Source organism: Neltuma alba, unplaced genomic scaffold (assembly GCF_004799145.2).
Source record: "Neltuma alba isolate B1F8T4 unplaced genomic scaffold, ASM479914v2 tig00013353_pilon, whole genome shotgun sequence".
Taxonomy (NCBI): domain Eukaryota; kingdom Viridiplantae; phylum Streptophyta; class Magnoliopsida; order Fabales; family Fabaceae; genus Neltuma; species Neltuma alba.
In genome coordinates, this window is record NW_021637619.1 from 1 (window position 1) to 285,581 (window position 285,581).

Sequence of the window (285,581 nt, forward strand, 5' to 3'; positions counted from 1 at the left end):
CCTTCACATATAGTTTGGAATGAAACTATAAATAAAAGCGAAGGGAAAATTTAGTGAGAGAGAGAAACAAGATTGTGTATATGGATATATCTATCACTTTTGCTTCACCTGAAATTTAATATTAATGAATCATAAATGTTATGCATAGTATGACAGGGCCACTTTCAGCAAGCTCAGCAAGGAAGAAGCCAATAAGGTTCAGGAACTGAAGTACGTATATATGTATTTATGTGCTATTACATATATATACAGTGAAGCTTTTATTTGGTGCCTTCGCTATGCATAGACCTACAATGTTGTACTACTAGGGATGACTATGTCTTGTAATTGAAAGGCAGTTGAAGGGAGAAGAGCTTGAAGGATTGAATATAAATGAATTACAGAAGCTGTTGAGGGCAATTAGAAGGAGGTTTGAAACGTGTTGTCAGGGCAAAGGTTTGAATTGTCTTGTTCACTTCTATGTTGCATATTTATCTGTATATGTATCTTCGTTGAAGAAAAAAAGAAAAATAGAAAATAAAAAAGGAAAGAAGAAAGAAGGAAGGAAGAATCTCCATGAATTTTGGATCATTTTTGTACACAGTCTTTCAAACCTTCAAAACATGAAGATAAGTCCCTCAACTTTCAACATTGTTATATGTTGGGACCATGAGAAGCTTATCTTGTCAATTATATGAGTTTTGAAATGACATATATACTTGTCAATAGCAAGAAGAGTCTATTATGGAAGAACCTATCTTCCTAGACCTACTTTTCAGTTTGAAAAGTAATTAGGAAGCTATTTGTAGGTTTTTACATTCATTTTTTTGATATGACAATTAAGGGATCGAACTCCAATATTTATTTTGAAGTGTGGGGTTTATTATTTTTGGAAATTCTAGTTTGGGTAAAGCTTCATTTCCAAACTTTTTGCATTTGAAACTATTTTAGATTTCTATTACCTACACCTAGCTACGTTGAAAATTTGTGCAGTTGACTAAGTTGAACGCAAATTAAAGTACCCGTATGGTATATGTTCGATTTCACTAACTCAAGAGCATCCGTTCTCATGAGAGTGTCCCTCAAAAATTTGACAAAGAAGAATATATTGAAAAATGGCCTATTGTGGTAGAATTCTACTTCTTTTTTTTCTTTTTTTAATTTTGAAACAAAATTACTCCCATACATTGCTGGAATAATTCAAAAATCCATTTTCTGCCAACATAAAGAAGGGATTATCCAAAGGTCTCGCTCAAATGCCTTCAAACAAATTTTCTCCCTTAAACTGCTCCTTCCAAACACACTATAAAGAAAAGCTTTGGCGATTGTTTTATTGGGGCCACTTTGCTGATATCCAGAAATTATTATAACTAATCTGCATAGATGGTTCTTTTTGTGATTTGCAGGATGACCTAATGTTGAAAGAGATCGATGCGCTCAAGAGAAAGGTCAAGCACATTCCAAATTTAATTGTTGAAATCTTATATATTTTTGTTTAGTTATAACTTGAAGCTTGGAAAAAAAACAGAATTATCATCGTCGAACTTTCTTTCCCTTTCCCACCCTTCCTAATCCATTCATACATGGAGAATTTGAATCATTAACGTACAAGGTTTGAAAAAAAAAATCTACATGATTCTTCTACTTAATATTTGATATAATAAAAAAAAATTCATTGAAATATGCACTATGGACTAAAGAATAACAAGTCTAAGACATCTATGGATTGAATTGAGTATTCCTTGTCTGTGTTTGTATCTTCATATTTAATCCGCAGGTATTAAAGCTACATATCTAGCTTTTAGGTTCCCTCACTTGTCTGAAAATGTTGCTCGTTTTGTCTGTGCAGAGAATCCAATTGGTGGTAGAGAATCAGCGATTAAAGCAGGTGATCGGAATTTTAAACTGTTTTTTCATTGTAAACCGTCAAATTTCTGTGTTTCTAGTGTTGATACCATTGAACTAGTTAAGAAATTGATTTAAATTTTATTGCCCTGTTAATGGATGATCCTCAATTGAATGGATCATTATTGAATTAGTTTATCTAAATTGTATACATAAAGTCATTGACCAAATTTGACTGACTATTGGGTGAAAGCTTTTGAAAGCATTTTAAATCAAAGGAAGGTCCACTTCACTGGTTGAACCAGCTGGTCCAATCTAGTTCTCAAATCACTTGTTTTGAAAAAGAGTCTTAAAAGATGGGAAATGTCTGTGTTTAGGTGAGGAATCGTTCACAAGAACAAGGAGGTCAGTCGTCTGAGTCAGCCAACATTGGCAGCATATTTGATCCTCCATACGATGATGATAGTTCAGACACTTCTCTCAGATTGGGGTGAGTATAACTGACTTAACTGTCCATTCTGGAGCTTTCTGATAATCAAAGCATACCAAGAAAATGCAAGACTCTGTTGTTAACTTCTCATGATATTGCTGGTATAGTGAATAGACTTGTGATTACAAGATGGCTTGGTTTTATATAGAAACATAATAATGAAGATCTGAAAACAAAAGTAAATTTTGGCAGTCAGATCTTTAACAGTTTGGAGGAGCATTGAAATCATATGATAATTAGTGAATATATCTTTGTCCTGAATTGTCAAATATTGAGGATTGCGTGTGTTAATCAATAAGTAATGAGGAGAATTAAAGTGCAAAATTAATTTTTTACTCCTGAAATATTTCTGAGGAGCTAGGGAATCGGTGGACCATTGTCTCGTTTGAACAGTCAACATTAAGTCACAAAGCCAATTGCCTTGGAACCTATTGTCATGAGAATTTCTTATAAATGAGAAGTAGTTGCAGGTTTGATCCTACTTGTAATCTCAAATTGGTAATAATTGTTCTTAAAAAAAAAAAAGTGAACTTCAGCTTGTCTTTACAGAGTGTATTTAGAATATGTATTCTTGCATGCATTGAATGTGAGACTAGCTTTATCAATGTGTGTTTGAAATTAAGGATCAGATATGGATCTGTGGCATGTATTCTTAGAAGTTTAACTTGAATTTACTGTCGGTGCGTTGCAGATTGTCTTTATTTAAATGAGAAAAGGAAGGGGGGGGGGGGGGAGACGATGAGGCACTATAGAGCAGAACCAGATACTCTTGAGGTTATCATTCTTGCGGGTGAAATTTAACCAATGCAGGAGTTTTTTTTCCCATTATTTCATAAGAATTTAAGTTTGCTTTTAATCTGTAAGTAAGTAGGTATTGATTACATAAATTGACCAAATGAGCATATATATATATATATATATATATATATATAGATATATTATATTCATGGATCCAATGGTGTTGTGCTTGAATTCCAAAGTCATGTATAAAAAGGGCCCAATGCTCGGCCTTAATGTGCCGTAGCTTCATTCACCCGCTGTAGTGGTGGTTATTTGATATATTCCATACGAAAAAAAAAAGAGAAAGAATTAATGTATGTACTGTATACTGATGTATTGCCAATATAAAATTAATTATAAACTGATCATTCATAACTATTCAACGTATGGATTGATATTGAGAATTATATGGTTATTGCTGAAACGGGATTCGCTTTTTGCACGTCGTACAAATTTTGAGGTGAACAGTGCAATGTTTATATTTAGGCCGGAAGGTATGTTTTGTTGGCAACCTTGGAAACCAGTGTCTTCTTTCTGTTATTTTCGATGTCTAATATAAAATTTAGTTAGTTAATTTAAGAAGGTTAAAAAATTTATTTTATTACTCTGAAATATTTTATATTTATCTTTTTTAAATTAATTTACTTTGTTTATAAACTAATATATAATCTAATAATACACATAAATGTGTTGAAAAGATTATATAATACGTTATAATTAATTAATTTAGTAAATTTTTAAATATTTTTAAATTAGTCAGCTAGTGTTATAATAAGAAATGGACGTACTAGGCTGTAATAGCTTATACATGATACAATTTTATGTTGATAAGTACAACAATTGCATTATTAGTGATTTAATATAGCGTGGTTTATCTAAAATTAATGGCAAACAATCTCTTTAAAAAATATGATAAATATTAAATTCATGTTTACATAGTTGTTTTAAAGGTTAATATTATTTTTAGTTTCTAAAATAGGATTTTGTTTTTGTTTTTGCCTCAAAACTTGAAAGTAAAGGTTTTAATTTCTAAAATTTGATTTTATTTTGATCAGCTTAAAAAAGTTTTAAATGTTAGAACAGTATTTTTTATTCCAAAAAGAGATGTGAAATTTTAAAAATTAAAGATGATATAAATTAATCCTTATTTTAGAATAGATCATTTAAAAAGAGAAAAAATGATTTAAGAAAACTGTTTCCCACAAAATAGATTATTATAAAAGGAAACCTCAAATTCTTAATTTTGCTTTCCCAATGAAAAGTGGGGTTATGTTTTTTTTTATTTTTATAACCAGTGAAATGTGTGGGGTTATGTGAAGAATTAAAAATAAAAAATTATATTTTTTATTATAAGAATTCGTTTATTTTTTTAATTTTAAATATAAAATTTTAATTTATCTTATTTTTCATATTTATTTATTTTTTAAGATAGTTTTTATAATATTAGAAATATTTTTAAAAATATAATATTTATTTATTATAAATAAATCACTCAATTAATTTTTAAAAATATTTAAATTAATTGACTAGTTTTTATATTAAATATGTAAAATAGTAATTAATAAAAAGTACAGGGGCAGAAAAAAAATGTCAGAAAATCAGATGAGGCCGGCAATGAGGACGTGGGCTCTCTGTACGGTAAAGCTTCGTGACGTCTCTATCACCATAAATAGACAAACACAATCTCCCCTGGTTGTCCATTCCAACTCCACACCTTTCGTCTATGATCGCCAGCCAATCTCACTTGATGCAGACCTGATGTGCATGGAATTTAAAATATCCATTTCATAATTTTTTTTTTTGTGGTTAAGCCCATATTATCTAGGATAATACTGACTAATTTTCTCACACCCTAAAATTTTTTAAAAAGTTTTAGTATTAGTCATAGGACCCTCTTCATACATATTGTTACGTATAGAATCATTATTTATTGCTAAGGAATTTGAATTCTCATAATCTTTATTATATTTATATATATCATTAATAGGGCTAATATATTAGGTTCTTTAAGTTTCAAATGACAGGCTTTGGTCTTTCAAGAGGCAAAGTTATCAAAATTTTTATTATATTACAAGGATCAATGGTTTAAATGAAAAGAAACTTAATGAACCAAAACTTATAATTTAAAATTTGAGAGACTAAAACTAAAATAAAAACAAACTTGAAAAATCAAAGTTTGTAGTAACCTTCATTAATATTATATATGAGTTATAAATTACTTATGGCTACAGTAGAAATTTTTTAAAAAAAATATAAGAAAAGGCTAATTAGTTTTAAGATTTTACTTAGTTCAAATAAAAAATTTTAAAACTGATTTATTTCAGAATCAATCAATAATCAACTAGGAACCATTTAATTGATCTCATTATTCGTGAAATTTTCTAAATATCTTATTATTAAAAGCCTTAACTTTAGAATGTCTATATAAATATCAGGCCAAAAAGGAAAAAATTTCAATCAATAAGGTCAAGGGCACAATGATAGGAAAAGGGAAAAAAAATGGGTCCCCCAATCCTACATATAAGATTAATGCAAATTGCACTATAAAATGAGTTTTATATCTAAATAGAAGAGTATTTTCTTTTATTATTTGCATTTTGGAGCCACACCAAAAGTATATATAATATATTCATGGACTCGCACATCATATCATCCAGAAACTTGATCCTTTTCAAATTTTATTATTCCTTTTTATTTAATACTGACGCTTATCAAATTAATAATCTTTTTATAGAGCTATAATATTTAACAATACAATTTTATGTCATAAATATCAAATAAAAACATTACTTGATAGATGAGTGTTTAGAAATTACTATACATTATAAATATATATATATATATATATATGATAATTTAATACGTACATTTACAGCCAGTTGTTGTGAACAAAGTGTTCGGATTATGTAGAATGAAGGATCAAAAATAATAATTATAAAAAATAAATGAATATAAACTAAATAGGATCAATGTGTAATTTTGACTCTGATCTTATTTTTTAAGTACAATTTTGCCACTAATCTTTTAATGGTGTAATTTTGTCCCTGATCTTTTTTTTTAGTGTAATTTTATCTTTGATCTTTGAGTGAAATTTCACCCAAAAAAAAAGACTGCGGTTAAAATTGCAACACTAAAAAAGTCAGTAACAAAATTGCACCTGAGAAATAAGATCGGGGATTAAAATTGCACCTTAATCCAATTAAATATGTACATATATATACATGAAAATAAATAAAATCATTCGATCGAGAAAGAGAGAGGAATATTTTCAGGAATTATCTTAGGATGCTTGGAAATTTTAAGGAGAAAAATAAATATACAAGATAGGGGATTTTTTTGAAGGATTGTTTTCTAAACATATCTGAGGATTATCCTCAAAAAATTTAAAAGATATATTGTGGGCTATAAAAAATAATACAAAATATATAAGAAGATAATATATCAAAGAATTATTAAGCCCTCCCCCTTTTTCAGTTAACTAAAGAGATAACAACGAGTCAATATCCTAAGATTATATAAGGATATTAATTAAATAATATCTAAAATTTATTATATTTCAATATTTTTTGTTGATTTCAATAATATTCATGAGGTTTTCAAAATATCTTATCCCAAAAGCCCCCAAGTCCCCAACTCAAGATTATTTATAAATTACGAGAGTACAGCTAGAACAGTAGAAGGATAGCTTAAAAGTATAGGAGGCAGACGAAGTTATAAAGGTGTAATCACCATCATTAAATTTTTTTGGCCTCAAATAGTTGCGAATATTTTATTGAGAGTATGGTTTTTTCCCCCCATGATCTGTTAGCAGGTATACTATGAATCAATTGATAGCAGATGAATTAAAATTGGCTGGATATATGCATGATTTAAATAACTCAATTAATTATATTTAATCTTATCTAATCTTCTTTGTATATTGAGCCAGATTCTTATCCATAAATTAAGAATTGATCGATCAAGCAATTTAATCGAGAGGGAAACTGTGAACTACATTAAGGAATAAGAAAATGAGTTCATCATATAAGATGCCAACTGGGTAGAGATTCTGTCCAGAAGATAGTGAACTTATTAGAGACTATCTTTACAATAAAGTCATTACAGTTACCTTTTAAAGGTGTAATCGCAGAGTGTGATCTTTATGGAAATGAGTGGGAACGTTTTAGTAAATATGTGGTTAAATCAGACAAAACTGAAGAGGAAGAATGCTGGAGCTAAGAACGTAGAGAGGAAGGTGGGATTAGGGTCTTGGAAAGGAGAAGCTATTGCCAAAGAGATCATAATCAACAATCCTGATAATAATAATAAAAATATGTATCAGAGTGTGGTTATTGGATTCATGAGGAGATTTCAGTTTGAGAAAAGCGGAAATCATCAAGATGGAAAATGGATCTCGCATGAGTATTCTCTTCATCCATCCCTATTTCCTTCTAATTACCTCCATGTGAGTATTTTCTCATCCAAAGTTTCCTTCTCTTAAATATTATTCATTTATCCGCAAAAGTGCACTTTTAATCTTTTAATTTTACACAATTTTATTTTAATCTCTTAATTTTTAACTTCACACAAAGTTTTATAATGTGCTTTCCTCTTTTTTATTTTTCATACCATTCAATTTTATCTTTCTGTTTCTATTAGAGTTTATATTGGTTAATAACTTTTTTTGGTAATTTACAAATGAAAGATTATGTTGTCTGCAGGATAAGAAATATTATAGAACTGTTAAATTACAATAGAGAAGAAAAGTGTAACACCTTTACTTATAACCTCTTTTTACATCAAATAGAAATAAGTAGAATCACTCATTAAGTATTTAAGTCGAAAAAATTTAAATTTTAATATGGACTTTCTCGGTTTACTATTTATTATGACCCTAAATATTAGCCCAATTTTAAAAATCATAACTAATTCTAAAAAATCGAAATGAGATAGTTTTAAATTTCATTTGAAGCTTTCAGAGAGATCTTTATGAGTTCATATTTTCAGGTTATGAGTCCAGCTCATGTGTGTCTAATTTACATGTCAATATGTACTATTTATATGGTCAATTTTTCAAAATTTATGCTTAACTTTAGATGTACATAACTTTTTGTACAAAACTTCAATTTTAATGAATTATCACTCATTTTAAAGCTAAAAATGAGATCTAATGATCTACCAAGTTTCATGATCAAATTTTTCCATTTTCTCATAATCACATGAAGTCAAATATTGGTCCATTTTAGGTCAAATTCATCCTTTTGAAATGTCAACTTTGAATAATTCTATCATAGCAATTCAAGACATGCTTCTACCATAATTCAAACTATTTAAAAATCACTCTCCACTTATGTTACATACCTCCAAATAGTCATCAAATCATCAAAAGTTATAATCATTACAATACTGTAACATAATGTTCACAAATTTCACATAAGCATATAAAACCATTCCTTAAAGCTAGGCCACTTTCTTGCCTTTTGATTGAGCACTTTCAGCCCCTAATGGTGTTAATTTGAGCATAAAGAAGAGTGAGATTTCATGTAAATCTCAATAGTAAAAAACTACAATTACAATATCAATTAAGTAAAGCATGTTACATGTGATTACATAAGACATCAATCAACATTCATGCCATGGAAAGGGAGCAATATGCCATTCTAATAATTAGCTCAACAATGCATATAGCCAAGGCACAAAATGCAAAGAGTTAAGCATATTTTCATTCATCTAGCTCTACCACATCATCGCATATAAATAAGGAATTATACATAGTAACAAACCAAGAAAGATAACATCAAATTGTAAGTTTTATACTACCTCTTGTTACTCTAGATCACACGACCTCTTGCTCTTGTCCTTAAACTCTCTCTTGCTCAACAATAATACCTATCAAACAACAAGAACAATGTCATTTCAAATCAATCACATTAGCCCATTAAACATTTAACTCTAAAACCCTAATCCTTTAGCCTTTATTTTAGGGTTTTAGTATCATCTTCCTTAACATAATTGCCAGATGCTTTTCGTACATAATTTTTATGTAGAATGTATGAACTTAGATTGATCAAAATCTAACTCCTTTCCTGATTTTTCAACTTGACCGAGAGGTAGGTTTTAGGTTCTCAAATTCTATTTTTAATTTCAATGCTTCTAAAGATATATTCTCCACATACCCTTCACAAATTCATGTTCTAAATTTATAGGAAGCATCAAAATAACAAAAATCAAACCCTAGCATGATGAACCATCTCTGGCCGAACAGTATCATAAGGTTACACAAGTTGAAATATTTCAAATAATAAGGTTTAACCATCATCAAACAACTATTTTCTATCCCTTAATTCATATATAAACTTAGAATCAATCATATCCCATCATGAAGCAATTCAAAGAGCAGCTTTTCTTAAGGTTTCCAATCATCAAACTCTATGAAAACCATGTTTAAAACCATTAATCTATAGAATATCATGGATTAGGAAGGATAACTAAGCTTTTACCTTGATTTAGGACTTGAAGCCACCTCGATTTGGCTGATTCTTCTTCTATTTCTTCTTTCTCCTTGCTTGGCTGAATGGTCTGCCTCTCCAAGCTCCAAAGATGACAAAAAAAAATGACCAAAGAGGAGAAAAAGTGGTATATATAAGCTTGGTCTTAACCCTTATTATGTGGTAATCTAAGTTACCGTTCACTTTCACCACATCCCGCATGGCTTCATCCTACCTCTTCTCCCTCAAGATCACGCCACATACTCTCCTTAGGTGTCTTCCAAATTGAATGAAGATGCCACCTTAAGGGACACATAAGCACCTATGTGTAAAAATCTTTATTTTTTATTTACAATTCTAATTTTTTTAATTCTATCCTTTAACAAATTGTATTATTTCACTTAGGTCCTCTCCCTCCTCAAATGGGGCCATCTTGACCAGAAAAATGGAGAAAAATTTTACCCCACCAAGCTTATGGTTTTGCACTATATAATCTTGTAATATTGGTTAAATTTTTCTCAGATCTTGTTCAATCTATTGTCTCAAAAAAATTTATTTCTTTACACCAATAGCTTCCTTTTAATGAGGGGAGGTTCTTTTAATTTTCTTAGATTTTATTTTGCCTAATAACTCCTTCAAATAATTTTTTTTTCAAAATCGGCCTTTTATCAATATAATTTTATTTTAAATAATTTAAAGCTAACTTCTACATCTCTAGAGGCTAAGGATAATTTTTAAATTAATGATAACCTCTCAAATAATTTTGCTAATTTTTCATGAATTATTAAGACCCCTATATATTTTAAATAATTCAATTTGGCCAATTTTTCTTACTTAGCCAAAATTCTATAAAAAAAATCCACAATAAATTATTTTTATGCTATTTTCCTTTTCTAAGCCTCAAATACTATTCTAAACCCTTATTATATTTTTCATGAATTTTAAAATTTTTTTGAAATTTTGGATACATTTTCCCACTCTGTTCTATTTTGACTGGATATTTTGAAAATATCAATCTGGTTCTCGATCTGGTTTCAATTCAAAAGTTGTGTTGTCTATCTATCTACTACCCTGCTTGACCTATAGTTTATTTTATATTCTGTATTTCAGAGTTAAAATTAACAGGATGTGACAAAAGGAGTATGAAGAAAACCAACAAAGATAATATGATGAAGAGCCAAAAAATCATATTCAAAGAAACAAGAAACTAAAACAAGAATAGAGCCAAAAGAAAATATTCAAAAACGAATTTGTAGAAAAAATAAAGATAATTAGAAAGCGTGGAAGAAGAGACAAGCATGTCCACGGATGATTTCTGTTCGTTGCTAGAGACAAACTTAAGGTATAGCAGCTACCACAAGAATAATAAGAATAATTATTTTGTCATATTGTTAGAAGTTTAAAATTACTAAAACACTCTTTTTAAATAATTTGAAATATATTTAATGTCTTACTCGGACCAACGATTTGTGCATGCTCTCTTTCTTCTTCTCGACTATATTTTCATAATTATTTTTACTCATATCTTATATATATTTTTCAAAAAAAAAAGAAAAAGAATCACTGCTTCATAAAATATTCCAGATGAAGGATTATGCATTTATCACATTCTGTTTTTTTATTCATGCAAGTTTCACATAACTTTTTTAAATCATAAAGCTTGAGTATCGATTTCAATTGTTCATGAAAATATTTTGTGTAGCTCTAATGATGATCCAGGGGAGGCAAAAGAAGAAAATTTCTCCCCAGCAAATTTAAAAGATGATGAATATTCTACTTTACCAATATCAAATATGTTGGATAATATAGAACTCTTTGTAGACACCAAGTCCAAGTACAATTTTCACTCTTGGGCAGACAAATTTTGAGGTAATTTAAGATCATTTGTCTTGCGTTTCTCTTTTGAAAAAAAAATCTCAAAAAAATATTTTAAAATTTGAAAATTCCAAATAAAAAACGACTAAAAAATGTGTTATTATTTACTTGTCAAATATTATCAATTATTATTAAAGCATAGTCAATAAGATTGATTTAAAATTTTAAAATTCAAAATTTTTTTTTGAAATTTTCCCTTAAAAAAATGAGTGTGTCAATATTTATTATTTAAGCAAGGGAAAATCATCAACCGACTTCTTTCTTTATTCTACATAGCATTATTCAGGTTCATTTTATAAATTTTTTATATACACGCATAAACATCATATATCAATTTTGTCTGCATATTATTATTTGAATAATATTTTATATGTATTTTTTTATGATGCTGCAGACTAGAAGCAGCAAAATGGAAAAAGGGTTGCTTCTATGAAGTGGGAAGCGTAGCGTTTAGCCAATATAAATTAATGTGTTGTAACATGATTTTAAGTGAATGTATAGATAATAGATTATGGAATCTCACGTTACCTTCTTTAATATTGTAAGACTAATCATTTATAGTATTTTGATATTATATTTTTAGTCTTATTTAAGCAATGTCAAACCTAGACGAGTGTAGTGTGTATAATTTTTTGATTTATATATATAATATTAATAATGAAATTTTTTAAGGTTAACGTGTATATAATATCTTGAAGCTTTTTTCAAGTCCAGCATTTTGAAATGCACTTGAATGGTTAAGTGATTCATGCATAAAATTCACTTGAATCCTTCAGGCTCCATCCATTTTCTTCGGGAATTAACATTTTGCAAAGGCAAGCTGATGGAAAATAGCAAACTGTGATGCATATTTGTGAAAAGCAAAGTAACGTTAAAATAACATTTGGTCTTGTCTAGAGCAAGTAATACGAGTATAGCTCATGGGCCGTCAATTCCCAAAAAATAGTGGGTTGAATTGATGAGAATTAGGTTTATTTTAAAATAGATTTTTTGAGCTCGTAACCGCTAAGACAGAACCCACAGCAAGTTAACCCATTTTATTTTTTATTTTATTTTTCTCTTCCATTCAAATATAATTATGTTTACTCCTTTAGTCTTTTATTTCATTCTGATTATTTAAAATTACCATAATTTAATATATTTTTCAGTTTGTATTATGAATTTTATTTATGGTAGAATTAGTTAAGCAAAAAGAAAGTGGTTTTACTTTTCAAGCTTAGCCAAATAATTTCACCTTTTTAGATCATACTTTGAATCCTATCAATATTGAATGGTGACCGATGGTTAAGCACTTGATAGGCCTTTTTAGATCATACTTTGAATCCTATCAATATTGAATGGTGACCGATGGTTAAGCACTTGATGGTGATTTATGACATTGTGTTTGTGTTATTATTGGTTTAGATTTGCTATGTTTTAATTTGGGATGTATATTTAATCGTTTAGGATGATGTATTATGTATGTTTAATATTTTGGGATGTTTAGAATTTTAAATTCTATGTTTCATTTATGATAATTTTATTTAGATGTTTCGTTTTAGGTATTTAGAAATTTGAATAGATTTTATTAAAAGAAAACAAAATGCAAACAAAATTAAAAAAAAAAACTTTGTGGGTTAGCCTAGGAGGCTGGGTTGTTAAAATACCAAAACTACAAAAATTGGTTCTTTTAAGACTGGGCATGGGTTAGCTCATAACCAGAATTGGATTCCCTCTACTATCATTCCCATCCTTTTTCCCTCCACTACCATACTTTTCTCTTCACAACCATTGGATCAAAACTCAAATAGTTCAGATTTAATATTTTATAACATTTTATAAAAATAAATATTATGATAAAAAATAAATCAATAAATTTAAACTGTTAAAATCTAATTTGAACAGTTCATAACTACAGACTGTTATTATAGAACAAATTTTTTTTCAATTTTTTTTATTACAATTGTGAACTGTTCAGACCATATTTTAACAGCTTAAATTTATTTATTTATTTTTGTAATGACATTATTTTTATAAGATGTTAAATCTGGACCATTGGAATTTTGATCCAATGGTTGTGAAGAGAAGAGGAGGATAGAGGAGGGGAAGAGGATGGAAAGGGTAGTGGAGAGAATCCAAGTCCCTCATAACCAGTAGATTGACTCATGTTACCGGCTCTACTTTTATCTTAATAAAGTATTTTTTATTTTGTAGAAAAAATTAATCCTCAAGTCCATATGATTTCCCCTCACTTTTAATTAAGTCCCTATGTCTTTTTTTGGCCCGCCAATTTTAATTCAGTTAAAATTTAGAATCTCATGTTTTTTTTCCAAATGGATTATACAATATACGAAAATTCGGCCTCTAGTTTTATCCTTCATGTCAACAAAAATATTTTGAAGTCATAATGGAAAAATTATTTTCCTAAAATTTTCAACGCAGTTCTTTTAGCATCATTACCTCATGTGCAGTGGCCAACAGTAAAGTCAGAACTTTCAAGGCCAACAATACTGAGAGTAAAATTGAAAATTTTAATTAAAAAAAACAATACAGGCACCAAATTAAAAATTTTAAAAAATATAGGGACATGAAAATTGTTTTTTTGGCCTAAATATCATTTTGTTGGGTCCCAAAATGTCATTTCCCCTAAGCTGATTTTCACACATCTCTGACAGTTAAAAATAAATAAATAAACAAACGCACTCGCGCACTGTATCTCTCTCTACAATTCATTGGACGGTGTTGCGGGGGGTGTGTACTGTGTCGTGCCTGCCCCCACTCACCATTAAGTCGACAAAAGGAAAGAAAACGAAATAAGCCAAGTGACCCCCCTCCATAACTAGTAATTAACGTTATTTCTCTGAAAGGTTCATTTCCTCCTCTTGCCACACGCCTCTCTCTCTCTCCCCTCTCTGGGTTTGTTCTCTCATGGACTATTGCTAGGTGGGGTTCATCGCACCTGTGGCTAAGCTTTCTCTTCAACTAGGGTTGATTCTAGATTCTTGGTGAGCATCTTCCTTTTTCTTGCAATCTTTCGTTTCCTCTTTTAGACACTAATACTTCAAACCAACTATTTTCCTCTTTTTCTTTTCCTGTAATATTCCCCTTCTCTTTCTCTTTCTCTCCCCTTTCTTCGTTTTCCTCTTCTTCTTGTTTAATTCTCAACACTTCGGTGTTTGACAGTAAGATTCCTCAATCGTTTGCTTGTTCTGATTGGAAGCCCTCTTTGTTCTTCAAGGTTTAATTTGTCCTTTATTCTTTTCTTCTTTCTGTCGACCCAAGAACAATTTTTGTGTGTTGCTTAATGGATCTGGGATTGATTTTCTACTTCGATTTGAGAGATAATGGGCCACCTCCTTTCGTTTAACTGGTCGGGAACTAAATATTCCGTTTTTTCAGTTATGAAAGATTCAGTAATTTTTATTTTCAGCCTGAATCTATCATATTTGTTGATTATTAATGAATTGTTTTCCTTATTTTCGTCCCTGATTTTTGGGTCTATTTTTGCTTCATAAGGAAATGACAAGACAGAAGATAGAAATAAAGAAGATCGATAACATAACTGCGAGGCAAGTGACATTTTCAAAGAGAAGGAGAGGGTTATTCAAGAAGGCTCGAGAACTCTCAACTCTCTGTGATGCTGAGATTGCTCTCATAGTCTTTTCTTCCACTGGGAAGCTCTTCGAATATGCTAGCTCAAGGTCTCTCTCTTTCTCTCTTCGTTTTGATTTTCCCTTTCATCTTTATATATATATATATATATATATATATATATATCTCACAAGTATTTTCAATCTATCTGCAACTCGTCGATGGTTGAATGCTTTTACCCGGTAATTATTGTTTAATTTTCGCACCTACATGCAAGATTCGTAATCATGTACTTGTGCTTATTATTTTAATTTTATTTTAAGCTCATTGATCTAGGCAAACGTACACGAGAATGACCACGAACGTGCTAGCTTAGAGAATGTCACTGTTTCTATCAAACACTTTTCTGAGAAAATAATAATGATAATCTTGGCTGACTTGCTGTACTTGGCTTTTTGATTTTCTGAAACTTCAACTTCTTTGTTTATGATTCTTGAATGTTTCCCCCTTTATAAATGTACATCTTATTTTTTGCATAGTAACAAAGAAAAATGCCTTTAAAAACTTATCACTTATTGTTTTGATATGTAACTGCAAAGAAAATACCAACATGATGACATGTTATAGTTCATTTCATTTCCAATATGGATATATATATATATATATTTATGGCCTTATTATAGATTATTCTCCTCAAATACGCCTCTAGACAACGAGATGTTTTATTTTGAATGAGACCTTTTGACCACTTATGCAAAGGAAAGGATTAGTTCATTTAGCTTGCTTGAGTGAAAAAAATGGTGCTTAGGGTAAAATATCTGATTTGAGAACATGTTTAGTTTTCAGAAGAAAACGCATTTTCTTGTTGTTCATTTAGAGGCTTTACATCAGTTACGCAAAAGACTATTTTCTGTAATGGCAGTGCAACACAACGCATTAAGCTTTTCCTCTTTCTTTGCTTTGCGAGATTAGTGTTTCAATTTGTATTCTCTTTCAATCCTCTAGAGGACCCTTAGATACATCACATCACATCAGCATATGTGTGAAGTTCAAATTTATATATTTGCATGTGTATTATAGGCATTTCGCATGCGTCCACACATGCAAAACTACTAAAACTTGCTAAGGATGAAATCTATCCTGGCTATCAAAATTTTTGCTTACTAGGTACAAAAAAATTGACTTTTAGCGGCGACAAAAAGTCACCACCTATAGCAATCATGGTTGAAAAGTTTCAGTGGCGACAAAAAAAGTCACCGCTGAAAAGTGGCTACTGAAAGTGATGCTAGAGAAAAATGGCTTCACTGATGCCACGTTATGGCCATATCACCACTCTCATGCGGCGTGACTGTCCAAATATTTTCATCTTAAATGTGTCTTTTGCAAGGTTCAAACTCATGACCACTTCTTTTTGTGTTCAATCTTCTTGCTGTTGAGTAGGATTGAATTTGTTGATTATTATTGTAAAATAAAATATATATTATCATACTATGATTTATTAAATGTATACGTTTAGTAAAGTTTAGAAGAGGTTTATATTAGTAGCATAGGAAGTGCAGGAAAAAACAAAAAGGAAAAAGAGTGAGTGAAGTTCAAAATATTTAAGAAATGAAGCAAAATTCTGAAACTACTTATGAGATATGGGAGATCACTCCAAACTTATATTGATAATATAAAAAACACACCATTGAACTATAACATAGGAGTTATAGTAATTTTCTTGTCTAAGAGCAATGGTCAGATTCAACAAACTAACCAAATTTGATACTCTTCATTCCTGCATAACAAAAGTTTGACAATTGCCATGTTTAATTTGATTGGAAACACTGGAAACTCAGAGCGATGAAACTCTTTATGGTTATCCCTTTTAGAGTTTTATTCATCATCGTAAATCCATTTATAATCATGAACGAGTTATTTTAAGTGCTTTGCCTCTGTGAGTTAGAAACGAACTTTCCACAAAACCTAAGTGAATTTGCGCATTTGTTATTAGGAGGTGTTTTAATAAATAAAAAAAAGTCAATATATTTGTTGTATTTCAAAATTTTATTCCTCCACATTATCTTCTCTATCCGGCTTCTTTACACATCCTTCTCTATGGATCACCTGTAGTTTAATAATTAATCCTCATATAGAGTAGTGTCTGCGTCATTTTTCTTTTAACTTTTCATTAAGACATGAAAACACACAAGGATATTTCCACCATTTCATCATAACGACGCGATTAATGCAAGCTATTTACACCAATTCTTTCCATGACTGGTTTGAGGAGTGGCCGTAATTGTCCCCTGTCAGTGTAAAAAAAAAAAAAGTATCAAAGATATTAAAAGAAGTAAAAAGTGTCGCAGTTAAAGTCATGGAATTAATTGGCAAGAGAGAATAATCAGGCTACCACTTGTAGTTGTCATCGAGTAATTTTGACATCACAATTAATGAATCATAGAATGAAAATTAGAGTCAGTCGCATTTGATTGCACTTATAATCTTTTAACGTGCAACCTTTTTGTTTACTTGTCATTTGATTCCCCCCCCCCCCGGTTACCAACTCATTTGATGATTTTAGTCACACAAAGTTGTGTCAAAGTGCCTAGTAGTACTTCAGAGATTAAAGAATGATTTTGTGTTTATACCAGAAATTCGTGAATAAAGAATGATTTTAGGGGCTCATATAATATTATTATCTCTGGTCTTTAATATAAGAGCTAGTAGGGAAATTGAAATGGTTATAAATAGAAGACCCCAATCCATTCCCCCTCATATTTATCCAAACTAACCCTATTAGTTGTGCATGTGCTAAGGAAGTTTGCATTAATGGATAGTTTCAATCCAAATCATTTAAGAAGATATTTGAGAAAATCAACACATAGTTTTGACAAATAACTAATTTAATTATTTTCCTTAATCTATCCAAATTAATTAAGTAGATCTTATATTAAGGATTGGGGATTGTATATCATTTTATACTTGGGGGTTCAAGTTCTCTAATACCCCTTCTCTTTTTGGTCCCATAATGCGGACAGTTTGTAGTTTGCAGAATAAATTTTGAACCATCTGTCTTTTTCCTTATCATAGTGTGCCGCAGGTTATCGAAAGATATGATCAGTACTCACAAATTGGGAGATTATATCATTCATCTGTTTTGGTAAGATCATTATGCGTATTCTTTTTTTCCTGAAACTGACTTCGTCTAAATATATGCTTCGCAATCCTTTTGCTCCGTTTTCCTCCTCCTTTAAATATAAATTAGCCTGAATTATGCGACACTTATTCCATATCTCCTGAATAGTACAACTTATAAGCTCTTTTATATTATATATGCATATTTAGCTTGGTTTTGTTGAATTGTCCTTGCCATAGTACATTTGTTCCGTTTCGTTTGATTTCAAAAACTTTATCCCTTATCCGTCTTCAACTTGATTATTTGTTTAATCACATAGATTTTCCCCTTTTCCACGGTTATATAATAGTTTTGTTTAGAAATGATGAAACATTTGGATTCATAGCTTATAGCTCACCTCCACCTAGCATAGGCCAAAGCTAAAACAGGATCCAAATGAGGTGATATCAAATGAGAACTATGAATAAATAAAAAAAAAATGATTCAAGTTCGCCGACAATGTGAATAATAATGGTAATAAAATTTTATGTATATATAATAAAAGTTACGTTTTTCACTATGCTTGACCAGAAATTCAGTAACAATGAACTAATAGAAATCTCATGGGGAATTTAAGAAGCTAATAAGCCTCAGGAATTGAGGTACGTAATACAAATATGTGTGCGCGCACGTGCACGCGCGCATGTACACTGTGAAGCTTTTATTATGGCCTCCTCTATGCAGAGACTTATATTGCATTAGTAAGGGGATGACTATACCTTATAATTATATTGAAAGGCAGTTGAAGGGAGAAGAGCTTGAAGGATTGAACACAAAGGAATCAGATAAGCTTGAAGAACAAATAAAAAGTGGGTTGAGCCGTGTTGTCAAAGCAAAGGTTTGCACTTTTGCTAAAAAAATTGATCTTACTTGGCCTCAACATGAGGGAGTTGTTGGCTAAGCTAATTACATATGACGGATGTGTTGGAAAAAGCTCATTTTGATAAGCTATTTGGAGTAGCTTATCCCCAAAAAAAAAAAAAAAGAAGCTAAAAATATTCCCCCCCCCCCAACAAAATCTTCATGTAATCTTCTCCCAACAATTCAAGTGTTAAACTTAACTAAAATCACTTTTTTCTTTAATGTTAAACAAATTGGCCCATAATAAAACCTGACTAGTTCCTGTTGCTTATGCGGTAGCAATATTATTGATTATATATTTGGAAATTAATTAAGCTGCTAATGCGGTTGACTTAGCTATTATTAAGATGAAAATGCTTGTTTAATCATTTTATTATTTTCTCTCATTACAAAAAAGTGCCCTGGCTCCAACTTTTTAAAGATTTAACTGCAGCAAGAGCTTAACTGTGATTTCTCAAACCCCAACGAATCATCTCGAACAAATGGTTTAACCATGATTCTGTACAACTATGAGTTAAAATTAAGCTTAACTCCGGTTGTTAAGCAGCAATTAAGGCTGAGCTTCCCTCCAATTTTCATAAAGCACAGATAGCGCAACTCACTTCAGACTATTCAAATGCATAGGGTTAAATATATAAGATATGATTTCAACAATACGGCACCTGAGAATTTCTCCTCCTTATATACGTGCCTTCACATATAGTCTGAAATGAAATTAGTCTCTACCTCATAGAATGCAGAATAAATAAAAACGTAGGGAAATTTTAGTGAGAGAGAGAAGATTATGTATATTGATATATATATATATTTGTATACATATTTCACTTTTGCTTTCCCTGAAATTCAAGAGTAATGAATCATAAATGTTATGCATAGTATGACAGGGACACTTTCAGCAAGCTCAGCAAGGAAGAAGCCAATAAGGTTCAGGAACTGAAGTATGTATGTATATATATTTATGTGCTATTACATATTTATACAGTGAAGTTTTTATGTTGTGCCTACTCTATGCATATACCTACAATGTTGTATTACTGAGCGATCACTATGTCTTATAATTGAAAGGCAGTTGAAGGGAGAAGAGCTTGAAGGATTGAACATAAATGAATTACAGAAGCTTGAAGAGCAATTAGATAAAGGTTTGAAACGTGTAGTCAGAGCAAAGGTTCGAATTGTCTTATCCACTTCTATGTTGCATCTTTATTTGTATATGTACCCGTGGAAGAAGGAAGGAAGAATCTCCATGAATTTTGGATCATTTTGCAGACACTCTTTCAAACTTTCAAAACATAAAGATAAGTTCGTCAACTCCCAACATTGTTATATGTTGGGACCATGAGAAGCTTATCTTGTCAATTATAGATGAGTTTTGAGATGACATATATACTTATCAATAACAATAAAAGTCTATTATGGAAGAACCTATCTTCCTGGACCTATTTTTCAGTTTGAAAAGTAATTAGGAAGCTATTTGTTGGTTTTTGCATTCATTTTCTTGATATAACAATTGAGGGATCGAACTCTCATTGATTTTGAAATGTGGGGTTTATTATTTTTGGAAATTCTAGTTTGGATAAAGCTTCATTTCCAAACTTTTTGCATTTAAAAGTATTTATTCTGGATTTCTATTACCCACACCTAGCTATGTTGAAAATTTGTGAAATTGACTAAGCTGAACGGAAACTAATCTATATGGTATATGTTCAATTTCACTAGCTTCAGAGCGTCCATTCTCATGAGAGTGTCCCTCAAAAATTTGAGAAAGAAGAATGTATTGAAACATTGGCTATTGTGGGAGAATTCTGCTGCTACTTTTTTTTTTTCCCCCCTCCCAATTTTGAAACAAAATTACTTCAATACATTGCTCCAATAATTTAAAAATCCATTTTCTGCTAACATAAAGAAGAGATTTTCCAAAGCTCTTGCTCAAATACCTTCAAACAAATTTTCTCGCTTAAACTACTCCTTCCAAACACACTATAAAGGATAGCTTTAGCGATTGTTTTATTGGGGCCACTTTGCTGATATCCAGAAATTATTATAACTAATCTGCATAGATGGTTCTTTTTGTGATTTGCAGGATGACATAATGTTGAAAGAGATCGATGCGCTCAAAAGAAAGGTCAAGCACATTCCAAACTTAATTGTTGAAATCTTATATATTTTTGTTCAGTTATAACTTGAAGCTTGAAGAGGAAAAAAAAGAATTATCATCGTCAAACTTTCTTTCCCTTTCCCATCCTCCTTAATCCATTCATACATGGAGAATTTGAATCATTAACATATAATGTTTGGAAAAACAATCTACATGATTCTTCTATTTAATATGATACAACGAAAAATTTTTTTATTAAAATATGCCCTGTGGACTAAAGAATAGCAAGTCTAAGACATCTATGGATTGAATTGAGTATTCCTTGGCTGTGTTTGTATCTTCATATTTAATCCGTAAGTATTAAAACTACATGTCTGGCTTTTAGGTTCCCTCACTTGTCTGAAAATGCTACTTGTTTTATCCGTGCAGAGAATCCAATTGGTGGAAGAGAATCAGCTATTAAAACAGGTGACCGGAATTTTGAAGTGTTTTTTCATTGTAAACCGTTAAATTTCTGTGTTTCTAATGTTTACAGCATCGAACTAGTTAAGACATTGATTTAAATTTTATTGCCCTGTTAATAGATGATCCTTAGTTGAATGGGTCATTATTAAATTGTATACATAAGAAAATCCGTTTTTTTTTTGGTTGACCAAATTTGACTGACTATTATGTGGAAGCTTTTGAAAGCATTTTAAATCAAAGGTCCACTTCACTGGTTGAACCAGCTGGTCCAATCTAGTTCTCAAATCACTTGTTTTGAAAGAGAGTCTTAAAAGATGGAAAATGTCTGTGTTTAGGTGAGGAATCCTTCACAAGAACAAGGAGGCCAGTCATCTGAGTCAGCCAACATTGGCAGCATATTTGATCCTCCGCATGATGATGATAGTTCAGACACTTCTCTCAGATTGGGGTGAGTATAACTGACTTAACTGTCTATTCTTGCGCTTTCTGAACTATCATCATGATTTTGCTGGTATAGTGAATAGACTTGTGATTACATGATGGGTTGGTTTTATATAGAAACATAATACTGAGGATCTCAAAACAAAAAGTAAATTTCAGCAGCCAGATCTTTAACAGTTTGGAGGAGCATTGAAATCATATGATAATACGTGAATATATCCTTGTCAGAGTTCTGAATTGTCAAATATTGGGGATTGCATGTGTTAATAAGGGTCTCGTTTTAACACTCAACATTGAGTCACAAAGCCAACAGCCTTATAGCTTAGTGTCATGAAAATTTCCTAAAAGTGAGAAGTAATTACGGGTTTGATCTGACTTGTAATCTCAAACCGGTAATACTTGTTCTTGAAAAAAAAAAAAGAGGAAGTCAAACAGTGAACTTTAGCTTGTCTTTGCAAGGTTTATTTAGAATATGTATTCTTGCATACACTTAATGTGAGACTAAATTTATTAGTGTGTGTGTGTGTGTGTGAAATTAAGGATCAGATGTGGATCTGTGGCATATATTATTAAAAGTTTAACTTGATTTTATTTTGTGTGTTGCAGATTGTCTTTATTTAAATGAGAACAGGAAAAAAAAAAAAAAAAGATGATGAGGCACTATAGAGCAGAACCAGATACTCTTGAGATCATCATTCTTGCGGGTGAAATTGAACCAATTCAGGAGCTTTTTTTCCCATTATTTCATGAGAATTTAAGTTTGCTTTTAATCCGTAAGTAGGTATTGGTTACATAAATTGACCAAATGAACATATACATATGTGTGTGTGTACATATCCAATGGTGTTGTACATAAATTCCAAAGTCATGTATAAACAAAGGGTCCAGTGCTCGGCCTTAATGTGTGCAGCTTCATTCACCCGCCATGGTGGTGGTTATTTGACATATTCTGCAACCAAAAAAAATAAAAAATAAAAAATAAAAGAGAGATAGGGAGAGAGAATTAATGTATTAGTACCTCCGCTACTAATTGTAAAAACAAGTAAGGTTTTATAATTAGAATTGGGGGTAGTATTAGTATTACCAATATAAAATTAAGTATGAACTGATCATTCTTAATTAAACAATACTTTTCAACATATGGATTTGATATTGAGAATTATTTTTCTGGTCTTATTTATAAATTACTGGTAACATGTTTTATTTTTAGTGATAGTACTTCTAACATGTTTTATACATATTAAAAAAAATTTAAATTTATTAATTCTGATTTAAAATTTAACAATTTTTTAATTTTAGTCTTGTTTAATATATATTATATTTTGTGTAAATAAAGTTAACACAATAACAATTAAAAGGTAAAATTGTATATTTTTATAAAAAATTTCTCCTCGCATTCATAAATAAGATTTAAAAATATCTTTTCTTTTTGCTTTACAAATAAAACTAGAGAAGTATATGTTTATTGCTAAAACAAATTAAGAAAATAAATAATTGTATATCTATACAAAAAGTTTTTCTCAATATTTATAAATAAAACTAAAAAATGTCTTTTCTTTCTGTCCTATAAATAGGATTAGAGGAGTATATGTTTATTGCCAAAACAAATTAAAAAAATGAGCAATTGTATATTTATACAAAAAAAAAATCTCTCAGTATTTATAAATAAGATTAAAAAATGTCTTCTCTTTCTGTCTTATAAATAGGATTAGAGGAGTATATGTTTATTGCCAAAACAAATTAAAAAAATGAGCAATTGTATATTTATACAAAAAAAAATCTCTCAGTATTTATAAATAAGATTAAAAAATGTCTTCTCTTTCTGTCTTATAAATAGAATTAGAGGAGTATATTTTTATTGCTAAAACAAATTAAAAAATGAACAATTGTATATTTATACAAAAAAAATTTCTTAGTATTTATAAATATGATTAAAAAATATCTTTTCTTCCTGTCCTATAAATAGGATTAGAGAAGTATATGTTTATTTGCCAGGAAAAAAAATTAAGAAAACGAACATTTCATTCCTTGAGTGAGAGATTGGCTTTTTACACACCATACTGGTGAACAGTGCAACATTTGTATTTGAGCCAAAATGTATGTTTTGTTTTTTTTTTTTTTTGGCAACCTCAGAAACTATTGTCTTCTTTATATTATTTTTTGTTTTTAATATAAGACTTAGTTAATTAATTTGGAGAGATGAAGAAATTTATTTTATCACTCTAAAGTATTTTATATTTATTGGCTTTTTAAAACTAATTTTTCCCTTACTTATAAATTAATATATAATCTAATGATACATATAAGTATTTTAAAAAGATTATATAATATATGTTATAATTAATTAATTTAGTAATTTTTTAAGGGAAAATGACAAGAAAATGACTGTTGAATTCTGAAATGATAAAATGGGCATGTAAATTACTGAAATGACAAAATGGGTATAGGGTATCAATATGGAATTTGGATAATTCGCCAAAAAGATTGAAGTGCAACGAAATAGGAGTTTGGTTGGCTGTTCTCCACTCAGCGAAACTGCATAGACCATAGGGTTCTCTGAACTCTCACATTGCACTCGGCAAAACTGCATATGGTTCTCGCAAGTCTCACATTGCCATGGTTGAGGAACTGTGAACGAGGAATGTGAATAGCGTCCGGCTTCTTTGTCTTTTCCGTGGGTCGCAGTGAGAAGCAATAAACCAGTGACAAGCTTTAATCTTCATAAGGGAGAGGGGGTGGCTAGAGAGAGAGATTCTGAGGGAGAGCACCTGTAAGGTTGTCACCGGTTGAGGAAGAAGTCGATATTCGTTCCGACCCGTTAAGCCACCTAAATCTCTCCATCTTGTGCTTGTCTGATTGGAGTGTTTTGATTTGGGGAAAACGGTGAATGTTGGTTGTAAAGTGGGGGAAGCAATGGTAAAGGCTTAAAATGGAATGTAAAGGTAGATTAGATTAAAACTCGGTGCTTCTGTGTGTGACGGAATTATAGAAGTTGTTTGCTTGCTCTAATTCATATAACTCGGTCCATGTTTGACGAGATATCTCTCTGATTGTTGTTGTCTGATTGTTGTGTTGCTGTAATGTTGGAAGGCATAATATACGTGTGTGTTTATGATTGTTACACTACTTTTTAGAAGCCCATAAATTGAGACCATTGTCACACATGAGCTAGTGGATGCTTCCTGTTTCCGCCCCCTTGTTTGGTCTGTTCGTGTAATGGACATTGCACATTTTTAGCATTGTGTATGGGACTAAAATGAGTTCAACTATATCCCCATATTGGTTATGCAAATTTAACATTGTAAAATAAATTGAAAGGGGTGACTCTTCGTGGGTAGAACTCTGTTTTGAGGATATAGCTACCTAATGGGCATAACCTCAGTCATTTAGCGGTGCAATTTACCTGGGGATGAACATGCATATTCATTTCAGTATGTACCAAGTGAGAATAACCTTTGTGGCCTTCTTATGTATTGCTATTATTTACTTGGTCATCTGTGGCACTATGTAGTAGTAATTTCCATAATATAAGTTACTTGAAGATGCAAATTTGTAACATTTCATCGAGAAAGAATCACTTTTGATGCATATTCATTTATTTTTTAATCTGTTGGTCTGAGGATTGAAGAGGCAGAGATTAATTTGCTAGTTTGAGGATTGAAGAGCTAGAGGTCGCTGAAGTGCTGAGAAGCATCAATCGCATTGCTGTCATGGAGGAGGTTGGCGAAGTAACTATGACTGCGACAAACGATAATATGCAGTTGTAATAGGAATTAAGTGGTTGAGTTATATTGGTTTGGTAAGATTAGATTGTTTTTAGTTTGTTCTTAAAGTGTATTATGTTGTTAGTCTCTATTTTCTGCTCTGTTCTGTGAAGTGAGAAAGAAGCAATAACATTCATTACATGATCAGCAAATTTAGTTATCTTAGTAGTAAATAGTCGAGGTTCATTTTGTGGCTAAATAACAACACCTATAATGTGAATGACTACACTGGAAATGGTAATGACAACTTTTTTGAAATGCGAAGAAAGTTGAGCTGTTCAATTGACCAGATTTAGTTATTTATGCTTGTTGTAGAAGGAGGGCCAAGTGAAGAAGTGAAGAATGGCTACATGTTGTTTAGACGAGAATTTCTTAAGGGTGGGGAGAAGTTTAAGAATATGTCCGAACAAGTGAAAAAGGCATCAAAGGCATGGAAGCAGTTGACACCAGAGGAGCAGAAGAAATACAGTGATAAGGTGAAGCAATCAAGAAAGGAAGGGATGAAGAAGAAGAGAAAGAAAAAAGTGGTTTTTAGCACTCGTTGCTTGGTTCGGCAATTTAAGTCATTAGTGGACTTCATAAAAGATGATGAAGGTTTGAAAGTGAGGGTACAAAATTTAGGCTTTGGCCATTTACTTGACATTGAATGTGAGAGACTCCATCGTGACCTCATAGTATGTGTGCTCCGAGCATATGATCCGCCTACCCATCAATTTCTAATAAGAGGGATAATAAAGGAAATAGAAGCAAATGATGTTGCAAACTTGTTGGGTATACCCCACATAGGGGAGAAGGTAAAAATAGACGTATGTGATGATGATGAGACATACCAGAGGTTGAAGGAGGAATTTGGTAAAGTCCCTTATACGAAGATACTCAATGACATTAAATTTGGGCAAAAGAAAGATGAGTTTGAGTTCTTGTTTATGCTATACACACTTGGAAGTTTTTTAACTCCTACTTCACAAACAACTGTGAGTGACAAGCTATTAAGAGTCATGTGTTGTACCATGAAGGGATTTCACCAATTTGATTGGGCCACGTACATTGTGAAGCACTTGTGGAAAGAGATGGGAGATTATGTGAAAGTGTACACAAAAGCAAAGAAAGACGAAGATGAAGATGAAGGAAGCTGCAATGTGGGAGGATGCATCTACCTCCTATTAGTATGTATTTCTGACTTATGCTTCTAAGTTATTTTTTTCTTTATTTGTGGAATTGGGAAGTTAATGATTTACTGTTGTAGTTATATTTTGTTGAGCACTTCCCACTATCCAAAACTGTTGAGAGAGGGTCCCTAAATGCTATTCAATTCTGGACTGATGAGAGGATAAGGAAGCTGGAAAAGAAGGAGAGGGAAAGCAAGAGGGGTTTACTGTATAAGGGCAAGGGAAGTATGGATAGAAATGGGAAGGATGAGGGAAAACACAGAAGTGTGGCTCATTTACACCTGGTATGTGCTTTCGTTACTAATTTTCATTCTCATTAGCAAATAATCTCATGAAAAAAGTGTTTACTCATTTTAAATTGTTTGTTGCAGGAGTTACAGAAGTTGCACGGACGATTGATGGCTCAGATCGAATTAAGCACTAGGAGGCTTATAAGTGAAATAGAAGATGAGCTGGATAAGGTGTAGATAACGATAGAGGAAAATAATGACCACAGATGATAAGGACCCTATTGACGTCCCAGATGATGATAAGGGAGATGATGATGCATTTGGCGATGAGGATCCCCATGATCATGATGGACATGAGTCTGATCACGAAGGTGATGATAGAGATGAGTTCCACGAGGGAGATGATCAGGGAGACGATGATGCAACTGGCTCAGATAGGGGTGATGAGATCGGTGTTGCAGTAGAAGGTGAAGACAAAGAAATTATGGAGTCTCCCCTGCCCTTTTCCCCCATGGACAAGGAATGTCAACTCCGGAGGTCGCAAAGGGAGATGAAATCCGCTATCAATTCTCCATGGATTTTGATAAATCCAATTAAGAGGCAAAAGAGGCCCATGGATGACAAGGACCGGTTTTATGACATAGTTTCCCGTATGTGTTCAAGCAAGTTTTATGACATAGTTTCCCGTATGTGTTCAAGCAAGGAGGGTGACATGTATGTACATATCCACTACCCATGTAATCATATTCATTATAGTTTTGTGCTAATTGACTACATGCATAATGATATTGACAACATATTTTTAGGCTTTTGGTGAAGATCTCTGATGAAGATATCACTCGGGATCAGCTAAGGACACTTGGTGGAATTGAGAAAATAGGTAACCAGATAAGTAGAATATTTGTGATGAGTTCATTTAATTGTTTAGTAGATGCTGTGTTTTGGGTTCATCAAAACAATCATCTCTTTGCGTACAGCTAATGTCAACTGTGTGCAAGACTCTAATGGCTGATATGGAGAAGGAAGGGTAGGTGAAGCGGCACATTTTTTATGCTGACTTTATGGTAAGCTTGCTAAGATGTTAGTTTTTTATGGATTGATGTTGATAAATGACTGAAATGTTCATGTTTTAGGCAATAATAGCAGCTAACCCAAAGTTGTGGGATGCTACAAAACGGAAGAAGTAATTTTTACCTGAAAATGTAGGCTACAACATAGGAGAATGTGATTTGATCTTTGGACCTACACTTGTTGGCGCTCACTGGTTCTGTGTTGTGCTTGAGCCTAGCACAATGAATTTCTATGTGCTGGACTCAATGAAGCCAAATTTAGAGGGTAAGAAGAAGAGCAAGAAGAAGGGTGTAATTATTGATGACATGACGACTGTGGTCACTGAATGTGTAAGGATAATGCAACTCATCTTCTATAATTGACATTTCATTTACCTTTTATTTACAATTGCATAATGATATTGTGTAGAGGAATAGATTTTATGACATTATTGAGATAGTTAAGCCTAATGCCACAGGGAAGAAGAAAATGAGTGATATCATTTGGGCTCCTCTTCCGCAACAAAACAATCTGTGAGTGGTTTATGTTGATATTATTATGTCTCAAAGCAGCCCAATGTGTTATTTTCATTCTTTTACATCGTTGGGATGTTTTTATGTGCAGGCGAGATTGCGGCGTTCATGTATTAATATGGTTGAGTAAATGGAAGCCCGTGAGATACTTGACTATACGGATGAACAAGTGGTTGAATTCCGACGAAACCTCATGTGGTGGCTAGTGAATCATGAGCTTAATTCAAGACATGATGAAGCATTAAGCTTGCTTTCATCAACCCAAGCCACCACACTGACCAAAAGACAGCATCTGTGATAGCAAGAGACATTATATAGATTAGGCATATAGTACTTGTGAAAGCAGTGTTAGTTTGAAGTCTTAATATTTGACTTATGGTTGGAGGTACTAAGTGGCTGCCAGTTGTTGGCCTAATTGCAATCCTTTTTGGGAAAATCTGAGTAAAAAAGTTATGATATTTACAACATGCCATGTGACTTCTGTGATGATAATCACAAGTTGATTATTTGTGCCCCAAATTACATCCACTTGGACTCAGGTTCACTACACAAGTAATAGGATTAACAACTTTCGGATTGAGAATTGCAACCTTTGTAATGATAGTTACCATATCGCTGTGGCCATTTGCATCTAAAGTCTTTCAAGCCCAAATCACGTTTTTTGAATCCATTTTCGCTACCCTAGTAATGATAATGACAACGTTCGTATTGATAATTGCAACCTGTTTAATGATAGTTACAATCTTCCTATTGCCTTTTTCAACTCTGCATGTTCATACCCAAGTAACACTTTTTTAACGGAAATCCACTACCCCGATAATGATAATCACAACATTCGTAATGAAAATTGTAACTTTTGTAATGATTGTTACCACCTCGCTATTGCTTTTTGTATCTGCATTTTCATACCCACGTATAAATTTTGTCATAGAATTTCATTACTTAGGTAATGAAAATCACAACATTGTTAAGGGAAATTGCAACTATAGTAATGAGATTTACCACTATGGTTTCCCCATTTGCATCCCCATGTTCTAAACCCATGTATGAAATTGTAAATGTTAGTTGCAACTTCAATAATGATATTTACTAGTCTTTTTTTCCCATTTCCGGTTCCTTTAATTCAAACCCATGCATCAAATTGTTCAGGAAATTTCACTACCCTCGTAATGATAATGACAACATTGAAAATGTTAATTGCAACTTCAGTAATGATATTTACCAGTATGCTTTTCCCATTTCTGGTTCCTTTAATTCAAATCCACACATCAAATTGTTCAGGAAATTTCACTACCCCGTAATGATAATGACAACATTGAAAATGTTAATTGCAACTTAAGTAAAGATATTTATCAGTCTGCTTTTCCCATTTCCGATTCCTTTAATTCAAACCCACACATCAAATTGTTTAGGAAATTTCACTACCCCCGTAATGATAATGACAACATTGAAAATGTTAATTGCAACTTCAGTAAAGATATTTACTAGTCTGCTTTTCCCATTTTCGGTTCCTTTAATTCAAGCCCACGCATCAAATTGTTCAGAAAATTTCACTACCTCCGTAATGATAATAACAACATTGAAAATGTTAATTGCAACTTCAGTAACGATATTTACCAGTCTGCTTTTCCCATTTTTGGTTCCCTTAATTCAAACCCATGCATCAAATTGTTCAGGAAATTTCACTACCCCCGTAATGATAATGACAATATTGAAAATGTTAATTGCAACTTCAGTAAAGATATTTACTAGTCTGCTTTTCCCATTTTCGGTTCCTTTAATTCAAACCCACGCATCAAATTGTTTAGGAAATTTCACTACCCCCGTAATGATAATGACAACATTGAAAATGTTAATTGCATCTTCAGTAAAGATGTTTACCATTCTGCTTTTCCCATTTCCGGTTCCTTTAATTCAAACCCACGCATCAAATTGTTTAGGAAATTTCACTTCCTCCGTAATGATAATGACAACATTGAAAATGTTAATTGCAACTTCAGTAATGACATTTACCAGTCTGCTTTTCCCATTTCCGGTTCTTTTAATTCAAACCTACGCATCAAATTGTTTAGGGAATATCACTACGCCCGTAATCATAATGACAACATTTGAAGTCTAAATTGCAACTTCACTAATGCGATTTATCACTCTGCTTTTCCCATTTCCGGTTCCTTTGATTCAAACCCACGCATCAAATTGTTCACGAAATTTCAGTACCCCCGTAATGATAATATTGGAAATCTTAAATGCAACTTTAGTGATGATATTTACCACTCTGCTTTTTCCACTTCCACTTCCTTTATTTCAAAGTCAAGTAACACATATTTTCAGGGAGTTTCACTAGCCCATAAATGATAATAACAACATTGGTAATGTGAATAACAACACCGTTAATGACATTAACCACTCCAGTCATACCCATTGGCAACTTCCACCATCTCCCTCGAGGGCATTAAACAAAAGGTCATTTGTGTAGACAAAATAGCATAGAAGTACACCTGAAGAGCATCATAGGATGTCTACATTAACATTCAGACTTTACTACATGTGTAATGGAATTGACCACTGAAGTGACAATATTTACCAAAAACCAGTAGGCTCATCACAGAAGCTACATAACTTATATTCAAATGACAAGTTGACAGTAAGATTAACCCACCACCTAATGTTTCCTTGTCATTCACATTACAAAACATATCCTACCCAGTGAATATCATTTACAAAAAGGATAGCCTACCCATCATACGATTTTTACATTAACATTCAGACTTTACTATATCTGTAAAGGAATTGACCACTGAAGTGATAATATTTACTAAAAACCAGTAGGCCCATAACAAAAGCTACATAACTGATATCCAAATGACAAGTTAACATTAGGATTAACTCACCGCCTAATGTTTTCTTGTCATTCAGATTACAGAACATCTCCTACCCATTTAACATCATTAACAAAAAAGATAGCCTACTTATCAACCCTTCTCCCAAAAAAATTAAAAAGGGTTCAAGAGTCATTCCATTCCTATAAAAAAAAATTACCCCTGTTGGTATTGACATCAAACCTTAAGTTGGGCTTGGATTCTTGCATGTTCTTCTTGTATGGCCAACTTGCTGGCATGTACTACAATGGTACACCTTCTTGTTTTGAAACTGCGACTCTTGCCTATTTATCCTAGGCCTTCCAGGCGGTCGACTAGTCAAAGGTGGTGCCAAAAACACTTGACTTGCTATATCTTGCAGCCGATAGTTATTAGGATTTGGCATGTCGATTGTCATCACTGGAGTCATCGTCCTACCATAAATCTTTTGTTGGGACGTAATCTTGTAGCATTCTTCAACAAAATCATACACATTGCAATTCAATGCCTTGATAGCTGTGCATGAATGTGGGCATGGGATGCCTAACATTTGCCAAGCTACACAGCTATATTCACCTTTTTCAAGGTCAACATTAATGGCTCCTTTTGCTGTAGGGACACACACCCTACCCCTACCGTAAGGAACACTTAACATCTGTACAGATCTAGCCACATTTTCCATCAATGTTGCATTTGTATTTGGGCCTATACCATTCTTCCATTTGCTCATTGCCATGCTTGCTGATACATCTTCTTGGTTACTTTTTCATGATGCTCATGTGTAAGTTGGACAACATTATATCTTCTCTCCTTCAGCATCCACGCATTAAATGACTCTGCAAGGTTTGTTGTGATGTTGTCCCATCGTTTAAAAGGAAACTTGCTTAAGGCCCACTTGTGAATATCACCATGATTGACAAGCCATTCAAATAATTGGGAATTGAAGTGTCTCATGTTATCTATTGCTTGATCAAACTCTGTGTCAAGCCTTGCATATGTAGTGGCATCTAGGAAATGCAGTCCATCCTCTCTTGTGTTGCCACTTGTCTTCCTTTTTCCTCTATTTAACTTGATCATTTGTGTACTGAAATTCTCCTTAACATGTCTGTAACAGTACGTATGTTGCTCACCTCCGAATATTGCTTGCACAGCGCCTATAATTGCATTGTGTAGGTCTGAAATGATTGTTAATTACATTGACCCAACTATCTCCTTAATCATATGTAAGAACTATGTCCAATCCTCAAGTGTCTCTCCCTTCACAATCGCAATGGCAAAAGGTAATAATTCGTTGTTCGCATCATAAGCCGACACTAAAAATTGTGTCCCCTTATACTGTCCACTTAAATGACTTCCATCAATATACAGTACATGTCTAGCGCCAGCAATAAAACCCTCTATACAACACCCATAGGCTATGAATACACGCTCAAATCTGTTGTTCCTTGCAGCCACCCATTTTGCCACTATTTTGTCATCAGTTTCCTTCAACCGGTCACATATCTATGGAATAAGCATGTAAGTTTGATCAGGTCTGCCATGTATGTCCTCCAACTCTTTTTCCTTGGCCCTATATGCTTGCTTGTATGTCAACTTCACACCATAATCTCTTTCCAACCTCTTTTTTATATCATTTGGACGCATGTCTATGTGATCCCTAACCTCTTCAATTATAATTGATGATGTCAAGCTAGCTGATCCACCATGTGTCACATGAAGATTGTCTTAGGCATTATGAACATGCTCATTTTTGAATGTTGTTATATGTAAAAATGCTAGAGTACTCTTTCCAGCTGCTCTCGCACTGATCCTTTATGGACAACCTTCAACATTGCATTTGATATACATATGGGCATTATAATTCTTCACATATTTATACTCAAATTTGTTTGCAATGCTGAATTTGTGTAGTTTCTTCTTGAAATCATCCGCATCTGGAAAAGTTTGCCTCAATCCTAACAATACTGTCTTCTATTTCAGGGAATTCATTCCTGGCAAAGGAGTTGGTGCACTCTCTACTGCATATGGCAGGCTAAGAACATTTTCAACTGCTATGTAATTTGCACATTCGACAGTATCCTCAATTATTGGCTCATCATTTTGTTGTGATAGTCCCGACAATTTTGACATGCTGCATGTATAATTACAACATTTGTTATGATATTGACAACAACATTATCGCAATTAACAGCTTCCATAATCAGAAACTTGTGACTTACCTGTTTCGATCAGCCACTTCTTCCTCCGTATTCTTATTACCTTTAGCTGCTACGTAAACATGTGCATTACTATCATTATACTCAAATAGGTTGTCAATTTCATCATCATCAATAAGATCTGTTAATATCCTATCATTAAAGCCCAATGTGTATTTAATCTTGCAACCATTACTATCTATACCAAACCATTCTCCTATCATAACCCTCAAATCTTCAAGCCTTAAACCCTCCTTTATCACTCTTACCCTGACAGTTCCACCATAGTACTTAACTTCACTATCACCATTTTCTGCAAAGTTCCCACCCATATGAAAGTAACAAGCAAGACGCTTTGAAGATGTTGACCCAATGTTAGATGTCATCAAAGCTACCTAACCTGCACCAGAGAAGCATAAATCAATATTTTAGTTCCCCAATAATCAATTTCATTTATCAGGATTTCGAAACTTTTCTTACGATTTCACAAAAAATGCAGCACCTAAAAAACGCACACACACACTTGCTGCATTGACAACTTAAATATGGAATTTCACAATTTCAATAATGAATTCAACAACACTGACCACCTCATGCTTACTGTTAGCCCTCAAACTTCATGCCAACGTTATCAGTTCCCACCATTTTTCCATTTCTGATGTATCACTCTCTCATCCTGGTCAGATTCTTCATTTAAACCATCTACACTCATAAACCCATCCCCATTAGACCATGTACCAGTAAACCAACTTGAAAACCCAAACCCATCATAAAGCTCCACTTTCTTACGTAACACCCACGTTCAACCCCTCTCTCACTACAAACCAGCTTGCCCACAAAGCAATTCTACCGTAATAAATCAGATTTGTAGAATGGTGAAAGTTGGAGGAGTAGATAAGAGCATTTTAGGAGAAATTTTCCTTACCTTTTTCGTCTTCGCAGCATTCGACTCTGCTACACTTGCGTTTTTAGTTTCTAAGCTCTCCCTCTTCTGCTATTACGTGTCATGTGTTTGTTCTTCATGTGTTCAGACTGATTCAGGGGCATTTTAGTCTTTTTGGTGAATTATCCAAATTCCAGATTGACACCCCATGTCCATTTTGTTATTTCAGTAATTTACATGTCCATTTTGTCATTTTAGAATTCAACAGTCATTTTCTTGTCATTTTCCCTTTTTTTAATCTCTCAAAATTAATTAACTAAGTGTTATAGTAAAAAATAGAGGAATTAGTAGTTTATATATGATACAATTTTATATTGATAAGTATAAAAAAATTATATTATTAATGATTTAATTCAGCATGGTTTATCTAAAATTAATAGCATAGTTGTTTTAAGGATTAATATCATCTTTAGTTCCTAAATTTTGACTTTATTTTTGTTTTGACCACAGAATTTAAAAGTAGTGGTTTTTGTTTCTAAAATTTTATTTTATTTTGATCAACCTAAAAAATTTTTAATCCTTAGAACAGTATTTTCTTATTCCTAAAAAAATGCCAAATTTTAAAATATAAAGATGTGTTTCTCACAAAATAGATTATTATGGTTATGAAAGAATACCTCAAATTCTTAATTTTGTTTTCCCAATGAAATGTGGGGTTATTTATTTTTTTTGACCAGCAAAATGTGTGGGGTTATGTGAAGAATTAGAAGTGATAATAATTAACAAACTCTTAGCAGTATACGAGGGTGCAAAACATATCAGAAAATCAAAAGATGAGGCCTGCGGCGGGGACGAGGGCCTCTCTGTACGGTAAAGCTTGATCATTTGCTTTAGAGGTCACAGAATTGGCCTTCTGAGTTACCTTCTTAGCATCTAAGTCATATGACTGAATAACTTTAAGATCTATTCCAGATTCAATCTTGTCCTTGCTGGAAGGTAAGTCAATATTCTTCCTCTTTTTAAGTTGCTCTTCCCTCTTGCTTTCAGATTTTTTTTATGTTATCACAGGCTTAAACAAAATCTTCATCGTCAATTTCTTCACTGGTTTCAGCAAAGGTGACTTTCTTACTTCCAACTTGTTTGCTATTTCTCAAACAGATTGCATTGAGGCCTTTGGGGTTTATGACAGTGTTTGATGGAAGAGTACTAGCACTTTGAGCTTGAAAATTATTGAAACTATCAGATAGCTGGGTGACAAAACCAAAGAGGTTAGAAGTTTTTGTCTCCCAATGTTCCATTCTCTTCTCAATGGTAGCTAGCTTAGAGCTATTTTGAGCTCTATCATCATCAATTGTGGCCGCCAGATTGTTCACAGTGGCAATTAAAGATGTAGACATAGAAGAACCATTCCTTAGCCTTTCCTTCAAGAGTGAAATGAGAAACTTGTCTGAAAACTTCATCCATATCAGTTTTCCTGGGTTTCATAGAAGCACAAACCATATACATGGTCTTAAGATGTTTATAAGGATCCTCCCCTGGTAAACCATTGAACTTGGGTAAGTTAGCCAATAACAGACTTTTCAATTCAAAATTAATATTGAAAGCAGGACAAGAAGAAAAAGGATCATAACTGTCATTTGAAGCAATAAGGTCCTTAATAGTCCTACGCTCCCTATTATTTCTGTTCAAATTATCATTGTTAGGTGTAATAGGTTCATTCATATGACCATTACCATCTTGTCTATCCCTGTTTGGTGGATTACTAACTTGTTGATTAGGCTCTATCACAAAATGATTGTCTACAAACTCATCAATTGCAAAATCAGAATCAGAAGAAGTTGAGCAATTAGATTCAACAACAGGAAGAGATTCAAGTGGCACAGATTGTTCAACCACCTTCTTTGCTTGTTTAGCCTCTTTCTAATTTGCCTAAGTGTCTTATTTATTTCTATATCCAAAGGAAGCAATGTTTGGTCTTTGGTGATACAATCAATTTGCAATTAAAAATTCACAACAACCAGAGAACAACTTGGTTGGAACCAAGTATTTGGCTAACAAAATAGAACAGTAGCAACACACAATATAGATTCCAAACATGAATTTTAGCAACCAAATTACTCAATTGCCAGTAAAGTTTCAGTACCGCCAATGTTACACAATTGAAAATAAGTTGCTACCAGCTAGAGTTTAGTCAATTCTCAAAAAACCAAATCAACTTAAACAACTTGGCAACTTGTATGATAGTCCTCCTTTTTTAAAAACACAATCAAACTCAGTAAAGAATAGTACCCAGCTTACATATTAGGACCACGTTCATTGCCTTCAGCAAGATTAATTTTACTTGATTCTTGAGCAACCAATAAATGCAAGTGCACTTGAAGTTAAGGAATAACAGTAAAATTTAGCTCACCTGTACTGAATTTGAAAAGAATTAAATGCAAAAGCCAATTAGTAGCTACAACAGCTCTCAGGATTGGTCCAATTCAGTGTTAGCAATCACGAATGAATCTTTCTCTGTGAGAACTCAAACACAATACAGTACACTACGAGAATTGACTGTAATGTTGAACTAAGAAAGATTGAGTACCAAATGGATATTTGTTTGAATGTATACCTTTCTCTTTTTATATATATATTTTATGGTTATCAATGGGCTCAAAGGACTACTTAGGGAACCTTAACAAACAAAGCTCCTCAGTAATGGCACTACTTGAAAAAGCCTGGCCGTAAGGGCTCTTCGAAGAAACTAAAATTAAGTTAAAATGTAAAACAGTAGCCTAACCTAGGTCAATTCGCAAGGAGCCTTCTTATGTCTTAATTCCCAACTAATATACTTTTATCAAATTAACAAATTAAAGATACAATCAAATGAACATTTATTTATTTTATTTTTGATTTTGCAAATGTAGAATATAAATGTTTATATTTTTTGGTTTATCTAAGTAAGATAGTGCAAGTGAATGAGTGACAGAATATCAAATATAATGAAGTGTCTTCCCTAGAAGCTATGCCTCACCTTCCTAGTCCAATTATGATCATTAAGTTTCTCAACCAAAGTCATCATGCAAACCCAGCCACTGCGTAGTTCTCCTACAATTAGACCTTTAAACTAGTCGACCGAGACAAGGTTTTAATAGTCTAACAATGAGCTACTCATTTGGTAGAACCGAATAGCTCAGCAAAACCAAATTCTCTCTAGCAATTGCAACTGCACATCACTTCGAATGTAAATCAGATTAATTCCAAGAGCTAACTCAACTTGATTCAGTAATCAAAATCAATCTTACCCTTAATCAGAGAATATAATTGTCCAACTGAACTATTGCAAATGGAATTGCTAAACAATTTAATTCTCAACTCAATGTTCTAAACCAAGCACTGCTATAGCAATCTCGGGACCATAGTCCAAATGAATACACTGATACAATCAAAATATAGAACCTAAACAAAACAATTGAATCTACAGAAACTCCTTGTTTGATGTGAAGACTCTGGCCCGGGTTAACTTCTAGGAGAATCACAACGATCAGCCTCTCATCATTACAACAACTCTATTGAGCTCTATGGATTGGTCGGCTATCAAATCAGTGATGCTGAAGAATGAATGCGAATGACTATGGTGGCAAAGAGTTCAAGGGGAAAAGATAAGGTAGAGAGAATAATCGTGAGATCCAGAGGAAGCTGGCCAGAATGAGAGAGATCTCTTGTGCTTTTCCTTTTTGTACTCAATCCATGGTAAAGATGATGAGCTCTATTTTACCCGCCCTTCCAACAGTCCTCAACAAAATTTTCCTTTTTTTCCGGTTCCTTCAAAACACAGCACTTCATTATTCAAGATTTCCCTTCTCTTTCATTTAGGCTAGGCCTAAGATCATAACTGCTGTTCTTGGCCTAAGGTCGTCTTGTGATTTCTTCAATTCCAAAATTAAATCTCTTTCCCATTCTACCCCTATAGTTAATTCAAATAAAATCTAGGAAACAATTTCCAATCTGAAAATTCATTCAAACACTAATCAAATATCATATTTGATCATATTCTTATTCTATGTGCATTAATCATATTATTTAACAATAATGCAAATATTATCTAATGAGTTCCCTAAAATAGCCCAAAATGCACATCTTAAACCTATTAAAAATATGGTTTATCAGTATATCATGAGGAACTCTTTTACAAGAACAAACTTGACCAGAGACACCTGCTAAATGTTGTTTTATCCTATTTATCCCACCTCCTTTGTAACTTGATGCATAAAAAAGACAGCCAAAGACATTTACTTTTCTCGCTTTCTCGAAGGAAACATGCCTATGCAGGATTAGTTTTGTCGGGTCCATATGAGAGTGCAGTGCTATTCGGATTATTGGTAGAACCCGAAGTGGGGTTTAGATTGTCATTTATGGGATTATTGATAGAACTAGAAGTGGGGTTCGGATTCGTGTTTCCTTCAGTATTTGTATCATCCATGATTAATAATCTTAGCACAAACAATCCAACAAAAACTACAAATTAATAAAACACTAAAACAGAGTCACTAACATAATCTTTATCAAATGCTCAGAGCAAGAATTCTGAAGTGTGACATCCAAATTTTAAAGCGTAAACTTTGATAAATGTCCATTTAATAGAAATATTAAACCCAAATCAAAAGCAAAATCATTCAAGAATTAAATTTTTTCATCCTCATTGCAAGAAAAAGCAAGAAAACTGAAACCCAAATCTGAAAAATGGGGGGAAAAAAGAAGCAAACCCATGAGATGGAGGAATGTGAACAGCGATTGAAATCAAAAGGCTGTTGAAGTTTGAATGGCGTCGAGCTCCCTCACTGTGAATGAAGTCACACTAAACTCCAAAGTGAATAGTCACTCAACCACGGTGAAAATAATGGTGACCATCTCTACTCTAAACGGACCTACAATGACGACTAAAATGCGATGAACAAGAAAGACAAGCTAGGCGAAACTGATTTCTATAAGAGAGAAGGTGGGAAAGAAATTAAGTGGGAGTGAGCGAAAGAGAAGTCAGAAGGAAAGGGGGAAAATTTTGTGTTTTAAACATTTAATTGAAAAAGTCAAAAAGACAAAAGCATATTTCAATTTAAAAAGAAAAAAGAAAAAAAAAGCTGAAGTCATTTTAAAACAAGCAAATGTTTTTTTTTTTTAAAAACCCGGTTGACCCAAAAAATCGTCGAGTTAGATGGGTCGTTCTCAGGTCACACTGGTTTAATCTGGGTGATTTCGTGTTATATTAACCCCAGTTCCTATGTACAACCAAACTACCTAGCTGATTTGCCGGTTTTTGGTCTGAACTAACTGGTCTGGTCTGGTTTTTAATATCATGGTTAATATAATCTTTGGTCCCTTAAATTTGTCCTCATTTTGGTTTTAGTCCTTTAAGTTTCAAACATTAGGTTTTGGTTTCTCAAGGGGCAAAACGATCCAAGTTTTTATTAGATTATAGGGAATAATATTTTAAATAAAAAAAAAGTTGAGAGATTAAAACTTCTGGTTTGGAATTTGAAGAACTAAAACCAAAATAAGGACAAACTTGAAGAATCAAAATTTGTATTAATCCAATTTTTTATATATAGGCATAAACATCATATATGCAATTTTGTCTACCTATTGTTCTTTGAATAATATTTTTATATGTATTTTTTTTAATGATGCTGCAGATTAGAAGAAGCATAATGGCAAAAGGGGTTGCTGCTACGAAGCGGGAAACGTAGCGTTTAACCAATATAAATTAATGTGTTGTAACATTATTTTAAGTGAATGTATAGATAATAGACTATTGAATCTCATGTCACGTACTTTGATATTGCAGAACTAATCGTTTAGGATGATACATCATATATGTTTGATATTTTGAGATGTTTGAAATTTTGGATTTCATATTTTATTTATGATAATTTTTATTTGAATGTTTGATAATTGAAATATATTTTATTAAAATAAAACTTGATGCAAAAAAATTTTTAAAAAGAAAGTAGTGCGATAGGTTGGATTGCTAAAATACTAGTCTGCTAGAAATCAATCCTTTTAGAACCGACCCCCCACCCTTGAACCCGTCATGGGCCACCCCATCTCCAGCTCTAGTCTTGTCTCCATAAAATTTTGTTTTTATTTTGTAGGAAAAATTAATTCTCAAATCCATATGATTTCGCCTCATTTTTAAGTAAGTCCCCATGTCTCTTTTTTGCCAGCCAATTTTAATTCGGCTAAAACTTAGAATCTTGTGTTTTTTTCCAAATGGATTCTACGATAAAAATGAAAATTCTACGTCTAGTTTTATCTTTCATGGCAACAAACATTTTGAAGTCATAATGAAAAAATTATTTTCCTAAATTTTTCAACTTAGTTCTTTTAGCATCGTTACCCATGTGCAGTGGCTAACGGTAAAGTCAGAACTTACAAGCTTAACAATACTGAGAGTAAAATCGAAAGATTTAATTTAAAAAAAAAAAAACAACGCAGGCACCGAATTAAAATTTTTTAAAAAATATAGGGGCTTGAAAATTGTTTTTTGGGAGAATTTTGCTGAAGGACCGCAGAATACAATTAATGTCAAAGAGCCCCTAAAACTTTCTGAAACCTTACTGCAGGACCAAAGGACCAAATTAAAATTAAAATTTAGAGTGAGATTACAATAATACCCCTCTCTTTTTATTTTATTCAAAAATAAATATTTACCGGAGTTACTGTTCCGACCACCGGAGGTTGGAGGTCCAGCCACCAGTGGGACCCCTTGGCACACCAAAAGGTTTGCAACCACCAAGCCAAGCAACCCATTCAAACATAAGATACAAATAAAAATACATATAACAAAACAAACGCAACTGTTTGAGTGTAAGTGAACAAGTGAAATTAGACAATTTACACATGAAATTCAACAATTTACAACAAAAATTAGGTAATCTACAAATAACATAATAGAAGTCATAATCCCAAATGCAAGTGTTTAAGTGCAAATGAGCAAGTGAAATTTGAAGATGTACAACAAAAGTTTATGGATTCACAATCCAAATTTGGCAAACACACGAGAATTTACAACCCAAAATGTAAGTGTTTGAGTGTAAGTGAACAAGTGAAATTTGACGATTTATAAGTGGAATTCAGCAATTTACAACAAAAATTAGGCAATCTACAAATAATATAATAGAAGTCATAATTCCAAATACAAGTGTTTAAGTGCAAATGAGCAAGTGAAATTTGAAAATTTACAACAAAAGTTTATGGATTTACAACCCAAATTTGGCAAACACAAGAGAATGCACAACCCAAAATGTAAGTGTTTGAGTGTAAGTGAACAAGTGAAATTTAACGATTTACAAGTGGAATTCAGCAATTTACAATAAAAATTAAGCAATTTACAAATAACATAATCGAAGTCATAACATCAAATACAAGTGTTTAAGTGCAAATGAATAAGTGAAATTTGAAGATTTACCACAAAAATTTATGGATTTACAACCCAAATTTGGCAAACACAAGAGAATGCACAACCCAAAATGTAAGTGTTTGAGTGTAAGTGAACAAGTGAAATTTGACGACTTACAAATGGAATTCAACAATTTATAACAAAAATTAGGCAATTTATAAATAATATAATCAAAGTCATAACTTCAAATACAAGTGTTTAAGTGCAAATAAACAAGTGAAATTTGAAGATTTACGATAAAAGTTTATGAATTTACAACCCAAATTTGACAAACACAGGAGAATTCACAACCCAAAATGTAAGTATTTGAGTGTAAGTGAACAAGTGAAATTCGACGATTTACAAGTAGAATTCAGCAATTTACAACAAAAATTAGGCAATTTACAAATAACATAATCGAAGTTATAACCCCAAATGCAAGTGTTTAAATACAAATGAGCAAGTGAAATTTAAAGATTTACAACAAAAGTTTATACATTTGCAAGTGAAATTTGACAATTTACAACAAAAATTAAGAAATTTACAAATAATATAATGGAACTCACAATCTTGAATACAAATGTTTAAATGTAAATGAACAAATGAAATTCGAAGATTTACAACAAAATTTTATAGATTTGCAAGAGAATCTCACTTGCTCATTTGTACTTAAACACTTGTATTTGAGGTTATGACTTTGATTATGTTATTTGTAGATTGCCTAATTTTTGTTATAAATTGTTGAATTCCACTTGTAAATCGTCAAATTTCACTTGTTCACTTACACTCAAACACTTACATTTTGGGTTGTGAATTCTCTTGTGTTTGCCAAATTTGAATTGTGAATCCATAAACTTTTATCGTAAATCTTCAAATTTCACTTGCTCATTTGCACTTAAACACTTGCATTTGGGATTATGACTTCTATTATGTTATTTGTAGATTATCTAGTTTTTGTTGTAAATTGTTGAATTTCATGTGTAAATTGTCTAATTTCACTTGTTCACTTACACTCAAACAGTTGCGTTTGTTTTGTTATATGTATTTTTATTTGCATTTTATGTTTGAATGGGTTGTTTGGTTTGATAGTTGCAAACTTTTTAGTGTGTCAAGGGGTCATGGGTTTAAACCCTCCTTTGGCTACCTTGTTTTAAACAAAAAAAATTTCGGCCACCGGAGGCCGGTTGGAGCTACTGCTCCTGTCACCGGTGGCCAGACCCCCGGCAACGGCTACCTGAGCGTTGGTGGCCGGACCTCCGACCTCCAGTGGCCAGAATAGTAGCTCCGTTAAATATTTATTTTTTAATAAAATAAAAAGAGAGGGGTATTATTGTAATCTCACTCTAAATTTTAATTTTAATTTGGTCCTTTGGTCCTGCAGTGAGGTTTCAGAAAGTTTTAAAAGCTCTTTAACATTAATTATGTTCTGCGGTCCTTGAGTGAAATTCTCCCTTGTTTTTTTCCCTAAATATCATTTTGTTGGGTCCAAAATGTCATTTCCTCTAAGCTGAGTTCCAAAGAGCTGTCGCAGTTAAAAAAAAAAAAAAAAGACACCTGCACGCATCTCTCGCATCTCTCTCTCTCTCTGCAATTCATTGGATGGTGTTTAGCGAGGTGCGTACGGTGTCGTGCTTGCCCCCACTCACCATTAAGTCCACAAAAGGAAAGAAAACGAAATAAGCTCAGTTCGCCCACCCCATAACTAGCAATTAACGTTATTTCTCAAAAAAGTTCGTTTCCTCCTCTTCCCACCTGCCTCTCTCTCTCTTTCTCCTCTCTGGGTTTGTTCTCTCCTAGACTATTGATAGCTGGGGTTCATCGCACCTGTGGCTAAGCTTTCTCTTCAACTAGGGTTAATTCCAGATTCTTCGTGAGCATCTTCCTCTTTCTTGCCATCTTTCGTTTCCTCTTTTAGACACTGACACTTCAAACCAACTATTTTCCTCCTTTTCTTTTCCTGTAACATTCCCCTTCTCTTTCTCTTTCTCTTTCTCTTCTCTTCCCTTTCTTCATTTTCCTCCTCTTCTTGTTTAATCCCCAACACTTTGGTGTTTGACAGTAACATTCCTCAATCGTTTGCTTGTTCTGATTGGAAGCCCTGACCCAAGAACAATTTGTGTGTGTTGCTTAATGGATCTGATATTGATTTTCTACTTCGATTTGAGAGATAATGAGCCGCCTCCTTTCCTTTAACTGGTCGGAAACTAAATGTTTCGCTCTTTTAGTTACGAAAGATTCAGTAATTTTTATTTTCAGTCTGAATCTATCATATTTATTGATTATTAATAAATTGTTTTCCTTATTTTCGTCCCTGATTTTGGGTCTATTTTTGCTTCATAAGGAAATGACAAGACAGAGGATAGAAATAAAGAAGATCGATAACATAACTGCGAGGCAAGTGACATTTTCAAAGAGAAGGAGAGGGCTATTCAAGAAGGCTCTAGAACTCTCGACTCTCTGTGATGCTGAGATTGCTCTCATAGTCTTTTCTTCCACTGGGAAGCTCTTCGAATATGCTAGCTCAAGGTCTCTCTCTTTCTCTCTTCGTTTTAATTTTCCCTTTCATCTTTATATATATTCTCACAGGTATTTTCGATCTATCTGCAACTCGTTGATGGTCGAAAGCTTTTGCCCGGTAATTATTGTTTAATTTTCGCACGTACCTGCAAGATTCGTAATCATGTACTTGTGCTTATTATTTTAATTTTATTTTAAGCTCATTGATCTAGACAAACGTACAGAAGAATGACCACGAACGTGCTAGCTTAGAGAATGTCACTGTTTCTATCAAACACTTTTCTGAGAAAATAATAATGATAATCTTGGCTGACTTGCTGTACTTCGCTTTTTGATTTTCTAAAACTTCGACTTCTTAGTTTATGATTCTTGAATGTTTACCCCTTTATAAATGTACATCTTATTTTTTGCGTCCTAACAAAGAAAAATGGCTTTAGAAACTTATCACTTATTGTTTTGATATGTAACTGCAAAGAAGATACCAACACGATGACATGTTATAGTTCATTTCATTTCCAATATGGATATATATATATATCTTCATTGCCTCATTATAGATCATTCCCCGTATATAAGGCTCTAGACAAGGGGATGTTTTGTTTTGAATTAGACCTTTTGACGACTTAGGCAAAGGAAAGGATTAGTTCATTTAGCTTGCTTGAGTGGGAAAAAATGGTGCTTAGGGTAAAATATCTGATTTGAGAACATGATAAGTTTTCAGAACAAAACGCACTTTCTCGGTGTTCATTTAGAGGCTTTATATCAGTTAACGCAAAAGGCTATTTTCCGTAATGGCAGTGTAACACAACGCATTAGGTTTTTCCTCTTTCTTTGATTTGCGAGATTAGTATTTCAATTGCTAATCTCTTTCAATCCTCTAGAGGACCCTTGGATACATAACATCACATCACTATATGTGTGAAGTTCAAATTTATATATTTGCATGTGTATTATAGGCATTTGACATGCGTCCACACATGCAAAACTACTAAAACTTGCTAAGGACAAAATCTATCCTGGTTATCAAAATTTGTTCCCTTGCTTACTAGGTACAAAGAAAATTGACTTTTAGCGGTGACAAAATGTCACTGCTGAAAATATAAAAGCTGCCACCTATAGCGACCATGGCTGAAAAGTTTCAGTGGCGACAAAAAAAGGTCGCCGCTGAACGTGATGCCAGAGGAAAATGGGCTTCCAAATATTTTCTATTTAAATGTGTCTTCTTCAAGATTTGAACTCATAACCACTACTTTTTCTGTCCAATTTTCTTGCTGTTGAGCTGAATTGAATTCGCTAGTTATTATTGTAAAATAAAATATATATTATCATATTATATTATACGTTTAATACGTTTAATAAAGTTTATAAGAGGTTTATATTAGTAGCATAGGAAGTGCAGGAAAATACAAAAAGGAAAAAGAGTGAATGAAGTTCAAAATATTTAAGAAATGAAGCAAAATCCTGAAACTACTTATGAGATATGGGAGGACACCCAAACTTATGTTGATAATCTAAAAAACGCGCCATTGAACTATAACATAGGAGACATAATAATTTTCTTGTCTAAGAGTAATGGTCAGATTCGACACACTAACCAAATACGAAACTCTTCATTCCTGCGGAGCACTAAGTTTGACAATTTATAGTTATCCCTTTTAGAGTTGTATTCATCATCTTAAATCCATTTATAATCATGAACGAATTATTTTAAGTTCTTTGCCCCTGTCAGTTAGAAACGAATTTTCCACAAAACCTAAGTGAATTTGCGCATTTGTTATTAAGTGTTTCAATCGAATATAAGTCAATATATTTGTTATATTTCAAAATGTTAGTCTTCCACATTATCTTGTATATCCGGCTTCTTTACCCCATCTTTCTCTATAAATAACCTGTAGTCTAATAATTAATCCCCATGTAGAGTAGTGTCTGCGTCATTTTTCTTTTAACTTTTCATTAAGACATAAAAAATACAAGGATATTTCTGCCATTTTATCATAAAGACGCGATAACGCAAGCTATTTCCATAATTTCTCCATGACTCGTTTGAGGAGTGGTTGTAATTGTCCCCTTTCAGTTAAAAAAAAGTATCAAAGCCATTAATCCAACCTGAGGAAGAAAAGAAGTAAAAAGTGTCGCAGTTAAAGTCATGGAATTAATTAGCAAGAGAGAATAATCAGGCTACTACTTGTAGTTGTCATCGAGTAATTTTGGCATCGTAATTAATGAACCATAGAATGAAAATCAGAGTCACTTGCATATGATTGCATTTATAATCTTTTAACGTGCAACCTTTATGTTTACTTCTCATTTGATTTTTTTTTTTGGGGTTACAACTCATTTGATGATTTTAGTCACGCAAAGAAATTCGTCAATAAAGAATGATTTTAGGGGCTGATATAATAATACTACCTCTAGTCTCTAATATAAGAGCTAGTAGGGGAATTGAATATGGTTATAAATATAAGACCCCAATCCATTCCTTTTTTTATTTATCCAAATTAACCATATTAATTGCGCGTCTCCTATGGAAGTTTGCATTAATGGATAGTTTCAATGCAAATCATTTAAGAAGATATTTTAGAAAAATCAACACATATTTTTGACAAATAACTAATTTAATTGTGTCTTAATCTATCCAAATTAATTAAGTAGATCTTATATTAAGGACTGGGGATGGTATATCATTTTATACTTGGGGGTTCAAGTTCTCTAATACCCCTACTCTTTTTCATCCCATACTGCGTACAGTGTGTAGTTTGCAGAATAAATTTTGAACCATCTGTCTTTTTCCTTATTATAGTGTGCCGCAGGTTATTGAAAGATATGATCAGCACTCACAAATTGAGAGATTATATCATTCATCTGTTTTGGTAAGATCATTATGCATATGTTTTTTTACCTGAAACTGACTTCGTCTAAATATATGCTTCGCAATCCTTTTGCTCCATTTTCTTCCTCCTTTAAGTATTATAAACTAGCCTGAGTTATGCGACACTTATTCCATATCTCATGAATAGTACAACTTATAAGATCTTTTATATTATATATAGATATTTAGATTGTTCTTGTTGAATTGTCCTTTTCTCAGTACATTTGTTCCGTTCCCTTTGATTTTAATAACTTTATCCCTTAGCCCTCTTCAACTTGATTATTTGTTTAATTACCCAAATTTTCCCCTTTTCCATGTTTATAAAACTAGAAAGGACGAAATATTTGGATTCATAGCTCATAGCTCATAGCTCATCTCCACCTAGCATAGCCCCAAGCTACAACGGGATCCAAATGATGTGATATCAAATGAGACCTATGAATAAATAAATAAATAAATAAAAATCTTCAAGTTCGCGAACAATGTGAATAATAATAGTAATAAAATATTATGTACGAAACTAATAAGACTCAGGAATTGAGGTACGAAATACAAATGTGTGTGCGCGCGCGCATGTACGCTGAGGCTTTTATTTTGTGCCTCCTCTATGCATAGACTTATATTGCATTACTAAGGGGATGACTATACCTTATAATTATATTGAAAGGCAGTTGAAGGGAGAAGAGCTTGAAGGATTGAACAGAAATGAATCATAGAAGCTTGAGGAACAAATAAAAAGAGGTTTGAGCCGTGTTGTCAAAGCAAAGGTTTGCACTTTTGTTAAAAAAAAATTGATGCTACTTGGGCTAAACATGAGGATGTTGCGGGGTAAGCTGATTACATATGAGGGATGTGTGGGAAAAAGCTTTTTTAAGCTCTGTGGAGTAGCTTACCCCAAAAAAAAAAAAAAAAAGAAGAAGCCAAAAATAGATTTTTTTCTCCCCAGCAAAATCTTAATGTGATCTTCTTCCAACAATTCAAGTGTTAAACTTAACTAAAATATCTTTTTTCTATAATTTTAAACAAATTGGTCCATAACAAGTCCTGAATAGTTCCTGTTGCTTATGCGGTGGCAGTATTATTGATTATATGTCTGGAAAGTAATTAAGCTGCTTATGCGGTTGACTTAGCTATTATTAAGACGAAAATGCTTGTCTAATCATTTTATTATTCTTTCTCATTACAAAAAAGTGCCCTGGCTCCAACTTTTTAAAGATTTAACTGCAGCAAGAACTTAACTATGATTTCTCAAACTACAATGAATCATCTGGAACTAATGGTTTGACCATGATTCTGTATAACTATGAGTTAAAATTAAGCTTAACTCCGGTTGTTAAATATAGCAAATAAACCTAAGCTTCCCTCCAAATTTTCATAAAGCACAGATAGCACAACTCACTGCAGACTTTTCAAATGCATGGGGCTGGCTTTAGTTAAACATATAAGATATAATTTCAATAATACGGCACCTGAGAATTTCTCCTCCTTATATACATGCCTTCACATATAGTTTGAAATGAAATAAGTCTCTACCTCATAGAATGCAGAATAAATAAAAACGGACGAAAATTTTAGTGAAAGAGAGAAGATTGTGTACACGCGCACGCGCGCACACACTTCACGTTTGCTTCACCTGAAATTCAATACTAATGAATCATAATTGTTATGTATAGTATGACAGGGACACTTTCAGCAAGCTCAGCAAGGAAGAAGCCAATAGGGCTCAGGAACTGAAGTATGTGTGTATATGTGTGTGTGTGTGTGTATTTACATGCTATTACATATATAGAGTGTGAAGTTTTTATTTTGTGCCTTCTCTATGCATAGACCTGCACTGTTGTATAACTGAGGGATGGCTATGTCTTGTAATTTGAAGGCAGTTGAAGGGAGAAGAGCTTGAAGGATTGAACATAAATGAATTACAGAAGCTTGAAGAGCAATTAGAAAAAGGTTTGAAACGTGTTGTCAGAGCAAAGGTTTGAATTGTCTTGTCCACTTCTATGTTGCATATTTATTTGTGTACTATAGAGGAAAGCTTTAGCGATTGTTTTATTGGGGCCACTTTGCTGATATCGAGAAATTATTATAACTAATCTGCATGGATGGTTTTTTTTGTGATTTGCAGGATGACATAATGTTGAAAGAGATCGATGCGCTCAAGAGAAAGGTCAAGCACATTCCAAACTTAATTTTTGGAATCTTACATCTTTTTGTTTAGTTATAACTTGAAGCTTGGGAAAAAAAAGAGAGAATTATCATCGTCAAACATTCTTTCCCTTTCCCATCCTCCTTAATCCATTCATACAGGGAGAATCTGAATCATTAACATGCAGGGTTTAGAAAAAAAAAAAAATTCTACATGATTCTTCTATTTAATATTTGATACAATAAAAGAATTCATTAAAATATGCACTATGGACTAAAGAATAGCAAGTCTAAGACATCTATGGATTGAATTGAGTATTCCTTGCCTGTGTTTGTATCTTCATATTTAATCCGTAAGTATTAAAACTACATATCTAGCTTTTAGGTTCCCTCATTTGTCTGAAAATGCTGCTTTTTTTATCCGTGCAGAGAATCCAATTGGTGGAAGAGAATCAGCGATTAAATCAGGTGATCGGAATTTTGAAGTGTTTTTTCATTGTAAACCGTTAAATTTCTGTGTTTCTAATGTTTATAGCATCGAACTAGCTAGGACATTGATTTAAATTTTATTGCCCTGTTAACGGATGATCCTCAGTTGAATGGGTCATTATTGAATTGGTTTATCTAAGTTGTATACATAGAGAAAATCAGTTTTTTTATTTGTTGTTGACCAAATTTGACTATCATGTGGACGCTTTTGAAAGCATTTTAAATCAAAGGAAGGTCCACTTCACTGGTTGAACCAGCTGTTCCAATCTAGTTATCAAATTTCTTGTTCTGAAAAAGAGTCTTAAAAGATGGGAAATATCTGCGTTTAGGTGAGGAATCTTTCACAAGAACAAGGAGGTCAGTCATCTGAGTCAGCCGACATTGGCAGCATATTTGATCCTCCACATGATGATGATAGTTCAGACACTTCTCTCAACTTGGGGTGAGTATAGCTAACTTAACTGTCCTTTCTTGAGCTTTCTGATAATCAAATATTAATTGAGGGTTGCCTGTATTCATCAATAAGTACTAAGGAGAATTGAAGTGAAATTTTAATTTTTTACTGCTGAAATATTATCTCAGGAGCTATGGAATCCGCACAGCATTGTCTCTTTTTGACAATCAACATTGTGTCATCAAAATTCCCTATAAATGAGAAGTAATTGTGAGTTTGATCCTACTTGTAATCTCAAGCTTTTAATACTTGTTGTCTTTCTTGCCAAAAAAAAAAAAAGGAAGTCAAAAACAGTGAACTTTAGCTTGTCTTTACACAATGTATTTAGAATATGTATTCTTGCATGCATTGAATGTGAGATTAAATTTATTTGTGTGTGTGTGTGTGTGTGTGAAATTAAGGATCAGATATGGATCTGTGGCATATATTCTTAAAACTTTAACTTAAGTTTATTGTCTTTGTGTTGCAGATTGTCTTTATTTAAATGAGAGAAGCAAAAAAAGATGACGAGGCACTATAGAGCAGAACCATTGAGATTATCATTCTTGTAGGTGAAATTCAACCAATGCAGGAGTTTTTTCCCAAATGCAGGAGTTTTTTCCCATTATTTCATAAGAATTTAAGTTTGCTTTTAATCTGTAAGTAAGTAGGTATTGATTACATAAATTGACCAAATGAACACACACACACACACACAGATATATATTTTATTTATCCAATGGTGTTGTTTCTGAATTCCAAAGTCATGTATAAAGAAAGGGCCCAATGGTTGGCCTTAATGTGCTACAGCCTCATCCACCCGCTATAGTGTAGGTTAGTTGATATATTCCGTACCTAAAAAAAAAGAAGGAATAAATGTATTACTGTATACTGACGTGTTACCAATATAAAATTGATTATAAACTGATCATTCTTAATTAAAACAATACTTTTCAACATATGGATTTGATATTGAGAATAATATGTTTATTGCTAAAGCAAATTAAGGAAACAAACATTTCATGCCTTGTGTGACGAAATTGGCTTTTGATACATACAAAGTTCGAGGTGAACAGTGCACTGTTAATATACTGGCCGAAGAGTATGTCATGTCTTTCTCTTTTTTTTTGGGGCATAATTAATTTAGTATATTTTTAATCTCTTTAAATTAGTTAACTGTGTGTGTTATAATAAGGGATGAAGGTACTACATTGTAGTAGTTTGTCTATGATACGCTTTCATATTGATTAGTGTAACAAAATGACTTAGTGATTTAATATAGCGTGGTTTATCTAGAAAATATAATAACTATTAAATCCATGAACACATAGTTGTTGTAAGGGTTAATATCATCTTTAGTTCTTTAAACTTGGCTTTATTTTTGTTTTGGCCTTAGAAACTTAGAAGTAGTGGTGTTGGTTATTAAAATTTGATATAAAAAAAAAAAGGAAAAATGACACTGATGTCTTATGAAACACAAAATATGGCAAAAAGATTTTAGGAAATTTGTAATGAATTTGAAGTCCCAAGGGGACCTGAGTTGGTTATTAAAATTTGATATAAAAAAAAAAAGGAAAAATGACACTGATGTCTTATGAAACACAAAATATGGCAAAAAGATTTTAGGAAATTTGTAATGAATTTGAAGTCCCAAAGGGACCTGAGTTGGTTATTAAAATTGAATATAAAAAAAAAAAGAAGGAAAAATGACACTATGTCTTATGAAACACAAAAATATGGCAAAAAGATTTTAGGAAATTTGTAATGACTTTGAAGTCCCAAAGGGACCTGAGTTGGTTATTAAAATTTGATATAAAAAAAAAAAGAAGGAAAAATAACACTGATGTCTTATGAAACACAAAATATGGCAAAAAGATTTTAGGAAATTTGTAATGACTTTGAAGTCCCAAAGGGACCTGAGTTGGTTATTAAAATTTGATATAAAAAAAAAAAGAAGGAAAAATAACACTGATGTCTTATGAAACACAAAATATGGCAAAAAGATTTTAGGAAATTTGTAATGAATTTGAAATCCCAAGGGAACCTGAGTGCAATTTAATGAAATGTGAAAAGATAATTTTGCCCCCGTAAGATGCAACCAAAATTGCTAAAAGTTGCTTTGTTCCCGACTAAAAATCAATGCCTATTAGCAAAAGGTAAAAGGAAAAACGAGCCCAAACTTTATCTAGTTTCTTCTCCATTGTTATGTGAAAATCTTGCCCACCCCACTCACATTAACCATTGTTAAAAATCGCTTGTGCGTTTTGATTTTGTGTGTGCTGGTTATTTAAGTTAAAGATTTATGATAGATAGGTAGGGTGATAATGGGTGTTCTATTTTTAGATATATTGTGAGTAAATTGAGGGTGGGCTTGCTCTATTTTGGCATGATTTGGTGGGAATCGATGAAAAAGATAAAGACCGATATAGAAAGAAACCCTTACTGCAAACTAGAAAACTCCGTTTTTAATATAGGTTGTAATAATTGTTAATATAACTGTTTGAGTTGTTAATGATAATTGTTTCATGCAAGTTTACCTTAATTGGTTTTGTTATTATGTTTTTAACACAGACCATAACCTTCTATTGACTAATTAGTCGATATTACAAAAGGAGGAAGAAAAGGCAATGAAGAAGGGTGAGTAGTCACAAGACAAAAGAAGAAAAAAGGTAAAAAGAAAAGCTATTTTGAACCCAAATAAATGATGATTAGAGAGAATTTTTTTTTGTAAATGTCACAATACACACTAACAGTTAATTTGACATTTGATACATTCAATTGTATGTTTTTTTTCTTAATAGGTTGTGAAATTGGTGTAATTATATGGATATAAAGCTATAAATTAAAGTTGCCTACAAATTGACATATTATATTTTGATGTCTAATTAGTTGTCATTAACTACACCTTTGATTGTTAATACACTTTTCGTCGCTTGCCATTCATTGCACTATCAATTGTCAATTTACTTGTTGATATGAGTTTGGAAAAAATGTGATTTTAAGTTATATAATATCATACGACATCATATGACATCATCAATTCCTCTAAATTAATACATTTAGTTATAAATGTGATATAGAATTATTATTAAAAGTCAATTATCACTAATACAAAATTATGAAATTACTTGTCATTAACGACACATTCACTTGTTAATGGTAGCACTGTGACTTGTTAATAACATCATTATGACTTGTCAATTTATATGTTCATATGAATTTATTTAAGTTTTGGAAAAAATATCACATAATTAACATAAATTCCAACAATACATTTTGATTATAATGTGATATAAGATGATATAATATTTCTATTTTAAGTGAAATATAATTGAATTTCAAATTTGAATCAATGTTCCTTGTGTTAATTGTTAATGTTTGCACTATAACTTGAAAATTTTCTTATTGATATACGTGATTTTGAGAATTGGCCTGTCTTTTATGTTAAGGAAATAAACAATGTAACAACAACAGGACATGAATACCATAGAAATCATTGTAAGCAAAATTCAATATGTAAGGATCAGCTGGTCCTTATTGTAAACCACAACAAGTAAAGTAACCTAGGCTAACGAAATAAGTCACATATTAGCCTAGGCATTATATAACTTGAAATTAAATTTTTTTAAAAAAAAAATTTATATCAGTTGATGAATTAACAAGTGATATGGCAACTATTGACACCGTTAACAATTGAATGTGTCCTTTGACCAAAAAATAATAATAAATGCATCATAAATGACAAGTAATTTCATAATTTTATATTAGTGATAGTTGACTATTAATAACAATTCTATATCACATTATACCCAAAATCTATTAGTTTAGAGAAATTAATGATATTATATGAAGTTATATGACATTATGTAACTTAAAACATGTTTTTTAAAACTTATATTAGCATATAAATTGACAATTGATAGTGTTATGAGTAGCAAGTAAAGGGCACATTGACATTGAAGAATACAAATAATAACAACTTTTTCTGTATCAGAATAGTATACAATCAATTTTCATTTACAGCTCGTATATATATAATTACACCAGTTTCACAATTTGTTACATAGAAAAAATATAGTTACACATGTCCATATCAAACTAATCGTAGGTGCGTACTGTAACATTAACCAAAAAAAAATTCCTATCACTTTTATTTACAAAAAATTCTCTAAGCCGAAAATGGTTTTCTTTCCTAAATATCATTTTGTTGGGTCCCAAAGGGTCATTTCCCCTAAGTTGAATTTCACACATCTCTCACAGTTAAAAAAAAAAAAAAGCACCCGCACGCATCCCTCATGCATCTCTCACATCTCCCGCTTATCCCGCTCTGCAATTTTTACTGCGTCGGGCCTACCCCCACTCACCATTAAGTCTGCAAAAGGAAAGAAAACGAAATAAGCTTCGTTACCCCACTCCGTAACTAGTAATTAACGTTATTTCTCAAAAAAAGTTCGTTTCCTCCTCTTCCCAAATGTCTCTCTCTCTCTCCTCTGTGTTTGTTCTCTCATGGGCTATTGATAGGTGGGGTTCATCGCACCTTTGGCTAAGCTTTCTCTTCGACTGGGGTTGATTCCAGATTCTTGGTGAGCATCTTCCTCTTTCTGGCAGTCTTTCGTTTCATCTTTTAGACACTAATCCTTCAAAACAACTATTTTCCTCTTTTTCTTTTCCTGTAACATTCCCCGTCTCTCTCTTTCTTTTCTCTCCCCTTTCTTCATTTTCCTCTCCATCTTGTTTGATCCTCAACACTTTGGTGTTTTAGAGTAAGTTTCCTCAATCGTCTGCTTGTCCTGATTGGAAGCCCTCTTTGTTCTTCAATTTTTAATTTCTCCTTAATTCTTTTCTTCTTTCTGTCCACCCAAGAACAATTTTCTGTGTTGCTTATTGGATGTGAGATTGATTTTCTACTTCGATTTGAGAGATAATGAGCCACCTCCTTTCCTTTAACTGGTCGGGAACTAAATATCCCGTTTTTTTAAGTTATAAAAGATTCAGTAATTTTTATTTTCAGTCTGAATCTATCATATTTATTGATTATTAATGAATTGTTTTCCTTATTTTCGTCCCTGATTTGTGGGTCTATTTTTGCTTAATAAGGAAATGACAAGACAGAAGATAGAAATAAAGAAGATCGATAACATAACTGCGAGGCAAGTGACGTTCTCAAAGAGAAGAAAAGGGCTATTCAAGAAAGCTCAGGAACTATCAACTCTCTGTGATGCTGAGATTGCTCTAATGGTCTTTTCTTCTACTGGGAAGCTCTTTGAATATGCTAGCTCAAGGTCTCTTTCTCTCTTCTTCCAATTTTCCTTTTCATCTTTATATATTCTCAGAAAGATTTTCGATCTATTTCCACTTTGATGATAGTTGAATGCTTTTGCCAGGTAATTATTTGTTTAATTTTCATACGTATCTGCAAGATTCGTAACTATGTACTTGTGCTCATTATTTTAATTTTGTTTTAAACTCATTGGTCTAGACAAACGTACAGGAGAATGTCCACGAACGTGCTAGCTTAGAGAATCTCACTGTTTCTATCAAACAATTTTCTGGGAAAATAATAATGATCTTCTTGGCTGACTTGCTGTACTTAGCTTTTTGATTTTCTAAAACATCGACTTCTAGGTTTATGATTCTTGAGTGTTTTCCCCTTTATTAATGTATATCTTATTTTTTGCATCCTAACAAAGAAAATACCAACATGATGACATGTTATAGTTCATTTCATTTCCAATATGGATATATATATATCTATATCTTCGTTGCCTTATTATAGATTATTCCACGTATATAAGCCTCTCGACAAGGGGATGCTTTATTTTGAATGAGACCTTTTGACCACTTATGAGGCAGAGGAAAGGATTAGTTCATTAAGCTTGCTTAAGTTAAAAAAAAAAAAAGTGCTTAGGGTAAAATATCTGATTTGAGAACGTGTTTAGTTTCCAGAAGAAAACGCACTTTCTGAGTGTTCATTTAGAGGCTTTATATCAGTTAACGCAAAAGACTATTTTCTGTAATGGCAGTGTAACACAACGCGTTAAGTTTTCCTCTTTCTTTTCTTTGCGAGATTAGTATTTCAATTTCTAATCTCTTCCAATCCTCTAGAGGACCCTTAGATACATAACATCACATCAGTATATGTGTGAAGTTCAAATTTATATATTTGCATGTTACTATAGGCATCTGGCATGCAGCCACACATGCAAAACCTAGTTATAAAAATTGCTAAAGATGAAATGTTCCTGGTTATCAAAATGTGCTCCCTAGCTATTTCCATAATTTCTCTCCATGACTGGTTTGAGGAGTGGTTGTAATTGTCCACTTTCATAGCAAATACCCGAGGAAGAAAAGAGGTAGAAAGGGTCGCAGTCAAAGTCATGGAATTACCAAGAGAGTATAATCAGGCTGCTACTTGTAGTTGTCATCAGAGTAATCTTGACATCACAATTAATGAATCATAGAATGAAAATTAGAGTCTCTTGCATTTGATTGCATTTATAATCTTGTAACGTGCAACTTTTATGTTTACTACTTATTTGATTATTTTTTTTTATTTTGCTTACCATTTATCCGATGATTTTGGTCACACAAAGTTGTGTCAAAAATCCTAGTAGTACTTCAATTGAAGAGACTTGCATATGAAGTGTTTGTGTTTATACCAGAAATTCATGAATAAAGAATTATTTCAGGGGCTGATATATAATACTACATCTGGAATTGAATATGATTATAAATATGAGGCCCGAATCCATTCCTCCCTTTATTTATCCAAACTAAACCTATAAATTGTGCATATGCTAAAGAAGTTTGCATCAAAGCCTAGTTTCAATTCAAATGATTGAAGAGGATATTTTAGTTAAATCAACGCATATTTTTTACAAATAACTAACTTAATTATTTTTTTTAATTTATCCAAATTAGTTAATTACACCTTATATTAAGAACTATAGATAATATATCATATTATACTCATGGATTCAAGTTCTCTAATACTCATTCTCTTTTTGGTCCAATACTGTGTACAGTGTATAGTGTGCAGAATAAATTTTGAATCATCTGTGTTTTTCCTTATCATAGTGTGCAGCAGGTTATCGAAAGATATGATCAGCACTCACAAATTGAGAGATTATATCATTCATCTGTTTTGGTAAGATCATTATGCATAACTTTTTTTCCCTGAAGCAGACTTTCTAAATATATGCTTGGCAATCCTCTTGCTCCATTTGCTTCTCCTTTATAAACTAGCCTGAGTTTTGCGACACTTATTCCATATCTCATGAATGGTACAACTTGTAAGATCTTTTATATATAGATATTTAGATTGTTTTTGTTGAATTGTCCTTGTCACAGTACATTGGTTCCGTTCCCTTTGATTTCAACAACTTTATCCCTTATCCCTCTTCAACTTGATTATTTGTTTAATTACCTAGATTTCCCCCTTTTCTATGTTTATATAATAGTTTAGTCTAGAAAGGATGAAATATTTGGATTCATAGCTCATAGCTCATCTCCACCTGGCATAGCCCAAAGCTAAAACGGGATCCAAATGAGGTGATATCAAATGAGGCCTATGACTAAATAAATAAAGAAAAAGCTTCAAGTTCGCGAACAATGTGAATAACAATAGTAATAACATATTATGTATGTAGATAAAAGTTACGTTTTTCACTATGCTTGACCTGAAATTCAATAATAATGAACTAATAGAAATCTCATGGGGAATTTATGTATAGTATGAAAAGGAAACCTTCAGCATGCTAAGCAAGGAAGAAGCTAATAAGACTCAGGAGTTTAGGTACGTAATACAATATATATATATATATATATATATTTTGTGGGTGCGCGCGCGCGCATGTACACTGAAGTTTTTATTTTGTGCCTCCTCTGTGCATAGACTTGTATTGCATTACTAAGGGGATGACTATACCTTATAATTATGTTGAAAGGCAGTTGAAGGGAGAAGAGCTTGAAGGATTGAACATAAATGAATTAGAGAAGCTTGAGGACCAAATAAAAAGAGGTTTGAGCAGTGTTGTCAAAGCAAAGGTCCGCGTTTTGTTAAAGAAAGTGTCAGATTTCATGCATGTTAAAGAAAGTGCAAATTTGAAGGAAGAAATATTTGATTAACCCAATTTTTTTCCTTCATATAGCGTGCAGCTGGTTATTGAAAGGCTTGGTCCGCTCTCAGACGACACTGAAAGATTAGACCATCCGTCTGTAGAGGTACACGCATATTTTTATGTATTTCTCAATCTTTTGGCTTCATCATTCTTTTGATATAGGGCCAGTTTATTTAAGTTTAAGAAAATTGATCTTAGTTGGGCTAAACATGAGGAAGTTGTTGGGAGTATGAGGGAGTTGTTGGGAGAATTTAAGCTAATTACATATGAGGGATGTGTTGGAAAAAGCTTATTTTGATAAGCTATTTGGAATAACTTATCCCCAAAAAAAAAAACAAGAAGCTAAAATAATTTCTTTTCCAACAAAACTTTCATGATTAGCTTAATCTTTTCCCAACAATTCAAGTGCTCAACTTAACTAAAATCACCTTTTTCTTTAATTTTAAAGAAATTGGGCCATGATAAGTCCTGAATAGTTTCTGTTGCTTATGCAGTAGCAATATTATTGATTATATATTTGGAAATTAATGAAGCTGCTTATGCGGTCGACTTAGCTATTATTAAGATAAAAATGCTTGTTTAATCATTTTATTATTTTCTCTCATTACAAAAAGTGCCCTGGCTCCAACTTTTTAAAGATATAACTGCAGCAAGAACTTCACTGTGATTTCAAACCACGGTGAATCATCTGGAACAAATGGTTTAACCATGGTTCTGTATAACTATGAGAACAATGGCATATAACCAGAGTTAAAATTAAGCTTAGCTCTTAGCATTGTTATATGTTGGGACCATGAGAAGCTTATCTTTTCAATTATAGATGAGTTTTGAAATGACATATATAGTTATCAATAGCAATAAGAGTCTATTATGGAAGAACCTATCTTCCTGGACCTATTTTTCAGTTTGAAAAGTAATTAGGAAGCTGTTTGTAGGTTTTTGCATTCATTTTCTAGTTTGGATAAAGCTTCATTTCCAAATTTTTTGCAAGTAAAACTATTTACTTTGGATTTTTATTACCCCCACCTGGCTGTATTGAAAATTTATGAAGTTGATTAAGTTGAACGGAAATTAATCTGCATGGTATATTGTGGGAGAATTCTCCTTCTTCTTGTTTTTTTTTAATTAATTTTGAAACAAAATTACTTCCATACATTGCTGGAATAATTCAAAAATCCACTTTCTGCTAACATAAAGAGGGTATTTTCCAAAGGTCTCACTCAAATACCTTCAAACAAATTTTCTCCCTTGCACTACTCCTTCCAAACACACTAGAGAGGAAAGCTTTAGCGATTGTTTTAGTGGAGCCACTTTGCTGATATCCAGAAATTATTTTAACTAATCTGCATAGATGGTTCTTTTTGTGATTTGCAGGGCGACATAATGTTGAAAGAGATCGATGCGCTCAAGAGAAAGGTCAGGCACATTCCAAATTTAATTGTTGAAATCTTATATATTTTTGTTTAGTTATTACTTGAAGCTTGAGAAAAGAAAAGAATTATCATTGTCAAACTTTCTTTCCCTTTCCCGTCCTCCTTAATCCATTCATACACGGAGAATTTGAATCATTGACATATAAGGTTTGGGAAAAAAAAAAAAAAAAACTACATGATTCGTCTATTCAATATTTGATAGAATAAAAGAAATTCATTAAAATATGCACTATGTACTAAATAACAAGTCTAGGACATCTATGGATTGAATTGAGTATTCCTTGCCTGTGTTTGCATCTTCATATTTAATCCGTTAGTATTAAAACTACATATCTAGCTTTTAGGTTCCCTCACTTGTTTGAAAATGCCACTGGTTTTGCCCGTGCAGAGAATCCAATTGGTGGTAGAGAACCAGCGATTAAAACATGTTATCGGAATTTTGAAGTGTTTTTTAACTGTAAGCCGTTGAATTCCTGTGTTTCTAATGTTCATACCATTGAAATAGTTAACGGATGATCCTCAGTTGAATGGGTCATTATTGAATTAGTTTATCTAAGTTGTATACATAAAGAAAATCAGTTTTTTTTATCTGTTGTTGACCAAATTTGACTATCATGTGGACGCTTTTGAAAGCATTTGAAATCAAAGGAAGGTCCGCTTCACTGGTTGAACCAGCTGTTCCAATCTAGTTATCAAATTTCTTGTTCTGAAAGAGTCTTAAAAGATGGGAAATATCTGCGTTTAGGTGAGCATTCTTTCACAAGAACAAGGAGGTCAGTCATCTGAGTCAGCCGACATTGGCAGCATATTTGATCCTCCACATGATGATGATAGTTCAGACACTTCTCTCAAATTGCGGTGAGTATAGCTAGCTTAACTGTCCATTCATGAGCTTTCTGATAATCAAGCATACCAAGAAAGTGCAAGATTCTGTTGTTAACTTCTCATGATATTGCTGGTATAGTGAATAGACTTGTGATTACATGATGGCTTGGTTTTATATAGAAATATAATACTGAAGATCTCAAAACAAAAAGTAAATTTTAGCAGTCAGATCTTGAACAGTTTGGAGAAGCATTGAAATCATATGATGATAAGTGAATATGTCTTTGTCAGTGTTCTGAATTGTCAAACATTGAGGATTGCATGTGTTAATAAGTAACAAGGAGAATTATAGTGAAGTTTTAATTTTTTATTCCTGAAATATTTTCTGAGTAGCTATGGAATCCGCGCAGCGTTGTCCCTTTTTAGCAATCAACATTGCGTCACAAAGCCAATAATAGCCTTATAGCCTAGTGTCATGAAAATTTCCTATAAATGAGAAGCAATTGTGGATTTGATCCTACCTGTAATGTCAAACCGTAAACACTTCCTGTCATTCTTGTAGGTGAATTTAACCAATGCAGTAGTTTTTTCCCATTATTTTCATAAGAATTTAAGTTTGCTTTTAATCTGTAAGTAAGTAGGTATTGATTAAATAAATTGATCAAATGAACATATATATATATATATATATATATATATATATCCAATGGTGTTGTATTTGAATTCCGAAGTCATGTATAAACAAAGGGCCCAATGCTCGGCCTTAATGTGCTGCAGCTTCATTCACCCGCTATAGTGGTGGTTATTTGATATATTCCGCGAAAAAAAAAAGAATTAATCTAATACTATATACTGACGTATTGCCAATGTAAAATTAATTATAAACGGACCATTCTTAATTAAAACAATACTTTTCAACATATGGATTTGATATTGAGAATTATATGTTTATTGCTAAAACAAATTAAGAAAACAAACATTTCATGCCTTGTGTGACAAGATTGGCTTTTTATACATACACAGTTCGAGGTGAACACTGCACTGTTTATATTTTTGCCAAAAAGTATGTTTTGTTTCTTTCTTTTTGGCATAATTAATTAATTTAGTAAATTTTTTAATTTCTTTAAATTAGTCACTCAATGAAGGTATTAGGTTGTGGCAGTTTGTATATGATACAATTTTATATTGATTAGTGTAACAAAATTACTTTATTAGTGATTTAATGTAGCAGGGTTTATCTAAATAATATAATAACCACTAAATCCATGAACACATAGTTGTTTTAAGGGTTAATATCATATTTAGTTCTTTAAATTTGATTTCATTTTTGTTTTGGCCTTAGAAACTTAAAAGCAGTGGTTTGGTTTTTAAAATTTTATTTTATTTTCATCGGCTTAAAAACAAATTTTAATCCTCATAACAGTATTTTTTTATTTATAAAAAATATGCCAAATTTTGGAAATTAAAGGTGAGATATAGTAATCCTTATTTTAGAATTAGATCAAAAGAGAAAAAATGATTTAAAAAAAGAAAAATGACAAGGTTCCATGAAACACAAAATAGAGCAAAAAGGTTTTAGGAAACTTAGTAGTGAATTTGAAGTTTCAAAGGGGCTTGAGTGCAATTTAGTGAAGTGTGAAAAGACATCTTTACTCCTAGTAAGAGGCAACTAAAATTGTTAAAAGTTGCTCTGTTCTAGAGTGAAAGTTGGCACCTATTAGTAGAAGACGAGGAAAAATGAACCCAAACTTTATCTTGTTCCTTCTCCATTCCCATATGAAAATCTTGCCCATTCTACTCTCATCAACCATTGTTAAAAATCACTTGTGTTTTTGGTTTTTGGTGTGTTGGTCATTTAATTTAGGGATTTAGGATGGATGGCATGATTATGTATGCTTTGTTTTTGGGTATATTGTGGATGAATTAAGAGTGGGCTTGCTCTATTTTGACATGATTTAGTAGGAATTGATGAAAAACATGAAGATTGGTATAGATAGAAACCCTTAGTACCAAATAGAAAACTTTATTGTTGACGTAGGCCACGATAATTGTCAATATAGTTGCTTGAGTTATTAATGATAATAATAATTGTGTTTTGCAGGTTTACATTAATTGGTTTTTTAATGTTTTTAACAGAAACCATGACCTTCTATGCCTGTGACTCATTAGTGGAGGTTATAAAAGAAGGAAGAAAAGGCAATAAAGAAAGGTAAGCAGTCACACGAGGCAAAAGAAGAAAAAAGGCAAAAAGAAAAACTATTTTGAACCCAAATAAATGATGAATGGAGAGAATTTTGTTGTAAATAGAAGTGACAGAAATTTTTTGTAAATGTCACAAAACACACCAATAGTTACTTTGACATTTCATACATTCAATTGTATGTTTTTTTCAACAGGTTAGGAAATTGGTGTAATTACATACATATGAAGTTGTAAATTAAAGTTGGCTACAAACTGATATGTTACATTCTAATGCATAATCAGTTGTTATTATCTACACCCTTCATTATTAATACACTTTTTTGGTCACTTGTCATTCATGGCACTATCAATTATCAATTTATGTGTTGATATGGATTTGGAAAACATGTGATTTTAAGTTACATAATATCTCATATAACATCATCAATTCCTCTAAATTAGTACATTTTATTTATAAATTTGATATAGAATTGTTATTAAAAGTCAATTATCATTAATACAAAATTATGAAATTACTTGTCAATAATGACACGTTAACTTGTTAATGGTAGTACTATGACTTGTCAATAATATCATTGTGACTTATCAATTTATATGCTCATATGAATCTATAAAAATGTCATTTAATTAACATAAATTTCAGTACTACATTTTGATTATAATGTGATACAAGATGATATAATATTTTTATTTTAAGTGAAATATAAATGAATTTTAAATTGTTTTTTGGTGAACAATTGAATTTTAAATTTGAATCAATGTTCCTTGGGTCAATTCTTAATGCTTGCACTGTCACTTGAAAATTTTCTTATTGATATATGTGATTTTGAGAATTTGTGTGCTTTTTATTTTAAGGAAATAAACAATATAACAAAAGCAGGACATGAATACCAAAGCAATCATTGTAAACAAAATTCAATATGTAGTCCTTGTTGTAAATGGCAACAAATAAAGTAACTTAGGCGAGCGAAAAAAGTCATGTATCAATCTAGACATTATATAACTTGAAAACACATTTTTTTTAAAATTTATATTAGCCGATAAATTAACAAGTGATATTGCAATTATTTACAAGCGAAAGTGCTACTATTAACAATTGAATGTGTCATTTGACCAATAAATAAATAAATAAATGTGTCATAATGAGAAGTGATTTTATAATTTTATATGAGTGATAATCAATTGTTAATATTAATTTTATATCACATTATAACCAAAATACATCAGTTTAGAGAAATTAATGATATTATATGAAGTCGTGTAATATTATGTAACTTGAAATCACGTTTTTTCAAACTTATATTAGCACATAAATTGATAGCTGATGGTTTTATGAACGACAAGTAAAGAGTGGTATATTGACATTAAAGGGTGGAAATAATAACAACTTATTGTGCATCAAAATGACACATAACCAACTTGTATTTACAACTCATAAACATGTAATTATATCAATTTCACAATCTATTACAAAGAGAAAAAAAACAAACAGTTTGATGTATCCAATGTCAAACCATTCGTAGATGTTTATTGTGATTTTTACCAAAAAAAAAAATCCTATCACTTCTATGTCCCCCCAAAATATGATTTTGTTTGGTCCCGAAGTGTCATTTCCTCTAAGCTGAACACACATCTCTCACAGTTTAAAAAAAAAAAAAAAAACCCGCACGCATCGCTCGCGCATCTCTCACATCTCTCTCTCTGCAATTCATTGGATGGTGTTGCGTGCGGCGTGTACTGTGTCGTGCCTGCCCCCACTCACCATTTAAATCCACAAAAGGAAAGAAAACGAAATAAGCTTCGTTACCCCAGTCCATAACTAGTAATTAACGTTATTTCTCAAAAAAGTTCGTTTCCTCCTCTTCCCACGTGCCTTCCTCTCTCTCCTCTCTGTGTTTGTTCTCTCATGGACTATTGCTAGGTGGGGTTCATCGCTTCAACTAGTACTTTCTCTTCATCGCACCTGTGGTGAGCATCTTCCTCTTTCTTTCTTGCAATCTTTCGTTTCCTCTTTTAGAGACTAGTACTTCAAACCAACTATTTTCCTCTTTTTCTTTTCCTGTGACATTCCCCTTCTCTTTGTCTTTGTCTCTCTTTTTCTTTTCTCTCCCCTATCTTCGTTTGCCCCTTCTTCTTGTTTAATCCTCAACACTTTGGTGTTTTCCAGTAAGTTTCCTCAATCGTCTGCTTGTTCTGATTGGAGGCCCTCTTTGTTCTTGAAGGTTTAATTTCTCCTTAGTTCTTTTCTTCTTTCTGTCCACCCAAGAACAATTTTCTGTGTTGCTTATTGGATCTGAGATTGATTTTCTACTTGGATTTGAGAGATAATGAGCCTCCTCCTTTCCTTTAACTGGTCGAAAACTAAATATTCCGTTTTTTTCAGTTATGAAATATTCAGTAATTTTTATTTTCAGGCTGAATCTACCATACTTATTGATCATTAGTGAATTTTTTCCTTATTTTCGTCCCTGATTTGTGGGTCTATTTTTGCTTAATATGGAAATGACAAGACAGAAGATCGAAATAAAGAAGATCGATAACATAACTGCGAGGCAAGTGACGTTCTCGAAGAGAAGAAAAGGGCTATTCAAGAAAGCTCAGGAACTATCAACTCTCTGTGATGCTGAGATTGCTCTCATGGTCTTTTCTTCTACTGGGAAGCTCTTCGGATATGCTAGCTCAAGGTCTCTCTCTTTCTCTCTTCGTTTTAATTTTCCCTTTCATCTTTATATATATTCTCTAGTATTTTCGATCTATCTGCAAATTGTTGATGTTTGAATGCTTTTGCCAGGTAATTATTGTTTAATTTTCGCACGTACGTGCAACATTCGTAATTATGTACTGGTGCTCATTATTTTAGTCTTATTTTAAACTCATTGGTCTAGACAAACGTACAGGAGAATGACCACGAACGTGCTAGCTTAGAGAATCTCACTGTTTCTATCAAACACTTTTCTGAGAAAATAATAATGATAATCTTGGCTGACTTGCTGTACTTAGCTTTTTGATTTTCTAAAACTTCGACTTCTTAGTTTATGATTCTTGAATGTTCCCCCCTTTATTAATGTATATCTTATTTTTTGCATCGTAACAAAGAAAACTGGGTTTAAAAACTTACACTTGTTGTTTTGATATGTAACTGCAAAGAAAATACCAACATGCTGTCATGTTATATGGTTCATTTCATGTCAAATATGCACATATATATCTCTGTGTGTGTGTGTGTGTGTCTTCATTGCCATATTACAGAGTAATGCGCGTATATAAGCCACGAGACAAGCGGACGTTTTATTTTGAATGAGACCTTCTGACCACTTAGGCAAAGGAAAGGATTGATTCATTTAGGGTAAAATATCTCATTTGAGAAAGTTTTCAGAAGAAAACGCACTTTCTGGGGCTTCATTTAGAGGCTTTATGTCAGTTACGCAAAAGAATATTTTCTGTAATGGCAGTGTAAAACAACGCATTGAGTTTTTCCTCTTTCTTTACCTTGCGAGATTAGTATTTCAATTTCTAATCTCTTTCAATCCTGTAGAGCACGCTCAGATAGATAACATCACGGTATACATGTGAAGTTTAATGTTATATATTTGCATGTGTATTATTACAGGCATTTGGTATGCGCCCACGCATGCAAAACTACTAAGACTTGCTAAGTATGAAATCTGTCCTGGTTATCAAAATTTGTTCCCTAGCTTAGTACGTTGAATAAAAGTTAGAAGAGGTTTATACTAGTAGCATAGGAAGTGGAGGAAAAAACAAAAAGGAAAAAGAGTGAGTGAAGTTCAAAATATACAAGAAATAAAGCAAAATTCTGAAACTACTTATGCGATATGGGAGGTCACCCCAAACTTATGTTGATAATCTAAAAAACACACCATTGAACCATAAGATAGGAGATATAGTAATTTTATTGTCTAAGAGTAATGGTCCGATTCAACACGCTAACCAAACACGATAATGCTCTTCATTCCCGCAGATCACTAGGTTTGAAAATTGCCATGTTTAATTTGATTGGAAACACTGGAGACTCAGAGCGATGAAACCTTTATAGTTATCCCTTTTAGAATTTTAATCATCATCTTAAATCCATTTGTGATCATGAACGAGTTATTTTAAGTGCTTTGCCTCTGTTAGTTAGAAACGAATTTTCTGCAAAACCTAAGTGAATATGCGCATTTGTTATTAGGACATGTTTTAATCAAATATAAGTCAATATATTTGTTGTTTTCCAAAATGCTATCTCTCCACATTATTTTCTATATCCAGCTTCTTTACACATCTTTCTCTATAAATCACATGTAGTTTAATAATTAATCTCCATGTAGGGTAGTGTCTGTGTCATTTTTCTTTTAATTTTTCATTAAGACATAAGGATATTTGCACCATTTTATCATAAAGACGTGATTAACGCAAGCTATTTCCATAATTTCTCTCCATGACTGGTTTGAGGAGTGGTTGTAATTGTCCCATTTTAAAAAAAATGCCGAAGTATCAAAGCCATTGATCCAACCTGAGGAAGAACAGAAGGAAAAAGGGTCGCAGTCAAAGTCATGGAATTACCAAGAGAGAGTAATTTTGACATCACAACTAATGAATCATAGAATGAAAATTAGAGTCACTTGGATTTGATTGCATTTATAATCTTTTAACGTGCAACTTTTATGTTTACTACTCCTTTTCTTTTTTTGGTTACCATTCATTTGATGATTTTAGTCACACAAAGTTGTGTCAAAATGCCTTGTAGTACTTCAAAGATTGAAGAGACTTGCATTTGTGGTGTCTGTGTTTATACCAGAAATTGATGAATAAAAAATTATTTTAGGGGCTGATGTATAATATTAATCTCTAGTCCTTATTAAGTTGAATACTTCAATTTGGTCCTAAATATAAGACTCCACTCTATTTTGTTTCCCTTATTTATCCAAACTAACCCTATTAATTGCATATATTAAAGAGATTTGCATCAAAGGGTAATTTCAATCCAAATGATTTAAGAGGGTATACAAACATAATAACTAATTTAATTACTTTCCTTAATCTATTCAAATTAGTTAAGTATATATTATATTAAGGACCGGAGGTAGCATATCATATAATACTCGTGGGTTCAAGTTCTCCAATACCCCTTCTGTTTTTGGTGCAATACTGTGTATAGTGTGTAGTGTGCAGAATAAATTTGGAATCATCTGTGTTTTTCGTTGCCATAGTGTGCAGCAGCTTATTGAAAGATGTGATCAGCACTCACAAATCGAGGGATTATATCATTCATCTGTTTTGGTAAGATTATGATGCATACTTTTTATTTTCCCTTGAAACTGACTTCGTCGAAATATATGCTTCGCAATCCTTTTGCCCCATTTTCTTCCTCCTTTAAATATTATACACTAGCCTGAGTTATGCGACACTTATTCTATCTCAATTATTATACAACTTATAAGATTATTCCATATCTTAAGAATAGCACAACTTAAAAGGTTTGTTATATTATATATAGATATTTAGATTGTTTTTGTTGAATTGTCCTTGCCATAGTACACTGGTTCCGTTCCCTTTAATTTCAAGAACTTTATCCCTTATCCCTCTTCAACTTGTTTATTTGTTTACTTACCTAGATTTTCCCCTTTTCTTTGTTTTATATAATAATTTAGTTTAGAAAGGATGACATATTTGGATTCATAGCTCATAGCTCATCTCCACGAAGCATAGTCCAAAGCTAAATCAGGATCCAAATGAGGTGATATCAAATGAGACCTATGAATACAAGGATATTTCTGCCATTTTATCATAAAGACGCGATAACGCAAGCTATTTCCATAATTTCTCCATGACTCGTTTGAGGAGTGGTTGTAATTGTCCCCTTTCAGTTAAAAAAAAGTATCAAAGCCATTAATCCAACCTGAGGAAGAAAAGAAGTAAAAAGTGTCGCAGTTAAAGTCATGGAATTAATTAGCAAGAGAGAATAATCAGGCTACTACTTGTAGTTGTCATCGAGTAATTTTGGCATCGTAATTAATTAACCATAGAATGAAAATCAGAGTCACTTGCATATGATTGCATTTATAATCTTTTAACGTGCAACCTTTATGTTTACTTCTCATTTGATTTTTTTTTTTTTGGGGGGTTACAACTCATTTGATGATTTTAGTCACCCAAAGAATTTCGTCAATAAAGAATGATTTTAGGGGCTGATATAATAATACTACCTCTAGTCTCTAATATAAGAGCTAGTAGGGGAATTGAATATGGTTATAAATATAAGACCCCAATCCATTCCTTTTTTTATTTATCCAAATTAACCCTATTAATTGCGCGTCTCCCAGGGAAGTTTGCATTAATGGATAGTTTCAATGCAAATCATTTAAGAAGATATTTTAGAAAAATCAACACATATTTTTGACAAATAACTAATTTAATTGTGTCTTAATCTATCCAAATTAATTAAGTAGATATTATATTAAGGACTGAGGATGGTATATCATTTTATACTTGGGGGTTCAAGTTCTCTAATACCCCTTCTCTTTTTCATCCCATACTGCGTACAGGGTGTAGTTTGCAGAATAAATTTTGAACCATCTGTCTTTTTCCTTATTATAGTGTGCCGCAGGTTATTGAAAGATATGATCAGCACTCGCAAATTGAGAGATTATATCATTCATCTGTTTTGGTAAGATCATTATGCATATTTTTTTTACCTGAAACTGACTTCGTCTAAATATATGCTTCGCAATCCTTTTGCTCCATTTTCTTCCTCCTTTAAGTATTATAAACTAGCCTGAGTTATGCGACACTTATTCCATATCTCATGAATAGTACAACCTATAAGATCTTTTATATTATATATAGATATTTAGATTGTTCTTGTTGAATTGTCCTTGTCTCAGTACATTGGTTCCGTTCCCTTTGATTTTAATAACTTTATCCCTTATCCCTCTTCAACTTGATTATTTGTTTAATTACCCAAATTTTCCCCTTTTCCCTGTTTATATAACTAGAAAGGACGAAATATTTGGATCCATAGCTCATAGCTCATCTCCACCTAGCATAGCCCCAAGCTACAACAGGATCCAAATGAGGTGATATCAAATGAGACCTATGAATAAATAAATAAATAAAAAGCTTCAAGTTCGCGAACAATGTGAATAATAATAGTAATAAAATATTATGTACGAAACTAATAAGACTCAGGAATTGAGGTACGAAATACAAATGTGCGCGCGCGCGCGCATGTACGCTGAGGCTTTTATTTTGTGCCTCCTCTATGCATAGACTTATATTGCATTACTAAGGGGATGACTATACCTTATAATTATATTGAAAGGCAGTTGAAGGGAGAAGAGCTTGAAGGATTGAACAGAAATGAATCATAGAAGCTTGAGGAACAAATAAAAAGAGGTTTGAGCCGTGTTGTCAAAGCAAAGGTTTGCACTTTTGTTTAAAAAAAAATGATGGTACTTGGGCTAAACATGAGGAAGTTGCTGGGTAAGCTGATTACATATGAGGGATGTGTGGGAAAAAGCTTTTTTAAGCTCTGTGGAGTAGCTTACCCCAAAAAAAAAAGAAAAAAAGAAGAAGAAGCCAAAAATAGATTTTTTTCTCCCCAGCAAAATCTTAATGTGATCTTCTTCCAACAATTCAAGTGTTAAACTTAACTAAAATATCTTTTTTCTTTAATTTTAAACAAATTGGTCCATAACAAGTCCTGAATAGTTCCTGTTGCTTATGCGGTGGCAGTATTATTGATTATATGTCTGGAAAGTAATTAAGCTGCTTATGCGGTTGACTTAGCTATTATTAAGACGAAAATGCTTGTCTAATCATTTTATTATTCTTTCTCATTACAAAAAAGTGCCCTGGCTCCAACTTTTTAAAGATTTAACTGCAGCAAGAACTTAACTATGATTTCTCAAACTACAATGAATCATCTGGAACTAATGGTTTGACCATGATTCTGTATAACTATGAGTTAAAATTAAGCTTAACTCCGGTTGTTAAATATAGCAAATAAACCTAAGCTTCCCTCCAAATTTTCATAAAGCACAGATAGCACAACTCACTGCAGACTTTTCAAATGCATGGGGCTGGCTTTAGTTAAACATATAAGATATAATTTCAATAATACGGCACCTGAGAATTTCTCCTCCTTATATACATGCCTTCACATATAGTTTGAAATGAAATAAGTCTCTACCTCATAGAATGCAGAATAAATAAAAACGGACGAAAATTTTAGTGAAAGAGAGAAGATTGTGTACACGCGCACGCGCGCACACACTTCACGTTTGCTTCACCTGAAATTCAATACTAATGAATCATAATTGTTATGTATAGTATGACAGGTACACTTTCAGCAAGCTCAGCAAGGAAGAAGCCAATAGGGCTCAGGAACTGAAGTATGTGTGTATATGTGTGTGTGTGTGTATTTACGTGCTATTACATATATAGAGAGTGAAGTTTTTATTTCGTGCCTTCTCTATGCATAGACCTGCACTGTTGTATAACTGAGGGATGGCTATGTCTTGTAATTTGAAGGCAGTTGAAGGGAGAAGAGCTTGAAGGATTGAACATAAATGAATTACAGAAGCTTGAAGAGCAATTAGAAAAAGGTTTGAAACGTGTTGTCAGAGCAAAGGTTTGAATTGTCTTGTCCACTTCTATGTTGCATATTTATTTGTGTACTAGAGAGGAAAGCTTTAGCGATTGTTTTATTGGGGCCACTTTGCTGATATCGAGAAATTATTATAACTAATCTGCATGGATGGTTGTTTTTGTGATTTGCAGGATGACATAATGTTGAAAGAGATCGATGCGCCTCAAGAGAAAGGTCAGGCACATTCCAAACTTAATTTTTGAAATCTTACATCTTTTTGTTTAGTTATAACTTGAAGCTTGGGAAAAAAAAAAGAGAATTATCATCGTCAATCATTCTTTCCCTTCCCCATCCTCCTTAATCCATTCATACAGGGAGAATCTGAATCAGTAACATGCAGAGTTTGGGAAAAAAAAAAAAAAATTCTACATGATTCTTCTATTTAATATTTGATACAATAAAAGAATTCATTAAAATATGCACTATGGACTAAAGAATAGCAAGTCTAAGACATCTATGGATTGAATTGAGTATTCCTTGCCTGTGTTTGTATCTTCATATTTAATCCGTAAGTATTAAAACTACATATCTAGCTTTTAGGTTCCCTCACTTGTCTGAAAATGCTGCTTTTTTTATCCGTGCAGAGAATCCAATTGGTGGAAGAGAATCAGCGATTAAATCAGGTGATCGGAATTTTGAAGTGTGTTTTCATTGTAAACCGTTAAATTTCTGTGTTTCTAATGTTTATAGCATCGAACTAGCTAGGACATTGATTTAAATTTTATTGCCCTGTTAACGGATGATCCTCAGTTGAATGGGTCATTATTGAATTAGTTTATCTAAGTTGTATGCATAGAGAAAATCAGTTTTTTTATTTGTTGTTGACCAAATTTGACTATCATGTGGACGCTTTTGAAAGCATTTTAAATCAAAGGAAGGTCCACTTCACTGGTTGAACCAGCTGTTCCAATCTAGTTATCAAATTTCTTGTTCTGAAAAAGAGTCTTAAAAGATGGGAAATATCTGCGTTTAGGTGAGGAATCTTTCACAAGAACACGGAGGTCAGTCATCTGAGTCAGCCGACATTGGCAGCATATTTGATCCTCCACATGATGATGATAGTTCAGACACTTCTCTCAACTTGGGGTGAGTATAGCTAACTTAACTGTCCATTCTTGAGCTTTCTGATAATCAAATATTAATTGAGGGTTGCCTGTATTCATCAATAAGTACTAAGGAGAATTGAAGTGAAATTTTAATTTTTTACTGCTGAAATATTATCTCAGGAGCTATGGAATCCGCACAGCATTGTCTCTTTTTGACAATCAACATTGTGTCATCAAAATTCCCTATAAATGAGAAGTAATTGTGAGTTTGATCCTACTTGTAATCTCAAGCTTTTAATACTTGTTGTCTTTCTTGCCAAAAAAAAAAGGAAGTCAAAAACAGTGAACTTTAGCTTGTCTTTACACAATGTATTTAGAATATGTATTCTTGCATGCATTGAATGTGAGACTAAATTTATTTTTGTGCGTGTGTGTGCGTGTGTGTGTGAAATTAAGGATCAGATATGGATCTGTGGCATATATTCTTAAAACTTTAACTTAAGTTTATTGTCTTTGTGTTGCAGATTGTCTTTATTTAAATGAGAAAAGCAAAAAAAGATGACGAGGCACTATAGAGCAGAACCATTGAGATTATCATTCTTGTAGGTGAAATTCAACCAATGCAGGAGTTTTTTCCCAAATGCAGGAGTTTTTTCCCATTATTTCATAAGAATTTAAGTTTGCTTTTAATCTGTAAGTAAGTAGGTATTGATTACATAAATTGACCAAATGAACACACACACACACACACACAGATATATATTTTATTTATCCAATGGTGTTGTTTCTGAATTCCAAAGTCATGTATAAAGAAAGGGCCCAATGGTTGGCCTTAATGTGCTACAGCCTCATCCACCCGCTATAGTGTAGGTTAGTTGATATATTCCGTACCTCAAAAAAAAAGAAGGAATAAATGTATTACTGTATACTGACGTGTTACCAATATAAAATTGATTATAAACTGATCATTCTTAATTAAAACAATACTTTTCAACATATGGATTTGATATTGAGAATAATATGTTTATTGCTAAAGCAAATTAAGGAAACAAACATTTCATGTCTTGTGTGACGAGATCGGCTTTTGATACATACAAAGTTCGAGGTGAACAGTGCACTGTTAATATGTTGGCCGAAGAGTATGTCATGTTTCTTTTTTTTTTTTTTTGGGCATAATTAATTTAGTATATTTTTAATCTCTTTAAATTAGTCAACTGTATGTGTTATAATAAGGGATGAAGGTACTACATTGTAGTAGTTTGTATATGATACGCTTTCATATTGATTAGTGTAACAAAATCACTTTATTAGTGATTTAATATAGCGTGGTTTATCTAGAAAATATAATAACTATTAAATCCATGAATTGTTGTAAGGGTTAATATCATCTTTAGTTCTTTAAACTTGACTTTATTTTTGTTTTGGCCTTAGAAACTTAGAAGTAGTGGTGTTGGTTATTAAAATTTGATATAAAAAAAAAAGAAAAGAAAAAATGATACTGATGTCTTATGAAACACGAAATATGGCAAAAAAATTTTAGGAAATTCGTAATGAATTTGAAGTCCCAAGGGGACCTGAGTTGGTTATTAAAATTTGATATAAAAAAAAAAAAGGAAAAATGACACTGATGTCTTATGAAACACAAAATATGGCAAAAAGATTTTAGGAAATTTGTAATGAATTTGAAATCCCAAGAGGACCTGAGTGCAATTTAATGAAATGTGAAAAGATAATTTTGCCCCCGTAAGATGCAACCAAAATTGCTAAAAGTTGCTCTGTTTCCGACTAAAAATCGATGCCTATTAGCAAAAGGTAAAAGGAAAAACGAGCCCAAACTTTATCTAGTTCCTTCTCCATTGTTATCTGAAAATCTTGCCCACCCCACTCACATTAACCATTGTTAAAAATCGCTTGTGTGTTTTGATTTTGTGTGTGTTGGTTATTTAAGTTAAAGATTTATGATAGATAGGTAGGGTGATAATGGGTGTTCTGTTTTTAGATATATTGTGAGTAAATTGAGGGTGGGCTTGCTCTATTTTGACATGATTTGGTGGGAATCGATGAAAAAGATAAAGACCGATATAGAAAGAAACCCTTACTACAAACTAGAAAACTCCGTTTTTAATATAGGTTGTGATAATTGTTAATATAATTGCTTGAGTTGTTAATGATAATTGTTTCATGCAAGTTTACCTTAACTGGTTTTGTTATTATGTTTTTAACACAGACCATAACCTTCTATTGACTAATTAGTCGATATTACAAAAGGAGGAAGAAAAGGCAATGAAGAAGGGTGAGTAGTCACATGAGACAAAAGAAGAAAAAAGGTAAAAAGAAAAGCTATTTTGAACCCAAATAAATGATGATTAGAGAGAATTTTTTGTAAATGTCACAATACACACTAACAGTTAATTTGACATTTGATACATTCAATTGTATGTTTTTTTTCCTTAATAGGTTGTGAAATTGGTGTAATTATATGGATATAAAGCTATAAATTAAAGTTGCCTACAAACTGATATATTATATTTTGATGTCTAATTAGTTGTCATTAACTACACCTTTCATTGTTAATACACTTTTCGTCGCTTGCCATTCATTGCACTATCAATTGTCAATTTACTTGTTGATATGAGTTTGGAAAAAATGTGATTTTAAGTTATATAATATCATACGACATCATATGATGTCATCAATTCCTCTAAATTAATACATTTAGTTATAAATGTGATATAGAATTATTATTAAAAGTCAATTATTACTAATACAAAATTATGAAATTACTTGTCATTAACGACACATTCACTTGTTAATGGTAGCACTGTGACTTGTTAATAACATCATTATGACTTGTCAATTTATACATTCATATGAATTTATTTAAGTTTTGGAAAAAATATCATATAATTAACATAAATTCCAACAATACATTTTGATTATAATGTGATATAAGATGATATAATATTTCTATTTTAAGTGAAATATAATTGAATTTAAAATTTGAATCAATGTTCCTTGTGTTAATTGTTAATGTTTGCACTATAACTTGAAAATTTTCTTATTGATATACGTGATTTTGAGAATTGGCCTGTCTTTTATGTTAAGGAAATAAACAATGTAACAACAACAGGACATGAATACCATAGAAATCATTGTAAGCAAAATTCAATATGTAAGGATCAGCTGGTCCTTATTGTAAACCACAACAAGTAAAGTAACCTAGGCTAACGAAATAAGTCACATATTAGCTTAGACATTATATAACTTGAAATTAACTTTTTTTAAAAAAAAAAATTTATATCAGTTGATGAATTAACAAGTGATATGGCAACTATTGACAAGCTAGAGTGCCACCGTTAACAATTGAATGTGTCCTTTGACCAAAAAATAATAATAAATGCATCATAAATGACAAGTAATTTCATAATTTTATATTAGTGATAGTCGACTATTAATAACAATTCTATATCACATTATAACCAAAATCTATTAGTTTAGAGAAATTAATGATATTATATGAAGTTATATGACATTATGTAACTTAAAATCATGTTTTTTAAAACTTATATTAGCATATAAATTGACAATTGACAGTGTTATGAGTAGCAAGTAAAAGGCACATTGACATTGAAGAATACAAATAATAACAACTTTTTTTGTATCAGAATAGTATACAATCAATTTTCATTTACAGCTCGTATATATGTAATTACACCAGTTTCACAATTTGTTACAAAGAAAAAATATAGTTACACATGTCCATATCAAACTAATCGTAGGTGTGTACTGTAACATTAACAAAAAAAAATTCCTATCACTTTTATTTACAAAAAATTCTCTAAGCCGAAAATGGTTTTCTTTCCTAAATATCATTTTGTTGGGTCCCAAAGGGTCATTTCCCCTAAGTTGAATTTCACACATCTCTCACAGTTAAAAAAAAAAAGCACCCGCACGCATCCCTCATGCATCTCTCACATCTCCCACTTATCCCTCTCTGCAATTTTTACTGCGTCGGGCCTACCCCCACTCACCATTAAGTCTGCAAAAGGAAAGAAAACGAAATAAGCTTCGTTACCCCACTCCGTAACTAGTAATTAACGTTATTTCTCAAAAAAAGTTCGTTTCCTCCTCTTCCCAAATGTCTCTCTCTCTCTCTCCTCTGTGTTTGTTCTCTCATGGGCTATTGATAGGTGGGGTTCATCGCACCTTTGGCTAAGCTTTCTCTTCAACTGGGGTTGATTCCAGATTCTTGGTGAGCATCTTCCTCTTTCTGGCAGTCTTTCGTTTCATCTTTTAGACACTAATCCTTCAAAACAACTATTTTCCTCTTTTTCTTTTCCTGTAACATTCCCCGTCTCTTTCTCTTTCTTTTCTCTCCCCTTTCTTCATTTTCCTCTCCATCTTGTTTGATCCTCAACACTTTGGTGTTTTAGAGTAAGTTTCCTCAATCGTCTGCTTGTCCTGATTGGAAGCCCTCTTTGTTCTTCAAGGTTTAATTTCTCCTTAATTCTTTTCTTCTTTCTGTCCACCCAAGAACAATTTTCTGTGTTGCTTATTGGATGTGAGATTGATTTTCTACTTCGATTTGAGAGATAATGAGCCACCTCCTTTCCTTTAACTGGTCGGGAACTAAATATCCCGTTTTTTTAAGTTATAAAAGATTCAGTAATTTTTATTTTCAGTCTGAATCTATCATATTTATTGATTATTAATGAATTGTTTTCCTTATTTTCGTCCCTGATTTGTGGGTCTATTTTTGCTTAATAAGGAAATGACAAGACAGAAGATAGAAATAAAGAAGATCGATAACATAACTGCGAGGCAAGTGACGTTCTCAAAGAGAAGAAAAGGGCTATTCAAGAAAGCTCAGGAACTATCAACTCTCTGTGATGCTGAGATTGCTCTAATGGTCTTTTCTTCTACTGGGAAGCTCTTTGAATATGCTAGCTCAAGGTCTCTTTCTCTCTTCTTCCAATTTTCCTTTTCATCTTTATATATTCTCAGAAAGATTTTCGATCTATTTCCACTTTGATGATAGTTGAATGCTTTTGCCAGGTAATTATTTGTTTAATTTTCATACGTATCTGCAAGATTCGTAACTATGTACTTGTGCTCATTATTTTAATTTTGTTTTAAACTCATTGGTCTAGACAAACGTACAGGAGAATGTCCACGAACGTGCTAGCTTAGAGAATCTCACTGTTTCTATCAAACAATTTTCTGGGAAAATAATAATGATCTTCTTGGCTGACTTGCTGTACTTAGCTTTTTGATTTTCTAAAACATCGACTTCTAGGTTTATGATTCTTGAGTGTTTTCCCCTTTATTAATGTATATCTTATTTTTTGCATCCTAACAAAGAAAATACCAACATGATGACATGTTATAGTTCATTTCATTTCCAATATGGATATATATATATATATCTATATCTTCGTTGCCTTATTATAGATTATTCCACGTATATAAGCCTCTCGACAAGGGGATGCTTTATTTTGAATGAGACCTTTTGACCACTTATGAGGCAGAGGAAAGGATTAGTTCATTAAGCTTGCTTAAGTTAAAAAAAAAAAAAGTGCTTAGGGTAAAATATCTGATTTGAGAACGTGTTTAGTTTCCAGAAGAAAACGCACTTTCTGAGTGTTCATTTAGAGGCTTTATATCAGTTAACGCAAAAGACTATTTTCTGTAATGGCAGTGTAACACAACGCGTTAAGTTTTCCTCTTTCTTTTCTTTGCGAGATTAGTATTTCAATTTCTAATCTCTTCCAATCCTCTAGAGGACCCTTAGATACATAACATCACATCAGTATATGTGTGAAGTTCAAATTTATATATTTGCATGTGTGTACTATAGGCATTTGGCATGCAGCCACACATGCAAAACTACTAAAAATTGCTAAAGATGAAATGTTCCTGGTTATCAAAATGTGCTCCCTAGCTATTTCCATAATTTCTCTCCATGACTGGTTTGAGGAGTGGTTGTAATTGTCCACTTTCATAACAAATACCCAAGGAAGAAAAGAGGTAGAAAGGGTCGCAGTCAAAGTCATGGAATTACCAAGAGAGTATAATCAGGCTGCTACTTGTAGTTGTCATCAGAGTAATCTTGACATCACAATTAATGAATCATAGAATGAAAATTAGAGTCTCTTGCATTTGATTGCATTTATAATCTTGTAACGTGCAACTTTTATGTTTACTACTTATTTGATTATTTTTTTTTTTTGCTTACCATTTATCCGATGATTTTGGTCACACAAAGTTGTGTCAAAAATCCTAGTAGTACTTCAATTGAAGAGACTTGCATATGAAGTGTTTGTGTTTATACCAGAAATTCATGAATAAAGAATTATTTCAGGGGGCTGATATATAATACTACCTCTGGAATTGAATATGATTATAAATATGAGACCTGAATCCATTCCTCCCTTTATTTATCCAAACTAAACCTATAAATTGTGCATATGCTAAAGAAGTTTGCATCAAAGCCTAGTTTCAATTCAGATGATTGAAGAGGATATTTTAGTTAAATCAACACATATTTTTTACAAATAACTAACTTAATTATTTTTTTTAATTTATCCAAATTAGTTAATTACACCTTATATTAAGAACTAGAGATAATATATCATATTATACTCATGGATTCAAGTTCTCTAATACCCATTCTCTTTTTGGTCCAATACTGTGTACAGTGTATAGTGTGCAGAATAAATTTTGAATCATCTGTGTTTTTCCTTATCATAGTGTGCAGCAGGTTATCGAAAGATATGATCAGCACTTACAAATTGAGAGATTATATCATTCATCTGTTTTGGTAAGATCATTATGCATAATTTTTTTCCCTGAAACTGACTTTCTAAATATATGCTTGGCAATCCTCTTGCTCCATTTGCTTCCTCCTTTATAAACTAGCCTGAGTTTTGCGATACTTTTTCCATATTTCATGAATGGTACAACTTGTAAGATCTTTTATATATAGATATTTAGATTGTTTTTGTTGAATTGTCCTTGTCACAGTACATTGGTTCCGTTCCCTTTGATTTCAAAAACTTTATCCCTTATCCCTCTTCAACTTGATTATTTGTTTAATTACCTAGATTTCCCCCTTTTCTATGTTTATATAATAGTTTAGTCTAGAAAGGATGAAATATTTGGATTCATAGCTCATAGCTCATCTCCACCTGGCATAGCCCAAAGCTAAAACGGGATCCAAATGAGGTGATATCAAATGAGGCCTATGAATAAATAAAAAAAAAAAAAAAAGCTTCAAGTTCGCGAACAATGTGAATAACAATAGTAATAAAATATTATGTATGTAGATAAAAGTTACGTTTTTCACTATGCTTGACCTGAAATTCAATAATAATGAACTAATAGAAATCTCATGGGGAATTTATGCATAGTATGAAAAGGAAACCTTCAGCATGCTCAGCAAGGAAGAAGCTAATAAGACTCAGGAGTTTAGGTACGTAATACAAATATATGTGTGCGCGCGCGCGAGCGCGCATGTCCACTGAAGTTTTTATTTTGTGCCTCCTCTGTGCATAGACTTGTATTGCATTACTAAGGGGATGACTATACCTTATAGTTATGTTGAAAGGCAGTTGAAGGGAGAAGAGCTTGAAGGATTGAACATAAATGAATTAGAGAAGCTTGAGGACCAAATAAAAAGAGGTTTGAGCAGTGTTGTCAAAGCAAAGGTCCGCGTTTTGTTAAAGAAAGTGTCAGATTTCATGAGCATGTTAAAGAAAGTGCAAATTTGAAGGAAGAAATATTTAATTAACCCAATTTTTTCCCTTCATATAGCGTGCAGCTGGTTATTGAAAGGCTTGGTCCGCTCTCAGACGACACTGAAAGATTAGACCATCCTTCTATAGAGGTACACGCACATTTTTATGTATTTCTCAATCTTTTGGCTTCATCATTCTTGTGATATAGCGCCACTTTATTTAAGTTTAAGAAAATTGATCTTAGTTGGGCTAAACATGAGGAAGTTGTTGGGAGTATGAGGGAGTTGTTGGGAGAATTTAAGCTAATTACATATGAGGGATGTGTTGGAAAAAGCTTATTTTGATAAGCTATTTGGAATAACTTATCCCCAAAAAAAAAAAAAAACAAGAAGCTAAAAATAATTTTTTTCCAACAAAACTTTCATGATTAGCTTAATCTTTTCCCAACAATTCAAGTGTTCAACTTAACTAAAATCACATTTTTCTTTAATTTTAAAGAAATTGGGCCATGATAAGTCCTGAATGGTTTCTGTTGCTTATGCAGTAGCAATATTATTGATTATATATTTGGAAATTAATCAAGCTGCTTATGCGGTCGACTTAGCTATTATTAAGTTAAAAATGCTTGTTTAATCATTTTGTTTTTTTCTCTCATTACAAAAAGTGCCCTGGCTCCAACTTTTTAAAGATATAACTGCAGCAAGAACTTCACTGTGATTTCTCAAACCACGGTGAATCATCTGGAACAAATGGTTTAACCATGGTTCTGTATAACTATGAGAACAATAACCAGAGTTAAAATTAAGCTTAGCTCTCAGCATTGTTATATATTGGGACCATGAGAAGCTTATCTTTTCAATTATAGATGAGTTTTGAAATGACATATATAGTTATCAATAGCAATAAGAGTCTATTATGGAAGAACCTATCTTCCTGGACCTATTTTTCAGTTTGAAAAGTAATTAGGAAGCTATTTGTAGGTTTTTGCATTCATTTTCTAGTTTGGATAAAGCTTCATTTCCAAATTTTTTGCAAGTAAAACTATTTACTTTGGATTTTTATTACCCACACCTAGCTGTATTGAAAATTTATGAAGTTGATTAAGTTGAACGGAAATTAATCTGTATGGTATATTGTGGGAGAATTCTGCTTCTTCTTTTTTTTTAAATTAATTTTGAAACAAAATTACTTCCATACATTGCTGGAATAATTCAAAAATCCACTTTCTGCTAACATAAAGAGGGTATTTTCCAAAGGTCTCACTCAAATACCTTCAAACAAATTTTCTCCCTTACACTACTCTTTCCAAACACACTAGAGAGGAAAGCTTTAGCGATTGTTTTATTGGAGCCACTTTGCTGATATCCAGAAATTATTTTAACTAATCTGCATAGATGGTTCTTTTTGTGATTTGCAGGGCGACATAATGTTGAAAGAGATCGATGCGCTCAAGAGAAAGGTCAGGCACATTCCAAATTTAATTGTTGAAATCTTATATATTTTTGTTTAGTTATTACTTGAAGCTTGAGAAAAGAAAAGAATTATCATTGTCAAACTTTCTTTCCCTTTCCCGTCCTCCTTAATCCATTCATACACGGAGAATTTGAATCATTGACATATAAGGTTTGAAAAAAAAAAAAAAAAACTACATGATTCGTCTATTCAATATTTGATAGAATAAAAAAAAATTCATTAAAATATGCACTATGGACTAAATAACAAGTCTAGGACATCTATGGATTGAATTGAGTATTCCTTGCCTGTGTTTGCATCTTCATATTTAATCCGTTAACTATTAAAACTACATATCTAGCTTTTAGGTTCCCTCACTTATTTGAAAATGCTACTTGTTTTGCCCGTGCAGAGAATCCAATTGGTGGTAGAGAACCAGCGATTAAAACAGGTTATCGGAATTTTGAAGTGTTTTTTAACTGTAAGCCGTTGAATTCCTGTGTTTCTAATGTTCATGCCATTGAAATAGTTAACGGATGATCCTCAGTTGAATGGGTCATTATTGAATTAGTTTATCGAAGTTGTATACATAAAGAAAATCAGTTTTTTTATTTGTTGTTGACCAAATTTGACTATCATGTGGACGCTTTTGAAAGCATTTTAAATCAAAGGAAGGTCCACTTCACTGGTTGAACCAGCTGTTCCAATCTAGTTATCAAATTTCTTGTTCTGAAAAAGAGTCTTAAAAGATGGGAAATATCTGCGTTTAGGTGAGGAATCTTTCACAAGAACAAGGAGGTCAGTCATCTGAGTCAGCCGACATTGGCAGCATATTTGATCCTCCACATGATGATGATAGTTCAGACACTTCTCTCAAATTGCGGTGAGTATAGCTAGCTTAACTGTCCATTCTTGAGCTTTCTGATAATCAAGCATACCAAGAGAATGCAAGATTCTGTTGCTAACTTCTCATGATATTGCTGGTATAGTGAATAGACTCATTGTAGTTAGAATCCTACGATTTGCGATTCGAATCTTGCGATTCGAGACAAAATAGACAATAAAAGATATGAATCTCTCATTGTATCTTTTTGTGGCCTAAATCTTGTGATTCACACTAGAATTGTGAGATTCACACCAGAATTGTGCGATTCAAACAGTGTTGAGTCGTGCTGGATCTGACTTAACATGTTAAAAAACTTTTTTCATGTTTATTTTTTCTGATTTTTTTTGTTCTTTACAGGAGACAATCTGTTGTATAAATACTCCCTAATGCACTTATCACTTTCAGCTTATCAAATATCAATCAAAACTCTAATTTTTTATTCCTTAATTGATTTTGGGGACTATTTGTCATTGAAATTTGATATATATTGGTTTTTTTATTTTTTGTAAGGTGTATAGAACCTAATATCTACAAACTTTTGATGTTCTCTTCTATAAAATTACCTGTATGTCACCTTTAATAATTGTTCATGAATCTTACAATTCATGATAAGTTTCGATTCAAGATTCGAAAAATGGGTTTTCCGATTCACAATTAGTATCCTGATTTGATAACCTTGAATAGACTTGTGATTACATGATGGCTTGGTTTTATATAGAAATATAATATTGAAGATCTCAAAACAAAAAGTAAATTTTAGCAGTCAGATCTTGAACAGTTTGGAGAAGCATTGAAATCATATGATGATAAGTGAATATGTCTTTGTCAGTGTTCTGAATTGTCAAACATTGAGGGTTGCATGTGTTAATAAGTAATAAGGAGAATTATAGTGAAGTTTTAATTTTTTATTCCTGAAATATTTTCTGAGGAGCTATGGAATCCGCGCAGCGTTGTCCCTTTTTAGCAATCAACATTGCGTCACAAAGCCAATAATAGCCTTATAGCCTAGTGTCATGAAAATTTCCTATAAATGAGAAGCAATTGTGGATTTGATCCTACTTGTAATGTCAAACCGTAAATACTTCTTGTCATTCTTGTTGGCGAATTTAACCAATGCAGTAGTTTTTTTCCCATTATTTCATAAGAATTTAAGTTTGCTTTTAATCTGTAAGTAAGTAGGTATTGATTACATAAATTGACCAAATGAACATATATATATATATATATCCAATGGTGTTGTATTTGAATTCCAAAGTCATGTATAAACAAAGGGCCCAATGCTCGGCCCTAATGTGCTGCAGCTTCATTCACCCGCTATAGTGGTGGTTATTTGATATATTCCCCGAAAAAAAAAAAAAGAATTAATCTAATACTATATACTTACGTATTACCACTGTAAAATTAATTATAAACGGACCATTCTTAATTAAAACAATACTTTTCAACATATGGATTTGATATTGAGAATTATATGTTTATTGCTAAAACAAATTAAGAAAACAAACATTTCATGCTTTGTGTGACGAGATTGGCTTTTTATACATACACAGTTCGAGGTGAACACTGCACTGTTTATATTTTGGCCAAAACGTATGTTTGGTTTCTTTCTTTTAGGCATAATTAATTAATTTAGTAAAATTTTTAATTTCTTTAAATTAGTCACTCAATGAAGGTATTAGGTTGTGGCAGTTTATATATGATACAATTTTATATTGATTAGTGTAACAGAATTACTTTATTAGTGATTTAATGTAGCAGGGTTTATCTAAATAATATAATAACCACTAAATCCATGAACACAGTTGTTTTAAGGGTTAATATCATATTTAGTTCTTTAAATTTGATTTCATTTTTGTTTTGACCTTAGAAACTTAAAAGCAGTGGTTTGGTTTTTAAAATTTTATTTTATTTTGATCGGCTTAAAAAAAAATTTAATCCTCAGAACAGTATTTTTTATTCATAAAAAATATGCAAAATTTTGGAAATTAAAGGTGAGATATATTAATCCTTATTTTAGAATTAGATCATTTAAAAAGAGAAAAATGATTTAAAAAAAGAAAAATGACAAGGTTCCATGAAACACAACATAGAGCAAAAAGGTTTTAGGAAACTTGGTAGTGAATTTGAAGTTTCAAAGGGGTTTGAGTGTAATTTAGTGAAGTGTGAAAGGACATCTTCACTCCTAGTAAGAGGCAACCGAAATTCTTAAAAGTTGCTTTGTTCTAGACTGAAAGTTGGCACCTATTAGTAGAAGACGAGAAAAAATGAACCCAAACTTTATCTTGTTCCTTCTCCATTCCCATATGAAAATCTTGCCCATTCTACTATCATCAACAATTGTTAAAAATCACTTGTGTTTTTGGTTTTTTGTGTGTTGGTCATTTAGTTTAGGGATTTAGCATGGATGGCATGATTATGTGTGCTTTGTTTTTGGGTATATTGTGGATGAATTAAGGGTGGGCTTGCTCTATTTTGACATGATTTAGTAGGAATTGATGAAAAACATGAAGATTGGTATAGATAGAAACCCTTAGTACCAAATAGAAAACTTTATTGTTGATGTAGGCTACGATAATTGTCAATATAGTTGCTTGAGTTGTTAATGATAATAATAACTGTGTTTTGCAGGTTTATATTAATTGGTTTTGTTATGTTTTTAACAGAAACCATGACCTTCTATGCCTGTGACTCATTAGTGGAGGTTATGAAGAAGAGGCAATAAAGAAAGGTAAGCAGTCACAGGAGGCAAAAGAAGAAGAAAGGCAAAAAGAAAAGCCATTTTGAACCCAAATAAATGATGAATGGAGAGAATTTTGTTGTAAATAGAAGTGACAGAAAGTTTTTGTAAATGTCACAAAACACACCAATAGTTATTTTGACATTTCATACATTCAATTGTATGTTTTTTTTCAACAGGTTAGGAAATTGGTGTAATTACATACATATGAAGTTGTAAATTAAAGTTAGCTACAAACTGATATGTTACATTCTAATGCATAATCAGTTGTTATTATCTACACCTTTCATTGTTAATATACTTTTTGTCACTTGTCATTCATGGCACTATCAATTATCAATTTATGTGCTGATATGGACTTGGAAAACATGTGATTTTAAGTTACATAATATCATGTGACATCATATAACATCATCAATTCCTCTAAATTAGTACATTTTATTTATAAATTTGATATAGAATTGTTATAAAAAGTCAATTATCATTAATACAAAATTATGAAATTACTTGTCAATAATGACACATTAACTTGTTAATGGTAGTACTATGACTTGTCAATAATATTATTGTGACTTATCAATTTATATGCTCATATGAATCTATGCGAGTTTAAAAAAATATCATTTAATTAACATAAAGTTCAGTACTACATTTTGATTATAATGTGATACAAGATGATATAATATTTTTATTTTAAGTGAAATATAATTGAATTTTAAATTGTTTTTTGGTGAACAATTGAATTTTAAATTTGAATCAATATTCCTTGCGTCAATTCTTAATGCTTGCACTATCACTTGAAAATTTTCTTATTGATATATGTGATTTTGAGAATTTGTGTGTTTTTTATTTTAAGGAAATAAACAATATAACATCAGCAAGACATGAATATCACAACAATCATTATAAACAAAATTCAATATGTAGTCCTTATTGTAAACGGCAACAAATAAAGTAACTTAGGTGAGCGAAAAAAGTTATGTATTAGTCTAGACATTATATAATTTGAAATCACATTTTTTAAAAATTTATATTAGCTGATAAATTAACAAGTGATATTGCAATTATTCACAAGCAAAAGTGCTACCATTAACAATTGAATGTGTCATTTGACCAATAAATAAATAAATAAATGTGTCATAATGAGAAGTGATTTTATAATTTTATATCAATGATAATCAATTGTTAATATTAATTTTATATCATATTATAACCAAAATACATTAGTTTTGAGAAATTAATGATATTATATGAAGTCGTATAATATTATGTAACTTGAAATCACGTTTTTTCAAATTTATATTAGCACATAAATTGATAACGGATGTGTTATGAATGACAAGTAAAGAGTGGTATATTGACATTAAAGGGTGCAAATAATAACAACTTATTGTGTATCAAAATGACACATAACCAACTTTTGTTTACAGCTCATAAACATGTAATTATATCAATTTCACAATCTATTACAAAGAGAAAAAAACAACCAGTTAGATGTATCCAATGTCAAACCATTCGTAGATGTGTATTGTGATTTTTACCCAAAAAAAAAAAATCCTATCACTTTTATGTTTTTTTCCCAAAATATGATTTTGTTTGGTCCCGAAGTGTCATTTCCTCTAAGCTGAATTTCACACATCTCTCACAGTTTAAAAAAAAAAACCCGCACGCATCGCTCACGCATCTCTCTCTCTGCAATTCATTGGATGGTGTTGCGTGGGGCGTGTACTGTGTCGTGCCGCCCCCACTCACCATTTAAATCCACAAAAGGAAAGAAAACGAAATAAGCATCGTTACCCCACTCCATTACTAGTAATTAACGTTATTTCTCAAAAAAGTTCGTTTCCTCCTCTTCCCACGTGCCTTCCTCTCTCCTCTCTGTGTTTGTTCTCTCATGGACTATTGATAGGTGGGGTTCATCGCAGCTCTGGCTAAGCTTTCTCTTCAACTAGTACTTTCTCTTCATCGCACCTGTGGTGAGCATCTTCCTATTTCTTTCTTGCAATCTTTCGTTTCCTCTTTTAGACACTAGTACTTCAAACCAACTATTTTCCTCTTTTTCTTTTCCTGTGACATTCCCCTTCTCTTTGTCTTTGTCTCTCTCTTTCTTTTCTCTCCCCTATCTTCGTTTGCCCCTTCTTCTTGTTTAATCCTCAACACTTTGGTGTTTTACAGTAAGTTTCCTCAATCGTCTGCTTGTTCTGATTGGAGGCCCTCTTTGTTCTTCAAGGTTTAATTTCTCCTTAGTTCTTTTCTTCTTTCTGTCCACCTAAGAACAATTTTCTGTGTTGCTTATTGGATCTGAGATTGATTTTCTACTTCGATTTGAGAGATAATGAGCCTCCTCCTTTCCTTTAACTGGTCGAAAACTAAATATTCCGTTTTTTTTAATTATGAAATATTCAGTAATTTTTATTTTCAGGCTGAATCTACCATACTTATTGATCATTAGTGAATTTTTTCCTTATTTTCGTCCCTGATTTTTGGGTCTATTTTTGCTTAATAAGGAAATGACAAGACAGAAAATCGAAATAAAGAAGATCGATAACATAACTGCGAGGCAAGTGACGTTCTCAAAGAGAAGAAAAGGGCTATTCAAGAAAGCTCAGGAACTATCAACTCTCTGTGATGCTGAGATTGCTCTCATGGTCTTTTCTTCTACTGGGAAGCTCTTCGGATATGCTAGCTCAAGGTCTCTCTCTTTCTCTCTTCGTTTTCATTTTCCCTTTCATCTTTATATATATTGTCTAGTATTTTCGATCTATCTGCAAATTGTTGATGTTTGAATGCTTTTGCCAGGTAATTATTGTTTAATTTTCGCACGTACGTGCAACATTCGTAATTATGTACTGGTGCTCATTATTTTAGTCTTATTTTAAACTCATTGGTCTAGACAAACGTACAGGAGAATGACCACGAACGTGCTAGCTTAGAGAATCTCACTGTTTCTATCAAACACTTTTCTGAGAAAATAATAATGATAATCTTGGCTGACTTGCTGTACTTAGCTTTTTGATTTTCTAAAACTTCGACTTCTTAGTTTATGATTCTTGAATGTTTCCCCCTTTATTCATGTATATCTTATTTTTTGCATCGTAACAAAGAAAAATGGCTTTAAAAACTTACACTTGTTGTTTTGATATGTAACTGCAAAGAAAATACCAACATGCTGTCATGTTATATGGTTCATTTCATGTCAAATATGCACATATATATCTCTGTGTGTGTGTGTGTGTCTTCATTGCCATATTATAGAGTAATGCGCGTATATAAGCCACTAGACAAGCGGACGTTTTATTTTGAATGAGACCTTCTGACCACTTAGGCAAAGGAAAGGATTGATTCATTTAGGGTAAGTAAAATATCTCATTTGAGAAAGTTTTCAGAAGAAAACGCGCTTTCTGGGGCTTCATTTAGAGGCTTTATGTCAGTTACGCAAAAGAATATTTTCTGTAATGGCAGTGTAACACAACGCATTGAGTTTTTCCTCTTTCTTTACTTTGCGAGATTAGTATTTCAATTTCTAATCTCTTTCAATCCTGTAGAGGACCCTCAGATAGATAACATCACGGTATACATGTGAAGTTTAATGTTATATATTTGCATGTGTATTATTACGGCATTTGGTATGCGCCCACACATGCAAAACTACTAAGACTTGCTAAGTATGAAATCTGTCCTGGTAATCAAAATTTGTTCCCTAGCTTAGTACGGTGAATAAAAGTTAGAAGAGGTTTATATTAGTAGCACAGGAAGTGGAGGAAAAAACAAAAAGGAAAAAGAGTGAGTGAAGTTCAAAATATACAAGAAATAAAGCAAAATTCTGAAACTACTTATGCGATATGGGAGGTCACCCCACACTTATGTTGATAATCTAAAAAACACACCATTGAACCATAAGATAGGAGATATAGTAATTTTATTGTCTAAGAGTAATGGTCCTATTCAACACGCTAACCAAACACGATAATACTCTTCATTCCTGCAGATCACTAGGTTTGAAAATTGCCATGTTTAATTTGATTGGAAACACTGGAGACTCAGAGCGATGAAACCTTTATAGTTATCCCTTTTAGAATTTTAATCATCATCTTAAATCCATTTGTGATCATGAACGAGTTATTTTAAGTGCTTTGCTTCTGTCAGCTAGAAACGAATTTTCTGCAAAACCTAAGTGAATATGCGCATTTGTTATTAGGACATGTTTTAATCAAATATAAGTCAATATATTTGTTGTATTCCAAAATGCTATCTCTCCACATTATTTTCTATATCCGGCTTCTTTATACATCTTTCTCTATAAATCACATGTAGTTTAATAATTAATCTCCATGTAGGGTAGTGTCTGTGTCATTTTTCTTTTAATTTTTCATTAAGACATAAGGATATTTCCACCATTTTATCATAAAGACGTGATTAACGCAAGCTATTTCCATAATTTCTCTCCATGCCTGGTTTGATGAGTGGCTGTAATTGTCCCATTTTGAAAAAAATGCCGAAGTATCAAAGCCATTGATCCAACCTGAGGAAGAACAGAGGGAAAAAGGGTCGCAGTCAAAGTCATGGAATTACCAAGAGAGAGTAATTTTGACATCACAACTAATGAATCATAGGATGAAAATTAGAGTCACTTGGATTTGATTGCATTTATAATCTTTTAACGTGCAACTTTTATGTTTACTACTCCTTTTCTTTTTTTGGTTACCATTCATTTGATGATTTTAGTCACACAAAGTTGTGTCAAAATGCCTTGTAGTGCTTCAAAGATTGAAGAGACTTGCATTTGTGGTGTCTGTGTTTATACCAGAAATTGATGAATAAAAAATTATTTTAGGGGCTGATGTATAATATTAATCTCTAGTCCTTATTAAATTGAATACTTGAATTTGGTCCTAAATATAAGACTCCAATCCATTTTGTTTCCCTTATTTATCCAAATTAACCCTATTAATTGCATATATTAAAGAGATTTGCATCAAAGGGTAATTTCAATCCAAATGATTTAAGAGGGTATTTGTAAATAATTTAATTACTTTCCTTAATCTATTCAAATTAGTTAAGTATATATTATATTAAGGACTGGAGGTAGCATATCATATAATGCTCGTGGGTTCAAGTTCTCCAATACCCCTTCTCTTTTTGGTCCAATACTGTGTACAGTGTGTAGTGTGCAGAATAAATTTTGAATCATCTGTGTTTTTCGTTGTCATAGTGTGCAGCAGCTTATTGAAAGATGTGATCAGCACTCACAAATCGATGGATTATATCATTCATCTGTTTTGGTAAGATTATGATGCATAATTTTTATTTTCCCCTGAAACTGACTTCTTCTAAATATATGCTTCCCAATCCTTTTGCCCCATTTTCTTCCTCCTTTAAATATTATAAACTAGCCTGAGTTATGCGACACTTATTCCATATCTCAATTATTATACAACTTATAAGATTATTCCATATCTTAAGAATAGCACAACTTAAAAGGTTTGTTATATTATATATAGATATTTAGATTATTTTTGTTGAATTGTCCTCGCCATAGTACACTGGTTCCGTTCCCTTTAATTTCAAGAACTTTATCCCTTATCCCTCTTCAACTTGTTTATTTACTTACCTAGATTTTCCCCTTTTCTATGTTTATATAATAATTTAGTTTAGAAAGGATGAAATATTTGGATTCATAGCTCATAGCTCATCTCCACCAGGCATAGTCTAAAGCTAAATAAGGATCCAAATGAGGTGATATCAAATGAGACCTATGAATAAATAAAAAGAATGCTTCAAGTCCGCGAACAATGTGAAGACTAATAGTAATAAAATGCTATGCATATAGATAAAAGTTACGTTTTTCATTATGCTTGACCTGAAATTCAATAATAATGAACTGATAGAAATCTCATGGGGAATTTATGCATAGTATGAAAAGGAAACCTTCAGCATGCTCAGCAAGGAAAAAGCTAACAAGACTTATATTGCCTTGCTAAGGGGATGACTATACCTTATAATTATATGGAACGTCAGTTGAAGGGAGAAGAGCTTGAAGGATTGAACATAAATGAATTAGAGAAGCTTGAGGAACAGATAAAACGAGGTTTGAGCCGTGTTGTCAAAGCAAGGGTTTGCATTTTCAGTCAAGTTTAAGCTAATCATATATGAGGGATGCGTTGGAAAATGCCTGTTTTGACAAGCTATTTGGAATAGCTTATCCCAAAAAAAAAAAGGTGAAAATAGATTTTTTTTTCCCAACAAAACCTTCATGATTAGCTTAATCTTCTCCAACAATTCAAGTGTTCAACTTAACTGAAACCACTTGTTTCTTTAATTTTAAACAAATTGGGCCATAATAAGTCCTGAATAGTTCCTGTTGCTTATGCTGTAGCAATATTATTGATTATATATTTGGAAATTAATCAAGCTGCGTATGCGGTCGACTTAGCTATTATTAAGATGAAAATGCTTGTTGAATCATTTTATTATTCTCTCTCATTACGAAAAAGTGCCGTGGCTCCAAATTTTTAAAGATTTAACTGCAGCAAGAACTTCACTGTGATTTCTCAAACCACGGTGAATCATCTGGAGCAAATGGTTTAACCGTGGTTCTGTCTAACTATGAGAATAATGGCATATAACCAGAGTTAAAATTAAGCTTAACTCCAGTTGTTAAATAGCAAGACTAATTAAGCTTCCCCACAGTTTTCATAAATCACAGATACTACTTTTGGTCTTTAATACAAGACTCAATTGACTCATTTTTGGAAAACTTAGGAAAGTTACTAAATTAATTAATTATAATATGTATTACATGATCTCTCTAAAATATTCATGTTGATCATTAGATTATATATCAAATTATAATTGAGGCAAATTAGTCTGGAGAAAAATGATAGAAGTAAATAGTTCAAAGCAATTTAGTAACTTCTTTAATCTCGTCAAATTAGTCAATGTGTCTTGTATTAAGAAACAGAGGTACTATATAAGATATCATTTCAACAATGTGCTGTCTTGAAGACATAGATAATGTTATACAAATGAGGTGGTATCATATGGCGCCTGGGAATTTCTCCTCCTTATTATATACATGCCCTCGTGTATAGTTTGAAATGAAATAAGTCTCCACCTCATAAAATGCAGAATAAATAAAATAATCATAAATGTTATGCAGAGTATGACAGGGACACTTTCAGCAAGCTCAGCAAGGAAGAAGCCAATAAGGTTCAGGAACTGAAAGTATGTATGTATATATATTTACGTGCTATTACATATATATACAGTAAAGTTTTTATTTTGCGGCATGACTGTCTTATAATTGAAAGGCAGTTGAGGGGAGAAGGGCTTGGAAGATTGAACGTAAATGTATTACAGAAGCTTGAAGAGCAATTAGGAAAAGGTTTGAAACGTGTTGTCAGAGCAAAGGTTTGAATTGTCTTGTCCACTTCTATGTTGCATATTTATTTGTATATGTATCTTCGCCGAAGAAAAAAGAAAAGCTAAAAATTAAAAAGGAAAGAAGAAAGAAGGAAGGAAGAATCCCCATGAATTTTGGATCATTTTGCAGCCACTCTTTCAAACTTTCAAAACATAAAGATAAGTTCCTCAACTCTCAACATTGTTATACGTTGGGACCATGAGAAGCTTATCTTGTCAATTATAGATGAGTTTTGAAATGACATATATACTTATCAATAGCAATAAGAGTCTATTATGGAAGAACCTTATCTTCCTGGACCTATTTTTCAGTTTGAAAAGTATTTAGGAAGGTATTGTAGGTTTTTGCATTCATTTTCTAGATATAACAATTGAGGGATCGAACTCTAATATTGATTTTGAAATGTGGGGTATGTTATTTTTAGAACTTCTAGTTTGGATAAAGCTTGATTTCCAAACTTTTAAAACTATTTATTTTGGATTTCTATTACCCACACCTAGCTATGTTGAACATTTGTGAGGCTGACTAAGTTGAACGGAAATTAATCTGTGTGGTATTTGTTCAATTTCACTAACTTTAACTTAAGAGCGTCCGTTCTCATGAGAGTGTCCGTCAAAAATTTGACAAAGAAGAATATACTGGAACATTGCCTTTTGTGGGAGAATTCTGCTGCTGCTTTTTTTTTTTTCCCCCAATTTTCAAACGAAGTTACTTCCTTACATTGCTGCGATAATATAAAAATCCATTTTCCGCTAATATAAAGAAGGGATTTTCCAAAGCTCTTACTCAAATACCTTCAAACAAATTTTCTCCCTTAAACTACCCCTCCCAAACACACTATAGAGGAAAGCTGTAGCGATTGTTTTATTGGGGCCCCTTTGCTGATATCCAGAAATTATTATAACTAATCTGCATAGATGGTTCGTTTTGTGATTTGCAGGATGACGTAATGTTGAAAGAGATCGATGCGCTCAAGAGAAAGGTCAAGCGCATTCCAAACTTAATTGTTGAAATCTTATATTCTTGTTTAGTTATAACTTGAAGCTTTTGGGGGGGGGGCAAGTATTATCATCGTCAAACTCTCTTTCCCTTTCCCATCCTCCTTAATCCATTCATACATGGAGAATTTGAATCATTAACATATGATGTTTGAAAAAAAATCTACATGATTCTTCTACTTAATATTTGATAGAATAAAAAAATTCATTAAAATATGCACTGTGGACTACAGAATAGCAAGTCTAAGACATCTATGGATTGAATTGAGTATTGTTGTATGTGCTTGTATGTTCATATTTAATCCGTAAGTATTAAAACTGCATATCTGGCTTTTAGGTTCCCTCACTTAGTTGAATGGGTCATTATTCAATTTGTTTATCTAAATTGTATACATAAAAAAAAAAAAATCAGTTTTTTTATTTTTTATTGACCAAATTTGACTGACTATTATGTGGAAGCTTTTGAAAGCGTTTTAAATCAAAGGAAGGTCCCCTTCACTGGTTGAACCAGCTGGTCCAATCTAGTTCTCAAATCACTTGTTTTGAAAAAGAGTCTTAAAAGATGGAAAATGTGTGTTTGGGGGAGGAATCTTTCACAAGAACAAGGAGGTCGGTCATCTGAGTCAGCCAACATTGGCAGCATATTTGATCCTTCACATGATGATGATAGTTCAGACACTTCTCTCAGATTGGGGTGAGTATAACTAACTTAACTGTCCATTCTTGAGCTTTCTAGTAATGAAGCATACCAAGAAAATGCAGGATTCTGTTGTTTACTTCTCATGATGTTGCTGGTATAGTGAAGAGACTTGTGGTTACATGATGGCTTGGTTTTATATAGAAACATGATACTGAAGATCTCAAAACAACAATTAAATTTTAGCGGTCCGATCTTGAACAATTTGGATGAGCATTGAATCATATGATAATAAGTGAATATATCTTTGTCAGAGTTCCGAATTGTCAAATATTGGGCATTGCATGTGTTAATGAATAACTAATCGGGAGAATTAAAGTCGAAATTGATTTTTTACTCCCGAAATATTTTCTGAGGAGCTATGGAATCGGCGCAACATTGTCTCGTTTAACAGTCAACATTGAGTCACAAAGCCAATAGTCTTATAGCTTAGTGTCATGAAAATTTCTTATAAATGAGTAGTAGTTGCGGGTTTGATGCTACTTGTAACCTTAAACTGTTAATACTTGTTGTCATTCTTAAAAAAAAACAGTTAAAAAAAAAGTGAACTTTAGCATGTACTCTAAATATGTATTCTTGCATACATTGAATGTGAGACTGAATTTATTAATGTGTGTGTGTGTGTGAAATTAAGGATCAGATATGGATCTGTGGCGTATATTCTTAAAACTTTAACTTAAGTTTATTGTCTGTGTTGCAGATTGTCTTTATTTAAATGAGAAAAGCAAAAAAAGATGACGAGGAACTATAGAGCAGAACCATTGAGATTATCATTCTTGTAGGTGAAATTCAACCAATGCAGGAGTTTTTTCCATTATTTCATAAGAATTTAAATTTGCTTTTAATCTGTAAGTAAGTAGGTATTGATTACATAAATTGACCAAATGAACATGCGCGCGCGCGCGCGTGTGTTGTATTTGAATTCCAAAGTCATGGATAAACAAAACGCCCGGTGCTCGCCCTTAATGTGCTGCAGCTTCATTCACCCGCTATAGTGGTGGTTATTTGATATATTCCCAAAAAAAAAAAAAGAATTAACATATTACTATATATTGACGTATTACCAATATAAAATTAATTATAAACTGATCATTCTTAATTAAAACAATACTTTTCAACATATGGATTTGATATTGAGAATTATATGTTTATTGCTAAAGCAAGTTAAGAAAACAAACATTTCATGCCTTGTGTGATGAGGATGGCTTTTTATACATACAAACTTCGAGGTGAACAGTGAACTGTTTATATTTTGGCCGAAAATTATGTTTTTTTTTCTTAGTAAAATTTTTTAAGGGAAAATTAGGGAGAAGGATTTAAAAAAATTAGTATTTATTAAGAGGGATCTTAAAAATTGTAATTAATTTGAAAGACCATAAATTAAAATAAAATTTTACAATTACCAAATTATCCCTTATTAAATCTCTACATTATCTCTAACACCTTCCTCTCTCAATTTGACAATTAATTATCAATTGAACTTGATTTTTCTATCTCTCTCTCTTTCTGTATCTCTTTTTGATGCACCCAAAGTTTTTATCAATAGCAATTGTCTTTTTGTAAATCTAGAACAAAGAAGACAAATTAAAAAGAATCAACTAGCAAACTATTTATTGGACGGTATGTATATTCTGAACATTATTTTCCCTTCTTTAGTTTATTTGTACTAAATGTTTTCTAATTTTCTCATCGCCTCTATATAAAGGCTTTTTGGATGAATATAAAAGTATATATTTGTACCTTTCTTCAATTCCAACTATACATACATATGAATACAATCACACTACCTATACAAAGCTTCTTAGATGAATATAAATATAGTTCTTTGTGTTAACCAAAATATGAAAATCAAGTAAATAGTACCTCTTCGTAACCTAAGCTTCACTAATAATTTTTCCAACCGCATCGGAATGAGGGGCAAAAAGCGCCGTTGCGCAAGCTGGAAATTTTTCCAGCCATATTGGAATGAAAGGCTAGTAGATGCATATATGAATGGCTGAAAAATAAGACTCTATTTGTTGTCAATTGCTGTATTTAGTTTTTAATTTTAATGAGGGGCAATTTAGTAATTATAAATTTATCTTTCAATTGATAACTGATAGTCAAATATTGAGATGGGTCTTGGAGATAATGTAGGGATTTGACCAGTGATAATTTCGTAATTGTAAATTCATATTTAAATTTTTGGTCCTTCAAATTAATTACAAGTTTTAAGATCCCTCTCCATAAATACTAATTTTTTTAAGTCCTTCTCCTCAATTTTTTCATTTTTTAATCTCTCCAAATTAGTCAACTAAGTGTTATAGTAAGAAATGAAGGTACTAAGTTGTAGTAGTTTGTATATGATACAATCTCATATTGATTAGTATAAGAAAATTACTTTGTTAGGGATTTAATATAGCATGGTTTATCTAAAAAATGTAATAACTATTAAATCTATGCACACATAGTTGTTTTAAGGGTTAATATCATCTCTAATTCTTTAAATTTGACTTCGTTTTTGTTTTGGCCTTGTAAGCTTAGAAGTAGTGGTTTTGGTTTTTAATATTTTATTTTATTTTGATCGGCTTAAAAAAAATTTAATCCTTAGAACAGTATTTTGTATTCCTAAAAAAGATGCCAAATTTTGGAAATTAGAGGTGATATATATATTAATACATATTTTTTTAATTAGATATGATTTTCTAAAGAAAAGAACACAAATATATAGCAAAAAAGTTCCAAGAAACTTGGTAATAAATTTGAAGTCCCAGAGGAACCTGAGTATAATTTAGTAAAGTGTCAAAGGACATCTTTGCCCCTAGTAAAATGCAACCAAAATTGCTAAAAGTTGCTCTGTTCTAGATTGAAAATCAGCATCTATTAGCACAAGACAAGAGGAAAAATGAACCTAAACTTCATTTTGTTCCTTCTCCATTTCCATCGAAAAATCTTGCCCACTCCACTTGCATTAGCCATTATTAAAAATCACTTGTGTTTTTGGTTTTGTATGTGTTGGTCACTTAAATTAAGAATTTATTATAGATAAATAGGGTGATTATAGGTGTTTAATTTTTGGGTATATTGTGTGTGAATTGAGGGTGGGCTTACTCTATTTTGGCATGATTTAGTGTGAATTGATGAAAAAAAGATGAAGATTGATGTAGATAGAAATCCTAACTGTGAAATAGAAAACTCTTTTGTTAATATAGGCCGCGATAGTTGTCAATATAGCTACTTGAGTTGTTAATGTTAACTGTGTCATGCAGGTTTATATTAACTAGTTTTGTTATGTTTTTAATACAGACCATAGCCTTCTATGCCCTTGACTTATTAGTGGAGGTTACAAAAAGAGGAAGAACAGGCAATAAAAAAAGGTGGCAGTCACATGAGGCAAAAAAAGGATAAGGGCAAAAGGAAAAGCCATTTTGAACCCAAATAAATGATGACTAGAGAGAATTTTTTGTTAATAGAAGTGATAAATTTTTTTTGTAAATGTCACAATATACACTAACAGTTAGTTTGACATTTGATACATTCAATTGTATGTTTTTTTTGAATAGGTTGTGAAATTGGTGTAATTCTATGTATATAAAGCTGTAAATTAAAGTTGCCTATGAACTAATATATTACATTCTCATACCTAATTAGTTATCATTATCTACACCCTTCATTGTTAATACACTTTTCATCACTTGTCATTCATGGTACTATCAATTGTCAATTTACATGTTGATATGAGTTTGGAAAAAATATGATTTTAAGTTACATAATATCATAAGATATTATATAATGTCATCAATGCCTCTAAATTAGCACATTTAGTTATAAATGTGATATAGAATTGTTATTAAAAGTCAATTATCACTAATGCAAAATTATGAAATTACTTGTCATTAACGACACATTCAATTGTTAATGGTAGCACTGTGACTTGCCAATTTATATGTTTATATGAATCTATTTAAGTTTTGGAAAAAATATCATTTAATTAACATAAATTTCAATAATACATTTTGATTATAATGTGATATAAGATGATATAATATTTCTATTTTAAGTGAAATATAATTGAATTTCAAATTTGAATCAATATTCCTTGTGTCAATTGTTAATGTTTGCACTATAACTTGAAAATTTTCTTATTGATATATGTAATTTTGGGAATTCATCTGCCTTTTATTTTAAAAAATAAACAATGTAGTAATGACAGGACATGAATACCACAAGAATCACTGTAAACAAAATTCAATATGTAAGGATCAGGTAGTCTTTATTGTAAACCGCAACAAATAAAGTAACTTAGGCTAGTGAAAAAAACTCACATATCAGTCTAGACATTATATAATTTGAAATCACATTTTTTTAAAATTTATATTAGCTGATAAATTAACAAGTGATAGTGTAACTATTGACAAGTCAGAATGCCACTATTAACACTTGAATGTGTCATTTGACCAAAAGAAAATAAATGTGTCATTAATAACAAGTGATTTCATAATTTTGTATCAGTGATAATTAATTGTTAATAACAATTCTATATCAAATTATAACCAAAATGTATTAGTTTATCGAAATTAATGATATCATATGAAGTCGTATGACATTATCTAACTTAAAAGCACGTTTTTTAAAATTTATATCAGCACATAAATTGATAATTAATAGTGCTATGAGTGGCAAGTGAAAAAGGGTACGACATTGAAAGGTCCAAATAGTAACAACTTATTGCGTAGTAAAATAACATATAGTCAAATTTCATTTACAATTCATATACATGTAGTTACACCAACTTCATAATCTATTATAAAGAAAAAACAAACAATTACATGTATGTAATATCAAACTAACTGTAACTGTGTACTATGATATTTACAAAAAAAAAAAAATCCCCATAACTTCTATTTACACAAAATTCCCTAAGCTGAAAATGGTTCTTTTTCCTACTGTTGGGTCTCAAAGTGTCATTTGCTCTAAGATGAATTTCACGCACCTCCCACGGTAAAAAGAGAATAAATAAATAAATAAAGGCACCCGCTTTGCTGCGGGTGGTCTGTACTGTGTCGTGCCTGCCCCCACTCGCCATTCAAGTCCACAAAAGGAAAGAAAACGAAATAAGCTTCGTTACCCCACTCCATAACTAGTAATTAACGTTATTTCTCACAAAAGTTCGTTTCCTCCTCTTCCCACATGCCTTTCTCTCTCTCCTCTCTGTGTTTGTTCTCTCATGGACTATTGATAGGTGGGGTTCATCGCACCTGTGGCTAAGCTTTCTCTTCAGCTAGGGTTGATTCCAGATTCTTGGTGAGCATCTTCCTCTTTCTTGCAATCTTTCATTTCCTCTTTTAGACACTCATACTTCAAGCCAACTATTTTCCTCTTTTTCTTTTCCTGTAACATTCCCTTCTCTTTCTCCTTCTCTTCTCTCCCCTTTCTTCTTTTTCCTCTTCTTGTTTAATCCTCAACACTTTGGTGTTTGACAGTAAGTTTCCTCAATCGTCTGCTTGTTCTGATTGGAAGCCCTCTTTGTTCTTGAAGGTTTAATTTCTTCTTAATTTTTTTTCTTCTTTCTGTCCACCCAAGAACAATTTTCTGTGTTGCTTTTTGGATCTGAGATTGATTTTCTACTTCGATTTGAGAGATAATGAGCTACCTCCTTTCCTTTAACTGGTCGGAAACTAAATATTCCGTTTTTTTAGTTATGAAATATTCAGTAATTTTATTTTCAGGCTGAATCTACCATACTTATTGATCATTATTGAATTTTTTCCTTATTTTCGTCCCTGATTTTTGGGTCTATTTTTGCTTAATAAGGAAATGACAAGACAGAAGATAGAAATAAAGAAGATCGATAACATAACTGCGAGGCAAGTGACGTTCTCGAAGAGAAGAAAAGGGCTATTCAAGAAAGCTCAGGAACTATCGACTCTCTGTGATGCTGAGATTGCTCTCATGGTCTTTTCTTCTACTGGGAAGCTCTTTGAATATGCTAGCTCAAGGTCTCTTTCTTTCTCTCTTCTTCTAATTTTCCTTTTCATCTTTATATATTCTCAGAAAGATTTTCGATCTATTCACTTTGATGATAGTTGAATGCTTTTGCCAGCTAATTATTTGTTTGATTTTCATACGTATATCTGCAAGATTCGTAACTATGTACTTGTGCTCATTATTTTAATTTTGTTTTAAACTCATTGGTCTAGACAAACGTACAGGAGAATGTCCACGAACGTGCTAGCTGAGAGAATCTCACTGTTTCTATCAAACAGTTTTCTGGGAAAATAATAAAGATCTTCTTGGCTGACTTGCTGTACTTAGCTTTTTGATTTTCTAAAACTTCGACTTCTTAGTTTATGATTCTTGAATGTTTCCCCCTTGATTAATGTATATCTTATTTTTTGCATCGTAACAAAGAAAAATGGCTTTAAAAACTTACACTTGTTGTTTTGATATGTAACTGCAAAGAAAATGCCAACATGATGTCATGTTATAGTTCATTTCATGTCCAATTTGGTGCTTAGGGTAAAATACCTGATTTCAGAACATGTTTAGTTTTCAGAAGAAAACACACTTTCTGGATGTTCATTTAGAGGCTTTATATCAATTACGCAGAAGACTATTTTCTTTAATGGCAGTGTAACACAACGCATTAAGTGTTTCCTCTTTCTTTGCTTTGCGAGATTAGTATTTCACTTTCTAATCTCTTTCAATCCTCTAGAGGACCCTTAGATAGATAACATCACGGTATACGAGTGAAGTTAAATATTTGCATGTGTATTATTACAGGCGTTTGGTATGCGCCCACACATGCAAAACTACTAAAACTTGCTAAGGATGAATTCTATCCTAGTTATCAAAATATGTTCCCTAGCTTAGTACGTTTAATAAAGTTTAGAAGAGGTTTATATTAGTAGAATAGGAAGTGCAGGAAAAAGACAAAAAGGAGAAAGAGTGAGTGAAGTTCAAAATATTTAAGAAATGAAGCAAAATTCTGAAACTACTTAATTATGAGATATGGGAGGTCACCCAAACTTATGTGGATAATCTAAAAAACACACCATTGAACTATAACATAGGAGATATAGTAATTTTCTTGTCTAAGAGTAATGGTCCGATTCAACACCCTAACCAAATACGATAATACTCTTCGTTCCTGCAGATCACTAGGTTTGAAAATTGCCGTGTTTAATTTGATCGGAAACACTGGAAACTCAGAGCGGTGAAACTCTGCATAGTTATCCCTTTTAGTGTTTTAGTCATCATCTTAAATCCATTAGTAATCATTAACGAGTTATTACAAGTGCTTTGCCTCTGTCAGTTAGAAACGAATTTTCCACAAAACCTAAGTGAATATGCGCATTTGTTATTAGGAGGTGTTTTAATCAAATAGAAGTCAATATATTTGTTGTATTCCAAAATGCCATCTCTCCACATTATTTTCTATCTCCGGATTCTTTACACGTCTTTCTTTATAAATCTCCTGTAGTTTAATAATTAATCCCCATATAGGGTAGTGTCTGGGTCTTTTTTCTTTTAAGACATAAAAAATGCAAGAATATTTCCACCATTTTATCATAAAGACGCGATTAACGCAAGCTATTTCCGTAATTTCTTTCCATTACTGGTTTGAGGAGGGGTTGTAATTGTCCCCTTTCAAAAAAAAAAAGAAAAAGAAAGTATCAAAGCCATTAATCCAACCTTAGGAAGAAAAGAAGTAAAAAGTGTCGCAGTTAAAGTCATGGAATTAATTAGCAAGAGAGAGTAATCAGGCTACTACTTGTGATCGAGTAATTTTGACATCACAATTAACGAACATGGAATGAAAATTAAAGTCACTTGCATTTGATTGCATTTATAATCTTTTAACGTGCAACTTTATGTTTACTACTCATTTGATTATTAATTTTCTTTTGGTTACAACTCATTCGATGATTTTAGTCACGCAAAGTTGTGTCAAAATGCCTAGTAGTACTTCAGAGATTCAAGAGACTTGCATTTGAAGTGTTTGTGTTTATACCAGAAATTCATGAATAAAAAATTATTTTAGGGGCTGATGTATAATACTACCTCTGGTCCTTTAAACATGAGCTAGTAAGAAAATTAAATTTGATTCTAAATATAAAACATAAATTCATTTTGTTCCTTTATTTATCCAAACTAACCCTATTAATTGCATATGTTAAAGAAGTTTGCATCAAAGGATAGTTTTAATCCAAATGATTTAAGAGGGCATTTTATGAAAACCATCACACATTTTTGACAAATAACTAATTTAATCACTTTTCTTAATCTATTCAAATTAGTTAAGTAGATCTTATATTAAGGAACATATGTTGTATATTATATTATACTTGTGGTTCAAGTTCTCTAATACCACTTCTCTTTTTGGTCCAATACTGTGTCCAGTGTGTAGTGTGCAGAATAAATTTTGAATCATCTGTCTTTTTCCATACATAGTGTGCCGCAGGTTATTGAAAGATATGATCAGCACTCACAAATTGAGAGATTATATCATTCATCTGCTTTGGTAAGATCATTACGCTTTTTTTTTTTTCTCTGAAACTGACTTCGTCTAAATATATGCTTTGCAATCCTTTTGCTCCATTTTCTTGCTCCTTTAAGTATTATAAACTAGCCTGAGTTATGCGACACTTATTCCATATCGCATGAATAGTACAACTTATAAGATTTTTTATACTATCATATATAGATATTTAGATTGTTTTTGTTGAATTGTCCTTGCCATAGTACATTGGTTTCGTTCCCTTTGACTTCAAAAAATTTATCCCTTATCCCTCTTCAACTTGATTATTTGTTTAATTACCTTGAGTTTCCCCTTTTCCATGTTTATATGATAATTTAGTTTAGAAAGGATGAAATATTTGGATTCATAGCTCATAGCTCATCTCCAACTAGCATGGCCTAAAGCTAAATCAGGATCCAAATGAGGTGATATCAAATCAGTCCAATGAATAAATTAAAAAAAATTGCTTCAAGTTCGCGAACAATGTGAATAATAATAGTAATAAAATGTTATGTATATAGATAAAAGTTACTTTTTTCACTATGTTTGACCTGAAATTCAATAATAATGAACTAATAGAAATCTCATGGGGAATTTATGCATAGTATGAAAAGGAAACCTTCAGCATTCTCAGCAAGGAAGAAGCTAATAAGACTAAGGAATTGAGGTACGTAATACAAGAGTGTGTGTGTGTGTGTGTCCCTGTGAAACTTTTATTTTGTGCCTCCTCTATGCATGGACTTATATTGCATTACTAAGGGGATGAATATACCTTATAATTATATTGAAAGGCAGTTGAAGGGAGAAGAGCTTGAAGGATTGAACACAAAAGAATTAGAGAAGCTTGAGGACCAAATAAAAAGAGGTTTGAGCCGTGTTGTCAAAGCAAAGGTTTGCAATTTTTTCTCTACTACAAGGATTGCGGATCTGATCTGAATCATCTAAATCGGATTTGAATGGTCTAAATTTTAAAATAAAAAAATTGACTGGGAAATTATAAAATCATTGTATCCTAAACATTTCTATGTATGGTGACAAGATCCATGGGCTTATACTGCATACAATATATATCCCAGCGCAAAACCACCAAAGCATAAAATTTCCTCAAATTTTGGGTCATGGAAAATAGTTTTTTTTAATACTTTCAAAATCAAAAAATAGGTCTCTTAACTCCTTGACCCTGGGGGGGGGGGGAAGTTCTCCTATTTCACCCTTAACATTGTTATATCCCTTATCCTGCTTCAAAGGAGATGTTGGTCTTGGGACCATCAGAACCTTGTCTTGCCAGTTATGGAGGAGTTTGAAATTAAATAACATATGAAGCATTAAGGGTGAAATAGAGAACTTTTGTGGACCTACTTTTCATCAGTTTTGAAAAGTAGGGAAGCGATTTGAAGGTTTTTTTTTTTTTTCTTGTTTTTGATCCGTGTCACTTGGAATTTTTGAAATTTCTTGGTTTAACGCCCAAAGTTTTTGCATTTAAAGATACTTTATAAAAAGTAGTGCTATTAATCTTCACATATGTATGATGCGCTTGGTATTGTACAGGATGAAATGATCATGAAAGAGATCAATGCCCTGAAGAGAAAGGTGAAGTACTTTGTTCCAAACAAAATTGTTGAGGGCTCATATTTTTGTTACCACTTGAAATCTGAGAAGAAGATGCACCATAATGTATAGTAGATATAATTACATTTAGTGCGAATGTTAGTAAGGGATGAGACCCAGAGAATTTGATATATATGTAATTGAGAAAATTTCTAGTAGTTTTTGGCCATCAATTACTTGGTTAATTAATCTTTAAAATATATTATTTAATTCTTGAGACTGAAAGGATTTATATAATATTGTTTTGTCCTTAAATCTTAAAATTACATTAATACATGCACGAGGACCAAACAATAGTAAGTCTGAAACTTCTATATGAATGTGAATCTTTAATATTCAAGAACTAAACAATTGAAGTATAAATGAAATGTAATAATCCTTAGTAATTGTGAGTATATATCTTGATTATTTATAATCCTTAGTCATTGTGTGTATGTATCTTGATGTATAGCAAAATGTTTTCATTGAAGAACTGATCTACCAGGCCCTATCTTATTTATAGAGACGTATAGGACACCTAACGCTTCATTCAGTTCTTCTCTCATAATGCTTCTTTGTCTGCGCAGGGAATCCAGCTGATGCGAGAAAATCAGAGATTGAAACAAATGGTATGTGTTTTGAAGTATTTGCACAGTAAATTAGTGTTAAACTGATTAAGGCTTTGATTAACCCAAGTTTCATTGATTAGACCATGGTCTTCGGTTCACATTTGAACTAGTCGATTTATGTTCTACATATAAACTAGACTTTGAGTCTTGAGCATTGCATAGAGAGCCTGAGCTAATTGGATGCTTCACTGATCAATGCTCTTTATGAATGAATAGCGTGATTCCTACTAGCTTTTATATACATTAACAACAATAATACTTATCAGACCATGGTTGATTCATAGTCTAATTAACTAGTCATCAATAAATTAATATGCTTTATTAAGTTCTATATATGTTACTAGAGTTTGGGTCTCAAGCATTGCACAGAGCCCAAGCCAGTTGGAGGCTGCACTATTCAAGGCTCCTTGTGAAGATTTTAAAAGATTAACTTTCACCAGTTTTAATTTGGCTTATTTGTCTAGTTTTGGAGGAAATTTTGGATTGGACCAAGGGCTGAGGTTCATTGGTTTGAACCAGCTGGTCCAGTTAACATTGGTTGTTTCAGATGGTGGGAAGAATATCTCAAGATGGAAAATTTGTGTTCAGGTGAAGAATGTTGGAGAAGAACAAGGTCGTTCATCTGAGTCAACCAATAATGGCAGCACATCTGATCCTCCACGTGACGATGATAGTTCAGACACCTCTCTCAGATTGGGGTCAGTATAACTAACTAACTGTTCATGATGGCTTGGTTTTATAAAAATTCTTAACATCTTAAAACAAGAAGTGGATTTTAGCATTCAGATCTTCCAACAGTTTAGTGGAGTCAAGTCTTGTAAGTAAATTAATGTGTGATTAACAATAACCAGTTGAATTGTTTTCTAGGACTTGTATTCCGTCCAATCCTAAATCCAAAAGCTAGATAACTGATTTACAAAGATTTAGGAAATTAGTTAAGTTGGCTATGTTGGAAAAAAAAAAGTGTCAGTTTATTTAAATTAATCATCTCCATTTATGTAAATTTCGTTAATATATACAATGAATAGAGATAGTTTTTTAGAGGAAATTATAAATTTGCAAGATAAAATGTATTAAGACCTTATGTTTAGAACCAAAACGAACATCTCTATTAACTTTTACATCTAGGACAAGAAAAAGTATTCTGTAAGCTCCACAGTTTTCTTTCCAAAGTGGATTTCTTTCGACATATGCAATATGGATTTTTTCAAAACTGAGTTGTGTGTTTCGGGTAACCGTATGTTTGCCCAAAAGGGACAAATTGTGACTTGTAGGAAAACCCACAGTTATAGGAATCATGCTAAAAGTCTTGTTTATGTCGGATCATGTTTAAATTGCACTTGAAGCTATCTATGTTCATAAAAATGTATGTGTTCTTACTTAGGGTTTGGTTTCCGACCAAATGCATCCAATTTCATGCTGTGAAACTCGTTACCAAACGCAGGAAATGGTTGTTAATATTTACGTGTGTGTACACATAACACACAGGAGACACAAAGTAGGTAGATTTGTGGCGTCTCATAAAAGAGTCTAACTTGGTTGTTTTCTATCTGTTGCAGATTATCTTTGTTTAATTAAATAAATATATTAAAAAGGATGTGGGACAACAAAATGGAGCAGAGCCAGATTCTGTGTGTGTGTGTGTGTGTTTTTTTTTTTTTTTTTTTTGCTTTTTTGGGTTTAGTTTATTAACCGTTGCGCGCGGGATCTTTTCCCGTTATTTCGTAGCAAGTGAATTTGCTTAATCTGTAAGTAGGTGTTGAATTGAGTACATAAATATAAGCAATGAATATGCATGTTGTAGTTGAAATTCAAATCTGCTTCCCTTTTTCTTCATGCCAAGTGATTCATCATATGGAAAAGGCAGAAACGCGATGGCTTATGTTAAGCCAATGCTTCCAAAACGCTACCAAATTCTTTTTTTTTCGTACAATAAAATTCAGGTTAATTGGGTTTCAGGAGTTTATTAAGATCAGGACATGTTTCACAGCTCAGAGAGCTCTTAAAGATGTACTAGTATTTACAGATTGCTCAATAACAAAATCTTCATATACAATAGTGGGATTTAAACTCAAAATTTAGCAGGTTATGAGTTGACTGTCTTCTTACCAACCGAAACACTTACCAAATATTAAAAATGGAAGGGTTGGCAAGACCATTTTTGGCGTAGTTCAGACGTTGCTTCCAAAAAAGCTAGGAATATTTTCTTTGAAAAAAACGGGGTAAACTGCATTTAACACCGACGTATTTTCGTAGTTCTAAAAATATTGAGGATTATTGGAAAATTATCTTATTAGGATATTAAATGTGCTTTAACCCAATGGGGCAAAAAAAACTTTAAACCCTCTTGAATGGCAAAAACTTTCTTGATGAGAATTTAACAAAGTTGTAACTCGCAAGCCTAGCTAAAGCTTCCTACAGGCTTAGATATAAGTTGGGGCATCTGCTGATGATTGAGTTTTTTTTTTTTTCCCAATCAATGACAGAAAATATATTTGTGCAGGACTGAGTTGTTTCTGCCAAAAAAATCTAACAAATAATATTTTCCATAAACATTAAATTTATGCAAAACTAGAGACGAAATATATACGTACGTGTCCGGTACAACACATTAGGATCTATGACAAATCTTAGAATATTAGGAAATGGGTAATGGGAATAAAAATTATATCGCAAATTATAAAAACAAACTAAATTAAAATATTATTTGTTCTTCTTAAATGTAGTAACATAATTTTGGGCGTGAAAAATGCAAAACCAACACATTAGCATAAGCATCAATAACACTGTTTTTTCTATGCTTCCTTAAAAGCCAAAAGAAAAACCTTTTGATCTCTTCTAATTAAATAATAATAATAATAATAATAATTATATGTATATATTATTATCCACTTGTTGTTGGGGTTGTTGAGGTATGAACAGCGTAAATAATAGAAAAATCTGTGACATGGGAGGATGAAAAAGAAAGAAGTTGAGAAATTATACATGTAAAATTGTTGTGAGGAAACCTAGGGTTTTGTGAGGTGAAAATAACAACGAATAAAGAAATAATAAACTCGAGGAGTACGAGGGTACAAAAATATCAGAAGTCAGAACTGTCGCTGAAAATGGAGACGTGGGCATCTGTACGGCAGAGCAAGGTGACATCGATTTCACCATAGATGGACAGACACAACAACACCACTCAACTTTCACCATCCATCTGCTTCACTGCTGTAATCTGCTTCCGCCTTTTCTTGTCGGGTGCGTTTTGATATGAGTGTACTGGCGGGGGGAAAAAATTAGTAAGTTCGATTTTAAAAATTTTTAAAATTACAAAAATGAGATTAAAATTTTTAATTAATTTTTATTATTCTTTTATAGAACTTGTTAAAATTTGTTCCCCTTCTATTTTCCTCCTACAAAACAGTATCTCAATAAAGATTTCGGTAAAGGGGCACCTAGTACTCCAATTTTTTTTTTAGAAGCACCCAGCACTCCAATCTTTTTTTTAGCATAATTTTACTCACCATCTTTTTTGTGTGTACAATTTTACCCGTTTGCAACAGTCCATTAACATCTGTTAACGCAGACATGTTTTTTTTTTCAAAAAAAAAGGTCCACATAAGCGCTGACAGGGATGAAAATTGCCAGATAATAATAATAATAATTTAATTTATTCAGAGATACAAGGAAAAAAACAAACTGAGCTGTATTTGCGCGTCCACTTTGCAAACATTGGAGCCCTAAAGCGAACTGCAAATTCCAGTAGTGAAGGTCGCAAGGAAGATGGTGAATAAAAAATCTCAATTGTTAAGGTAAAATTGACCTTAACAAGCATTGGAGCCGGTCAGCCAAACATCGAAAATGGGCTCCAATTCTTAAATATATATTAGAGAATTGGTCTTCTCAAATACATATTCGAGAATTAGTCTTTGGTCTTCTCCAGTACATATTCGAGAATGACATTTGATCTTATATAGAACCAACTTCACAGTCAAACAATAATCACATACCTGATTGTAATTGCGACACCCATGAAACCTTCTACCCAGGTTCTTTTCACTCCAAGCTGTCCATCGAGGAGCCAATAAGCCACAGAAACAATACCATCTTCGACCTTCATACTTTGTCTCTATGCCGACTTGCCTCATTAAACCAACCCGTCTTCTACTCGATGCAGCGGGTTTGATTCACCCATCAAACATTCAATTGAGACAAGCCACAGAGGAAGTTGATTCTACCTTAGCAATGGAGATTTTTTATTCACCGTCTTCCTCGTGACCATCACTGTTGGAATTTGCAATTCGCTTTAGGGCTCCAATGCTTGTAAAGTAGGCGAACGAATACAGCTCAATTTGTTTTTTTCCTTGTATCTCTGAATAAATTAATAAATTATCATCATCATCATCATCTAGCAATTTTCATCCCTGTCAGCGCTGATGTGGACCCTTTTTTTTTTTAAAAAAAAACATGTTTGTGCTAACAGATCTTAGAAGACCGTTGCAAATGGGTAAAATTGCACCCAAAAAAAAGATGGTCAGTAAAATTGCACTAAAAAAAAAGATTGGGATATTGGGTGCTCCTAAAAAAAAGATTTTGGTGCTGGATGCCCTTTTACCCTAAAGATTTTTGTTTTTATATTTTAAAAAAATTTTAGGCTTTGTAGATAGATTCCAATTCCAAGCTTTTACTTTTTGGAAAATAACATTTTAAAACACGCATATTAAAATAAATTTATTTTATGAAAAATTAAGGGTAAAATAGCATCCAATAAGCAATACCTCAATATTATGTTTTAGTAACATTTAACATCATAGTCTTATTTATGGTGCATCAAGTATTTTGATATTGTTTTCTCATACCTCTAATACCTATCATGTTGTTATCTAGTCATATCTAGCATTTTAATCTTGTATAAAATTAAGATGCAGAATGTAATTAAGAAATAATATCAGGGCGTCAAATGCTACTTTAATTTATCCGAGAATCAATAAGCAAATTCCTTTAATTTTACTTTGTTTTTAATTGAGTTCCAACATTCATAATTTGTTCATTTAAAAGGGAAACAATGTTAGTAGCTAACAATGTGACCATTACTCAGCATGTATTTGAATTAATTTCTTTACATGGATCTTATAGCCATATTACAAATTACTCTATATATAGATACAAGAAAACAATTATGAGTATGATAATGAATAATTTTTACTTTATATTTTATTTAAAAAGTTTTCTTTTTTATATTTTGTGACAATTAAATAAACGTTAGATTAACGTTTGCGTGCGATTTTACATGCATCTAGCTACCAGCTGCACTCGAGGAATCTGAATGAATTGATATTATTATTCTTATAGGGGTATATGCAAGTTTTGGAATATCTATGTGCGTGTAAAATTTCAATACGATTAAAAAAATAATAGTTTGCTCTGTTTTTTTTTTTTTTTTTGCTTTGAAACCATCCAATACATTTTAGTATTATACAAGTTTTGTTAAATATTTTGATTTAAAAGTTTGTTAAACATTTTGTAAATCATTTAACTTGAAAATTTTCTAAATAAATAAATAAATTATAATTATTCCTATTATTTCCTCCTTCCCCGGCAAAACTCATCCACTATGTTCTGTTTTTTTTTCCTTTTTATCCCGTAGTTTCTTATCATTTCCCTCAGGACTCTATTCCATGTATATTTTTGTGGATGCTCCACAAAGGAAAGAGATCAAAGTTTTTTTGTCCACAATGGGGACACTAGGGTCATGGTGTTCAAATCATCATCATTATGGCAACAAAATAAAAACAAAACCAAAAACAAAAAAGAAGAGTAATTGTTGATTATTGATTGAGTTGGATGACTAGGCAAGTATATTAGAAAGAATCTAACCATGACCTTGTGAGATGATTCCTTCATAATTAAAAAATTTTAGTTCAAAATTTTACAGGTTAAGGTTTTAATGTGGTTTATGTGAGGTTGGGAGAACTGTTTGACAAGATCTTAATATGATAAAGATCTATAAATCTCTAAGCTAAGTCTCTGAGGTTTGAGGTGAGTCACTTATAAATTAGATAATACGTGAGGTTTGAGGTGAGTCACTTATAAATTAGACAATACGTGCAGTTGTATATATAAAATAGGGTTTGGCTTTGTCTCAAAAAATCAGAAATAATTTATTTAAAATGATACTTAAAAGTTTTAAAATTTTAAAATTAAATTCAATAAATTCATTAATTAAATGAGATTATTTAATTAGTAAAGAGATTGTTTAGTTAATTAAGGAATATCAGAACAAAGAACATTTACGAAAGTATTTTATACATTATGTAAAAAGTCATATTAATACTTATTTAATATACTCAATTTAATTAAGTATTACTTATATTATAGCAATATGACTTCAAATTCTAATAGTAGATTCAAGAAGGAAATATTTGTAAAACGTTTGATGAACATTTTATTGAGTAATGAAATGTGTCTCCATCTTATAACGTCCAAAGGGAATTTAATGTCTTGGTCCCGGACAAATAACATGTGCCCATATGGTTCTCAATTTCAAGGTTGTCTGGTCAAAAATGATATTCAGCGCTTCATGAAAAGTAAATGAAGAAGAAAAACGTGGGGAGAAAAGTAAAAAGAGGAGTAGATTTTCTACTATTCAAGATCTTGAGTCTCTTATAAACACGTTTTTATAAGTTAAAACAAAACTTATTTTACATGTTTATTTTATTTTTCATAAATTATAATTAAAAAATTATTTACAAATTATTTTAAACAAATCCTAAACGAAAAGAAAAGGTTGGCGAAAAGAAAAATTAAAAAAAAAAAGAGTTTACGACTCATTCCATTTTTTCTCCCCATTACTAGTCTGCTTTACCTTCTGTCTCTTATTTTTATATTATATTTTAAGCACATATTAATAATGTTGACTAATGTATAATTTATTTATTTTGTTTTATTGTATCTAATTTTATAGAGTTATCCACTTTTTAATTTTTTATGTTGAAAAATAAGATTTTTTGAATTATTTAATTTTAAATATAATAACATGAAAATATAGCTTTCACTACAAAAAAAAATTAGTGACATAATTTAATAACGAAATTTCTGTCGCTAATTGAATTAGTGATGGAATTCAATTAATGATGAAATTAGTGATAAAAAAAAGTTTTGTCGCTAATTCCAACATTACTAATTATTTAATGATGGAATTTAAAATTCAATTACTAATTAGCTACAGATTAGCAACAAAAATGTTGCTTATTAGAGGTGTGTATTTCACAAAAATTCTGTCATAAAATAGTGACAGATTTGTAATGAAAATTCCGTCACAAATTAGTAATGGAAATTTTTATGCAAAAATAAATATATATAATATTTCTAATTACAAATACAAATATATATAATAAATATTATATATAATTTAATATATTATTATTTATTTCAGTTTAAATTTTTTATTTTATTACAAAATAATTAATCCTTAATATTTTTATTCAAATATGAAATAAAATAATAATTATATTATATTTATTATTTATTATTTATATTTATAACATTTGTATTTTTATCTATATAATATAATACTGAAAGATTATCATATATTATATTTTTATTTTAATAATAAATATTAAAAAATAATTGTTATATATTTATACTATAATTTTTTGTGACGGATTAGTGATAGAATAGCTATAGAAATTAGTGACGAAATTTTTCTGTTACTAATTTTTGTCATAAAATCTTTTGTGAGAAGAGTTAGGGACGGATTAGTAACAGAAATTAGTGACGAAAAAATTCCATCACTAATCATTTTACAATAAAATCAGTGACAGAAGTTAACAACAGAATAAATTTTTGTCACCAATTTGTCGTTAATTTAATAACAAAATAAAATTATGTCACTAATCCGTTTGTTAATTTAACGACAAAAAAATTTCATCACTAAATTTTGTTGTTAATTTTAGTGACAGAATTTGCCACTAATTAGTAATGGAATAAAATTTCATCTCTAAATTTCGTCACAATGTCCTTTTTTGTAGTGTTTATCATCAAATAATTTGATTTTAAATTATTTGATGACGCTAAAGTTAATATAAGATCTAGTTTGTAATTGAATTGAATTGAATTACAAATTAGATTTTGTATTAAGGACAAAAAATAATAAGATTTTTATTTAATTTGATTTGAGACATGATATATCTCTATATAAAATGAACTTTTAATCACTCTATTTTCCCGCGCCCACGTAAACAGGAAGAGTTTAACATTTTCTCTTTAATTTTTTCCTCCCATCTAATCCGAGTATTAATTTTAATGTTTAAGATTCATTTCGTAATCGTCTTTTGTACAATTTCACATATGTGTATCAGACGTTGCATGATTTACGTCATACAAAAAATAAAAAATCTTAATTTTTAAATAAAAAATAAAATAACATAATTAATAAAACAATCTATTTTAAATAATTGAGATTAATTACTGTATTTTTCTTTTTCTAAAAAGAAGTGAGTCATAAATTGGTGCAGAAAATCGTCCCCATCCTGCCATCAATTTCTTGACGATGAGGACCACCTTATTTGTCTGGTCCTCCGTATCGCTTGACATAAAGAATAAGTATCATTGTGTATTTCTGTTTGTGTGATATCTCTCATAATATCCGATGAGACTCTTAGAATTAAACTTTAATCGGTTTTGTATTTTGTTCCCTAGATTTTTTTTCTCATTGCTTTTATTCCTTCATTTTATACCATCTAAAATGTTCTTTAAGTTTCATAAGTGCAGGTATTTTGAAAGAACTGTTTAAGAAAATACTCTTTTAATACTATATGTACGATAAGGAGAGAAAATATTTGTTAGTCTTGTTTATAAATCACTTTATTAAATTGTACTATTTTTTACTTTATTTATTATAGTGTAGATAGTTAATTTTTTTAAAACATATATATTAACTAGAAGTAAAGTTAAAAGATAATTATGTTAAATAATGTGTAAAATATGTTAAAATTGTTTTATAAATAAATAACATTATAAATAAAATTAAAGGAGTATCATTTAATTCTATTCTATATTCACTATTGACGCTGTGTAGACTCGGACACAACATGGGATCCTCTGCCGTCCAATGAGAAGAACACGAATATAACACATAAAGAAAAACGCAATAATTTAAATAAAAATTAAATAATTCCTTTCAAACTTAACTGGAAAAAAGAAAGAAGGAAAAAGCATAAACAAAAGTTCTCGTAGCTAACAAGCTTGCCCTTTACTTTCCCTTTATAAAACTGAGCAAGAAAGATTTGTGACGGTGAAATGTGTAAAACGGGAAATAAGAAACAGAAGTAGTGGCTACAGGGAAGACATCTACTTGCCCTTAACAGGAAAAGGCACATACATTAATTTCCTTTGAAATGCCGTTAACGTGCGAACGGCCAAAGATAAGAAGATAAAAGGAGGACAAAAGCTAGAAGCCTGCAATATTCAAGAAATCTCTTTGATCTTCCAAGTAGGGTTCCATGTTTTCATGAGTTCCAGCTTAACTCTTCTTCTTTCTGAAAATGCTTCGTCAGTTGTTTTCTTTTTTGCCTCAGTAACTTGGTAGTTTGAGGTTCTTAGCCAAAAGCATAATATTTTTTTTCCGGCTTTCCATTTTTCACATCCTTAGAGATAAATGAGTTTCTCTTCACCCAATTTGGTCATAAAGAGATCACTTTCAACTGATTGCCGATTTTGAAATATCTTTTGGAATCATTTTTAATTATTTCTTCTTTCAAGATCACTAATCTTTGTAGTTTAATATATTTAAAAAAAAAAAGCATTATCCTTTTCTCTCTTCTCCCCGAATTTTCATCTTTGATCTGTTGGTTCTTGGTGGGATACTTGGATTCTATGAAGAATAATGATATATTATTGTAGATCTTTCTCCATGTCATGTGAAACCCACTGGATTTACTGTCTGTATAGCCTCTCTATTGTTCAGTTCAAGTACAGCTTTGCTGCCACTTCAACTTTGCTGGCTGCGTGCGTGTTGCATTTTTCACTGTATAATTTACCGTATATAATAACCTCGCGTTACTGATGATTCTGAGAAGAAGAAGGGAAATGACGAGAAGGAAGATACAGATAAAAAAATTGACAGTATAACAGCAAGACAAGTGACTTTCTCAAAGAGAAGGAAAGGTCTCTTCAAGAAGGCACAGGAACTCTCAACTCTTTGTGATGCTGAGATTGCCCTCTTAGTCTTCTCTTCCACTGGCAAGCTTTTTGATTATGCTAGCTCAAGGTTCTTATGTATTACATTATCAGTCTCAATTTCTCATATACACACACACACACATATTTCTATAGGTGTTAGAGAGAGAGATAGAGAGAGAGATATTTACATGATATCACAGTGGTCGATTCAAGAATGAAATATGAAACTCTACAAGTACACAACTCATCATCATCAACTATATATTTTTTTCACTCATATTACCTAGTTCTCTATAATCTATTAAACTAGCTATCTAGCTTGGCAATTGATAAACACTAGTTGGAATCTATATGATTCTTGTTGCATTTGTAACCTTAAAGATTATTATATGTGTATGTATTGAATATATTAGTTTTCTTGTATTGGGCCATAGGTTACCACGGCCCATTAGATGTGAGGCCTTAGATGTTGAGGCCTATAAATGTATCTGTTTACCAGACCTGAATGTAGATATCCACTTTTACAAAATCAATGATATGTAATATTCATTTACATGCTGCGTGGATTACTCTGATTCTTATCATGGCATCCGAGCCCGGGTTGTAGATCCATCATACTGGAGAGGACCGCAGGAGCTGAGTCTGTCAAAACGCACCGTCGGAACTAAGGAGGAACCAGAAACCTTTTCGTTCCTTCCCCTTTCGGTCATCCTATTCAGAATCAAGAAACGCAGTATCACCCCAAATCTGTAAACCCTAAGTCGACGACGGCAAGGACAATGGCCGAGCAGAGAGCATTTGGGGACGCAGCGATCAATTTTGCACATCCACTTTATCTACATCCCTCCGACACGCAAGGAGTCTCGATTATCACACAGGTACTAATCGGCAGCGAAAACTATACGATCTGGAGCAAGGCGATGCTCATTGCGCTAAGAGGGAAAAATAAAGTTGGATTAATAGATGGTTCTTGCAAGAAATCTGATCAAGAACCAGATCTTCAGAGTCATTGGGAACGCTGTAATGCTGTGGTGATGTCATGGATACTCAATTCTGTTTCAAAAGATCTGGCAAATAGCTTGGTATATCTACAAGAGGCGCGGGAAGCTTGGGAAGATCTCAAGGAACGCTTTGACAAGGTATCTGGCTCCAGAATTTTCTCCCTTCACCGAGAGATACACTCTTTACGTCAAGGAGAACTCTCGGTTTCTGCCTACTATACGCGTCTTAAGGAACTCTGGGAGGAACAGGCTAGTCTCATCGCCGTTCCTACATGTAAGTGTGCTACATCCAAAGAATATAATGAAGGGATGCAACGACAGAGACTGTTGCAATTTCTGATGGGTCTAAGCGACGTATACGATAGCGCAAGGAGTCAAATACTCCTGATGCATCCTCTGCCAACAGTGAATCAGTCTTATGCGATGGTTTTGGAAGTGGAGGCGCAGAAAGGTATTGCGAACATGGAAAGAACCAACCCCACAGAGGGAATGGCAATGGCTGTCAGGGGCAGAGGAAGAGGAAGAGGGAGGGGAAGAGGAACCCCTCTCCCAGAGTGTGATCATTGTCATAAACGAGGTCACATAAAGGAAAACTGCTGGGAAATAATTGGGTTCCCAGCCGATTACAAAGGAAATAAATCCAAACAAAGTCAAGAAACCAAAGGCAGGCAGAATGCTGGAAGCCGGGAAGGAGAGGTGCTTGCTAATATATCAAGTGTCTCACCGAGTTTTACACTAGAGCAATATGAGCACCTGCTGCAATTGTTGAAGAAGGACTCAGATGTTAATGCTCACGCATTGAGTGGTACAGGTTTGCCAATTCTAAACTCCTCTGGATTAAATCATAGTATGTGGGTTTTAGACTCAGGAGCAACTACACACATGGTTAGTAGCTTAGGATTACTGGATAACTACAGACCTTATGATGGACCGATTAAAACAATAAAAATTCCCAATGGAGACAGGTTTAGTGTAACTCATATAGGAGATGTTAAATTTCCTAATGGAATTGAATTAAAAGGACTTCTCTATGCTGCAGAACTTCAATTTAACTTAATTTCTGTTTCTAGGATCACTAAAGAACTATGCTGTGTTGTTTCCTTCTATCCTGATAGATGTGTATTGCAGGATCTACAGGATGGCAGACTGAAGGGGATTGGTAGAGTAGTTCATGGATTATACCTGTTGGATTTAGAAAAGAATCACACCAGTACACGAATTGAGAGTAATACTTGTTGTTCTGTGAATCATAATGATTTGTGGCTTTTACATAAGAGACTTGGACATACTCCTGTGAATGTAATAAGGCATTTGGATATTGTATCGGATAAAGCAGTTACTATGAATAAAAGTTGTGATATTTGCTTTCAGTCTAAGCAAACTAAACTTCCTTTTCCTTCCAGTTGCATTAAAAGTAAGAGTTGCTTTGATTTACTTCACATGGATGTTTGGGGACCTTATAAAGTGCCTACACATTCAGGTTTTCGATTTTTTCTAACAATTGTGGATGATTTTTCTAGAGCAACTTGGACTTATCTCATGAGACATAAATCTGAGACTACTTATCATATTAAGAGTTTTTTTGCTTATGTTTTGAATCAATTCGGTATATCTGTCAAAATGGTAAGGAGTGATAATGGAACAGAATTTGTTAATCATGAATTAGGCATTTTTTTTCGAGAAAAGGGAGTAATTCATCAAACTACTTGTCCATATACTCCAGAACAAAATGGGATTGTGGAAAGGAAACATAGAATGTTAATTCAGATTGCCAGAGGTTTAATAATTCAATCTGGTATTCCTGTTAGGTTTTGGGGTGAGTGTGTCAAAATGGCAACTTACCTAGCTAATAGAATTCCTAGTAGAATTTTGGGTTTTAAAACATCCTATCAAATTGTTCATGGCCAACCTCCTAGTTATGATCATTTGAGAGTCTTTGGTTGTTTAGGATATGCTACTGACTTAATAAATTCAGACAAATTTCAACCTAGATCTATACCATGTGTCTTCTTGGGATATCCTAACAATCAAAAGGGTTATATATTGTTGAGTATAAAGGATCACAAGATTTTTGTTAGCCGACATGTGAGATTTTTAGAAGATGTCTTCCCTTTTAAGGTCAACAATAGTATCAATCAAGGGGGAGTATCTACTGAAATTAAAAGGATGTTTTATTTTGATGATTATCATGATAATTCAATTCAGTCCCCACAGCCCATAGCACCGCCTCATCAGGAAGGGAATCAGGTCCAGAATGAGCCTGCAGTTGAAGTTAACAATCAGGTCTTTAATATTCCTCTTAATCAGCGTCCTGTCCGTGACAAAAGACCACCTATCTGGTCTAGAGACTATATTTGTAGTTTAGCTCAAATGAATTCTGATAGAAAATTACGCAGGTCTACTTGTAAGTATCCCATAGAGAATTACATGTCATATGACAACATTTCTTCTTCTTATATGTGTTATCTTTGTTCTATTGATGCTGTTACTGAACCTACATATTATAATGATGCTGTTACCGATCAGAATTGGGTAATTGCCATGAAAAATGAAATAGATGCTTTAGAACAGAATGGTACATGGGAGATAGTTCCTTTACCTAAAGGAAAGCAACCAATAGGTTGCAAGTGGGTTTATAAGGTGAAATATAAACCAGATGGAACCATTGATAAATATAAGGCTAGACTAGTGGCAAAGGGTTACAATCAGACTGAGGGAGTAGATTATAATGAAACTTTTTCTCCTGTAGTTAAAATGGTCACTGTTAGGACTGTCTTGAAATTGGCTGCTGTGAATGATTGGCCTGTGTACCAAATGGATGTAAATAATGCCTTTTTGCAGGGTGATCTTGATGAGGAAGTTTACATGACCATACCCCAGGGTTTTAAGAAATATGGGGATAATATGGTATGTAGGCTGAAGAAATCCCTCTATGGGCTTAAACAAGCCTCAAGACAGTGGAATCAAAAATTATCACTGTCCTTGATCAATGGGGGATTTCTGCAAAGTAAGCATGACTATTCATTATATATTAAACATTATGATGATGCCTTGGTAATTGTTTTGGTTTATGTAGACGATCTGTTAATTACTGGTAGCTCAGCACAAAGAATTAACCAGGTCAAAGATTTTCTGCATGGGCAATTTAAAATTAAAGACTTAGGCATTATGAAATACTTCTTAGGAATTGAGGTAGCAAGGTCTAAGAAGGGTATTATGTTGACACAAAGAAAATATACTTTAGACCTCTTGGCTGAAACAGGAATGAGTGGCTGTAAGCCCCTCACTTTACCAATGCCGCAACACTTGAAGTTGGTTGCCTATGAAGAAGGGAAACACAACAAGGAAGATCTGTTCAAGGATCCAGGGAAGTATAGAAGACTAATAGGAAAGCTGATTTATTTAACTCTAACAAGGCCTGATATCTCCTTTCCTGTGCAGGTCCTAAGTCAGTTCATGCAGCTGCCAATGAAGTGTCATTGGTCAGCTGCCATGGGAGTTTTACGGTACTTGAAGCAGTCAGCTGGCTTTGGGATTCGGTTGAGCTCACAAGGGGACCTGAGGCTTAGTTGCTTCTGTGATTCAGATTGGGGGTCATGTGAGACCACGCGCAGGTCCGTGACTGGTTATCTTCTCAAACTAGGAGATACGCTGATTGTTTGGAAAACAAAGAAGCAAGCTACTGTTTCAAGGTCCTCAGCTGAAGCAGAGTATAGAGCATTGGGTTCCGCCGTTTTTGAAGTTGTCTGGGTGAAAGGTCTCTTGGGTGATTTAGGAATTTCTGTACAGCAACCGGTAGAAGTGTATTGTGATAGTAGGTCTGCAATTCACATTGCTTCAAACCCAGTTTTTCATGAAAGAACAAAGCATATTGAGATAGATTGTCACTTTGTGCGTGAGAAGGTGACCAAAGGACTTGTCAAGTTACAACATGTTCGGTCAGCAGAGCAGGAGGCAGATCTATTAACCAAAGCTGTTGGAAAAGAGACTCAGTTAAAATTACTTAGCAAGTTAGGAGCTTTCAATGTGTTTCAGCCCCAAACTTGAGGGGGAGTATTGAATATATTAGTTTTCTTGTATTGGGCCATAGGTTACCACGGCCCATTAGATGTGAGGCCTTAGATGTTGAGGCCTATAAATGTATCTGTTTACCAGACCTGAATGTAGATATCCACTTTTACAAAATCAATGATATGTAATATTCATTTACATGCTGCGTGGATTACTCTGATTCTTATCAGTATGTTTCAGTACTTCTGTTTTATTAGTAACTAAAAAGCTCAACCAATGAAAAAGTAATTTCATAGACTTGAAGCAATGGAATCATGATTAATATCCACAGTTAAAGGTTCTGAGTTTTTCCATTGGGATTCCAAAAGAATTTAGTTACTCCATACAATTTGACATGAAACTATGCTTAATTGACCTGATCTTTTCCATTGATTGATCTTGAAGGAAAATATAAAGTCACTCAAACGAGTTACTATTTCTGCTGTTTCAGCATGCAACGGGTAATTGAAAGGTACGATCAACATTCTGCCGTTCAAAGACTAGGCCAATCACCTGCTGATCTGCAGGTAATCAATATATTAATATCAATCACACAGCATGACTTATCTCAAGTTTTGTGTCAATGCACATAGCTCCTTCTAATTAACTTGATTCCTTTTCTTTTCTTTTTTGGTTAACGTACATAACTTCTTTTCTGGTTAATTACTCTCAAATTGTGACTTACACAAGCATGGGGGCACAAATGGTTTCTTGTTTAATTCATTATGGAATTCGACGACTGAATACCTAAGGAAGCACTTACCAAATGAATCAGATGGGAAAAGGGATCTGCTTCTTAGGAAGATTTTAACTCACTGAAGAAATTGAGCTATCCCTTTCGACTCTTTGTATTGTTCATTCTTCATAGCTTCCTTTGAATAGGGGCCAATCTTATGCATACTTTTTAATATGCATTAACAGTAAGTGACCAGGCTGCATTGCCCTACAGAAAACCCTAGGTCCTGAATTAATCCACAGGAGAACTGAAAAGATGGGAGAATTACTTCAAGGGATGACATAATATTGAAATCAATTTATGATAATATATGAAGGAATGGAAAATCATGGAAGGTTAATCCTTTTTTTTTTTTTGGGAAATATGTACAAGCTTGGAGGTGATGAGAATAAGCTGCACAGGGTAGTAGTAGAAAGGACTCGTGAATTGAGGTACACAACTTTAATTTATACCTACCATGAATAAATGTTGAGAAGATTATGTTAAATGAGACACATGACTTGCACTAAATTCAACAGGCAACTGAATGGGGAAGAACTTCAAGAATGCACACTTGAAAAATTGCAGAAACTAGAGGAAAAACTTCAAAGAGGCTTGTCCCGTGTTTCAAAAACAAAGGTTTTTATCTGATCCTTTTTATGCTTGACCCTTGATCCTCTAAAGTTTGGGCTTTCTAAAATTTGTGAAGTTCTATGCAAAATACTATCACTGTCCGTCTCATAATGTAAATCACGTTTTGAAAGATTTGGGATACTCTAAATGTAAGTCATATTTCATAGAATGTAGTGAGCATTAAATGTTTTCTTTCCAAATTTAGTCCCTATTTATGGGATACATTAAGAGAGATATGATTGAGAGAGTGTACAGTTTGATAAATTTTTTTTGGAATGTTCAAGTAATTTTGGAAAAGTACAAGATGTCTAATTAACTGTAACCAACTTTACTGGTTTGTGTAAAGTAGTTCAAAGTGACTTGCATTTTGGGACAGAAAGAGTAAGGTTTTGTTTTGTAAATTTTGTATTTTACATGCGAAGAAAGCAAAATGTATTATTCTAGTATTTTGCGTAGAAGTTTTTGAACTGTAAGGGTTTCTTGGATTGGATTCTTTGAACCCCAATTCCTAATAATCTCAATTGCATTGTTAATGTGTTTGGTTTGGTTTTTGTTGTATGAATCCTGATACTATGGGAAGTCTCATTATCACACTTCTGGGAGGATGATTCTCCATAAAAATGTGACCAATCCTAATTCCCAAATGCTAGAATGGCACCATTTTTAATACCCTTCACTTGAGAAACCACAATGGGGAGTTTTTTTTTTTTTTTGCCTCCTCCCCTTCTGGGTATTTTGGTTGTTTTGATTTTAATTTATTTTTATTTAATCAAATATAAAACATAAAATTCTTCCATCATTTTCAGTATCATACCAATTGAGTTTATGGTTATTAACATTCAATTCTATTTTCGTGCTTTCCATGGATCAAACGGGCCCTAAAGGTTCAATCCAAAAGAAGAAAACAGCCTGAAAAGCGACATCTTTATCTTATAAATTTGTCGGGGACCACTAGCTTGTTTATCTATAGTATCTTTTGTTTTCTTTAGTATCCTTTAATGTTCTATGACAAGATTCAGTATATTTCTTTAAACCTTCTACATTGCTGGTCTAGAATCTATCTGATGTGTACATTATCAACTATAAGACACTGTGTTTTGGTACTTATCAAACTTCTTTATTTTTACATTTTTTAAATGATATGCCTTTGCCTTGCATAGGAAAAAAATCTAATTTAATTAGTGATTAAAACTATTAGTTAATTCTCATCCTGACAAAAAATTGGCATGTTTTCCTCCTTGTCCAATAGCTATATGAGTTGTGATTTTGTGTAGTTATTGCGTTCAAGATTTTGAGTTTGACATATTTACTATGATTATTGTTTAAGGATGAAAGATTCATGAAACCCATCTACGCACTGAAGAAAAAGGTAAATACCACGCCAACCCACCTACAGATTTGGCTTTTCATCAACTGGTCATCTTCACTTAATTCCTCATATACAAGCAATTATTATTGATGCGTGGAAATCTCATTGTATATAATCTATACGTCCAGAAGCAGGGAAAACTTTTATGTCTATCACACAGAAGTGTACTCAATACAGAAAATCACTTAAAACGTAGTTCCAAACATAAAAATGAGTCTGTCACAAAAAAAAAACATAAAAATGAGTCTTTCAAAGTAGGTATAATTGGAGAAAACAAAATGATTGAAGAGCGATCGATTAGAAACTACTCGACTTTACATATTTATTCTATCTCTGTAATAGCAATTAGGTTCAATTCATTTCTCACTTTTTCTCATTTAGTGATTAGCCCCATAGAGAAAAACCACAAGTGTGACAACATAATAAAGAGATGAGAACATCATTTTTTTTTTTTAAATATAGAAGTCTCTATCTTCTGACACAAGACAAGATCTAAATCTCCTAAATGTGAGGGGCTCACACTTGACAGTTAATGTATGTTAAAGGGATAAAAGAAGATGGCTCAGGAGGACTAACTCTCTCAGATTGAACGGTTTTACTTATAGAGAAATGAGAGAAGTTTCATGCCTGAAAAAGAATATAATGCAAAGAGTCACTTGAGGTTTCCCTTGAATGATCAGTTCTATGTGAATCCCTTTCTGAATACATATATTCCAAGAGATTTGATGCTCGTTCTTTTCTTCACGTGACACTTCAATTTGAAACTAGCCCATAAGAAGATTCATATCCATATTCTAACAAATTTACGCATGTGATTTCACTATTATAGATACTATATTCGATCCTTAGTATAAGATTCAATTAATTAATTTGAAGAAGATAGAAAAATTACTAAACTATTTTAAAGTATTTATATTTATCGTTTTTTCCCCAACTAATTTACCCCATTTATAAATTGTCATATAATCTAAAGATATACATAAGTATTTTAGAGAGATTATATAACATATACTGTAATTAAATAATTTAGTAACTTTTTTAATTTTTCCAAATTAGTCAACTGGGTCTTATATTAAAAACTTTAGATAGTATGATGGATTTCAAGAAAATATCCAAGTGACATTTTGATGCATGTTTTATGACACTAACGATGTTCTACGCTCTCGGTCACCTTTGCTACAATGTTTGGCTTTCATGTACAGGGAATCCAACTCATGGAAGAAAATCGAACATTGAAGCAGGTGATCAAAGATTTATATTCTTCTCTTATTATAAAGTATTTCCTTTCTTCTCAAATGTTGAGAATTGAATGTCCCATAACACAAACACACTTTCAGAGACTTGAACGTGAACAAGGCTAGTCTTCTGGGTTCATCGTCTTTTGCAGTTCGTCTGACAATCCTCCTCAAGATTTTGGTAGTTCTGATGTATCTCTCAGGCTGGGGTAATTAACTAGATTAGCTAGCTACTTGTATATATTTATATATTAGATCGCTTTTGTTTAATGTAATTTGAACTATCTGCATTTGATGTTTGGTGGTTTGGATTGAATATGGACTCTGCTGTGTTTTAGCATTTGAAGGAAGATTTCAATTCTTTAAAATAAATTCGCTCAAATTTCAAGTAGGATGCTTCTTAAGAAGTATACAATCGATTCATTATGTGAAATTAGGGGGGGAAAAGGATACAACATTATGTTTTCTGCCTTGGTTGGCACTGATTTTTATGTGGCCATTAGTTCATTCTTCATACCACTGATATGAGTTTGGCCTTCCATGTGGTGCAGATTGTCTTTATTCAAATAGAAACATATAAATGTTTATTCATCAGAGAGAGATATATTATTGGTGAATGGGAAAAAGCAATCTTTAGCATCGATCAGGTTGTCACTTAGAAACCATGTATTGTATTTGTATATTTATATATATGGTGTTTGGTGTTTTGATGAGCTCCATTTCAAAACAACTTGCTTCTGTAATATATATAGAGAGATAGAGGGAGATAAGGCCAAGCTGAGAGAATTATTGTTGGAAGATCCCAAGAAAGAAAAATAATTATAAAACAAGTCTCGAGTTATTTTTTTCCTAAAACTTGTCATTACAGACTGTTTATATTGTTATTGAGACTTTTTAATAATTATTTTCTTTCATTGGGACATCATTATAATTCTCCCAGTATTGTATTAGAACTATCTGTCAAACTAATTTCTTTTTGCTAATTTGCTAAATGCTGTAATTAGTTAACTAATAAGTAATCATCTGTTTTGGACTTCCCTTTTCTTGACCCCCTCTCTCTTTTTTTGCGCCTGAAGAAGATTTAAAAGTGGTAAGAAAATACCTCCTCCAGTTCGTAATATAAAAGTAAGTTTGAGAGTTAGATTTTGTTTTAAATGTAAGATCTTAATTTATTTTGTCTTCCAAATTTATAATTTTTTTCTAAATATTTTGTTAAGGATTTTTATTAAAGGTAATGTCAATACACATGGTTAAATATCTTAATTTAGAGAATGCAACAAATATTTGTTCCAAACAACTAATTAAACTAAATTTTTTAATTTTTTTAAAATTAGATATTAAGGATCAAAGTAGTACAATGCCAAAAGGAGCTAGTAAGTGCAAGCAAATGTAACCGAATGCGTAGCCATAGAAGTGGTTGAGAGTAATTTTTGTTATTTTATGATCACCCAAATATTAAACTTTGGACAATTAACTGTAAGTTTGTTTTTCTTTAAACAAAATAGCTTATTCGACAATTGAGTACTTCATAGATGTACAATTTAATTTAAAGTATAGCTTAATTTTTTTTAGCTTTTAGACTCATTCAGAACATTCAAATTAGTGTAAATTAGATTATGTTGTTTCAAGATAATTAAGCACACGATTGAATCGATAAACACAAGTACACAGCATTAATGGAATCAAATTAAAAAGTAGAAATTATTATCATACACTAATCCATAATCAAGTTACAATCATCACTCATGTAAGTGAAGTGGTTAAAACTAGTTAAATTTAGTGCTAAATTAGTCTAAAATGAGTGTGGAGGGAAACAAGAATATCATGAAAATCATCATTATCAATAATAATGGCAGACAGAGATTATGCTTAAGAAGTGGCCAAGCCATCTCCCAAATACAGACATAAAGAAGGAGCCAAGGCAATTTTTCCCCCTTCCCCACCTCTTTTGGCTGGGAGCGATTTTAAATCAGGAAAGAAAAATCCAAAAGACAAATTTGATCATGAAAAATAATTTAAATTTGTTGGTTGATCACGTCCTTGAGATCTAGCAATATCTTGGTCTCTGGTTTTTTCGTCTTGTTTAGGCCCACGAGTATAAGTTTAAGAGAGTGAAAAGGGGGATGGTAGTTGAGACAAAAGTAAGGATGGAGAAAGATATATGTATACACACACTTGTGTGTACCTCTTTTATTCTATTTTTTTTCCGCTTTTGATGTCTTACTCATACTCAATACAAATGCATTTATTACAACTTTCTTTCCAAGCAAAACCAACTTCTCTAGTTAGTGATGACCTTCTTTTTTCGTTTGCCTAGTTTTCATTTAAGAAAAACATATGTAAACAGAAGAGCTTTTCATGCTTCTTGTATATTTCTCTAGTCCTTAATATAAAACTTAATTATTGAGTTGATTTTATTCCTAAATATAAGACTTATCTCTTATATTTATTAATTTTTTAAAATTACTCCTATAAATACTCTTTCAACTATAATCTAGTAGGAGAAGGAGGGAGGATATTAAGGAACACGATATGATTATGGTATTTTAAGAAAAATATGTTATATTTTTTATAATTAATTAATTTATCTAAAGAACTTAATCTGATCAAATTAGATCAACTAAGAACCGGAAGAGTATCATTATATTACATCATACAAAAAATTCTCCCTCCTTCATTCGTGCAATCAAAAACCGATCTAATAATTCCCATTATGATCACCGTTATTGTTGACTTTAGTTTGCTATGAAAAAAATTTCATTTTAAAAGTATTTATAGTTTGTGAAATATTATAAAAAAAATCATCAGAAATTAAAGTTAAAATGTTTCCTACCGAATTTGCCCTTTTCCTTATCCAACTAAAACTTCTTGTTTTTTTTTTACCAGCACTTTTCCAACTAAAACTTAACTTGCACTGAATATAACTTTCTTATTTTTGTAGCTATAACACGGATAATATGAAATTGAATTTAAATTTCCGTGCAAATGTATAGAGTGAAAGCATAAGGCAGGGTAAAATTGTGCGAGGGAACATGAATATGGCAGAGTCTGACATGGTTATAAGAGCAGACTAATGATGTTTAGGCACCTTGCAGGCTCTATGACCCACTCGCCCTGCTAATGTCAATGTTCAAGTACATACACATCCGCTCTCTCAAATAGTAACCTTGTGCTACTTATAGTAGTATTTTCTTTATTAAAATAAACTTTTTAAATTATTAAAAATATTTTATATACATATATGGAAGTGTAATTCGTATATATAAAGTGTTCAGGGAGGAATCGAGGATGATCATTAAAATTATTTTTTTGGAAAGATTAATGTAAACTAAAAATATTTACATTGTCAATTTGAACATTTGAAATTTTAAATAGTCAATATAGGTGTCAATTGAAAGTTGAATTAGGGAGAATTTTACTTAAGGGCAAATTTACCTATATACTGCAAACAGGGAAAAAAAACTAAATGGTATAAAATGAAAATTATTCACTAAAATACTACACTTAAATTGTTTATGCAAAGAACGAATTTAAATGTGTGAGAAAATTGTTTCGATGTGAGCGGTTTTACCTTATCATTCTTTTCTCTCTTCTTCAAATGATCTTCAATTTTAACATTAATTTTGTTCCAGTTGAAAAGCTAAAATCGTCTTGGTGAACAATTTTCCCATTCATGCCCGACTTCTTTCCTCCTCTCTCTCCTACTTTTTATTTTTCTCCTCTCTCACTCCTATCTCACTCTCGCATATTTAGACAGAATGAAAAATGAGGTGTGAAGATACAAGATATGAAGATTCATAGGATTAAGGATAACAAAATAAAAATATAAAAAATCAGAAAAAATTAAATATAATTAAAAATTACATACTTTGTAATTTCAAATTTATAGCTAATCTTTTAAATTATTTTTTTTTTTGAAAATTTGATCTATAATATTTAGATAAAGTTTGTTACTAGAGAATTTTCTTTTACAAATTATTTCATTTTCTATTCAATAGTTGTAAACAAAAAATCAATCTATCTTCTATAACAAATTACTACTTTTGTTCTTAAATATAAGAACTAGTTAGAGATTCAATTTGGTTCTAAATATAAAACTTCAATCCACATTGTAAAATAATTCAAGCAACTAGATGTAACTTAACCCAATAAGATATATTATCTCTAATCTTTAATATAAGAGCTAGATAACTAATTTGTAAATATTAAAGAAGTTAATTATTTGTAATAAATAAGAGTTGTCTTTTCTAAAATATCCTTATTAATAATGTCTGTTAGAATGACATTTTTTACATCTGCATTCACTATGAGGACTACTTTGGAAAAAAAAAAAAGAGATTGCATGAATTGAGATTTTATATTTAGGATCAAATTGAATTTTCAACTAATTCTTATATTTAAAATCGAAGGTAGTAATTTGTTAGGCATTGATTTATTATAGAAGATACTAGATTGATTTTTTATTTACAAATATTGCATAGAAAATGATATAATTTTTAAAAGAAAATTCTCAAGTAGTAACGAACTTTATCTAAATCTTATAGATCAAATTTTCAAAAAATATATATATATATAATTTAGAAGATGAGCTATAAATTTGAAATTATGAAGTATGTAATTTTTTTTAAGGGTTATATAATCTTTAGTCTCTCAAATTTGTTCTCATTTTAGTTTTAGTCCTTTAAATTTCAAACCATAGGTTTTTGTCCTTCTAGGGGCAAAATGGTCAAGGTTTTTATTGTATTATAGGGACTAATGTTTTAAATGAAAAGAAATTTGACGGACCAAAACCAGTGATTTAAAATTTGAGAGATCAAAACCAAAATAAGGATAAACTTGAAAGAAAAAAATTATATTAATCCCCTTTTAATTATATTTAATTTTTCCCAATTTTTACATTTTTATATTTTTTTTATCCTTAATCCTATGAATCTTCCCATCTCGTTATCTTCATACCTCATTTATTCATTCTACCTAAATGTGGGAGAGTGGGATAGGAGTAAGAAGGGGGGGGGAAGGTAAGAGACAGGGGAAGAAAAAAAGAGGAAGGAATGGGAAAGTTATTCACCAAGTGAACGATTTTAGTTTTTCAACTTATAAAAAAAAGTAATATTGAGTTAAAATCCAAAAACGACCTCTTGACAAAGTTAAAATCGTTCTTATTATTCACTAAAAAAAAGTCGTTCTTTGCATAAATGATTTCAAGTGTAGCATTTTAGTAAATACTTTTTATTTTATAGGATTTGGGTAATTTTTTTTACTATTTGCAGCATATAGGTAAATTTGCCTTTCTTAAGTCCTATTAATGATGGGACTTTATTAAAAACAAGTCTCAAAACATTCTAAAAAATCATTAGAGTCTTCTAAGTCTAAAATGAAATTAAAATAGAAAGCAAAATGATGATGTTGGTTAATAACAAATAACAGAAATTAAAAAAATATATCCGAGCCATCCAAATTCAGATCTAAATGATCTAGATATGATGCCTTAAATGAAATAGTTCTTGTACATATTAAGAATTGGAGGAAGTATTAAATTTTTTATACGATGCTTGACTAGTAACTGCCATTCTCTTTAGCATTCATACATTTTAAAAAAATACATTTACATGAGAGATAAAGATAAAAATAATTACCATGATAATTTTGTAATAATTTCTCATGAATAAATTCGAGAATTTGCCTTCTAATGATATTCTTCTAGCAGTACGCCATCTTAATGTCTCAGATCTCTGCTTATTTGGTTGTGAAAAAGAGGAATCTTTACTACATCTTTTTATTAGCTGTCCTTTTTCTCCAATTGTTTAGTTTAGGATATTATCTGTCAAAATTTCATATGATTTCTTTGATGATTTGAGATCTCTTTGAACACACACATGTCAAGATAGTCACTAGAACTTGCTCATCAGATTATACGTCTACTCAACATGATCTGAAATAATTCCTTTCAAGCTTAACCCGAGGAAGAAAAGGGAAAAGGCATAAACAAAAGTTCTTGTAGCTAACAAGCTTACCCTTTACTTTCCCTTTATAAAACAAAGCCAGAAAGATTTATAACGGCAAAATGTGTAAAACAGGAAATAGAAGAAGATGAAGTAGAAGTAGAAGTAGTGGCTACAAGGAAGACATCAACTTGCCCATAAAAGGAAAAGGCACATATATTAATTTCCTTTGAAATGCCATTGACGTGTGAACCGCCAAAGCTAGAAGCCTACAATATTCAAGAAATCTCTTACATCTTCCAGGTAGGGTTCCATGTTTTCATGAGCTCCTGCTTAACTCTTCTTCTTTCCGAAAATGCTTTATCAGTTGTTTTCTTTTTTGCCCCAGTAACTTGGTAGTTTGAGGTTCTTGGCCAAAAACATAATTCTTTTTTTTGGCTTTTTTCACATCCTTGGAGATGGATGAGTTTCTCCTCACCCAATTTCGTCATAAAGAAATCACTTTCAACTGATTGCCCAGTTTGAAATTCTTTTATAGTTCGACATATCTTTCCTTTGGAATTATTTTTAATTATTTCTTCTTTCAAGATCACTAATCTTTCTAGTTTAATATATTTAACAACAAAAGCATTATCCTTTTCTCTCTTCTCTCCCGATTTTCATCTTTGAGTCTGTCGGTTCTTGGTGGGATACTTGGATTTTGTGAAGAATAATGATATATTATTGTAGATCTTTCTCTATGTTATGTGAAACCCTCTGGATTTACTGTCTGTGTAGCCTCTCTATTGTTCAGTTCAAGTACAGTCCCCCCGGCTTCGATTTTGCTGTGCGCGTGCGTGTTGAAGTTCTCACTTTATAATTTACCGTATATAATAACCTCGCGTTACTGATGATTCTGAGAAGAAGAAGGGAAATGATGAGAAGGAAGATACAGACAAAGAAAATTAACAGTAAAACAGCAAGACAAGTGACTTTCTCAAAGAGAAGGAAAGGTCTCTTCAAGAAGGCACAGGAGCTCTCGACTCTTTGTGATGCTGAGATTGCCCTCTCAGTCTTCTCTTCTAATGGCAAGCTCTTTGATTATGCTAGCTCGAGGTTCTTATATATCATATTATCAGTCTCAATTTCTCATACGTATATACATACATATATAAACAGGTATTTCTATAGGTGAGAGAGAGAGAGAGAGAGATTTACATGATATCACAGTGGTGGATTCAAGAATGAAATATGAAACTGTACAAGTGCCCAGCTCATTATCATTAACTATATATATTTTTACTCATATTACCTCATTCTCTATAGTCTATTAAACTAGCTAGCTAGCTTGGCAGTTCATAAACACTAGTTGGAATCTATATAATTCTTGTTGTATTTGTAACCTTAAAGATTATTATATGTGTATATTTCAGTACTTCTGTTTCTGTTAGTAATTAATAACTTAAAAGGTCAACCAATAAGAAAGTAACTTCATAGGCTTAAAGTAATGGAATCATGATTAATATCCACAGTTGAAGGTTTTGAGTTTTCCCATTGGGATTCTGAAAGAATTTTGTTACTCCATATAATTTGACATAAAATTGTGCTTGATTGATTGATCTTTTCCACTGATTGATCTTGAAGGGAAATAAAAAGTCACTGAGTTACTATTTCTGTTGTTTCAGTATGCGGCGGGTAATTGAAAGGTACGATCAACATTCTGTCGTTCAAAGACTAGGCCAATCATCTACTGATCTGCAGGTAATCAATATATTAATACCAATCACATAGCATGACATATCTCAAGTTTTGTGTCAGTGCACATAGCTCGTTTTAATTAACTTGATTCCTTTTCTTTTCTTTTTTGGTTAAGATACTTAACTTCTTTTCTGGTTAATTACTCTCAAATTGTGACTCACACACGCGTGGGCGCACAAATGGTTTCTTGTTTAATTCATTATGGAATTCGACAGCTGAATATCTAAGGAAGCACTTACCAAATGAATCAGATGGGAAAAGGGATCCGCTTCTTAGGAAGATTATAACTCATTGAAGAAATTGAGCTATCCCTTTCGACTCTTTGTATTGTTCATACTTCACAACTTCCTTTGAAATGGGGCCAATCTTATGCATACTCTATAATATGCATTAACAGTAAGTGATCAGGCTGCATTGCCCTACAAAAAAACCCTAGGTCTTGAATTAACTCTACGAGAGAACTGAAAAGATGGGAGAATTACTTCGAGGGATGACATAATATTGAAATCAATTTATGATAACATATGAAGGAATGGAAAATCATGGAAGCTTAATCCTTTTTTGTTTTTTTTTGAAATATGTACAAGCTTGGAGGTGATGAGACTAAGCTGCACAAGGTGGTAGCAGAAAGGACTCGTGGATTGAGGTACGCAACTTTAATTTATACCTAACATGAATAAATATTGAGAAGATTATATTAATGAGACACATGACTTGCACTAAATGAGGTGAATCTTGAGGTTAAACCAAACCAGGAGCAAAATTATAGTTTTGTAAAGTTTTAGGCTGGTAAGGGTAAAAATAGAAATTATGCCCAAAATCTCAAAAAAATCTCAAAAAATAGGAAATGGTAGGTTAAGGCCTAAACACTTCAAAAAAAAATCCAAAAAAATGGGAATAAGGTTTAGAAGTCTGTATGAGGCTAAAAATGATGAAAATGCTATTGGAAGGAATTTGTGGGATTCCCAGGGTTTTGACTGATTTTGGATATTATTGAAAATGAATTATTTAAGGCATAGGGAGACCTTAGATAATTGAAGAAAATGGGAGAAAATACTTGAGGAATTGTCACAGGTTTTAAAAATAATTTCGTCCCTAGAAAGTGAAGAGGGTGGCTTTAATGGAATTTAAAACCTATTTACATACTATCTATGGAAAGTCAAAGTCAAATGCTTAGAGATTGACTTTTGACTTAAGAAAAATTAGAGGAATTCCCTGTTATGAATAAATAGTATTGGTACCTAGAGATAGATTCTCGGAGTTGTGGACCGGTAGAAAGAATTCGGTCAAGATCACTTTGAAATAAATATTATTAATTATTAATTATTTTAATTATTTTAATGGAAGAACAAGGGAAGAGCATCAATCTCTCTTTGAGCATGTTATATAATGCCATGTGGATTTATTTGAGGTGAGAAAATGGTACCATAACATGTCCCAATGGTCCCGGAAAAGTCAAGACCCGAAAAAGTACCCTATATGGTGTAGAATGGCAAGATAGGTGGAGGAAAGCCTAAGGGTGATATTTTGCACAAATTTTATATTAATTTCCTCTCTATTTTAATTCCTTAATGATGAAGGAAAATGGAAGAGACAAGTGTACGGTTACATGGGAAAAGAAGGTATTACGTGTACAGCTGGATGTAAGACATGTATACAGTCGGATGCAAGACACGTGTACTGTCAGATTAAAAGCATGTCGATTGATGATGTAAGCATGATGTCATCATGATGAAGTAAACATGATGTCATAAGACACTTGTCACCATAAGATTAAAAGAGAAAATGGACGGTCCAGATCAAGCCACACGTTCTTAAGATCAATGGTCTAAATTTAGTCTTGTTTTCTATAAATACTCCCTCCGCACCCCTCATTTTTGTCCAACCTCATGGAAACCTTGGGAAAGCTGTGGCAAAATGATTTCTAGAGAGAGAAAGAAGAGGGAGAAAGAAAGGTCAAGTGGTCATATGCAAGATCAAGCTCTAAAACAAGGTATGTTCATGGTTTTTGATGTAGTTTTCACTACCCTTATTGTTGTTGAGTTTGGTTATGGATTTTAATCGTTTTCGGGAGCTTGAAATCCTAAGAGAGTATGCTGCACGAAATTATTAAGGATAGGGGAAGATGAAATTGATGTTAGAATAATGTTTAAAGTCTTGAAAAAAACACGAATCAAGTAGTTTTATGCTGAAATTGGTTAGATTTCATGATTGTGTAACTTGAGAAAACGTTTTGGCTAGAACAGGTTCATGTGCTTAGGATGTGATTTTGATGATTTTGATGCTTGTAATATGTTTAAAATGAAAAATTGTGCAGGGATTTTGATGAATCTAAGCTCATATTTGCATTCATTGGGCAAAATTGTGTAGGATTAACCTAAGGGAACAATTTTTACAAAGCTAGAACACTAAATTATAAATTAAGAAAAATGGGATGAAGTTTAGGGACATAAGTCTTCCATATTCTGTAATTTGTGGTTCTAATAAGTAATGTGACCCTTGTGGCTGTGATTAGAACCTTGATGAATCCAAGAGAAGGTTTGGATGTGGTTAAACAAGCAACCTTAATGGTTAAAAGCAAAAGGGAGTAAGAAGAAAGCTTAAGGACACAAGGTAGCAAACTTGACTCTTATGTGCTTGGTATTTGCTTACATATGTAACATGTTTTGTGTTTATATGGTTTTATGAACTCATGCATTGTAATTGTGAATATGGTTGAAATGTGTCATAGGCCTATGTGTTTTATGGTTAATGTGTGATGATTTCCAAACATGTCACTATGTTATAAAAATGTTAAATTGCAAGCATGTTATGAATGCCAAGCTTACCATGTATGTTTGAGTAGTTATTGTTTGCTATTAAAATTCTCCCGAATCTCACCCTCTCTTAACCAACCATGGTAGGTCAAATGATAAGGAGAAGGCATGCATGAAGAAGGGCAAGAAGATGGAAACAAAGGAAGTGGAGAATTTACATGCATTTCAATGTAATGATTGATGTCGTTAGTAATGTAATTAATTGTGGATATGTCAAGTATGGAATGTGATGTAATGTTTGATGTATAATGTTAATGGCATGCAACTCAAAGTATATGAATGAATGGGAATCCATAAGGCTAGTTGTTACATGTTTGAATGAAGGGAGAATTAAAAGTAAGAAGTTAATGAAAGATAAAAATAGGTCTTGGGGCAATGAGTTTGTAGCTCCAGTTTGACCTAACAATTAGTGGAACCTGACCATGAAATTTGATAATCATATAGTACACATCCCAAGCTTTAAAATGATAGATAAACCACCTCAATTAGATGTGTACACAAGGAGATATGAATTTTTCAAGTTGGACCAAAAATCTAAAATTTAACTAGTGCACAGTAACCCGAGAACCAATAGCAAATTTTCAATATATGGGCATGTCCGTGAATCGCTTGAACCATAACACTTCCAAATACGTACTCTAAGGGGTTAGAGGTGGGATGTTTCAGTTATCAACTCCTTCCATTTTGTCCTCCTCCTCCCATCAGAAACATAACTCAAACAAAGAAAACCCAAAAAATTATATACGATCTAGATCAAACATAAATTCTTCCTCATCTTCCTCTAATCCTCTTCCACCCCTAATCCCCTCAAGGTTACTCCATCTGCTTCCCTCAGCACCACTACTAGGACAGCCACTGTAGTCGACTATGGCTAAACAAAAAGACAATCTGCCAGAAAAGCTTTCTCTCAACATTCATGAGCTTTCTTCGATTTGGTGTGAATTTTTCATTGATAAAAAATGGTTACCGTCGTTGTTAGCTTTGTTCTTTCTTGTTCTTTTTTTTTTTTTTTACCAAAAGTCTCACCAAATCCATCGCCTTTTGTCTCTTATAATTGAGCAAGTACCCTCTACATACTTTATTCCACAATGCATTATTATAATATTTGCTCAACCCAATAGTTAAAATTTTTATTTTTTTCTCTCAAAGAAAAGGCTAATGGAGGAGGACCTCTATTTTCAAGTAGCAAAAATTGGCAAGAGAATTTAGTGACGGATTAGCGACAGAATTGAATTGGTGACAGAATTTGTTCCATCGCTAATTCCTTTGTTACTAATTAGATTAGCGACGAAATTGAAATTTCGTGAGTAATTAGCCACGGATTAGCAACAGAATTTTCTGTTGCTAATTACCAATAAAAATTTTCTATCACTAATCCATTGCTAATTATTGATAGAAATTTCTGTTGCAAATTCGTTGCTAATTAGCAACGGAATTTTTGTTGCTAATTCCTTACTAACCCAATTTTTGAAAAAAAAAAATTAAAATGCCACGTGGCTCCTCTACCAGTCACCATGTCATCACAGATGACGACCATCGACTACCTCCACATGTGTCCTTGCCACCTCAACAATGATCGCCACGTGTCACTGCCATCTCACCTCTGCCTGCCACGTGTCACAACCACATAATTCCTTCTCAAAGTGACTTCTCCATGGCTCAAACCTGACACCTCGTCTATGGGCACATGCGGCTTTACCAATTGAGCTACAATGAATCTGTTGACTTGCTATGCAAAATTAAATATATATAATATTCTTTTACACAAATAATATTATATACATACATATATTCATAAAAACTAAAAATAAACTATATGATAATTTTAATCATACCTATTTTAATGACAGAATAATTTTTAAATATTTTTTTACTATTTATAATAGTTTTTTATATTTTTAATATAATTTTAATTTCCAGTGAAACTAATTTTGAATTTTAAATCATAAATAATTTTTTCATAAATATTTTTTAAAATTTATTTTTTATTAACATTGATAAGATATCCAATTTAATTATATATATATATATTATATTACATTATATTATATTATCTATATATGTTTTATATATTTGATGAAAACCATTTATAGTCAGCAAAAAAAAATCTAGTTATTCAAAAAATAACTACTATAATAAAATCTAATAAAGTATTCTATTAAAAAAATTAAATGATTTGAATAGATTATGATAAACAATATTCTCCTACTTGCATATGTATATATCCTATGTAATTTATTTTCTTAAAATTCTTTATATATATCATTTGTTTTTGCATAGAAGACCCAAATCAATCTATATTACCGGTGTTAATTATATCACGATTAAATTTTATTGTTTAATGATTGAAATTCAAAATTCACTTTAGTATTAGCTTGTATTCATATAAATTCATTTTTGGTTTTGAATTTCTATTATATATTATATTTTTCAATATATTGTACATATGATAAAATTATTTCTTTCTTATATCAGTTTGTATAAAAAAGTTATTAATATTCTTATTATTAATAATCAAGAGGAATTGATTTTAATGAAATATAAACAAGTTTTCTAAGAAATTGTCTTCCTATTCTCAATATGTACCTAATGATGACATGAATGATGATGATACCTTCATTAACACCAACTCTACAAATACATCAATTTATTTTACAATTAAAAATATATTTAAATCATTTCTTAATTACGTTATTATATGAATTGTTGTAAGGTTATAATCTAAAATAATGAAATTTAAAATTAGTAACGGATTAGCGATGGAATTAGCGACGAAAATTTTTGATAAAAAATTACATCGCTAAATATTTACTGACAGATTTTTTGACGGATTAGCAACGGACAAAATTTTGTCACGAATTTGTCGCTAAATTTAGCGACGAAATCTCTATCGGTAATCCGTCAGAAATTAGCGATAGTATAATTTTTTGTTAGTAATGAGCTTTTTTTTTGTAGTGAAATAAAAAATGTAAGAGAGAGAATAAAAAATATAAGAGAGGCAAAGAAAGACAAAACTTGCGACAATCTTCACTGGTGAGCTAACTAAGGGGTTTGTCGAGAATGGATTGGAAGTTAGCAATGCCAGTGTTCATGGCTTCTAGATTCCGCTGACTGTGTGTGTCCAACTTTGAAGAAAAGAAAACGCGAAGAAGAAAGGGGAGGAGAGAGACAGAGAAATGAAAAGAAAAAGTGAGGGTGTGTGACAATGTGTGAGTAGACGACAAAGTGAGTAGTGAGAAAGAGACACGTGTATGTTTAGTGGGATTCACAAAAGAAAAAGTGACGGACGTTAAGGATAGTCAACAAAAATAGCATTTTTGCCCCATTTTGAAAAATTAATGAGTATTTTTACCCCCGAAATTTTATTATGGTGCCTAGTGTTTCTTTTCGATAGTATAATAGGTAAATTTTTTTGTTCATCCTATCTCTTAAAACTAACACACATTATTGAATTCATTCAAAACTAGATATTAGATAATTTTTTTAAAAGTTATGTTCTTTTTGAATCAAGGTATTTTTTTTCCTCTAGGCATCAGTATTCTCCTATTAAAAATAATCATATAAAGCACTGTCTTCTAACGTTTAGTGTCTGCTAATACCTCAAATAGAATTGCTTCCAATAAGAAAATATCTGTACATCAAACATAATAAAATTTAATATATTCAGTCATCAACATTGGACAACAATATATGAATTGTCAGAAGGATTTTTAGAAAATAATATTTCGATATCTTATCAAAAAATTGTTAATAACTTTAATAGTTTTATACATACTTTAATACTTACTTTATTTAATATTAATTGTCAATATGATCTGACATAGTTATCAATTAGAAAGAATTACAATTAGTTTTTTTTCCCCTCAAATGACGACGTGTTCCTGTCTCGTCATTTATCCACTTTCTTACCCAAATTTAAAAACGTTGTTAAATTTTTTTATTTATTTGAAAATATTGTAACATTTCAATTAAATTAAAGAGAAATGAGGTCGCTATTAAAATTATAAAAATAAAATAAAAAATCATCTGATATCATTACTGGTGGTAGGGATGGTTTTTTTGAAGAGTACAAGAAGAAGAGATGAAAAGAAAGTAGTGTATGATGTCTTCAAGGTATGGGCAGCACTTTCCTCTAGGCTTAATTTGCCTCTACCTATTCTTATCTTATAGGGTGTAAGTTGGGTTGACTAGAGAATTTCTTTCAGGATACAATAAAGACCCTTGAATATAGATTGCACTTCCAAGATTCAAACAAAGACAACAATGGCCTTTACAAGGTGATCATTTGACTCTACCTGTATGTGCACTCAAAGACAAAGGCAATGAGTTTGATTTTTGTGTTTGAATTATGTTGTGTCCAAATGAAGTGATGGTGACGGGTTTATACAAACCATGGAATGATGCCTTGAAGAGATGCCTTTTGGAATAATACTTTATTAAATAAAAAGTCTCATATGTTGGTTCATGAGCTAACATAATTTAAATAAATAAAATGTATTTAATATGTAGGGTCTTTTAGTATTGTAACTTCCTACATAACCTTTCATATAAATATATTAATTTATATGAAGACACAACTTTTCAGATAAATATATTAATTTATGTGAGAATACAACTCTTCAAATAAATTTATTAATTTATATGAAGACATAGCCCCTTATATAAATTTATTAATTTAATAAATTTACATCCGGGCATGACTTTTCAAAAACACATCTCTTCATTTTAAAAATATTCCAACAATTACTAGGCAGCTTATAATTTAATAGACAGACAAGAAAGGGGGTAGAGACCTCTCAATAAATGAAATAAAATGCCTAATTAAAGGTTTTGCGTTCCTTTGAGTTATTTGAGAGTTATCCAACTTGAGTTATGAGGTTACGAATACGAGTGATTTTCTTTTTTCGGGAAAGAATAAGAAAAATATTTAATTTAAATCATAGTCTAATGGATTTGATGATTTTTATGAATCTATTTGACATCATAATTCTATATATAGACAGAATTTTGAATTTTCTCAAGCCGTACGAGAAGAAAACTTATACGTTTCTAGGGGGTGTATTGTTTACCTATTCCAATGAGCCGTTTATCGAATCGATGCAATTACTAGGCAGCTTATAATTTAAACTTTTATTTTTCAAAATGCATCCCATAGCACAGGAGGGATCAACAATGTGCTCAAAGAATAACCAAATACCTCCTCCCTTGCTCCCTCCTCCAACAATCCAAAACAATTTTGCAATAACATATAGTATCGTAAAATAATTTTTGATGTATCTATCACCATAATTAATATATTTTTTTAGTAACATTCAGTATTATAAGTGTAGAAAGTACTTGTTGCTATTAGAAAAATGCTTTAGGGACAAAATTGTACTAAAATTTATTTTAGAACATTAGGTACTACTGAAAAAATATTTTAAAATGCTAAATGTATATAAATTTTTTTTTTGATACTAAATACCACAAAAAATACTTTAGAATACTAGATATAATTTACCACAATTTATTTTTAGTAATTTTATATTATATAAAATAAATATGTGAAGAAAATTTTGTCTTATAAAATATAATACTACTCGAGTTTTTATTATAAGTCACTTAAAACTTATTCTCACATACCAAAAACTGTATGCATGGATAAAATTTTTCAAACACACCCTCATTAAAATTTTCTATTTCTCTTTATCTACAAATCATTCTTACCGGTTATCTCTCTTTTCTCTTTCTCTTTTTTCAATAAAAATTTAATAAGAGCTCACAAAATTAGAAAATAATCGTTAAATACCCTACAAATTACTTATGTTTTTGACAAAAAAATTTCTTTACAAGGAGTAGAGCGGCAGCCTTTTTTTTTTTTTTTTTTTAAATAGTGAATTAGCGATCCCAAACTCGTGGCATTAAAGGGCCAATACATGATATGCCCATACATAAAGCTGCAATTAATGCAATCAATTTACCCACCGCGCGAGTTTCTTTTATTTTCCTTTTTCTTTAAAAAAAAATTTAGGGAAGCCTGTCTCCTCCTGAATAATTTCCTGCTCACCAGGACTCTATCTTTCATCCTTTCTTCAGTCATCACATTTCAGAATATTCTTGCAGGTAACAACACTTCGCTCTCCTTCTCAAGAAGAAACCTCCCCTTCTCTCTGTATTTCTTACTTAGATCTGCACTTATCCTTCCTAATCTATCCTATCCAAGCCTCAAACTCTTTTTATCTTGTTGTTCCACCTACGCCCAATCCAAGTTCTCTTCATTTTATGCTTGTCTTTTTCGTTTAACACGCAGATAATATTCTTCTGCGTAATTAATTTTTGTATGAGACTGGATTAAATCTTTAGATTTCCCTAATTCTTTCTCTTTGATTTAACTTGGCTTTAGTTTGAAGGAGAGATTGGTTGAAATGACGAGAAGGAAGATAGCAATAAAGAAGATCGAGAACGTAGCTGCGAGGCTGGTGGCTTTCTCAAAGAGAAGGAAAGGTCTATTCAAGAAGGCTATGGAGCTGTCAACTCTCTGTGATGCTGAGATTGCTCTCTTAGTATTTTCAGCTTCGGGCAAACTCTTTGATTATGCCAGTACAAGGTATCTTTTCTCTCTCTATATAATGTATATGTGTGTTCTATCACTAGGAATCAGAATAATCTGAATTTTAATCACGTCTGGGATTTTCGTTTTTGTTTAGAGGAAAAGGAATCCTGATCTTTATTTGCTGATAAAGAAGCTGTGATAGCCTATGCTTTTATTCGTCCCATTTGTGCTCTCTTCTAAATTTGTCTATATAATCTCCTTCAGTTTTGATAGAGTTGGATTTCACATGAAATGGCTCTAAAAAGCACAATAACTCAACCTAGAATCTAGATTATTAGCATACCAAGTTTGACCCCATAATTCATTTGTCTATTCTTTTTGAAGTGTCAGCATTTATGTATCTCATCTGTTTGATCATCACTTACCATGTTCATGTTTTGGTGAAAATTACCTTCTGTTATGCCAGTACAAGGTACCTTCTCTCTCTCTCTCTCTCTCTCTAATTGAAATCATTTAGATTCAAGTTGCTTCCACAAAGTACTTCTCTTGCTGTAAGAGGAAAGCTTGAACACGATGTGCTGACCAAAAAGTTGTGATAGAGTCCTTTTGTGTGCTTTTATGTGTGTATCTGAGAATTAATCATGTGGGTATAATTGGAAATAATGAGTAATCTCATCATAACTGTGTTTTGCTTATACCTTTAACTTTTTACTACAATGTCTTGAGGTTGCTGCTAAAATAGTTTGAACACTGAAATCTTGATAGTCTTGGAAGAGAGACCAAGGAATTTGTTCAACGTTGATGTGAATAATATGTACAATAATCAACGTTTAAAACTTAAAATAGTACAAAATAGTGGTTTGAAAATAACGAAAACGACACATGTATGGAGGAATATTAGATTTCATGAAGCTGCTTCAGTTCCGGAGGCTTTTGTTAATGTCAAGATGCTATTTTCCTTCTGTAAAAAAAATATGATCCTTGCCATAACAATCAATATAGTTATATCAATTATATAAAATCTACAAGAAACTACACTATTCACAAGTCAAGAATAATGTATTCGTCTTTGATTTCTTAAAAAAAAAGGCCCACAATACGCTGTTCAAGCAGTACAGCATGTCCTCTCTTCATCTCTACGGAGATATAGTCTGTACGTGAGATAGTTTTTATCTCAACATTTTAATTCTATTTTTATTCAAAATCACTTTCAATGGTGTTGGAAAATTGTATATATTTTTTTACCATGTTTCTTTCAAAATAAAAAATATCAAAAGATGATTTAAATCTTCTAGTTTAATTTAAATGGTCTAGAGAAGTACAAATACGGCATATTTTAAAGAGGTAGGGATGTTTTCTTTTTTAGGTCAATAGAGAACATCCCAAATTAAATTTTAGTTCATAATTTTTTTTGTGTTTTTTATTGATTAATTAGGTGGATTAAAACAGTTTAAAGAGGATTATGAGAACATGCTACTGGAACAGTCAGGTCACTTTTGCTTTGAAGATACTAAAAATTTTGTAAGGCTATCAACTTATAACAGATTGCTCTTGAGGTTTTCCTTGTTGTCTTCAGATTTTGATATCCATTAATGGCAATATTTAAATGTTATAATTTTGAATGAGTCTATCTGGAGTCAAGATTCGGTTAATTAAACAGATGCTATTATATTACACATTATTGTCACATATATATATATCTCTAAATAAAACACGCATCTGTAATGTTTTGCCATAGAAGCCACTAAGAATAAATTCATTGGTATATATATACATGACTGATTGAATATATAAACAAATTTAATGCTGTATTTAAATTCACTTATTTTAACTATGACTTTCATTGTGCCCCTCCCCCCAGCAAAAGTATGACTTCGATTAAAATTTAAATTCGATAAATAATTTTAATTCATCAAATGATAATTTATGCTATATAATTCAGTTAGAAGTAGTTTTAAAGTATGACTTCCATTTTAATTTGCAATATTTTGTTGTTTTAAGCACGAGGCAAGTAATTGAAAGGAGAAACCTATACTCAGATGTGAACCTTGTGAAGTCATACCAGCCACCTCAAGAGCTACAGGTATATAATTTTTCTTCTGCTCTCTACCCCTTCATCTATCGCTGTTTTGATTCATCTTTCTTTTTCCCATCTCTCTGTCTGTGTGTCTGTATATAAAAAATCTTACAAAAATATTTTTGGTTATAAGACATTTTGATCGTTTCAATGAGCATTAAATATTATTCTCATATATGCCCATATTTAACAAGGATAGTGAGAGAGAATAAAAATTAATATGATATTGAAATTTAGTGTGATTAATAAGGATAATATTAGAAATCACTTAAATTTTATGACAAATTTAATGCTTTTAACTATTTTTATTAGTACTCGCAAATTAGTTAGAAACGTCTTATAATATGAATATGAGGGAGTGCAATACGCTTCTCTCAACCTAAATATATGAGTTAAATAACTAATTTATATATATTAAGAAAATTAAATTAGTTATTTGTTAAAAAATGTGTGTTGGTTATCCTGAAATATCCCCTCTAGTCACTGGCATTGGAAACTACACTCATTGATGAAAGCTCCTTTTATTTGTGCAATTAGGATTGCCTCTAATAGGGGGATATTAATGCCTATAAAAAATAGAGATAATTTCAAGAAAAATTATAAATTTGGAATACAAAGTGAACTGAGGTCTACTTCAATTAGAACCAAAAGAAACCTCTTAACTAATATTTAAAAGCGGAGGGAGTATATTATATTACTGCTATAATTATTCAACAGTAACTTCTTTTTTAATTCAAGGATATGATGGACTATATACATACCTAATATGAAAATGCTTGGAGTATATTAAAATTTTTGTTATTGAATGTGGAAAGCATATGGTAATTGGACAGGTTGAAGGTGAATATTTTAAGCTAAACAAGGAAGTAAAAGAGAAGACTCTTGAAATAAGGTATTACTATTACCATTATTAAATGTTGCTAAAGATTTTATAATGGGGGATCTACAATGTGTTTATTATAGCTTCAAATATGTTGCTCTACTCTAATAATAGACAGCTCAACGGAGAAGATCTGCAAGGGCTGTCTGTAAAAGATCTGAGGAAGCTAGAAGATTTACTTAGCACAAGCTTGCATCGCATTTCAAAAGCAAAGGTTTGCCTTTTCCTTTCATGACAGTATTACAAAAATTGAAATATTTTATGATTGTTTTATCCCGTAAATTACATTTATCAAATCAACTGTCGATTAAACAATGGCTTATTTGAGAAAAAGGAAAAATTAACAAAAAAAATATCTGTTGAATTTCAAAATGATAGATAAGTGATTTTGACTGATTTTGGCTTATTAAAATCATTACAAGAGTAGTCTAAACCATTACAAGAATAGTCACCATGGCTTATTTGTCTTTTTGAAATTCAACATGTATTTTTTTTTGGTCGTTTTCCCTTTGAAATAACTGTCTAATATGCAGAGGCTATTTGACTGTTATTCATCTTGTTTAGCTCATAATATTCGATTTATCCCTTTTATAATGACAAAACTATATATTGTATTTCAAATATTCATTGCAGCATAAAAAGTAGGAAGTGAATGACATAAAAATTAGATAAGGTTAAGATCTCCCTATTCTTTTATCATTAGAAAGGTCAACTAAAGTCTCTTTATAAAGCTACCTTTTTGTTCTTTGTATTTTGGCTACCATAAGGCTACTTTTTTTTTTTTTTTAAAGGGGGCTACCATAAGGCTATCGCAATCCATGGTTCCAGCGAAGAATGTTAGCAATGTTCTAAAATTCTTTCCCCTTTTGTGAAGATAATTTTAAATCACAGATTACAAATCAACTATATCCTCATAATAAAATGCATAATTTAAACATTTTCTCTTGTATTGTGTTTCAACTTTGCCTCATGCTACAGGGATCGAAGTAACCTAAATAAATTCTAGTTTTAATGCACTACATGCCCTTTAGTTATACGAAATGATTTTTCTTGTTTGATGCTCATTTGACCCTTCAACTGTGCAAGATGCAAATTAACGAGTGCTCACAATGACCGATTTAAGGCACTAACTAACCTTATCTGCATTCCTTTTATAATTGATAATAAAGAGTCTCGTAATCCTCATATCCTATAGGAAAATCATTCATAGTCCTGTCAAATCTCTGTTCATAAATCATTTTATATATTTATAACTATAAGTTACCGAATATGCCAAATATAACTTAGGTTGACCGTTATAACTCCAATAAGAGAAACCTGATAAATCTGACGCAATTATGGGATGCTTTTCATCCCTTAATTATTCCAAATGTAACTGAATCATAATTGAATTGACAACTTGCCTGTCATTGTATGTTCCGCTAACTTCACCAAGCATGGGTTGACAAGAGGGGATGATATTTTGGGGAAAATCCCAATAGGAAGGGAATACACATATATAATAACATCAAATGAATCACCATATAAAAGATGACATACATATTAATTAGATGATATCATAAACACCTAGAATTCATTATTAAAGAACCACTGCACTCTCCCCCTTACCTAGCCTGCTTATTATGCCAAAAAGACATCTCTTAGCCACAAGGCTTTCTTACTATACAGGCTCTGCCTTCGAGTTTCTTTGCCACAAGGGTATAATTCTCTGCCAAAGAGGCAATATTTAACTATTCAAGGCTCTAACTTTGAGTACAGATCTACTTATGACATAAAACTGCATAAAATAAACTAGGCCTCAAGCAAGACAGACATATAAGAAGAGCAGTATTGCTATCTTGTGCAGAATTGACAATATCAAGGGTATTGGGAAGCCTCACAAGTGTAGCGTGATTTACAAGTTTAATGAGCTCTTTTTTCTAATATACTGTCTTATGAGATTTAGCTCTCCTTTTGGGCTTTTACTCGTAAGAGGTTTCCGTACTATTTGTTTTACAACAACAAGCGCTCCAAATAAAGATTGTATCAATAATCTCACAAGCCTACTCAAAAACCTGTCTAGTTTCATGTCTTTTGTCCTGCCTAACATCTTAGTACACCAGGGCTTCTCAAGAAAGAAATTCTTGAAGTTATTGATGCAAAATCCAAAGTCTTGAAATCTTTAATTTTAGAAGAAGGAACTTACATTAAAATTGATGGGAGACTCGCCTCTTGTCTATTTGATATCTTTTATCCTAATCATAACTCCCTATCTCAACAAGTTGCCTTAAATTTTGAATTTTCCATATATGGAGGGATTAGATCTTGTAGAATTAGAGGAGGGAAGTTTAGGTTAGTGATGTAGATAACTTTCTCAATTTTAATTTTGCTTTTTCCTTCCCTGCCTCAGTAAAGCTATCGTTGCCTTTTTTTTGGCCGAGCGGCAAAAGAAAATTGGGGTTTATAATGTGTAGGATTTACTCCATAAAAGGATTAATATTTTAAAAATTTTTTTTATGAAGGGGTAAATATATCAAAATACATCTTTTATAGAAAGATATGGTTTAATCTCTTGTAAATCTCATACTTTCCCTTGTTGTACATTCTAATGTTGAGGGGACTGTTTTGTACCATAATTGTGAAGTTATATATTTCTGCCACAACTTCTCCTTCACTATACATAATTAGGATAAAACCTCAAAACTATATAATTCTCTACAAGTTGGTCCCTACAAATTTTCATGTATGTCCCTGTTAAATTATCGGATGTCACAATTTCTTCTAACTCATCATTTGAAAAGCAGAATTTGAATTAAATTGATAACAGGTAACTGCAACTAAGAAACCAAAAATGAAACAACTCTCACAATTTCAGATTGAGGAGTTGGAGAAGTCTTCTCAAAATTCATACCTTGTTGTTAGTATCCCTTGAAAACAAATCGAGCTTTATACTCTTAAATGCTTCCATTAGTAAGGTCCGGGCCAAAAAAAGCTATTTTTTAACATTTTGAAATAAAAAATATATAAGCCATAATGGTAATGTTCTTGTTCCAAAACCACATACCCTATAATGGTAATCCGTTTTAGTTAATATGAATTTTAGTGGCTATTAACGTCTCTTGATTCAGGTATACTCCTCTCGTAAAGTGTTAAACATGCCATTCCCAGCATAATTACTCAAGAGGCAATAAAATCCAAAGCTACTCTTTAATGATTATACAGGGTCCGTTAGGTATATGTTTATCCTAATGGCAAATTAGAACACATCTAATCCCACTTTCCCAATCTATATCCATAATCAAGATTCCCTTTGTCAAGGAAAACCCTAATCCTCCTGATTCATAATTAATATTGGCCAAGCATCAACTAAACAAATAAATGCGTGTTTGAACAAACAAAATTAACATTAAGCACAAATAATTGATTCAAACATGCTGTGATCCAGTTCATAATAACTACTCTATGTTAATAGAACATTAGCCATGTTAAATGAAAGAACAAGAGGAGTATGATAGAGTAGAGCACAAGAGGAATGAAGGAGAGCTTAGGAGAAAGAAGTCAAGGACACTGCGTTGTCAGCAGAGGAATGGGGAAATGGGGAAAGATAAAATCACAAACAATTTACACCGCATCAAATCTAGATGGAGAACAACCAAGCTAAGTGAGACTTTGAGAGTTGAAGGAAGAGTGAAGAATTGAAGCTTGAGAATGAGATCTGGGGGCAGTTGGTGTGAGGATGGAGGGACTGAAGCTCTCTTGGTCTCTAGTAGTTTAAAAATTAAAAAACATATATTTAAGGGATGGCCTTTTAATTATTTGACCCAAATGGGCCCAACGTCTAACCCATTTACTCATTTTGGGACCTAATTTTTAAGCCTGCTGGTCCTCAATCTAAAAGGGTTTAAATGGGTTGGGCTCTAACAGCTCTACCCCGGGGACCTTATGACATTTTTTGCCTTCATGAACAGCTAACTCCCATGCATGTCGAGTTTTTGGAATGGCTTGAATCTCCTCTATCGTAGCACTTTGCCGCTCAAATTTTTCTATTGCTTCTAAAGAAGTTGGGTGTGGGGGTTCGAGACATACACAGAAAAACTACAAAATGCATAAATTTACTTTTAGTAAGCGCTTGAATTTTTTGGTGGTATTTCACTAGAGGATCTTGATGCTGAAGAACTTGTTGATCTTTTGGTACTTCTTTCACTAGGTGAGGTGAATGAGAAAGAATATGGACTTGTCAATGCAGGGTGGTGTTGCTTGTCTATTGTCAAACTCTAGTCTATAGGGATTCAAATAAGAATGCCTCCCTTGTTAATATTCCATTCCCAACTAGCCTCTTCATTGGATAGAATATTCCTGCCAACTATTACGTTAACACTTACAAGATTATACAGATGACATGCTTTGGTCTGACTACTATAGCCAATTTAAACTTTAGTTCTTTTTTTCAATTTTTCATCAATTGAAGAATGAAATTTAACCTACACATATGCTAGACAACTAAGAATTGTAAGTGGCTTACCTGAGGCTTCTTGCTTTTCCGAGCTTCATATGGGGTTTGATTCAAAAAAGCATTTTTTGGAGAGATAATATGCAATGTTATTTACCTTGTTATATAAATTAGAATTTATTGATACTGTTTGCTGTTCACTATAACGTTGCCTCTTCTTTTTTCATTTGTTTCTATACTATTTAGCAATAGTAAACAGCTATGATGCGCTTGTAAGTTCTATCTGTTTTTTGATTCCATGGCATGGGTAAAAAGCAGCTTGCAAGATTTATAACCGATAGAAACTAATTCCATGTGTTTCAGGTTAAAGTATTTGAGCAGGAGATCAATATTCTAAAGAAAAAGGTTAGCGTTATATTTGTTTATCAAAAGCATTCTATGCATTATATTCAGTCTTTTCCTCTCTGTTATAATGAGAAGGTATTGATCAGAATTAATTCCTTCTAACTTAACCTTTTATTTTAGTAATTAATGCTGCCTTTGGAATTCTGAAGTTAGTAAAGACAAGGGTAGAATGAAGAAAATGGTAATTATTTTTATCTTCAAATTTTGTAATGACAGATAAATATAAACAAGCATTTTCTTAAAAAGTGACCATTAAAAAGGAATGGAGAGAGTAATTTCCATAACCCTTCAAATAAGCCCATATTTAATAGAGATTACAAAAAACCACAAACGACATGCCTCAAATTAAAGACACGTAAATTCAACTTACATAAACTCATAGAACTAAAGCACATGTTTTTTATTAAATTTTAAACACATAACTTTATCAAAAAGTCTATACTTACCAATGTCAACAACTTAAATGCACACAAAAATGAACTTAGCACATCTGATTAAGTTTAACCATAAACTTGAGTTTATAATTCCAGTATTTCATGTCTTGTGGTAATATAATATGCTATGCAGTAGTGTCTAAGGCACTTCCTCCATCCCATATTTTAGTTATAGTAACATGTGACATTAATAAAATATTTGTTAACATTTGTAGTACGTTGTGAGTCTTCATTCGTGTCTCTTGTTTGTTTTAATGATGCGTTTAATTTTGATGTCAATAAAGGAAGACGAACTCAAGGAAGAAAACCAGAGGCTAACGAAGGTTGTCAGATTCTTGTCACTAATTCTCTTGTCAATTAATTTCTCATTAATGTGTCTTCATAGTGATAATACAACGTCCCATTTACCATGTTTTTAAACTTAATGCCAATCCAGTTAATCAAATCCACGGAAGAAAACCAGGTAATTAACAGGTTTCAGATTCCCATGGTCTTTGCTTTTGTCAGTACTTATCTGGGAATTTTATCGAACTGGGAAATGAAATAATGTGTTGATAGGCCCAATGGCTTGAGGATGAACAATATCAGCCATCAGACACAGTCTCCCGCAACAAGGCAAGTTGCTATAAACGCCACTGATGAGAGAGCTGTGTTTTATCTCCGGTTACTGTAGGTTAGTTATTTTGCTCCCTCAAAAGTATTTGGTCCTAAATATGGAAGTTAGTTAAGAGCATTGTTTAGGAGCATTGTTTAGGTTTCAACTGTAAGTCCTAAATCCATTTTATTTACAAATTTATAATACTTTTTCAAACAATCATGTTGGTTACAATACTAAAGGGCTTTTAAAAAAAATAAAAATCCATGAAGGTAATTTTCAATTCAAATGAATGAATGTGGTGTTTTAGGTAAACTACCACATTTATTACAGATAACAAACCCCATTAATCATTCTCAATAACTGTAAATTAATTATCTGGCACTTATATTTAAGATGAGATTTATTAGATTTTGCTTTGAATGGGCCTAGTGCTCTAAATAAGCTTCACTTTTTACAACTTGTTAGTACTGCAACTTCCTACACTTGCGTGTCTGTGTACATTTGATATGATATTGTTGACCCCATTAATGTAGTTGTCCATGACGATGAAGTTTTTAATGGTAAGTCCCTGTGGCTTACATGAATGATTTGCAATCCATGTGGGTGAGTTTAATTAGTCTAAAACTCTAGGCAATTAAGGTTATCAAGTTTCATTAATCGTTATTTTATTTACTGAATCGCAGGTTACTCTTTCCCTGAATGAAATTAAAGCTTCTGAAGGAAGAAGCGCAGTAGATCTTTTTTTTTTTTTGAAGTTTTGTGAAAACCGTTCTTGACTGAAAAGCACAGTGCTAGATTTTAAATTTATGAATAGTGGTTGTACAATAATGCAAGTGTATAGCTGTGTGTAGTTGTTTCAACTTAGCTGTTCCTGGGCTGCAGTGAAGTGAAGTTTTTTTTATTATTATTCATGAAGAAAATAAAAATAGTAGTAATCCATCCGATCAACTAATGTTCATTATTACTGTATAATTTTACTGCTCTTGGCAATATATAATACGGGGAATTGTTATGAGGTTTTAAATAAGGAATATAATTATTAAAAAGTCCCAGTAATAACAAAGCAGGCTGCAAAGACAAGTTTTAAGGATTTACTAGTAATTTTTTTTAAGACTTTATTGTAATTCTCCCCATATAATAGACAAGTGTTCAATCCCACTTGAAAAGTAAAAACATATATGAAGAACAATTATTTTCACATTATATCACCATTAATTGAACACATATATTAGCTTTATATACAATGCCTTTATATACTATAATTTTTATAAATAGCATGTATATGATATTACTAAAATTTAGTGCTAGTTTTATATATAATAATTAATTAAAAATCATATATTATAATTCACTTTTTTGACAAAAATATATATTATAATTCATTTTTAGGTTCTCTTGTTTCAATTTATTCAACATAGTAAACATATCATTAGCCAGTTTTAGTGCCTTCCTTTTTTGTTTGGTTTATACAATTCAAACACCACACACACACACCCCACTATATCAACACTCAACTCAAACTCAAAACTTTATCTAAAGGTGACATTATTACCACTAAGGCAGTTAGCCATTGTTTTGAGTCATTCCTTAAAGCCACTAATTATTAAATATTAGGATGCATATCTAGCCTATTCTTTATTAAAAAAATAATTATACAACAATTGTTTTTACATTTTTGCTAGATTACTTTTCCTGATTACTAAGTAATAGGTTACATAGGGTATAATTTATAAATAGTAAAATTGGCCAAAATATTTAATCAAGTGATTGTGAGTTTAGATGTCAACCCTGTACATGTAGTGACATAATTGGGAACAGTCTATCGTTTGCCTTTAGTACTCAAAGTAAATTAAAAGAACACTCCAATGAAGCATCAATACTTCAAATGGTTTGATGTATTGGTATTGTATTATATCATATAATCATACACAACAATACTTTATACTATCTCCAGTCTTTAATATAAAAGTTAGTTGGAGATTTAATTTAATCTTAAATATAAGACATAAATCCACCTCATCTCACATATCTGTCCTTTTTTTTTTTTCAAAGTATTCGTTATAATGATTGCATGCGTTAAAGAATTTATATTAAATGATAGTTCTAATACATATGATTAATAATGATATTATAGGAAAAACAACACTTATTTATTCTAAATAATTAATTTATATTGATATTGAAATATTTTTTAAGACATTTTTATTGGATACTAGAATCTTAGATACTTTAAGACATTTTTATACAGAAATTAAATTCTGTTAAAGATTATGATGTTAAAGCTTTTCATTTTATAGAGGAGAGAAAAGAATAAGCGGAAATACATGGAATTAGCTGGCAAAAAAGGGAAATGCGCGGAATTACTTTGATGGCGCTAGAAAATTTTAGAATACTATTATCTTATCTTTGCTTGCATATGACGTCAAGCAAGGGAAGATGGGTTTAAAATCACTTAAAAGCACATTTCATATAACAAAACTTTTCTCATATATTTATCCCGTATTTCTCAAGTCACAATAATAGAAGAGCTTGATAACTAACTAACAAATATCAAAAAAATTAGTTAAGTTTATTATTTATAATAAATGCGTCTTGATTTTTTTAAACTATCATTTTTAATAATGTACTTCTCTGGTTCTAAATATAAGACCCATTTTGTATTGTAAATTACACTAAGAAATAGGTCTTATATTTATGACTGGAGGAGTATATTGGAATTACCTTTTGATAGGAACTCCTTAAGAATATTTTGGGGGGGAAATTATAAATTTGAGAAATAAAATGAATTAAGATTTTATATTTACGATCAAATTTAAGCTCCCAACTTGTTCTTATATTAAATTATGTATTTTTTGGTATTCAATAGTAACAAAGGACTATATTCTAGTCTACATTTGGTTGAATTCCAACTATATTTTTTGTTTGCTTTATAAATTTTTTCATGAATATATAAACACATCCTAGAAGCATCATATCTTATACTCTTTAAGAAATGAAAATGTCGACGTATTGGATATACATACATACATACTCTATATTTATATGTATATCACTGTATATACATCTGATTCATATATGACATTTGTGTATCAGAAGTAAATATACACCTTGATTGTGTCTCCCCAAAAAAGGAAGAAAAATTAGTTTAATGTTATACATAGGGGTTTTGATGATAACCTCTTATAGAGGAATTCTTGGGTACACCTGGAGCACCACCTCGTTTATGCTCTAACCAATCAGAATGTAACAAGTCACCACATTTTAATCTTATTAGGTGGCTGCCAAGTCATCTCTAATTGTTAAGCAATTAAGATTTTAATTAAAATATAATTATAAGTTAAACTCGGGGCTTTCAACTGGCATCAGAAAATTCCCATAGAAGAACCCTAATCTCTACATTCAACGATGATTGCCCTCTTCCTGGTGACTTGAGACGAAGCTTGAGCTCTTCCTGGTGGGTAAGTTAATCTGTGCCTTCCTTTTTCTCTTATTTTTGATCGAACAAGAGGCTATTTATCCTCATCTTCCTCTTCCTGGTGATTGTCTTATAAATAGAGACGAAGTTTGAGCTTTGAAGGCTGAAGGTCTCTTGACGATCCTCTTCTGATCGTGTTTTGCTTCGATTTGTCGCTGGTAAGCTGTGATTTATGGTTACAAATAAGTAATGAAATCATTTTTTGAAGCCCAAAACCCTAACTTAAAATCAATTTTTGGAGCTTTTAAGAACACTTTTACGGTCCCTGTGTCTTCAAATCAAAAGTCTGAACCTTGAAACTATTTTAGAATTCCTACCTAGAGCGTTGCAATCACCAGAGCCTCTGTCGATAAAATCATTTCACTGTGATTCTTGAGGTTTCACTGAGATGAGATGTTTGTTATTTGAGTTAATTGATAATGAATGGAGGTACAATAAGACAAATCCTACATATCATCAACATATTTGATTCAGTTTATTTATTATTTTTCCAAGTATTTGTATTTTGCCAGTCCAAAATGCTGTTGAATATTTGTGGATTACTGGGGCCTTGAACCAATATCATTGTTTATATCTTCTACAAGGCATCTTCATGGATGGTGAGTTTAACTATATTTGTAATTTCGGCTACTTTGTTTTGTTTATGTTAAATCATTTTACTTATGTTTGCAATAATTTCTATTCAACCTGCACACATAGATTGTTTTTCCTCTTGTACTTCAAGCACAAAAATTCCGCTGGCTTTTGAAAATACGACGTGGGTTGTTCCAAAATATTATATGATGTGGTTGTCAAGACTGGTGATAATTTTTTTCGGAAATTTTGTGATGTTTATTCTATTTCTGACTCTTTGCAGAATTTGTAGGCCTAAATTCCCTTTGAGTGAGTTGTCTATGTAGATCATAAAGAAACTTACCTAGCTAGTGTCTGTATGGCTTTCTGGCTTGACAGCCTTTGCTTTTTCATTGTAATTAACAATCAGTGTTAAACCTTCTTTTGGTCACCTCATCAAAATGTGGCATCGGCATTATGGTTTCGTGTAGGTATGAAACTTCAAGGGAGGAGAATTATATGCATCATGGCAAAAGAGGAGGACGTGGCCTTGCTGAAATCTTTCATTACGGGAGGCATAATGGCTAACGATGTAATTTTGACGTGGAAAGCTTTTGAGAATTGAAGGGGATAATGACTTTAGTTTGACTTCGATGAGTTGGTGCTGACTAGTTAGTTCGTTGGTATAGGTTGCCGCTATTTAGTATATGTAACTTGCTGTCCAAAAATGTTTCATGTATGTCATGTTTCAATTGAATGTTATTAAATTGGTGCAGTAACATGACAGTTGATTGTTTCAATGGAATGCCTTTGTTTTGGTGTTCAGATAGTTGATTCTTCTTCCAAATAGTTATGCCAAAATGCATAACAAAGAGTTCCAAAAGTGAAGGGAATAACTGCGCAGAAATTCATCTCGTGTCAAATCGGGAGAGCAAAGCAACATTTCAATTAATTGAATTAACTTTGTCATGTTACAAAATACATATGATCAACCATACAATGATCTTGAAGGACTAGAACCGTGCAATACAGCATTTGCAAAGCAAACCAACCAAATGTGCAGAATCACGTTCATCCCTACTAAAACAGTGAAAACACTAAAATCAATCCTTCACTCCTACAGCAGCTGAGGAGAAGCCTTGAACCATTTCGGTCATTTTTCTCTGTCCATCTCGTCCCATAATCTTGCAAACAATTGCTGCATCATACATTCATACCTCCTGCATTTAAAGCAACAATATCATTTGCAGTGCACAAACAATTAAAAAAAAATGATCAGCAGCATTGACACAGAACATGATGAGGCATTTTCCAAATCATTTTTATAAAGCTTTTTTCCCATATGTTCAAGAATGTGCCATTTGCTGAATTTCACCGAAAGGTCGTAATTTGAGGAATGACCAAACTGAATATCAAAGACTAGAGGTTGGTTATCCATCATCAACATTTGATTGAATACTAGATCTGTAAAATTATAAAATAATCAAGAAGTTTTAGGTAGAAACAACATAACTTAATAAACTATTAAATTAAAACAAATATAAACAAATTGAACTCGAAGAAAATAATGGAACAGAATACTGTGGCCTTCCATTGCTAATGAGTTAGAACGCACCATCACTTTTGGTCCAAAAAAAAAAAAAGCACCATCGTCGATTCCTCATTCAACTTCACCAGACACTAATGGTCCTAATCTTGTGGCCTTCAATCCTTCAACGACAATATCCTGCGGATAATTTAGGAAGGGATTGGCGTGAGGTTGGATTGGAAAAAGAATAGAGGAGAGGAAGAGAAGGGAACCTTTGGGCTGACGTAGTTGCCGGCAAAGGCGAGGCCGACAACCAATTCCCTAAGTAATCGACGGCGAGTGCGTTGAGCGGCAGAGCTCCATGGACGAAGAAGAGTGTTGGCTACAGCGGCGGAGTTTCACGGACGAAGAAAAGCGTCGGCTGCAGTGTAGAGGTTAGGGTTCTTCGATGGAAATTTTGAAATTTCTTGACGGAAGTTGAAATCGCCGAGTCTTTCCCTGTAATTATTACTATCTCCGCTTATTAATACAAGATCTCATTTGACTTTTATTTTAATCCTAAATATAATATCCTAATCTATTTTATCTCTCATATTTATACATATTTTTTTTTTTAAAATAGTCCTTTTAATAATGATAGTTCTAATCAATACACTTAATTAGTAAGGATATTTTAGGAAAGACAACATTTATTTATTATAAATAACTAATTTAATTTATTTTTTTAATATCTTTAAATTAGTTAAGTAACTTTTATAATTAAGATTGAAAGTAGTATTTTAATTGAAACTTATTTACTTAATAATGTTGTGAGTTGATATATTCTGATTGGTCAGATCACAAGTGAGGTGGTCTGACCAATCAAAATATATCAACTCACAACATTATTTTATTACATAAAAATGAATTGCGTACTCCCTCCCTCCCTCCCTCCCTCCACACATGTTATTCATAATCAACATAACAATATCATGTTATTATATTTTGGGAAAATCACACATAGGTTTCATAGAAGACAATTAATTCTGAAAAAGTCCCTCAAAATTTCCAAATGCTTCCTGAGTCCCAAGGGACTTCAGAGCAAAAATTAAAATTGTGAAATTACCTACTTGCCCTCACTGATGGAAAAGGTTGTGATTAGTTGCTGTGTAGGTTGTGACTGTATGCTGTGCATGTTGTCATTCGGTTGAGTGTGGGTTGTGATTGGCTGCTGTGCATGTTGTGAATGACTTAAATGTAGGTTGTGATTGGCTACTGTGTAGGTTGTGATTGTAGCTGTGCATGTTGTTATTCAGTGAAGGCAAGTAGGTAATTCCACAAGTTAAATTTTTGCTCTAAGGTCCCTGGGGACTTAGGAAACATTTGGGGATTTTTAGGGACCTTTTCAAAATTAATTGTCTTCTATGGGACCTGCATGTAGTAATTTTTCCTTATATTTTCTATTTCAGTATGCTCAAATAGATGATACTCCTCCGGTTCTTAATATATGACCTAATTGTTGAGTTAATTTTAGTCTTAAATATAAGACCTATTTCTCATATTTATAAATTTTTTCTAAATTATGCTTGTGAATTTTCCTCAACCATAATCAAGTAGAAGAGAGAGAGAGGATATTAAGGAAGATGATTATGATGTTTTAAAAAAAACATGTCATATTCCTTATAATTAACTAACTTACCTAACTTCCTTAATCTAATCAAATTAATTAAATAAATCTTATATTAAGGATAAGAGGAGTACTACCAAAATAAGATTTACCAAAAGGTAAGTAACTAGATTCCTCCGATCCTAAATATAAACCTCATTTTATAGTGTAAATTATACTATAAAATGGTTCTTATATTTTGAACTAAAGAAAATAATAAATTAAAATTTATTTAATAAATACTATTTCTGATTTTTTTGGAAAATATTTCTAACTATTTCTAATGAATTAGATTAAGGGGACATTTTTTTGGTGGAAGAAAATTCATGATATTAACTCTTAACTAGTAACTATAAATATAAATGTGATGAGGAAAGGACTCTCTCTCTCTCTCTCTCACTCACCTTAAAAAGATCTGACATGGGGACCAGACACAGTTATTTCAACTCATGAACGTTCAAATGAAGATCACATAAGGCTTATAGATTAAGCCATACGTGACAAAAAATTAGACGGAAAAGAAAAGAAAAAGGTCAAAATATTATAGTGTGAAAAAGTTTCAAATAAATATATCACAATACGAGGATCCTATACAGATGCTGAAAGTGACATTAGCAAGTCCATGTTTACTCTGTTACCCTGAAAAAGACAATAATAGTGGGGTGACAACTAACATCTATCACCTAATTAATTAATTATAACAAATATGATTTGATTTTCTTAAAATACTCATATGTAATATTAAATTATATGTTAATGTATAAGTTAAATAAATTGATAAATATTTTTTTGATTGTTTTTCTGATTTTTACATTTTTATATTTTTTTAATCCTTTATCTTATGAATCTTCATATTTTGTTATTTTCAAACCTCATTTATTCATTTTATCTAAATGTGGGAGAGTGGGATGGGAGAGAGAAAGGGGAAAAAAATAAAAAGTAAGAGACAGGACAGGAAAAAAAGAGGAAGGAATGGGAAAGTCGTTCACCAAGTGAATGATTTTAGCTTTTCAACTTAACAAAAAAAGTTAATATTAAGTTAAAATTTGAGAACAACTTCTTCACAAATTTAGAATTGTTTTTTTGCATGAACGATTTCAAGTGTAACATTTTAATGAATACTTTTTATTTTATAAGATTTGGGTAAATTTTTTTTTTAACTATTTGCAATATATAGGTAAATTTGCCTTACTTAAGTCCTATTAATGATGGGACTTTATTAAAAACAAGTTTTAAAACATTCTGACATATTATTAGAGTCTTCTAAGTCTAAAATGAAATTAAAATAGAAAGCAAAATGATGATGTTAGCTAATAACAAATAACAGAAATTAAGAAGAAATTAAATCTGAACCATTCAAATTCAGATTTAAATGGTCCAAATATGATGCCTTAAATGAAATAGTTCTTGTATATATTGAGAATTGGAGGAAGTATTAAATTTTTTATGCGATCCTTGACTAATAACTACCATTCTCTTTAGTATTTATACATTTTAAAAAAAATGCATTTGAATGAGAGATAAAGATAAAAATAATTACCATGATAATTTTGTAATAATTTCTCATGAATAAATTGGAAAATTTGCCTTCTGATGATATTCTTCTAATACTACACTATCTTCATGTCTCGGATCTCTGTTTATTTGGTTGTGAAGAAGAGGAATCTTTACTACATATTTTTTTGTTAACTGCCCTTTTTCTCCAGTTGTTTGTTTTGGGATATTGTCTGTCAAAATTTCTTATGATTTCTTTGATAATTTGAGATCTTGGATTAAGATCACTTTGAACAACCCATGTCAAGGTAGTCACTTGAAATTACTCATCAGAATATGTCTACTCTTTCATGCTTAACTGGGAAAAAAAACAAGGAAAAGGCATAAACCAAAGTTCTCGTAGTTAACAAGCTTACCCTTTACTTTCCCTTTATAAAACTAAGCCAGAAAGATTTATGACGGCCAACTGTGTAAAACGGGAAATAGAAGAAAATGTAATAGAAGTGGTGGCTACAGGGAACACATCAACTTGCCCATAAAAGGAAAAGGCGCATATATCAATTTCCTTTGAAATGCCATTAACGTGGGAACCACCAAAGCTGAGAAGATAAAAGGAGGACAACAGCTAGAAGCCTACAATATTCAAGAAATCTCTTACAATCTTCCAGGTAGGGTTCCATGTTTGCATGAGCTCCAGCTTAACTCTTCTTCTTTCTGAAAATGCTTTATCAATTGTTTTCTTTTTTGCCCCAGTAACTTGGTAGTTCGAGGTTCTTGGCCAAAAACATTTTTTTTTCTGGCTTTCCATTTTTCACATCCTTAAAGACGGATGAATTTCCCTTCACCCAATTTGGTCGCCCAGTTTGAAATTCTCATATAGTTCTACATATCTTTCCTTTGGAATTGTTTTTAATTATTTCTTCTTTCAAGATCACTAATCTTTCTAGTTTAATATATTTAACAGCAAAAGCATTATCCTTTTCTCTCTTCTCCCCCGATTTTCATATTCGATATGTCGGTTCTTGGAGGGATTCTCTCTCGTGTGAAACCCACTGGATTTACTGTCTGTATAGCCTCTCTATTGTTCAGTTCAAGTACAGTTTTCCACCCAATTCAACTTTGCTGTGTGCGTGCGTGTTGGATTTTTCACTGTATAATTTACCGTATATAATAACCTCGCGTTATTGATGATTTGAGAAGGAGAAGGGAAATGACGAGAAGGAAGATACAGATAAAGAAAATTGACGGTATAACAGCAAGACAAGTGACTTTCTCAAAGAGAAGGAAAGGTCTCTTCAAGAAGGCACAGGAACTCTCGACTCTTTGTGATGCTGAGATTGCCCTCTTAGTCTTCTCTTCTACTGGCAAGCTCTTTGATTATGCTAGCTCAAGGTTCTTATATATCATATTATCAGTCTCAATTTCTCATACATACATACATAAACAGGCATTTCTATAGGTGTGTGAGAGAGAGAGAGAGATTTACATGATATCACAGTGGTCGATTCAAGAATGAAATATGAAACTGCACAAGTGCACAGCTCATTATCATTAACTATCTATATTTAAACTCATATTATCTCATTCTCTGTAGTCTATTAAACTAGCTAGCCAGCTTGGCAGTTGATAAACACTAGTTGGAATCTATATAATTCTTGTTGCATTTGTAACCTTAAAGATTATTATATGTGTATGTTTCAGTACTTCTGTTTCTGTTGGTAATTAATAACTTAAAAGGTCAACCAATGAGAAAGTAACTTCATAGACTTGAAGTAACGGAATCATGATTGATATCCACAGTTGAAGGTTCTGAGTTTTCCCATTGGGATTCTGAAAGAATTTCGTTACTCCATACAATTTGACATAAAACTGTGCTTGATTGATCTGATCAGATCTTTTCCACTGATTGATCTTGAAGGGAAATAGAAAGTCACTCAAAAGAGTTACTATTTCTGTTGTTTCAGTATGCAGCGGGTAATTGAAAGGTACGATCAACATTCTGCCGTTCAAAGACTAGGCCAATCATCTGCTGATCTACAGGTAATCAATATATTAATATCAATCACACAGCATGACTTATCTCAAGTTTTGTGTCAATGCACATAGCTCCTTTTAATTAACTTGATTCCTTTTCTTTTCTTTTTTGGTTAACATACTTGACTTCTTTTCTGGTTAGTTACTCTCAAATTGTGACTCACACACGCGTGGGCGCACAAATGGTTTCTTGTTTAATTCATTATGGAATTCGACAACTGAATATCTAAGGAAGTACTTACCAAATGAATCAGATGGGAAAAGGGATCCGCTTCTTGGGAAGATTTTAACTCATTGAAGAAATTGAGCTATCCCGTTTGACTCTGTCTTGTTCATACTTCATAGATTCCTTTGAATAGGGGCCAATCTTATGCATACTCCATAATATGCATTAACAGTAAGTGATCAGGCTGCATTGCCCTGCAGAAAACCCTAGGTCTTGAATTAACTCCACAGGAGAACTGAAAAGATGGGAGAATTACTTCGAGGGATGACATAATATTGAAATCAATTTATGATAACATATGAAGGAATGGAAAATCATGGAAGGTTAATCCTTTTTTTTTTTTGAAATATGTACAAGCTTGGAGGTGATGAGAATAAGCTGCACAAGGTAGTAGCAGAAAGGACTCGTGGATTGAGGCACGCAACTTTAATTCATACCTACCATGAATAAATGTTGAGAAGATTATGTTAATGAGACACATGACTTGCACTAAATTCTAAAGGCAATTGAATGGGGAAGAACTTCAAGAATGCACACTTGAAGAATTGCAGAAACTAGAGGAAAGACTTCAAAGAGACTTGTCCCGCGTTTCAAAAACAAAGGTTTTTATTTGATCCTTTTTATGCTTGACCCTTGATCCTCTGAAGTTTGGGCTTTCTAAAATTTGTGAAGTTCTATGCAAAATACTACCCTTGTCCGTCTCATAATGTAAATCACGTTTTGGAAGATTTGGGATACTCAAAATGTAAGTCATATTTCATAGAATGTAGTGAGCATTAAATATTTTCCTTCCAAATTTGCCCCCTATTTACGAGAGACACTAAGAGAGATATGATTGATATGAGAGTACAGTTTAATAAGGGTTATTTTGGAATGTTCAAGTAATTTTTGAAAGGTACAAGATGTCTAATTAACTTTAACCAACTTTACTGGTTTGCGTAAAGTAGTTCAAAGTGACTTGCATTTTGGGACAGAAAGAGTAAGATTTTGTTTTATAGATTTTGTATTTTACATGCAAAGAAATTAAAATGTATTATTCTAGTATTTTGCATAGAATTTTTTGAACTGTGAGGGCTTCTTTGATTGGATTCTTAGAACCCCAATTCCTAATAATCTCAATTGCATTGTTAATGTGTTTGGTTTGGTTTTTGTTGTATGAATCTTGATTCTATGGGTAGTCTAATTATCACACTGCTGGGAGGATGATTCTCCATAAAAATGTGACCAATCCTGATTCCCAAATGCTAGAATCACACTATTTTTAATACCCTTCACCCGAGAAACCACAATGGGGGGGATTTTGGTTCATTGATTTTAATTTATTTTTATTTAATCAAATATAAAACATAAAATTCTTCCATCATTTTCAGTATCATACCTGCTGAATTTATGGTTATTAACATTCGATTCCATTTTCGTGCTTTCCATGGATCAAACGGGCCCTGAGGTTTAGTCCAAAATAAGAAAACAGCCCAAAAAGCACATATTTCTTTATCTTATAAATTTGTCGGAGACCAGCAACTTCTTTATCTATTGTATCTTTTCTTTTCTTTACTATCATTTAATGCTCTATGACAAGATTCAGTATATTCCTTTAAACCTTCTACATTGCCGGTGTGGAATCTACCTGATGTGTGCATTTTCAGCTATAAGACACTGTTTTGGTACTTATCAAACTTCTTTATTTTTACATTTTTAAAGTGATATGCCTTTACCGTGCATAGAAAAAATCTAATTTAATTAGTGATTAAAACTGTTAGTTAATTTTCATCCTGACAACAAATTGGCTTGTTTTCTTCCTTGTCTGATTAGCTATGAGTTGTGATTTTGTGTAGTTATTGCGTTCAAGATTTTGAGTTTGACATGTTTACTATGATTATTGTTTCAGGATGAAAGATTCATGAAATCCATCAACGCACTAAAGAGAAAGGTAGATACAAAACCAAACTTAGAATGTTAGGATATGCTATTTATGCATATGCAAGATATTATTCATCTGCAGATTTGCCCTTTCATCAACTGGTCATGTTCACTTAATTCCTCGTATACAAGCAATTAATATTGGTGTGTGGAAATCTCATTGTATATAATCTATACGTCCAGAAGCAGGGAAAACTTTTATGTCAATCGCACAAAAGTTTAGTCAATACATAAAATCACTTAAAACGTAGTTCCAAACATAAAAATGAGTCTTTCAGAGCAGGTATAATTGGAGAAAACAAAATGATTGAAGAGCGATCGATTAGAAACTACTCGACTTTACATCTTTATTCTATCCCTGTAATGGCAATTAGGTTCAATTCATTCCTCACTTTTTCCCATTTAGTGATTAGCCCCATAAAGAAAAACCACAGGTGTGACGACATAATAAAGAGACGAGAAGATCATTCTTTTTTTAAAAAAAAAAAATAGTAGTCTCTATCTTCTGACACAAGACAAGATCTGAATCTTCCAAATGTGAGGGGCTCACACTTGACAGTTAATGTATGTTAAAGGGATAAAAAGAAGATGGCCCAGGAGGACTAACTCTCTCAATTGACTGAACGGTTTTACTTATAGAGAAATGAGAGAAGTTTCATGTCTTAAAAATAATATAATACAAAGCGTCACTTGAGTTTTCACTTGAATGATCAGTTCTATGTGAATCCCTTTCTGAATACATATATTCCAAGAGATTTGATGCTCGTTCTTTTCTTCACATGACACTTCAATTTGAAACTAGCCCATGAGAAGATTCATATCCACATTCTAACAAACTTGTGTATGTGATTTCACTATCATAGATACTACATTTGGTTCTTAATATAAGACTCAATTGACTAATTTGAAGAGATTAAGAAAATTACTAAATTATTTTAAACTATTTATATTTATTGTTTTTCTCCCAACTAATTTCCCTCACTTATAAGTTGTTATATAATCTAATGATACCCTTAAGTATTTTAGAGAGATCATATAACATATACTATAATTATATAATTTAGTAACTTTCTTAATTTCTCTAAATTAGTCAACTGGGTCTTATATTAAAGGCTTGAAATAGTATGATGGATTTCAAGAAAATATCCAAGCTACATTTTGCTACATATTTTATGACACTAACGATGTTCTACGCTCTCGGTCACCTTTGCTACATTGTTTGGCTTTCATGCATAGGGAATCCAACTCATGGAAGAAAATCGAAAATTGAAGCAGGTGATCAAAGATTTATATTCTTTTCTTATTATAAAATATTGCCTTTCTTCTCAAATGTTGAGAATTGAAAATCTCATAACACAAACACACACTTACAGAGACTTGCACGCGAACAAGGCCAGTCTTCTGACTCCATCGTCATTTGCAGTTCATCTGACAATCCTCCTCAAGGCACTGATAGTTCTGATGCATCTCTCAGGCTGGGATAATTAACTAGATTATCTAGCTACTGATACATGTTTATATATTAGATAGCTTTTGTTTAATGTAATTTGAACTATATGCATTTGATGTTTGGTGGTTTGGATTGAATATGGACTCTGCTGTCTTTTAGCATTTGCAGGAAGATTTCAATTCTTTAAAATAATTCCGATCGATTTTCGAGTGGGATACTTCCTAACAAGCATACAATCCATTAATTCTGTGAAATTAGGGGGGAAAAAGGATACAACATTATGTTTTCTACCTTGGTTGGGACTGATTTTTATGTGGCCATTAGTTCATTCTTCATATCACTAATATGAGTTTGGCCTTCCGTGTATTGCAGGTTGTCTTTATTCAAATAGAAACATATAAATGTTTATTCATCAGAGAGTTGTATATTACTGGTGGCTGATTCCTTCACTTTAGATGCCAACGCCAGAGGCAGGAAGCTGTTCAAACGCTGAGGTGAGAGGGAGAGAGTGTTTGAACTTTGAATTGGGACCCTTAGATTAGGAGGAATAGGGATGGCATGTTAAAATGACAATATAGTACTCTAAGGTCTCTTAAGACCTACTATTAATCTTAACATTTTTTGTGACCTTGGTGAATAAATTCTACTCCTTAGGACGTGTGTGTAATTTTCCCTTCCTAATTTGCTTCGTATATATTATGTCATCAGGTAAAGGGATAAATTTACTTATTATAATATTGAAGAAGAGCACCAAGTACCATAATAGAATGTCAGGGCCAAAAATACCCATGATGATTCGAAAAGGGGCCTAAAATGTCATTACTATGATTGTTGACTATTTAGAAAGAATACTTTGACTCAAAATAGTGACGTGGAGGTAGATGTGGCAAAATAATATTTAAGTTAGACAAAAAAATAGCAAGTATCTCCATGATTGTCGTCTCCCCACCATCAAAGCAACAGTATATCATCATCACTGCTGTTTGCCATTTAGTTTAACTCTAAGTGCACGAGTCGCTAGTAGTATAAAAAATATCGTTCCCTTAGAGGTTAAGGCCAGACAAGTTAAAAATCACAATTGTGTTTATGATTAGGTTAAGTGAAATTAATGTGTAAATGAAGTTGTCTCATAAAGGTACTTTGAAAATAAAGCTTAAAATCGAAGCTAAAAACTTAACTTTGAGACAAATAAGAATCTAGGATTATTTCTCACTATTGTATTTCATAAAACTTGATTAAAAACTTCTCATTTAGTGTTTTAATGATAAGTTAAGTCAGTCTAAGGTTCACAAATGTTAATTAAGCTTTCTCAAGTCAAAACCAAATTTTGTAATCTTAATAAACCTTCACAATCTCTTGCTTTTGTTGACAACATTACACTTTGAAAATCAAAATCTTTTTTTGACCAATGCTAGGTTAATAGATATATCTCTATTCTATCAACAAACCATCCATTTAATAGAATAAACTTTCAATATAGTAGGTTTTTACCCAAGATCAAAGATCAATTTAACTTTCTCAAATTTCAACCAATTAAACAAATCACTTCAAGTGGTGGCCAATTACAAGAAAGCACTAAACTCAAGGTAAAAACAAAATAACATTTCATTAATACCAAAGAAAGAGTTAAAATAAGTTTTAATCCATACAAGGACAAATAAGAAGAGAAGAAGAAAACCAAGGAAAATGAGAAATGAAGCTCCAAATCTCCTTCAAACTTTAAACTCAAAGCTCCTAAGCTTTAAAACCTCTTAATCCTAGCAAAGAACTCCTCTAAACATGTGTCCTTACCACCTCAGCGATGATCGCCATGTGTCACTGTCACCTCATCTCTGCCTACCACATGTCACCACCACATAATTCCTCCTCAAAGTGACTTATCCATGGCTTGAACCCGAGACCTCATCTGTGGGCGCATACGGCTTTACCAGTTGAGTTGCAACGAACCTATTAACTTACTATGCAAAATTAAATATATATATAATATTCTTTTACACAAACAATATTATATACATATATATTATTAAAAACTAAAAATAAACTATATGATAATTTTTATCATAGCTATTTTAATGAAAAAATATTTTTTAAATATTTTTTACTATTTATATTATAATGTTTTATTTTAAATAATATTTTTAATATAATTTTAATTTCCAATGAAACTAATTTTGAATTTTAAATCATAAATAATTTTTTCTTAAAATTTATTTTTTAATTAACATTGATAAGATATCCAATTTAATTATATATATATATATATTATATTACATTATATTATATTATCTATATATGTTTTATATATTTGATGAAAACCATTTATAGTTAGCAAAAAAATCTAGTTATTCAAAAAATAACTACTATAATAAAATCTAATAAATTATTATATTAAAAAATTAAATGATTTGAATAGATTATAATAAACAATATTCTCCTCCTTGTATATGTATATATCCTATGTAATTTGTTTTCTTAAAATTCTTTATTTATATCATTTGTTTTTGCATAGAAGACCAAAACCAATCTATATTATTCGTATTAATTATATCACAATTAAATTTTATTGTTTAATGATTGAAATTCAAAATTCACTTCAATATTAGTTTGTGTTCATATAAACTCATTTTTTGGTTTTGAATTTCTATTATATATTATATCTTTCAATATATTGTACATATGATAAAATTATTTCTTTCTTGTATCAGTTTGTATAAGAAAATTATTAATATTCTTATTATTTTTAATTATTGTTAATAATCAAGAGGAATTGATTTTAATGAAATATAAACAAGTTTTCTAAGAAATTGTCTTCCTATTCTCAATATGTACCTAATGATGACATGAATGATGATGATACCTTCATTAACACCAACTCTACAAATATATTAATTTATTTTACAATTAAAAATATATTTAAATCATTATATTCTTAATAATGTGTGAGTAGACGACAAAGTGAGTAGTGAGAAAGAAACACGTGTATGCTTAGTGGGATTCACAAAAGAAAAAGTGATGGATGTTAAGGGTAGTCAACAAAAATAGCATTTTTGCCCCGTTTTGAAAAATTAATGAGTATTTTTACCCCTAACATTTTATTACAGTGCCTGGTGTTTCTTTTTGATAGTATAATAGGTAAATTTTTTCGTTCATCCTATCTCTTAAAACTAAAACACATTATTGAATTCATTCAAAACTAGATATTAGATATTTTTTTTAAAGTTATTTTCTTTTTAAATCAAGGTATTTTTTTTCCTCTCGGCATCAGTATTCTCCTATTAAAAATAATCATATTCAAAGCACTGTCTTCTAACGTTTAGTGTCTGCCAATACCTCAAGTAGAATTGCTTCCAATTAGAAAATATTGGTACATCAAACATAATAAAATTTAATATATTCAGTCATCAACATTGGACAAAAATATATGCATTGTCAGAGGAATTTTTAGAAAATAATATTTCGATATCTTATCTAAAAATTGTTAATAACTTTAATAGTTTTATACATACTTTAACACTCACTTTATTTAATATTAATTGTTAATATGATCTGACATAATTATCAATTAGAAAGAATTATAATTAGTTTTTCCCCCTCAAATGACGAAGTGTTCCCATCTCGTCATTTATCCACTTTCTTATCAAAAATTAAAAAAGTTGTTAAATTTTTAATTGATTTGAAAATATTGTAACATTTCAATTAAATTAAAGAGAAATGAAGTGGCTATTAAAATTATAAAAATAAAATAAAATATATCTAATATTATTACTGCTGGTAGGGATGGTTTTGTGAAGAGTACAAGAAGAAGAGAGGAAAAAGAAAGTGGTGTACGATGTCTTCAAGGTATGGGCAGCACTTTCCTTCAGACTTAATGTGTCTCTACATATTCTTATCTTATAGGATGCAAGTCGGGTTGATTGGCAAATTTCTTTCAGGATACAATGAAAACTCTTGAATATGGATTGCACTTCCAAGATTCAATCGAATAAAACAATGGCCTTTACAAGGTGATAATTTGACTCTATCTCTACGTTCACTCAAAGACAAAGGCAGTAAGTTTGATCTTTGTGTTTGAATTGTGTTGTATCCAAATGAAGTGATGGTGACGGTTTTATAGAGACCATGGAATGATGTCTTGAAGAGATGCCTTTTGAAATAATACTTTATTAAATACAAGTCCCATATGTTGGTTCATGAACTAACATAATTTAAATAAATAAAATGTATTTAATATGTAGGGTCTTTTATTATTGTAACTACCTACATAGCCTTTCATATAAATATATTAATTTATATGAAGACACAATTTTTCATATAAATATATTAATTTATGTGAGAATACAACTCTTCAAATAAATTTATTAATTTATATGAAGACATAACCCCTCATATAAATTTATTAATTTAATAAATTTACATAAGAACATGACTTTTCAAAAACACATCTCTTCATTTTAAAAATATTCCAACAATTACCAGGCAGCTTATAATTTAATAGACAGACAAGAAAAGGGGAAGAGACCCCTCAATAAATGAAATAAAATGCCTAATTAAAGGTTTTGTTTTCCTTTGAGTTATTTGAGAGTTATCCAGCTTGAGTCGTGAGGTTGCAAATACGAGTGATTTTCTTTTTTGGGGAAAGAATAAGAAAAAAGTATTTAATTTAAATCATAGTCTAATGGATTTGATGATTTTATGAATCTATTTGACATCGTAATTCTATACATGGACAGAATTTTGAATTTTTCTAACTGTACAAGGAGAAAACTTCTTATATGTTTCTAAGGGGTGTATTGTTTATCTGTCCTAATGACCCGTTACACTTACTAGGCAGCTTATAATTTAAACTTTTATTTTTCAAAATGCATCCTATGGCACAGGAGGGATGAACAATGTGCTCAAAGAATAACAAAATACCTCCTCCCTCACTCCCTCCTCCAACACTCTAAAACAATTTTTCAATAACATATAGTATCTTAAAATAATTTTTGGTGTATCTATCACCATAATTAATATATTATTTTGACTTTTATTTGGTCCTAATTATAAGACAATCATTTTGTTTCTTATATTTATGTATTTTTTAAGATAATCCTAATAATGATAGTTTTAGCCAATACTTAATTAGCAAATATTTTAGGAATGAAAATTATTTATTATAAATAACCAATCATACTTAATAAATAATCAATTTCTTACATATATTTTTAGTAATATCAGTAATAAGTGTAGAGAGTATATTGCTATTAGAAAAATGCTTTAGGGACAAAATTGTACTAAAATTTATTTTAGAACATTAGGAGCTACTAAAAAAATACTTTAACATGCTAAATGAATATAAAAAAAATTAGTTTTTGATACTACATACCATAAAAAATACTTTAGAATACTAAATATAATTTAACACAATTTATTTTTAGTAATTTTATATTATATAAAATAAATATGTAAAGAGAATTTTGTCTCAAAATATAATACTACTCGAGTTTTTATTATAAGTTACTTATAAGTTATTCTCACATACCAAAAACTGCATTTATGGATAAAATTTTTCAAACACACCCTCATTAAAATTTTCTATTTCTCTTTATCTAGAAATCATTCTTACATGGTTTTTTTTTTTTTTTAGTGAATTAGTGATCCCAAACTCGTGGCACTAAATGGCGAATGCGTGTGCGTGTGCCCATGTATAAAGCTGCAATTAATGCAATCAATTTACCCACCGCAAGAGTTTCTTCTTTTTTCCTTTTTTTTTTTTTAAATTTAGGGAAGCCTGTCTCCTCCTTAATAATTTCCTGCTCACCAAGACTCTATCTTTCATCCTTTCTTCAGTCATCACATTTCAGAATATTCTTGCAGGTAACAACACTTCGCTCTCCTTCTCAAGAAGAAACCTCCCCTTCTCTCTGTATTTCTTACTTAGATCTGCACTTATCCTTCCTAATCTATCCTATCCAAGCCTCAAACTCTTTTTATCTTGTTGTTCCACCTACGCCCAATCCAAGTTCTCTTCATTTTATGCTTGTCTTTTTCGTTTAACACGCAGATAATATTCTTCTGCGTAATTAATTTTTGTCTGACACTGGATTAAATCTTTAGATTTCCCTAATTCTTTCTCTTTGATTTAACTTGGTTTTAGTTTGAAGGAGAGATTGGTTGAAATGACGAGAAGGAAGATAGCAATAAAGAAGATCGAGAACGTAGCTGCGAGGCAGGTGGCTTTCTCAAAGAGAAGGAAAGGTCTATTCAAGAAGGCTATGGAGCTGTCAACTCTCTGTGATGCTGAGATTGCTCTCTTAGTATTTTCAGCTTCGGGCAAACTCTTTGATTATGCTAGTACAAGGTATCTTTTCTCTCTCTATATAATGTATATGTGTGTACTATCACTAGGAATCAGAATAATCTGAATTTTAATCACGTCTGGGATTTTCGTTTTTGTTTAGAGGAAAATAAATCCTGATCTTTATTTGTTGATAAAGAAGCTGTGATAGCGTATGCTTTTATTCGTCTCATTTGTGCTCTCTTCTAAATTTGTCTATATAATCTCCTTCAGTTTTGATAGAGTGAGATTTAACATGAAATGGCTCTAAAAAGCACAATCACTCAACCTAGAATCCAGATTATTAGCATACCAAGTTTGACCCATGATTCATTTGTCTATTCTTTTTTAAGTGTCAGCATTTATGTATCTCATCTGTTTGATCATCAATTACCATGTTCATGTTTCGGCGAAAATTACCTTCTGTTGTGCCAGTACAAGGTATCTTCTCTCTCTCTCTCTCTCTAATTGAAATGATTTAGGTTCAAGTTGCTTCCACACAGTACTTCTCTTCCTGTAAGAAGAAAACTTGAACTAGACGTGCTGACCAAAAAGTTGTGATATAGTCCTTTTGTGTGCTTTTATATATGTGTGTATCTGAGAATTAATCATGTGGGTATAATTGAAAATAATGAGTAATCTCATCATAACTGTGTTTTGCTTATACCTTTAACTTTTTACACAATGTCTTGAGGTTGCTGCTAAAATAGTTTGAACACTGAAATCTTGATAGTCTTGGAAGAGACTATGGAATTTGTTCAACGTTGATGTGAATAATATGTACAATAATCAACGTTTAAAACTTAAAACAGTACAAAATAGTGGTTTGAAAATAACGAAAACGACACATATATGGAGGAATATTAGATTCCATGAAGCTGCTTCAGTTCCAGAGGCTTTTGTTAATGTCAAGATGCTATTTTTCCTCTGGAAAAAAAATATGATCCTTTCCATAACGATCAATATAGTTATATCAATTATTTAAAATCTACAAGAAACTACGCTATTCACAAGTCAAGAATAATGTATTCGTCTTTGATTTCTTTTGGAAACAGGGAAAAAAAAAAAAAGGCCCACAATACGCTGTTCAAGCGGTACTGCATGTCCTATATAGGCTGTATATGAGATGGTTTTTATCTTATTATTTTAATTCTATTTTTATTCAAAATCACTTTCAATGGTGTTGGAAAATTGTATGTATTTTTTTTACTATGTTGCTTTCAAAATAAAAAATATCAAAAGAAGATTTAAATCTTCTAGTTTAATTTAAATGGTCTAGAGAAGTACAAATACGGCATACTTTTAAGAGGCAGGGATGTTTTCTTTTTTTGGGCAATAGAGAACATCCCAAATTAACTTTTAGTTCATAATTGTTTTTTCTTTGTATTTTTTATTGATTAATTAGGTGGATTAAAACAGTTTAAAGAGGATTATGAGAACATGCTACTAGAACAGTCGGGTCACTTTTGCTTTGAAGATACTAAAAGTTTTGTAAGGCTATCAGCTTATCACAGATTGCTCTTGACGTTTTCCTTATTGTCTTCATATTTTGATATCTATTAATGGCAATATTTAAATGTTATAATTTTGAATGAGTCTATCTTGAGTTAAGATTCGGTTAATTAAAAAAATGCTATTATATTACACATTATTGTCACATATATATCTCTAAATAAAAAACCCATCTGTAATGTTTGGCCATGGAAGCCACTAAGAATAAATTCATTGGTATATATATACATGACTGATTGGATACATAAGCAAATTTAATGCTGTATTTAAATTCACTTATTTTAACTATGACTTCCATTGTGCCCCTCCCCACAGCAAAAGTATGACTTCCATTAAAATTTAAATTCCATAAATAATTTTAATTCATCAAATGATAATTTATGCTATATAATTCGCTAGAAATAGTTTTAAAGTATGACTTCCATTTTAATTTTCAATATTTTTGTTGTTTTAAGCACGAGGCAAGTAATTGAAAGGAGAAACCTATACTCAGATGTGAACCTTGTGAAGTCATACCAGCCACCTCAAGAGCTACAGGTATAATTTTTCTTCTGCTCTCTACCCCTTCATCTATTGCTGTTTTGATTCATCTTTCTTTTTCCCATCTCTGTCTGTGTGTCTGTATATAAAAAAATCTTACAAAAATATTTTTGGTTATAAGACATTTTGATAGTTTCAATGAGCATTAAATATTTCTTCCCATATATGCCCATATTTTATAAGGATAGTGAGAGAGAATAAAAATTAGTATGATATTGGAATTTAGTGTGATTAATAAGGATAATATTAGAAATCTCTTAAATTTTATGACAAATTTAATGCTTTTAACTATTTTTATTAGGACTTGGAAATTAGTTAGAAACGTCTTATAATATGGATCAGGGGGAGTACAATATACTTCCCTCACCCTAAATATTCGAGTTAGATAAGTAATTTACATATATTAAGAAAATTAAATTAGTTATTTGTTAAAAAATGTGTGTTGGTTATCCTGAAATATCCCCTCTAGTCACTGGCATTGGAAACTACACTCATTGATGAAAACTCCTTTTATTTGTGTAATTAGGATTGCCTCTACTAGAAGGATATTAATGTCTATAAAAATAGAGATAATTTCGTGAAAAATTATAAATTTGGAATAAAAAATGAGGTCTACTTCAATTAGAACCAAAAGAAACCTCTTAACTAATATTTAGGAAGTATATTATATTACTGCAATAATTATTCAACAGTTACTTCTTTTTTTATTCAAGGGTATGATGCGCCATATACATACCTAATATGAAAATGCTTGGAGTATACCAAAACTTTTGTCATTGAATGTGGAAAGCATATGGTAATTGGACAGGTTGAAGGTGAATATTTTATGCTAAACAAGGAAATAGAAGAGAAGACTCTTGAAATAAGGTATTACTATTACCATTATTAAATGGTGTTAAAGATTTTATTATGGGGGATGTACAATGTGTTTATTATAGATTCAAATATGTTGCTCCACATCTAATAATAGACAGCTCAATGGGGAAGATCTACAAGGGCTGTCTGTAAAAGATCTGAGGAAGCTAGAAGATTTACTTAGCACAAGCTTGCATCGCGTTTCAAAAGCAAAGGTTTGTCTTTTCCTTTTATGACAGTAATACAAAAATTGAAATATTTTATGATTTTTTTATTCCGTAAATTACAGTTATCAACTGTCAATTAAACAATGGCTTATTTGAGAAAGAGGAAAAGTAACAAAAAAAAAATACCTGTTGAATTTCAAAATGACAGCTAAGTGATTTTGATTGATTTTGACTTGCTAAAGTCATTACAAGAGTAGTCCAAACCACTACAAGAATAGTAACCATGGCCTATTTATCTTTTTGAAATTCAACATGTTTTTTTGTCCTTGTTGTTTTCCCTTTGAAATAACTGTCTCATATGCAGAGGCTAATTTGACAGTTATTCATCTTGTTTAGCTCATAATATTCGATTTGTCCCTTTTATAATGACAAAACTATATATTATATTTCAAATATTCATTGCGGCATAAAAAATAGGAAGTGAATGAAATAAAAATTAGATAAGGTCAAGATCTCCCTATTCTTTTATCATTAGAAAGGTCAATTAAAGTCTCTTTATACTGCCACCTTTTTGTTCTTTGTTTTTTGGCTACCATGAGGCTACCTTTTTTTTTTTTGGGGGCTATCATAAGGCTACCTTAATCCATGGTTCCACCAAAGAATGTTAGTAATGATCTATAATTCTTTCCCCCTTTTGTGAACATAATTTTAAATCGCGGATCAAAAAGCAACTATATCCTCATAATAAAATGCATAATTTAAACATTTTCTCTTGTATTGTGTTTCAACTTTGCCTCATGCTACAGGGATCGACGTAACCTAAATAAATTCTAGTTTTAATGCTCTACATGTCCTTTAGTTATAGGAAATGATTTTTCCTGTTTGATGCTCATTTGACCCTTCACCTGTGTAAGATACAAATTAAAGAATGCTCGCAATGACCGATTTAAGACACTAACTAACCTTATCCGCATTCCTTTTATAATTGATAATGAGCAGTCTCATAATCCTCATATCCTATATATCCAAATGGTACAGATATAGGAAAATCATTCATAGTCCTCTCAAATCTCTGTTCATAAATCATTTTATATATTTATAACTATAATTTACCGAATATGCCAAATATGACTTAGGTTGACCATTATAACTCCAATAAGAGAAACCTGATAAATCTCACCCAATTACGGGATGCTTTTCATCCCTTAATTATTCCAAACGTAACTGAATCATAATTGAATTAGATCCTCTTTATTCTTCTCAAAACTCATTGACAACTTGCCTGTCATTGTATGTTCCACTAACTTCGCCAAGTATGGGTTGACAAGATGGGATGATATTTTGGGGAAAATCCCAATAGGAAGGGAATACACATATATAATAACATAAAATGAATCACTATATAAAAGATGACATACATATTAATTAGATGATATCACAAACACCTAGAATTCATTATTAGAGAACCACTGCACTCTCCCCCTTACCTATCCTGCTTTTTATGCCATAAAGACATCTCTTAGCCACAAGGCTTTCTTACTATACAGACTCTGCCTTCAAGTTTCTTTACCACAAGGGTATAATTCTTTGCCAAAGAGGCAATATTTAACTATTCAAGGCTCTAACTTTGAGTACAGATACACTTATCACATAAAATTACATAAAATAAACTAGGCACGCAAACAAGACAGACATATAAGAAGGGTAGGATTGCTATCTTGTGCAGAATTGACAATATCAAGGATTTTGTTGTGATTCCCATACTGGGGAGTCTTGCAAGTGTAGCGTGGTTTACAAGTTTAATGAGCTCTTTCTTCTAATATACTAGTTTTTTGGGATTGAGCTTTCCTTTGGGCTTGTACTCATAAGAGATTTCCTTACTATGTGTTTTACAATAACAAGTGTTCCAAATGAAGATTATATCAATAATCTTATAAGCCTACACAAAAAATTGTCTAGTTTCATGTCTTTTTTCCTACCTAACATCTTAGTAAAAGGATTAATATTTTAAAATATTTTTTTATGAAGGGGTAAATATATCAAAATACATCTTTTGTAGAAAGATATGGTTTAATCTCTTGTAAATCTCTTACTTTCCCTTATTATACATTCTAATGTTGAGGGGACTGTTTTGTACCATAGTTTTGAAGTTATATATTTCTGCCACAACTTCTCCTTCACTATACATAATTAGGATAAAACCTCAAAACTATATATTTCTTTACAAGTTGGTCCCTACAAATTTTCATGTGAGTTCCTTTTAAATTATAGGATGTCACATTAACCTCGTCTTCTAACTCATCATTTAAAAAGCAGAATTTGAATCAAATTAATAACAGGTAACTGCAACTAAGAAACCAAAAATGAAACAACTCTCACAATTTCAAATTGAGCAGTTGGAGAAGTCTCCTCAAAATTCATACCTTGTTGTTAGTATCCCTTGAAAACAAATCGAGCTTTATACTCTTAAATGCTTCCACTAGTAAGGGCCGGGCCAAAAAGCTATTTTTTTAACATTTTCAAATAAAAAATATATAAGCCATAATGGTAATGTTCTTGTTCCAAAACCACATACCCTATAATGGTAATCCCTTTTAGTTAATATGAAGTTTTAGTGGCTATTAATGTCTCTTGATTCACATATACTCCTCTCTTAATGTTTTAAACATGCCATTCCCGGCATAATTACTCCAGAGGCAATAAAATCCAAAGTTACTCTTTAATGATTTTATGGGGTCCATTAGTTTTATGTTTATCCTAATGGCAAATTAGAACACATCTAATCCCACTTTCCCAATCTATATTCATAATCAAGATTCCCTTTGTCAGGGAAAACCATAATCCTCCTAATTCATAATTAATATTGGCCAAGCAGCAACTAAACAAATACATGCGTGTTTGAACAAACAAAATTAACATTAAGCACAAATAATTGATTCAAACATGCTCTGATCCAGTTCATAATAACTTCTCTATGTTAACAAAACATTAGTCATGTTAAATGAAAGAACAAGAGGAGTAGAGTAGAGTAGAGCACAAGAGGAAGGAAGGAGTACCTAGGAGAAAGAAGTCAAGGACACTGCATTGTCAGCAGAGGAATGGGGAAGGATAAAACCACAAACAATTTACCCCGCATAGAACAACCAAGCTAAGTGAGACTTTGAGAGTTGAAGGAAGATTGAAGAGTTGAAGCTTGACAATGAGATCAGAAGGCAGTTGGTGTGAGGATGGAAGGACTGAAGCTCTCTTGGTCTCTAGTAGTTGAATAATTTAAAAACATATATTTAAGGGATGGCCTTTTAATTATTTGACCCAAATGGGCCCAACGTTTAGCCCATTTACTCATTTTGGGACCTAATTGTTAAGCCTGCTGGTCATCAATTTAAAAGGGTTTAAATGTGTTGGGCTCTAACAGCTCTACCCCTCGGGACCTTATAACATTTTGGCCTTCATGAACATCTGACTCCCACGCATGTTGAGTTTTATGGATGCTTGAATCTCCTCCGTCGTAGCACTTTGCCACTCAAATTTTTCTATTGCTTCTAAAGAAGTTGGGTGTTGGCGTTTGAAACATACACAGAAAAACTACAAAATGCATAAATTTGCTTTTAGTAAACATTTGAATTTTTTAGCGGTATTTCACTAGAGGATCTTCAGGCTGAAGAACTGTTGATCCTGTGGTACTTCTTTCACTAGGTGAGGAAAATGAGAAAGAATATGGACTTGACAATGGAGGTTGGCGTTGCTTGCCCATTGTCAACTCAGTCTATAGGGATTCAAATAAGAATGGCTCCCTTGTTAATATTCCATTCCCAACTAGCCTCTTCATTGGATACAATATTCCTGCTAACTATTACTTGTAAGATTATACAGATGACACGCTTTGGTTTGACTACTCTAGCCAATTTAAAATTTAGTTTTTTTCCCCCAATTTTTCGTCAATTCAAGAATGAAATTTAACCTAAACATATGCTAGCTAGACAACTAAGAATTGTAAGTGGCTTGCCTGAGGCTTCATGCTTTTCCGAGCTTCATATGGGTTTGATTCAAAAAAGCATTTTTTGGAGAGATGATATGCAATGTTATTCACTATGTTATAAAGATTAGAGTTTATTGATACTGTTTGCTGTTCACTATAACGTTGCCTCTTCTTTTTTTCATTTGTTTCTGTACTATTTAGCGATAGTAAACTGTTATGATGCGTTTGTTCTTTCTATCTGTTCTTCGATTCCATGGTATGGGTAAAACGCAGCTTGCAATATTTAGAACAGATAGAAACTAATTCTATATGTTTCAGGTCGAAGTATTTGAGCAGGAGATCAGTGTTCTAAAGAAAAAGGTTAGCGTTATGTTTGTTTATCAAAAGAATCCTATGCATTATATTCAGCCTTTTCCTCAGCGTTATAATGAGAAAGTATTGATCAGAATTAATTCCTTCTAACTTAACCTTTTATTTTAGTAATTAATGCTGCCTTTGGAATTCTGAAGTTAGTAAAGACAAGGGTAGAATGAAGAAAATAGTAATTATTTTTATCTTCAAATTTTATAATGACAGATAAATATAAACAAGAATTTTCTTAAAAAGTGACCGTCAAAAAGGAATGGAGCGAGTAATTTCCGTGAGCCTTTAAATAAGCCCATAGTTAATAGAGATTACAAAAAACCACAAACGACATGCCTCAAATTAAAGACACGTAAATTCAACATACATAAACTCATACAGAACTAAAGCAGATTTTTTTTTTTTGAATTTTAAACACACAACTTTATCAAAAAGTCTATACTTACCAATGTCAACAACTTAAACACACAAAATGAACTTAGCACATCTGATTAAGTTTAACCATAACTTTGAGTTTATATTTACAGCATTTAATGTCTTGTGGTAATATAATATGCAATGTAGTAATGTCTAAGGCACTTCCTCCATCCCATATTTTAGTTATAGTAACATCTTACATTAATAAAATATTTGTTAATCTTTGTAGCACGTTGTGAGTCTTCATTCATGTCTCATATTTGTTTTAATAATGCGTTTTAATTTTGACGTCAATAAAGGAAGACGGACTCAAGGAAGAAAACCAGAGGCTAAAGAAGGTTGTCAGATTCTTGTCACTAATTCTCTTGGCAATTAATTTCTCATTAATGTGTCTTCATAGTGATAATATAATGTCTCACTTTCCATGTTTTTAAACTTAATGCCAATCCAGTTCACCAAATCCATGGAAGAAAACCAGAGATTAGATCAGGTAATGAACAGGTTTCAGATTCTTATGGTCTTTGTTTTTGTCAGTACTGATCTGGGAATTGTATCGAACTGGGAAATGAAATAATGTGTTGATAGGCCCAGTGGCTTGAGGATGAACAATATCAGCCATCAGACACGTCTCCCGCAAAAAGGCAAGTTGCTATAAACGCCACTGATGAGAGAGCTGTGTTTTATCTCCGGTTACTGTAGGTTAGTTATTTTGCTCCCTCAAAAGTATTTGGTCCTAAATATGGAAGTTAGTTAAGAGCATTGTTTAGGTTTCAACTGTAAGTCCTAAATCCATTTTATTTACAAATTTATAATTCTTTTTCAAACAATCATGTTGGTTACAATACTAAAGGGCTTTTAAAAAAAAAATCCATGAAGGTAATTTTCAATTCAAATGAATGAATGTGGTGTTTTAGGTAAACTACCACATTTATTACAGATAACAAACCCCATTAATCATTCTCAATAACTGTAAATTAATTATCTGGCACTTATATTTAAGATGAGATTTATTAGATTTTGCTTTGAATGGGCCTAGTGCTCTAAATAAGCTTCACTTTTTACAACTTGTTAGTACTGCAACTTCCTACACTTGCGTGTCTGTGTACATTTGATATGATATTGTTGACCCCATTAATGTAGTTGTCCATGACGATGAAGTTTTTAATGGTAAGTCCCTGTGGCTTACATGAATGATTTGCAATCCATGTGGGTGAGTTTAATTAGTCTAAAACTCTAGGCAATTAAGGTTATCAAGTTTCATTAATCGTTATTTTATTTACTGAATCGCAGGTTACTCTTTCCCTGAATGAAATTAAAGCTTCTGAAGGAAGAAGCGCAGTAGATCTTTTTTTTTTGGAAGTTTTGTGAAAACCGTTCTTGACTGAAAAGCACAGTGCTAGATTTTAAATTTATGAATAGTGGTTGTACAATAATGCAAGTGTATAGCTGTGTGTAGTTGTTTCAACTTAGCTGTTCCTGGGCTGCAGTGAAGTTTTTTATTATTATTCATGAAGAAAATAAAAATAGTAGTAATCCATCCGATCAACTAATGTTCATTATTACTGTATAATTTTACTGCTCTTGGCAATATATAATACGGGGAATTGTTATGAGGTTTTAAATAAGGAATATAATTATTAAAAAGTCCCAGTAATAACAAAGCAGGCTGCAAAGACAAGTTTTAAGGATTTACTAGTAATTTTCTTTTAAGACTTTATTGTAATTCTCCCCATATAATAGACAAGTGTTCAATCCCACTTGAAAAGTAAAAACATATATGAGGGACAATTATTTTCACATTATATCACCATTAATCGAACACATATATTAGCTTTATATACAATGCCTTTATATACTATAATTTTTATAAATAGCATGTATATGATATTACTAAAATTTAGTCCTAGTTTTATATATAATAATTAATTAAAAATCATATATTATAATTCACTTTTTTGGAAAAAATATATATATTATAATTCATTTTTAGGTTCTCTTGTTTCAATTTATTCAACATAGTAAACATATCATTAGCCAGTTTTAGTGCCTTCCTTTTTTGGTTTGGTTTATACAATTCAAACACCACACACACACCCCACTATATCAACACTCAACTCAAACTCAAAACTTTATCTAAAGGTGACATTATTACCACTAAGGCAGTTAGCCATTGTTTTGAGTCATTCCTTAAAGCCACTAATTATTAAATATTAGGATGCATATCTAGCCCGTATTCTTTATAAATAGTAAAATTGGCCAAAATATTTAATCAAGTGATTGTGAGTTTAGATGTCAACCCTGGACATGTAGTAACATAATTGGGAACGGTCTATCGTTTGCCTTTTGTACTCAGAGTAAATTAAAGAACACTCCAATGAAGCATCAATACTTCAAATTGTTTGATGTATTGGTATTGTATTATACCAGATAATCATACACCACAGTACTTTATACTATTTTTAGTCCTTAATATAAAAGTTAATTGGAGATTTAATTTAATCTTAAATATAAGACATAAATCCACCTCATTTCACATATTTGTCCTTTTTTTCTTCAAAGTAATCCTTATACTGATTGCATGTGTTAAAGAATTTATATTAAATGATACTACCTCCGGTTCTAATTATAAGAGTTAGTTGACTAATTTGAAAAAATTAAGAAAATAAGTTAAGTTAGTTATTTGTAATAAATAGATGTTATCTTTCCTAAGATATCCTTGCTAATCAAGTGTATTGGCTAGAACTACCATTATTAGAAGGACTATCTTGGAAAAAATGCATAAATATGAGAGACAAAGTGGATTGGAGTCTTATAATTAGGACCAAAATAAAAGTCAAATGAAATCTTATATTAAGGACCTGAGGTAGTAGTTTCAATACACATGATTGATAATGATATTGTAGGAAAGACAACACCTATTTATTATAAATAATTAATTTTCTTAATATTCATACAGTTATAGGATCAAGGGAGCAGATACATACTATTGAAATTGAAATACTTTTTTAAGAAAAAATTTAAAATTTTTTATACATGTCGGATACTCCTAGAATCTTAGTGGATACTTCAAGACATTTTTATACAGAAATTAAATTCTGCTAAAGATTATGATGTTTTTTTTTTTGGCCTGAGCTAAAGATTATGATGTTAAAGCTTTTCATTTTATATATGAGGGAAAAGAATAAGCGGAAATGCATGGAATTAGCTGGCAAAAAGGGGGATGCACGGAATTACTTTGATGGCGCTAGAAAATTTTAGAATACTATTATGTTTGCTTGCGTATGACGTCAAGCAAGGGAAGATGGTTTTAAAATAACTTATAAGCACAATTCATATAACAAAACTTCTCTCGTATATTTATCTTGTATTTCATAAATCACGATTAAAAAGTTATTTATAAACTATTTCAAAAGGCTCCAAAAAAAGATTGATATTACCTCCATTTTTTTAATTGAAGAACTAGATAACTAACTTACAAATATTAAGAAAATTAGTCAATTTTATTATTTATAATAAATGTGCCTTGATTTTTTAAACTATCATTTTTAATTATATACTCCTCCTGTTCTAAATATAAGATCTATTTTGTAGTGAAAATTATACTACGAAATAGGTTACCTTAAGAAATAGATCTTATATTTACGACTAAAGGAATATATTTGAATTGCTTTTTGATAGGAACTCCTTAAGAATATTTTGGGGGAAAATTATAAATTTAAGAAACAAAATAAATTGAGATTTTATATTTAGGATCAAATTTAAACTCCCAACTTGTTCTTATATTAAATTATGTATTTTTTGGTATTCAGTAGTAACAAAGGACTATATTCTAGTCTACATTTGTTTGAATTCCAACTATATTTTTTGTTTGCTTTATAAATTTTTTCATGAATATATAAACGCATCCTAGAAGTATCGTATCTTATACTCTTTAAGAAATGAAAATGTCGACCTGTTGAATATACATACATCCATACATATGTTTATATGTACATCACTGTATATGCATCTGATTCATATATGGCATTTGTGTATCAGAAGTAAATATGCACCTTGATTGTGTCTCCCCAAAATAGGAAGAAAAATTAGTTTAATGTTACTCATATGGATTTTGATGATAATATAAGAGGAATTCTTGAGTACACCACCTCATCTATGCTCTAGCCAATCAGAATATAACAAGTCACCACATTTTAATTTATTAGGTGGCTGCTAGGTCATCTCTAATTGTTAAGATTTTAATTAAAATATAATTATAAGTTAAACTCGGGGCTTTCAACTTGCATCAGAAAATTCCCATAGAAGAACCCTAATCTCTACATTCAATGATGATTGCCCTCTTCCTGGTGACTTGAGACGAAGCTTGAGCTCTTCCTGGTGGGTAAGTTAATATGTGCCTTCCTTTTTCTCTTATTTTTGATCGAACAAGAGGCCATTTATCCTTATCTTCCCCTTCCCGGTGGCTGTCTTATAAATTAGAGACGAAGTTTGAGCTCTGAAGGCTGAAGGTCTCTTGAAGATCCTCTTTTGATTGTGTTTTACTTCGATTTGTTACTGGTAAGCTGTGATTTATTGTTACAAATAAGTAATGAAATCATTTTTGAAGCCCAGAACCCTAACTTAAAATCAATTTTCGGAGCTTTTAAGAACACTTTTACGGTCCCTGTGTCTTTAATTCAAAAGTCTAAACCTTGCAATCACCAGAGCCTCTGTCAATAAAAATCATTTCACTATGATTCTTGAGGCTTCACTGAGATGAGATGTTTGTTATTTGACTTAATTGATAGTGAATTGAGGTACAATAAGACAAATCCTACCTATCATCAACGCATTTGATTCAGTTTATTTATTATTTTTCCAAGTATTTGTATTTTGCCAGTCCAAAATGCTGTTGAATATTTTTAGATTATTGGGGCCTTGAACCAATATCATTGTTTATATCTTCTACAAGGCATCTTCATGGATGGTGAGTTTAACTATATTTGTAATTTCAGCTACCTTGTTTTGTTTATGTTAAATCATTTTACTTATGTTTGTAATAATTTCTATCCAACCTGCACGCATAGATTGTTTTTGATCTCGTACTTCAAGCACATAAATTCCTCTTGCTTTTGAAAATACGAGGTGGGTTGTTCTAAAATATTATATGATGTGGTTGTCATGGTTGTCAAGACTGGTGATAATTTTTTTCAGAAATTTTGTGATGTTTATTTTGTTTCTGACTCTTTGCAGAATTTGTAGGCCTAAATTCCATTTGAGTGAGTTGTCTATGAAGATCATAAAGAAACTTACCTAGCTAGTGTCTGTATGGCTTTCTGGCTTGACAGCCTTTGCTTTTTCATTGTAATTAACAATCAGTGTTAAACCTTCTTTTGGTCACCTCATCAAAATGTGGCATTGGCATTATGGTTTCGTGTAGGTATGAAACTTCAAGGGAGGAGAATTATATGCATCATGGCAAGCTGGGTAGGTGAGAGGAGGACGTGGCCTTGCTGAAATCTTTCATTACAGGAGGCATAATGGCTAACAATGTGATTTTGACGTGGAAAGCTTTTGAGAATTGAAGGGGATAATGACTTTAGTTTGACTTCGATGAGCTTGGTGCTGACTAGTTAGTTCGTTGGTATAGGTTGCCGCTATTTAGTACATGTAACTTGCTGTCCAAAAATGTTTCATGCATGTATGTCATGTTTCAATTAAATTGGTGCAGTAACATGACAGTTGATTGTTTCAATGGAATGCCTTTGTTTTGGTGTTCAGATAGTTGATTCTTCTTCCAAATAGTTATGCCAAAATGCATAACAAAGAGTTCCAAAAGTGAAGGGAATAACTGCGCAGAAATTCATCTCGTGTCAAATCGGGAGAGCAAAGCAACATTTCAATTAATTGAATTAACTTTGTCATGTTACAAAATACATATGATCAACCATACAATGATCTTGAAGGACTAGAACCATGCAATACAGCATTTGCAAAGCAAACCAACCAAATGTGCAGAATCACGTTCATCCCTACTAAAATAGTGAAAACACTAAAATCAATCCTTCACTCCTACAGCAGCTGAGGAGAAGCCTTGAACCATTTCGGTCATTTTTCTCTGTCCATCTCGTCCCATAAAGCAACAATATCATTTGCAGTGCACAAACAATTAAAAAAAAAAAGATCAGCAGCATTGACACAGAATGATGAGGCATTTTCCAAATCATTTTTATAAAGCTTTTTTCCCATATGTTCAAGAATGTGCCATTTGCTGAATTTCACCGAAAGGTCGTAATTTGAGGAATGACCAAACTGAATATCAAAGACTAGAGGTTGGTTATCCATCCTCAACATTTGATTGAATACTAGATCTGTAAAATTATAAAATAATCAAGAAGTTTTAGGTAGAAACAACATAACTTAATAAACTAGTAAATTAAAACAAATATAAACAAATTGAAATCGAAGAAAATAATGGAACAGAATACTGTGGCCTTCCATTGCTAATGAGTTAGAACGCACCATCACTTTTGGTCCAAAAAAAAAAAAGCACCATCGTCGATTCCTCATTCAACTTCACCAGACACTAATGGTCCTAATCTTGTGGCCTTCAATCCTTCAACGACAATATCCTGCGGATAATTTAGGAAGGGATTGGCGTGAGGTTGGATTGGAAAAAGAATAGAGGAGAGGAAGAGAAGGGAACCTTTGGGCTGACGTAGTTGCCGGCAAAGGCGAGGCCGACAACCAATTCCCTAAGTAATCGACGGCGAGTGCGTTGAGCGGCAGAGCTCCATGGACGAAGAAGAGTGTTGGCTACAGCGGCGGAGTTTCACGGACGAAGAAAAGCGTTGGCTGCAGTGTAGAGGTTAGGGTTCTTCGATGGAAATTTTGAAATTTCTTGACGGAAGTTGAAATCGCCGAGTCTTTCCCTGTAATTATTACTACCTCTGCTTCTTAGTACAATCATTTGACTTTTATTTTAATCCTAAATATAATATCTTAATATATTTTATCTCTCATATTTATACATATTTTTTTAAAAAATAGTCCTTTTAATAATGATAGTTCTAATCAATACATTTAATTAGTAAAGATATTTTAAAAAAGACAACACATATTTATTATAAATAACTAATTTAATTTATTTTTTTAATATCTTTAAATTAGTTAAGTAACTTTTATAATTAAGATTGAAAGTAATATTTTAATTGAAACTTATTTACTTAATAATATTGTGAGTTGATATATTGTGATTGGTCAGATCACAAATGAGGCGGTGCAGCAGGTGCATGCAAGAATTTATTGATAATATAATATTGTAAATATTTTTTTACCTATGGTGGTGAATTATTATTTGGAAGAGCGCAGATGTACTCGTCATTGACATTGATGTACTCTCGTACTGGTAGCTTTGCTGCTTTTGGTGGAGATAATCTATCACAAATATATAATCACGTCATTCTCGCTCCCTAGCACTCTTTTTAAAAATAAAAAAATAAAAAATAAAATTTTGATGTAATTATTTCTCTTTTCTTTGAAGAACTCGTCCAAAAACCTTTTTTCTTTAATCAAGATTTACTATCTTACTAAAGTCCTTCTCATCAGTTGGACCCAAAAAAAAAAAAATCCTTCTCATTAGAACATTAAAATTTTATTGCATAAAAATGAATTGCGTACTCCCTCCCTCCCTCCCTCCCTACACACATGTTATTCATAATCAACATAACAATATCATGTTATTATATTTTGGGAAAATCACACACAGGTCTCATAGAAGTCAATTAATTCTGAAAAAGTTCCTCAAAATTCCCAAATGCTTCCTAAGTCCCAAGGGACTTCAGAGCAAAAATTAAAATTGTAAATTACCTACTTGCCCTCACTGATGGAAAAGTTGTGATTGGTTGCTGTGTAGGTTGTGATTGTATGCTGTGCATGTTGTCATTCGGTTGAGTGTGGGTTGTGATTGGCTGCTGTGCATGTTGTGAATGGCTTAAATGTAGGTTGTTATTGGCTGTTGTGTAGGTTGTGATTGTAGCTGTGCATGTTGTTATTCGGTGAAGGCAAGTAGGTAATTCCACAAGTTAAATTTTTTCTCTAAGGTCCTTGGGGACTTAGGAAGCATTTGGGGATTTTTAGGGACCTTTTCAAAATTAATTGTCTTCTATGGGATCTACATGTAATTTTTCCTTATATTTTCTATTTCAGTATGCTCAAATAGATGATACTCCTCCGGTTCTTAATATATGGCCTAATTATTGAGTTAATTTTAGTCTTAAATATAAGACCTATTTATCATATTTATAAATTTTTTCTAAATTATCCTTGTGAATTTTCCTCAACCATAATCAAGTAGAAGAGAGAGAGAGGATATTAAGGAAGATGATTATGATGTTTTATGAAAAACATGTCATATTCCTTATAATTAACTAACTTACCTAACTTCCTTAATCTAATCAAATTAATTAAATAAATCTTATATTAAGGATCAGAGGAGTACTACCAAAATAAGATTTACCAAAAGGTAAGTAACTAGCTAGATTCCTCCAATCCTAAATATAAACCTAATTTTATAGTGTAAATTATACTATAAAATGGTTCTTATATTTTGAACTAAAGAAAATAATAAATTAAAATTTATTTAATAAATACTATTTCTGATTTTTTTGGAAAATATTTCTAACTATTTTTAATGAATTAGATTAAGGGGACATTTTTTTGGTGGAAGAAAATTCATGATATTAACTCTTAACTAGTAACTATAAATATAAATGTGATGAGGAAAGGACTCTCTCTCTCTCTCTCTCACCTTAAAAAGATCTGACATGGGGACCAGACACAGTTATTTCAACTCATGAACGTTCAAATGAAGATCACATGAGGCTTATAGATTAAGCCATACACTACAAAAAATTAGATGGAAAAGAAAAGAAAAAGGTCAAAATATTATAGTGTGAAAAAGTTTCAAATAAATATATCACAATACGAGGATCCTATACAGGTGCTGAAAGTGACATTAGCAAGTCCATGTTTACTCTGTTACCCTGAAAAAGACAATAATAGTGGGGTGACAACTAACATCTATCACCTAATTAATTAATTATAACAAACATGATTTGATTTTCTTAAAATACTCATATGTAATATTAAATTATATGTTAATGTATAAGTTAAATAAATTGATTTAAAAAATTGATAAATATTTTTTGATTGTTTTTCTGATTTTTACATTTTTATATTTTTTTTAATCCTTTATCTTATGAATCTTCATATTTTGTTATTTTCATACCTCATTTATTCATTTTATCTAAATGTGGGAGAGTGGGATGGGAGAGAGAAAGGGGAAAAAAAATAAAAAGTAAGAGACAGGACAGGAAAAAAAGAGGAAGGAATGGGAAAGTCATTCACCAAGTGAATGATTTTAGCTTTTAAACTTAACAAAAAAAGTTAATATTAAGTTAAAATCTAAGAACAACTTCTTCACAAATTTAGAATTATTTTTTTGCATGAACGATTTCAAGTGTAACATTTTAATGAATACTTTTTATTTTATAAGATTTGGGTTTTTTTTTTTACTATTTGCAATATATAGGTAAATTTGCCTTACTTAAGTCCTATTAATGATGGGACTTTATTAAAAACAAGTTTTATTATTAGAGTCTTCTAAGTCTAAAATGAAATTAAAATAGAAAGCAAAATGATGATGTTAGCTAATAACAAATAACAGAAATTAAGAAGAAATTAAATCTGAACCATTCAAATTCATATTTAAATGGTACAAATATGATGCCTTAAATGTAATAGTTCTTGTATATATTGAGAATTGGAGGAAGTATTAAATTTTTTATGCAATCCTTGACTAATAACTACCATTCTCTTTAGTATTTATACATTTAAAAAAAATGCATTTGAATGAGAGATAAAGATAAAAATAATTACCATGATAATTTTGTAATAATTTCTCATGAATAAATTGGAAAATTTGCCTTCTCATGATATTCTTCTAATACTACACCATCTTCATGTCTCGGATCTTTGTTTATTTGGTTGTGAAGAAGAGGAATCTTTACTACATATTTTTTTTGTTAACTGCCCTTTTTCTCCGATTGTTTGTTTTGGGATATTGTCTGTCAAAATTTCTTATGATTTCTTTGATAATTTGAGATCTTGGATTAAGATCACTTTGAACAACCCATGTCAAGGTAGTCACTTGAAATTACTCATCAGATTATATGTCTACTCAACATGATCTGAAATAATTCCTTTCATGCTTAACTGGGAAAAAAAACGAGGAAAAGGCATAAACCAAAGTTCTCGTAGTTAACAAGCTTACCTTTACTTTCCCTTTATAAAACTAAGCTAGAAAGATTTATGACGGCCAACTGTGTAAAACGGGAAATAGAAGAAAATGTAATAGAAGTGGTGGCTACAGGGAACACATCAACTTGCCCATAAAAGGAAAAGGCGCATATATCAATTTCCTTTGAAATGCCATTAACGTGGGAACCACCAAAGCTGAGAAGATAAAAGGAGGACAACAGCTAGAAGCCTACAATATTCAAGAAATCTCTTACAATCTTCATGTAGGGTTCCCTGTTTTCATGAGCTCCAGCTTAACTCTTCTTCTTTCTGAAAATGCTTTATCAATTGTTTTCTTATTTGCCCCAGTAACTTGGTAGTTCGAGGTTCTTGGCCAAAAACATTTTTTTTTCTGGCTTTCCATTTTTCACATCCTTAAAGACGGATGAATTTCCCTTCACCCAATTTGGTTGCCGAGTTTGAAATTCTCATATAGTTCTACATATCTTTCCTTTGGAATTGTTTTTAATTATTTCTTCTTTCAAGATCACTAATCTTTCTAGTTTAATTTATTTAACAGCAAAAGCATTATCCTTTTCTCTCTTCTCCCCCGATTTTCATATTCGATATGTCAGTTCTTGGAGGGATTCTCTCTCGTGTGAAACCCACTGGATTTACTGTCTGTATAGCCTCTCTATTGTTCAGTTCAAGTACAGTTTTCCACCCAATTCAACTTTGCTGTGTGCGTGCGTGTTGGATTTTTCACTTTATAATTTACCGTATATAATAACCTCGCATTACTATGATTCTGAGAAGGAGAAGGGAAATGACGAGAAGGAAGATACAGATAAAGAAAATTGACTGTATAATAGCAGACAAGTGACTTTCTCAAAGAGAAGGAAAGGTCTCTTCAAGAAGGCACAGGAACTCTCGACTCTTTGTGATGCTGAGATTGCCCTCTTAGTCTTCTCTTCTACTGGCAAGCTCTTTGATTATGCTAGCTCAAGGTTCTTATATATCATATTATCAGTCTCAATTTCTCATACATACATACATAAACAAGCATTTCTATAGGTGTGAGAGAGAGAGAGAGATTTACATGATATCACAGTGGTCGATTTAAGAATGAAATATGAAACTGCACAAGTGCACAGCTCATTATCATTAACTATCTATATTTAAACTCATATTATCTCATTCTCTGTAGTCTATTAAACTAGCTAGCCAGCTTGGCAGTTGATAAACACTAGTTGGAATCTATATAATTCTTGTTGCATTTGTAACCTTAAAGATTATTATATGTGTATGTTTCAGTACTTCTGTTTCTGTTGGTAATTAATAACTTAAAAGGTCAACCAATGAGAAAGTAACTTCATAGACTTGAAGTAACGGAATCATGATTGATATCCACAGTTGAAGGTTCTGAGTTTTCCCATTGGGATTCTGAAAGAATTTCGTTACTCCATACAATTTGACATAAAACTATGCTTGATTGATCTGATCAGATCTTTTCCACTGATTGATTTTGAAGGGAAATAGAAAGTCACTCAAACGAGTTACTATTTCTGTTGTTTCAGTATGCAGCGGGTAATTGAAAGGTACGATAAACATTCTGCTGTTCAAAGACTAGGCCAATCATATGCTAATCTACAGGTAATCAATATATTAATATCAATCACACAGCATGACTTATCTCAAGTTTTGTGTCAATGCACATAGCTCCTTTTAATTAACTTGATTCCTTTTCTTTTCTTTTTTGGTTAACATACTTGACTTCTTTTCTGGTTAATTACTCTCAAATTGTGACTCACACACGCGTGGGCGCACAAATGGTTTCTTGTTTAATTCATTATGGAATTCGACAACTAAATATCTGAGGAAGTACTTACCGTTTGACTCATTGAAGAAATTAAGCTGTACCGTTTGACTCTTTGTCTTGTTCATACTTCATGGATTCCTTTGAATAGGGGCCAATCTTATGCATATTCCATAATATGCATTAACAGTAAGTGATCAGGCTGCATTGCCCTACAGAAAACCCTAGGTCTTGAATTAACTCCATAGGAGAACTGAAAAGATGGGAGAATTACTTCGAGGGATGACATAATATTGAAATCAATTTATGATAACATATGAAGGAATGGAAAATCATGGAAGGTTAATCCTTTTTTCTGAAATATGTACAAGCTTGGAGGTGATGAGAATAAGCTGCACAAGGTAGTAGCAGAAAGGACTCGTGGATTGAGGTACGCAACTTTAATTCATACCTACCATGAATAAATGTTGAGAAGATTATGTTAATGAGACACATGACTTGCACTAAATTCTAAAGGCAATTGAATGGGGAAGAACTTCAAGAATGCACACTTGAAGAATTGCAGAAACTAGAGGAAAGACTTCAAAGAGGCTTGTCTCGAGTTTCAAAAACAAAGGTTTTTATTTGGTCCTTTTTATGCTTGACCCTTGATCCTCTGAAGTTTGGGCTTTCTAAAATTTGTGAAGTTCTATGCAAAATACTATCACTGTCCGTCTCATAATGTTAATCACGTTTTGGAAGATTTGGGATACTCAAAATGTAAGTCATATTTCATAGAATGTAGTGAGCATTAAATGTTTTCCTTCCAAATTTGCCCCCTATTTATGAGAGACACTAAGAGAGATATGACTGATATGAGAGTACAGTTTAATAAGGGTTATTTTGGAATGTTCAAGTAATTTTTGAAAGGTACAAGATGTCTAATTAACTTTAACCAACTTTACTGGTTTGCATAAAGTAGTTCAAAGTGACTTGCATTTTGGGACAGAAAGAGTAAGATTTTGTTTTATAGATTTTGTATTTTACATGCAAAGAAATTAAAATGTATTATTCTAGTATTTTGCATAGAATTTTTTGAACTGTGAGGGCTTCTTTGATTGGATTCTTAGAACCCCAATTCCTAATAATCTCAATTGCATTGTTAATGTGTTTGGTTTGGTTTTTGTTGTATGAATCCTGATTCTATGGGTAGTCTAATTATCACACTACTGGGAGGATGATTCTCCATAAAAATGTGATCAATCCTGATTCCCAAATGCTAGAATCACACTATTTTTAATACCCTTTACCCGAGAAACCATAATGGGGGGGATTTTGGTTCATTTGATTTTAATTTATTTTTATTTAATCGAATATAAAACATAAAATTCTTCCATCATTTTCAGTATCATACCTGCTGAATTTATGGTTATTAACATTCGATTCCATTTTTCGTGCTTTCCATGGATCAAACGGGCCCCGAGGTTCAGCCCAAAAAAAGAAAACAGCCCAAAAAGCAAATATTTCTTTATCTTATAAATTTGTCAGAGGCCACCAACTTCTTTATCTATTGCATCTTTTCTTTTCTTTACTATCATTTAATGCTCTATGACAAGATTTAGTATATTTCTTTAAACCTTCTACTTTGCTGGTGTAGAATCTACCTGATGTGTGCATTTTCAGCTATAAGACACTGTTTTGGTACTTATCAAACTTCTTTATTTTTACATTTTTAAAGTGATATGCCTTTACCGTGCATAGAAAAAATCTAATTTAATTAGTGATTAAAACTGTTAGTTAATTTTCATCCTGACAACAAATTGGCTTGTTTTCTTCCTTGTCCGATTAGCTATATGAGTTGTGATTTTGTGTAGTTATTGCGTTCAAGATTTTGAGTTTGACATGTTTACTATGATTATTGTTTCAGGATGAAAGATTCATGAAACCCATCAACGCACTAAAGAGAAAGGTAGATACAAAACCAAACTTAGAATGTTAGGATCTGCTATTTATGCATATGCAAGATATTATTCATCTGCAGATTTGGCCTTTCATCAACTGGTCATGTTCACTTAATTCCTCGTATACAAGCAATTAATATCGGTGTGTGGAAATCTCATTGTATATAATCTATACATCCAGAAGCAGGGAAAACTTTTATGTCAATCACACAAAAGTTTACTCAATACATTAAATCACTTAAAACATAGTTCCAAACATAAAAATGAGTCTTTCAGAGCAGGTATAATTAGAGAAAACAAAATGATTGAAGAGCATCAATTAGAAACTACTCGACTTTACATCTTTATTCTATCTCTGTAATAGCAATTAGGTCAATTCATTCCTCACTTTTTCCCATTTAGTGATTAGCCCCATAAAGAAAAACCACAAGTGTGACGACATAATAAAGAGATGAGAAGATCATTCTTTTTTCTTTTTTTTAAATATAGTAGTCTCTATCTTCTGACACAAGACAAGATCTGAATCTTCTAAATGTGAGGGTCTCACACTTGACAGTTAATGTATGTTAAAGGGATAAAAAGAAGATTGCCCAGGAGGACTAACTCTCTCAATTGGCTAGACGGTTTTACTTATAGAGAAATGGGAGAAGTTTCATGTCTTAAAAAGAATATAATACAAAGCGTCACTTGAGTTTTCACTTGAATGATCAGTTCTATGTGAATCCCTTTCTGAATACATATATTCCAAGAGATTTGATGCTCGTTCTTTTCTTCACATGACACTTCAATTTGAAACTAGCCCATGAGAAGATTCATATCCACATTCTAACAAACTTGTGTATGTGATTTCACTATCATAGATACTACATTTGGTTCTTAATATAAGACTCAATTAACTAATTTGAAGAGATTAAGAAAATTACTAAATTATTTTAAACTATTTATATTTATCATTTTTCTCCCAACTAATTTCCCTCACTTATAAATTGTTATATAATCTAATGATACCCATAAGTATTTTAGAGAGATCATATAACATATACTATAATTAAATAATTTAGTAACTTTCTTAATTTCTCTAAATTAGTCAACTGGGTCTTATATTAAAGGCTTGAAATAGTATGATGGATTTCAAGAAAATATCCAAGCTACATTTTGCTGCATATTTTATGACACTAACGATGTTCTACGCTCACGGTTCCTTTACTACATTGTTTGGCTTTCATGTACAGGGAATCCAACTCATGGAAGAAAATCGAACATTGAAGCAGGTGATCAAAGATTTATATTCTTGTCTTATTATAAAGTATTGCCTTTCTTCTCAAATGTTGAGAATTGAAAATCTCATAACACAAACACACACTTACAGAGACTTGCACGTGAACGAGGCCAGTCTTCTGACTCCATCGTCATTTGCAGTTCATCTGACAATCCTCCTCAAGACGCTGATAGTTTGATGCATCTCTCAGGCTGGGGTAATTAACTAGATTATCTAGCTACTGATACATGTTTATATATTAGACAGCTTTTGTTTAATGTAATTTGAACTATGTGCATTTGATGTTTGGTGGTTTGGATTGAATATGGACTCTGCAGTCTTTTAGCATTTGTAGGAAGATTTCAATTCTTTAAAATAATTCCGATCAATTTTCGAGTGGGATACTTCCTAAGAAGCATACAGTCCATTCATTCTGTGAAATTAGGGGGGAAAAAAGGATACAACATTATGTTTTCTACCTTGGTTGGGACTGATTTTTATGTGGCCATTAGTTCATTCTTCATATCACTAATATGAGTTTGGCCTTCTGTGTATTGCAGGTTGTCTTTATTCAAATAGAAACATATAAATGTTTATTCATCAGAGAGTTGTATATTACTGGTGGCTGATTCCTTCACTTTAGATGCCAACACGAGAGGCAGGAAGCTGTTCAAATGCTGAGGTGAGAGGGAGAGAGTGTTTGAACTTTGAATTGGGACCCTTAGATTAGGAGGAATAGGGATGCCATGTTAAAATGGCAATATAGTCCTCTAAGGTATCTTAGGACCTGCTATTAATCTTAACATTTTTTGTGACCTTAGGTGAATAAATTCTACTCCTTGGGATGTGTGTGTAATTTTCCCTTCTTAATTTGCTTCGTATATATTATGTCATCAGGTAAAGGGATAAATTTACTTATTATAATATTAAAGAAGAGCACCAATACCATAATAGAATGTCAGGGCCAAAAATACCCATGATGATTCAAAAAGGGGCCTAAAATGTCATTACTATGAATGCTGACTATTTAGAAAGAATACTTTGACTCAAACTAGTGACGTGGAGGTAGATGTGGCGAAATAATATTTAAGTTAGACAAAAAAATAACAAGTATCTCCATGATTGTCGTCTTCCCACCATCAAAGCAACAGTATATCATCATCACTGTTGTTCGCCATTTAGTTTAACTCTAAGTGCACGAGTCGCTAGTAGTATAAAAAATATCGTTCTCTTAGAGGTTAGGGCCAGACAAGTTAAAAATCACAATTGTGTTTATGATTAGGTTAAGTGAAATTAATGTGTAAATGAAGTTGTCTCAGAAAGGTACTTTGAAAATAAAGCTTAAAATCGAAGCTAAAAACTTAACTTTGAGACAAATAAGAATCTAGGATTATTTCTCACTATTGTATTTCATAAAACTTGATTAAAAACTTCTCATTTAGTGTTTTAATGATAAGTTAAGTCAGTCTAAGGTTCACAAATGTTAATTAAGCTTTCTCAAGTCAAAACCAAATTTTGTAATCTTAATAAACCTTCACAATCTCTTGCTTTTGTTGACAACATTACACTTTGAAAATCAAAATCTTTTTTTGACCAATGCTAGATTAATAGATATATCTCTATTCTATCAACAAACCATCCATTTAATAGAATAAACTTTCAATGTAGCAGGTTTTTACCCAAGATCAAAGATCAATTTAACTTTTTCAAGTTTCAACCAATTAAACAAATCACTTCAAGTGGTGGCCAATTACAAGAAAGCACTAAACTCAAGGTAAAAACAAAATAACATTATCATTAATATTAAAGAAAGAGTTAAAATAAGTTTTAATCCATACAATAGATCAAAATAATCTTAGATTGACTAGAAAAATGAGAAATGAAACTCCAAATCTCCTTCAAACTTCAAGCTCAAAGCTCCTAAGCTTTAAAACCTCTAAATCCTAGCAAAGAACTCTTCTAAACATGTGTCCTTACCACCTCAGCGATGATCGCCATGTGTCATTGTCATCTCACCTCTGCCTACCACACGTCACCACCTCATAATTCCTCCTCAAAGTGACTTCTCCATGACTCGAACCCGAGACCTCATCTGTGGGCGCATACGGCTTTACCAGTTGAGCTGCAATGAGCCTATTGACTTACTATGCAAAATTATATATATATAAAATATTTTTTTACACAAACAATATTATATACATATATATTATTAAAAACTAAAAATAAACTATATGATAATTTTTATCATAGCTATTTTAATGACAAAATATTTTTTAAATATTTTTTTACTATTTATATTATAATGTTTTATTTTAAAAATATTTTTAATATAATTTTAATTTCCAATGAAACTAATTTTGAATTTTAAATCATAAATAATTTTTTCTTAAAATTTATTTTTTAATTAACATTGATAAGATATCCAATTTAATTATAATTATTATATTATATTATCTATATATGTTTTATATATTTGATGAAAACCATTTATAGTTAGCAAAAAAATCTAGTTATTTAAAAAATAACTACTATAATAAAATCTAATCAATTATTCTATTAAAAAATTAAATGATTTGAATAGATGATAATAAACAATATTCTCCTCCTTGTATATGTATATATCCTATGTAATTTATTTTCTTAAAATTCTTTATTTATATCATTTGTTTTTGCATAGAAGACCAAAACCAATCTATATTATCCGTATTAATTATATCACAATTAAATTTTATTGTTTAATGATTGAAATTCAAAATTCACTTCAATATTAGTTTGTGTTCATATAAACTCATTTTTTGGTTTTGAATTTCTATTATATATTATATCTTTCAATATATTATACATATGACAAAATTATTTCTTTCTTGTATCAGTTTGTATAAGAAAATTATTAATATTCTTATTATTTTTAATTATTATTAATAATCAAGAGGAATTGATTTTAATGAAATATAAACAAGTTTTCTAAGAAATTGTCTTCCTATTCTCAATATGTACTTAATGATGACATGAATGATGATGATACCTTCATTAACACCAAATCTACAAATATATCAATTTATTTTACAATTAAAAATATATTTAAATCATTATATTCTTAATCATGTTATTATATAAATTGTTGTAAGGTTATAATCTAAAATAATAAAATTTAAAATTAGTGATGGAATTGTGACAGAATTAGTGATGAAAACTTCTATGATAAACAATTTAGTGATAGAATTAGCAATGAAAATTTTTGATGAAAAAAATTCTGTCGCTAAATATTTATTGACGGATTAGCGACGGACATAAATTTTGTCACTAATCCATTGCTAAATTTAGTGACGAAATTTTTATTGGTAATCTATTAGAAATTAGCAACAGAATAATTTTTTGTCAGTAATGAGCTATTTTTTTGTAGTGAAATAAAAAATGTACGAGAGAGAAAGAAAGACGGAACTTGTGACAATCTTCACTGGTGAGCTAACTAAGGGGTTTGTCAAGAATGGATTGGAAGTTAGCAATGCCAGTGTTCATGGCTTCTAGATTCTGATGACTGTGTGTGTCCAACTTTGGAGAAAATAAAAGGCGAAGAAGAGAGGGGAGGAGAGAGATAGAGAAATGAAAAGAAAAAGTGAGGGTGTGTGATAATGTGTGAGTAGACGACAAAGTGAGTAGTGAGAAAGAAACACGTGTATGCTTAGTGGGATTCACAAAAGAAAAAGTGATGGAGGTTAAGGGTAGTCAACAAAAATAGCATTTTTGCCCCGTTTTGAAAAATTAATGAGTATTTTTATCCCTGACATTTTATTACGGTGCCTGGTGTTTCTTTTTGATAGTATAATAGGTAAATTTTTTCGTTCATCCTATCTCTTAAAACTAACACGCATTATTGAATTCATTCAAAACTAGATATTAGATATTTTTTTAAAGTTATTTTCTTTTTGAATCAAGATATTTTTTTCTTCTAGGCATCAGTATTCTCCTATTAAAAATAATCATATTCAAAGCACTGTCTTCTAACGTTTAGTGTCTGCCAATACCTCAAATAGAATTGCTTCCAATTAGAAAATATCTGTACATCAAACATAATAAAATTTAATATATTCAGTCATCAACATTGGACAAAAATATATGAATTGTCAGAGGGATTTTTAGAAAATAATATTTTGATATCTTATCTAAAAATTGTTAATAACTTTAATAGTTTTATACATACTTTAACACTCACTTTATTTAATATTAATTGTTAATATGATCTGACATAATTATCAATTAGAAAGAATTATAATTAGTTTTTCCCCCCTCAAATGACGAAGTGTTCCCATCTCGTCATTTATCCACTTTCTTATCAAAAATTAAAAAAGTTGTTAAATTTTTAATTGATTTGAAAATATTGTAACATTTCAATTAAATTAAAGAGAAATGAAGTGGCTATTAAAATTATAAAAATAAAATAAAAAATATCTAATATTATTACTGCTGGTAGGGATGGTTTTGTGAAGAGTACAAGAAGAAGAGAGGAAAAAGAAAGTGGTGTACGATGTCTTCAAGGTATGGGCAACACTTTCCTTTAGGCTTAATTCTCCTCTATCTATTCTTATCTTATAGGATGCAAGTGGGGTTGATTGGCAAATTTCTTTCAAGATACAATGAAGACTCTTGAATATGGATTGCACTTCCAAGATTCAAGCGAATAAAACAATGGCAAGGTGATAATTTGACTCTATTTCTACATTCACTCAAAGACAAAGCAGTGAGTTTGATCTTTGTGTTTGAATTGTGTTGTATCCAAATGAAGTGATGGTGACGGGTTTATACAGACCATGGAATGATGTCTTGAAGAGATGCCTTTTGAAATAATACTTTATTAAATACAAGTCCCATATGTTGGTTCATGAACTAACATAATTTAAATAAATAAAATGTATTTAATATGTAGGGTCTTTTAGTATTGTAACTACCTACATAGCCTTTCATATAAATATATTAATTTATATGAAGACACAATTTTTCATATAAATATATTAATTTATGTGAGAATACAACTCGTCAAATAAATTTATTAATTTATATGAAGACAGAACCCCTCATATAAATTTATTAATTTCATAAATTTATATAAGAACATGACTTTTCAAAAACACATCTCTTCATTTTAAAAATATTCCAACAATTACTAGGTAGTTGATAATTTAATAGATAGACAAGAAAAGGGGAAGAGACCCCTCAATAAATGAAATAAAATGCCTAATTAAAGGTTTTGTTTTCCTTTGAGTTATTTGAGAGTTATCTAGCTTGAGTCGTGAGGTTGCGAATACGAGTGATTTTCTTTTTTCAGGAAAGAATAAGAAAAAAGTATTTAATTTAAATCATAGTCTAATGGATTTGATGATTTTATGAATCTATTTGACATCATAATTCTATACATAGACAGAATTTTGAATTTTTCCAGCTGTACAAGGAGAAAACTTCTTATATGTTTCTAAGAGGGTGTATTGTTTATCTGTCCCAATAAGCCGTTGCACTTACTAGGCAGCTTATAATTTAAACTTTTAGTTTTCAAAATGCATCCTATAGCACAGGAGGGATGAACAATGTGCTCAAAGAATAACCAAATACCTGTTGTAATATTTTTTGGGTGTGTCAAAGAAAGGATCCTACATTAATTAGGAATGTGGGAAGATAAAAATAAAAATTGAGCATTAATCATGGACAGATTTTCCTATTATTATTAGGAATAGGAAAATCAAATATTGTAGAGTTTTAATATCATAAACGGATTTTCAATGCTTAAAGATTGAGTTTTGAAAATTCTTAATGAGTATTTATTATTTTTGTGTGTATCAAACGGTGGAAGGTTTCAAATAAAAACGGCAGGTTTTTTATTACGGTCCCTTCAATCTAAATAAAAACGGTTGAAGCAATTTGAAATCAGGTCCATTCAAATACATTTAATACATTAAACAATCATATATTAAGAATGTTTGAAATAGTGAACGGATTCTCCATTCACTCCCAACGTCCATGATTTTGCAACGTCCCTAAATTGATGGCATGCGTTTAATTCTATAAAACTGACCACTTAATGTGAAAAGAAGGCTGCCAACGTTCAAAATATATGGGGCCTATAAAAGGGTGTTTCATTCTAAGGTTACACACACAACTCTAGAGTTTTCGAACTCCTCTCTTCCCCCTCTTGTGTGCTCTCTTACTTGCTGAGTTTATTACTATTTTCTGCTGTTCTGCTCACCCTGTTTTACAGAAAGGATCCGTTTAATCCTGGGGAGTGCCACATCCTTATCTACCGGTGGTTGCGGAATAGCTCTTAAGGACAGCGTCCTTAGGACGTGACTTGGATTAACTATTTTTTGCAGGTGCTGCCGCCAACAATACCTCCTCCCTCACTCCATCCTCCAACACTCTAAAACAATTTTTCAATAACATATAGTATCTTAAAATAATTTTTGGTGTATCTATCACCATAATTAATATATATTTTTAGTAATATTCAGTATCATAAGTGCAGAGAGTACTACTTGCTATTAGAAAAATGCTTCAGGGACAAAATTGTACTAAAATTTATTTTAGAACATTAGGAGCTACTAAAAAAATACTTTAAAATGCTAAATGAATATAAAAAAAATTAGTTTTTGATACTAAATACCATAAAAAAATACTTTAGAATACTAAATATAATTTAACACAATTTATTTTTAGTAATTTTATATTATATAAAATAAATATGTAAGGAGAATTTTGTCTCAAAATATAATACTACTCGAGTTTTTATTATAAGTTACTTATAACTTATTCTCACATACTAAAAACTGCATTTATGGATAAAATTTTTCAAACACACCCTCATTAAAATTTTTTATTTCTCTTTATCTAGAAATCATTCTTACCTGTTATCTTTCTTTTCTCTTTTTTCAATAAAAATTAAATAAGAGCTCACAAAATTAGAAAATAATCGTTAAATACCCTACAAATTACCGATGTTTTTGACAAAAAAATTTCTTCACGAGGAGTAGAGTGGTAGCTTTTTTTTTTTTTTTTCAGTGAATTAGTGATCCCAGACTCGTGGCACTAAATGGCGAATGCGTGTGCCCATGTATAAAGCTGCAATCAATGCAGTCAATTTACCCACCGCAAGAGTTTCATTTTTTTTTCCCTTTTTTTTTTTTTTAAAAAAAAATTTAGGGAAGCCTGTCTCCGCCTTAATAATTTCCTGCTCACCAAGACTCTATCCTTCATCCTTTCTTCAGTTATCACATTTCAGAATATTCTTGCAGGTAACAACACTTCGCTCTCCTTCTCAAGAATAAACCTCCCCTTCTCTCTGTATTTCTTACTTAGATCTGCACTTATCCTTCCTAATCTATCCTATCCAAGCCTCAAACTCTTTTTATCTTGTTTCTCCACCTACACCCAATCCAAGTTCTCTTCATTTTATGCTTGTCTTTTTCGTTTAACACGCAGATAATATTCTTCTGCGTAATTAATTTTTGTATGAGACTGGATTAAATCTTTAGATTTCCCCAATTCTTTCTCTTTGATTTAACTTGGTTTTAGTTTGAAGGAGAGATTGGCTGAAATGACGAGAAGGAAGATAGCAATAAAGAAGATCGAGAACGTAGCTGCGAGGCAGGTGGCTTTCTCAAAGAGAAGGAAGGGTCTATTCAAGAAGGCTATGGAGCTGTCAACTCTCTGTGATGCTGAGATTGCTCTCTTAGTATTTTCAGCTTCGGGCAAACTCTTTGATTATGCTAGTACAAGGTATCTTTTCTCTCTCTATATAATGTATATGTGTGTTCTATCCCTAGGAATCAGAATAATCTGAATTTTAATCACGTCTGGGATTTTCGTTTTTGTTTAGAGGAAAAGGAATCCTGATCTTTATTTGCTGATAAAGAAGCTGTGATAGCGTATGCTTTTATTCGTCTCATTTGTGCTCTCTTCTAAATTTGTCTATATAATCTCCTTCAGTTTTGATAGAGTGGGATTTTACATGAAATGGCTCTAAAAAGCACAATAACTCAACCTAGAATCGAGATTATTAGCATACCAAGTTTGACCCCATAATTCATTTGTCTATTCTTTTTGAAGTGTCAGCATTTATGTATCTCATCTGTTTGATCATCACTTACCATGTTCATGTTTTGGTGAAAATTACCTTCTGTTATGCCAGTACAAGGTACCTTCTCTCTCTCTCTCTCTCTAATTGAAATTATTTAGATTGAAGTTGCTTCCACAAAGTACTTCTCTTGCTGTAAGAGGAAAGCTTGAACACGATGTGCTGACCAAAAAGTTGTGATAGAGTCCTTTTGTGTGCTTTTATATATGTGTGTATCTGAGAATTAATCATGTGGGTATAATTGGAAATAATGAGCAATCTCATCATAACTGTGTTTTGCTTATACCTTTATCTTTTTACTACAATGTCTTGAGGTTGCTGCTAAAATAGTTTGAACACTGAAATCTTGATAGTCTTGGAAGAGAGACCAAGGAATTTGTTCAACGTTCATGTGAATATTATGTACAATAATCAACGTTTAAAACTTAAAATAGTACAAAATAGTGGTTTGAAAATAACGAAAACGACACATGTATGGAGGAATATTAGATTTCATGAAGCTGCTTCGGTTCCGGAGGCTTTTGTTAATGTCAAGATGCTATTTTCCTTCTGTAAAAAAAAAAATATGATCCTTGCCATAACAATCAATATAGTTATATCAATTATATAAAATCTACAAGAAACTACACTATTCACAAGTCAAGAATAATGTATTCGTCTTTGATTTCTTAAAAAAAAAAAAAAAAAAAAAAGGCCCACAATACGCTGTTCAAGCAGTACAGCATGTCCTCTCTTCATCTCTAGGGAGATATAGTCTGTACGTGAGATAGTTTTTATCTCAACATTTTAATTCTATTTTTATTCAAAATCACTTTCAATGGTGTTGGAAAATTGTATATATTTTTTTACCATGTTTCTTTCAAAATAAAAAATATCAAAAGATGATTTAAATCTTCTAGTTTAATTTAAATGGTCTAGAGAAGTACAAATACGGCATATTTTAAAGAGGTAGGGATGTTTTCTTTTTTAGGTCAATAGAGAACATCCCAAATTAAATTTTAGTTCATAATTTTTTTGTGTTTTTTATTGATTAATTAGGTGGATTAAAACAGTTTAAAGAGGATTATGAGAACATGCTACTGGAACAGTCAGGTCACTTTTGCTTTGAAGATACTAAAAATTTTGTAAGGCTATCAACTTATAACAGATTGCTCTTGAGGTTTTCCTTGTTGTCTTCATGTTTTGATATCCATTAATGGCAATATTTAAATGTTATAATTTTGAATGAGTCTATCTGGAGTCAAGATTCGGTTAATTAAACAGATGCTATTATATTACACATTATTGTCACATATATATATATCTCTAAATAAAACACGCATCTGTAATGTTTTGCCATAGAGGCCACTAAGAATAAATTCATTGGTATATATATACATGACTGATTGAATATATAAACAAATTTAATACTGTATTTAAATTCACTTATTTTAACTATGACTTTCATTGTGCCCCTCCCCCAGCCAAAGTATGACTTCCATTAAAATTTAAATTCGATAAATAATTTTAATTCATCAAATGATAATTTATGCTATATAATTCAGTTAGAAGTAGTTTTAAAGTATGACTTCCATTTTAATTTGCAATATTTTGTTGTTTTAAGCACGAGGCAAGTAATTGAAAGGAGAAACCTATACTCAGATGTGAACCTTGTGAAGTCATACCAGCCACCTCAAGAGCTACAGGTATATAATTTTTCTTCTGCTCTCTACCCCTTCATCTATTGCTGTTTTGATTCATCTTTCTTTTTCCCATCTCTCTGTCTGTGTGTCTGTATATAAAAAATCTTACAAAAATATTTTTGGTTATAAGACATTTTGATCGTTTCAATGAGCATTAAATATTATTCTCATATATGCCCATATTTAACAAGGATAGTGAGAGAGAATAAAAATTAATATGATATTGAAAATTTAATTAGTTATTTGTTAAAAAATGTGTGTTGGTTATCCTCAAATATCCCCTCTAGTCACTGGCATTGGAAACTACACTCATTGATGAAAACTCCTTTTATTTGTGCAATTAGGACTGCCTCTAATAGGGGGATATTAATGCCTATAAAAAATAGAGATAATTTCAAGAAAAATTATAAATTTGGAATACAAAGTGAACTGAGGTCTACTTCAATTAGAACCAAAAGAAACCTCTTAACTAATATTTAAAAGCGGAGGGAGTATATTATATTACTGCTATAATTATTCAACAGTAACTTCTTTTTTAATTCAAGGATATGATGGACTATATACATACCTAATATGAAAATCCTTGGAGTATATTAAAATTTTTGTTATTGAATGTGCAAAGCATATGGCAATTGGACAGGTGGAAGGTGAATATTTTAAGCTAAACAAGGAAGTAAAAGAGAACACTCTTGAAATAAGGTATTACTATTACCATTATTAAATGGTGCTAAAGATTTTATAATGGGGGATCTACAATGTGTTTATTATAGCTTCAAATATGTTGCTCTACTCTAATAATAGACAGCTCAACGGAGAAGATCTGCAAGGGCTGTCTGTAAAAGATCTGAGGAAGCTAGAAGATTTACTTAGCACAAGCTTGCATCGCATTTCAAAAGCAAAGGTTTGCCTTTTCCTTTCATGACAGTATTACAAAAATTGAAATATTTTATGATTGTTTTATCCCGTAAATTACATTTATCAACTGTCGATTAAACAATGGCTTATTTGAGAAAAAGGAAAAATTAACAAAAAAAATATTGTTGAATTTCAAAATGATAGATAAGTGATTTTGACCAATTTTGGCTTATTAAAATCATTACAAGAGTAGTCTAAACCATTACAAGAATAGTCACCATGGCTTATTTGTCTTTTTGAAATTCAACATGTATTTTTTTTAGTCGTTTTCCCTTTGAAATAACTGTCTAATATGCAGAAGCTATTTGACTGTTATTCATCTTGTTTAGCTCATAATATTCGATTTATCCCTTTTATAATGACAAAACTATATATTATATTTCAAATATTCATTGCAGCATAAAAAGTAGGAAGTGAATGACATAAAAATTAGATAAGGTTAAGATCTCCCTATTCTTTTATCATTAGAAAGGTCAACTAAAGTCTCTTTATAAAGCTACCTTTTTGTTCTTTGTATTTTGGCTACCATAAGGCTACTTTTTTTTCTTTTTTTTAAAGGGGGCTACCATAAGGCTATCGTAATCCATGGTTCCAGCGAAGAATGTTAGCAATGTTCTAAAATTCTTTCCCCTTTAGTGAAGATAATTTTAAATCACAGATTAAAAATCAACTATATCCTCATAATAAAATGCATATGTTTAAACATTTTCTCTTGTATTGTGTTTCAACTTTGCCTCATGCTACAGGGATCGAAGTAACCTAAATAAATTCTAGTTTTAATGCACTACATGCCCTTTAGTTATACAAAATGATTTTTCTTGTTTGATGCTCATTTGACCCTTCAACTGTGCAAGATGCAAATTAACGAGTGCTCACAATGACCGATTTAAGGCACTAACTAACCTTATCTGCATTCCTTTTATAATTGATAATGAACAGTCTCGTAATCCTCATATCCTATAGGAAAATCATTCATAGTCCTGTCAAATCTCTGTTCATAAATCATTTTATATATTTATAACTATAAGTTACCGAATATGCCAAATATAACTTAGGTTGACCGTTATAACTCCAATAAGAGAAACCTGATAAATCTGACGCAATTATGGGATGCTTTTCATCCCTTAATTATTCCAAATGTAACTGAATCATAATTGAATTAAATTGAATTAGATCCTGATTATTCTTCTCAAAACTCATTGACAACTTGCCTGTCATTGTATGTTCCGCTAACTTCACCAAGCATGGGTTGACAAGAGGGGATGATATTTTGGGGAAAATCCCAATAGGAAGGGAATACACATATATAATAACATCAAATGAATCACCATATAAAAGATGACATACATATTAATTAGATGATATCATAAACACCTAGAATTCATTATTAAAGAACCACTGCACTCTCCCCCTTACCTAGCCTGCTTATTATGCCAAAAAGACATCTCTTAGCCACAAGGCTTTCTTACTATACAGGCTCTGCCTTCGAGTTTCTTTGCCACAAGGGTATAATTCTCTGCCAAAGAGGCAATATTTAACTATTCAAGGCTCTAACTTTGAGTACAGATCTACTTATGACATAAAACTGCATAAAATAAACTAGGCCTCAAGCAAGACAGACATATAAGAAGAGCAGTATTGCTATCTTGTGCAGAATTGACAATATCAAGGGTATTGGGAAGCCTCACAAGTGTAGCGTGATTTACAAGTTTAATGAGCTCTTTTTTCTAATATACTGTCTTATGAGATTTAGCTCTCCTTTTGGGCTTTTACTCGTAAGAGGTTTCCGTACTATTTGTTTTACAACAACAAGCGCTCCAAATAAAGATTGTATCAATAATCTCACAAGCCTACTCAAAAACCTGTCTAGTTTCATGTCTTTTGTCCTGCCTAACATCTTAGTACACCAGGGCTTCTCAAGAAAGAAATTCTTGAAGTTATTGATGCAAAATCCAAAGTCTTGAAATCTTTAATTTTAGAAGAAGGAACTTACATTAAAATTGATGGGAGACTCGCCTCTTGTCTATTTGATATCTTTTATCCTAATCATAACTCCCTATCTCAACAAGTTGCCTTAAATTTTGAATTTTCCACATATGGAGGGATTAGATCTTGTAGAATTAGAGGAGGGAAGTTTAGGTTAGTGATGTAGATAACTTTCTCAATTTTCATTTTGCTTTTTCCTTCCCTGCCTCTTAGTAAAGCTATCGTTGCCTTTTTTTTGGCCGAGCGGCAAAAGAAAATTGGGGTTTATAATGTGTAGGATTTACTCCATAAAAGGATTAATATTTTAAAAGATTTTTTTTATGAAGGGGTAAATATATCAAAATACATCTTTTATAGAAAGATATGGTTTAATCTCTTGTAAATCTCATACTTTCCCTTGTTGTACATTCTAATGTTGAGGGGACTGTTTTGTACCATAATTGTGAAGTTATATATTTCTGCCACAACTTCTCCTTCACTATACATAATTAGGATAAAACCTCAAAACTATATAATTCTCTACAAGTTGGTCCCTACAAATTTTCATGTATGTCCCTGTTAAATTATCGGATGTCACAATTTCTTCTAACTCATCATTTGAAAAGCAGAATTTGAATTAAATTGATAACAGGTAACTGCAACTAAGAAACCAAAAATGAAACAACTCTCACAATTTCAGATTGAGGAGTTGGAGAAGTCTTCTCAAAATTCATACCTTGTTGTTAGTATCCCTTGAAAACAAATCGAGCTTTATACTCTTAAATGCTTCCATTAGTAAGGTCCGGGCCAAAAAAAGCTATTTTTTAACATTTTGAAATAAAAAATATATAAGCCATAATGGTAATGTTCTTGTTCCAAAACCACATGCCCTATAATGGTAATCCGTTTTAGTTAATATGAAGTTTTAGTGGCTATTAACGTCTCTTGATTCAGGTATACTCCTCTCGTAAAGTGTTAAACATGCCATTCCCAGCATAATTACTCAAGAGGCAATAAAATCCAAAGCTACTCTTTAATGATTATACAGGGTCCGTTAGGTATATGTTTATCCTAATGGCAAATTAGAACACATCTAATCCCACTTTCCCAATCTATATCCATAATCAAGATTCCCTTTGTCAAGGAAAACCCTAATCCTCCTGATTCATAATTAATATTGGCCAAGCATCAACTAAACAAATAAATGCGTGTTTGAACAAACAAAATTAACATTAAGCACAAATAATTGATTCAAACATGCTGTGATCCAGTTCATAATAACTACTCTATGTTAATAGAACATTAGCCATGTTAAATGAAAGAACAAGAGGAGTATGATAGAGTAGAGCACAAGAGGAATGAAGGAGAGCTTAGGAGAAAGAAGTCAAGGACACTGCGTTGTCAGCAGAGGAATGGGGAAGGATAAAATCACAAACAATTTACACCGCATCAAATCTAGATGGAGAACAACCAAGCTAAGTGAGACTTTGAGAGTTGAAGGAAGAGTGAAGAATTGAAGCTTGAGAATGAGATCTGGGGGCAGTTGGTGTGAGGATGGAGGGACTGAAGCTCTCTTGGTCTCTAGTAGTTTAAAATTTAAAAAACATATATTTAAGGGATGGCCTTTTAATTATTTGACCCAAATGAGCCCAACGTCTAACCCATTTACTCATTTTGGGACCTAATTTTTAAGCCTGCTGGTCCTCAATCTAAAAGGGTTTAAATGGGTTGGGCTCTAACAGCTCTACCCCCGGGGACCTTATGACATTTTTTGCCTTCATGAACAGCTAACTCCCATGCATGTCGAGTTTTTTGAATGGCTTGAATCTCCTCTATCGTAGCACTTTGCCGCTCAAATTTTTCTATTGCTTCTAAAGAAGTTGGGCGTGGGAGTTCGAGACATACACAGAAAAACTACAAAATGCATAAATTTACTTTTAGTAAGCGCTTGAATTTTTTGGTGGTATTTCACTAGAGGATCTTGATGCTGAAGAACTTGTTGATCTTTTGGTACTTCTTTCACTAGGTGAGGTGAATGAGAAAGAATATGGACTTGTCAATGCAGGGTGGTGTTGCTTGTCTATTGTCAAACTCTATTCTATAGGGATTCAAATAAGAATGCCTCCCTTGTTAATATTCCATTACCAACTAGCCTCTTCATTGGATAGAATATTCCTGCCAACTATTACGTTAACACTTACAAGATTATACAGATGACATGCTTTGGTCTGACTACTATAGCCAATTTAAACTTTAGTTCTTTTTTTCAATTTTTCATCAATTGAAGAATGAAATTTAACCTACACATATGCTAGACAACTAAGAATTGTAAGTGGCTTACCTGAGGCTTCTTGCTTTTCCGAGCTTCATATGGGGTTTGATTCAAAAAAGCATTTTTTGGAGAGATAATATGCAATGTTATTTACCTTGTTATATAAATTAGAATTTATTGATACTGTTTGCTGTTCACTATAACGTTGCCTCTTCTTTTTTCATTTGTTTCTATACTATTTAGCAATAGTAAACAGCTATGATGCGCTTGTAAGTTCTATCTGTTTTTTGATTCCATGGCATGGGTAAAAAGCAGCTTGCAAGATTTATAACCGATAGAAACTAATTCCATGTGTTTCAGGTTAAAGTATTTGAGCAGGAGATCAATATTCTAAAGAAAAAGGTTAGCGTTATATTTGTTTATCAAAAGCATTCTATGCATTATATTCAGTCTTTTCCTCTCTGTTATAATGAGAAGGTATTGATCAGAATTAATTCCTTCTAACTTAACCTTTTATTTTAGTAATTAATGCTGCCTTTGGAATTCTGAAGTTAGTAAAGACAAGGGTAGAATGAAGAAAATGGTAATTATTTTTATCTTCAAATTTTGTAATGACAGATAAATATAAACAAGCATTTTCTTAAAAAGTGACCATTAAAAAGGAATGGAGAGAGTAATTTCCATAACCCTTCAAATAAGCCCATATTTAATAGAGATTACAAAAAACCACAAACGACATGCCTCAAATTAAAGACACGTAAACTCAACTTACATAAACTCATAGAGAACTAAAGCACATGTTTTTTATTAAATTTTAAACACATAACTTTATCAAAAAGTCTATACTTACCAATCAACAACTTAAATGCACACAAAACTGAACTTAGCACATCTGATTAAGTTTAACCATAAACTTGAGTTTATAATTCCAGTATTTCATGTCTTGTGGTAATATAATATGCTATGCAGTAGTGTCTAAGGCACTTCCTCCATCCCATATTTTAGTTATAGTAACATGTGACATTAATAAAATATTTGTTAACATTTGTAGTACGTTGTGAGTCTTCATTCGTGTCTCTTGTTTGTTTTAATGATGCGTTTAATTTTGATGTCAATAAAGGAAGACGAACTCAAGGAAGAAAACCAGAGGCTAACGAAGGTTGTCAGATTCTTGTCACTAATTCTCTTGTCAATTAATTTCTCATTAATGTGTCTTCGTAGTGATAATACAACGTCCCATTTACCATGTTTTTAAACTTAATGCCAATCCAGTTAATCAAATCCACGGAAGAAAACCAGGTAATTAACAGGTTTCAGATTCCCATGGTCTTTGCTTTTGTCAGTACTTATCTGGGAATTTTATCGAACTGGGAAATGAAATAATGTGTTGATAGGCCCAATGGCTTGAGGATGAACAATATCAGCCATCAGACACAGTCTCCCGCAACAAGGCAAGTTGCTATAAACGCCACTGATGAGAGAGCTGTGTTTTATCTCCGGTTACTGTAGGTTAGTTATTTTGCTCCCTCAAAAGTATTTGGTCCTAAATGTGGAAGTTAGTTAAGAGCATTGTTTAGGTTTCAACTGTAAGTCCTAAATCCATTTTATTTACAAATTTATAATTCTTTTTCAAACAATCATGTTGGTTACAATACTAAAGGGCTTTTAAAAAAAAAAATCCATGCAGGTAATTTTCAATTCAAATGAATGAATGTGGTGTTTTAGGTAAACTACCACATTTATTACAGATAACAAACCCCATTAATCATTCTCAATAACTGTAAATTAATTATCTGGCACTTATATTTAAGATGAGATTTATTAGATTTTGCTTTGAATGGGCCTAGTGCTCTAAATAAGCTTCACTTTTTACAACTTGTTAGTACTGCAACTTCCTACACTTGTGTGTCTGTGTACATTTGATATGATATTGTTGACCCCATTAATGTAGTTGTCCATGACGATGAAGTTTTTAATGGTAAGTCCCTGTGGCTTACATGAATGATTTGCAATCCATGTGGGTGAGTTTAATTAGTCTAAAACTCTAGGCAATTAAGGTTATCAAGTTTCATTAATCGTTATTTTATTTACTGAATCGCAGGTTACTGTTTCCCTGAATGAAATTAAAGCTTCTGAAGGAAGAAGCGCAGTAGATCTTTTTTTTTTGGAAGTTTTGTGAAAACCGTTCTTGACTGAAAAGCAAGTGCTAGATTTTAAATTTATGAATAGTGGTTGTACAATAATGCAAGTGTATAGCTGTGTGTAGTTGTTTCAACTTAGCTGTTCCTGGGCTGCAGTGAAGTTTTTTATTATTATTCATGAAGAAAATAAAAATAGTAGTAATCCATCCGATGAACTAATGTTCATTATTACTGTATAATTTTACTGCTCTTGGCAATATATAATACGGGGAATTGTTATGAGGTTTTAAATAAGAATATAATTATTAAAAAGTCCCAGTAATAACAAAGCAGGCTGCAAAGACAAGTTTTAAGGATTTATTAGTAATTTTTTTTAAGACTTTATTGTAATTCCCCCATATAATAGACAAGTGTTCAATCCCACTTGAAAAGTAAAAACATATATGAAGAACAATTATTTTCACATTATATCACCATTAATCGAACACATATATTAGCTTTATATACAATGCCTTTATATACTATAATTTTTATAAATAGCATGTATATGATATTACTAAAATTTAGTGCTAGTTTTATATATAATAATTAATTAAAAATCATATATTATAATTCACTTTTTTGACAAAAATATATATATTATAATTCATTTTTAGGTTCTCTTGTTTCAATTTATTCAACATAGTAAACATATCATTAGCCAGTTTTAGTGCCTTCCTTTTTTTGTTTGGTTTATACAATTCAAACACCACACACACACCCCACTATATCAACACTCAACTCAAACTCAAAACTTTATCTAAAGGTGACATTATTACCACTAAGGCAGGTAGCCATTGTTTTGAGTCATTCCTTAAAGCCACTAATTATTAAATATTAGGATGCATATCTAGCCCGTATTCTTTATTAAAAAAAATAATTATACAACAATTGTTTTTACATTTTTGCTAGATTACTTTTCCTGATTACTAAGTAATAGGTTACATAGGGTATAATTTATAAATAGTAAAATTGGCCAAAATATTTAATCAAGTGATTGTGAGTTTAGATGTCAACCCTGTACATGTAGTGACATAATTGGGAATAGTCTATCGTTTGCCTTTAGTACTCAAAGTAAATTAAAAGAACACTCCAATGAAGCATCAATACTTCAAATGGTTTGATGTATTGGTATTGTATTATATCATATAATCATACACAACAATACTTTATACTATCTCCAGTCTTTAATATAAAAGTTAGTTGGAGATTTAATTTAATCTTAAATATAAGACATAAATCCACCTCATCTCACATATCTGTCCTTTTTTTTTTTTCAAAGTATTCGTTATAATGATTGCATGCGTTAAAGAATTTATATTAAATGATAGTTCTAATACATATGATTAATAATGATATTATAGGAAAAACAACACTTATTTATTCTAAATAATTAATTTATATTGATATTGAAATACTTTTTTAAGACATTTTTATCGGATACTCCTAGAATCTTAGTGGATACTTTAAGACATTTTTATACAGAAATTAAATTCTGTTAAAGATTATGATGTTAAAGCTTTTCATTTTATAGAGGAGAGAAAAGAATAAGCGGAAATACATGGAATTAGCTGGCAAAAAAGGGAAATGCGCGGAATTACTTTGATGGCGCTAGAAAATTTTAGAATACTATTATCTTATCTTTGCTTGCATATGACGTCAAGCAAGGGAAGATGGGTTTAAAATCACTTATAAGCACATTTCATATAACAAAACTTTTCTCATATATTTATCCCGTATTTCTCAAGTCACAATAATAGAAGAGCTTGATAACTAACTAACAAATATCAAGAAAATTAGTTAAGTTTATTATTTATAATAAATGCGTCTTGATTTTTTTAAACTATCATTTTTAATAATGTACTTCTCTGGTTCTAAATATATGACCCATTTTGTATTGTAAATTACACTAAGAAATAGGTCTTATATTTATGACTGGAGGAGTATATTGGAATTACCTTTTGATAGGAACTCCTTAAGAATATTTTGGGGGAAAAATTATAAATTTGAGAAATAAAATGAATTAAGATTTTATATTTACGATCAAATTTAAGCTCCCAACTTGTTCTTATATTAAATTATGTATTTTTTGGTATTCAATAGTAACAAAGGACTATATTCTAGTCTATATTTGGTTGAATTCCAACTATATTTTTTGTTTGCTTTATAAATTTTTTCATGAATATATAAACACATCCTAGAAGCATCATATCTTATACTCTTTAAGAAATGAAAATGTCGACATATTGGATATACATACATACATACTCTATATTTATATGTATATCACTGTATATAAATCTGATTCATATATGGCATTTGTGTATCAGAAGTAAATATACACCTTGATTGTGTCTCCCCAAAAAAGGAAGAAAAATTAGTTTAATGTTATACATAGGGGTTTTGATGATAACCTCTTATAGAGGAATTCTTGGGTACACCTGGAGCACCACCTCGTTTATGCTCTAACCAATCAAAATGTAACAAGTCACCACATTTTAATCTTATTAGGTGGCTGCCAGGTCATCTCTAATTGTTAAGCAAGTAAGATTTTAATTAAAATATAATTATAAGTTAAACTCGGGGCTTTCAACTGGCATCAAAAAATTCCCATAGAAGAACCCTAATCTCTACATTCAACGATGATTGCCCTCTTCCTGGTGACTTGAGACGAAGCTTGAGCTCTTCCCGGTGGGTAAGTTAATCTGTGCCTTCCTTTTTCTCTTATTTTTGATCGAACAAGAGGCTATTTATCCTCATCTTCCTCTTCCTGGTGATTGTCTTATAAATAGAGACGAAGTTTGAGCTTTGAAGGCTGAAGGTCTCTTGACGATCCTCTTCTGATCGTGTTTTGCTTCGATTTGTCGCTGGTAAGCTGTGATTTATGGTTACAAATAAGTAATGAAATCATTTTTTGAAGCCCAAAACCCTAACTTAAAATCAATTTTTGGAGCTTTTAAGAACACTTTTACGGTCCCTGTGTCTTCAAATCAAAAGTCTGAACCTTGAAACTATTTTAGAATTCCTACCTAGAGCGTAGCAATCACCAGAGCCTTTGTCGATAAAAATCATTTCACTGTGATTCTTGAGGTTTCACTAAGATGAGATGTTTGTTATTTGAGTTAATTGATAATGAATGGAGGTACAATAAGACAAATCCTACATATCATCAACACATTTGATTCAGTTTATTTATTATTTTTCCAAGTATTTGTATTTTGCCAGTCCAAAATGCTGTTGAATATTTGTGGATTACTGGGGCCTTGAACCAATATCATTGTTTATATCTTCTACAAGGCATCTTCATGGATGGTGAGTTTAACTATATTTGTAATTTCGGCTACCTTGTTTTGTTTATGTTAAATCATTTTACTTATGTTTGCAATAATTTCTATTCAACCTGCACACATATTGTTTTTCCTCTTGTACTTCAAGCACAAAAATTCCGCTGGCTTTTGAAAATACGACGTGGGTTGTTCCAAAATATTATATGATGTGGTTGTCAAGACTGGTGATAATTTTTTTCGGAAATTTTGTGATGTTTATTTTGTTTCTGACTCTTTGCAGAATTTGTAGGCCTAAATTCCCTTTGAGTGAGTTGTCTATGTAGATCATAAAGAAACTTACCTAGCTAGTGTCTGTATGGCTTTTTGGCTTGACAGCCTTTGCTTTTTCATTGTAATTAACAATCAGTGTTAAACCTTCTTTTGGTCACCTCATCAAAATGTGGCATCGGCATTATGGTTTCGTGTAGGTATGAAACTTCAAGGGAGGAGAATTATATGCATCATGGCAAAAGAGGAGGACGTGGCCTTGCTGAAATCTTTCATCACGGGAGGCATAATGGCTAACGATGTGATTTTGACGTGGAAAGCTTTTGAGAATTGAAGGGGATAATGACTTTAGTTTGACTTCGATGAGTTTGGTGCTGACTAGTTAGTTCGTTGGTATAGGTTGCCGCTATTTAGTATATGTAACTTGCTGTCCAAAAATGTTTCATGCATGTATGTCATGTTTCAATTGAATGTTATTAGATTGGTGCAGTAACATGACAGTTGATTGTTTCAATGGAATGCCTTTGTTTTGGTGTTCAGATAGTTGATTCTTCTTCCAAATAGTTATGCCAAAATGCATAACAAAGAGTTCCAAAAGTGAAGGGAATAACTGCGCAGAAATTCATCTCGTGTCAAATCGGGAGAGCAAAGCAACATTTCAATTAATTGAATTAACTTTGTCATGTTACAAAACACATATGATCAACCATACAATGATCTTGAAGGACTAGAACCGTGCAATACAGCATTTGCAAAGCAAACCAACCAAATGTGCAGAATCACGTTCATCCCTACTAAAACAGTGAAAACACTAAAATCAATCCTTCACTCCTACAGCAGCTGAGGAGAAGCCTTGAACCATTTCGGTCATTTTTCTCTGTCCATCTCGTCCCATAATCTTGCCCCCAAAGTTTCAATCTAATCCAAACAATTGCTGCATCATACCTCCTGCATTTAAAGCAACAATATCATTTGCAGTGCACAAACAATTAAAAAAAAAATGATCAGCAGCATTGACACAGAACATGATGAGGCATTTTCCAAATCATTTTTATAAAGCTTTTTTCCCATATGTTCAAGAATGTGCCATTTGCTGAATTTCACCGAAAGGTCGTAATTTGAGGAATGACCAAACTGAATATCAAAGACTAGAGGTTGGTTATCCATCATCAACATTTGATTGAATACTAGATCTGTAAAATTATAAAATAATCAAGAAGTTTTAGGTAGAAACAACATAACTTAATAAACTAGTAAATTAAAACAAATTGAACTCGAAGAAAATAATGGAACAGAATACTGTGGCCTTCCATTGCTAATGAGTTAGAACGCACCATCACTTTTGGTCCAAAAAAAAAAAAGCACCATCGTCGATTCCTCATTCAACTTCACCAGACACTAATGGTCCTAATCTTGTGGCCTTCAATCCTTCAACGACAATATCCTGCGGATAATTTAGGAAGGGATTGGCGTGAGGTTGGATTGGAAAAAGAATAGAGGAGAGGAAGAGAAGGGAACTTTTGGGCTGACGTAGTTGCCGGCAAAGGCGAGGCCGACAACCAATTCCCTAAGTAATCGACGGCGAGTGCGTTGAGCGGCAGAGCTCCATGGACGAAGAAGAGTGTTGGCTACAGCGGCGGAGTTTCACGGACGAAGAAAAGCGTCGGCTGCAGTGTAGAGGTTAGGGTTCTTCGATGGAAATTTTGAAATTTCTTGACGGAAGTTGAAATCGCCGAGTCTTTCCCTGTAATTATTACTACCTCTGCTTCTTAGTACAATCATTTGATTTTTATTTTAATACTAAATATAATATCTTACTACCTCCGGTCCTAATTATAAGACCCAGTTGACTAATTTGAGGAGATTAAGGAAGTAAGTTAAGTTAGTTATTTGTAACAAATAAGTGTTGCCATTCCTAAAATATCCTTGCTAATTAAGTGTGTTGGTTAGAACTATAAATATTAGAAGGACTATCTTGGAAAAAATACATAAATATGAGAGACAAAATGGATTGGGGTCTTATAATTAGGACAAAACTAAAAGTCAAACGGGGTCTTATATTAAGGACCGGAGGTAGTAATCTATTTCATCTCTCATATTTATACATATTTTTTTAAAAAAATAGTCTTTTTAATAATGATAGTTCTAATCAATACACTTAATTAGTAAGGATATTTTAGGAAAGACAACACCTATTTATTATAAATAACTAATTTAATTTATTTTTTTAATATCTTTAAATTAATCAATTAGTTTTTATAATTAAGATTGGAGGTAGTATTTTAATTGAAACTTATTTACTTAATAATGTTGTGAGTTGATATATTCTGATTGGTCAGATCACAAGTGAGGTGGTCTGACCAATCAAAATATATCAACTCACAATATTATTTTATTACATAAAAATGAATTGCGTACTCCCCTCCTCCCTCCCTACACACATGTTATTCATAATCAACATAACAATATCACGTTATTATATTTTGAGAAAATCACACACAAGTCTCATAGAAGACAATTAATTTTGAAAAAGTCTCTCAAAATTTCCAAATGCTTCCTGAGTCCCAAGGGACTTCAGAGAAAAAAATTAAAATTGTGAAATTACCTACTTGCCCTCACTGATGGAAAAGGTTGTGATTGGTTGCTGTATAGGTTGTGACTGTATGCTGTGCATGTTGTCATTCGGTTGAATGTGGGTTGTGATTGGCTGCTGTGCATGTTGTGAATGACTTAAATGTAGGTTGTGATTAGCTATTGTGTAGGTTGTGATTGTAGCTGTGCATGTTGTTATTCAGTGAAGGCAAGTAAGTAATTCCACAAGTTAAATTTTTTGCTCTAAGGTCCCTGGGGACTTAGGAAACATTTGGAGATTTTTAGGACCTTTTCAAAATTAATTGTCTTCTATGGGATCTGCATGTAATTTTTCCTTATATTTTCTATTTCAGTATGCTCAAATAGATGATATTCCTCCGGTTCTTAATATATGGCCTAATTGTTGAGTTAATTTTAGTCTTAAATATAAGACCTATTTCTCATATTTATAAATTTTTTCTAAATTATCCTTGTGAATTTTCCTCAACCATAATCAAGTAGAAGAGAGAGAGAGGATATTAAGGAAGATGATTATGATGTTTTAAAAAAAACATGTCATATTCTTTATAATTAACTAACTTACCTAACTTCCTTAATCTAATCAAATTAATTAAATAAATCTTATATTAAGGATCAAAGGAGTACTGCCAAAATAAGATTTACCAAAAGGTAAGTAACTAGATTCCTCCAATCCTAAATATAAACCTCATTTTATAGTGTAAATTATACTATAAAATAGTTCTTATATTTTGAACTAAAGAAAATAATAAATTAAAATTTATTTAATAAATACTATTTCTGATTTTTTTGGAAAATATTTCTAACTATTTCTAATGAATTAGATTAAGGGGACATTTTTTTGGTGGAAGAAAATTCATGATATTAACTCTTAACTAGTAACTAGAAATATAAATGTGATGAGGAAAGGACTCTCTCTCTCTCTCACCTTAAAAAGATCTGACATGGGGACCAGACACAGTTATTTCAACTCATGAACGTTCAAATGAAGATCACATAAGGCTTATAGATTAAGCCATATGTTACAAAAAATTAGACGGAAAAGAAAAGAAAAAGGTCAAAATATTATAGTGTGAAAAAGTTTCAAATAAATATATCACAATACAAAGATCCTATACAGGTGCTGAAAGTGACATTAGCAAGTCCATGTTTACTCTGTTACCCTGGAAAAGACAATAGTAGTGGGGTGACAACTAACATCTATCACCTAATTAATTAATTATAACAAATATGATTTGATTTTCTTAAAATACTCATATGTAATATTAAATTATATGTTAATGTATAAGTTAAATAAATTGATAAATATTTTTTTGATTGTTTTTCTGATTTTTACATTTTTATATTTTTTTAATCCTTTATCTTATGAATCTTCATATTTTGTTATTTTCATACCTCATTTATTCATTTCATCTAAATGTGGGAGAGTGGGATGGGAGAGAGAAAGGGGAAAAAATAAAAAGTAAGAGACAGGACAGGAAAAAAAGAGGAAGGAATGGGAAAGTGGTTCACCAAGTGAATGATTTTAGCTTTTCAACTTAACCAAAAAAGTTAATATTAAGTTAAAATCTAAGAACAACTTCTTCACAAATTTAGAATTGTTTTTTTGCATGAATGATTTCAAGTGTAACATTTTAATGAATACTTTTTATTTTATAAGATTTGGGTAATTTTTTTTTTTACTATTTGCAATATATAGGTAAATTTGCCTTACTTAAGTCCTATTAATGATGGGACTTTATTAAAAACAAGTTTTAAAACATTCTGACATATTATTAGAGTCTTCTAAGTCTAAAATGAAATTAAAATAGAAAGCAAAATGATGATGTTAGCTAATAACAAATAACATAAATTAAGAAGAAATTAAATCTGAACCATTCAAATTCAGATTTAAATAGTCCAAATATGATGCCTTAAATGAAATAGTTCTTGCATATATTGAGAATTGGAGGAAGTATTAAATTTTTTATGCGATCCTTGACTAATAACTACCATTCTCTTTAGTATTTATACATTTTAAAAAAAAATGCATCTGAATGAGAGATAAAGATAAAATAATTACCATGATAATTTTGTAATAATTTCTCATGAATAAATTGGAAAATTTGCCTTCTGATAATATTCTTCTAATACTACACCATCTTCATGTCTCGGATCTCTGTTTATTTGGTTGTGAAGAAGAGGAATCTTCACCACATATTTTTTTGTTAACTGCCCTTTTTCTCCAGTTGTTTGTTTTGGGATATTGTCTGTCAAAATTTCTTATGATTTCTTTGATAATTTGAGATCTTGGATTAAGATCACTTTGAACAACCCATGTCAAGGTAGTCACTTGAAATTACTCATTAGAATATATGTCTACGCTTTCATGCTTAACTGGGAAAAAAAACGAGGATAAGGCATAAACCAAAGTTCTCGTAGTTAACAAGCTTACCCTTTACTTTCCCTTTATAAAACTAAGCCAGAAAGATTTATGACGGCCAACTGTGTAAAACAGGAAATAGAAGAAAATGAAATAGAAGTGGTGGCTACAGGGAACACATCAACTTGCCCATAAAAGGAAAAGGCGCATATATCAATTTCCTTTGAAATGCCATTAACGTGGGAACCACCAAAGCAGAGAAGATAAAAGGAGGACAACAGCTAGAAGCCTACAATATTCAAGAAATCTCTTACAATCTTCCAGGTAGGGTTCCATGTTTTCATGAGCTCCAGCTTAACTCTTCTTCTCTCTGAAAATGCTTTTATCAATTGTTTTCTTTTTTGCCCCAGTAACTTGGTAGTTCGAGGTTCTTGGCCAAAAACATTTTTTTTTCTGGCTTTCCATTTTTCACATCCTTAAAGACGGATGAATTTCCCTTCACCCAATTTGGTCGCCGAGTTTGAAATTCTCATATAGTTCTACATATCTTTCCTTTGGAATTGTTTTTAATTATTTCTTCTTTCAAGATCACTAATCTTTCTAGTTTAATATATTTAACAGCAAAAGCATTATCCTTTTCTCTCTTCTCCCCCGATTTTCATATTCGATATGTCAGTTCTTGGAGGGATTCTCTCTCGTGTGAAACCTACTGGATTTACTTTGACTCAAAATAGTGACGTGGAGGTAGATGTGGCAAAATAATATTTAAGTTAGACAAAAAAATAGCAATATCTCCATGATTGTCGTCTCCCCACCATCAAAGCAACAGTATATCATCATCACTGCTGTTCACCATTTAGTTTAACTCCAAGTGCACGAGTCGCTAGGAGTATAAAAAATATCGTTCCCTTAGAGGTTAAGGCTAGACAAGTTAAAAATCACAATTGTGTTTATGATTAGGTTAAGTGAAATTAATGTGTAAATGAAGTTGTCTCAGAAAGATACTTTGAAAATAAAGCTTAAAATCGAAGCTAAAAACTTAACTTTGAGACAAATAAGAATCTAGGATTATTTCTCACTATTGTATTTCATAAAAATTGATTAAAAACTTCTCATTTAGTGTTTTAATGATAAGTTAAGTCAGTCTAAGGTTCACAAATGTTAATTAAGCTTTCTCAAGTCAAAACCAAATTTTGTAATCTTAATAAACCTTCACAATCTCTTGCTTTTGTTGACAACATTACACTTTGAAAATCAAAATCTTTTTTTGACCAATGCTAGATTAATAGATATATCTCTATTCTATCAACAAACCGTCCATTTAATAGAATAAACTTTCAATATAGTAGGTTTTTACCCAAGATCAAAGATCAATTTAACTTTCTCAAATTTCAACCAATTAAACCAATCACTTCAAGTGGTGGCCAATTACAAGAAAGCACTAAACTCAAGGTAAAAACAAAATAACATTTCATTAATACCAAAGAAAGAGTTAAAATAAGTTTTAATCCATACATAGAATGACTACTCAAGCTACATATGTTCAGTAAAGAGCCACAAATACAAGGGTATTTCCCAACCATTACAAAGACAAATGAGAAGAGAAGAAGAAAACCAAGGAAAATGAGAAATGAAGCTCCAAATCTCCTTCAAACTTCAAGCTCAAAGCTCCTAAGCTTTAAAACCTCTAAATCTTAGCAAAGAACTCCTCTAAACATGTGTCCTTACCACCTCAGCGATGATCGCCATGTGTCATTGTCACCTCATCTCTGCCTACCACATGTCACCACCACATAATTCCTCCTCAAAAGTGACTTCTCCATGGCTTGAACCCGAGACCTTATCTGTGGGCGTATACGGCTTTACCAGTTGAATTGCAACGAACCTATTGACTTACTATGCAAAATTAAATATATATATATATAATATTCTTTTACACAAACAATATTATATACATATATATTATTAAAAAATAAAAATAAACTATATGATAATTTTTATCATAGCTATTTTAATGACAAAATATTTTTAAATATTTTTTTACTATTTATATTATAATGTTTTATTTTAAAAATATTTTTAATATAATTTTAATTTCCAATGAAACTAATTTTGAATTTTAAATCATAAATAATTTTTTCTTAAATATTTCTTAAAATTTATTTTTTAATTAACATTGATAAGATATCCAATTTAATTATATATATATATATTATATTACATTATATTATATTATCCATATATGTTTTATATATTTGATGAAAACCATTTATAGTTAGCAAAAAAATCTAGTTATTCAAAAAATAACTACTATAATAAAATCTAATAAATTATTATATTAAAAAATTAAATGATTTGAATAGATTATAATAAACAATATTCTCCTCTTTGTATATGTATATATCCTATGTAATTTATTTTCTTAAAATTCTTTATTTATATCATTTGTTTTTGCATAGAAGACCAAAACCAATCTATATTATCCGTATTAATTATATCACAATTAAATTTTATTATTTAATGATTGAAATTCAAAATTCACTTCAATATTAGTTTGTGTTCATATAAACTCATTTTTTGGTTTTGAATTTCTATTATATATTATATCTTTCAATATATTGTACATATGATAAAATTATTTCTTTCTTGTATCAGTTTGTATAAGAAAATTATTAATATTCTTATTATTTTTAATTATTATTAATAATCAAGAGGAATTGATTTTAATGAAATATAAACAAGTTTTCTAAGAAATTGTCTTCCTATTCTCAATATGTACCTAATGATGACATGAATGATGATGATACCTTCATTAACACCAACTCTACAAATATATCAATTTGTTTTACAATTAAAGATATATTTAAATCATTATATTCTTAATCATGTTATTATATAAATTGTTGTAAGGTTATAATCTAAAATAATGAAATTTAAAATTAGCGACGGAATTGTGACGGAATTAGTGATGAAAACTTCTATGACAAACAATTTAGTGATGGAATTATGAAAATTTTTGATGAAAAAAATTCCGTCGCTAAATATTTATTGACGGATTAGCGACAGACAGAAATTTTGTCACTAATCCATTGCTAAATTTAGTGACAAAATTTCTATTAGTAATCTGTTAGAAATTAGCGACGAAATAATTTGTTGTCAGTAATGAGCTGTTTTTTTGTAGTGAAATAAAAAATGTACGAGAGAGAAAGAAAGACGGAACTTTTGACAATCTTCACTGGTGAGCTAACTAAGGGGTTTGTCGAGAATGGATTGGAAGTTAGCAATGCTAGTGTTCATGGCTTCTAGATTCCGATGACTGTGTGTGTCCAACTTTGGAGAAAATAAAAGGCGAAGAAGAGAGGGGAGGGGAGAGATAGAGAAATGAAAGAAAAAGTGAGGGTGTGTGATAATGTGTGAGTAGATGACAAAGTGAGTAGTGAGAAAGAAACACGTGTATGCTTAGTGGGATTCATAAAAGAAAAAGTGATGGATGTTAAGGGTAGTCAACAAAAATAGCATTTTTGCCCCGTTTTGAAAAATTAATGAGTATTTTTACCCCTGACATTTTATTACGGTGCCTGGTGTTTCTTTTTGATAGTATAATAGGTAAATTTTTTCATTCATCCTATCTCTTAAAACTAAGACACATTATTGAATTCATTCAAAACTAGATATTAGATATTTTTTTAAAGTTATTTTCTTTTTGAATCAAGGTATTTTTTTTCCTCTGGGCATCAGTATTCTCCTATTAAAAATAATCATATTCAAAGCACTGTCTTCTAACGTTTAGTGTCTGCCAATACCTCAAATAGAATTGCTTCCAATAAGAAAATATTTGTACATCAAACATAATAAAATTTAATATATTCAGTCATCAACATTGAACAAAAATATATGAATTGTCAGAGGGATTTTTAGAAAATAATATTTCGATATCTTATCTAAAAATTGTTAATAACTTTAATAGTTTTATACATACTTTAATACTCACTTTATTTAATATTAATTGTTAATATGATCTGACATAATTATCAATTAGAAAGAATTATAATTAGTTTTTCCCCCTCAAATGACGAAGTGTTCCGATCTCGTCATTTATCCACTTTCTTATCCAAAATTAAAAAAGTTGTTAAATTTTTAATTGATTTGAAAATATTGTAACATTTTAATTAAATTAAAGAGAAATGAAGTGGCTATTAAAATTTATAAAAATAAAATAAAAAATCATCTAATATTATTACTGCTGGTAGGGATGGTTTTGTGAAGAGTACAAGAAGAAGAGAGGAAAAAGAAAGTGGTGTACGATGTCTTCAAGGTATGGGCAGCACTTTCCTTCAGACTTAATTTGCCTCTACCTATTCTTATCTCATAGGATGCAAGTGGGGTTGATTGGCAAATTTCTTTCAGGATACAATGAAAACTCTTGAATATAGATTGCACTTCCAAGATTCAAGCGAATAAAACAATGGCCTTTACAAGGTGATAATTTGACTCTATCTCTACGTTCACTCAAAGACAAAGGCAGTCAGTTTGATCTTTGTGTTTGAATTGTGTTGTATCCAAATGAAGTGATGGTGACGGTTTTATACAGACCATGGAATGATGTCTTGAAGAGATGCCTTTTGAAATAATACTTTATTAAATACAAGTCCCATATGTTGGTTCATGAACTAACATAATTTAAATAAATAAAATGTATTTAATATGTAGGGTCTTTTATTATTGTAACTACTTACATAGCCTTTCATATAAATATATTAATTTATATGAAAACACAATTTTTCATATAAATATATTAATTTATGTGAGAATACAACTCTTCAAATAAATTTATTAATTTATATGAAGACATAACCCCTCAATAAATTTATTAATTTAATAAATTTACATAAGAACATGACTTTTCAAAAACACATCTCTTCATTTTAAAAATATTCCAACAATTACCAGGCAGCTTATAATTTAATAGACAGACAAGAAAATGGGAAGAGACCCCTCAATAAATGAAATAAAATGCCTAATTAAAGGTTTTGTTTTCCTTTGAGTTATTTGAGAGTTATCCAGCTTGAGTCGTGAGGTTGCGAATATGAGTGATTTTCTTTTTTGGGGAAAGAATAAGAAAAAAGTATTTAATTTAAATCATAGTCTAATGGATTTGATGATTTTATGAATCTATTTGACATCGTAATTCTATACATGGACAGAATTTTGAATTTTTCTAACCGTACAAGGAGAAAACTTTTTATATATTTCTAAGGGGTGTATTGTTTATCTGTCCTAATGACCCGTTGCACTTACTAGGCAGCTTATAATTTAAACTTTTATTTTTCAAAATGCATCCTATGGCACAGGAGGGATGAACAATGTGCTCAAAGAATAACCAAATACCTCCTCCCTCACTCCCTGCTCCAACACTCTAAAACAATTTTTCAATAACATATAGTATCTTAAAATAATTTTTGGTGTATCTATCACCATAATTAATATATATTTTTAGTAATATTCAGTATCATAAGTGTAGAGAGTACTACTTGCTATTAGAAAAATGCTTTAGGGACAAAATTGTACTAAAATTTATTTTAGAACATTAGGGGCTATAAAAAAATACTTTAACATGCTAAATGAATATATAAAAAATTAGTTTTTGATACTACATACCATAAAAAATACTTTAGAATACTAAATATAATTTAACACAATTTATTTTTAGTAATTTTATATTATATAAAATAAATGTGTAAAGAGACTTTTGTCTCAAAATATAATACTACTCGAGTTTTTATTATAAGTTACTTATAAGTTATTCTCACATACCAAAAACTGCATTTATGGATACAATTTTTCAAACACACCCTCATTAAAATTTTCTATTTCTCTTTATCTAGAAATCATTCTTACCTGGTTTTTTCTTTTAGTGAATTAGTGATCCCAAACTCGTGGCACTAAACGGCGAATGCGTGTGCCCATGTATAAAGCTGCAATTAATGCAATCAATTTGCCCACCGCAAGAGTTTCTTCTTTTTTCCTTTTTTTTTTTTAAATTTAGGGAAGCCTGTCTCCTCCTTAATAATTTCCTGCTCACCAAGACTCTATCTTTCATCCTTTCTTCAGTCATCACATTTCAGAATATTCTTGCAGGTAACAACACTTCGCTCTCCTTCTCAAGAAGAAACCTCCCCTTCTCTCTGTATTTCTTACTTAGATCTGCACTTATCCTTCCTAATCTATCCTATCCAAGCCTCAAACTCTTTTTATCTTGTTGTTCCACCTACGCCCAATCCAAGTTCTCTTCATTTTATGCTTGTCTTTTTCGTTTAACACGCAGATAATATTCTTCTGCGTAATTAATTTTGTCTGAGACTGGATTAAATCTTTAGATTTCCCTAATTCTTTCTCTTTGATTTGACTTGGTTTTAGTTTGAAGGAGAGATTGGTTGAAATGACGAGAAGGAAGATAGCAATAAAGAAGATCGAGAACGTAGCTGCGAGGCAGGTGGCTTTCTCAAAGAGAAGGAAAGGTCTATTCAAGAAGGCTATGGAGCTGTCAACTCTCTGTGATGCTGAGATTGCTCTCTTAGTATTTTCAGCTTCGGGCAAACTCTTTGATTATGCTAGTACAAGGTATCTTTTCTCTCTCTATATAATGTATATGTGTGTACTATCACTAGGAATCAGAATAATCTGAATTTTAATCACGTCTGGGATTTTCGTTTTTGTTTAGAGGAAAATAAATCCTGATCTTTATTTGCTGATAAAGAAGCTGTGATAGCGTATGCTTTTATTCGTCTCATTTGTGCTCTCTTCTAAATTTGTCTATATAATCTCCATCAGTTTTGATAGAGTGAGATTTCACATGAAATGGCTCTAAAAAGCACAATAACTCAACCTAGAATCCAGATTATTAGCACACCAAGTTTGACCCATGATTCATTTGTCTATTCTTTTTTAAGTGTCAGCATTTATGTATCTCATCTGTTTGATCATCAATTACCATGTTCATGTTTCGGCGAAAATTACCTTCTGTTGTGCCAGTACAAGGTATCTTCTCTCTCTCTCTCTCTCTAATTGAAATGATTTAGGTTCAAGTTGCTTCCACACAGTACTTCTCTTGCTGTAAGAAGAAAACTTGAACTAGACGTGCTGACCAAAAAGTTGTGATATAGTCCTTTTGTGTGCTTTTATATATGTGTGTATCTGAGAATTAATCATGTGGGTATAATTGAAAATAATGAGTAATCTCATCATAACTGTGTTTTGCTTATACCTTTAACTCTTTACACAATGTCTTGAGGTTGCTGCGAAAATAGTTTGAACACTGAAATCTTGATAGTCTTGGAAGAGACTATGGAATTTGTTCAACGTTCATGTGAATAATATGTACAATAATCAACGTTTAAAACTTAAAACAGTACAAAATAGTGGTTTGAAAATAACGAAAACGACACATATATGGAGGAATATTAGATTCCATGAAGCTGCTTCAGTTCCAGAGGCTTTTGTTAATGTCAAGATGCTATTTTTCCTCTGGGAAAAAAATATGATCCTTTCCATAACGATCAATATAGTTACATCAATTATTTAAAATCTACAAGAAACTACGCTATTCACAAGTCAAGAATAATGTATTCGTCTTTGATTTCTTTTGGAAACAGGGGGGGAAAAAAAAAAAGGCCCACAATACGCTGTTCAAGCGGTACTGCATGTCCTATATAGGCTGTATATGAGATGGTTTTTATCTTATTATTTTAATTCTATTTTTATTCAAAATCACTTTCAATGGTGTTGGAAAATTGTATGTATTTTTTTTACTACGTTGCTTTCAAAATAAAAAATATCAAAAGAAGATTTAAATCTTCTAGTTTAATTTAAATGGTCTAGAGAAGTACAAATACGGCATACTTTTAAGAGGCAGGGATGTTTTCGTTTTTTGGGCAATAGAGAACATCCCAAATTAACTTTTAGTTCATAATTCTTTTTTCTTTGTATTTTTTATTGATTAATTAGGTGGATTAAAACAGTTTAAAGAGGATTATGAGAACATGCTACTAGAACAGTCGGGTCACTTTTGCTTTGAAGATACTAAAAGTTTTGTAAGGCTATCAGCTTATCACAGATTGCTCTTGACGTTTTCCTTATTGTCTTCATATTTTGATATCTATTAATGGCAATATTTAAATGTTATAATTTTGAATGAGTCTATCTTGAGTTAAGATTCGGTTAATTAAAAAAATGCTATTATATTACACATTATTGTCACATATATATCTCTAAATAAAACACCCATCTGTAATGTTTGGCCATGGAAGCCACTAAGAATAAATTCATTGGTATATATATACATGACTGATTGGATACATAAGCAAATTTAATGCTGTATTTAAATTCACTTATTTTAACTATGACTTCCATTGTGCCCCTCCCCACAGCAAAAGTATGACTTCCATTTTAATTTTCAATATTTTTGTTGTTTTAAGCACGAGGCAAGTAATTGGAAGGAGAAACCTATACTCAAATGTGAACCTTGTGAAGTCATACCAGCCACCTCAAGAGCTACAGGTATAATTTTTCTTCTGCTCTCTACCCCTTCATCTATTGCTGTTTTGATTCATCTTTCTTTTTCCCATCTCTGTCTGTGTGTCTGTATATAAAAAAATCTTACAAAAATATTTTTGGTTATAAGACATTTTGATAGTTTCAATGAGCATTAAATATTTCTTCCCATATATGCCCATATTTAATAAGGATAGTGAGAGAGAATAAAAATTAGTATGATGTTGGAATTTAGTGTGATTAATAAGGATAATATTAGAAATCTCTTAAATTTTATGACAAATTCAATGCTTTTAACTATTTTTATTAGGACTTGGAAATTAGTTAGAAACGTCTTATAATATGGATCAGGGGGAGTACAATATACTTCCCTCACCCTAAATACTCGAGTTAGATAAGTAATTTACATACATTAAGAAAATTAAATTAGTTATTTGTTAAAAAATGTGTGTTGATTATCCTGAAATATCCCCTCTAGTCACTGGCATTGGAAACTACACTCATTGATGAAAACTCCTTTTATTTGTGTAATTAGGATTGCCTTTACTAGAAGGATATTAATGCCTATAAAAATAGAGATAATTTCGTGAAAAATTATAAATTTGGAATAAAAAATGAGAGGTCTGCTTCAATTAGAACCAAAATAAACCTCTTAACTAATATTTAGGAAGTATATTATATTACTGCAATAATTATTCAACAGTTACTTCTTTTTTAATTCAAGGGTATGATGCGCCATATACATACCTAATATGAAAATGCTTGGAGTATACCAAAACTTTTGTCATTGAATGTGGAAAGCATATGGTAATTGGACAGGTTGAAGGTGAATATTTTATGCTAAACAAGGAAATAGAAGAGAAGACTCTTGAAATAAGGTATTACTATTACCATTATTAAATGGTGTTAAAGATTTTATTATGGGGGATGTACAATGTGTTTATTATAGATTCAAATGTGTTGCTCCACATCTAATAATAGACAGCTCAATGGGAAGATCTACAAGGGTTGTCTGTAAAAGATCTGAGGAAGCTAGAAGATTTACTTAGCACAAGCTTGCATCGAGTTTCAAAAGCAAAGGTTTGTCTTTTCCTTTTATGACAGTAATACAAAAATTGAAATATTTTATGATTTTTTTATTCCGTTAATTACAGTTATCAACTGTCAATTAAATAATGGCTTATTTGAGAAAGAGGAAAAGTAACAAAAAAAAACCTGTTGAATTTCAAAATGACAGCTAAGTGATTTTGATTGATTTTGACTTGCTAAAGTCATTACAAGAGTAGTCCAAACCACTACAAGAATAGTAACCATGGCCTATTTGTCTTTTTGAAATTTAACATGTTTTTTTGTCCTTGTTGTTTTCCCTTTGAAATAACTGTCTCATATGCAGAGGCTAATTTGACAGTTATTCATCTTGTTTAGCTCATAATATTCGATTTGTCCCTTTTATAATGACAAAACTATATATTATATTTCAAATATTCATTGCGGCATAAAAAATAGGAAGTGAATGAAATAAAAATTAGATAAGGTCAAGATCTCCCTATTCTTTTATCATTAGAAAGGTCAATTAAAGTCTCTTTATACTGCCACCTTTTTGTTCTTTGTTTTTTGGCTACCATGAGGCTACCTTTTTTTTTTTTGGGGGCTATCATAAGGCTACCTTAATCCATGGTTCCACCAAAGAATGTTAGTAATGATCTATAATTCTTTCCCCCTTTTGTGAACATAATTTTAAATCGCGGATCAAAAAGCAACTATATCCTCATAATAAAATGCATAATTTAAACATTTTCTCTTGTATTGTGTTTCAACTTTGCCTCATGCTACAGGGATCGACGTAACCTAAATAAATTCTAGTTTTAATGCTCTACGTGTCCTTTAGTTATAGGAAATGATTTTTCCTGTTTGATGCTCATTTGACCCTTCACCTGTGTAAGATACAAATTAAAGAATGCTCACAATGACCGATTTAAGACACTAACTAACCTTATCCGCATTCCTTTTATAATTGATAATGAGCAGTCTCATAATCCTCATATCCTATATATCCAAATGGTACAGATATAGGAAAATCATTCATAGTCCTCTCAAATCTCTGTTCATAAATCATTTTATATATTTATAACTATAATTTACCGAATATGCCAAATATGACTTAGGTTGACCATTATAACTCCAATAAGAGAAACCTGATAAATCTAACCCAATTACGGGATGCTTTTCATCCCTTAAGTATTCCAAACGTAACTGAATCATAATTGAATTAGATCCTCTTTATTCTTCTCAAAACTCATTGACAACTTGCCTGTCATTGTATGTTCCACTAACTTCGCCAAGTATGGGTTGACAAGATGGGATGATATTTTGGGGAAAATCCCAATAGGAAGGGAATACACATATATAATAACATAAAATGAATCACTATATAAAAGATGACATACATATTAATTAGATGATATCACAAACACCTAGAATTCATTATTAGAGAACCACTGCACTCTCCCCCTTACCTATCCTGCTTTTTATGCCATAAAGACATCTCTTAGCCACAAGGCTTTCTTACTATACAGACTCTGCCTTCAAGTTTCTTTACCACAAGGGTATAATTCTTTGCCAAAGAGGCAATATTTAACTATTCAAGGCTCTAACTTTGAGTACAGATACACTTATCACATAAAATTACATAAAATAAACTAGGCACGCAAACAAGACAGACATATAAGAAGGGTAGGATTGCTATCTTGTGCAGAATTGACAATATCAAGGATTTTGTTGTGATTCCCATACTGGGGAGTCTTGCAAGTGTAGCATGGTTTACATGTTTAATGAGCTCTTTCTTCTAATATACTAGTTTTTTGGGATTGAGCTCTCCTTTGGGCTTGTACTCATAAGAGATTTCCTTACTATGTGTTTTACAATAACAAGTGTTCCAAATGAAGATTATATCAATAATCTTATACGCCCACACAAAAAATTGTCTAGTTTCATGTCTTTTTTCCTACCTAAAATCTTAGTAAAAGGATTAATATTTTAAAATATTTTTTTATGAAGGGGTAAATATATCAAAATACATCTTTTGTAGAAAGATATGGTTTAATCTCTTGCAAATCTCTTACTTTCCCTTATTATACATTCTAATGTTGAGGGGACTGTTTTGTACCATAGTTTTGAAGTTATATATTTCTGCCAAAACTTCTCCTTCACTATACATAATTAGGATAAAACCTCAAAACTATATATTTCTTTACAAGTTGGGCCCTACAAATTTTCATGTGAGTTCCTTTTAAATTATGGGATGTCACATTAACCTCGTCTTCTAACTCATCATTTAAAAAGCAGAATTTGAATCAAATTAATAACAGGTAACTGCAACTAAGAAATCAAAAATGAAACAACTCTCACAATTTCAAATTGAGGAGTTGGAGAAGTCTCCTCAAAATTCATACCTTGGTTTTAGTATCCCTTGAAAACAAATCGAGCTTTATACTCTTAAATGCTTCCATTAGTAAGGGCCGGGCCAAAAAAGCTATTTTTTAACATTTTCAAATAAAAAATATATAAGCCATAATGGTAATGTTCTTGTTCCAAAACCACATACCCTATAATGGTAATCCCTTTTAGTTAATATGAAGTTTTAGTGGCTATTAATGTCTCTTGATTCACATATACTCCTCTCTTAATGTTTTAAACATGCCATTCCCGGCATAATTACTTCAGAGGCAATAAAATCCAAAGTTACTCTTTAATGATTTTATGGGGTCCATTAGTTATATTTTTATCCTAATGGCAAATTAGAACACATCTAATCCCACTTTCCCAATCTATATTCATAATCAAGATTCCCTTTGTCAAGGAAAACCATAATCCTCCTAATTCATAATTAATATTGGCCAAGCAGCAACTAAACAAATACATGCGTGTTTGAACAAACAAAATTAACATTAAGCACAAATAATTGATTCAAACATGCTCTGATCCAGTTCATAATAACTTCTCTATGTTAACAAAACATTAGTCATGTTAAATGAAAGAACAAGAGGAGTAGAGTAGAGTAGAGCGCAAGAGGAAGGAAGGAGTACCTAGGAGAAAGAAGTCAAGGACACTGCATTGTCAGCAGAGGAATGGGGAAGGATAAAACCACAAACAATTTACCCCGCATAGAACAACCAAGCTAAGTGAGACTTTGAGAGTTGAAGGAAGATTGAAGAGTTGAAGCTTGACAATGAGATCAGCAGGCAGTTGGTGTGAGGATGGAAGGACTGAAGCTCTCTTGGTCTCTAGTAGTTGAATAATTTAAAAACATATATTTAAGGGATGGCCTTTTAATTATTTGACCGAAATGGGCCCAACGTTTAGCCCATTTACTCATTTTGGGACCTAATTGTTAAGCCTGCTGGTCATCAATTTAAAAGGGTTTAAATGTGTTGGGCTCTAACAGCTCTACCCCTCGGGACCTTATAACATTTCGGCCTTCATGAACATCTGACTCCCACGCATGTTGAGTTTTATGGATGCTTGAATCTCCTCCGTCGTAGCACTTTGCCACTCAAATTTTTCTATTGCTTCTAAAGAAGTTGGGTGTTGGCGTTTGAAACATACACAGAAAAACTACAAAATGCATAAATTTGCTTTTAGTAAACATTTGAATTTTTTCGCGGTATTTCACTAGAGGATCTTCATGCTGAAGAACTGTTGATCTTGTGGTACTTCTTTCACTAGGTGAGGAAAATGAGAAAGAATATGGACTTGACAATGGAGGTTGGCGTGGCTTGCCTATTGTCAAACTCAGTCTATAGGGATTCAAATAAGAATGGCTCCCTTGTTAATATTCCATTCCCAACTAGCCTCTTCATTGCATACAATATTCCTGCTAACTATTACTTGTAAGATTATACAGATGACACGCTTTGGTTTGACTACTCTAGCCAATTTAAAATTTAGTTTTTTCTCTCCCTATTTTTCGTCAATTCAAGAATGAAATTTAACCTAAACATATGCTAGCTAGACAACTAAGAATTGTAAGTGGCTTGCCTGAGGCTTCTTGCTTTTCCGAGCTTCATATGGGTTTGATTCAAAAAGGCATTTTTTGGATAGATGATATGCAATGTTATTCACTATGTTATAAAAATTAGAATTTATTGATACTGTTTGCTGTTCACTATAACGTTGCCTCTTCTTTTTTTCATTTGTTTCTTTACTATTTAGCGATAGTAAACAGTTATGATGCGTTTGTTCTTTCTATCTGTTCTTCGATTCCATGGTATGGGTAAAACGCAGCTTGCAATATTTAGAACAGATAGAAACTAATTCTATATGTTTCAGGTCGAAGTATTTGAGCAGGAGATCAGTGTTCTAAAGAAAAAGGTTAGCGTTATGTTTGTTTATCAAAAGAATCCTATGCATTATATTCAGCCTTTTCCTCAGTGTTATAATGAGAAAGTATTGATCAGAATTAATTCCTTCTAACTTAACCTTTTATTTTAGTAAATAATGCTGCCTTTGGAATTCTGAAGTTAGTAAAGACAAGGGTAGAATAAAGAAAATAGTAATTATTTTTATCTTCAAATTTTATAATGACAGATAAATATAAACAAGAATTTTCTTAAAAAGTGACCATCAAAAAGGAATGGAGCGAGTAATTTCCGTGAGCCTTCAAATAAGCCCATAGTTAATAGAGATTACAAAAAACCACAAACGACATGCCTCAAATTAAAGACACGTAAATTCAACATACATAAACTCGTACAGAACTAAAGCAGATTTTTGTTTTCAAATTTTAAACACACAACTTTATCAAAAAGTCTATACTTACCAATGTCAACAACTTAAACACACACAAAAAATGAACTTAGCACATCTGATTAAGTTTAACCATAACTTTGAGTTTATATTTACAGCATTTAATGTCTTGTGGTAATATAATATGCAATGTAGTAATGTCTAAGGCACTTCCTCCATCCCATATTTTAGTTATAGTAACATCTTACATTAATAAAATATTTGTTAATCTTTGGAGCACGTTGTGAGTCTTCATTCATGTCTCATATTTGTTTTAGTAATGCGTTTTAATTTTGACGTCAATAAAGGAAGACGGACTCAAGGAAGAAAACCAGAGGCTAAAGAAGGTTGTCAGATTCTTGTCACTGATTCTCTTGGCAATTAATTTCTCATTAATGTGTCTTCATAGTGATAATATAATGTCTCACTTTCCATGTTTTTAAACTTAATGCCAATCCAGTTCACCAAATCCATGGAAGAAAACCAGAGATTAGATCAGGTAATGAACAGGTTTCAGATTCTTATGGTCTTTGTTTTTGTCAGTACTGATCTGGGAATTGTATCGAACTGGGAAATGAAATTATGTGTTGATAGGCCCGATGGCTTGAGGATGAACAAGATCAGCCATCAGACGCGCCTCCCACAACAAGGCAAGTTGCTATAAACGCCACTGATGAGAGAGCTGTGTTTTATCTCCGGTTACTGTAGATTAGTTATTTTGCTCCCTCAAAAGTATTTGGTCCTAAATATAGAAGTTAGTTAAGAGCATGGTTTAGGTTTTAACTGTAAGTCCTAAATCCATTTTATTTTACAAATTTATAATTCTTTTTTAAACAATCATGTTGGTTGCAATTCTAAAGGGCTTTTTATTTTTATTTGTTTATTGAAGGTAATTTTCAATGCAAATGAATGAATCTGGTGTTTTAGGTAAACTAACACATTTATTATAGATAACAAACCTCGTTTATCATTCTCAATAACTGTAAATTAATTATCTAGTACTTATATATATTTAAGATCATTTTATTAGATTATGCTTTGAATGGGCCAAGTGCTCGAGATAAGCTTCACTTTTTACAACTTGTTAGTACTCCAACTTCCTACATTTGCGTGTCTATGTACATTTGATATGATATTGTTAACCTCATTAATGTAGTAGTTGTCCATGACGATGAAGTTTTTAGTGTTAAGTCCTGTGGCTTACATGAATGATTTGCAATCCATGTGGGTGAGTTTAATTAGTCTAAAACTCTAGACAATTAAGGTTATCAAGTTTCATTAATCGTTATTTTATTTACTGAATCGCAGGTTACTGTTTCCCTGAATGAAATTAAAGCTTCTGAAGGAAGAAGCGCAGTGGATTTTTTTTTTTTTTAAGTTTTGTGAAAAACATTCTTGCCTGAAAAGCACAGTGCTAGATTTTAAATTTATGAATAGTGGTTGTACAATAATGGAATTGTATAGCTGTGTGTAGTTGTTTCAACTTAGCTGTTCCTGGGCTGCAGTGAAGTGGTGGAACTGTGCTGTTTTTAATTATTATTCATGAAGAAAATAAAAATAGTAGTAACCCATCCGATCAATCAATGCTCATTATTTACTGTATAATTTAACTGCTCTTGACAATATATAATAGGGATAATTATTATGAAGTTCCAAATAAGAAATATAATTACTAAAAAGTTCTAGTAATAGCAAAACAGGCTACAAAGATAAGTTTCAAAGACTTACTAGTAATTTATTTTAAGACTTTATTATAATTGTCTCTATATAATATAGAGAAGTGTTCAATCCCACTTGAAAAGTAAAAATAAATACCTGTCAAATAGATAGGGTTGATTAATTGTTGGGCAGGTCATTTGCCTTGATCGGTGTTTCACATAAGAAAAACTTTCAAATAAAGTAACTATATTTGACAGTTTTTTTTAAAAATATATCATCGTCATGTAAAATAATTTTATTTTAGTATTTTTAACTGTCAAATAAAAACACAAACTTTAAATTAGATTTAAATATTTGACGGTTTCTAAGTGTTAAATATACAACTTTTTTGACAACATACTTGAATTATCAGTTATTTATGAACACACACATATATTAGCTTTATATGCTATAATTTTTATAAATAGCATGCGTATGATATTACTAAAACTTAGCACTAGTTTTATATATAATAATTAATTAAAAATCATATATTATAATTCACTTTTTTGGCAAAAATATGTATATTATAATTCCTTTTTAGGTTCTCTTAGTTTAGTGCCTTCCCTTTTTTGTTTGGTTTATACAATTCAAACACCACACACACACACCCCCCACAATATCAACACTCAACTCAAACTCAACTTTATCTGAAGGTGACATTATTACCATTAAGGCAGTTTGCCATTGTTTTGAGTCATTCCTTAAAGCCACTAATTATTATAAAATATAATATAAAATCTAGCCCATATTCTTTATTTTGGTTTATCGGATGCATATCTAGCCCATATTCTTTATAAAATATAATATAAAATAATTATACAACACTTGCTTTTACATTTTTGCTAGATTACTTTTTCTGATTACTAAGTAATAGGTTACATAGGGTAAAATTTATAAATAGTAAAATTGGCCAAAATATTTAATCAAATGATTGTAAGTTTAGATGTCAACACTGTACATGTAGTAACATAATTGGGAACGATCTATCGTTTGCCTTTTGTACTCAAGAGTAAATTAAAAGAACACTCCAATGAAGCATCAATACTTCAAATTGTTTGATGTATTTGTATTGTATTATACCAGATAATCATACACCACAATACTTTATACTATTTCCAGTCCTTAATGTAAAAGTTAATTGGAAATTTAATTTAATCTTAAATATAAGATATAAATCCACCTCATTTCACATATTTGTCCTTTTTTTCTTCAAAGTAATCCTTATATTGATTGCATGTGTTAAAGAATTTATATTAAATGATACTACCTCCGGTCCTAATTATAAGAGCTAGTTGACTAATTTGAGGAGATTAAGAAAATAAGTTAAGTTAGTTATTTGTAATAAATAGATGCTATCTTTCCTAAAATATCCTTGCTAATCAAGTGTATTGCCTAGAATTACCATTAGTAGAAGGACTATCTTGGAAAAAAATACATAAATATGAGAGACAAAGTGGATTGGAGTCTTATAATTAGGACCAAAATAAAAGTCAAATGAGATCTTATATTAAGGACCAGAGGTAGTAGTTTCAATACACATGATTAATAATGATATTTTAGGAAAGACAACACCTATTTATTATAAATAATTAATTTAATTAATTTTCTTAATATTCATACAGTTATAGGATCAAGGGAGCAGATACATACTATTGAAATTGAAATACTTTTTTAAGAAAAAATTTAAAATTTTTTATACATGTTGGATACTCCTAGAATCTTAGTGGATACTTCAAGACATTTTTATACAAAAATTAAATTCTGCTAAAGATTATGATGTTTTTTTTTTTTTACCTGAGCTAAAGATTATGATGTTAAAGCTTTTCATTTTATATAGGAGGGAAAAGAATAAGCGGAAATGCATGGAATTAGCTGGCAAAAAGGGGGGATGCATGGAATTACTTTGATGGCGCTAGAAAATTTTAGAATACTATTATGTTTGCTTGCATATGACGTCAAGCAAGGGAAGATGGGTTTAAAATAACCTATAAGCACAATTCATATAATAAAACTTCTCTCATATATTTATCTTGTATTTCATAAATCACGATTAAAAAGTTATTTATAAACTATTTCAAAAGGCTCCAAAAAAAGATTGGTATTACCTCCATTTTTTTAATGGAAGAACTAGACAACTAACTTACAAATATTAAGAAAATTAGTCAAGTTTATTATTTATAATAAATGCGTCTTGATTTTTTTAAACTATCATTTTTAATTATCTACTCCTCCTCTTCTAAATATAAGATCTATTTTGTAGTGTAAATTATACTACGAAATAGGTTACACTAAGAAATAGATCTTATATTTAGGATTAGAAGAATATATTTGAATTACCTTTTGATAGGAACTCCTTAAGAATATTTTGGGGGAAAAATTATAAATTTAAGAAACAAAATAAATTGAAATTTTATATTTAGGATAAAATTTAAACTCCCAACTTGTTCTTATATTAAATTATGTATTTTTTGGTATTCAGTAGTAACAAAGGACTATATTCTAGTCTACATTTGTTTGAATTCCAACTATATTTTTTGTTTGCTTTATAAATTTTTTCATGAATATATAAACGCATCCTAGAAGTATCATATCTTATACTTTTTAAGAAATGAAAATGTCGACGTGTTGAATATACATACATCCATACATATGTTTATATGTACATCACTGTATATGCATTTGATTCATATATGGCATTTGTGTATCAGAAGTAAATATACACCTTGATTGTGTCTCCCCAAAATAGGAAGAAAAATTAGTTTAATGTTACTCATATGGATTCTGATGATAATATAAGAGGAATTCTTGGGTACACCACCTCATCTATGCTCTGGCCAATTAGAATATAACAAGTCACCACATTTTAATTTATGAGGTGGCTGCTAGGTCATCTCTAATTGTTAAGATTTTAATTAAAATATAATTATAAGTTAAACTCAGGGCTTTCAACTTGCATCAGAAAATTCCCATAGAAGAACCCTAATCTCTACATTCAATGATGATTGCCCTCTTCCTGGTGACTTGAGACGAAGCTTGAGCTCTTCCTGGTGGGTAAGTTAATATGCGCCTTCCTTTTTCTCTTATTTTTGATTGAACAAGAGGCTATTTATCCTTATCTTCCTCTTTCTGGTGGCTGTCTTATAAATTAGAGACGAAGTTTGAGCTCTGAAAGCTGAAGGTCTATTGACGATCCTCTTCTTATCGTGTTTTGCTTCAATTTGCTGCTGGTAAGCTGTGATTTATGGTTACAAATAAGTAATGAAATCATTTTTGAAGCCAAGAACCCTAACTTAAAATCAATTTTTGGAGCTTTTAAGAACACTTTTACGGTCCCTGTGTCTTCAATTCAAAAGTTTGAACCTTGCAATCACCAGAGCCTCTGTCGATAAAAATCATTTCATTGTGATTCTTGAGGTTTCACTTGAGACGAGATGTTTGTGATTTGACTTAATCGATAATGAATTGAGGTACAATAAGACAAATCCTACCTATCATCAACGCATTTGATTCAGTTTATTTATTATTTTTCCAAGTATTTGTATTTTGCCGGTCCAAAATGCTATTGAATATTTGTAGATTGCTGGGGCCTTGAATCAATATCATTGTTTATATCTTCTACAAGGCATCTTCATGGATGGTGAGTTTAACTATATTTGTAATTTCAGCTACCTTGTTTTGTTTATGTTAAATCATTTTACTTATGTTTGTAATAATTTCTATCCAACCTGCACGTATAGATTGTTTTTGATCTTGTACTTCAAGCACATAAATTCCTCTTGCTTTTGAAAATACGAGGTGGGTTGTTCCAAAATATTATATGATGTGGTTGTCATGGTTGTCAAGATTGGTGATAATTTTTTTTGGGAATTTTGATTATTCTGTTTCTGACTCTTTACAGAATTTGTAGGCCTAAATTCCATTTGAGTGAGTTGTCTATGAAGATCATAAAGAAACTTACCTAGTTAGTGTCTGTATGGCTTTCTGGCTTGACATCCTTTGCTTTTTCATTGTAATTAACAATCAGTGTTAAACTTTCTTTTGGTCACCTCATCAAAATGTGGCATTGGCATTATGGTTTCGTGTAGGTATGAAACTTCAAGGGAGGAGAATTATATGCATCATGGCAAGCTGGGTAGGTGAGAGGAGGACGTGGCCTTGCTGAAATCTTTCATTATGGGAGGCATAATGGCTAACGATGTGATTTTGACGTGGAAAGCTTTTGAGAATTGAAGGGGATAATGACTTTAGTTTGACTTCGATGAGTTTGGTGTTGACTAGTTAGTTCGTTGGTATAGGTTGCCGCTATTTAGTATATGTAACTTGCTGTCCAAAAATGTTTCATGCATGTATGTCATGTTTCAATTGAATGTTATTAAATTGGTGCAGTAACATGACAGTTGATTGTTTCAATGGAATGCCTTTGTTTTGGTGTTCAGATAGTTGATTCTTCTTCCAAATAGTTATGCCAAAATGCATAACAAAGAGTTCCAAAAGTGAAGGGAATAACTGCGCAGAAATTCATCTCGTGTCAAATCGGGAGAGCAAAGCAACATTTCAATTAATTGAATTAACTTTGTCATGTTACAAAACACATATGATCAACCATACAATGATCTTGAAGGACTAGAACCATGCAATACAGCATTTGCAAAGCAAACCAACCAAATGTGCAGAATCACGTTCATCCCTACTAAAATAATGAAAACACTAAATCAATCCCTCACTCCCACAGCAGCTGAGGAGAAACCATTTCTTATTTTTCTCTGTCCATCTCGTCCCATAATCTTGCCCCCAAAGTTTCAATCTAATCCAAACAATTGCTGCATCATACCTCCTGCATTTAAAGCAACAATATCATTTGCAGTGCACAAACAATTAAAAAAACAAATGATCAGCAGCATTGACACAGAACATGATGAGGCATTTTCAAAATCATTTTTATAAAGCTTTTTTCCCATATGTTCAAGAATGTGCCATTAGCTGAATTTCACCGAAAGGTCGTAATTTGAGGAATGACCAAATTGAATATCAAAGACTAGGGGTTGGTTATCCATCATCAACATTTGATTGAATACTAGATCTGTAAAATTATAAAATAATCAAGAAGTTTTAGGTAGAAACAACATAACTTAATAAACTAGTAAATTAAAACAAATATAAACATATTGAAATCGAAGAAAATAATGGAAGAGAATACTGTGGCCTTCCATTGCTAATGAGTTAGAACGCACAGTCACTTTTGGTCAAAAAAAAAAAAGCACCATCATCGATTCCTCATTCAACTTACCACAGACACTAATGGTCCTAATCTTGTGGCCTTCAATCCTTCAACGACAATATCCTGCGGATAATTTAGGAAGGGATTGGCGTGAGGTTGGATTGGAAAAAGAATAGAGGAGAGGAAGAGAAGGGAACCTTTGGGCTGACGTAGTTATCGGCAAAGGCGAGACCGACAACCAATTCCCTAAGTAATCGACGGCGAGTGCGTTGAGCGGCAGAGCTCCATGGACGAAGAAGAGTGTTGGCTGCAGCGGCGGAGCTTCACGGACGAAGAAAAGCGTTGGCTGCAGTGTGGAGGTTAGGGTTCTTCGATGGAAATTTTGAAATTTCTTGATGGAGGTTGAAATCGCCGAGTCTTTCCCTGTAACGTCAAGATCTCATTTCACTTTTATTTTTTATCTTAAATATAAGACTCTAATTTATTTTATCTCTCATATTTATGTATTTTTTTAAAATAGTCTTTTTAATAATGATAGTTCTAAACAATACGCTTAATTAATAAGAGTATTTTAAAAAAGATAATACGTATATTTTAATTGAAACTTATTTACTCAATAATGTTGTGAGTTGATATATTCTGATCGGTCAGATCACAAATGAGGCGGTGCAGGCGTATGCAAGAATTTATTTTTTTTTCCGGACCAAGCATGCAAGAATTTATTGATAATATAATATTGTAAATATTTATTTACCTATGGTGTTGAATTATTATTTGGAAGAGCGCAGATGTACTCGCCATTGACATTGATGTACTCTCGCACTGGGGTGGAGATAATCTATCATAAGTATATAATCACGTCATTCTTGCTCCCTAGCACTCTTTTTTTTATTTTAAAGAAAAAAATATTTTGATGTAATTATTTCTCTTTTCCTTGAAGAACTCGTCCGAGAACCTTTTTTCTTTAATCAAGATTTACTATCTTACTAAAGTCCTTCTCATCAGTTGGACCCAAAAAAAAAAAGTCCTTCTCATTAGAACATTAGAATTTTATTGCACAAAAATGAATTGCGTACTCTCTCTCCCTCTCTCCCTACACACCCGTTATTCATAATCAACATAACAATATCATTTATTATATTTTGAGAAAATTACACACAGGTCTTATAGAAGACAATTAATTCTGAAAAAGTCTCTCGAAATCCCCAAAGCTTCCTTGGTCCCCAAGGACTTCAAAGCAAAAAGTTAAAATTGTGAAATTACTTATTTGCCCTCATTGATGGAAAAGGTTGTGATTAGCTACTGTGTAGGTTGTGACTATATGCTGTGCATATTGTCATTAGGTTGTGATTGATTTCTGTGCATATTGTGAATGGCTCAAATGTAGGTTGTGATTAGCTGCTGTGTAGGTTGTGGCTGTAACTGTGCATGTTGTCATTCGGTGAGGGCAAGTAGGTAATTCCACAATTTAAATTTTTTGCCCTGAGGTCCCTGGGGACTTATGAAGCATTTGGAGATTTTTAGGGACTTTTTCAAAATTAATTGTCTTTTATGGGACCTGCATGTAATTTTCCCTTATATTTTCTATTTCAGTATGCTCAAATAGATGATACTCCTCCTGTTCTTAATATATAACCTAATTGTTGAGTTAATTTTGGTCCTAAATATAAGACTTATTTCTCATATTTATAATTTTTTTTTTCTAAATTACCCTTGTGAATTTCCCTCAACCATAATCAAGTAGAAGAGGGAGAGAGGATATTAAGGAAGATGGTTATGATATTTTAGGAAAAACATGTCATATTCCTTATAATTAACTTCTTTAATCTAATCAAATTAATTAAATAGATCTTATATTAAGGATCGGAGGAGTACTACCAAAATAAGATTTACCAAAAGGTAAGTAACTAGTACTCATCTGATTCTAAATATAAGCCTCATTTTATAGTGTAAATTATATTATAAAATGGTTCTTATATTTTGAACTAAAGAAAATAATAAATTAAAATTTATTTAATAAATACTATTTCTGATTTTTTTTGAAAATATTTCTAACTATTTTTAATGAATTAGATTAAGGGGACTTTTTTTGTGGAAGAAAATTTATGACATTAACTCTTAACTAGTAACTATAAATATAAATGTGATGAGGAAAGGACTCTCTCTCTCTCTCTCTCACCTTAAAAAGATCTGACATGGGGACCAGACACAGTTATTTCGACTTATGAACGTTCAAATGAAGATCACACAAGGCTTATAGATTAAGCCATGTGTTACAAAAAATTAAACGGAAAAGAAAAGAAAAAGGTCAAAATATTATCATGTAAAAAAGTTTCAAATAAATATATCACAAGACGAGGATCCTATACAGGTGCTGAAAGTGACATTAACAAGTCCGTGTTTACTCTTTTACCCTGAAAGCCTTTTTGGCTGTGGATTTGTCTAATTATTTTTTTTTTGGCACCTATATAAGAAGGAGGATTGAGATGACGAGAAGGAAGATAGAAATAAAGAAGATCAAGAACGTAGCTGCGAGGCGGGTGGCTTTCTCAAAGAGAAGGAAAGGTCTATTCAAGAAGGCCATGGAGCGGTCAACTCCTTGTGACATGGTTATAAGAGCAGACTAATGATGTTTAGGCAGCTTGCAGGCTCTATGTGCCACCGACCCCGCTAATGTCAATGTTTAAGTACATTCACATCCGCTCTCTCAAATAATAACCTTGTACTACTTATAAAAGTATTTTCTTTATTAAAATATACTTTTTCAATTATTAAAAATATTTTATATACATATAGGTAAGTGTAATTCGCCCATATAAAGTGTTCAGGGAGGAATGGAAGATTATCATTAAAATTATTTCTTGGAAAGGTTAATGCAAACTAAAAATATTTACATTGTAAATTTGAACATTTGAAATTTTGAATAGTCAATATAGGTGTCAATTGAAAGTTGAATTTAGGGAGAATTTTACTTAAGGGCAAATTTGCCTATATACTGCAAATAATAAAAAAAGAAAATACCAAAATCCTATAAAATGAAAAGTATTTACTAAAATATTACACTGGTTTTGGTCCCTCAAATTTCTTTTCATTTAAAATATTAGTCTCTATAATACAATAAAAACATGGACCTTTCTCTTTAGTATTTATACATTTTAAAAAAAAATGCATTTGCATGAGAGATAAAGAAAAAAATAATTACCATGATAATTTTGTGATAATTTCTCTTGAATAAATTGGAAAATTTGCCTTTTGATGATATTCTTCTAATACTACACCATCTTAATGTCTCGGATCTCTGCTTATTTGGTTGTGAAGAAGAAGAATCTTTACTACATATTTTTTGTTAACTGCCCTTTTTCTCCAGTTGTTTGTTTTGGGATATTATCTGTCAAAATTTCTTATGATTTCTTTGATAATATGAGATCTTGGATTAAGATCACTTTGAACAACCCATGTCAAGATAGTCACTAGAAATTACTCATCAAATTATATGTCTACTCAACGTGATCTGAAATAATTCCTTTCATGCTTAACTGGGGAAAAAAATGAGGAGAAGGCATAAACCAAAGTTCTCATAGTTAACAAGCTTACCCTTTACTTTCCCTTTATAAAACTAAGCCAGAAAGATTTATGACGGCCAACTATGTAAAACGGGAAATAGAAGAAAAATGAAATAGAAGTAGTGGCTACAGGGAACACATCAATTTCCTTTGAAATGCCATTAACGCGGGAACTGCCAAAAAGCCTACAATATTCAAGAAATCTCTTACAATCTTCCAGGTAGGGTTCCATGTTTTCATGAGCTCCAGCTTAACTCTTCTTCTTTCTGAAAATGCTTTATCAATTGTTTTCTTTTTTGCCCCAGTAACTTGGTAGTTCGAGGTTCTTGGCCAAAAACATTATTTTTTTTTTTGGCTTTTCATTTTTCACATCCTTAAAGATGTATGAATTTCCGTTCATCCAATTTGGTCGCCCAGTTTGAAATTCTCATATAGTTCTACATATATTTCCTTTGGAATTGTTTTTAATTATTTCTTCTTTTAAGATCACTAATCTTTCTAGTTTAATATATTTAACAACAAAAGCATTATCCTTTTCTCTCTTCTCCCTGAATTGTCGGTTCTTGGAGGGATTCTCTCTGTCGTGTGAAAACCACTGGATCTACTGTCTGTATAGCCTCTCCATTGTTCAGTTCAAGTACAGTTTTCCACCCAATTCAACTTTGTTGTGTGCATGTGTGTTGGATTTTTCACTGTATAATTTGCCGTATATAATAACCTCGCGTTACTGATGATTCTGAGAAGGAGAAGGGAAATGACGAGAAGGAAGATACAGATGAAGAAAATTGACAGTGTAACAGCAAGACAAGTGACTTTCTCAAAGAGAAGGAAAGGTCTCTTCAAGAAGGCACAAGAACTCTTGACTCTTTGTGATGCTGAGATTGCCCTCTTAGTCTTCTCTTCTACTGGCACGCTCTTTGATTTTGCTAGCTCAAGGTTCTTATATTTTATATTATCAGTCTCAATTTCTTATACATACAAACATACATAAACTAGCATTTCTATAGATGTGAGAGAGAGAGAGAGATTTACATGATATCACAGTGGTCGATTCAAGAATGAAATATGAAACTGTACAAGTGCACAGCTCATTATCATTAACTGTCTATATTTAAACTCATTAAACTAGCTAGACAGCTTGGTAGTTGATAAACACTAGTTGGAACCTATATAATTCTTGTTGCATTTGTTACCTTAAAGATTATTATATGTGTATGTTTCAGTACTTCTGTTTCTGTTAGTAATTAATAACTTAAAAGGTCAACTGATGAGAAAGTAATTTCATAGACTTGAAGTAATGGAATCATGATTAATATCCACAGTTGAAGGTTGAGTTTTCCCATTGGGATTCTGAAAGAACTTCGTTACTCCATACAATTTGACATAAAACTGTTTATATATATCATTTATTTTCTTATAATTCTTTATATATATCATTTGTTTTTGCATAGAAGACCAAAATCAATCTATATTATCAGTATTAATTATATCACGATTAAATTTTATTGTTTAATGATTTAAATTCAAAATTCACTTCAATATTAGTTTGTGTTCATATAAACTCATTTTTCGGTTTTGAATTTCTATTATATATTATATCTTTCAATATATTGTACATATATCAGTTTGTATGAGAAAATTATTAATATTCTTATTATTTTTTTAATTATTATTAATAATCAAGAGGAATTGATTTTAATGAAATATAAACAAGTTTTCTAAGAAATTGTCTTCCTATTCTCAATATGTATTTAATGATGACATGAATGATGACAATACCTTCACTAACACAAACTCTACAAATATATCAATTTATTTTACAATTAAAAATATATTTAAATCATTATATTCTTACTTATGTTATTATATAAATTGTTGTAAGGTTACAATCTAAAATAATAAAATTTAAAATTAGCAACAAAATTGTGAAGGAATTAGTGATGAAAACTTCTGTGACAAACAATTTAGTGATAGAATTAGCAATGAAAATTTATGATAAAAAAATTCCATCACCAAATATTTATTGACGGATTTTTTGATGGATTAGTGACGGATAGAAATTTTGTCACTAATCCATTGCTAAATTTAGTGACGAAATTTTTATTGGTAATTTGTTAGGAATTAGTGACGGAATAATTTTTTGTCAGTAATGAGCTGTTTTTTTGTAGTGAAATAAAAAAATGTAAGAGAGAGAAAGAAAGACGAAACTTGTGACAATCTTCACTGGTAAGCTAACTAACGGGTTTGTCGAGAATGGATTGGAAGTTAGCAATGCCAGTGTTCATGGCTTCTAGATTCCGAAGACTGTGTGTGTCCAATTTTGGAGAAAATAAAGGGCGAAGAAGGGGAGGAGAGAGATGGAGAAATGAAAAGAAAAAGTGAGGGTGTGTGATAATGTGTGAGTAACGACAAAGTGAGTAGTGAGAAAGAAACAGGTGTATGTTTAGTGGGATTCACAAAAGAAAAAGTGATGGACGTTAAGGGTAGTCAACGAAAATAGCATTTTGGCCCCGTTTTGAAAAATTAATGAGTATTTTTACCCGTGACATTTTACTACAGTGCCTGGTGTGCCTGGTGTTTCTTTTTGATAGTATAATAGGTAAATTTTTTCGTTCATCCTATCTCTTAAAACTAACACACATTATTGAATTCATTCAAAACTAGATATTAGATATTTTTTTAAAGTTATTTTCTTTTTGAATCAAGGTATTTTTTTTCCCTCTAGGTATCAGTATTCTCCTATTAAAAATAATCATATTCAAAGCACTGTCTTCTAATGTTTAGTGTCTGCCAATACCCCAAATAGAATTGCTTCTAATAAGAAAATATCTGTACATCAAACATAATAAAATTTAATATATTTAGTCATCAACATTGGACACAAATATATGAATTGTCTGAGGGATTTTTAGAAAATAATATTTCGATATCTTATCCAAAAATTGTTAATAACTTTAATAGTTTTATACATACTTTAATACTTACTTTATTTACTATTAATTGTTAATATGATCTGACATCATTATCAATTAGAAAGAATTAGAATTAGTTTTTTTCCCCTTAAATGACGAAGTGTTCCCATCTTGTCATTTATCCACTTTCTTATCCAAATTTAAAAAAGTTGTTAAATTTTTAATTGATTTGAAAAATATTGTAACATTTCAATTAAATTAAAGAGAAATGAAGTTGCTATTAAAATTATAAAAATAAAATAAAAAATCATCTAATATTATTACTGCTGGTAGAGATGGTTTTGTGAAGAGTACAAGAAGAAGAGAGGAAAAAGAAAGTGGTGTACGATATGTTCAAAGTATGGGTAGCACTTTTCTTTAAGCTTAATTCGCCTCTACCTATTCTTATCTTATAGGATGCAAGTGGGGTTGATTGGCAAATTTCTTTCAGGATACAATGAAGACTCTTGAATATAGATTGCACTTCTAAGATTCAAGCGAATAAAACAATGGCCTTTACAAAGTGATAATTTGACTCTATCTCTACGTTCATTCAAAGACAAAAGCAGTGAGTTTGATCTTTGTGTTTGAATTGTGTTGTGTCCAAATGAAGTGATGGTAACGGGTTTATACAGACCATGGAATGATGCCTTGAAGAGATGCCTTTTGAAATAATACTTTATTAAATACAAGTCCCATATGTTGGTTCATGAACTAACATAATTTAAATAAATAAAATGTATTTAATATGTAGGGTTTTTTAGTATTATAACTACCTACATAGCTTTTCATATAAATTTATTAATTTATATGAAGACACAATTTCTCATATAAATATATTAATTTATGTGAGAATACAACTCTTCAAATAAATTTATTAATTTATATGAAGACATAACCCCTTATATAAATTTATTAATTTAATAAATTTACATAAGAACATGATGTTTCAAAAACACATCTTTTTATTTTAAAAATATTCCAACAATTACCAGGCAGATTATAATTTAATAGACAGCAAGAAAAGGGGAAGAGACCCCTCAATAAATGATATAAAATACCTAATTAAAGGTTTTGTTTTCCTTTGAGTTATTTGAGAGTTATCCAGCTTGAGTCATGAAGTTGCGAATATGAGTGATTTTCTTTTTTCAGGAAAGAATAAGAAAAAAGTATTTAATTTAAATCATAGTCTAATGGATTTAATGATTTTATGAATCTATTTGACATCATAATTCTATACATAGACAGAATTTTGAATTTTTCCAACCGTACAAGGAGAAAACTTCTTATATGTTTTCTAAGGGAGGTGTATTGTTTATCTGTCCCAATGAGCCGTTGCACTTATTAGGCAGCTTATTATTTAAACTTTTATTTTTCAAAATACATCCTATAGCACAGGAGGGATGAACAATGTGCTCAAAGAATAACCAAATACCTCCTCCCTCACTCCCTCCTCCAACACTCTAAAACAATTTTTCAATAACATATAGTATCTTAAAATAATTTTTGGTGTATCTATCACCATAATTAATATATATTTTTAATAACATTCAGTATCATAAGTGTAGAGAGTACTAGTTGCTATTAGAAAAATGCTTTAGGGACAAAATTGTACTAAAATTTATTTTAGAACATTAGGAGCTACTAAAAAAATACTTTAAAATGCTAAATGAATATAAAAAAATAGTTTTTGATACTAAATACCATAAAAAATACTTTAGAATACTAAATATAATTTAGCACAATTTATTTTTAGTAATTTTATATTATATAAAATAAATAGGTAAAGAAAATTTTGTATCAAAATATAATACTAAATGGCGAACACGTGTGCCCATGTATAAAGCTGCAATTAATGCAATCAATTTACCCACTGCAAGAGTTTCTTCTTTTTTTCCTCTTCTCTCTCTCTCTTTTTTTTTTTTTTTAATTTCGGGAAGCCTGTCTTTCATCCTTTTTTCAGTCAGCAGGTAACGACACTTCGCTCTCCTTCTCAAGAAGAAACCTCCCCTTCTCTCTGTATTTCTTCCTTAGATCTGCACTTATCCTTCCTAATCTATCCTATCCAAGCCTCAAACTCTTTTTATCGTGTTTTTCCACCTACACCCAATCCAAGTTCTCTTCATTTTATGCTTGTCTTTTTCGTTTAATACGCAGATAATATTCTTCTGCGTAATTAATTTTTGTATGAGACTGGATTAAATCTTTAGATTTACCTAATTCTTTCTCTTTGATTTAACTTGGTTTTAGTTTGAAGGAGAGATTGGCTGAAATGACGAGAAGGAAGATAGCAATAAAGAAGATCGAGAACGTAGCTGCGAGGCAGGTGGCTTTCTCAAAGAGAAGGAAAGGTCTATTCAAGAAGGCTATGGAGCTGTCAACTCTCTGTGATGCTGAGATTGCTCTCTTAGTATTTTCAGCTTCGGGCAAACTCTTTGATTATGCTAGTACAAGGTATCTTTTCTCTCTCTATATAATGTATGTGTGTGTTCTATCACTAGGAATCAGAATAATCTGAATTTTAATCACGTCTGGGATTTTCGTTTTTGTTTAGAGGGAAAGAAATCCTGATCTTTATTTGTTGATAAAGAAGCTGTGATAGCGTATGCTTTTATTCGTCTCATTTGTGCTCTCTTCTAAATTTGTCTATATAATCTCCTTCAGTTTTGATAGAGTGAGATTTCACATGAAATGGCTCTAAAAAGCGCAATAACTCAACCTAGAATCCAGATTATTAGCATACCAAGTTTGACCCATAATTCATTTTTCTATTCTTTTTTAAGTGTCAGCATTTATGTATCTCATCTGTTTGATCATCAATTACCATGTTCATGTTTCGGCGAAAATTACCTTCTGTTGTGCCAGTACAAGGTATCTTCTCTCTCTCTCTCTCTCTCTAATTGAAATGATTTAGGTTCAAGTTGCTTCCACACAGTACTTCTCTTGCTGTAAGAAGAAAACTTGAACTAGACGTGCTGACCAAAAAGTTGTGATATAGTCCTTTTGTGTGCTTTTATATATGTGTGTGTATCTGAGAATTAATCATGTGGGTATAATTGAAAATAATGAGTAATCTCATCATAACTGTGCTTTGCTTATACCTCTAACTTTTTACACAATGTCTTGAGGTTGCTGCTAAAATAGTTTGAACCCTGAAATCTTGATAGTCTTGGAAGAGACTATGGAATTTGTTCAACGTTCATGTGAATAATATGTACAATAATCAACGTTTAAAACTTAAAACAGTACAAAATAGTGGTTTGAAAATAACGAAAACGACACATATATGGAGGAATATTAGATTTCATGAAGCTGCTTCAGTTCCAGAGGCTTTTGTTAATGTCAAGATGTTATTTTTCCTCTGCAAAAAAATATGATCCTTTCCATAACGATCAATATAGTTATATCAATTATTTAAAATCTACAAGAAACTACGCTATTCACAAGTCAAGAATAATGTATTCGTCTTTGATTTCTCTTGGAAACAGGGAAAAAAAAAAAAAAGGCCCACAATACGCTGTTCAAGCGGTACTGCATGTCCTCTCTTCATCTCTAGGGAGATATAGGCTGTATATGAGATGGTTTTTATCTTAATATTTTTATTCAAAAATCACTTTCAATGGTGTTGGAAAATTGAATATATTTTTTACTATGTTGCTTTGAAAATGGAAAATATCAAAAAAGATTTAAATCTTCTAGTTTAATTTAAATGGTCTAGAGAAGTACAAATACGGCATACTTTTAAGAGGCAGGATGTTTTCTTTTTTTGGGCAATAGAGAACATCCCAAATTAACTTTTAGTTCATAATTTTTTTTCTTTGTATTTTTTATTGATTAATTAGGTGGATTAAAACAGTTCAAAGAGGATTATGAGAACATGCTACTAGAACAGTCGGGTCACTTTTGCTTTGAAGATACTAAAAGTTTTGTAAGGCTATCAGCTTATCACAGATTGCTCTTGACGTTTTCCTTATTGTCTTCATATTTTGATATCCATTAATGGCAATATTTAAATGTTATAATTTTGAATGAGTCTATCTAGAGTTAAGATTCGGTTAATTAAAACATGCTATTATATTACACATTATTGTCACATATATATCCCGAAATAAAACACCCATCTGTAATGTTTGGCCATGGAAGCCACTAAGAATAAATTCATTGGTATATATATGCATGACTGATTGGATACATAAGCAAATTTAATGCTGTATTTAAATTCACTTATTTTAACTATGACTTCCATTGTGCCCCTCCCCACAGCAAAAGTATGACTTCCATTAAAATTTAAATTCCATAAATAATTTTAATTCATCAAATGATAATTTATGCTATATAATTCGTTAGAAATAGTTTTAAAGTATGACTTCCGTTTTAATTTTCAATATTTTTGTTGTTTTAAGCGCGAGGCAAGTAATTGAAAGGAGAAACCTATACTCAGATGTGAACCTTGTGAAGTCATACCAGCCATCTCAAGAGCTACAGGTATAATTTTTCTTCTGCTCTCTACCCCTTCATCTATTGCTGTTTTGATTCATCTTTCTTTTTCCCATCTCTGTCTGTGTATCTGTATATAAAAAAATCTTACAAAATTTTTTTTGGTTATAAGACATTTTGATAGTTTCAATGAGCATTAAATATTTCTCCCCATATATGCCCATATTTAATAAGGATAGTGTGAGAGAATAAAAATTAGTATGATATTGGAATTTAGTGTGATTAATAAGGATAATATTAGAAATCTCTTAAATTTTATGACAAATTTAATGCTTTCAACTATGTTTATTAGTACTTGGAAATTAGTTAGAAATGTCTTATAATATGGATAGGGGGTACAATATACTTCCCTCACCCTAAATATTCGAGTTAGATAAGTAATTTACATATATTATGAAAATTAAATTAGTTATTTGTTAAAAAATGTGTGTTGGTTATCCTGAAGTATCCCCTCTAGTCACTGGCATTGGAAACTACACTCATTGATGAAAACTCCTTTTATTTGTGTAATTAGGATTGCCTCTACTAGGAGGATATTAATGCTTATAAAAATAGAGATAATTTCACGAAAAATTATAAATTTGGAATTAAAAGTGAGAGGTCTACTTCAATTAGAACCAAAAGAAACCTCTTAACTAATATTTAGGAAGTATATTATATTACTGCAATAAGTATTCAACAGTTACTCTTTTTTTATTCAAGGGTATGATGGACCATATACATACCTAATATGAAAATGCTTGGAGTATACTAAAACTTTTGTCATTGAATGTGGAAAGCATATGGTAATTGGATAGGTTGAAGGTGAATATTTTAAGCTAAACAAGGAAATAGAAGAGAAGACTCTTGAAATAAGGTATTACTATTACCATTAAATGGTGTTAAAGATTTTATTATGGGGGATGTACAATGTGTTTATTATAGATTCAAATATGTTGCTCTACATCTAATAATAGACAGCTCAATGGAGAAGATCTACAAGGACTGTCTGTAAAAGATCTGAGGAAGCTAGAAGATTTACTTAGCACAAGCTTGCATCGTATTTGAAAAGCAAAGGTTTGTCTTTTCCTTTTATGACAGTAATACAAAAATTGAAATATTTTATGATTTTTTTATCCCGTAAATTACAGTTATCAACTGTCAATTAAACAATGGCTTATTTGAGAAAGAGGAAAAATAACAAAAAAAATACCTGATGAATTTCAAAATGACAGCTAAGTGATTTTGATTGATTTTGACTTGCTAAAGTCATTACAAGAGTAGTCCAAACCATTACAAGAATAGTAACCATGGGCTATCTGTCTTTTTGAAATTCAACATGTTTTTTTTTCTGGTCGTTTTTCCTTTGAAATAACTGTCTTACATGCAGAGGCTTATTTGACAGTTATTCATCTTGTTTAGCTCATAATATTCGATTTGTCCCTTTTATAATGACAAAACTATATATTATATTTCAAATATTCATTGCGGCATAAAAAATAGGAAATGAATGAAATAAAAATTAGATAAGGTCAAGATCTCCCTATTCTTTTATCATTAGAAAGGTCAATTAAAGTCTCTTTATACTGCCACCTTTTTTTTCTTTGTTTTTTGGCTACCATGAGGCTACTTTTTTTTTTTTTTGGGGGGGGGGGGAGGGGCTACCATAAGGCTACCTTAATCCATGGTTCCAGCAAAGAATGTTAGTAATGATCTATAATTCTTTCCCCCTTTTGTGAACATAATTTTAAATCGCGGATCAAAAAGCAACTATATCCTCATAATAAAATGCATGATTTAAACATTTTCTCTTGTATTGTGTTTCAACTTTGCCTCTTGCTACAGGGATCGACGTAGCCTAAATAAATTCTAGTTTTAATGCTCTACATGTCCTTTAGTTATAGGAAATGATTTTTCCTGTTTGATGCTCATTTGACCCTTCAACTGTGTAAGATACAAATTAAAGAATGCTCACAATGACCGATTTAAGACACTAACTAACCTTATCCGCATTCCTTTTATAATTGATAATGAGCAGTCTCATAATCCTCATATCCTATATATCCAAATGGTACAGATATAGGAAAATCATTCATAGTCCTCTCAAATCTCTGTTCATAAATCATTTTATATATTTATAACTATAATTTACCGAATATGCCAAATATGACTTAGGTTGACCATTATAACTCCAATAAGAGAAACCTGATAAATCTAACCCAATTACGGGATGCTTTTCATCCCTTAATTATTCCAAACGTAACTGAATCATAATTGAATTAGATCCTCTTTATTCTTCTCAAAACTCATTGACAACTTGCCTGTCATTGTATGTTCCACTAACTTAGCCAAGGATGGGTTGACAAGATGGGATGATATTTTGGGGAAAATCCCAATAGGGAGGGAATACACATATATAATAACATAAAATGAATCACTATATAAAAGATGACATACATATTAATTAGATGATATCACAAACACCTAGAATTCATTATTAGAGAACCACTGCACTCTCCCCCTTGCCTATCCTGCTTTTTATGCCATAAAGACATCTCTTAGCCACAAGGCTTTCTTACTATACAGGCTCCGCCTTCAAGTTTCTTTACCACAAGGGTATAATTCTTTGCCAAAGAGGCAATATTTAACTATTCAAGGCTCTAACTTTGAGTGCAGATACACTTATCACATAAAATTACATAAAATAAACTAGGCACGCAAACAAGACAGACATATAAGAAGGGTAGGATTGCTATCTTGTGCAGAATTGACAATATCAAGGATTTTGCTGTGATTCCCATATTGGGGAGTCTTGCAAGTGTAGCGTGGTTTATAAGTTTAATGAGCTCTTTCTTCTAGTGTACTAGTCTTTTCTCTTTTGGTATTGAGCTCTCCTTTGGGCTTGTACTCATAAGAGATTTCATTACTATGTGTTTTACAACAACAAGTGTTCCAAATAAAGATTGTATCAATAATCTTATAAGCCTACACAAAAACTTTTCTATTTTCATGTCTTTTTTCCTACCTAACATCTTAGTACACCAGGGCTTCTCAAGAAAGAAATTCTTGAAGTTATTGATGCAAAATCCAAAATCTTGAAATCTTTAATTTTAGAAGAAGGAACTTACATTAAAATGGATGGGAGACTCGCCTCTTGTCTATTTGATATCCTTTATCCTAATCCAACTCCCTATCTCACAAGCTGCCTTAAATTTTGAATTTTCCATATATGGAGGGATTAGATCTTGTAGAATTAGAGGAGAGAAGTTTAGGTTAGTGATGTAGAGAGCTTTCTCAATTTTCATTTTGCTTTCTCCTTCCCTGCATCATAGTAAAGCTATCATTGCCTTGTTTTTTTTTTTTGGCCAAGCGGCAAAAGAAAATTAGGGTTTATAATGTGTAGGAGTTGCTCGATAAAAGGATTAATATTTTAAAATATTTTTTTATGAAGGGGTAAATATATCAATATACATCTTTTGTAGAAAGATATCGTTTAATCTCTTGTAAATCTCTTTCTTTCCCTTTTTATACATTCTAATAATGCTGAGGGGACTGTTTTGTACCATAGTCTTGAAGTTATATATTTCTGCCGCAACTTCTCCTTCACTATACATAATTAGGATAAAACCTCAAAACTATATATTTCTTTACAAGTTGGTCCCTACAAATTTTCATGTGAGTTCCTTTTAAATTATAGGATGTCACATTAACCTCGTCTTCTAACTCATCATTTAAAAAGCAGAATTTGAATCAAATTGATAACAGGTAACTGCAACTAAGAAACCAAAAATGAAACAACTCTCACAATTTCAAATTGAGCAGTTGGAGAAGTCTCCTCAAAATTCATACCTTGTTGTTAGTATCCCTTGAAAACAAATCGAGCTTTATACTCTTAAATGCTTCCATTAGTAAGGGCCGGGCCAAAAAAGCTATTTTTTAACATTTTCAAATTAAATATGTATAAGCCATAATGGTAATGTTCTTGTTCCAAAACCACATACCCTATAATGGTAATCCCTTTTAGTTAATATGGAGTTTTAGTGGCTATTAATGTCTCTTGATTCACATATACTCCTCTCTTAATGTTTTAAACATGCCATTCCCGGCGTAATTACTCCAAAGGCAATAAAATCCAAAGTTACACTTTAATGATTTTATGGGGTCCATTAGGTGTATGTTTATCCTAATGGCAAATTAGAACACATCTAATCCCACTTTCCTAATCTATATTCATAATCAAGATTCCCTTTGTCAAGGAAAACCCTAATCCTCCTAATGCATAATTAATATTGGCCAAGCAGCAACAAAACAAATACATGCGTGTTTGAACAAACAAAATTAACATTAAGCACAAATAATTGATTCAAACATGATCTGATCCAGTTCATAATAACTTCTCTATGTTAACAGAACATTAGTCATGTTAAATGAAAGAACAAGAGGAGTAGGATAGAGTAGAGCACAAGAGGAAGGAAGGAATACCTAGGAGAAAGAAGTCAAGGACACTACATTGTCAGCAGAGGAATAGGGAAGGATAAAACCACAAACAATTTACCCCGCATAGAACAACCAAGCTAAGTGAGACTTTGAGAGTTGAAGGGAGATTGAAGAGTTGAAGCTTGACAATGAGATCAGCAGGCAGTTGGTGTGAGGATGGAAGGACTGAAGCTCTCTTGGTCTCTAGTAGTTTAATAATTTAAAAACATATATTTAAGGGATGGCCTTTTAATTATTTGACCGAAATGGGCCCAACGTTTAGCCCATTTACTCATTTTGGGACCTAATTGTTAAGCCTGCTGGTCCTCAATTTAAAAGGGTTTAAATGTGTTGGGCTCTAACAGCTCTACCCCTCGGGACCTTATAACATTCTGGCCTTCATGAACATCTCACTCCCACGCATGTTGAGTTTTATGGATGGCTTGAATCTCCTCCGTCGTAGCACTTTGCCACTCAAATTTTTCTATTGCTTCTAAAGAAGTTGGGTGTTGGCGTTTGAAACATACACAGAAAAACTACAAAATGCATAAATCTGCTTTTAGTAAACATTTGAATTTTTTGGTGGTATTTCACTAGAGGATCTTAATGCTGAAGAACCGGTGATCTTGTGGTACTTCTTTCACCAGGTGAGGAAAATGAGAAAGAATATGGACTTGACAATGGAGGTTGGCGTTGCTTGCCTATTGTCAAACTCAGTCTATAGGGATTCAAATAAGAATGGCTCCCTTGTTAATATTCCATTCCCAACTAGCCTCTTCATTGGATACAATATTCCTGCTAACTATTACTTTAACACTTGTAAGATTATACAGATGACACGCTTTGGTTTGACTACTCTAGCCAATTTAAAATTTAGTTTTTTCCCCTATTTTTCGTCAATTCAAGAATGAAATTTAACCTAAACATATGCTAGCTAGACGACTAAGAATTGTAAGTGGCTTGCCTGAGGCTTCTTGCTTTTCCGAGCTTCATATGGGTTTGATTCAAAAAAGCATTTTTTGGAGAGATGATATGCAATGTTATTCACTATGTTATAAAAATTAGAATTTATTGATACTGTTTGCTGTTCACTATAACGTTGCCTCTTCTTTTTTTCATTTGTTTCTGTACTATTTAGCGATAGTAAACAGTTATGATGCGTTTGTTCTTTCTATCTGTTCTTCGATTCCATGGTATGGGTAAAACGCAGCTTGCAATATTTAGAACAGAGAGAAAATAATTCTCTATGTTTCAGGTCGAAGTATTTGAGCAGGAGATCAGTGTTCTAAAGAAAAAGGTTAGCGTTATGTTTGTTTATCAAAAGAATCCTATGCATTATATTCAGCCTTTTTCCTTAGTGTTATAATGAGAAAGTATTGATCAGAATTAATTCCTTCTAACTTAACCTTTTATTTTAGTAACTAATGCTGCCTTTGGAATTCTGAAGTTAGTAAACACAAGGGTAGAATGAAGAAAATGGTAATCATTTTTATCTTCAAATTTTATAATGACAGATAAATATAAACAAGAATTTTCTTAAAAAGTGACCATAAAAAAGGAATGGAGCGAGTAATTTCCGTGAGCCTTCAAATAAGCCCAAAGTTAATAGAGATTACAAAAAACCACAAACGACATGCCTCAAATTAAAGACACGTAAATTCAACATACATAAACTCGTACAGAACTAAAGCAGATTTTTTTTTTTAATTTTAAACACACAACTTTATCAAAAAGTCTATACTTACCAATGTCAACAACTTAAACACACACAAAAAATGAACTTAGCACATCTGATTAAGTTTAACCATAACTTTGAGTTTATATTTACAGCATTTAATGTCTTGTGGTAACATAATATGCAATGCAGTAATGTCTAAGGCGCTTCCTCCATCCCATATTTTAGTTATAGTAACATATTACATTAATAAAATATTTGTTAATCTTTGTAGCACGTTCGGAGTCTTCATTCATTTCTCATATTTGTTTTAATAATGCGTTTTAATTTTGATGTCAATAAAGGAAGACGGACTCAAGGAAGAAAACCAGAGGCTAAAGAAGGTTGTCAGATTCTTGTCACTAATTCTCCTGTCAATTAATTTCTGATTAATGGGTCTTCATAGTGATAATATAATGTCTCACTTTCCATGTTTTTAAACTTAATGCCAATCCAGTTCACCAAATCCATGGAAGAAAACCAGCGATTAGATCAGGTAATGAACAGGTTTCAGATTCTTATGGTCTTTGTTTTTGTCAGTACTGATCTGGGAATTGTAAATTGTATCGAACCGGGAAATGAAATTATGTGTTGATAGGCCCGATGGCTTGAGGATGAACAAGATCAGCCATCAGACGCGCCTCCCACAACAAGGTAAGTTGCTATAAACGCCACTGATGACACAGCTGTGTTTTATCTCCGGTTACTGTAGATTAGTTATTTTGCTCGCTCAAAAGTATTTTGTCCTAAATATAGAAGTTAGTTAAGAGCATGGTTTAGGTTTTAACTGTAAGTCCTAAATCCATTTTATTTTACAAATTGATAATTCTTTTTTAAACAATCATGTTGGTTGCAATACTAAAGGGCTTTTTATTTTTATTTGTTTATTGATGAAGGTAATTTTCAATGCAAATGAATGAATCTGGTGTTTTAGGTAAACTAACACATTTATTATAGATAACAAACCTCGTTAATCATTCTCAATAACTGTAAATTAATTATCTAGTACTTATATATATTTAAGATCATTTTATTAGATTATGCTTTGAATGCGCCAAGTGCTCTAGATAAGCTTCACTTTTTACAACTTGTTAGTACTCCAACTTCCTACATTTGCGTGTCTATGTACATTTGATATGATATTGTTAACCTCATTAATGTAGTAGTTGTCCATGACGATGAAGTTTTTAGTGTTAAGTCCTGTGGCTTACATGAATGATTTGCAATCCATGCGGGTGAGTTTAATTAGTCTAAAACTCTAGGCAATTAAGGTTATCAAGTTTCATTAATCGTTATTTTATCTACTGAATCGCAGGTTACTGTTTCCCTGAATGAAATTAAAGCTTCTGAAGGAACAAGCACAGTAGATCTTTTTGTTTTGTTTTTTTTTTTTTTTGAAGTTTTGTGAAAAACATTCTTGCCTGAAAAGCAGTGTTAGATTTTAAAATTTATGAATAGTGGTTGTACATTAATGTAAGTGTATAGCTGTGTGTAGTTGTTTCAACCTAGCTGTTCCTGGGCTGCAGTGAAGTGGTGGAACTGTGCTGTTTTTTATTATTATTCATGAAGAAAGTAAAAATAGTGGTAACCCATCCGATCAGTTAATGTTCATTATTTACTGTATAATTTAACTGCTCTTGACAATATATAAGAGGGATAATTATTATGAAGTTCCAAATAAGAAATATAATTACTAACAAGTTCTAGTAATAACAAAACAGGCTACAAATATACAACTTTTTTGACAACATACTTGAATTATCAGTTATATGTGAACACACACATATATTAGCTTTATACACTATAATTTTTATAAATAGCATGCGTATGATATTACTAAAATTTAGCACTAGTTTTATATAATAATTAATTAAAAATCATATATTATAATTCATTTTTTTGGCAAAAATATATATATTATTGTCACACCCCAACTTTAGAGGTGACCGGCACAGAATATGAGAGACCTCACACTCTTAAGCCTAAATATATGGATTGTTTAACTAATATATATATTTTTAGGATAAACATAAATAAAGGCATCCATTAAACAAAACATTCATATACTTAATCATGTGTGATACAAAATATAAAACTATTTGTAGAAATTTTCAACAGAGCCTCCACTATAATCTAGACTTCCTGAAAATTCTACAATAGACTGCTAAATCAAACAATACTTGGGGCTCAGTTCCCCAGCACCAGTATATATATAACTACAATCCAAAATAACCCAAAAGATGAGGACCTAGACATAGATTACGTGGAGCATCAAATTCTAAAAGTAAAGACATAAATGTACTTTTGAGTTTACATTAGCTAACAGTTACTCAAAATAAAGTCTCAAGTTCTGGATCTTCAATGAGGCTCTTTACTGCTCAGCTGGGAGTACAGGGTCAGTGGTACTGTCTGAAGTCAACAAAAGAATCTACCGGTGAATAACATCCCATTGATAATATTTAAAAAGGTAATAACAAATGAATGCAATAAGACTAAATTTTTACTTGGAATGACTATGTGGTAAAGAATTAAAGTTTCTACAGTACACAATCTTAAATTGAAAGATAAATGTATACTCAGGCTCATTAAACAGTTAAATCCAAATTTGTAATAAGACAGCTTGTTACACAAAAATATTATAAAATAACATTTCTTAAACACTAATACTTTTATAGGACTTCAACAGAACAGAATAGCAAGCGCAGCTTGAAGCCACGAATACAAGCGTGGACACATAGTCCACGAGGGTAAGTAACCAATCGAGCGCGGCCAATGCCACGAAACAAGCGCGGGAACGATGCCCACGAATATCCAACGAGCTCGAAATTACCATGGCGCGCCAAGGACTAACAGTGCTGCTGTTAGTGACCAGCGTTCTGTATCCAGACCTCTAAAAAAAATGTACAAGCATGCATGGGATTGAGTTCATTGCTAACAACAAGAGGGATATATATTTATATATTTTATTTCCACGAATGGAATCCTTTAAGGAATATTTTACAACAGATGATCCCAGCATGAAGATTTTCAAATAATATTTTCAAAACTCCTTTCCAAATTCCAAGTATAAATATTTATTAGAAACAAAAATGCAGATTAACAAATTGTAAGCAGAACTTTTAATCAACATATAACAAGATAAATATTCCTTCAAGTAATAAAACATTAAAACATTCAATAAGTGAGATTGGAAAAAAAATAATAAGATTTAAGTTAAATCACCTTGACAGACCATTTAAAGAAGCTAAATGTTTTTTTTTTTAAATAAGAATTTATGACCATGGGATGCTATTCACTCACCTGTTATGCTCCCAAAATATAACTCATTCCAATTAGCACATCCTTGGGTTATGGTCACTCCTCAATCCCCTAGTGTCCCGAAACAAAACATTATTAATACCCCATTTATAACTTGTATACATCTAAATCATTTATCAACAATCTCTTACAGCTCTAACAAGCCCATCCATGTCAAAAATATTCAAAGATTAGCATAATAGTTGGCAAGCATAACATATAAATTATAATTCACTTGTTTCTCAATAACAACATAAAACTCCAACCTTCAAGTTTTCTACCCACAAGAACAATCAACTCTTATTTCCTTCATGTATCTCCTGAAAGCCAAAGTTTAATCATAATTAATCCAAAATAATATCTATCTTGCTCTTTTCCATCAAAATGTTATATAAACACCTGTCAAGAAATTCTTTTGCTCATGTAGACATTTTTCAAACACCCCACGGGCACTCAATATTGTTTTGTGAAACAAGCATCCGCACCAAAAACTTTTTCAGGTTTCCTTCTTAACTAAATTCATCTCATAGACCAAAATAAACAGCACCCAATAATTTCAAGCTTCAAATAATAGTTGCAAGCAATCACCATGCATCACCCGTAAAAAAAATATAAAATCCTTCCTCCTCAATATGCTTCGTTTAAGACAACCCCCATAATCCTTGAAATCTCAAAACTTCCAGCAACCAAACCAATTAATACCCAAGCCAAAAATCACAAGATCCAAGAAGATAACATCCTACCCGTGACCACCCATACCCAAATTCTGCAGAAACGAATATGGAAAGAAAATTCGCATAGCCACCCAAAATCAACCAAAATCAGCCCCAAACGCACAACAAGAAGGGTAAAACTCACCTAAACTTACACCATACTCCTACATTGCAAGACAAACCAGAAAAAGGGGAGAAAGTGACTCCAAATGAAAGAGAAACACCCCAAACTCTAGCAATGTTCTGCAGCGAAAACAGAGGAGAAATAATCTGCAAGAATGCACGCCGGAGACTGTAAAGTGAACGGTGGAGGACAGAGGGAGATGCGACCGTTGAAGAAGAAAAGAAGGGTTAGGGATTCAGCTTTGAAAAACTTGTTCTACTCCTCCATTCTCTCGCTAAAATGAAGAGCATCGGGAGAGAAAGAAAAAAATCTGATACTTTTTTTTTTGTTTATTTATTTTATTTTTACTCTAAGGGTATTTAAGTAATTCAATAGTGCTGAAACAAAAATTAAATTACTCCAAAGACATGGCCCTAGTTCGAACCCAGAACCTCCAATGCCTTCAGCCACTTCCAAAGCCATTAAACCACATGATTTACTTGGTTGCAGCTACAACAGAAATAAAAAGAAACTATTAACCAATAATTTAGTATAATAAATTGTAAGATTGTTACAATTATAATTCATTTTTAGGTTCTCTTATTTTAGTGCCTTCCCTTTTTTGTTTGGTTTATACAATTCAAACACCACACTCACACACCCCCCATTATATCAACACTCAACTCAAACTCAAAACTTTATCTAAAGGTGACATTATTACCATTAAGGCAGTTAGCCATTGTTTTGACTCATTCCTTAAAGCCACTAATTATTAAATATTCGGATGCATATCTAACCCGTATTCTTTATAAAATAAAATAAAATAATTATACAACAATTGTTTTTACATTTTTGCTAGATTACTTTTTCTGATTACTAAGTGATAGGTTACATAGGGTATAATTTATAAATAGTAAAATTGGCCAAAAAATTTAATTAAATGATTGTGAGTTTAGATGTCAACCCCGTACATGTAGTAACATGATTGGGAACAGTCTATCGTTTGCCTTTAGTACTCAAAGTAAATTAAAAGAACACTCCAATGAAGCATCAACACTTCAAATTGTTTGATGTATTGGTATTGTATTATATCAGATAATCATACACAACAATACTTTATACTATCTCCTGTCTTTAATATAAAAGTTAGTTAGATATTTAATTTAATCTTAAATATAAGACATAAATCCACCTCATCTCACATGTTTGTCTTCTTTTTTTTTCCCCTTTCAAAGCAATCCTTATACTGATTGCATGTGTTAAAGAATTTATATTAAATGATAGTTCTAATACGCATGATTAATAATAATATTCTAGAAAAGATAACACTTATTTATTCTAAATAATTAATTTAATTAATTTTCTTAATATTCACACAGTTATAGGATCAAGGTAGCAGATATATACTATTGAAGTTGAAATACTTTTTAAGAAAAAAATTTAAAATTTTTTTATACATATCGAATGCTCCTAGAATCTTAGTGGATACTTCAAGACATTTTTATATAGAAATTAAATTCTGTTAAATATTATGATGTTAAAGCTTTTCATTTTATATAGGAGAGAAAAGAATGAACGGAAATGCATGGAATTAGCTGGCAAAAAAGGGAAATGCACGGAATTACTTTGACGGCGCTAGAAAATTTTAGAATACTATTATCTTTGCTTGCACATGACGTCAAGCAAGGGAAGAAGGGTTTAAAATAACTTATAAGCACATTTCATATAAAAAAACTTTTTTTATATATTTATCCCCTATTTCGTAAGTTATGATTAAAAAATTATTTATAAACTATTCCAAAAGGGTCTAAAAAAGATTGATATTACCTTCATTTTTTAATAGAAGAGCTAGATAACTAACTCACAAATATTAAGAAAATTAGTTAAGTTTATTATTTATAATAAATGCACCTTGATTTTTTTAAACTATCATTTTTAATCATGTACTCCTCAGGTCCTAAATATAAAACATATTTTGTAGTGTAAATTACATTACGAAATGGGTCTTATATATAGAATTAGAGGAGTATATTGGAATTACCTTTTGATAGGAACTCCTTAAGAATGTTTTGGAGGGAAAATTATAAATTTGAGAAACAAAATGAATTGAAGTTTTATATTTAGAATCAAATTTAAGCTCTCAACTAGTTCTTATATTAAATTATGTATTTTTTGGTATTCAATAGTAACAAAGGACCATATTCCAGTCTACGTTTGTTTGAATTCCAACTATATTTTTTGTTTGCTTTATAAATTTTTTCATGAATATATAAATGCCTCCTAGAAGTATCATATCTTATGCTCTTTAAGAAGTGAAAATGTCGACGTATTGGATATACTCCTCCGATCCTTAATAGAGAACCTAATTGTTAAGTTAATTTTAGTCCTAAATATAAGACATATTTCTCACATTTATCAATTTTTTCTAAATTACCCTTATGAATATTCTCTCAACCATAATTAAGTAAATGAGGGAGGAAGGATATTAAGAAAGATTATTATGGTGTTTTAGGAAAAAGATGTCATATTTCTTATAATTAATTAACTTACCTAACTTTCTTAATTTAATCAAATTAGTTAAATAGGTCTTATATTAAGGACTGGAGGAGTACATACATACAAATATTTATATGTATATCACTGTATATGCATCTGATTCATATATGGCATCTGTGTATCAGAAGTAAATATACACCTTGATTGTGTCTCCCCAAAAAATGAAGAAAAATTAGTTTAATGTTATATATATGGATTTTGATGATAATGTAAGAGGAATTCTTGGGTACTAGAGCACCACCTCATCTATGCTTTGGCCAATCAGAATATAACAAGTCACCACATTTTAATCTTATTAGTTGGCTGCCAGTTGGTCATATCTAATTGTTAAGCAATTAAGGTTTTAATTAAAATATAATTATAAGTTAAACTCGGAGGCTTTCAACTTGCATCTGAAGATTCCCATAGAAGAACCCTAATCTCTACATTCAACGATGATTTCCCTCTTCCTGGTGACTTGAGACGAAGCTTGAGCTCTTCCTGGTGGGTAAGTTAATCTATGCCTTCCTTTTTCTCTTAATTTTGATCAAACAAGAGGCTATTTATCCTCATCTTCCTCTTCCTGGTGACTGTCTTATAAATTAGAGACGAAGTTTGAGCTCTGAAAGCTGAAGGTCTCTTGATGATCCTCTTCTGATCGTGTTTTGCTTCGATCTGTGGCTGGTAATAAGCTGTGATTTATGGATACAAATAAGTAATGAAATCATTTTTGAAGCCCAGAACCCTAACTTGAAATCAATTTTCAGAGCTTTTAAGAACACTTTTACGGTCCCTGTGTCTTCAAATGAAAAATTTGAACCTTAAAAGTATTTTAGAATTCCTAACTAGAGTGTTGCAATCACCAGAGCCTATGTCGATAAAAATCATTTCATGATGAGATGTTTGTTATTTGACTTAATTGATAATGAATTGAGGTACAATAAGACAAATCCTACTATCATCAAGGCATTTGATTCAATTTATTTATTATTTTTCCAAGTATTTGTATTTTGCCGGTCCAAACTGCCGTTGAATATTTGAAGATTGTTATGGCCTTGAACAGTTGAACCAATATCATTGTTTATAACTTTATATCTTCTACAAGGCATCTTTATGGATGGTGAGTTTAGCTATATTTGTAATTTGAGCTACCTTGCTTTGTTTATGTTAAATCATTTTACTTGTAATAATTACTATGTTTGCTATAATTTCTATTCAACCTACACATATGGATTGTTTTTCATCTTGTACTTCAAGCACGTAAATTCCTCTTGCTTTTGAAAATACAAGGTGGGTTGTTCCAAAATATTATATGATGGGATTGTCACGGTTGTCAAGATTGATGATAATTATTTTCGGAAATTTTGTGATGTTTATTCTGTTTCTGACTCTTTGCAGAATTTGTAGGCCTAAATTCCGTTTGAGGGAGTTGTCTATGTAGATCATAAAGAAACTTACCTAGCTAGTGTTTGTATGGTTTTTTGGCTTGACAGGCTTTGCTTTTTCATTATAATTAACAATCAGTGTTAAACCTTCTTTTGGTTACCTCATCAAAATGTGGCATTGGCATTATGGTTTCGTATGGGCATGAAACTTCAAGGGAGGAGAATTATATGCATCATGGCAAGCTGGGTAGGTGAGGGGAGGACGTGGCCTTGCTGAAATCTTTCATTACAGGAGGCATAATGGCTAACAAAGTGATTTTGACGTGGAAAGCTTTTGAGAATTGAAGGGGATAATAACTTTAGTTTGACTTGAATGAGTTTGGTGCTGACTAGTTAGTTCGTTGGTATGGGTTGCCGCTATTTAGTATATGTAATTTGCTGTGCAAAAATGTTTCATGTATGTAATCTTTCAATTGAATGTTATTAATTTGGAGCAGTAACATGACAGTTGATTATTTCAATGGAATGCCTTTGGTTTGGTGTTCAGATAGTTGATTCTTCTTCCAAATAGTTATGCCAAAATGCATAACAAAGAGTTCCAAAAGTGAAGGGAATAACTATACAGAAATTCATCTCGTGTCAAATCGCGAGAGCAAAGCAACATTTCAATTAATTGAATTAACTCTGTCATGTTACAAAATACTTATGATCAACCATACAATGATGTTGAAGGACTAGAACCATGCAATACAGCATTTGCAAAGTAAACCAACGAAACACGTTCATCCCTACTAAAATAATGAAAACACTAAATCAATCCTTCGCTCCTACACCAGCTGAGGAGAAGCCTTGAACCATTTCGGTTATTTTTCTCTGTCCATCTCGTCCCATAATCTTGCCCCCAAAGTTTCAGTCTAATCCAAACAATTGCTGCATCATACCTCCTGTATTTAAAGCAACAATATCATTTGCAGTGCACAAACAATTAAAAAAAAAAATGATTAGCAGCATTGACACAGAACATGATGAGGCATTTTCCAAATCATTCTTATAAAGCTTTTTTCCCATATGTTCAAGAATGTGCCATTAGCTGAATTTCACCGAAAGGTCATAAATTGCGGAATGACCAAATTGAATATCAAAGACTAGAGGTTGGTTATCCATCATCACCATTTGATTGAATACTAGATCTGTAAAATTATAAAATAATCAAGAAGTTTTAGGTAGAAACAACATAACTTAATAAACTAGTAAATTAAAACAAATATAAACAAATTGAAATCGAAGAAAATAATGGAAGAGAATACTGTGGCCTTCTATTGCTAATAAGTTAGACGCACCATCACCTTTGGTCCAAAAAAAAAAAAAGCACCATCATCGATTCCTCATTCAACTTCACCACAGACACTAATGGTCCTAATCTTGTGGCCTTCAATCCTTCAACGACAATATCCTGCGGATAATTTAGGAAGGGATTGGCGTGAGGTTGGATTGGAAAAAGAATAGAGGAGAGGAAGAGAAGGGAACCTTTGGGCTGACGTAGTTGCCGGCAAAGGCGAGGCCGACAACCAATTCCCTAAGTAATCGACGGCGAGTGCGTTGAGCGGCAGAGCTCCATGGACGAAGAAGAGTGTTGGCTACAGCGGTGGAGTTTCACGGACGAAGAAAAGCGTTGGCTGCAGTGTAGAGGTTAGGGTTCTTCGATGGAAATTTTGAAATTTCTTGACGGAAGTTGAAATCGCCGAGTCTTTCCCTGTAATTATTACTGCGTCCGCTTCTTAATAGAAAATCTCATTTGACTTTTATTTTAATCCTAAATATAATATCCTAATATATTTTATCTCTCATATTTATACATATTTTTTTTAAAATAGTCCTTTTATTAATAATAGTTCTAATCAATACACTTAATTAGTAAGGATATTTTAAGAAAGACAACACCTATTTATTATAAATAACTAACTTAATTTATTTTTTTAATATCTTTAAATTAGTCAATTAATTTTTATAATTAAAATTAGAGATAGTATTTTAATTGAAACTTATTTACTTAATAATGTTGTGAGTTGATATATTCTGAATGGTCAGATGACAAGTGAGGTGATGCAGCAGGTGCATGCAAGAATTTATTGATAATATAATATTGTAAATATTTATTTACCAATGGTGGTGAATTATTATTTGGAAGAGCGCAGATGTACTCGTCATTAACATTGATGTACTCTCGTACTGGTATGGTAGCTTTGCCGCTTTTGGTGGAGATAATCTATCATAAATATATAATCACGTCATTCTCGCTCCCTAACACTCTTTTAAAAAAAAAAACAAAGAAATTTTTTTTTGATGTAATTATTTCTCTTTTCCTTGAAGAACTCGTCCGAAAACCTTTTTTCTTTAATCAAGATTTACTATCTTACTAAAGTCCTTCTCATCAGCTGGACCCAAAAAAAAAAAATCCATCTCATTAGAACATTAAAATTTTATTGCATAAAAATGAATTGCGTACTCCCTCCATCCCTCCCTACACACATGTTATTCATAATCAACATAATCACATCATGTTATTATATTTTGGGAAAATCACACACAGGTCTCATAGAAGATAATTAATTCTGAAAAAGTCCCTCAAAATTCCCAAATGCTTCCTAAGTCCCAAGGGACTTCAGAGCAAAAATTAAAATTGTGAAATTACCTATTTGCCCTCACTGATGGAAAAGGTTGTGATTGGTTGCTGCGTAGGTTGTGATTGTATGCTGTGTATGTTGTCATTCGGTTGAGTATGAGTTGTGATTGGTTGCTGTGCATGTTGTGAATGGCTTAAATGTAGGTTGTGATTGGCTGCTGTATAGGTTGTGATTGTAGCTGTGCATGTTGTTATTCGGTGAAGGCAAGTAGGTAATTCCACAAGTTAAATTGCTCTAAGGTCCCTGGGGACTTAGGAAGCATTTGGGGATTTTTAGGGACCTTTTCAAAATTAATTGTCTTCTATGGTACCTGCATGTAATTTTTCCTTATATTTTCTATTTCAGTATGCTCAAATAGATGATACTCCTCCGTTTCTTAATATATGACGTAATTGTTAAGTTAATTTTAGTCTTAAATATAAAACCTATTTCTCATATTTATAAATTTTTTCTAAATTATCCTTGTGAATTTTCCTCAACCATAATCAAGTAGAAGAGAGAGAGGATATTAAGGAAGATGATTATGATGTTTTAAGAAAAACATGTCATATTCCTTATAATTAACTAACTTACCTAACTTCCTTAATCTAATCAAATTAATTAAATAAATCTTATATTAAAGATCAGAGGAGTACTACCAAAATAAGATTTACCAAAAGGTAAGTAACTAGATTCCTTCGATCCTAAATATAAACCTCATTTTATAGTGTAAATTATACTATAAAATGGTTCTTATATTTTGAATTAAAGAAAATAATAAATTAAAATTTATTTAATAAATACTATTTCTGATTTTTTTGGAAAATATTTCTAATTATTTTTAATGAATTAGATTAAGGGGACATTTTTTTGGTGGAAGAAAATTCATGATATTAACTCTTAACTAGTAACTATAAATATAAATGTGATGAGGAAAGGACTCTCTCTCTCTCTCTCACCTGAAAAAGATCTGACATGGGGACCAGACACAGTTATTTCAACTCATGAATGTTCAAATGAAGATCACATAAGGCTTATAGATTAAGCCATACGTTACACAAAATTAGACGGAAAAGAAAAGAAAAAGGTCAAAATATTATAGTGTGAAAAAATTTCAAATAAATATATCACAATACGAGGATCCTATACAGGTGCTGAAAGTGACATTAGCAAGTCCATGTCTACTCTGTTACCCTGAAAAAGACAATAATAGTGGGCTGACAACTAACATCTATCACCTAATTAATTAATTATAACAAATATGATTTGATTTTCTTAAAATACTCATATGTAATATTAAATTATATGTTAATGTATAAGTTAAATAAATTGATTTAAAAAATTGATAAATATTTTTTTGATTGTTTTTCTGATTTTTACATTTTTATATTTTTTTAATCCTTTGTCTTATGAATCTTCATATTTTGTTATTTTCATACCTCATTTATTCATTTTATCTAAATGTGGGAGAGTGGGATGGGAGAGAAAGGGGGAAAAAAATAAAAAGTAAGAGACAGGACAGGAAAAAAAGAAGAAGGAATGGGAAAGTCGTTCACCAAGTGAATGATTTTAGCTTTTCAACTTAACAAAAAAAGTTAATATTAAGTTAAAATCTAGGAACAACTTCTTCACAAATTTAGAATCGTTTTTTTGTATGAACGATTTCAAGAGTAACATTTTAATAAATACCTTTTATTTTATAAGATTTGGGTAATTTTTTTTTTACTATTTGCAATATATAGGTAAATTTGCCTTACTTAAGTCCTATTAATGATGGGACTTTATTAAAAACAAGTTTTAAAACATTCTGACATATTATTAGAGTCTTCTAAGTCTAAAATGAAATTAAAATAGAAAGCAAAATGATGATGTTAGCTAATAACAAATAACAGAAATTAAGAAGAAATTAAATCTGAACCATTCAAATTCATATTTAAATGGTCCAAATATGATGCCTTAAATGAAATAGTTCTTGTATATATTGAGAATTGGAGGAAGTATTAAATTTTTTATGCAATCCTTGACTAATAACTACCATTCTCTTTAGTATTTATACATTTTAAAAAAAAATGCATTTGAATGAGAGATAAAGATAAAAATAATTACCATGATAATTTTGTAATAATTTCTCATGAATAAATTGGAAAATTTGCCTTCTGATGATATTCTTCTAATACTACACCATCTTCATGTCTTGGATCTTTATTTATTTGGTTGTGAAGATGAGGAATCTTTACTACATATTTTTTTTGTTAACTGCCCTTTTTCTCCAATTGTTTGTTTTGGGATATTGTCTGTCAAAATTTCTTATGATTTCTTTGATAATTTGAGATCTTGGATTAAGATCACTATGAACAACCCACGTCAAGGTAGTCACTTGAAATTACTCATCAGATTATAGGTCTACTCAACATGATCTGAAATAATTCCTTTCATGCTTAACTGGGAAAAAAAACAAGGAAAAGGCATAAACCAAAGTTCTCGTAGTTAAAAAGCTTACCCTTTACTTTCCCTTTATAAAACTAAGCCAGAAAGATTTATGACGGCCAACTGTGTAAAACGGGAAATAGAAGGGGTGGCTACGGGGAACACATCAACTTGCCCATAAAAGGAAAAGGTGCATGTATCAATTTCCTTTGAAATGCCATTAACTTGGGAACCACCAAAGCTGAGAAGATAAAAGGAGGACAACAGCTAGAAGCCTACAATATTCAAGAAATCTCTTACAATCTTCCAGGTAGGGTTCCGTGTTTTTATGAGCTCCAGCTTAACTCTTCTTCTTTCTGAAAATGCTTTATCAATTGTTTTCTTTTTTGCCCCAGTAACTTGGTAGTTCGAGGTTCTTGGCCAAAAACTTTTTTTTTTTCTGGCTTTCCATTTTTCACATCCTTAAAGACGGATGAATTTCCCTTCACCCAATTTGGTCGCCCAGTTTGAAATTCTCATATAGTTCTACATATCTTTCCTTTGGAATTGTTTTTAATTATTTCTTCTTTCAAGATCACTAATCTTTCTAGTTTAATATATTTAACAGCAAAAGCATTATCCTTTTCTCTCTTCTCCCCCGATTTTCATATTCGATATGTCGGTTCTTGGAGGGATTCTCTCTCATGTCAAACCCACTGGATTTACTGTCTGTATAGCCTCTCTATTGTTCAGTTCAAGTACAGTTTTCCACCCAATTCAACTTTGCTGTGTGCGTGCGTGTTGGATTTTTCACTGTATAATTTACATATATAATAACCTCGCGTTATTGATGATTTTGAGAAGGAGAAGGGAAATGACGAGAAGGAGATACAGATAAAGAAAATTGACGATATAACAGCAAGACAAGTGACTTTCTCAAAGAGAAGGAAAGGTCTCTTCAAGAAGGCACAGGAACTCTCGACCCTTTGTGATGCTGAGATTGCCCTCTTAGTCTTCTCTTCTACTGGCAAGCTCTTTGATTATGCTAGCTCAAGGTTCTTATATATCATATTATCAGTCTCAATTTCTCATACATACATACATAAACAGGCATTTCTATAGGTGTGTGTGAGAGAGAGAGAGAGATTTACATGATATCACAGTGGTCGATTCAAGAATGAAATATGAAACTGCACAAGTGCACAGCTCATTATCATTAACTATCTATATTTAAACTCATATTATCTCATTCTCTGTAGTCTATTAAACTAGCTAGCCAGCTTGGCAGTTGATAAACACTAGTTGGAATCTATATAATTCTTGTTGCATTTATAACCTTAAAGATTATTATATGTGCATGTTTCAGTTCTTCTGTTTCTGTTGGTAATTAATAACTTAAAAGGTCAACCAATGAGAAAGTAACTTCATAGACTTGAAGTAACGGAATCATGATTGATATCCACAGTTGAAGGTTCTGAGTTTTCCCATTGGGATTCTGAAAGAATTTTGTTACTCCATACAATTTGACATAAAACTGTGCTTGATTGATCTGATCAGATCTTTTCCATTGATTGATCTTGAAGGGAAATAGAAAGTCACTCAAAAGAGTTACTATTTCTGTTGTTTTAGTATGCAGCGGGTAATTGAAAGGTACGATCAACATCCTGCCGTTCAAAGACTAGGCCAATCATCTGCTGATCTGCGGGTAATCAATATATTAATATCAATCACACAACATGACTTATCTCAAGTTTTGTGTCAATGCACATAGCTCCTTTTAATTAACTTGATTCCTTTTCTTTTCTTTTTTGGTTAACATACTTGACTTCTTTTCTGGTTAATTACTCTCACATTGCGACTCACACACGCCTGGGCGCACAAATGGTTTCTTGTTTAATTCATTATAGAATTCGACGACTGAATATCTAAGGAAGTACTTACCAAATGAATCAGATGGGAAAAGGGATCCGCTTCTTGGGAAGATTTTAACTCATCGAAGAAATTGAGCTATTCCGTTTGACTCTTTGTCTTGTTCATACTTCATAGATTCCTTTGAATAGGGGCCAATCATATGCATACTCCATAATATGCATTAACAGTAAGTGATCAGGCTGCATTGCCCTACAGAAAACCCTAGGTCTTGAATTAACTCCACAGGAGAACTGAAAAGATGGGAGAATTACTTCGAGGGATGACATAATATTGAAATCAATTTATGATAACATATGAAGGAATGGAAAATCATGGCAAGTTAATCCTTTTTTTTTTTTTGAAATATGTACAAGCTTGGAGGTGATGAGAATAAGCTGCACAAGGTAGTAGCAGAAAGGACTCGTGGATTGAGGTACGCAACTTTAATTCATACCTACCATGAATAAATGTTGAGAAGATTATGTTAATGAGACGCATGACTTGCGCTAAATTCTAAAGGCAATTGAATGGGAAGAACTTCAAGAATGCCCACTTGAAGAATTGCAGAAACTAGAGGAAAGACTTCAAAGAGGCTTGTCCCGCGTTTCAAAAACAAAGGTTTTTATTTGATCCTTTTTATGCTTGACCCTTGATCCTTTGAAGTTTGGGCTTTCTAAAATTTGTGAAGTTCTATGCAAAATACTACCACTGTCCGTCTCATAATGTAAATCACGTTTTGGAAGATTTGGGATACTCAAAATGTAAGTCATATTTCATAGAATGTAGTGAGCATTAAATGTTTTCCTTCCAAATTTGCCCCCTATTTATGAGAGACACTAAGAGAGATATGATTGATATGAGAGTACAGTTTAATAAGGGTTATTTTGGAATGTTCAAGTAATTTTTGAAAGGTACAAGATGTCTAATTAACTTTAACCAACTTAACTGGTTTGCGTAAAGTAGTTCAAAGTGACTTGCATTTTTGGACAGAAAGAGTAAGATTTTGTTTTATAGATTTTGTATTTTACATGCAAAGAAATTAAAATGTATTATTCTAGTATTTTGCATAGAATTTTTTGAACTGTGAGGGCTTCTTTGATTGGATTCTTAGAACCCCAATTCCTAATAATCTCAATTGCATTGTTAATGTGTTTGGTTTGGTTTTTGTTGTATGAATCCTGATTCTATGGGTAGTCTAATTATCACACTGTTGGGAGGATGCTTCTCCATAAAAATGTGACCAATCCTGATTCCCAAATGCTAGAATCACACTATTTTTAATACCCTTCACCCGAGAAACCACAATGGGGGGATTTTGGTTCATTCGATTTTAATTTATTTTTATTTAATCAAATATAAAACATAAAATTCTTCCATCATTTTCAGTATCATACCTGCTGAATTTATGGTTATTAACATTCGATTCCATTTTCGTGCTTTCCATGGATCAAACGGGCCCCGAGGTTTAGTCCAAAATAAGAAAACAGCCCAAAAAGCACAGACTTCTTTATCTTATAAATTTGTCAGAGACCAGCAACTTCTTTATCTATTGTATCTTTTCTTTTCTTTACTATCATTTAATGCTCTATGACAAGATTCAGTATATTTCTTTAAACCTTCTACATTGCCGGTGTGGAATCTACCTGATGTGTGCATTTTCAGCTATAAGACACTGTTTTGGTACTTATCAAACTTCTTTATTTTTACACTTTTAAAGTGATATGCCTTTACCGTGCATAGAAAAAATCTAATTTAATTAGTGATTAAAACTGTTAGTTAATTTTCATCCTGACAACAAATTGGCTTGTTTTCTTCCTTGTCCGATTAGCTATATGAGTTGTGATTTTGTGTAGTTATTGCGTTCGAGATTTTGAGTTTGACATGTTTACTATGATTATTGTTTCAGGATGAAAGATTCATGAAACCCATCAACGCACTAAAGAGAAAGGTAGATACAAAACCAAACTTAGAATGTTAGGATCTGCTATTTATGCATATGCAAGATATTATTCATCTGCAGATTTGGCCTTTCATCAACTGATCATGTTCACTTAATTCCTCGTATACAAGCAATTAATATTAGTGTGTGGAAATCTCATTGTATATAATCTATACATCCAGAAGCAGGGAAAACTTTTATGTCAATCGCACAAAAGTTTAGTCAATACATAAAATCACTTAAAACGTAGTTCCAAACATAAAAATGAGTCTTTCAGAGTAGGTATAATTGGAGAAAACAAAATGATTGAAGAGCGATCGATTAGAAACTACTTGACTTTACATCTTTATTCTATCTCTGTAATAGCAATTAGGTTCAATTCATTCCTCACTTTTTCCCATTTAGTGATTAGCCCCATAAAGAAAAACCACAAGTGTGACGACATAATAAAGAGATGAGAAGATCATTCTTTTTTTTTTTTTTTAAATATAGTAGTCTCTATCTTCTGACACAAGACAAGATCTGAATCTTCTAAATGTGAGGGGCTCACACTTGACAGTTAATGTATGTTAAAGGGATAAAAAGAAGATGGCCCAGGAGGACTAACTCTCTCAATTGACTGAACGGTTTTACTTATAGAGAAATGAGAGAAGTTTCATGTCTTAAAAAGAATATAATACAAAGCGTCACTTGAGGTTTCACTTGAATGATCAGTTCTATGTGAATCCCTTTCTGAATACATATATTCCAAGAGATTTGATGCTCATTCTTTTCTTCACATGACACTTCAATTTGAAACTAGCCCATGAGAAGATTCATATCCACATTCTAACAAACTTGTGTATGTGATTTCACTATCATAGATACTACATTTGGTTCTTAATATAAGACTCAATTGACTAATTTGAAGAGATTAAGAAAATTTTTTAAACTATTTATATTTATCGTTTTTCTCCCAACTAATTTCCCTCACTTATAAATTGTTATATAATCTAATGATACCCATAAGTATTTTAGAGAGATCATATAACATATACTATAATTAAATAATTTAGTAACTTTCTTAATTTCTCTAAATTAGTCAACTGGGTCTTATATTAAAGGCTTGAAATAGTATGATGGATTTCAAGAAAATATCCAAGCTACATTTGCTGCATATTTTATGACACTAACGATGTTCTACGCTCTCGGTCACCTTTGCTACATTGTTTGGCTTTCATGTACAGGGAATCCAACTCATGGAAGAAAATCGAACATTGAAGCAGGTGATCAAAGATTTATATTCTTGTCTTATTATAAAGTATTGCCTTTCTTCTCAAATGTTGAGAATTGAAAATCTCATAACACAAACACACACTTACAGAGACTTGCACGTGAACGAGGCCATCTTCTGACTCCATCGTCATTTGCAGTTCATCTGACAATCCTCCTCAAGGCACTGATAGTTCTGATGCATCTCTCAGGCTAGGGTAATTAACTAGATTATCTAGCTACTGATACATGTTTATATATTAGATAGCTTTTGTTTAATGTAATTTGAACTATCTGCATTTGATGTTTGGTGGTTTGGATTGAATATGGACTCTGCTGTCTTTTAGCATTTGCAGGAAGATTTCAATTCTTTAAAATAATTCCGATCAATTTTCGAGTGGGATACTTCCTAAGAAGCATACACTCCATTAATTCTGTGAAATTAGGGGGAAAAAAGGATACAACATTATGTTTTCTACCTTGGTTGGGACTGATTTTTATGTGGCCATTAGTTCATTCTTCATATCACTAATATGAGTTTGGCCTTCCGTGTATTGCAGGTTGTCTTTATTCAAATAGAAACATATAAATGTTTATTCATCAGAGAGTTGTATATTACTGGTGGCTGATTCCTTCACTTTAGATGCCAACGCGAGAGGCAGGAAGCTGTTCAAACGCTGAGGTGAGAGGGAGAGAGTGTTTGAACTTTGAATTGGGACCCTTAGATTAGGAGGAATGGGGATGTCATGTTAAAATGACAATATAGTACTCTAAGGTCTCTTAGGACCTGCTATTAATCTTAACATTTTTTGTGACCTTAGGTGAATAAATTCTACTCCTTGGGACGTGTGTGTAATTTTCCCTTCTTAATTTGCTTCGTATATATTATGTCATCAGGTAAAGGGATAAATTTACTTATTATAATATTGAAGAAGAGCACCAAGTACCATAATAAAATGGCAGGGCCAAAAATACCCATGATGATTCAAAAAGGGGCCTAAAATGTCATTACTATGAATGTTGACTTTTTAGAAAGAATACTTTGACTCAAAATAGTGACATAGAGGTAGATGTGGCAAAATAATATTTAAGTTAGACAAAAAAATAACAAGTATCTCCATGATTGTCATCTCCCCACCATCAAAGCAACAGTATATCATCATCACTGTTGTTCGCCATTTAGTTTAACTCCAAGTGCACGAGTCGCTAGTAGTATAAAAATTATCGTTCCCTTAGAGGTTAAGGCCAGACAAGTTAAAAATCACAATTGTGTTTATGATTAGGTTAAGTGAAATTAATGTGTAAATGAAGTTGTCTCAGAAAGGTACTTTGAAAATAAAGCTTAAAATCAAAGCTAAAAACTTAACTTTGAGACAAATAAGAATCTAGGATTATTTCTCACTATTGTATTTCATAAAACTTGATTAAAAACTTCTCATTTAGTGTTTTAATGATAAGTTAAGTCAGTCTAAGGTTCACAAATGTTAATTAAGCTTTCTTAAGTCAAAATCCAAATTTTGTAATCTTAATAAACCTTCACAATCTCTTGCTTTTGTTGACAACATTACACTTTGAAAATCAAAATCTTTTTTTGACCAATGCTAGATTAATAGATATATCTCTATTCTATTAACAAACCATCTATTTAATAGAATAAACTTTCAATATAGCAGGTTTTTACCCAAGATCAAAGATCAATTTAACTTTCTCAAGTTTCAACCAATTAAACAAATCACTTCAAGTGGTGGCCAATTACAAGAAAGCACTAAACTCAAGGTAAAAACAAAATAACATTATCATTAATACTAAAGAAAGAGTTAAAATAAGTTTTAATCCATACAATAGATCAAAATAATCTTAGAATGACTATCAAGCTACATATGTTCAGTAAAGAGCCACAAATACAAGGGTATTTCCCAGCCATTACAAAGACAAATGAGAAGAGAAGAAGAAAACCAAGGAAATTGAGAAATGAAGCTCCAAATCTCCTTCAAACTTCAAGCTCAAAGCTCCTAAGCTTTAAAACCTCTAAATCCTAGCAAAGAACTCTCTAAACATGTGTCCTTACCACCTCAGCGATGATCGCCATGTGTCACTGTCACCTCACCTCTGCCTACCACATGTCACCACCACATAATTTCCTCAAAGTGACTTCTCCATGACTCGAACCCGAGACCTCATCTATGGGCGCATACGGCTTTACCAGTTGAGCTGCAACGAACCTATTGACTTACTATGCAAAATTAAATATACATAATATTCTTTTACACAAAACAATATTATACACATATATATTATTAAAAACTAAAAATAAACCTATATGATAATTTTTATCATAGCTATTTTAATGACAAAATAATTTATATTATAATGTTTTATTTTAAAAAAATAATTTTAATATAATTTAATTTCCAATGAAACTAATTTTGAATTTTAAATCATAAATAATTTTTCTTAAATATTTCTTAAAATTTATTTTTTAATTAACATTGATAAGATATCCAATTTAATTATATATATATATATATATTATATTACATTATATTATATTATCTATATATGTTTTATATATTTGATGAAAACCATTTATAGTTAGCAAAAAAATCTAGTTATTCAAAAAATAACTAATATAATAAAATCTAATAAATTATTCTATTAAAAAATTAAATGATTTGAATAGATAATAATAAACAATATTCTCCTCCTTGTATATGTATATATCCTATGTAATTTATTTTCTTAAAATTCTTTATTTATATCATTTGTTTTTGCATAGAAGACCAAAACCAATCTATATTATCCGTATTAATTATATCACAATTAAATTTATTGTTTAATGATTGAAATTCAAAATTCACTTCAATATTAGTTTGTGTTCATATAAACTCATTTTTTGGTTTTGAATTTCTATTATATATTATATCTTTCAATATATTGTACATATGATAAAATTATTTCTTTCTTGTATCAGTTTGTATAAGAAAATTATTAATATTCTTATTATTTTTAATTATTATTAATAATCAAGAGGAATTGATTTTAATGAAATATAAACAAGTTTTCTAAGAAATTGTCTTCCTATTCTCAATATGTACCTAATGATGACATGAATGATGATGATACCTTCATTAACACCAACTCTACAAATATATCAATTTATTTTACAATTAAAATATATTTAAATCATTATATTCTTAATCATGTTATTATATAAATTGTTGTAAGGTTATAATCTAAAATAATGAAATTTAAAATTAGCGACGGAATTGTGATGGAATTAGTGATGAAAACTTATGTGACAAACAATTTAGTGATGGAATTAGCAATGAAAATTTTTGATGATGAAAAAAATCCGTCGCTAATATTTACTGACAGATTTTTGACGGATTAGCGACGGACAGAAATTTCGTCACTAAATAAATTTTGTCACTAATCCATTGCTAAATTTAGTGACGAAATTTCTATTGGTAATTGTTAGAAATTAGCAACGGAATAATTTTTGTCAGTAATGAGCTGTTTTTTTGTAGTGAAATAAAAAATGTACGAGAGAAAGAAAGACAGAACTTGTGACAATCTTAATTGGTGAGCTAACTAAGGGGATTGTCGAGAATGGATTGGAAGTTAGCAATGCTAGTGTTCATGGCTTCTAGATTCCATGACTGTGTGTGTCCAACTTTGGAGAAAATAAAAGGTGAAGAAAAGAGGGGAGGAGAGAGATAGAGAAATGAAAGAAAAAGTGAGGGTGTGTGATAATGTGTGAGTAGATGACAAAGTGAGTAGTGAGAAAGAAACACGTGTATGCTTAGTGGGATTCACAAAAGAAAAAGTGATGGATGTTAAGGTTAGTCAACAAAAATAGCATTTTTGCCCCGTTTTGAAAAATTAATGAAATTTTTACCCTTGACATTTTATTACGGTGCCTGGTGTTTTTTTGATAGTATAATATGTAAATTTTTTCGTTCATCCTATCTCTTAAAACTAATACACTGTCAAATAGAATTGTCTGCCAATACCTCAAATAGAATTGCTTCCAATAAGAAAATATCTGTACATCAAACATAATAAAATTTAATATATTCAGTCATCAACATTGGACAAAAATATATGAATTGTCAGAGGGATTTTTAGAAAATAATATTTGATATCTTATCTAAAAATTGTTAATAACTTTAATAGTTTTATACATACTTTAATACTCACTTTATTTAATATTAATTGTTAATATGATCTGACATAATTATCAATTAGAAAGAATTATAATTAGTTTTTTCCCCTCAAATGACGAAGTGTTCCCATCTCGTCATTTATCCACTTTCTTATCCAAAATAAAAAAGTTGTTAAATTTTTAATTGATTTGAAAATATTGTAACATTTCAATTAAATTAAAGAGAAATGAAGTCGCTATTAAAATTATAAAAATAAAATAAAAAAATCATCTAATATTATTACTGCTGGTAGGGATGGTTTTGTGAAGAGTACAAGAAGAAGAGAGGAAAAAGAAAGTGGTGTACGATGTCTTCAAGGTATGGACAGTACTTTCCTTTAGGCTTAATTCGCCTCTACCTATTCTTATCTTATAGGATGCAAGTGGGGTTGATTGGCAAATTTCTTTCACGATACAATGAAGACTCTTGAATATAGATTGCACTTCCAAGATTCAAGCGAATAAAACAATGGCCTTTACAAGGTGATAATTTGACTCTATCTCTATGTTCACTCAAAGACAAAGGCAGTGAGTTTGATCTTTGTGTTTGAATTGTGTGTATCCAAATGAAGTGATGATGACGGGTTTATATAGACCATAGAATGATGTCTTGAAGAGATGCCTTTTGAAATAATACTTTATTAAATACAAGTCCCATATGTTGGTTCATGAACTAACATAATTTAATAAATAAAATGTATTTAATATGTAGGGTCTTTTAGTATTGTAACTACCTACATAGCCTTTCATATAAATATATTAATTTACATGAAGACACAATTTTTCATATAAATATATTAATTTATGTGAGAATACAACTCTTTAAATAAATTATTAATTTATATGAAGACATAACCCCTCATATAAATTTATTAATTAATAAATTTATATAAGAACATGACTTTCAAAAACACATCTTTTCATTTTAAAAATATTCCAACAATTACCAGAGATAGCTTATAATTTAATAGACAGGCAAGAAAAGGGGAAGAGACCCCTCAATAAATGAAATAAAATGCCTAATTAAAGGTTTTGTTTTCCTTTGAGTTATTTGAGAGTTATCCAGCTTAGTCGTGAGGTTGCAAATACGAGTGATTTTCTTTTTCAGGAAAGAATAAGAAAAAAGTATTTAATTTAAATCATAGTCTAATGGATTTGATGATTTTATGAATCTATTTGACATCATAATTCTATACAAAGACAGAATTTTGAATTTTCTTGTTGTACAAGGAGAAAACTTCTTATATGTTTCTAAGGGGGTTTATTGTTTATCTGTCCCAATGAGCCGTTGCACTTACTAGGCAGCTTATAATTTAAACTTTTATTTTTCAAAATGCATCCTATAGCACAGGAGGGATGAACAATGTGCTCAAAGAATAACCAAATGCCTCCTCCCTCGCTCCCTCCTCCAACACTCTAAAATAATTTTTCAATAACATATAGTATCTTAAAATAATTTTTGGTGTATCTATCACCATAATTAATATATATTTTAATAAGATTCAGTATCATAAGTGTAGAGAGTACTACTTGCTATTAGAAAAATGCTTTAGATACAAAATTGTACTAAAATTTATTTTAGAACATTAGGAGCTACTAAAAAAAACTTAAAATGCTAAAAAATAAAAAAAAAAAAAGTTTTTGATACTAAATACCATACAAAATACTAGAATACTAAATATAATTAACACAATTTATTTTTAGTAGTAATTATTATATAAAATAAAATATGTAAAGAGAATTTTGTCTCAAAATATAATACTACTCATGTTTTTTTATAAGTTACTTATAACTTATTCTCACATACCAAAAACTGTATTTATGGATAAAATTTTTAAAAACACACCCTCATAAAAATTTTCTATTTCTCTTTATCTACAAATCATTCTTACCTGTTATCTCTCTTTTCTCTTTTTTTCAATAAAAATTAAATAAGAGCTCACAAAATAGAAAATAATCGTTAAATACCCTACAAATTACCGATGTTTTGACAAAAAAATTTCTTCATGAGGAGTAGAGTAGCTTTTTTTTTTTTTTTTTTAGTGAATTAGTGATCCCAAACTCGTGGCGTAAATAGCGAATGCGTGTGCGTGTGCCCATGTGTAAAGCTGCAATTAATGCACTCAATTTACCCACCGCAGGGTTTCTTCCTTTTTCCTTTTTTTTTTTTTTTTTAAATTTAGGGAAGCCTGTCTCCTCCTTAATAATTTCCTGCTCGCCAAGACTCTATCTATCTTTCATCCTTTCTTCAGTCATCACATTTCAGAATGTTCTTGCAGGTAACAACACTTCGCTCTTCTTCTCAAGAAGAAACCTCCCCTTCTCTCTGTATTTCTTACTTAGATCTGCACTTATCCTTCCTAATCTATCCTATCCAAGCCTCAAACTCTTTTATCTTGTTTCTCCACCTACACCCAATCCAAGTTCTCTTCATTTTATGCTTGTCTTTTCGTTTAACACGCAGATAATATTCCTCTGCGTAATTAATTTTGTCTGAGACTGGATTAAATCTTTAGATTTCCCTAATTCTCTCTCTTTGATTTAACTTGGTTTTAGTTTGAAGGAGAGATTGGTTGAAATGACGAGAAGGAAGATAGCAATAAAGAAGATCGAGAACGTAGCTGCGAGGCAGGTGGCTTTCTCAAAGAGAAGGAAAGGTCTATTCAAGAAGGCTATGGAGCTGTCAACTCTCTGTGAGGCTGAGATTGCTCTATTAGTATTTTCAGCTTCGGGCAAACTCTTTGATTATGCTAGTACAAGGTATCTTTTCTCTCTCGATATAATGTATATGTGTGTTCTATCACTAGGAAGAGACTATGGAATTTGTTCAACGTTGATGTGAATAATATGTACAATAATCAAACGTTTAAAACTTAAAACAGTACAAAATAGTGGTTTGAAAATATCGAAAACGACACATATATGGAGGAATATTAGATTCCATGAAGCTGCTTCAGTTCCAGAGGCTTTTGTTAATGTCAAGATGCTATTTTCCTCTGGAAAAAAAATATGATCCTTTCCATAACGATCAATATAGTTATATCAATTATTTAAAATCTACAAGAAACTACGCTATTCACAAGTCAAGAATAATGTATTCGTCTTTGATTTCTTTTGGAAACAGGGTGGGAAAAAAAAAGGCCACAATACGCTGTTCAATCGGTACTGCATGTCCTATATAGGCTGTATATTAGATGGTTTTTATCTTATTATTTAATTCTATTTTTATTCAAAATCATTTTCAATGGTGTTGGAAAATTGTATATATTTTTTGCTATGTTGCTTTCAAAATAAAATATATCAAAAGAAGATTTAAATCTTCTAGTTTAATTTAAATGGTCGAGAGAAGTACAAATACGGCATACTTTTAAGAGGCAGGGATGTTTTCTTTTTTTGGGCAATAGAGAACATCCCAAATTAACTTTTAGTTCATAATTTTTTTCTTCGTATTTTTTATTGATTAATTAGGTGGATTAAAACAGTTTAAAGAGGATTATGAGAACATGCTACTAGAACAGGCGGGTCACTTTTGCTTTGAAGATACTAAAAGTTTTGTAAGGCTATCAGCTTATCACAGATTGCTCTTGACGTTTTCCTTATTGTCTTCATATTTTGATATCTATTAATAGCAATATTTAAATGTTATAGTTTTGAATGAGTCTATCTTGAGTTAAGATTCGGTTAATTAAAAAAATGCTATTATATTACACATTATTGTCACATATATATCTCTAAATAAAACACCCATCTGTAATGTTTGGCCATGGAAGCCACTACGAATAAATTCATTGATAATATATCGATGACTGATTGGATACATAAGCAAATTTAATGCTGTATTTAAATTCACTTATTTTAACTATGACTTCCATTGTGCCCCTCCCCACAGCAAAAGTATGACTTCCATTTTAATTTTCAATATTTTTGTTGTTTAAGCACGAGGCAAGTAATTGGAAGGAGAAAGAACCTATACTCAAATGGAAACCTTGTGAAGTCATACCAGCCACTCAAGAGCTACAGGTATAATTTTTCTTCTGCTCTCTACCCCTTCATCTATTGCTGTTTTGATTCATCTTTCTTTTTCCCATCTCTGTCTGTGTGTCTGTATATAAAAAAATCTTACAAAAATATTTTTGGTTATAAGACATTTTTGATAGTTTCAATGAGCATTAAATATTTCTTCCCATATATGCCCATATTTAATAAGGATAGTGAGAGAGAAAAAAATTAGTATGATGTTGGAATTTAGTGTGATTAATAAGGATAATATTAGAAATCTCTTAAATTTTATGACAAATCAATGCTTTTAACTATTTTTATTAGGACTTGGAAATTAGTTAGAAACGTCTTATAATATGGATCAGGGGGAGTACAATATACTTCCCTCACCCCAATACTCGAGTTAGATAAGTAATTTACATACATTAAGAAAATTAAATTAGTTATTTGTTAAAAAATGGGTGTTGATTATCCTGAAATATCCCCTCTAGTCACTGGCATTGGAAACTACACTCATTGACGAAAACTCCTTTTATTTGTGTAATTAGGATTGCCTCTACTAGAAGGATATTAATGCCTATAAAAATAGAGATAATTTCGTGAAAAATTATAAATTTGGAATAAAAAATGAGAGGTCTACTTCAATTAGAACCAAAATAAACCTCTTAACTAATATTTAGGAAGTATATTATATTATTGCAATAATTATTCAACAGTTACTTCTTTTTTTATTCAAGGGTATGATGGACCATATACATACCTAATATGAAAATGCTGGGAGTATACCAAAACTTTTGTCA

At 31.5% G+C, this 285,581-nt stretch overlaps 7 protein-coding genes, 4 long non-coding RNA genes and 2 pseudogenes across 16 annotated transcripts; 11 read left to right on the forward strand and 2 right to left on the reverse strand.

Moving 5' to 3' along the window:
* Nucleotides 1–119: 119 nt before the first annotated feature.
* LOC114736656 (uncharacterized) lies at nucleotides 120–3,392 on the forward strand. The gene is made up of 6 exons (XR_003739362.1): nucleotides 120–210; nucleotides 335–435; nucleotides 1,386–1,427; nucleotides 1,829–1,867; nucleotides 2,202–2,314; nucleotides 3,006–3,392. It is a non-coding gene; the product is annotated as an uncharacterized LOC114736656 (long non-coding RNA).
* Nucleotides 3,393–14,560: 11,168 nt separating this feature from the next.
* LOC114736653 (MADS-box protein JOINTLESS) lies at nucleotides 14,561–22,656 on the forward strand. The gene is made up of 9 exons (XM_028924527.1): nucleotides 14,561–14,653; nucleotides 14,932–15,116; nucleotides 18,079–18,148; nucleotides 19,901–19,962; nucleotides 20,090–20,189; nucleotides 21,105–21,146; nucleotides 21,549–21,587; nucleotides 21,920–22,032; nucleotides 22,632–22,656. The coding sequence occupies exons 2-9, from the start codon at nucleotides 14,935–14,937 to the stop codon at nucleotides 22,648–22,650; spliced, it is 627 nt and encodes a 208-aa protein (XP_028780360.1). The 5' UTR covers nucleotides 14,561–14,653; nucleotides 14,932–14,934; the 3' UTR covers nucleotides 22,651–22,656.
* Nucleotides 22,657–43,938: 21,282 nt separating this feature from the next.
* LOC114736654 (MADS-box protein JOINTLESS-like) lies at nucleotides 43,939–106,212 on the forward strand. Of its 6 annotated transcripts, XM_028924533.1 has the most exons (9): nucleotides 55,625–55,859; nucleotides 57,655–57,724; nucleotides 58,311–58,333; nucleotides 71,512–71,550; nucleotides 71,690–71,763; nucleotides 104,148–104,173; nucleotides 104,831–104,872; nucleotides 105,457–105,492; nucleotides 106,084–106,212. In XM_028924533.1, exons 1-9 carry the CDS (start codon nucleotides 55,678–55,680, stop codon nucleotides 106,204–106,206), a joined length of 615 nt encoding a protein of 204 aa, XP_028780366.1. In that variant the 5' UTR covers nucleotides 55,625–55,677; the 3' UTR covers nucleotides 106,207–106,212. The 6 variants fall into 6 exon arrangements, with proteins under 6 accessions (XP_028780365.1, XP_028780366.1, XP_028780363.1 ...); XM_028924532.1 differs by lacking the exons at nucleotides 55,625–55,859; nucleotides 57,655–57,724; nucleotides 58,311–58,333; ... (2 more) ...; nucleotides 104,148–104,173; nucleotides 104,831–104,872 and adding exons at nucleotides 43,939–43,976; nucleotides 44,466–44,650; nucleotides 47,442–47,511; ... (1 more) ...; nucleotides 49,387–49,486; nucleotides 49,636–49,677; XM_028924531.1 differs by lacking the exons at nucleotides 55,625–55,859; nucleotides 57,655–57,724; nucleotides 58,311–58,333; nucleotides 71,512–71,550; nucleotides 71,690–71,763 and adding exons at nucleotides 77,269–77,343; nucleotides 77,622–77,806; nucleotides 79,604–79,673; nucleotides 103,888–103,949 and having other exon boundaries at nucleotides 104,074–104,173.
* A 9,360-nt stretch (nucleotides 106,213–115,572) lies between these two features.
* On the forward strand, nucleotides 115,573–131,469 carry LOC114736657 (MADS-box protein JOINTLESS-like; annotated as a pseudogene).
* A 57-nt stretch (nucleotides 131,470–131,526) lies between these two features.
* On the forward strand, nucleotides 131,527–150,559 carry LOC114736646 (MADS-box protein AGL24-like). The gene is made up of 9 exons (XM_028924521.1): nucleotides 131,527–131,705; nucleotides 132,275–132,350; nucleotides 132,935–132,993; nucleotides 141,546–141,749; nucleotides 143,697–143,778; nucleotides 144,606–144,664; nucleotides 144,767–144,866; nucleotides 149,445–149,486; nucleotides 150,479–150,559. The coding sequence occupies exons 1-9, from the start codon at nucleotides 131,527–131,529 to the stop codon at nucleotides 150,557–150,559; spliced, it is 882 nt and encodes a 293-aa protein (XP_028780354.1).
* Nucleotides 150,560–160,422: 9,863 nt separating this feature from the next.
* Nucleotides 160,423–164,880, forward strand: LOC114736647 (MADS-box protein JOINTLESS-like). The gene is made up of 6 exons (XM_028924522.1): nucleotides 160,423–160,604; nucleotides 161,177–161,252; nucleotides 161,830–161,888; nucleotides 161,975–162,074; nucleotides 163,361–163,402; nucleotides 164,629–164,880. The coding sequence occupies exons 1-6, from the start codon at nucleotides 160,423–160,425 to the stop codon at nucleotides 164,878–164,880; spliced, it is 711 nt and encodes a 236-aa protein (XP_028780355.1).
* A 5,794-nt stretch (nucleotides 164,881–170,674) lies between these two features.
* On the forward strand, nucleotides 170,675–204,805 carry LOC114736648 (MADS-box protein SVP-like). Its single transcript, XM_028924524.1, has 12 exons — nucleotides 170,675–170,692; nucleotides 170,993–171,182; nucleotides 173,126–173,207; nucleotides 174,019–174,077; nucleotides 191,602–191,701; nucleotides 192,992–193,033; nucleotides 194,258–194,296; nucleotides 194,395–194,500; nucleotides 201,561–201,609; nucleotides 201,841–202,044; nucleotides 204,006–204,087; nucleotides 204,725–204,805. Exons 2-12 carry the CDS (start codon nucleotides 171,001–171,003, stop codon nucleotides 204,803–204,805), a joined length of 1,026 nt encoding a protein of 341 aa, XP_028780357.1. The 5' UTR covers nucleotides 170,675–170,692; nucleotides 170,993–171,000.
* A 78-nt stretch (nucleotides 204,806–204,883) lies between these two features.
* Nucleotides 204,884–210,396, forward strand: LOC114736652 (uncharacterized). Its single transcript, XR_003739361.1, has 3 exons — nucleotides 204,884–204,985; nucleotides 209,597–209,638; nucleotides 210,357–210,396. It is a non-coding gene; the product is annotated as an uncharacterized LOC114736652 (long non-coding RNA).
* A 15,985-nt stretch (nucleotides 210,397–226,381) lies between these two features.
* LOC114736649 (MADS-box protein JOINTLESS-like) lies at nucleotides 226,382–234,984 on the forward strand. The gene is made up of 6 exons (XM_028924525.1): nucleotides 226,382–226,563; nucleotides 228,417–228,498; nucleotides 233,821–233,862; nucleotides 234,585–234,653; nucleotides 234,737–234,775; nucleotides 234,871–234,984. The coding sequence occupies exons 1-6, from the start codon at nucleotides 226,382–226,384 to the stop codon at nucleotides 234,982–234,984; spliced, it is 528 nt and encodes a 175-aa protein (XP_028780358.1).
* Nucleotides 234,985–245,506: 10,522 nt separating this feature from the next.
* Nucleotides 245,507–253,253, forward strand: LOC114736650 (MADS-box protein JOINTLESS-like). Its single transcript, XM_028924526.1, has 4 exons — nucleotides 245,507–245,694; nucleotides 252,113–252,194; nucleotides 253,004–253,062; nucleotides 253,163–253,253. The coding sequence occupies exons 1-4, from the start codon at nucleotides 245,513–245,515 to the stop codon at nucleotides 253,251–253,253; spliced, it is 414 nt and encodes a 137-aa protein (XP_028780359.1). The 5' UTR covers nucleotides 245,507–245,512.
* A 7,377-nt stretch (nucleotides 253,254–260,630) lies between these two features.
* LOC114736658 (uncharacterized) lies at nucleotides 260,631–261,719 on the reverse strand. The gene is made up of 2 exons (XR_003739363.1): nucleotides 261,676–261,719; nucleotides 260,631–260,784 (listed from the first exon to the last, which is right to left on the reverse strand). It is a non-coding gene; the product is annotated as an uncharacterized LOC114736658 (long non-coding RNA).
* Nucleotides 261,720–261,729: 10 nt separating this feature from the next.
* LOC114736659 (uncharacterized) lies at nucleotides 261,730–262,662 on the reverse strand. The gene is made up of 3 exons (XR_003739364.1): nucleotides 262,531–262,662; nucleotides 261,939–261,992; nucleotides 261,730–261,744 (listed from the first exon to the last, which is right to left on the reverse strand). It is a non-coding gene; the product is annotated as an uncharacterized LOC114736659 (long non-coding RNA).
* A 9,491-nt stretch (nucleotides 262,663–272,153) lies between these two features.
* LOC114736651 (MADS-box protein JOINTLESS-like) lies at nucleotides 272,154–276,795 on the forward strand (annotated as a pseudogene).
* Nucleotides 276,796–285,581: the final 8,786 nt, after the last annotated feature.

Coding starts and splice junctions, on each gene's coding strand:
- LOC114736646 (XM_028924521.1), top strand. CDS start 131,527: ATGAGAAGGAAGATACAGACAAAGAAAATTAACAGTAAAACAGCAAGA. Junction 131,706..132,274: donor TTTGATTATGCTAGCTCGAG/GTTCTTATATAT, acceptor CTGTTGTTTCAG/TATGCGGCGGGTAATTGAAA. Junction 132,994..141,545: donor GAAAGGACTCGTGGATTGAG/GTACGCAACTTT, acceptor ACTTGGCTTTAG/TTTGAAGGAGAGATTGGTTG.
- LOC114736649 (XM_028924525.1), top strand. CDS start 226,382: ATGACGAGAAGGAAGATAGCAATAAAGAAGATCGAGAACGTAGCTGCG. Junction 233,863..234,584: donor TCAGTGTTCTAAAGAAAAAG/GTTAGCGTTATG, acceptor ACGTCAATAAAG/GAAGACGGACTCAAGGAAGA. Junction 234,654..234,736: donor TCTTGTCACTGATTCTCTTG/GCAATTAATTTC, acceptor ATGCCAATCCAG/TTCACCAAATCCATGGAAGA.
- LOC114736647 (XM_028924522.1), top strand. CDS start 160,423: ATGACGAGAAGGAAGATACAGATAAAGAAAATTGACGGTATAACAGCA. Junction 160,605..161,176: donor TTTGATTATGCTAGCTCAAG/GTTCTTATATAT, acceptor CTGTTGTTTCAG/TATGCAGCGGGTAATTGAAA. Junction 161,253..161,829: donor AATCATCTGCTGATCTACAG/GTAATCAATATA, acceptor AATATGTACAAG/CTTGGAGGTGATGAGAATAA.
- LOC114736653 (XM_028924527.1), top strand. CDS start 14,935: ATGACAAGACAGAAGATAGAAATAAAGAAGATCGATAACATAACTGCG. Junction 18,149..19,900: donor TATATCATTCATCTGTTTTG/GTAAGATCATTA, acceptor TGTTATGCATAG/TATGACAGGGACACTTTCAG. Junction 20,190..21,104: donor AACGTGTAGTCAGAGCAAAG/GTTCGAATTGTC, acceptor TGTGATTTGCAG/GATGACATAATGTTGAAAGA.
- LOC114736654 (XM_028924530.1), top strand. CDS start 65,660: ATGACAAGACAGAAGATCGAAATAAAGAAGATCGATAACATAACTGCG. Junction 92,886..104,071: donor CCAATAAGGTTCAGGAACTG/AAAGTATGTATG, acceptor AATTATATTGAA/AGGCAGTTGAAGGGAGAAGA. Junction 104,873..105,456: donor TCAATGCCCTGAAGAGAAAG/GTGAAGTACTTT, acceptor TTGTCTGCGCAG/GGAATCCAGCTGATGCGAGA.
- LOC114736650 (XM_028924526.1), top strand. CDS start 245,513: ATGACGAGAAGGAAGATACAGATGAAGAAAATTGACAGTGTAACAGCA. Junction 245,695..252,112: donor TTTGATTTTGCTAGCTCAAG/GTTCTTATATTT, acceptor TGTTGTTTTAAG/CGCGAGGCAAGTAATTGAAA. Junction 253,063..253,162: donor GAGAAGACTCTTGAAATAAG/GTATTACTATTA, acceptor ATCTAATAATAG/ACAGCTCAATGGAGAAGATC.
- LOC114736648 (XM_028924524.1), top strand. CDS start 171,001: ATGACGAGAAGGAAGATAGCAATAAAGAAGATCGAGAACGTAGCTGCG. Junction 174,078..191,601: donor GAGAAGACTCTTGAAATAAG/GTATTACTATTA, acceptor TAAATTCTAAAG/GCAATTGAATGGGGAAGAAC. Junction 194,501..201,560: donor GATGCATCTCTCAGGCTGGG/GTAATTAACTAG, acceptor ATATTCTTGCAG/GTAACAACACTTCGCTCTCC.